General features: G+C 42.7%; 2 protein-coding genes and 1 long non-coding RNA gene across 9 annotated transcripts; 1 reads left to right on the forward strand and 2 right to left on the reverse strand.

Annotated features, from left to right (window-relative positions):
- Positions 1-4,555: 4,555 nt before the first annotated feature.
- LOC116573500 lies at positions 4,556-37,985 on the reverse strand. 2 transcript variants are annotated; one of them, XR_004278847.1, is made up of 4 exons: positions 36,659-37,985; positions 32,228-32,355; positions 27,950-28,056; positions 4,556-6,696 (listed from the first exon to the last, which is right to left on the reverse strand). It is a non-coding gene; the product is annotated as an uncharacterized LOC116573500 (long non-coding RNA). The 2 variants fall into 2 exon arrangements; XR_004278848.1 differs by lacking the exon at positions 4,556-6,696 and adding an exon at positions 16,683-18,494.
- Positions 37,986-76,894: 38,909 nt separating this feature from the next.
- Positions 76,895-77,242, forward strand: LOC116572951 (iron-sulfur cluster assembly 1 homolog, mitochondrial-like). Its single transcript, XM_032312467.1, has one exon. It carries the CDS (start codon positions 76,895-76,897, stop codon positions 77,240-77,242), a length of 348 nt encoding a protein of 115 aa, XP_032168358.1.
- Positions 77,243-92,411: 15,169 nt separating this feature from the next.
- On the reverse strand, positions 92,412-204,238 carry XPNPEP1 (X-prolyl aminopeptidase 1). 6 transcript variants are annotated; one of them, XM_032312462.1, is made up of 22 exons: positions 204,085-204,236; positions 195,986-196,074; positions 188,239-188,363; positions 176,865-176,928; positions 175,576-175,680; positions 172,742-172,834; positions 172,254-172,397; positions 170,166-170,261; positions 167,951-168,032; positions 166,206-166,416; positions 164,092-164,181; positions 163,502-163,552; positions 162,100-162,158; positions 161,885-161,962; positions 159,935-160,006; positions 158,129-158,189; positions 156,576-156,645; positions 155,535-155,708; positions 154,502-154,578; positions 153,240-153,338; positions 97,958-98,059; positions 92,412-92,521 (listed from the first exon to the last, which is right to left on the reverse strand). In XM_032312462.1, exons 1-21 carry the CDS (start codon positions 204,114-204,116, stop codon positions 98,006-98,008), a joined length of 1,926 nt encoding a protein of 641 aa, XP_032168353.1. In that variant the 5' UTR covers positions 204,117-204,236; the 3' UTR covers positions 92,412-92,521; positions 97,958-98,005. The 6 variants fall into 6 exon arrangements, with proteins under 6 accessions (XP_032168353.1, XP_032168354.1, XP_032168351.1 ...); XM_032312463.1 differs by lacking the exons at positions 92,412-92,521; positions 97,958-98,059 and adding an exon at positions 149,609-149,833 and having other exon boundaries at positions 166,326-166,416; positions 204,085-204,235; XM_032312460.1 differs by lacking the exons at positions 92,412-92,521; positions 97,958-98,059 and adding an exon at positions 149,609-149,833 and having other exon boundaries at positions 204,085-204,234.
- Between the last annotated feature and the right edge of the window lie 76,861 nt (positions 204,239-281,099).

Below are 281,099 nucleotides of genomic sequence, written 5' to 3' on the forward strand. Positions count from 1 at the left end.
TTAGCTAATCTCAGGATCACCAGAGAGAGAAGGGGAAAAGAGAATGTAAGGAAGACAGACGTTTGTGCTGATGGGAGATGTGGAGAAAGAATCAAGAGGCCAACACCCATACCACTTATTTGAACAAAAAAAATGAAAAACTTCCTAATTAGGGAAAACACTGAAGGTAACCAGAAAGCCAAAAAAAGACTAGCATCACAGAAGCGGCAGTTGTAGAAGAACCACTACCCCTAGGGATGGGGAATAAAAGGAAAAAAGTTGCAAGAATACTTAAAAGCTGGAGGAGTGGGCCCTTGCAGTTGAAATTCAGACCTCCGAGGGGCACACTGGCTGGAAGATGCTATGATCTCTGAGGAACATACCATGAGGCGGTTTCTGATCGTTAGAAAAACTGCAGACTGAATCGGCTGTCACCACAGAAAGGAAGCAGGAAGCCATGGAAAATGGGAAGAGAAAGTCTCTTCCTCAGCCTCTCAGTGTCCCTCTAGAGTATTAGTAACCCCATTTGAAAAGCACAGGATCTGCAGAATCCCAACCCAAACATCACAAAAAGGAATATAGATGGCTATGTAGAGAACCGAGAAGATAATAGAGAGCACACCAGGTTTGCCCTTAAGCGGAGAGGACAAATAGACTTCACCTGCACACCATTTCCAACAACGGCAGCATATTGTGTTGAGAAGGAATCTGAGGTTATCGTTAGGCCGCAGAAAGGGGTCCTGTGATCATTTAGAGTATCTGCCGTGGGCAGGAGGAGACATGGCAGCACAGAGTAGCCATTTCTGGCTAAGAGCCACTTAACGGTCCCATCTATCTAACCTTTGGGCATCAGGTTCTGGGGACAGAGACCTGAACTTCTCAGCAGCAGAGAGTGTGATAGGGAATAAATAGCTCAAAGATCGTAATAGAGTTAAACGTTTCTTGACTATGAGCTACGCTGGGCACAGAGAGCTCATCATCTCCGTCTTCATCAAGTTCCAATCCCAGGAACTCTCTTCTTTATAAAAAAAAAAAACTTAGATCAACCTCAGTAACTCTCATCCATTGGCCCTATTTCTAGCCCTTTCAGAAGGATGGACGTAAAGTCAGATTCTCTCTCCATAGGCCGTCCTTTCAGATATTGGAATCTGGTCGTCATACCTACCCCCCCCCCCCGCCCCCGAACTTTCTTCTCCAGGTGAAGCGGGTTTTTTGTTTTGTGTTGTGTTGTTTGAAAGAGAGTGAGAGAGAGGAGAAGCAGCAGAGGGAGAAGCAGACTCCCCACGGAGCAGGGAGCAGGGATCCCCACACACCCAGGATCACAGACGGAGCCAAAGGCAGATGCCTGACTGAGCTGCGCAGGAGCCGCAGGTGAAGGAGTCTTACTGCCTCCAACTGCTCCCTATAGAGATGGCACAGAGATACCCTGTCCTGCCTTCTGAGCAAACTGTGACACATCTCAGCCTCCCACCAAGGATGGCCTGAAATCAATACCCACCAATAATGAGAACAGCACCAAGGCACAAAGTAGAGAACGCACGGAACCCTTTTAAAGATCTCGTCATTTCTGATGACATCACCTTGGAAACTTACTTTCACCTGGGATGATCCTCAGGCATTTCAACTCCAGGATAAAGAAGTTCCAGCCGCTTCAGACTCTCCCAAAGGAAAATATCTTGCAGCCAATACAAACCACCAGGAAGTTCCCTTGGAAGAGAAGTCAAACAGCTTTGTGAATGTTTAAATAAGTTAGAAAATTAAGCTCTTGCTGATGGCGTCTGTCATAAATGTACGCTCCAATGAAAAGAAGCTTAAATCAACTTGGGTGTTCTCAGTGAGCTGCAAACTCTGTTATTGTTCCTCCCGCACAGTCTCGATGCCATAAACCATATCTAAGTGTGCAGAAGACATTTACTTCCACGGGTGTTTTCGAGTAGATGAGATTTTATAAGTGGCTCTGTTCTACCTTTTAACTACATTTTAATTTAAATATATTTTTAATCATAGCTTTAGAAATTATCTTCACTAAGCAACCCAAGTTTAAATGTAACAGCATATTTTTAAAATACAGGCAAAAATCTCTTAGTCAGGGTCTTTCAATGACCCTGCATTATTTCTTTTAGGTTCATTTAGCTGTACTCTAATTTTATGGGGTTTTAGAGTGGCGGGGCATATGATGTGATTGCCAATTATCCAGGCCGTATTTCCAGGCACATTATCAGAAGAATCTATGAAATGGGAGTTTAACAAGAATAGAACTCTGCAAGAAATCACCTGACGAACTTTCCATAGATACAGTCTTTGAAGGATAAGGGAAGAGAAGTAAATGTAACTAACTACTAGGAAGGCGGGATGTGATATGAAGAATAGGAGAAATTCTGACTTACACATAGCACACTGGGCAATGGATAATCTGCTGAAATTAAATATTAGCCTTCAGATTACTATATTCAAGGCAAATCCTCACTTCCAATGATTTCATTTTAAAGGACAAGGGGGTGTACCACTACAGAGGGAATTATTTTCTGGGTACAAAAGGTTAAAATGAAAGGTCAAATACATACTATTCCAAAGCAAAAGAACAGATGGCTCCAAAGGTTGTGTGATTAGTTTTCCATTACTACTGTAACAGCTTAGCACTGACTCAGTGGCTTAAACAGTGCACATTTATTATCTTTACAGTTCTGTAAGTCAGAATTCTGACAGAAATCTCACTGATCTAAAATCAGTGTGTTCGCAGGAATTCGTTCCCTTTTGGAGATTCTAGGGGAGGATCCATTCCCTTGCCTTTTCCAGCTTTGGTAAGCTGTCTGCTCTGTGGCTCCCAGCTCCTTTCTCCATCTGCAAAGCCAGAAACATTGCATCTCCACCTGATTCAGCTGGGAAAGGTTCTCCACCTGTAAGGACTCAATGTGATTATATTGGGGCCACCTGATGTTCCAGGATACTCTTCCCATCTCAAGGTTAACTTAATCACATCTGAAAAATTCCTTTTTGTCATGTAAGGTAGCATAGTGATTAGGGGATGGTCAGCTTAGGTGGCCATTATTCTGCCTACTACACTGTGTAAAGCCACCATGAGACAACACTCCAGAAAATAAACCGCTCACAGGGGACTTCCTTAAACAAAGATCAGTTCCTTCCCTCCCATGCACCTCTTCAGGACAAAAATGCACAACTTACCATGTCTCCCTCGAAAAGGCAAGAGGACAATGAGCCACAGGAACTGATCCAGACAGGCAGCTGAGTCTGGTCAGACAGAGAGGGCAGGACAGAGACTCTTGCAAATACTTCACATATATTTGTTGGGTCCCCGAAAATTGGGTACCCCAATAATGGGTCCGTGATTAAAGGACCAAGACTGATATACAGCGAAGGTCAAGCAAAGCGTTATTTCATGCCAAGCATCAGGAATCAAACCCACCGTCAAACACACCGGTCGGGGCCGCCCCTACAGAGAGGACGACCTCTCCCTGCTTTCCAGACTAAGTTTTATAGAGCAAAGGCCATGTGGTTGGGCCTGGCCACACACAGGTGGCCAATGAGATTGTAACACACACAGGAAACTCCCCAGTGATGCTAGGTGACCAATTGAATTACAATTTACCCTAGTAGACATTTGAACCAGCCTATCACCTAGTTCAGAATTGGTGCCCAAAAGGTGCCCAAAGGGCGGGGCCCATACTCCTTGGTAGCTAGGAGACAGTATGTGCCCCCACTGATTGAATACCTCCACCTGGCCCAACCCACCCTTGTATTTGGACTTTGTTACCTGGGACTGGTTTCCCGGACTTGCTTTTAAATAAGTTCCCCTGGGGGAAGGTCAATTTGTCCCCCTGGGGGTCAAGGTCAATTTAAGTTTTACAACAAAATGGCAGTTCAACGGGGGTGGGGCTGCTCTGGCTGAATAGGCCCTTACATATAAATTTATGTAGTCCTCACAGCAAGTCTATATGGTAGGAATCTTTTTATCGACGTGTTTTCCTAATGACAAAACTAAGGCACAGGTAACTTGTACAAAGCTGCACAGTTGGTGAGAAAAAGCCCTGCCCCAGAATCTGGACTTTAACCACCAGAAAACACAACTTTCTCTTTGTTGACCAATTAAGGTGTGGGTTGCAGGCAATTTGTGACTAACAATACTTTAAAAAAAAAAAAAAAGTTGATTTACATTTGAATCGACTATCTCTAAGACAAGACTCCCCTGTTATATTCTGATGCAGATTTCTGATTATTACACAGATGTTGAAGAAGGAACAAGCATTTAACTAGTCAATCAATCTAAATCGTGGTTCTCACACTTCAAGGGGTGTAAGACTCACCTAGGGGTACTTTGTTAAAATGCAGATTACTCCAGGGGGTGCCTGGGTGACTCAGTGGGTTGAGCCTCTGTCCTTGGCTCAGGTCATGATCCCAGGGTCCTGGGATCAAACCCCATATGGGGCTCTCTGCTCAGCAGGGAGCCTGATTCCTCTCCTCTCTCTGCCTACTTATGATCTCTGTCTGTCAAATAAATAAATAAAATCTTTAAAAAAAAAAAAAAAGAATGCAGATTACTCTGCCCTAACCACAGAGGTTCATTTGGATCTTGGAATCTGTATTTTAACATTCCAAGTGTGTCTGATACAGGCTTCCCTGAACATATTATATGCAAAGGAGGGTGTTTGGGGGAAACTATTGGATGACCTCCCTGAGGCACCCCATCCGAGTCCTGCAAAGAATCTCATGCTTAGCCCATCCAAGTACTTAGCATACTGTTTGACTAATGCCTATTGATTTATTGGTCTTCCCCGTAGACTGCAAGGTTTATAAGGTCAAGAACTCCCTCTCTCAGTGTCTTATCACTCTTATTTACCCCACATACCACAGAGGTAGGTGTCCAGGATTTGTTGTTGAATGCCTGGATAGATAAACAAGTCAAAGGTGAAGTAGTCTCAGATCATGCAAAAACATTTTCAAATGAATGAGTTTAGAGTCCCAAATGCTTCATTTAGTTGAATATCTATATACAGTGTGAAAAAAATTCTTTAAATGAAGAACACCATAAGGTAAGTTCACCATTGAAGGACAGAACAGAAGCATATGAGCAGACACTCTCAGCAGTAGAAATAGGCAACAGTCTCAGCATTGGTAAGTGATGACATCTACCAGCAAGACAGTCAGCAACCTGGAGGCAGACTGTGCCCTGTGTGTCCTCTTTTTGCCATACTATACTGATTCCAAATTATTTTGCATTTTGAGTTGCATTTTGCATTTGGATAGTTCACAAGTAAATCAATAAACGAAGAAAAATGTTGTGATATCTCAAAGCAATTGTCTCGTGGAAGAACACATCTGAGCCACCCAAAATAACTGCATCATACGTAGGGTGACTAAAGATCTCAAGATAATTTGTGCAGAGTATCTAGCACAGAACAAGGCACAGGGCAAGTACTCAATAAATAATTGTTGAATAATCAAATTTTAGAAAGCATTGATAAGCAAAGATCTGTCTCAACATGACTCCGTTTCTGACATAACAAACGAAGGGAACCCATGCTTATCACTGTAAGAAGACCCATTGCATGCTTTCCCTTAGCCACTCCTCCACTAAGTTTTAGGAATTTTTTCTTCTAGGATATTTTTCCTCTTATAAAAAAAATTATTTACTGCTGTTTATGTCTGCCAAGAAATTTTAGCACACAGTTTTGGGAGTAATCTGTGACTTTGAGGACAGACTGCAACTCATTAATTTTGACCTGAGTTTCTTCCTGAGACCAAGACCCAAAAGAGTGACCACCAAAGGTGTGGTGCATTTCCGTGATACAAAATACATGCAAGGCATGCCAAAATTTCATGGAACTTGTTCCACAGTTAGAGTACGGCCAGGTAATTTCCTGATGCAAATTGGCATTTATAGCCATTCTCCGTAAGACTGCTAAGGGAATAATCAAATGTTCTTGTGTCAGTACATAAAACAAATGCCTGGAGGATCAGAAAGCAATCTCCTCTCCCCTGGTACATTATTATGTAATTTCTTGGTTTCCTCCATTACTGGAGTGTGGGGATGTTGTTAATTTTAAGGCCAGAACTGCAGGACTGGATAAGGCAACTTTCAACTCCAGCAAAACCCACAGGTCTCTCTCCAGCCTTGGCCGCAGAAGCTGTGGGTGCTAGTGGTCAGGAGACTTTCGATAGAATTCATTCTCATGATTTCCAAACTTTTTTTTAGCAATTGACTTCTTAAAATTAACCATGGACAGATTCTTCTGTTTCTAAAACAGACAAATGACAAGCACTGTGGTTGATGGTCTGAACTCTCATTGTGGCCCCTCTGACTACTTTAAATATGTAAAATTAAGAAGTCACTTGCCTTCTCTAAGTCTTAGTTCTTTATTTTCTTCATCTCAGAAGAATAATAGGGCTTGCCTTACCTACCTTATTACTGCTTTAGGATCAGACAAATTAACATTTGAGAGTATTCTGTAAATAATAATATAAGGTAATATTAATACATGAAAATGTAAGTGCAAGGTAGACTAGAACATGATAAAATAACAAATGGGTGGTGTGATTTATAGTTGCGAAGAAGGAGAAGGATTCAGATGCAGTATCTGGGGTTGCCATCATCACCAGTAGTGAGTGCCGACTCGCTGTCAGAATTGTGCAGAATGTTGTTCATATGCCTTCTCATTTATGGCTCAGATAGTCAATGATGAGCACCACTGTTACCCAGACCTGTATAGATGGGAAAACTGGATCTTAGAAGCTACGAGATGGTAGAACCAGGTGTCAAAGTCAGTTCGGTCTGATTCAAAGCCAATCAATGATATTTATCAAGGAGCAATCAATTGTGGTACATTTCTGAGGCCTCTCATAAGATCCAGGGATCCTGGAGGGACTTGATTTTCTATTCTCTGACTCATACATCTCTTCAGATCTCATTAAAACCAACCCAGGATGTCTCACCCTCATCCAAGGAGATTATACCCAGAGACTGTGAATAATAACATTTGTTTCAATCTTCACTTTTCAATCTTAGTGTTTTCCATAGATGCTCATTGTTTTAAAAAATCTTTCTCATTAAGAAGCTACTGGCTCTGTCCTCCTCATCTATGCCAGAAACGTTTTTATTTTGTTAAATTCATTCTTAGAAAATTCCAGACTGTGAATGTCCCAGCGGCTTATAAAAGCATGAAAATTCATAACCAGAGTTATCTATAACTAAAAGCCTAATTAGCTGTGTGCCAATGTCCTTAGTTTGAAAACTAAAAGCAAAATGAGACATATTAGCTTTCATTGTGTTTGTTTAACAAAACTGAAGGTGGTCATTTCTCCAAGCACCATCCAGAAGGGAGAAAGAATTATCCATCAGAGAGTTACCAGAGGAATCTAGACACCCCACCGCTCCCTTTCCCCGCTCCTACCCTTTCTTTGTGCTAGTGTATAAAGACTTCATAGACCAGAAGCACAAGGAGGACTTCTGAAAAGAATTTGCATGTGCTCAGCTTCTTACTTATGTTGGTGTTTTGTGCTTTCAGATGTTTCCCTGTGACCCAGTCTCCATTTGAGGAAAGATATTCTGCAAGAGTATATTGACAGCAGCAGTTGTTTTAATAAACATGACTTTATGTGAAGGATGCCAAAACTAGAATCTGAGTATTAAAATCGGATGGTCGGGCGCCTGGGTGGCTCAGTGGATTAAGCCGCTGCCTTCGGCTCAGGTCATGATCTCAGGGTCCTGGAATTGAGTCCTGCATCAGGTCTCTGCTCAGCAGGGAGCCTGCTTCCCTCTCTCTCTCTCTCTGCCTGCCTCTCCATCTACTTGTGATCTCTCTCTGTCAAATAAATAAATAAAATCTTTAAAAAATAAATAAATAAAATAAAATAAAATTGGATGGTTACAGACTCATATTGAATGCCTATGGTATGCTACCTCTGGCATTACAAGAAAGAATAAAGATAAGGCATGTACTCTGTCTTTAGGAAATGTATCATATAAATTACACATATGTGTGTGTATATGCACATACATGTGTTCATTAGTTATTACAGACTTGCTATGTGTGAGCACCTCAGAGGTATCATCTTATCTTTCATAGAGCTCTATGTAGGTGTCATTATTATCTCCATTTTACAAATGACTAAACTAGACAATAGGTACGGACTCTGTACAATCCTGAACATCCAGTCCCAGTACTGAGTGTGCACCATGTGCCAATGGGGGATGGGCAGGATGTGAAGCTGGGGGCACTCCTTATGGGACTTTACAGTCTGGCCAGGAAACTGGAGCTAACACACAGGACATTTGAGAAAAAGACCACAGGATGGCCCACTATTAAGCACCAAGCTGGGTGATGTAAACTGCAATGGGAGTTTAAGAGGAAGTCAGTAAAAGGGTAGGACTAAAGGCAAGTGGATGGGTGGGCTTTGGGGGCAGGAGAACAGCATAAGAACAGGCAGTTAATAGAGGAAACAGAAGCATCCACTTTGCAAATTCTCCACTTAGCACTTGTATCAGACATGGTTGTTAGGAAGATGAGATGGGAACCAAGATGTCTAATCTGTGGAGACTGTCTACAGAATAGAATGTATAGTTGGCACCTGTTAAGCTTTTTAATATTGTTTGACTATAATTGACACACAATGTTACATTAATTTCAGGTGTACAATATAGTAATTCAACAAGTACATACATTATGCTATGTTCACCACAGGTGTATCAGCCATGGTCCCAATCATCACTGTTACAACATCATTGACTTACTTCTATGCTGTGTCTTTTTTGTATCAGCCATGGTCCCAATCATCACTGTTACAACATCATTGACTTACTTCTATGCTGTGTCTTTTTTATTCGCATGATTTATTAATTCCATAACTGGAAGTCTGTATCCCCCACTCCCTTCAACCCCCTCCCTTCTGGCAGCCATCAGTTTTTTTCTCTGTATTTATAGCTCTGATTCTGCTTTTTATTTGTTTATACATTTGTTCTTGTTGTTGTTTCAGATTGATATAGTATTTTTGTCTTTCTCAGTCTGACCTATTTCATTAACATAATACCCTCCAGGTTCATCTGTATTCTCAAATGGTGCAATCTGATCCTTTTTATGACTGTGTAATAGTCCATTTTTATATATGTGATATATGTATCGCACATTTATAGTATATGCATATGATAAATATGATATATAAATTTATCTATAACTCTTTTACATCTTTCTTATCCATGTGTTTATCAAAACAACTAGTTTGCTTCCATCTCCTGGCTACTGTAAATAATGCTATAATAAACTAGTGGTACATATATATTTTTGAAATATTGTTTTCATTTTCTTTGAGTAAATACCCAATAATGGAATTTTTGAATCATATGGCATTTCTATTTTTAATTTTTTGAGGAATCACCATATTGCTTTCCACAGAGGCTGTACTAATTTACATTCCCACCAAAAGCGTATGGAGAGAAAAAGGAATCTCCACATCCTTCCAACACTTATTTCTTGTGGTTTTTTTTTTTTTTAATTTTTATTTTAGCCATTCTAACAGGTAAAAGGTGATATATTTTTGTGGATGTGATTTGCATTTCCCTGATGACTAGTGATGTTGAGCATTTTTCCATATACCTGTTGACCATCTGTATGTCTTCTTTGGCAAAATGTCTGTATGGTTCTTCTGCCCATTTTTTTAATTGGATTGTTTGTTTTCTTGGTATTCAGTTGTATAGGTCTTTATATATTTTTATATTAACTCTCTTTCAAATATATCATTTGCAAATAACTTCTCCCATTCAGTAGGTTGTCTTTTTGTTTTGTTGATGGTTTCCTTTGCTGTACAAAAGCTTTTTATTTGGTGTAGTAACAATAGTTTCTTTTTGCTTTTGTTTCCCTTACCTCAGGAAAGATATCTAGAAAAATGTTGCTATGGTCAATGTCAGTGAAATTCCTACCTGAGTTTTCTTCCAGAAACCAACAGCATTCTTCACAAAACCAGAACAAATAATACTAAAATTTTTATAGAACCACAAAGACTGCATAACAAAGACAATCTTGAGAAAGAAGAACAAAGCTGGAGATATTATAATTCCAGATTTCAAGATACACTACAAAGCTGTAGTAATCAAAACAGTATGGTATTGCCACAAAAATAGACACATAAATAAATGGAACAGAATAGGGAGCCCAGAAATAAACCCATCATTATATGATCAATATTAAATCTACGACAAAAGGGGCAAGATTATACAATGGGGAAAAGACAGTCTCTTTAATAAATGGTGCTAGGAAAACTGGACAGCTACATGCAAAGAATGAAACTGGACCACCTTTTAGCACCATACACAAAAATAAACTCAAAATGGATTAAAGACTTAAATGTGAGAACTGAAAGCATGTATTATACTTTTGATCTGTTCCTCCCTAATGGAAAACCTCACTTCTCTTCTTTGTGTAAATCAGATATATCAACCAGTAAAGGGGCTCACCATGCATATCTGAGAAATGAGTGAGAATATACATCAATGAGCCAAACAGAATACTTCCTAGAGACTGACAACCCTTCTGGGGGATTGTAAATTCTAAGGACAATTTAGGGCTATAGCTCTGGAGATCAGTTTGTAATTGACAAGAGAAAGAGTTTGGCAGAGAATAACCCAAGCAAGGCTCACATGGTTACTTATTTTCATGATTTTATGAGCTACTGGGAGGTTTACAGTCTGGAAATTCCACAAGAATTGAATTTAATAAAATTAAAACATTCCCAGCATAGAATCAGAGACAGACCCAAAGATGTTGTTAGGACACCTGAAGGCAAGAGTTGGGCTTCTCGGGTTTATTTGCTCACATACATGTTTAGATTAAATTAGTTTGATTTAGGTTTTTGATACTAATAACTAACACAATCCTGATTAACACAGAATGGAGAAGGATGGAAGGAACAAGATGTGGAACCACAAGTCAGGAGCCTGAGCCCTCCAACAGAAGACCTGGAGAAATTACCAACAAGCAGTGTCTTTGCTTACATCATTTTTTGAGAGGCAGTTCTGTTGACTTTAATTATTCAACTGATAAAACGAAGTTATGCCTTTACCCACCCCGAAGGAGAACTTGCAAGCTGAGAAAGGACTTCGAGATCTCTAAACAACACATAACGCAGTAAAAGACTAATATTTATCATTAAGCATCCAAAATGAGCATTGTTCCATTTTTCTTATAGAGAGACATTCAAGTGTGTTAGAAACTAGGAAGAATGCACTTTTCAATAACCAAACATCATTTATTTAACTCAAACCATCTGCTTTATTATTTCTTTTTTAGGAGACATTTCACATCCTGCTGCTTTCAAGAGAGCTGCTGTCTTCCTGGTCTATAATCCTCTCATGTCTTCTGCTTCTTCATTACTTAATTAGTCCATCTGTCAGCCAATCCATCTTCCTCTCTTTCTTCTTTTTTTTCTACTCATTTTACACCTCAGAAAGAAACTTCTAACTGAACTAGGCAAATGACTCCTAGATAATTATCTTCTAAAAGGAATATAATGCATTTTTTATGTACCCACCAAATGACATATTTTCTATTCTTCATCCTACCCTCTACTGAGAACAGTGACTTGCCTGCTTTTATATCTTAAATGGAAGTAAACTTTAATCTTTAGTTCCAGTTTCTAACAGCTATAACTTATAGTAATAAAGGTTAATATATTGGGTGGAAGGGAAGTAAATTTAAGTTAATAAGGAGAATGATCCTTTATCATTCATGACAGATCTTCTGTAGGCAGTAATTAAAAAAGAGCTTCAGGAACCATAAAAAACATAAATAAATTTCCTAGTAAAAAGCTTTTTTGTAGGTAGGGCTTTTTTTTTTTTTTTTTTTTTAAATTGTATTCTGGACTGAGCTGAGAATTCCCCCATAGGCTTAGTTAAGGAAATTTTTTGGAAATCACCAAAATGGGAAAGATTGAGGAAACAATGGTGGGGTCCCTGTTAATGGTCAGTTCTTCCCTCAAGTGTGCATCAAAATATGGAAAGGACTTAGAGGGACCTACCAAAGCTCTTTATGTTTGGCCAGAATACATCCCTGAGGAAAGCCATAGACACAGGAGCCATCTGGACCAATTCAAGAGTCCAGAGGAGAGTAAACACAAAGGAGATAGCAAAATGTGAATGGCTCTTGTGCCGAAAAAATGGGGACCAGCCATCCTTACTATCTGCTGGGGTCTGGGCCATGCAATGAGAAGATGATAGGCTGGCAGCAGGGCTACTTCTCACCAGGTGGGACCTCAGAAAAAGTGATAAAATGTCTTCTCAGAAAGATTCTCACTTGAGAAGAAGCTTCCTCCAGTGAAATCACAATATCTCTTCTCTTCACAGATTATACGATATGTGATTTGGAGGAAGACACAAACTGGAATGGGTATTTTCCTTTTTCTTCTGACCAAATTGCTTGAGGAAGAAGGAGCCTGCGAGAACACTAAGAACAAGAGTGAATGGCCGAGGTGTGACAGGCAGGAACATGCTGGCAGCAAGAAGACCTAGACCCTGTGCATGTCTCATTCATCGTCCTTGCCTGACAGCGGGGTGTCCAGTGAAGCCAGGCTAACATACATATCTACAGACGTGAAGGAAGAAGGACAAGGAAGAGGCAGCATGGAAAACCAATTTGCAGCCCAGGGACAGAAGTAAGTGGAAGCTGGGAAGGAATGTTACACCAAGGCTGCTTGTCTTAGTCCTTCTCAAAGTCAAGGGTATGTCTGGGGAGCTGGACGTTACTTGCCTTTTGCATGAACTCATCCATTGTTGCATCATTTGGCAGTATTACCTTGGTCGTTCTCCCTTTTCCTTTCATGAATCAAAGCATCTAAGCACACGTTCTCCAGAACATCACGGGGCTGAACCAACCCATCCCAGTTTAACATACTCCATTGAAATCCACAAATACAGCAGAGGGTATAAACTGGAGTCCCTAGCACTAGGCTAAGGGAACAAGTTTCCCTGGGGTAGAAAAAAAGCAAACCTACTTTCAGCTTCACTGGGCATAAGGAAGCAAATGACCCAAGATTGACTGGGCTTTAGGCTGAGCCAGACCATCTGAAGTTACAATTCCAACTCCACCTCTTATGCATTATTTAGTGGTAGGCCCATGTGAGCTTCCATATTCCCATCAGTAAAAGAGAAATAATAACACCTATCTTGATGCTGTTGTAAGGGTTAGTCATAACCCTTACAGGGTTATGGAAAAAGAGGCATAATCTGGAAGTGAAATGGATTGTGGAAACTAGCCAGGAAAAAGCACTTGATCATCCCATGCCCCTCTTGACTGTGGCATAGAAAGTTTGAGGTGCTGGCTTGTCATGCCAGTCTAAGAGGAAAATCACACCCCAGATGCTAGCACCCAAATCAGATGCTATGGTAACATGCCTTGACTTGTTTGGCATTTTATTGAGATATAATTGACATAAAACATTATGTTGGTTTCAGGTGGACAATATAATGATATTTGCATATACTGCAAAATGATCACCATCATAAGTCTTGTTAACATCCATCACCACATAGTTACAATTTTTTTCCTGTGATGAAAACTTTTGAGATCTGTTCTTTTAGCAACTTTCAAATACACAAAAGAGCATCATTAAATATAGTCAGTGTGCTGTATTTTACATCCTCATAGCTTATTTATTTTACAAGTAGAAGTTTGTACCTTTTGGCCACCTTCATGTATTTCATCCATCCCCTGCCTCTGTTCTCTATATCAGTCCCTGCATTTATGAATTCAGTTTTCTTTTTTTGTCTTTCTGTCTGTCTGTCTGTTTGTTTGTTTGTTTGTTTGTTTTAGACTCCACAAATAAATGAGATCATATAATATTTGTCTTTTTCTGTCTGACTTATTTCTCTTAGCATAATGGCCTCAAGTTTCATCCATGTTACTGCAAATGACAAGATTTTATCCTTTTTTGTGGCAGAGTAATATTCCCTATATATATATACATAGATCACATAAAGAATGATATAAGTATATATACACACACACACACACATATATATATAAGATATATATTTATTCTCCATTCATCCATTGGTAGGCACACTGATTGCTTCCATGTTTTAGCTGTCATAAATAATGCTGCAGTACACAGGGGGAGGTGCATATATCTCATCAAGTTAGTGTTTTTGTTTCTTTCAAATAAATATCCAGAAGTGGAATTGTCAAGTCATATGATAGCTCTTTTTTTTTTTTAATTTTTTTGAGGAAACTTCATACTGTTTTTCATAGTGGCTGCTCCAATATACATTTCCACCAACAATATACAAGAGTTCCTTTTCTCCACATCCTCCCACAAATGTCCCCATTTATACATCAGTCAAGCAAAATGGGGGCCAACGTGGCAGTGCTAGACACAGAAAAGACTAACTGGAAATGGGGGAAGGACAATGTCCAAAACCATGTGCCAACAGTCATTAGCCAAACACTCTTCCATCATACATCCCATACTTTGATTTCACCCCTTAAAGCATTCTATTTGTAATTTGGTTAAGAAATTTCCAAATCAAAGTCATGTACAAATATTGTGAACCAGACTACAGTGCTTTTATAAAAAGCAAATCATGTTTCAATAGATACATCTCTTCTATCATTTCTGCATTTAGGTTTATCAGTCTTCCCACAACAGAAATAATGAGTATAAGAATATTTCCCCAAACATGAAGCAAACTGCCAGCTGACATTCTCTGCAACATTCACCCCTTATCTCCCAATGCAGTTGCACAGATAAATAATACTGTCATTTTTACAGCATCTCTTGTATAAATCTGGATATTTTATTATTTGAGATTTTGCACTGACAAACTTCCAAAATTAGCTCACCTTATGTTCTTGCAAATCATCATACTGGGGTAATGAAGAATGAGCGTTCAGGATGGGGAATGACTTAGCAGATGCTACAGGAAACATCAGTCATTCTTTGTCTTCTTTGGAAGACATCCATCAGTCTTCTTTGGAAGAGGTTCCTGACTGCCTTAGCCCCCTCTTCCACTCAATTTCCTTCCTACAGGGCGCTGGTAGTATTATACTGGGTTTCTAAAACAGAGATGGCAAATAGGTTCCCTGCCATGAGCTAACTCATGAATGAAGCTAACTCATAATGAAGTGCTGTCCAGGCTCTCTGTTGAAAGGAATTCCAAAGTATGGCCTGGGGTCAACTGGGGAGAATACTGAGGTTGATTAGTGATGACGTCATGGGCATAGGAAGGAAGAATATCCTCTCATATTCCATATAGTTCCCATCCCTGCATCTCTCAAAAGTGACCAAGGGAAAATAAGAGCTTTTAATCCAAAACAGAGAGCAAATCTCATGGAGCCTAGTGTCTGAAAGATGGTGGTTTCTCCTGCGCCGGCATTAAATCATGTGGAATATGGTTCAACCCTGACATTCTGGAGAAATTACAATTAGAGAATTTTGCAAACCCACAAACTTGGAACTAATTTTAGTACTTTAAATATTTAGCATAAGCCAGGCATTTTTCTAAGCACTTTACATGTATTTTTCTTTATAATTTTCACAAGAGTCCTAGGAACTAAGCACTATTATCTCCCTTTTACAAAAGAGGAGACAGACATAGATAAGTTAAGTAACATGCCCATGATTACAGACCTAGGAGGGAAGTGCTGGCAGTCTGGGTCAGGCAGTCTTCATTCAGCGACATAGGAGATCCAGAGTGTAAGGAACTAACACAAACTGACACAGAGATACTAGGCAGTCAGGGTGGGACCTTCACTAGCTGTATGATGTGCTCCTTCATACATGGCCTCATGGCTAACTTGATTCAATCCTGGCTATGCGTTTTCCATGCACTGCTTCATCTAAGCTCCAAAAAAATTCTATAGGATTTCTGTCATTATTCCTAAACATGCAAGCCAGTGGTGAAAACTGTGAACACTGTAGATATAAGCTCCAAGAGATTCTTAGTGCCAAGTAACTCTTACCACCACATTTAGAAGATTATATATAGAAAACAACACAATAGAGACAAGTAGGAAAAAAACAAAACCAAACATGTAGGTTCTTATCCACTCTCAGTGATAGGACCTTTCAATAAAAATGTGAAATTGTGGCCTGCTGAAGGAAATCTGGAGTGGTGAGCTAAACTTACTTCCTTATGTTCAGATAGTAATCAAACTCCATTTCCCTACAGGTAAATATTTTATGTAACTCATTTGTGTTTATAATTCATTACATATCTATTTCTTTTCTGTTATCTCCAGTTTATTTTAAAGTATATCCCTTAGGAACCCCATTCTAAAGGAGCTGGTTGATGAAGACACTGAAGACATTGTATCATAATAAAAAGATGGGAACTTCTTTCCACCAGTGGGGGAAACAACCAAAATATTAAAAAAATAAAAAATAAAAAACCATACACAAGGTACTTGATAGAAAGCAGTCAGGTCATTCTAAAGACAAACCTTGAGGAAATTAGCATTCTTACAAAGGGGTCTGAGCTAAAAAAAGACAGAGCCATCTGAAGACACCATTTCAGGCTTTTTATTTGATCCAAAAAAATAAACATAAGCTAAAGCCTGTCTCCTATTCCAAGTCCCTAAACATTCCAGAAATTGTATTTGTATATCTTCTTTAGAGTACATTTATTTAAGTTTTTGCCCATTTTCTAATTGGGTTCTTTGTCCTTTTGTTGTTGAGTTGTCAAAGTTTTTTATATAATTGGAAGATTAGACCCTTACGAGATACATGATCTCTAAATATTTTCTACCATTCTTGGGAAGTTTTTTTCACTTTCTTGTTAATGCCCTTCGCTACACAAAAGTTCTTAAATTTGATGAAGTCTAAATTGTGTATCTTTTATTCCTTGTGCTCTTTATGTACCACCAAGCCCTTTGATGGCTGCCTGCCTCTGAGTTATCACTGGGTTCCACATGTTCAGGACCTTCTAGTCCTCTTCTGACCTCTTGAGCCTATTCAACACAAATCTCAGAGTGATTTATCCTTGTCCATCATGTCGTGGAGGCTTCCTCTGTCATTCTCCCTTACCTTGCCTGTCAAAAGTCCTCTCATGTTTTCTTTCTCAGCCTCACAATCCCCATATTCTCAAAGTATCTTTTTTTACCCTTAGCCAAGAAATAAGTCCAAGCTACTCCTATTTAGAAATTTGAAACAAAGAAATTTCTTTCCAGATATTTTACACCCTTCTCTAGTGAGCTCCTACCTTCCTCCTTCCACCAACAAAACTTCATGAGCCGCCCACTTTGACATCCCCCACATTCTCAATCCTTTGCAGTCAAGCCTCCGTCACACCACTGAAATTGCTCTTGGACAAGTCACTTGTGACCAGTTTGCCAAATTCTGAGGACATTCTGCAATTTATTGTGGCTGGTCCCCTCTGAAGCATAAAACATGACTTACCCAATTCTGTTTATATTCTTTTATCCCCCATGGGCTTCTGTGACACAAACTTCAAGAGGCAATAATACCAGAGGGAAAAATGATGTTATCATTGTGAGCATTTATTTTATTCCCATTTTATAATCTGGCTTATGGCCAGAGCCTTAAGATTCACAAACATAAAGCCTCTGTGACATGGTTTGACATGAAAGAGCAAAATGACATACAAAGGGTGTAATTCTATGAGGAACCCTGAAGATTAGGGAAATTAATGTTGTATGTTTCACTAAGTGAGTACCATTCCATACCTCCATTAGTGGGAAATCAATGGCTGGGAGATCAGGAGAAACACCAGCCAAAGATCAAACATGAATAAGTCTTAGGAGTGGTGCCTGCCTGAATAGATGAAAAACAGAATCTACAAAGCCCTTAAGTTAGAGTGGCTAACAATTTACAAGAAGATGCCTTGATTTATGATGAGATTTAACTGTGAGGTTCTTTAAATGAGCAGCTTTGCTCATGTCTCTAAGTGTTTATTATTAGCACATTAGCTAGAAAAGAATTTGAGAGAGCTTAAAAGAGCTTAGAACTAAAGTGTGATTATATTGATCCACTGAGAATCAATATAAAACAAAGAGGTAGTATTTCTAACATGGCTGATTAGCATCAGAAGAAGAAAATGCCCTTGACTTAAAAAAAAAATTCAGCATGCAACCCAACCATAAATGCTTTGAGCATAATAAGACTTCATTTTCTCGTGAAAATAAAAAGTCCAAGGGTCATGGTTATCATCCCAGGTGGCTTCACTCCGGAAGCCTCCTTTCTGTGTGTTTACCCTTTCTCGTCTCATCATGGCAAGATGGCTACAGAAGTTTCAGGCAGAGTCTCTTTATTCCAGGAGAAAAGAGACACATGTCTCTCTCCTGATCAACTCAGTCAAGTTCTAGTTTTTGTTGGTTCACATTGGTTCTATGACTATCACAGTATCCAGTTTTTTTGTGGCCAAGGGATTGGAGTGTGCTGATTGGTTCAGACCTGAAGTCAGATGCCTTCCTTTGGAGTAGGAAGTGATCAGATTCATCCAAAACACACTCTCTGAGGGTAGGGAGCTGGGGACCTCCAGAGGAAAATGGGACTATTCTCTACCAAAAGAAAAAGAAATGAAAATTAGGCAGCTAAAAGAAAAAAAAAAATAAATTGTCACCATTCTTAACACACAGATGAATTTCCTGAGTTACAGTTTGGGTGTAAATCTAGAACCAAGCACAATTCTCTCACCCATACCTGAGACAGCTGCTTTCATGCCTTCCACTAGCAGTGGTATATTTATCCCTGCTACAAGACAGCCAGCCACCAGGTGACTCTCCCATATAGCATGTGCTTTCAATTGCTTTGGACATCGTATACTGAGAATACCAAGAAAATTCTTTAGAGGCTAAATGGGTTTCTCTACCCATACCTTCTATGATCCTAGCTTACCATCTAGTGCCATCCCTGAGTAGTATAAATGAATGATATTATCTTTGCTAGGAAATGGAAAGAGAAAGGACAAGGTTTATGTCTCTAATGCTCCAAGATGGTGAGAGAGAAAAAACATTAAGCTAGTATTGTACAGATTTTCCAAGTGATCTGGGATTTAACATAAGAATAATCTAGGAGAGGAGTCAAGATGGTGGAGGCGTAGCACACTGAGATGATATCAGATCACAGCAGTTCAATTGATAGTTATCAAACTGTTTGGAACACCTACAAACCCAACAGGAGGTCAATGAGAAGAAGAATAACAATTCTAGAAACAGAAAATTGACCACTTTCTGAAAGGTAGGATGTGCAGAGAAGTCAATCCAAAGTGACGGGAAGATAGACCATGGGGGGAGGAGCCAGCTCCCAGCAAGCAATGGAGCAACGCAGCACAAAATTCAAACTTTGAAAAGTCTGCTCCACTGAGGAGCATTGGTCCAAAGGCTAAATGGGGGTGGAGCCCTCATGGGGACAGTGTGGTCTCAGGTCCTGCGGGGTCTCAAAAGGATTGGGGGTGTCTGAGTATACAGAGCTTGCAGGTATCAGAGCAGGGAAGCTGACTACAGAGACGGAACCAAGGAGTGAGCTCTCATCTCAGGATTACCTTAAACTGTGATCCATGGCACAGTCAGACCACTGCTCTTTAAGCAAGGACCCCACAAGTGGCAGATCAGGGAGACTCACCTTCCTTCTCTGGAGGCAGGAATCTACTGGGTCTGGAGACTCCAAATGGGACGTGTGCCACAGAGAGAGACACTTTCTCACAGACTGGGTAAGCTCGAGCACAGCCAGAGACCAGGGAGACAGAAGGGACTGAGCACTTTTCTCCAAGGGCACACTGAGAAGTGGGGCCCTGAGCTCTCAGCTCCTCAAGACCTGGGATTGGGAGGCTTCCATTTTCATTCCCATCCTCCAGAACTCTACAGAAGTGGTCAGGGAGGTGATTACTTATCCCAGCGCCTGGCAAGGGTGCCACAATTCTACCTTGGACAAAGACATTTGAGAATCACTACAACAGACCCCTCCCCCAGAAGATCAGCAAGAACATCCAGCCAAGACCAAGTTCAATGATCAAGAAGAACAGTGGAATTCTAGAGGAGGGGAAACCAAAGCATGGAATTCATGGCTTTCTCCCCATGATTCTTTAATCTTGCAAAGTTAATTAAATTTTTTATTTTATTTTTTCCTTATTCTAATTTTTCTAACTTTTCCTCTTTCATCTTTTAATGTTTTTTAACTAGTTTATCTTAACAATATCTTTCCTTAAAAAAATATTTTAAAACCTTCATTATCATAGTCATATTTTACCCTTCATTGTATATAACTTTATTTTCTGTATACATATAGTGCTTATTCTTCTAAAAAATTCTGGGCTACAATTTCATCTTATACATCAAAATATACCCTAAATCTGGCACAGGGCTTTGTTCTAGTCTTCAGACTGAGCAAATTCTTGCCACTTTCTTTTTCTTTCTTTTCCAACCAACTCATCTTATCAATTCCTTTTTTTAGAATTTTTTTTCAATTTTCATCCTTACAGTCATATTTAATCCCTTCATAGTGTTTACCCTTATTTTGTATATATATGTTTTTCTTTCTTTAAAAATTTTTGGGAGGTAGTTTCTTCTAAGAGACCAAAATACACCCAAAATCAAGTAGGTGGCTCTGTTCTATTCATCAGTCTAATATATGTATATATTTTTTTAATTTTTTTAAACTTCTTTTTACCCCTTTTCTTCTCCCCCTGGTTTTGGGTCGCTACTGATTTGGTTAAAATACATTTTTCTGGGGTCTTTGCCACCCTTTTAGTATTTTACTCTCCCTTTCATATATTCTTATCTGAATAAAATGACAAAGAAGAAAAACTCACCACAAAAAAAAAAAAAAAAAGGAACAAGAGGCAGTACCAAAGACTAGGGACCTAATCAATATGGACATTGGTAATATGTCAGATCTGGAGTTCAGAATGACAATTCTCAAGGTGCTAGCTGGGCTTGAAAAAGGCATGGACGATATTAGAGAAACCCTGTCTGGAGAAATGAAAGAACTAAAATCTAACCAAGATGAAATCAAAAAAGCTATTTATGAGGTGCAATAAAAAATGGAGGTTCTTACTGTTAGGATAAATGAGGCAGAAGAGAGAATTCGTGATGTAGAAGACCAAATGACAGAGAATAAAGAAGCTGAGCAAAAGAGAGATAAACAACTACTGGACCATGAGAGAATTCAAGAGATAAGTGATACCATAAGATGAAACAAAATTAGAATAATTGGGATTCCAGAAAAAGAAGAGAGATTGAGAGGAGCAGAAGGTACATTGGAGCAAATTATTGTAGAGAATTTCCCCAATATGGCACAGGGAACAACCATCAAAATCCAGGAGGCACAGATAACTGCCCTCAAAATCAATAAAAATAGGTCCACACCCTGTCATCTAATAGTAAAACTTACAAGTCTTAGTGACAAAGAGAAAATCCTAAGAGCAGCCCAGGACAAGCCATCTGTGACATACAATGCTAAAATATTAGATTGGCAACAGACTTATCCACAGAGACCTGGCAGGTCAGAAAGAACTGGCATGATATATTCAGAGCACTAAATGAGAAAAACATGCACCCAAGAATACTATATTCAGCCAGGCTATCACTGAAAAGAGAAGGAGAGTTAGAAAGCTTCCAGGACAAACAAAAACTAAAAGAACTTGTAAACACCAAACCAGCCCTAAAGGAAATATTGAAAGGGTTCCTCTAAGCAAAGAGAGAGCCTAAAAGTAGTATACCAGAAAGGAACAGAGACAATATACAGTAACAGTCACCTTACAGACAATACAATGGCACTAAATTCATATCTTTTAATAGTTACCCTGAATGTAAATGGGCTAAATGTCCTAATCAAAAGACACAGGGTATCAGAATGGATTAAAAAAAATAAGACCTATCAATATGCTGTCTACAAGAAACTCATATTAGACCCCAAAATAACTCCAGATTGAAAATGAGGGTGTGAAAAACAATTTGCCATGCTAATGGACATCAAAAGAAATCCGGGGTGGCAATCCTTATATCAGATCAATTAGATTTTAAGCCACAGATATAATAAGAAATGAGGAAGAACACTATATCATACTCAAAGGGTCTGTCCAACAAGAAGATCTAACTATTTTAAATATCTATGCCCCTAACATGGGAGCAGCCCACTATATAAACTAATTAGTAAAAAATCAAAGAAACACATTGACAATAATACAATAATAGTAGGTGACATTAACACCCCCCCTCACTGAAATGGACAGATCATTCAAGCAAAAGATCAACAAGGAAATAAAGAACTTAAATGACACACTGGACCAGAGGGACATCACAGATTTTTCAGAACACTCCATCCCAAAGCAACAGAATACACATTCTTCTCTAGTGCACATGGAATGTTCTCCAGAATAGATCACATCCTGGGTCACAAAACAGGTCTCAACCAGAACCAAAAGATTAGGACCATTCCCTGCATAGTTTCAGACCACAATGCTCTGAAGCTAAAACTCAATCAAAGAGGAAAGTTGGAAAGAACCCAAGTACATGGAGGGTAAAGAGCATCCTACTAAAGAATGAATGGGTCAATCAGGAAATTAAAGAAGAATAGAAAAAATTCAGGGAAACAAATGATAATGAAAACACAACTGTTCAAAATCTATGGGACACAGTAAAGGCAGTCCTGAGAGGAAAATTTATAGTGATACTAGCCTTTCTCAAGAAACAAGAAAGGTCTCAAATACACAACCTAACCCTACACCTAAAGGAGCTGGAGAAAGAACAGCAAAGAAAGTCTAAACCCAGCAGGAGGAGAGAAATAATAACGATCAGAGCAGAAATCAATGAAATAGAAACCAAAAAAACAGTAGAACAAATCAATGAAACTAGGAGCTGGTTCTTTGAAAGAATTAATAAGATTGATAAACACCTGGACAGACTTATCAAAAAGAAAAAAGAAAGGACCCAAATAAATAAAATCATGAATGAAAGAGGAGAGATCACAACCAACACCAAAGAAATACAAGCAATTATAAGAGCATATTATGAGCAACTATACACCAACAAATTTGACCATCTGGAAGAAATGGATGCATTCTCAGAGACATATTAACTACCTAAACTGAACAAGGAAGAAATAGAAAACCTGAACAGACCCATAACCATAACCAGTAAGGAGACTGAAACAGTCATCAAAAATCTCCCAACAGGGGCACCTGGGTGGCTCAGTGGATTAAGCGTCTGCCTTTGGCTCAGGTCATGATCTCAGGGTCCTGGGATCGAGCCCCGCATCGGGCTCTCTGCTCAGCAGGGAGCCTGCTTCCTCCTCTCTCTCTGCCTGCCTCTCTGCATGCTTGTGATCTCTCTGTCAAATGCATAAATTAAACCTTAAAAAAAAAAATCTCCCAACAAACAAGAGCCCAGGGCCAGTCGGCTTCCCAGGGGAATTCTACCAAACTTAAGGAAGAATTAATATCTATTCTGAAACTGTCCCAAAAAAGAGAAATGGAAGGAAAACTTCCAAACTCATTTTATGAAGCCAGCATTACCGTGATCCCAAAACCAGACGAACACCCCATCAAAAAAGAGAATTACAGACCAATATCCTTGATGAACACAGATGCAAAAATTCTCACCAAAATACTAGCCAATAAGATCCAACAGTACATTAAAAGGATTAGTCACCATGACCAAGTGGGATTTATTCCTCGCTGCAAGGTTGGTTCAACATCCACAAATCAATCAGTGTGATACAATACATTAATAAAAGAAAGAACAAGAACCATATGACACTCTCAATAGATGCTTAAAGCATTTGACAAAGTACAGCATCCTTTCTTGATCAAAACTCTTCAATATGTAGGGATAGAGGGTACATACCTCAATATCATCAGAGCCATCTATGAAAAATCCAGAGTAAATATCATTCTCAGTAGAGAAAAACTGAGAGCTTTTCCACTAAGGTCAGGAAAACATCAAGAATGTCCATCATCACCACTGCTATTCAACGTAGTACTAGAAGTCCTACCCTCAGCAATCAGACAACAAAAAGAAATTAAAGGCATCCAAATCAGCAAAGAAGAAGTCAAACTATCACTCTTTGCAAATGATATGATATTTTATGTGAAAAACCGAAAAGACTCCACTCCAAATCTGCTAGAACATACACAGGAATTCAGTAAAGTGTCAGGATATAATGCACAGAAATCAGTTGCATCTCTATACACCAAAAATAAGACTGAAGAAGGAGAAATTAAGGAGTTGGTCCCGTATACAACTGCACCCAAAACCATAAGATACCTAGGGAAAAAACCTAACCAAAGATGCAAAGAATCTGTACTTAGAAAACTATAAAGTACTCAGGAAAGAAAGTGAGGAAGACACAAAGAAATGGAAAAATGTTCCATGCTCCTGGATTGGAAGAACAAATATTGTGAAAATGTCTATGCTACCTAAAGCAATCTACACATTTAATGCAATCCCTATCAAAATACCATCTTTTTTTTTTTTCAAACAAATGGAACAATACTCCTGAAATTTATATGGAACCAGAAAAAAAACCCATATAGCCAGAGGAATGTTGAAAAAGAAAGCCAAAGTTGGTAGCATCACAATTCCAGACTTCAAGCTATATTACAAAACTATCATCATCAAGACAGTGTCGTACTGGCACAAAAACAGCACATAGATCAATGAAACAGAATAGGGAGCCCAAAAATGGACCCTTAACTCTATGGTCAACTAATCTTTGACAAAGCAGTCAAGAATGTCCAATGGAAAAAAGACATTCTCTTAAACAAGTAGTGTTGGGAAAACTGGACAGCCACATGCTGAAAAATGATACTGGACCATTTCCTTACCCCACACACAAAAATAGACTCAAAATAGATGAAAGACCTCAATGTGAGACAGGAATCCATCAAAATCCTTGAGGAGAACATAGGCAACAACCTCTTCAACCTCAGCTGCAGCAACTTCTTCCTAAAAAAATTGCCAAAGGCAAGGGAAGCAAGGGCAAAAATGAACTACTGGGACTTCATCAAGATCAAAATTTTTGCACAGCAAAGGAAACAATCAATAAAACCAAATGACAACTGACAGAATGGGAGAAGATATTTGCAAATGACATATCAGATAAAGGGCTAGTATCTAAAATCTATAAAGAACTTATCAAACTCAACACCCAAAGAACAAAGAATCCAATCAAGAAATGGGCAGAAGACATGAACAGACATTCCTGCAAAGAAGACACCCAGATGGCCAACAGACAAATGGAAAAGTGCTCCACATCACTCAGCATCAAGGGAAATAAAAATCAAAACCACAATGAGATACCACCTCACACTAGTCAGAATGGCTAAAATTAACAAGTCAGAAAATGACAGATGCTGGCAAGGATGCGGAGAAAGGGGAACCCTCCTACACTGTTGGTAGGAATGCAAGCTGGTGCAGCCACTCTGGAAAACAGCCTGGAGGTTCCTCAGAAGGTTGAAAATAGAGCTACCCTATGACCCAGCAATCACACTACTGGGTATTTACCCTAAAGATACAAATGTAGTGATCTGAAGGGGCATGTGCACCCGAATGTTTATAGCAGCAATGTCCACAATAGCCAAACTAGAAAAAGAACCTAGGTGTCCATCAACAGATGAATGGATAAAGAAGATGTGAGATATATATACAATGAAATACTATGCAGCCATCGAAATAAATGAAATCTTGTCATTTGCGACGACAGGGATAGAACTAGAGGGAATTATGCTGAGCGAAATAAGTCAATCAGAGAAAGAAAATTATCATACGATCCCCCTGATATGAGGTATTTGAGAGGCAAAGTGGGGAGTTTGGGGGGATAGGGAAGGAAAAAATGAAACAAGATGGGATCGGAAGGGAGGCAAACCGTAAGAGACCCTTAGTCTCACAAAACAAACTGAGGGTTTCCCGGGGAAGAGGGTTAGGGAGAGGGTGATTGGGTTATGGACATTGGGGAGGGTAGGTGCTATGGTGAGTGCTGTGAAGTGTGTAAGTCTGATGACTCACAGACCTGTACTCCTGAAGCCAATAATACATTATATGTTAAATAAATAAACAAACAAACAACGTGGGAAAAAATTGAAAATATTTTTTAAAAGATAATAAAATAAATAAAAGAAAAACAAGAATAATCCAATTCAATAATTCAGTGCAACCAGAAAAAAAAAATGTGATTCTATGTTTTAGTCTTATTGAAAATGAATGAGGCTGCCAGTTCCCATGTCAACAGCAGTATTTTGGGAAGCTAAGCATGGTGGGTGAATCCTGCAGTGTGTGTGGATTACTGTAGAGGTACCGCCTGGGTTTCCAGAACAAGGGAGTGACTTCTTGAGGCCAGGTTAAAAATATAAGTGAAAGAAAGTAGGCTTTTGTTTTCCCTCCTTTTTACTTCTTTCTCCTCTTTGTACAAGGTTTTTGGTTTTCTCACAAAAGTTGCATTTAGTTTTAGTTCAGCTTATCATCACCTTCCCAAAGTAGAGCTGGTCCACATATTTCTGGGTGAAAGTCTTTGACAGGAAGAAGAGACCCAGTGCCAAATGTTCCAGGAAACTACCATGTTCTAGAATGACTTGGGTACCTTCTAGACAGATCAAGAAATCTTTATCTAAGATTTCACAATGCAGCCTTGAGACCCAGCATCTCAGGTTTTCTCTTGACTCCTTTTAGAAGTAACAACATAGGGATGCCTGCGTGGCTCAGTCAGTTAAGCCGCTGCCTTCAGCTCAGGTCATGTTCCCAAAGTGCTGGCATGGAGTCCAGCATCAGGCTCCTTGCTTAGCAGAGAGCCTGCTTTTCTCTCTGCCTCTGCCTGCCACTCTGCCTGCCAGTGCGTTCTCTCTCTCTCTCTCTCTCTCACACACACAAGTAAATCATAAATAAAATCTTAAAAAAAAAAAAAGAAGTAACAACATAAAATTACAAATTCTTTACCCCCAACCCACCCATCCAATTTTCCATCAAACACCTCTAAACACTGTATTGTTACCATGTCCTCACATTTACTCATATTGCCCCCAGTTTTAAAAATACTTTTTTAATCTCCAGCCATTCACCCAAACCCTGACCATATTACCTCCTTTTCAATCATATCACCTCTTTCTGAGGTCCTTCTTTTTTATACTGATGACCTATTTCATGAAACCTTACAGCATTTACCATCAGGCCTACCCATATAAATACTTACTCATGTAATTTCTTGTCTTCTTACATGTTTCTTACATTTTTACATGTTTAGGGTCTAAATTGCACACCTGTAAGGGGCTGGGCCCATCATTTGGTAGCCCCTGCCTTCAACCTAACAGGAATTGCTTCAGTTCTTCTCTCAATTCTACAATGGTTCTCAAGTGGTCATAGTTCTCCAAACACTGATTTCTGGATCCATCTGTTCAGTAATCCTCCAACTTCAGTGTCACCAAGGGTGCCCTTTAGAAGGCAGACTCCTGGGCCCTATCCCCAAGAGAGTGTCTCAGCTGAGCTTGAATAAATTCAGCAATCTGCCTTTGTAAAAAGTGTCCCAAGAGGGCACCTGGGTGGCTCAGACAGTTAAGCATCCAACTCTGGATTTCAGCTGAGGTCATGATCTCAGGGTTGTGAGATCAAGCCCTGTGCTGAGCTCCACACTGGGCATGGAGCCTGCTTAAGTTTCTCTCTCTCCCTCTCTCTCTGTTGCCTCCCCCACCTTCTTCACAAAAAAAAAAAAAAAAAAAAAAAATTCCCAAGTGATTCTAAGGCAGGTGATTCAAGAACCACATTTGGAGAAAGGCTAAAATTGGGGGGATGAGGGGAAGAACTGTAGAGAAAAAGAGTTTTGCCATACCTGGCTGCTTCTGCATCTGGGTATGATTAACTGGCCTAAGTTTCTGCCTGGATAAAACTTCCAGGTTGATGATTCAACAGAAGTAAAGTCACATGTTTAGGTGGTCAGTCAATTGTGCAAGGCTCTTGGCAGCATATAAAAAGGATATCAACTGCCATCCCATGGCCATTGATTCATCAAGGAAAGCATGAGATGTGATTACCTTCGTTCAGCTGGAGCAGGATGGTGAGAAGTTCAGTGGCTCATCTAGTACTCCTCAGCAGCCCCTCAGTGGCCCTGTGAGACCTTCAGTTTGGGATATTCCAGGAACTGGGGACAAGAAAAACACATGAGCCACCTTGGGTGTGGCAACAGAGACAGAGATCACAAGTAGGCAGAGAGGCAGGCAGAGAGAGAGGAGGAAGCAGGCTCCCTGATGAGCAGAGAGCCCGATGTGGGACTCGATCCCAGGACCCTGGGATCATGACCTGAGCCAAAGGCAGAGGCCCTAACCCACTGAGCCACCCAGGCACCCCAACATCTTCATTTTAAAGTTAAAGAAATCAAGCCTCAGAAGTGTTTCTCTCCCACTGTTATACAACTTTAAGTGACAAAATTGAGTGTTTTGAATCCGGGGAGTTTGACCCCCAAGGTCCAGAGGTGCTTCACTCCCTGGTCACTGCCTAATGCATCTAAGATGTGTAAGTAGGGTCATACCAGCTTTACCTGTTGTGCACGATTGACCTAAGGGTTCATGTCAAAAGGTAGGTATGCGGGACGCCTAGATGGCTCAGTTGGTTAAACAGCTGCCTTCAGCTCAGGTCATGATCCCAGCATCCTGGGATTGGGTCTCACATCGGGCTCCTTGCTCGGCAGGGAGACTGCTTCTCCCTCTGCCTCGGTCTGCCAGTGCTCACTCTCTCTCTCTCTGACAAATAAATAAATAAAGTCTTTAAAAAAAAAAAAAAAGGTAGGTATGCAAGTACCTATAAAGTACAGGATATTATCCTAGTGACATCATGGCAAATGCAAATGTCTATAGAGGACAAGCAGATGACTGGATGCACCAGGCACCAGGCTCCAAGGAGGTCAGTCCCATTGTTGCAATGTAGCAATGCTGGCCAAGAATAACAAGATTTCCAATATTTCAAGAGAATCCATAAATTCATAGTTTTATGTGAAATATTTTTTTTAAATATTGGCCTGTATTTAAAAAAAAATAAAATAAAATTTTGCAGATCAATAAAACAGATGAAAAAAAACCCTGGCTTGAGACATATGCATATAGAAGTATAAAGTCTTACTGTTAAAAAGATGCCTTGTACTAGGAGATAGGAGGTAGATACTATATACATCTGTACTTGGATAATTCAATTAGCCGTCTAGTGTCGCCATTTTCTGATCTTTTTCCCAGCTTTATTGAAATATAACTGATAAACAACATTGTGTAAATTTAAGATACATAAAAAATGATTTGATATATCTATATATTGCAAAATGATTATCATAATATGGCTAATTACCATACTCATTACCTCACATAGTTACAAGTTGTATGTGTCATGAGAACATTTAAAATCTATTTTCATGGAACTTTTAAACATACAATATAGCATTGTTGACTATAGTCACCATGCTGTTATATTGCATCCCAGAATGTATTCATCTCATAATTAGAAGTTTATACCCTTTAACTCCCTTCACTCATTTCCCCACATCCTACCCCGTACCTCTGCAGATCACAAACCTGTTCCTTGTTTCTATGAGTTTGCTTTTTTTAGATTCCACATACAAATAAGATCATATAGTATTTGTATTTCTTTGTCTGGCTCATTTCACTTAGCAGAATGTCCTCAAGATGTATCCATGTTGTCAGAGATGGCAAGATTTCCTTCTTATGGTTGAATAATATTCCATTGTACCTATTTACCACATTTTCTTTCATCCATTTATCTGTTCATGGACACTTGTTTACATGTCTTAGCCATTGTACATAATACCTCCATGACCATAGGGGTACAGATATCTGTTTGAGATAGTGATTTTATTTCCTTTGGATATATACCCAGAGGCAGAATTGTTGGTTTATATAGTATGGTAGTTCTATTTTTAATTTTTTGAGGAACCTTCAACTGTTATCCATAGTGACTTTACCAATCTAATCTTTAAAATGGGTCTGATGGAAAGAAGTTGGGCTGGAGGTTGTCTCAGTCTCCTATCCCCATCAGAGTCCTACAACTAAAAATCTTATATTTTTGTATTAAGTGTTTTGGTTTTGAGAAGATTGTGTTATATTTGAAGAGATGGAAAACAAAATTTAAAAATGTGATATTCCTTTGGATGCGACTTACAAAAGAGCATCTTTTGTCTACTCTTGCCAAGGGAAAGAGTGGTTGGGAATGAGGAATGTGAACTTCAAAGGCAAGTCAGCTCTGGGAGGACAGGATAAGTACAGCAACTGGGAATCTAGCCATGGGATACATTTGGCAAGGGTTAGATTAAGCAGTGATTGAAACTGGAGAACTGGGACTTTGGGGCAAAATGTGCTCATTTAGAGAAGAGAACACTCTAGGGGACATGGACTGTGTTTCAAATATTTGAAAGGCTGTCAAATAGGAAGAAGGATAATCTATCCTGTGTTTCCCCAGGAGTAGAATTAGCATCAATGGGGGTGGGGGGGGGGAGTCTTTGGTTGAGTACTAGAAGCATTCTGAAAATTGCCAAATATGAACAAGGCTACCCCAAGGCTACCCCAAACTCAAAACAGTGATTCTCCTGTCTCTGGAGGTGTTTAAACGGGTGCTAGAAGTACACTTATTGAAGACATTATGAAGGGATTTTCCTGTTAAAAGTTGGAAGTGGGGGCGCCTGGGTGGCTCAGTCAGTTGAGACCTTCGTCTCCGGTCATGAGGGATCAAGCCCCACATCGGGCTCGGCAGGGAGCCTGCTTCCTTCCTCTCTGCCTGCCTCTCTGCTACTTGTGCTCTTTCTCTCTGTCAAATAAATAAATAAAATCTTTTTTAAAAATGGAAAAAAAAAGTTGGAAGTGGATGAATGAGGAAAGTAGAAGTTCAAGACCCTCAGCTTCTTCCAAGCCCATCCAGCTTCCAAGTCTAACTACCCATCAAAACCATATGGGAAGTATACTTCACATGGATTAAGCAGAGAGATCCTGACCCATCCAAGTTAAGAGAGAGCACCTAGGAATCTCTAGCAAGCAACTCCAAGTGATGTCCGCAGGAGTAGCAAGGCAAGTGTTATCTTGGTTCAAGATAACACACTCCATACTTGCTGACCTAAGTGCCTTGATCCGTAACAGAACTAATTTGCTTTCTTTGAGATTTAGAGACCCTTGGCCTTGAAGAATGAAGGACCAGAAGTTTCCCAGGACACAGAGTCCAGCCACTCTGTTTGAAGATGCCTCAGATTTCTGATTAGCACAGAAATTTTTTTTAGCAAAATGTTTCTCTTTTTTAAGGTCATACAACTGACTTTACTAACTTCCCTTTGTGCATCTGTAGACCTTGCCCTCCTTTGCAGAAAGGACTTCATGAAGAACACACTGGACCTCCTCACACAGCGCCCAAGCTAAGACAATGACCATAGCCAGCACTACCAAGTCTGTCCATGATCAAGAAATGTTACAGCCTACTGTCCTCCCTTCAGTGATTAACTACCCTAAATTCCTTTAAAAAAAAAAAAAAAAACCCTGGGCCAGGCAGAAGCCTTGGATTGGCTTTTAAACAAGAGTCTGCCTTCTCCCCAGGTTGCTGGACTCCTGAATAAAGCTCAAATTCCTTTCCAATCAAAACGTGTCTCTTGAGTATTAGCCTTTCAAGTGACAGGCAGTGGAACTTGGGGTTCAATAACACAGGTATTCTATAATTTCTTTTCCGTTTGTTTATCTCATTACATCCTCAGACATCCCTGTGTGGTATGTGTGTGTGAGGAAATTGAGCCTTTGAGAGATCATGTAACTGATGAGTGACAGAGAGGAACTGTCTGATACGTTTTACTCCAAAGCCTCTTATCCACTATATATATACACAGAACCACAAGTGTTTCTTGCCTACAGAAAAGGTCTACACTTAGGATCAGGAGTCCTGGGAAGACACAGAAGAGGTGCCTTCAGGAAGAGAATTGCACCTGCTCCAGGACTTTGAGCACCATCTCCTGAAAAATCTTAAAAGCAAAAGTTATGATTGGCAGGATCCTGCTTCACTCTTGGGCTCTGACAGGCTCTGTGAGTACAGGAGAGGGATAGGGATAAGGGGGAGGGGAAGGATAGGGGTAAGGGGGAGGGGAAGAGGTAAAAGATAACCTGAAAGAGAGAGATTTCCCAAGTGATATAATATTTATCTGATTAATGCCTTGGGCTACCTACTCATGTTTAATGAAACTCTGATTTCTGAGCCACACAGAGTTTTCTATAAGGAACTGATTGCGCAGAAATGTGAATATGTAAAGCAAAAACCAATAATACAAATACAACTACAGTGACCTGTTTCGGAGGAGGGGCAGTGCCCATGTTGTTGTAAATTTCAATTTCCTATGCATCTCCAGCTGCAAGGCAGAGCCGCCCGTTGTGATGATCAGACAGCTGCGTTCACCTTTTCAGTTTATTTTTCCCTGCAGGATAGGACAATGAAAATAAGAAAGTCAATTTTCTTTTCATCTCAGGCAGATTGAATTTTGCTAAACTAAAACAGCTCTGGATAAGTAAAGGTCAGCCCAGCCTTGGATCTTTTTCTTCGTTAACAAAAAATCAACACCAGCCTTGTTGCTTCCAGCTCTTTTAAATAAAGATACTCGGAGATGCCATCAGCGGGACCCGGTGAGGCGTGCATTACCTTGTCAAAATCATGAACAGCTGAGGCAGGGGACAATTATTACTTATGTCAATGTGTATATATATTTTTCATATGGCATGGTAAATATATTTTACCTCATTAAATATCATCCTTAATATTAAGACTAGAAAAAATTACTTTCTGTAAAGAACAATGTGATCATCATGTTACCCAGCTCTGCTTACTCACCTGTTTGTGTCCCTCAGATATAGGAATGTCAACAAAGGAGGTCAGATGAGACATGTTGTGCTACTTTTCTCTTTACCAGAGTTTTGAGCTATGTTAATAGTCTTTTAATGGCACAAAGTACATACAGGGTCTTCAGAGAGATTGCCTTAAACTTCTGTCAGCAAAGGTAATCTGGAGAGGCACGAGGAGGAAGAGTCAGAAGGTCTGGTAGGGAGACCACCATGATGAAATAACAGGGAGCAGTGGAAACAGAAAGGTGCAAATGAGAATATAGCTTGTTTCAGAGGCAGTTTCTGTGCTAAACCCACGGCAGGATCAGGAAAAAGGAAACAGATACACGCAAAGAAAATGAGGTAACGAGAGCTTATTGCATAGGGACTCAACAAATGGAATAGAATTTGAAAGCTCATCAGATAAAGAAGTTAAAGTTGATTTTAAGCTTGACGTTTATATAACTAGAATATGGGTGGTAATGACACGGAGAAAGTTCAGGTTTAGGAGTAGATGGAGACCAAAGCTTGGTTTTAACTAGTTGGCTTCACCAATAATTGCTATTGTTGGTGCAAATCAAAGGAATACACACACACACACACACACACACACACACACACACAGTAAATTGTGAGGTGTCATTATAACATCAACCAGATACTTTTTTTTTAATTTTTTAATTTTTGTATAAACATATAATGTATTTTTAGCCCCAGGGGTACAGGCCTGTGAATCGCCAGGTTTACACACTTCACAGCACTCACCACAGCACACACAGCCCCCAATGTCCATAACCCGACCACCCTCTCCCAACGCCCCTTCCCCTAGCAACCCTCAGTTTGTTCTGCGAGATTAAGAGTCTCTTATCAACCAGATACTTTTAATGAGATGTCATGATACCATGTAAATATGATCTCCATATTTAATAAATTGAGCAGAAATTTTTAATACACTATGCTCTTTTAAAACATCAACTAAAGGGTACCCAGGGGACTCAGTTGGTTAAATGACTGCCTTTAGCTAAAGTCATGATCTCAGGGTCCTGGGTTGGAGCCCTGCAATGAACTTCCTGCTCAGAGAAGAGTCTGTTTTTCCCTCTACCTCTGCCCCTCCCTACCACCTACGCTCTCTCTGTATCTCAAATAAATAAATAAATAAAATATCCACTAAAAATCAGAGTGTCATCTGGTAGATGGTAAGGTAGAAATAAAAGCCAATGGTTACATAAACAAAAGGTAATCTTTATTATAAATTTTTTTCCCAGCCCATGAAACTCTTTTCAAGGAGAATAAAATGATGGTTTAGAGTGTTTTAGGATAACACATCATTCAGAAGCCTGTTGGGAAAATTAAAACCACATTCTGTTTCAACAGAATTAATTTAACAGAAGGAATTGGTAAGGTTATTACAAGGTCTTCAAGTAAGAAAAAGCTGAACTTCTCAGACCCAGGAAGGAAGGTCACATCTTCTAACAAGTGAGGCTCAAAGAGACCCAGGGGACTGAGATTTTCAGCTTCACTGGTGTCCACCCAAATATGTCCAATACACCATATAGACTCTTAGTCTTTTCAGATCAGTGCCCTGTCTTGAATCAGTAAAACTGTAGAATCAACCTAGTTTGTAATTTTACAACATGTACCCCAATTAAATTATGGTGTGATTTTCAATGAGATTAGATCCACTGAATCTATCCAGAGATAGATTACTTCTATCTCTGATTTTTAGAAAATTACTTATTTATTAAATTATTTATTAAATATAGTGTAGTATAATGCAGTAAAAATTATACAAAGACATCAAACATTAAAAAAAAACTGTGTGGTAATAGGAGTTTTTTGAGATTGGCTTATAATGGGTTTTCCTTTTTTCTAAAAGGATTCGTTATTTATAAGACTTTATTTATTTATTTGATAGAAAGAGATCACAAGTAAGCAGAGATGCAGGTCGGGGTGGGGAGTGGGAAGCAGGCTCCCTGCAGAGCACAGAGCCCAATGCAGGTCTTGATCCCAGGACCCTGGGATAATGACCTGAGCCAAAGGCAGAGGCTTTAACCCACCCAGGGCCCACCTTGAGGCCACCCAGGTGCCCCCAAGGATTCATCATTTGTAAGAAAATAGTGTATCAGAGCCTAAAAACACTAAACCATTTAGTTTGTTTATAATTTTTAAATTTGTCTATAAATTGAAGACTAGGGATTTTTGGAATTCCTTGCTTGGAAGCCTCATTGCCTTTACCATCAAACTTAACCTGTGGCTAAGAAAAAAAAATTGAAATTATGAATGGTGATAAACGTTAACTAGACTTATTGTGGTGATCCTTTTACAATATATACAAATATCTAATCATTATGTTATATATTATTATATATAATTAATATATATATTAATATAAGTTATATGTATACCTCAATTTTTAAAAAATTTAATAATAATAATAATTCAACTGAAAAAAAAATCCTTACTTGGTGGTGATAAAACACTTTTACAAAAATAGGAGTTCAATTTTCCTTATATAACAAGTGAAGAGAATTAGGAATATTTTTATACGACTTATTGTTCCCCACACTCTCTGGCATCCAAACCAAGTAGAAAAGAGAACTGCTCTGAGAAGGGGTTAAGGCAAAGTAATAAGGAAGTAAAAAAATAATAATTAAAAAAAAAAAAAACTAGATGGTGAGAGCTAAACTTCAAAGTGAAAGCATGAAATCTGGCTTCATGCCAACTCTTGTTGACAATTACAGTAAAAATTTCCAAGTAATCCTGAATGATCAGAAACAAGGGAGATTCAAGTTTTCTTGTGTAAAAGGAAAAGATTTTGCAAAAGATTCTCAGTTAGCAGAAAAATTTTGATGGAAATTTCTGGTGGCTGTATTTTTAAAATTTAGTCCTTCTAGAAAATTCTCTGCTTGATAATCAAGTGTAGGGATTTTGAGCAGTAAAAGAGGCAGGAAAACAACTTTCTTTACATGAAAAACTGAAGTTCAAAATTGCATATCCTTCCTCCAGGTTAAATGACATATTCTTAATTCTGGAGATAGTAATCCTCCTAGAAAGAGCAATATGTCCAATGACAGCTGTTCTGAAATCCTAAATGAGAAGATAATAGATGGAAATGGGTCCTACTCTCAATGTCTGTCACTCTTGGAAAAGCAGAAAATTTAGCAGATTAAAAAAAAAAAATTAAAACCTTCACATTTTCACTTTCTTGAGTTTACCCCTAATGAGAGCTTTTCAGTAGCAAGATCCTTTTTGTTCAAAAAATTATCAGCTGGGATGTCTGGATGGCATAGTCAGTTAGGCGTCTGACTGTTTCAGTTCATGTGGTGATCTCAGGGTCCTGAGATCAAGACCCACGTCAGGCTCCACACTCGCCATGGAGTCTGCTTGAGATTCTCTCTCCTCTCCCTTCGCCCCTCCTGCTCATGCTCCCTTTCTCCTCTCTCTCTCAAAAAAATAAATCTTTTTTCCTTTTTTAAGATTTTATTTATTTATTTGACAGAGAGAGACACAGCAAGAAAGGGAACAGAAGCAGGCAGAGTGAGAGAGGGAGAGGCAGGCTTCACGCCCAGCAGGGAGCCTGATGCGGGACTCGATCCTAGGACCCCAGGATCATGACCTGAGGCAAAGGCAGATGCTTAATGACTTAATGAGCCACCCAGGTACCCAATAAATAAATCTCAATAAAAAGAATTATTGGTTAGTACTTTGTTGCATTTTCTTTTTTTACATTTGCAATCGTTTGAAGTAGCTAGAATTAACTCACCTTATTGTTGGTATCCTTTGGGGTTTGGCTCTAACACCACTGTTTGGGTCAGTGTTACCAAATGTCTTAGTGTGTTCAGGCTGCTGTAACAAAATAACATAAACTAGGTAGTTTATAAACAACAAAAATTTATTTCTCACCATTCTGGAGGCTGGGAATTCCAGGCACATGGTGCCGACAGATTCAGTCTGGTGAGAGCTCACATCCTGGTTCACGGATATCCCCTTTCCGTTGGATCTTCACATGGCAGAAGGGTGAGGGATGTCTCTGGAGTTGTCTTTTATAAGTACACTAATTCCATTCATAAGGGCTCTACTCTATTCCCTAATCACCTCCCCAAAGCCTCACCTCTTAATACTATCACCTTGGCTATTAGGATTGCAACATATGGATTAGGCGGAGGAGGGGGTGACAGAAGCATTCAGATCATAGCACCAGATCTCTTGCCAGTGAGGGCTCAGTTGGCAAGATACACTTTTCAAATACTCACCTAGAAATTAACAATCACCATACACCTAGCCCCAAAATAACCAGGCCCTGGCGACCTATGGGTATGCATTTTCATCCCTGCTAAAGCTGCATACTGACAATCTGTAACCTCCCATGAGGAGCTCACAAGCACTGAAAGCCAGCAGTGGACAAGACACTGGCTCTGCAGATCCAAAGACAAGGCACAGAACCAGTCTTCAAGATTTTCATAGCCTTCTGAAGTAAGAGCTAAAATAAAGGGTTCTTGGGCTCTGGAGTGAGCACAGTGCTGGACAGAGGATGGAGTAGGATGGGGACAGCAAGTCAGAACATAGTTTTTTAAGATATGTGGTCTGATTCTTGAAACATGATGGCGCTCCTACGGTAGATAACAAAGGAGTACGAAATTAATACCAAGAGCTGACACATGGGAGCACTTAGAGTGTGCCAGGAACCTGCTAAGTGAGATTTAAGCAGTACTACATCAATACCTCCACATTGCGATGAGAGAGACATTAGTATTACCCTTATTTTATGGATAAGGAAGTGGAAGCTCAGAGTAGTAAGTAATAGAACATTCAAACCCAGGCTACCCAGATCCAACACACCTGTGCTTAACCTCTGGATCTTGCCTTCTGTATAGTAAGGAGGACAGAGGGCGTTCCTCTGTGGGTCTTCTGCAAAAACTCTGAAGAACAGATAAATCTTTCAGTCCATCTCCTCATTTCCTGTGTTCTAGACAAGGACAATGAGATGAACACAAAACTCTAGAACCCATCCTATCCCTAGGGATCTGCCACCACCAGGATCTGTCAAACAAGACAGAAAACTCCACTGTCCAGTAGAACTTTCCACGATGATGGCAACATTTCATAACTGTACTTGTAATGCAGTAACTACCAACTACCTGAGGAACTGAATCACTCATCCTATTTAATTTTACGTAATTTTTTTTAAAGATTTTATTTATTTGACAGAGAGAGATATCACAAGTAGGCAGAGAGGCAGGCAGAAAGCAGGTTCCCGCGGAGCAGAGATCCCGACGCGGGGCTCGATCCCAGGACCCCGGGATCATGACCTGAGCTGAAGGCAGAGGCTTTAACCCACCGAGCCACCCAGGTGCCCCTAATTTTACGTAATTTTAATCTAAATAGCCGCATGGGGCTGGTGGCTACAGTATTGAATATTGTAGGCACAGAGCATTCGAGGTGGAAAGAGCCATAAATCACTGCTATCTGTGAACTATAAACACGTGTTCCCAGCTCTCAGGCCCTTCATAGCCCAGCAGAGGAGCTAGCAAACACCAAACACTCACAGTATTGACTATGTATTCACAATTGTTAAGTGTAACAGGATAAGGAGGTTGAAGGTACTGTGGGAGCTTGTGAAGGGAGGATTTTACGTGGGCTAGGGAGTCAGGAAAGCCCACAATCAATCCAAGGAGCAATTTCAAATAAGCCAGCTCAGTAACCACCTGTTGCCCAAATAGAACAGGGGAAAAAAAAAAATAAGGCTCTTGCCACAAGCCAGCAAATGACGGTGCCCACAGGCAGGCATTTACACCCTATGCCCGGGCCATAGCTTTGCCTTCTCTGGTAGACAGCTGTTTTGTGGGGAAAAGACTTCACTGCATCTTTATAGCAAATAACTTACTGACCCATTTATGACTTTTGGCAGAATAGCCAGTATTTTCTTCTTTGCTCGGCCTGTGCTGAAAAAGACTCTATTGAAATATTCTTTAAAATAAAGGCAGTGGAAGACTCCAAGTTGGACAAATTGAATATGGAAACAGAACAGAACAAATTTTGTATGATTACTAAAACAACTTGAAATTTTTTTATAATGCACCCTTCATTTTCCCTCACAGTAGCTTCAAAAATTGGCTCATTCTAGTACCAGTCCTGTTCGCATGGCAGCAACACTCCAAACCTAAAAAAAAAAGAAAGAAAGAAAGAAAGAAAGAAACTGAAATACTTTTTATTTTGAAGTATGTACTACAGAGACATTTAGATTTTATGCCTAAGCACAATAACTTAGAAATGATTTGGCATACCAAAAAAAGAAAAAAATGCCAACATAAAGGCAATTTCAAGAAGAAGAAGGAAAAAAAAAAAAAAGCCTGTTGACCCTAAAGCAAAACTAACACTCACATTTAAAATAAAGAACCTCATGCATAAGGAGCAGAACTGTTGAACTATTGTGAAGAACTGTGAACACTCCCACTCCAAAATGCAAGTCTAAACTTATGCTGATTCTTATTCAACACTTTTCTGAGACCCATAGCTATTCACAGAAAAAGGGGGATTTCTGAGTTTTCAGGGGATTCACTTCAGGCTTCTCTCAAATAGAGAGTTGTCCTGGATTAAGTGGAATTCAGCTCATAAAAACTAAGCCACTGTACCCTCAGCAGATCGAACAAGTTCCTCATCTGTTAAGGGTAGGCTATGCAAAGTGACTCCCTTCCAAAGAGTATGGTAGAGAGAAGGGGAAAGAGTGACATCACAAGAGAGAAAACTGGAAAATCATAAAACATCAGGTAAATCCCAATGGAGGTCATTCTACAAAATTCCTGACCAATACTCTTCAAAACTGTCAAGGTGATCAAAAACAGGTTACGTCTGAGAAACTGCCTGGCCAAGAGGAGCCTATGGAGTCATGACCACTAAGTGTAACATAGTATCCTCAGTGGGATCCTGAAACAGAAAAAAGGGACATTGGGTTAAAAAAAGAAGAATATCTGAACAAAATACAGCATCTATTTAATAATAGTATCAATATTGGTTCATTAACTGCAACAAATGCACCATACTAACATAAGATGTTATTAATAGAGGAAACTGGGTGTGAGGGCTATGGAAAGTCTCTGCACTATTTCTGCAATTTTTCTCTAAGTTTATTCTAAAATATAAAGTGTATTTTTTTAAGATTTCATTTATTTATTTATCAGAGAGCAAGCATGCACAAGCAGGGGGAGAGGAAAGGGAAGAAACAAACTCGCCACTGAGCAGGGAGCCCAATGCAGGACTCCATCCCAGGACTTGGGATCATGACCTGAGCTGACAGCAGGTGCTTAACTGACTGAACCAACCAGGGGTCCCTACAAAGTGTTTTTGGGTTTGTTTGTTTTTTTTAAGCCTTGAGCACCCATGACTATCAGAATGCGGCTGCTTTCTCTGGTGTAAAGCTAGAGAATTGGGGGCAGAGGTCGTGTGGTTGTAGTACCATCTGTGGCCAAGGGGGTCTCCTGAAGGGAATTCTCATGGATCCGTAAGCACTACTTTTTTAAGGTTTATTTATTTATTTGAGGGAGAGAGTGCAAGTGAGTGTGCGCAAGTGTGTGGAGAGGGCAGAGGGAGAGCGACCCTCAGGCAGAATCCCCGCTGAGTGCAGAGCCTGCTCCATCCCAGGATCCTGAAATCACGACCTGAGCTGAAACCAAAAGTTGGGCATTCAACTGACTGAGCCAGCCAAGCGCCCCTGTAAGGACTATGTTATCCACGAGCCTTTATGGTGTGAGGCTGACGTGTAGCTCCAGAAAGGTGCTTTCCAGTTCTGGCCCCCAAAGCCAATCCCTTACAGCTGCTGTTTAACTTGTAACTGCTCTCAACAGAGGTGAAATTAGTGAACAAGGCAAATACAATCAAAAGCAGCCCTAAGGCCACAAAAGACCTTTTGCCCACCCAAGTGTATTTTCTGAGGCTTCTTGAGATTTATTTTCTTTCTTTGGCTGCCATTCCCTGAAAATGATAGAAGATGTTGTCCATCCAAGATAGTGGCTCTTTCTCTGGAAAGACAACATGCCCTCCACTGGCAGAGCTAAAGTGAAGAAGGAGGTCAGGGGTGGGGGAGACGCGCTCACAACCTGGCCTGCTGCTGCTTATAGATGCTCCAGCGTGCATGTCTGACAGTCCATCTTCTCTCTATTAATGTAGATGAAGAGTCAACAGATCTTTTGATGGGCTTCCAAAGGACGTTTGGGTCAGGTAATACTATGATTTAAAATAACAGATTTTAGCTTTACTGCTTTATTATGATTCTCTCCAATTTAACTATGTGTCACATTTTATTTAGGACCACCGTGTGCTGGATCGTAGGGAACACAGAACACAAGGATCCTTGTGGTCTGGACACATCTGCTGAGTCCTGGATTCTGCTGACTCCCATGGACCCAGAGCCACTGCACCCAGCAGTGAATAAAACCAGCTCTGCCCAGGAAATGAGAGGCAATTCCATGTTTTACAACCCTGGAGCCTCTCTATCTGGGATTGCCTCTCCTTCAACATGCAGACTTTGGGTCTACATGCCTCATCACCAGCTTTATACCCATCCGACCCTCTGGTGCAGAGATCTGACCTGCTGTGAGTCCCGGTCAGCTTTGGCTGCCATAACAAAACACCATAGACTGCGTGACTTAAACAATATTAATTTCTCACATTTCGGAGGCTGGATCCAACATCAAGGTGCCAGTAGGGTCAGTATCTGGGGAGACTGCCCCTCCTAGCTTGGAGACAGCCATCTTCTCCCTGTGCCCTCACATGGCTTTTTCCCTGAGCTGGCATGGGGAAGGAAAGCGAGATCTCTGGTGTTTACTCCTCTTGTTAGGGCACAGTCCTGCTGGATTAGCACCCTACCCTTATGACCTCGTTTAACCTTAATTACCTCCTTAAAGACCCTAACTCCAAATACGATCATATTACAGATTAGGGCTTTGGCCTATGAATTTTGGACAGGCACAATTCAATCCATAACAACATGGAAGCATAGGACAAGTAATTTTCATAATATAATAGAAAAATCACTAGCTTTGGAATAAGAAACGTTGAGTCTGAAACCAAGCTTACTAGAGGGGTCACAGAACACAGGCCACTTGCCTTCTCTAATTTGTTTCTAATATGAATAATGAGGATCAAATCAATGCCTATAAATCAGAGTTATCATGAAGGTAAAATGTGACAAAGCATGTGAAAATTCACTGTAATGGTTAGCAGCCCTCAATTATAATAAATTATGGGCCCACGGGTTCTGGAAGGAAGTGCTGCGAAACTGGAGGCTTCAAAAGAGAGAGGGACAGAGTCCAAGGGTGCTTCAATCCATAGGGCAACCAGGACAAGCTCTGGGCAACCCAGAGTATGACCAGCCGTGCACTTTCTGTATCTCTGCAACCCCAGAGGAAGGCAAGCTGCTGCTCCCTCCTAGTATCTCCCTTAAACAAAGCTCAGTCAGGGAAAATCCACCCCCCATAGCATTTACCACTGCTGGTGGAGGGAATTTCAGAAATTAGATCAAGGCCCTTGAGTTCTGCTCATTGCCTGGACTCCAGCTTCTAAAACTAAACCCTCATTAAAGGGCAAATCAATGAATGGATCAGATTCCCCACCCCCCACCCTCGGGGACCAGCGTTTTTGCTTTGTACAGATAAATTTCAATAATGAAAGGGATTTTCTTTGATCCAAGCAAATCCTTTATCTCTAAGGCCATGTAGCCATCCAAAGCAGAGCCAGGACCTGGCCTCCTGGTGTACAGATGTTCAAGGCATCTAACAAATAGTGTTGAGCACGAGTTGTGCTGGGTTCCTGTCATTGTGGATCTTACGCTCTGAGAGGAGACAAATATTAATCAAGTCATTACACCTACTTTATTAAGGTTTATTACACACCATTTGTTAAATTTTATTTAAAAATAAATTATTACTTTCAGAAGTATATGGTGTCATGGGGGATTGAGGTGGCTGGCCCTGAGGGCTGGGACCTGGAGGATGAGTACTAGTCAGCTAGGTGGTGATTGGCGAAGGAGGAGAAAAGTGGATCTGGGAGACGTTCCCGTGACCGGAGGAAGCGTGGCAAGTGTGAAGCATAAAGCAGAGAGGTGCAGTGGGGGTGCGTGAGGCAAAGATGCAAGGTGGCGTGTGGTGTGAGATGAGGCTGGAGAGGCGGGCCCTGGAAAAGCTACACAAGCCCTTACAACTCATGCTACAAATTTTTATTTTATCTAGGAGCAGTGAGAAACCCTTAGCACATTTTAAGCTGGGGTAAGGAAATGACATGATTGGATTTGCTTTTTTGGATAGATCTACCATTTGCTTCTAATAAGGACCCACTGTTCAGTGTGGGGGAACCTCGATTGGTGGTGACACCCATAGTAAGAGGCTCTGGTGGCCATCCTGACCAGAGACCATCGCAGCCTGGACTAGGAAAGTGTGAGCGCAGAGTCACTGACCCATCAAATATTTACTAAGTGCCTCTGTATTCCAGACTCTGCGTCAGGGGCTGGAAATAAACAGAGGTTGAAAGAGTTGAACAATAGTTAAGAGAAAAAATAGACAAGACAGGATCATGCCTGGGCATGGAGAGCAAGAAGAGAAAGATGCTACAAGTCATTTCTGAGCCCCCGACTGATCAAATACAGAATGGATAGTGGAGCCAAAGAGGCCCGTGGCTGAGGGGAAAGATGGAGCATTTGGACAGGAACCTTTTAAGTTTGCGATGCCTTCGGGACCTTGTAGGGAGATATCAGTGGGACAGCAGGAGCAGCGAGTCCATAGCTGGGGGGTGGGGAGCATGTGTCACTGGCATAGAGGAGGTACCAGAAGCCACAGGCACAGTGGGTTCTCTCAGGGCGAGTATATGAAGTGTGAGAAAAAAGCAGAGCTTAGGGCTCACCCTCAAAGGACAGCCAGCACGTAATTTCGGAGGTTAGAGGAAGATAAACCTGGAAAGGAGTCCCCCAAAAAGAGTAGAAGAAAGATAAAAGGAAAACTTGGGGAGTGTGGGGCCATGGCAATATGAAGCCAAGAACCCCAGAACTGGACCAATAGTGGAAAATCCTGGGGATGGGTTAGTCAAGTAAGAGGATGGAAACTATTCCTGGTTTTGTAACATGGAGACCACTGATCTGCACAGCTTTGCTTTGGCTCCGATGTTCTAGGGTTTCCACTTCTATACTCCCTGCTCCACAAAAAATACATGTGCTCAGACCCCAGGGTGTTAGGAGGGAGCCCTGGGGCTCAGCTCAGAACACCCACCCTGGCTCTGAAACGTGGGTGAATATACTGCAATTGTCAATGTACCTCAGGGACTCGGTCCCCGAGAAGGCGGTGGCCCATAGTCAGGAAGCTGCTTGGAAGAGTTCTAAGGATGAAAAGAAAACCTGTATCTTTATTAACAAAATTGCTACTCTGGGTTATGTTTCCATGTGAGCAAATGTTTCTGTTAATGCAGTTGCATTCACAAGTAACAAATCCACTGTTTTACATGACAAGCAATGGTGACAGATCTGTGTTCCTAAATACTTCACTTCATTAACTGAAGCTGTCTCCCTCCTTAAGCATGAATTCGCTGAATCCTGCCACTTGGATAAACTGCCTGAAGCAGACATATACTCCTTATGATCCCACAAAACTTGCTTCTCTATAGCTCCACGTTGTTTTATTGTATGAGCTTTATGACAGTAAAAGGTTGCAAACTGCCGTTTGTTACTTCTTGCTGGCAGTAATTTAGCATCTAATGAGCAAAATTCCCAACCACCCCGGGCAGTGCAGAAGTTCAGGAGCTAAGACTGCAGGCAAAAGGGAGATGTTTCAGAAAGGAAGGAAATGTGGCTCAGACATAGAAATCAGGCCCATGTGTGCTTGGGAAAGAAATACAAGGAAGCAACTTTAAAGGCAGGTTATTGATGCATATTGACGAGACTGAAGAGGGGAAGCTGACGCCTTAAGAGTAGTAAGAATCAAGTAATACTCATAATATTGATGGTAGTCCCCATTTATCAAATGTCCCATACCATATCCCAGGCACTGTGGTCAGGGCTTTGCAAGATGATCTTATTTGATCATTACGGCAATCTCGTGAATGGTTCAAATAATCTAACTGTCCTGAACTTCAGGTTATTAATTTGCAAAATAAAAATTATAATGATGAATAGCATCACGAAGCTACCTTCAAGTGTTAGAGACAGATTTTTAAACCCAGGTGCATCTGACGCATGAGAACAAATGTGCCAAGGACTAGACTAGAAATAAAGTATCTGAGATTTTTCCTACATGTGGCTACAAATAAATGAACTGTGTGCCTCCAGATCAGAAAGGTAAAATAACTTTTTCTGAGTTTCATATCTATATAGAAAATGAGGAAGTTGGGCTAAGTGATTTCTCTATCCCTCTCCAGAATCAACACTAATCATCCTCATCGCCTTCCTACCCAGGAATTGCCTGAATTGTGTAACTAGCAATAGAGAATCAGTTTCAAGACACAGTTCATCCTTGGGGTGCCTGGGTGGTTCAGTCAGTTATGCATCTGCCTTCAGCTCAGGTCATGATCCCAGCGTCCTAGGATTTATCCCTGGATCCTGAAATCCCTGCTCAGCAAGGAGTCTGCTTCTCCCTTTTCCTCACCTCTCCCTGCTGCTACCCGCCCCCCGCCTTGTGTGCACTCTCTCTCAAATAAATAAATAAAATCTTTCAAAAAAAAAAAAAAAAGCAGTCCATGCTATTTCAAGAATAGAAAATAATAGCTTGTGCCGCAATCACTGTGAGACTGAAAGATTCAGTAAACCTTAAAGTGTTAGCTGCACAAATCACACATCCATCTACTCTCAGCTCTAGGCAACTGATAACAGAAATTTAAAAACAAGAACCAAATAAACATGAAATTGATTTCTGTGCCAACTTTGTGACTGGTAAAGATGGAGTGGAGAAAGTTTTGCGACCACCCCCTCCCCCTTCTTCCATCTTGTACTTTTATATTTTAACAGCAGTACCAAGGTACAATTAATATAAAATAAACTATACATATCCAAGGTATAGACTTTGAAAAAACTTGACGGATGTACACACCCACGAAACCTTCAACACAAGAGAATGAGCTTATCCAAAAACGTCCGGGTGACGTCTTGTCATGCCTGCTCCCCCGCTTCTTTCCCATACCCGACCCCAGGTAACCACTTGTCTACTCTCTCACTATAGTTTAGTTTGCATTTTCTAGAATTTCATCTCAATGGAATTATAAAGAATATACTCTTTTTGTCTGGCCTCTTTCCCTTTGTGTCATTTATTTTGAGATTCATTTACTGTTTTAGTGTGGATCAATAGTTTATTCCTCTTTATCCCTAACATCCCATTGTATGGCGATAACAAAGCATGTTTATCCATTCATCTGCTGATAGACATTTACATTGTTTCACTTTGGGGCTATTACAATTAAAATTGCTTGTACACAGTCATTGTAGGGTTAGAGTTTCCATACCTAGGAATGGAATGGATCCTATGATACAAATTTAAATTTTTAAGGAACGGCCAGACTACTTTCCAAAAATTTGTATGCCTTATTCATAGCAGTGCCTGAGACTTCCCCATTCCCCTACAACCTCAGCAACACTTGGTAGAGTCAATATATTTTTTAAGGATTTTTTTGTTTTTGTTTTTGTTTTTGTTTTTGAGGGGGCTGCTGGGCAGGAGCAGAGGGAGAGGGAGAGAGAAAAGTTCAAGCAGGCAGCTCCATGCTCAGCGAGGAGCCCAGTGGAGGGCTCCAACTCCCAACCCTGAGATCATGACCTGAACTAAAATCAAGAGTCAGACGCTTAACCAAATGACCCACTCAGGAGCCCCTAGTTGATGTTTTTTATTTTACCAGTTCTTTTTTTTTTTTTAATTATACCAATTCTATTTGAGAGAGAGATAGTGAGAGAGAGCATGAGCGAGGAGAAGGTCAGAGGGAGAAGCAGACTCCGCATGGAGCCGGGAGCCCGATGCAGGACTCGATCCTGGGACTCTGAGATCATGACCTGAGCCGAAGGCAGTCATCCAACCAACAGAGCCACCCAGGAGTCCCTTAATTATACCAATTCTAACAGGTCTCTCACTATGGCTTTAATTTACATTTCCCCAATGATAATGATGCTGAGCAAATTTTCATGTCCTTACTTTATATCAATATATTCTCTTTGATGAAGTGTCTGTTCAAATCTTCTCCCCCCACCTTTTTTTTACCCAGTTTTATTGAGATATAGTTGACATAAGACATTGTTTAATTTTAAGGTACACAACATAATGATATGATATGTGTATACCGTGTAAAATGGTAACCACAACAGGGTTAGTTAGCACACCCATCATCTCATACTGTTACAGATTTTTTCTGTATGGTGAGAATTTTACCTTCACCTTTACCCATTTCTCCCACCCCTGTCCCCACCCCAGCAACCACCTACCTGTTCTGTTTCTGTGAGTTAATTTTTTATGATTCTGCATCTCAGGGACTCCTGGATGGCTCAGTTCATTGAGCGTCTGCCTTCGGCTCAGGTCATGATCCCAGGGTCCTGGGATGGAGTCCCGCATCGGGCTTCTTGCTCAGCGGGGAGCCTGCTTCTCCCTCTGCCTGCTCTGCCTGCCACTCCCCCTGCTCATGCTTTTCTGTCTGACAAATAAATACATAATAAAACCTTTAAAAAAGAAAAAAAAGATTCTGCATCTCAAAATGAGATCATACAGTACTTGTCTTTCTCTGCCTGATTTATTTCACTTAGCCTAATACACTTAAGGTCCATTCATGCTGTCTAGATTTGCAAGATTTCCTTCGTTTTATGGCTGAAGAATATTCCATTGTATGTATACACATTTTCTTTAACCACTCCTTTGCCAATAGACATTTAAGTAAGTTAATTCCTAAAAGTCTTTGAGAAAAATAAAGGATAGAACCCAAATTTTACTTCCAGCCAAGTCACCATTCTAGTAAAAAAGTCAACAAACATCCTCAAGTATGCAAGAGACCTAGAAATATAATCCCCATTAGTCTCTCTAGAATGTGATTTTCTAGAAGATTCTCAAGGGCAAGTTTTAACCAATTAAGAGATGAATAGAGAAATTTTTCTAAATTTAGTCTAATTAAGTGAAGGGATAAAACCAAAATAAATATAAGGATTTTAGTTATAGAACAGAATATAAATGTTTCATAAGCTCTGACATAGGGGAAATAATAAAACAAAGTTAAAATAGGAAGAAGGAGAAAAAATGGAACATAGTGTAAGCATCTTCACACCTGGTAAGTGGTAAAAGAAGTGTATGTCAAAATCTATGAAGAGGGGGCACCTGGGTAGCTCAGTGGGTTAGGGCCTCTGCCTTTGGCTCAGGTCATGGTCCTGGGGTCCTGGGATCGAGCGCCACATTGGGCTCCCTGCTCAGCGGGGAGCCTGCTTCCTCCTCTCTCTCTCTCTCTGCCTGCCTCTCTGCCTACTTGTGATCTGTCTGTCAAACGGATAAATAAAATTTTTTTAAAAATCTATGAAGAGTCCATATTTTACATTGTTTGCATGCTAACAACTTATTTTGTTGAAGTTTCACGCACACGTGCAGAAACCCTTCCTGGATCCAAGGCACAGCAGCATGAGCTTCCAGCTCACCTCAGTTCCTCTTGTGTCCCAAGTCCTACAGGGACAATGCCATGCCTAAATGCTGGAGAAATGCTGTGCCTAAATAAATAAAAAAAAAATTTTTTAAAAGGGGGGGTGCCAATGTTTATAGCAGCAATGGCCACGGTCGCCAAACTATGGAAAGAACCAAGATGCCCTTCAACGGACGAATGGATAAGGAAGATGTGGTCCATATACACTATGGAGTATTATGCCTCCATCAGAAAGGATGAATACCCAACTTCTGTAGCAACATGGACGGGACTGGAAGAGATTATGCTGAGTGAAATAAGTCAAGCAGAGAGAGTCAATTATCATATATTCACTTATTTGTGGAGCATAACAAATATCATCGAGGACAAGGGGTGTTAGAGAGGAGAAAGGAGTTGGGGTAAATTGGAAGGGGAGGTGAATCATGAGAGACTATGGACTCTGAAAAACAGTCTGAGGGGTTTGAAGGGGCAGGGGTGTGGGAGGGTGGGGTACCAAGTGGTGGGTATGATAGAGGGCACAGACTGCATGGAGCACTGGGTGTGGTGAAAAAATAATGAATACTGTTTTTCTGAAAATAAATAAATTGAAAAATTTTTTTAAAAAGGGGGGGTGCGCACCTGGGTGGCTCAGTGGGTTAAAGCCTCTGCCTTCAGTTCAGGTCATGATCCCAGGGTCCTGGGATTGAACCCCACATTGGGCTCTCTGCTCAGTAGAGAATCCGTTTCCTCCTCTCTCTCTGCCCGCCTCTCTGCCTGCTTGTGCTCTCTGTCTGTCAAATAAATAAATAAAATCTTTAAAAAAAAAAAAAAGAAAGAAATGCTGTGCCTGCAATGTCTCTATATCACGGCTGAGAAACCCAGAATTTAGGAAACCTCAGTCTTTATAAGGGGTCTGTTAGCAATATTTGCTTAAGCAGCAAATAAAACCTCCCTCTGCCTTGGACAGCAACATTGTAGAGCCCAAGGTTATCTGCCATATAAACATTCTTGAAAAGACTATCCCAAACCAAAGCTGATACAGACAAGCAGAAACACAGAGACCACAGATGATTATTGTTCCTCAACCATACAGAACTACTTAAATGTTTAAAAGTTGGTACTAAGAAAAATCTTAGGATCTGCTATAATCAGGAAGTGGACAGGAAAGAGGTGATTTGGGATGAAGTTGAAGTATATTGATTTCACTATTGTTCATAACAAGGAGTCAGTGGTACCAGCTAAAAATTATGAGGATAAATATAAAGAAACCACCCACAGAGAGACTTGCAACATGAAAAGTAAGAAATGCAGCATCATTTGTAAAAGCAAAACACATACTTAACCTTGAAGTTTCAGCTGAAATGTCACTGCCTTGTGGAGGCCTTCCTGGAACACCAGACCAGCTTTGATGTCCTTAGTAACAACTCCCACAGTTGTCAACGCCACCCAGCTAGTTAGTGGAGGAGCTGGTGCAGTTGCTCGGCTCTCCTGGCCACTCACTGGTGCATCTAATTATATTCCATTCACACCTGATAGTACAGAATTTAATTTTGTCCCATACATTTTCATAAATACAACCCTTAATTCTGCAATCCTCTTGTAAGGTACCCTGAGACATAGCTTACATTTCCTGAGCACGGTCCCCAGGACCTAAGCATCAAACAAGTACCCTTTGAAATCATTCAATACATGATATTGAACACAAATGAACATTTGGGGAGCCAAAATAAATGTAGATAGATCACCCACACTTGCCTTACAGCACACAAGTAACAGATTGAAGGAGGAAAGCCAGGACTGACCCTCTCTCCTGGTCCCAGGCACTGGATCGTTATCTGTCTCTAATGAATTATGTGTGAAATCTCTGAGGTTATATGGGAAAGCCACACACAGACCTTGAAATAGCTTCAAAGAGTGAATAATGCATGCTCTTTATTGAATGCATGAAAATTCAGAATGCAGAAAATTGGACAAAAGAGGTCAAACTCTCTGTCCCTAAAAGATGATGTATTCTATCTTCTTAACAATAAATGAATCACTGATCATCATGTATTTTTAAGCATCTAAACAGCAACCCAGGCATTCTGTTCTCTGATCATGTTGTTGCAAATCACTCTTCCCAATCATGCACACAATTGCCTATGTAAATGATGTCATAAATTTTTGCACCCTTTTGACAAGTGGGTACATAGCAATAGTCCCTCTAAAACTGACCACCATGTTGCAATTAAACTAAACCTCACCGTCTTGACAGTCTATGCAGCTGAAGCCAGGACAAAGTTGGCTCTGAGGAAATGGAATCTTCGACAGCATAATTTTAACACTGTCAAATTATTCAGCTTTTTTCATAAAATTCACTTAACACTTCACATGGATATTACTTTTGCCATCAAATATCACTTCGGGAAAAGTTAATAATTTAGGAACTTTTACATATTTTTTTCAGAAGACTAATACAACAAATATATGAGACAGCATAACCAGATAGCTCCATCATCCTGTCACCCTGCCAGTTTTGTGGGATTGCTTCAGTCGGCATCACCAAAATAAGGCATCCCAGAGAAGCAGGCAGCAAAGAAAGAGACACTCCCAGTAACCTGGAGGCCAGGGAGTCAGCAGCGGCTTTGCAATGGCTTACAAGGCTGCTGTGACTTTTACTTGGTAAAGATCATTTTTCTATCTGGGAGTAGTCATAGCTTCTACTCTAAAACTTAAACAAACAAACAAACAAATGTGGTTATTGAAAAGACTTTACTCTTGGGGTTAAACCTCATTGATAGGGGAAATATATTTTTGATGTGATGACAGTGATTATGATAATAACACCAAAAACTGGGTTGATGGAGTGCTATCCATATGGCACATTTTAACCACATCCTCTAGATGTGAAAACTGAGGCACAGGATAACTTAGCTTAAGTCACATGGCTAGTCTGAGTCATAGGCACTGTAACCATGACAATTCACTGGTTCTTAGCAACAACTACCAATGAAGTACATGCTAGGAGGGGTTGGGGGGCGGGTAGCTGGGGCATGGTAAGCATTTTCTCATTTGGCCCTCACCAGAAAAAAAATGAGGTAGATCTTGGATTCTCATTTTCTGCCTGAGACAAATGAGGATTATAGAAATCAATAACTTGTCCATAAACACACTACTTTAATTACCTAACTTTTTTTTTAAAGATTTTATTTATTTTATTTGACAGAGATCAAAAGTAGGCAGAGAGGCAGGCAGAGAGAGAGAGGAGGAAACAGGCTCCCTGTTAAGCAGAGAGCCCGATGCGGGGCTCCATCCCGGGACCCTGGGATCAAGACCTGAGCCGAAGGCAGAGGCTTTAACCCACTGAGCCACCCAGGCACCCCTAACTTTTTTTTTAAGACTTTATTTATTTATTTGACAAAGAGAGACACAGCTAGAGAGGGAACAGAAGTACGGGGAGTGGGAGAGAGAGAAGTAGCTTCCCACAGAGCTGGGAGCCCAATGCAGGACTCAGTTCCAGGACCCTGGGATCATGACCTGAGCCAAAGGCAGACATCTAACAACTGAGCCACCCAGGCACCCCTAATTACCTAACATTTAACTCCGTATGGAAGTAATAAGTCTAGTACATTAAAAGGTATTCAATTTTGAGCATTTTCTGTAGTTTCAACTTCTCTGGATTCTTCCAATGCCACCTCATTCCCAATCTGTCAGTGCACACAAAGCCTGAGAGGTCGGAAGGGTGGGTCGGGCCCTGGTAGAAGTCTCCCAGCTTCAGGACCCCAACCATATGTGACCTGCCAACTGACAACCAGCCATCTCTGTAGAAACCCAGGTAGAATCTCAAAAGATGCCCCTGGGGGATGCAGATGCTGAGTGAGAGTGTGACATTGGAGGTGGCTTCCCTGAGGCTCTGACTTTTTCATGCTGCCTCCAATTGCCCAAATTACAGCTGTGAGGTGGAGAGAGAGGGGACTGAGTATGCCAGGACACAATCTCAAGTCGTTGTTTCCTGAGCCTCACAGTGATAACTCTGTGATACATCCCATTTCTCTCCTCCAGTACATCCCTCATTCTTGGCATTATCTCCATGGTAACAGGCATGCATCTATGACCTTGAGGCTATAGTTCTCTGCCTGTCTACTTATCTTAGGGTTAAATTCATTAACTGTATTTGTCAGAACATGATGGTTTCCAGCACACTTTTGAATTACCCTGATGAATCATGAAATTCCAGGAATCCAACTACCCTCTTTCAAACTCATGCTATGCAGCTGATTGCCTGTGTTCAAACTTGAGCAACTTAAGCGTCCGTGAGAGCCAGCCTCCTTCTTCATCTATACGGTGAATAGATAAATATAAAAATACTACTGGGATGGGATGGGATAATGTATAAAAAATAAATCTAGAATAATAATTGGTCTTTAGAAAGTATTCAGTAAGGGTTGGTGTCAATTTTGGAGAGCATGGGGTAACTTTGCATCCTTTTAGCATATATATATATATATATATATATATTTTAATCAACACACACACTATATTATATATATGTAATATATATATTATATATAATATATATTATATATTATATATATCAATACTATATATTAATATTGTAATATTAATATATATTATATTTATTATATTATTATATTATTATATTATATTTATATTATTTATGATTATGTTACATTATATTATATAATTATTATATTATATAATAATATAATTATATTATATTATATAATATAATTATGTTATTATATTATATAATTATGTTATTATATTATATAATTATGTTATTATATATTATATAATTATAATATAATATAATAATTATGTTATTATATTATAATTATGATTATATTAATTATTATAATATATTATATTATTATTATATATTATATATATATAATATATATAATATAGTGTGTGTGTGTGTGTGTGTTGATTAAATAGACATGGCTTATTTGTCCCAGGATTTTTCCTCACAAAAATTTCCAAAACCTTCCCCTCTTGGGAATACTGATAATACCTCCCACAGTGTGATGTTCCAATTATGTTTCTGGCTGACTCCCATGGGTCATTTCAGAAGCCTGGTAGGGAAAATCAGAGGACATCCAGAGTGGAGAACCTTATAGTGAGACACTTAAATTAATAAACCAGGTAAACCCATCCGGCAAGCCATTGGTGACTAAAGAGAATTGGCTTTAATTATCAAAGAGCCCCCTTATAAACTGCCTTTTTGTTTCAGAAAATAAGCTAGAAGAGATTGAAGGAAACCACCTCTTTCCTAACTTAGGTTCTCCAGGGTTAGAATGAATTGAGCTCTTTGCTCATCACACCACCACACAGGGGGCAGGAATGTCCAGTTTTCCTCCGAGGAATTTGAGATAAAAGACCATAATCATGAATGTTCAGCTGCTCTATGAGAGGTACGTCATTATGAAATTGAAAGTAAAATGAAATTCAGGCAAACTCCTGGATATGCACGAATAGGAGCAAAGTCCTGTCTGTAACAAATGGTGAAGTTGAAATTTTTTGTGGGTGTGTTTTTCAAATGGTGATCTACGCCAACTGACAACAAAGTGATTCAAGATCCGTACTTCCCATGTTTCCCCAATGCACACCATCCAGCCTACTCAATCCCTGACCCTCTACAACACCCAAGAAAACCTTCTGAACATGGGTCTGCACACCTGCTCATGTCAGCCTTCTCTTCACCAATCTCCACTTCCTCTCCTCTAAATCCAGTGTCTTCCGACATTTCCACATGAGTTTCAGCTCCTGCTCTCACTGATGTCTGTCCTCAGAAACCCAGAGGAACTTATCATCTCTACCGCAATGTTTCTCATACACTGATCCTTTATTCACCTTCTGTGAGTGCTAGAAATTGCTTTTCTTCACAGCTATAAACTATCTGGAGACTGTCATATGTTCCTTCCATCTTTTCACAGCATAATAGACTGGGTAAATATTTGTTGGCTGGTTAATAGTGACATTTGTATAAATATGTACTGCAAACTTTGTAATAACTAATCAGTTTGAGTATTTCACAATAAAATATTCCTTCCCCATCCCTGATCTTAAGAACACAGCATTTTAAAGCCAGAGGAAAGATTCCTCTACCAGTCTTCTCATTCCTTAGATCAATCAACTGAAGCTAAGGGAGTTAAAATGATTTGATTAAGGTCATGCATCTAAACAGAAGCCAGTCTAGGGCCAGAGCCCAGACCTGCAGACCTGTAGTGATGTACCCTTTCTGACACACAGCACAGTGCCCCAGGGTTACACTCCCTGTCTGTTGGCCATCACAATTCAGTAGAGGGAAGACCAGACTGGGTGTTAGCTGCCACAGAGCCAAGTCCTTGTTCTTTTACTAATTCACCGCATGGCCTTTGGAAAATCATCTAACCCTTTAGCCTCAGACTCTACAGCTGCAAAATCAAGAATGATAAATCCCGCATGCTCTAACTCAGAATTTGGTAGTTTATACAGCCCATAAGCCAATCTAGACCACACCTGTTTTTGTAAATAAAGTTTTATTGGCACACCCATTCATTTACCTATTGTCTGTGGCTGGTCTCATACTGCAAAGGCAAAGTTTAGTAATAACTAACATAGTGACCATATGGCCCCAAAAGCCCAAATATTTATAGTTTGTACCTTTACAGAAAAAAATTTGACTCTCAAACTATCCTATATAATATGGTTGTATGAACCTTAAAATACAGTTAATAGTGTAGGCAATGCCTCTTTTAAACTATGAAGTACTATGCCCACATTTTAAAAATCACTATCAGATAATAGTAGTAATAGCAATAATTAATCATGAGAGCTGATTGCAACAAGGGGCAACTAAAGTTTTCTGTTTGGTAGACGGCTTCTCTATATTAGTCTTGCTTGATGTGAGATTGACTGACTGTATTCAGAGTAACAGTTTTTTGCAGAACCAAGTGAAAACTGTAACAGATCCAGGAGTATTCCAGAAACAATTAGATCATTTATGTATAAAATACAAAACCAGCACTCTCCAAGGAACAGCATTTCATCCACAAAGGGTACCTGCCTTCGCTGTCATCACTAACCTGACTCCAGGTGGGCACCTTCCTGTGTGATGGAATTAACATTCACCTGGGACTACTCACTTGACACACACTGACCTTGGATATTTAGCGCTGTTGCTCTAAGTGTATTATTCTTTTCCACTGGCATTTTGAGAGGAAGAATGGTAGTTCAAAATGGTTTGGGCCTGGCATGTACTGTGGGCATGGCCACTAGCCAAGGAAGACAAATTGCTCCTGGGGAAGTAGGAAAATTAATCACTGGCCATGTCCAACTCACTGCCACATTAATGACAAGGAATTTTATCCTAAGAGCCATAGGCAGTCAGTGAAGGGCATTAGAAGGGCTCTTCCTCTGAAAGACAAATACCATGTGATTTCTCTTATATGTGGAATCTAAAAAACAAAGCAAATGAATAAACAAGCAAACAAACAAAAAGCCAAAATGGACTCATAAATACGGAGAGCAAAGTTGTGGTTTCAAGAAGGGAGGGAGTTGGGAGGATAGGCAAGAGGGTGAGGGACGTGGGAGGGACAGGCCTTCAGTTATGGACTCAGTAAGTCACAGGTAATGATACCTACAGCGCAGGGACGACAATCAGTGGTATTGTCATAGTGTTGTATGGTGACTGATGGTAGCTACACACGGGCCGGCCTAGCCTACCATGTCCACTTGTTCGATCACTATGTTGTACACCTGAAACTAATGTAACATTGTATGTCAACAATACTTTAATTAAAAAAGAAGAAGAAGAGGCACCTGGGTGGCTCAGTGGGTTAAGCCTCTGCCTTCGACTCAGGTCATGGATCTTAGGGTCCTGGGATCAAGTCCTGCATCAGGCTCTCTGCTTGGAAGGGAGCCTGCTTCCCCCTGTTTCTCTCTGCCTACTTGTTATCTCTCTCTCTGTCAAATAGATAAACAAAATCTTAAAAAAAAAAAAAAAGAAGAAGAAGAAGAAGAAGAAAAAGAAGAAGAACACTTCCTCTGATATAACCACAATGCGGAGAATGAGTTAGGGTGCAGGAATAGATGTGGGAACCGGCTAGAAGTTGTCAAACTTCCAGGCAGGGGACATGGGTGGCTTTGACTAGAGTTGACATTGTGATCAGGATGACAAGCTGAGGAGAGTGGAAAGGAGGAGGTAGGCAGGCCCTGACTTTTTATCAGCCCAACCCCAACTCAGCGCTGCACAAGGGCAGTTAGGGAGAATCCAACCAGATTGCATTCCCTCAAATCTATTTCTTGCCCCTATTTAAAATGGATGTAGAGACCCATAAAACCCATTCCAATTAGGGCCCTTTATTCCTTCGCAATAAAACTCAAAACTTCCATTTGATCCAGTAAAATTCTTAACAACATCTTTTTATTTCCCTCTTTAAAAAGTCATTTTACATGGTCTAAATATAACAATTATCAGTGGTGACAAATGTATTCCTAGTTAAGCAATTATTTTACTATATATTATCAGCTTAAAATTGTTTAAAGTTTGAGATCTGTCAAGGACAGAAATTATTTTATTTATAGTCATGGGGATGAGAGACCTAATCTTTGAAGCACAAATAAGGCAGAAATGACCAGTAGGACATGAGGCAGGATTTGTTAGGCTGTAAGGATGGGGTTTCTGTTTCCTCTGAAATATTCCTCTGCCTGTATGTGTAGGTGCACGTTTGTGTATAGGTGTGTGCATATGTTTGTACATGTATATAGAGAAGGCACTTTGCCATGAAAGTTAAGAAATGCTTATACAGGGGCGCCTGGGTGGCTCAGTTGGTTGAGCAACTGCCTTCGGCTCAGGTCATGATCCCGAAGTCCCAGAATCAAGTCCCGCATCAGGCTCCGAGCTCCTTGGGGAGTCTGCTTCTTCCTCTGGCCTTCTCCTCGCTCATGCTCTCTCTCACTCATTCTCTCTCAAATAAATAAATAAAACCTTTTAAAAAAAAAAAAAAAAAGGAAGAAAGAAAGAAATGCTTATACAATGTGAATCCTCTCTCGTGCCCATCACTAAAATATTTCTCTGAAATCTTTGGGTCAGAAAAGAGCCTGAAACCCCTAAATATTAAAGGCAAATACCCTCTCAGAGAGGTGAAATAGGAAACTTTGATCAGCCGTAAATGACTCGGTGGGAACATACATATCAGGTCTTTCATCTTCTCCAACAGCTGAGCGTAAAGCATCAGGACCGTGCTTTGATGGAGGGTATGCTGAATTATAAATAGGGACCTGGCACTTCCAGGCACCATGAAGGAAATATAGAGAGAGACCAACTGCCACTATTTTAGGTTGTTGGTTGAAGGAACAGCAACCAAAGACCAGATTTCCAACGTCATGACTTTGCAAAGACCAGCTCTGACTCCTAAACCAAATCATACATGAAAGTTGGGTGCCCATGTGGACAGGCTTCTCCAAGGCCTGTCTCAGCCCAGCCCACTGCCCTAGAAGTTTGTTGTCTTTATATTATGAGAATGAGGGCTTTTCCCCTGACCTTGTGAGTTTGTTTTTAATGAGTGAAGTAAACGTGTATAGACCTAGGACATTGTTTTGCCTGGATCCCTCCGCCATCAGAATCTGTACGATGAGGTTGGGACAGGGAATGAAGATAGGCTGCCTGTAGCCATGGGAAAAGAAGAAAGACCTAAATTGTGCATACTGCTACTCAACTTTTGTATCAACGCATTCATTTCTTCAACTATTCAACTTCTATTTCCTGAGCACCTACCTATGTAGGTCCCGTGCTAGAGACAAAATATAGGGTCCAGCAAGAGAACCCTAATTCTAATCTCCTGAAGTGGAATAAGACTGAACTTTACAGTGATACGTCCTAGAAGGGCAGTGGATAATATCATCAATTATGTGTCTGCTTCGCTGTGACCTCAGCAAACTCTCTTGGCCTCTGAGCCTTGGGTTCCTCACCTAGACTTTAGACCAGATGCCCTGCAAGTCCTATAATTCTGTGTTCTGTGGACTCCAACCAAATACGACCTGCTGATTGGCAGCCATGCTTCTCTGCAAAACAGATAACACCTGGCTTCCTGAGAAATGCCTCCGGGGATTCGGAGGTGTGTCAGATGGGGTTGTTTGGGGTAGCCCTACCAGGGACTCTGGCTTTTTTCATTCTTTCTCCATTTTTCAAAACTTTCTCTACCTGCACACTAGCTAGAGAAGGAAAGATGCACACCCTTGACAATTTCAGTGGTTTTTTTCTGAGCCTCAAGAGTAATAAGAAAGCAGGAAAAGGGGTGTATCAAACCTCCTCACTTTTTAGGGAAATAACCTGAAGTCTAGGGATTATTGGACCTGATTAAGTCTTGATTAAGATCCCACAGCAGAAAGGAGTATGTCTAAAGTCAAGATCTGCATCTTCCCCTTATGATGGCACATTCCTCCGGACAGTAGCCTGGTGCCACATAGTTCCACTGTTCTGGCCATCTGGCCCTCATGGTCCAGTGGGGTCAGGGGAAGAGCACCTAGGAGTCCTCGCTCTCTTGCTTATCTACTCTACTGCCATATTTCTTCATCCCAATGGCCTCAGCACCTATTGCTGTAGGAGGAGAGATGCCTACCGCGTAATATTCTTATGCAAACTGAATGCACATCAGAGGTCACAGAAAGGCACTTTCAAAGAAGGCAAGGCCATGTCCCCACAAACTGCCAAAACCATAGTTGTTAGGAATGGGAACAGTGGTAATAGCCATAGTAAGTTATGAAAGGAACATCACCTAATCCCACCAGGACTTTTGCCCCTTAAATATGTGACATCTAAAGCATTCCCATCATGTCCACAAAAAAGGGGGGTTTGTAAAAGCAGATGACACCTTCAAAGATTTCTGGATTATTTTAGGAATAATTGACATAAAAGTTTGCATAAAAACACAAGTATATGTTGCCAAAACAGCTTTACCCATGGAGGGCACCTGCCACCACTTCCATCACTAACATGTCTGCTCACGGACGTCCTCGTGTGCAGAGGTAAAACACTCAGCCCGGGATGTCGACTCAACAGCAAACTCGCTTTATATGTTTCAATTTGTTGCTATAATGCATTGATCATAATATTATTTTTATCACTACTGTTATTATTATTAGCAGAGGATTAGCATTCTCACTTTTGAGAAGGAGGCTTTGTGCCTCCAAATGATTTCTTTCTGGTGTGCTAGGGACATGAGTATCCGTTAAAGATAACACCATTTTCAGGAAAGTAGGAAAATTAATCATTGAACCCACCCAGCTCTTGACCCTTCCAGCCCTTGCAAGAGAATTTCTTTGTGGGAAGTGCTGGCCCCAGAGATAGAAAACAGTTTCTGCTTTCCGTTCAGCATCCTCCAACCATCTGCCTGGGTCTCAGTTTTCTCATTAAATGAAGGAGAAAGTATCTTTCTTTTTTTCTTCTTCATAAATGGTTTTGAGAAGAAAATGGAAAATAAGATAAAAGTTATTATAAACATGGAATGTTTAAAAATAACAAAGTAGCAGGTAATGGTATAATTTACAGAGAAACCAGCCAATATGTACAAAGTTCTTATTTTGTGCCAGACACCATTCTAAGCAAATGACATAAAATCAACACTACAGACCACTAGTGACCAGTCGTAATAATAATGAGTAAATGTAAGAGAACTTTATCCGTACGGATATTCACAATTTTCAAGCGAAGTATCAGCACTTTTTACCTTTCCTGTGACCACTCTGTCTCAATTCCAGGACAGGAAGTAGAAGTGTCTCTGAGCTTCATATGATGTGTAAGAAAAATCACGACAGACTGTTCTACCCCTAAAGGTCCTGGAGCGACTGACTCCTGATCTTTGTAGTCCTCAGTTCAGTGAGTGGAAAAATAGTCTTCCCCAGAGGGGACGGGAGTGAAATTGCTTCCTCTCCTTCAGATATAATTCCCCAAGTCAGGATTAAGGTACCGGCTGCAGATGTAAACCCCCTGGATAAAAAGATAACTTAAAATGCACACTTCATTCCATTTGTGGGTATTTCAAAGGATTCCAGGGTTGATCAGGGGACAGGAAGGCAATAACAGGGCAGTTATTTAAAGAACCAGAGAATCGAACGGCTCTGTGCAAGTACCGCTGGACCGATGCGTCCACAAATAAAAGATTTACAATGTTGGCTTCCAAGTGCAGGAACTAAACAGACCTGGCTTTGTTGTTGCCGTTGCCTTTGTTTCCCTTCTCCGGAAGGTAATACCTGCGGTGTAGATAACGGCAAGTTTCTCCAAGACAAGCACACACTCAACAGTTCCCAAACGGGATGGGGCATGGGTGGGTCCCCTAGTCTTATACGTCACTGGTGGAAATAAAGTAAGGACTAAAATTCTGGGGGCGCCTGGGTGGCTCAGTCGGTTAAGCATCCAACTCTTGGTTTCAACTCAGGTCATGATCTCAGGGTCGTGGGTTCAAGCCCCGCATCGGGCTCCACGTTTAGCTCAGAGTCTGCTTCTCTCTCTCCCTCTGCTCCTCCCCCTGTGCACTATCTCTCTCTCTCTCGCTCGCTCACTCTCTCAAATAAATAAATAAATTACTTTTTTAAAAAAAGAAGTAAAATTCTGTAGCTTGGGGAGGTGAATGGTTGTTGTCACAATCATTCATTTTGTTAACTGGGCACTTTTATGTGTCCAGTGCTCTATCCGGTACTGGGTGGGATTTTAGGGGGGATAATAGACTTCCTGCCCACACGAAGCCAAAGTCCCATTTCTGGAGGGCCACTCTGTAAGTACCCTACTGCACTGTTGTAAGTACCCTACACACAGTAATAGATTCTCACAGCCGTCCGAGAGAGAGGTACTATTGTTCATTACTATTTAGCATATAAGGAAACTGAGACTCAGAGAGGTTAAGGAACTTGTTCAAGGTCACCTGTTAGTGCGTGGAGTTACTGGGATATGAGCCCCAGCAACCTGGCCTCAGTGCTCATGAAACTAGCCACTGCACCTGACAAGTCTCCTGTGGGAGAGGGAAGATGGCAGGTTACAGAAAATGGCAGGGGTAAGAACGATTATACCCGTGCTCGGTGCCACCCAAATGGTTCGCAAATGTGTGCTTTGGGAAAGGGACGTGGTGGATCAAAGCAGGCTTCATGGTGCGGGGAGGGGCATAACAGTCTTCTCTATTTCTTTTTGTTAAGCAGCATGTGGGTATTCCCAGGTCATATGGGTGGATGCCACCTGCAGCTAATGGGAATGGTGTGAACCAACTCACCCTGGGACAAGAGCCGGTTGGCTCAGTGCTTCTCAAACTTCAGTATGAACACAAGTCACCTGTTTATTGCTAAATGCAGACTCCAAGCCCAACTGAAGGCTGCAAAAGGGGAGTTAGTGAGACTCTAACCAGAGCCGACTTTTCCCACAAATTCTTTATCTGCCTCTGTTTATTAAAATGGACATGTAAGGGGCACCTGGGTGGCTCAGTTGGTTAAGCAGCTGCCTTCGGCTCAGGTCATGATCCCAGCGTCCTGGGATCGAGTCCCACATCGGGCTCCTTGCTCCGCGAGGAGCCTGCTTCTCCCTCTGATTCTGCCTTCCACTCTGTCTGCCTGTGCTCGCTCTCGCTCGCTCTCTCTCTCTCTCTCTGACAAATAAATAAATCTTTAAAAAAATAATAAAATAATAAAATAAAATGGACATGTAAGCCCAGAAAACCCATTTCTGTTAGGGTCTCTTTGTTATTCTCCAACAGAACTTGAAACTTTCATTTGATCCAATAGAACTGTTAGTAGCCTCTTTTTTTTTTTTTTCAATTTCCCTCTTTTAAAATCTATTTTATATGTTCTAAGTAAAATAATTACAACTGAATATTTCCCTAATTCCAGTTACTTTCTTAAAATTACCAACTTAAAAAACGCTTGAAGTCTAAGACTTGTCTAGACAATACATCATTTAACATGTATAATAATTCTGTCTCAAATAATCATGGAGGGGTTGGGAAGATGAATTTGGCTGAAAAGCTCTTCCTGACAGAAATCAAGAAGAATTTGTCTCTGTGAAATGAGGAAGGAGCAATGAGTCTCTATGGTTGAGGCCCTGGTTTCCTGTTCAGGGCAGGTGTGTGTGTGTGTGTGTGTGTGTGTACATGCGCTTGTGAGTGTACATACATTCATTATGTGCGTGTGCATGCTTTTGTGTGTGAACTCATGAATTATCATAAAAAAGGAAGCTCCTACTTATCCTCAGGCCTCAGATTAACATCATTTCTTCTGGAAAGCCCATCCCCACCACATTACCCCTCTCCAGTCTCCCACTACCCAAACTACATTAGGGACCCTCTTTTATGCTACCCTAGCACCTTGCCCTCCCTTTATCATAGTTCTTACCTTATATTAGTATGAATATCCTCTTACCTGAGTTATACAGATGGGGGCTGGCCCCCATCCCTTGAGATCAGGATAAAATGAAGTTAAACGTCTCAATCCCATGGGCTAAGGAAGTCTAATCCCTCACCGGTATCTGCCAATACCTGAGCTGAGGAGAGAGAGATGATTCCAGAGATAGCCACACATATCTTTCTTCTTTATGTCAAAGTTCAGCTGAGTCTGCCTTTGAATATGAGAAAGGAATGTTGCCATATACTTTTAAAGAACTGTTAATATCTATCAAATACCAAATAATATTGTTATCGGTGAGACAGATGCTAAAAAAGGGGAATGCTGACCTCTAGCTAAGGTTAGTAAGGAATCAATTACCATCTGTTGAGAGCGCTCTGGGTACCAGACACTGTGCCTAATGATCCATACACATTACCACAAGTGCCACACGAACCTTATTCCCCCATTTCACAAACACAGAACAAGGCTTGTCAAGTGGAGGTGACTTGTCCAAGGCCACATTGCTCATACACAAGAAAACTGGGAAGAAGACTGATTTATGTGATTCACAATTTCAAGTTCTTTCTACCGCATCACACTACTCTGAAAGCTCAGTTAATCAGAATGTTCAGGGACTGTCGTCAAGGAAAGCGCTTTTGATCTGGATACAAAAAATCAGTGTGTGTTGAATGTGACCAGATTCCAGTGCCTACCCAGAGAGTTTTCAAGTGTTGGGTTGCACCACTGATGTGAACCTGACTATTGTCCTTTCTCCCTCAGAGAGAGGACAAGGAGCCCTAATATATTGCATAATTGGCTATTTCCATCAGAAGAGTGTCGGGTAGTAAATGCTTCATACGTTGTTTTTCAAATCTTGTCCTCTAGTCATAGGGTCCTGAAACTGACACATGTCAGCTCTAGAAGCAGACGGAGGCTTATGGAGGAGGGAACCCGCGTGGGTGGAGGACCCACAAACTCTGTAGTGCACAAAGAATGTGTATCATTCAGGGGCTCCAGGGTGGCTCAGGCTGTTAAGCAACCACCTCTTGGTTTCAGCTCAGGTCATAATCTCATCAGTCCTGAAACTGAGCCCTACATCCAGCCCCACATTTGTCTCTGTCCTGAGTGTGGAGTCTGCTTGAAGATTCTCTCTGTCTTCCCTCTCTCCCTCATGTGTGCCCTCTCCCTCTCAAATAAATAGATGAATTATTTAAAAAAAAAAAAAAAAAGGAAGAACGTGCCTCATTCGATGGGCCACTGCATTTCTTGCTACATTTCAGTGGAAAAAAAAAAAAAAAGAAGAAGAAGGACCGTTGAAGTGAGTCATTACAGAGTGGACATTGGGTTGGGCCAAGAAGCTGGGATTCCAGGCCTGGTTCTTCACAAACTCTTTGTGTGACATTGGTGAGCTATTTCATCCTTCTGGCTTGTACTGCACACAATGAAAAGTGGCATTTGGGGTACCTGGGTGGCTCCGTGGGTGAAGCATCTGCCTTCGGCTCAGGTCATGATCCCAGGGTTCTGGGATCAAGTCCCTAGCCAGGCTCTTTGCTTACAGGAGATCTGCTTCTCCCTTTCCTCCCTGCTCACCCTATTTCTCCTTCTCTCAAATAAATAAGTAAAATCTTTTAAAAATATTGTCTAAGGGGTGCCTGGATGGCTCAGTGGGTTAAACCCTCTGCCTTAGGCTCAGGTCATGATGTCGGGGTCCTGGGATCAAGCCCCGCATCAGGCTCTCTGCTCAGCAGGGAACCTGCTTCCTCCTCTCTCTCTCTCTGCCTGCTTCTCTGCCTACTTGTGATCTCGGTCTGTCAAATAAATAAATAAGATCTTTTAAACAATAAAATAAAAAAATAAAAATAAAAATATTGTCTTAAAAGTCACAGTTTACATATGCGGAGAAAAAAATAAACAAATAGTGATTACCCTGGGAGTAGGGGCTATAAGTGAAAGAGAACATGAGGGGATTTGAGATACTGTTCACATCCTGCTTCTTGATCTGACTGCTGTTACAAGAAAGTCTTTACTTCACAAAATATCATCAATTTGTAAGCTTATTATTGGTATAGTTTCTATATGTATTTTATTTTTTAAGAAGAAAGTTTACATTAAAAACAAGTGAAACAGAAAATACACTAACCACTTCAAATTGTAATTGAAAAAAAAGCCAAGTATAAATTTAGAAAAGTGTTTTGTATAGTGTTTAAACCCTCTATGAATCTTCGTCACATTCAAAGGGAACAGTAACTAACAGAAGGGGGGAAATACCTCCACTCCAAATCATGATGGGATATTTCAGGAAGCAAATCCTTGTTTACATGCTCACCTAACGCATATTTCCCTTTTGTAATATGATCTGTGTACTACACAGTCTGATTTAACACCCTCTATTTTAAAGCAATATGGTCTGTAGTAAATGGTAGGTAGGAGGCATTCAACTGAAACCTATCATGACCCAAACCACAGAATTCTAGCTGCAGGATTGTCACCCGGTGGTGCTGTGATCCCACAACACAGTATATGGGATAGCAAAGATGTCGGACATGGGGAGACCAGGAACATTTCAAAGGGATCCCAGGCAGTCCTGTTAACATGGATGACATTTAGATGAAGGGAACTCCTTCTTTGCTCTTAAAGGCAACCTTCTATTTTGGTGGAATCTGTGTGTGCAATAAATGGGCTGTAGAGAGTTGAAGGTGAGGAGGAAAGAACTCCAGTGCTTCAGATACTGAGGCAGCACAGTAGCTCCCACACCTGGAACAGTAGGGAAGGAATGTGAACCCACCCAAACCCCCAGGGGCAGTGCTCTAGCTAGCCCTTGCAGAGGCATCAGTACATCTTAGAGGCCCTCTGTCAAGCTTGGCATGAAGGGCCTCCTCTTACAGAAGTCACTACCTAAAGAGGCAAGCATTAAGGTTGGAAAACTTTCATAAATGCAGATCCTTGGGAGTCTAAATTGGTACAACCCCTTTAGATGCTTAACCAGCAATCCTAGTAAATTTACAAATATGCATCCTCTGTGACCCAGCAGTTCTGTTCCTTGGATTGTGCCTTGCAGAATCCTGTCTGCAGGTGCCTGCCCATGGTGATGTGGATAAGACTGTGATTCCATCAACACGAGCATGGGTAAACACATTATGACATATTCACACACTGCAATACTCTTCAGCAGAGAAGATGTCTGAATAATGATGTGTTTCATCATGCATTTACCCACAAATATATTTTTATTATAAGTGCAATTTTATGAGGGATAGAAATACAATGATACTTTGTAAATATTTTAAACAGGCAAAAAAAAATGTAGTTTTTGTTAAGGATCCATATGTATGTAGTAAAGTTGAGGGATGCCTATGGGATTCAGTCAGTTAAGGGTCTGCCTCAGCTCAGGTCATGATTCCAAGGTCCTGGGGGAGTCTGCTTCTCCCTCTTCCTTTGCCCCTCCCCCCTTCCACTCATGTTCTCTCTCTCTCTCTCTCAAATAAATAAATAAAATCTTAAAAAGAAAAGTAAAGACAGAAATGATGGGCACCAAGTTTGGTAACCTCTTTGAGAAGAGGGAAGGGGCATATGAACAGGGAAAGGCATAAGGATTTCACAGTGTGAGGCAGGGTGGTAGACTCACAATTATTCATCACTTTAGTCTCTATATCTTTTTGTATATCCAATACTTCACAAAATTTTTAAAAATTTAACCAAAAAAATAAATCTATATGTTCCTTCCTTCCTTCATTCATTCAATAGGCATTTATGAGTATCTACTTTGGTACCCTTCAGGCAAAAGAGGGCTAAAGAAGGAAATGAGGTTTCTAGGGCTAAAGAGGGAAATGAGAAAAGCAATACAAAAAGTCAGTGACCCCAAAGATATACAGTCTAGTAGAGGTGAAGAGACACACAGAGAAACTTGGGCAACAGTGTAAGCACTTAACAATGAAGGAATCTGTGTCTAAGAGGAAAACAGAGTTTGGAACAAAAGTACACACAGAACCTGTCTCGCAGGCATGTGGCTAAAGATGAAGAAGATCATGGAAGTTAAGGCACACCCAGCTCTTGGGAGCACAGGACATAAATCCTACACTGGATTCCTGGCTCTTCTTTCCTGGACACAGTGCAATCCATTATCCTGCCAAGTATTCCCACTCAGGCCTGGGCTGTTTCAAACACTTTTTACAATGGCTGAAATTCTATACAAAGGGAGATTTGATGCTGTCTTGTGCTTCTTTTTCAATAGAAGAGCTACAGTTCTTCCTGCGGAAGTATAACAATGGTAGGGGCTATATTCATCAGTCTTTCTAATACCTTGTGTTTGAAGAGCACTTTGAAGCTATTTTTTCCCCCAGAGCACTTTATATAAGAATAGACTGGTTCAGACTAGAGCTTGTGCTCTCTCTCACTAAAGAACCAAAGGATGGATTAGAGGAGTGCTCAGTTGTCCTTATTACAACCAGTTGTGAGGGATGGGGTAGGATACTGGTCATTGCATTATAGCAGAAACTGAACAGGGGAAAGGATGGGGCAGTAATTGCTTCATACCCAAGGGAGGGAGTGACTTACAACATTTTTTACAACTTCTATGATACCAATAATAACAATAATGAGTAAACTAAAAAGGAAATGATATACATACATATTATTTGAGTCATAATTCCAAAGATGTCCATTATCTTTAAATGGCATACAGAAAGCCCAGAAGTGGTTTATGGTAGAAATAATATTATGATTGCATTAAATACCTATTAGGCATCTGGAACAAAAAAAAAAAGAAAGAAAGAAAGAAAGAAATGGTAGCTAAACTTCACTAACATTATCCACATTCACGATTCTAAATGCTTTAATGATACGCACTTGTGCGCTAATTTATACTTTATAGCCTCACAGCCTATTAAAGGAGGATTAAAGCTAACCCTCTCCCTGAGCAGATGAGTGCACCAAGATCCAGATGGGTTAAACAACACCGTCTAACAGTGTGCAGAAGAGCTGGAACAAGAAGCCGGCTGTTTTTATCCCCTCAGCACAGAGCTCACAATGTTCCATCAGTGAAGGTAACGGTACTAAATCATTGGCAATAACTCATAGAGGTGGTGGGTCTCACTTAAATTTCCATTCGGGTTGGAAGTTTAGGGATGATTCTGAAATTAGCTGATTTTGCATGCACGGGCAACCAGGGGCCAGGAAAAATGAGGGCTGTTGTTTTGCCCTCTGAGTAGGATGAGAAGTGGGGAGTCGCTGCCTGCTACATGCAGGATTAATGAGCCATGAGGTCCCCTTGTTTGGAAATATTTTATGGGGCACCTGAGTGGCTCAGTCAACTGAGGTTCTGACTCCTGATTTCAGCTCAGGTCATGATCACAGGGTCCTGAGATTGAGCCCTGAGTCAAGTTCATGCACGGGGCATCCAGCCTGCTTGAGGTCCTTTCTCTCCCTCTTCCTCTGCAACCTTCTTCACTCTCTATAATAATAATAATAATAATAATAATAATAATAATAATTTTTTATAAAGATCATGCCTATTTTCTGTCAAGGGTAGCCCTGGTGCTGCAAAGAAATCAGAGGAGTGGATGCAGGAACCATAAAGGGTATCAAGCTCAGAATAAAAGAGCAAGGGCTGGGGCACCTGGTGGCTCAGTGGGTTAAGCCTCTGTCTTTGGCTCAGGTCATGATCTCAGAGTCCTGGGATCAAGCCCCGCATCAGGCACTCTGCTAAGCAGGGAGTCTGCTTCCCACCCTCCGCCTGCCTCTCTGCCTACTTGTGATTTCTGTCTGTCAAATAAAAAAAAAAAAATCTTAAAAAAAAAAAAGAGCAAGGGCTTTAACTTCCCTTGAAACATACAGTGGAATGAAGCACCATGGTTAGTTGGATTAGTTTGTTTTTAACTATAGGGGAAAGGAAGATCCAAGATTGCTCTTCCTCAGACCCAAGGCAGACCTTGGGTCTCCATGAAAGCTCTGGCATCCTGTCCCTCACACTGGGAGCAGGTCATCTGTTATCTTTCCATTGATTCCTTTAGGCCTAAACTCTGGTGCAAAGAGCTGATTTGCCCTGCAGTGTACAACTCCGAGCAGCCATAGAAATGCCTGCCTGATGCTCATCTGGCCCAAGTTCTTTTCCACAAAAGGGGCTGTTGCGGGTCCAGTTTTGTCCCAGTCATGGGAAGGGGTCACTACATGCCTCTCGCTGGCTCTCCGATCAGGTCATCCTAGCCAGTGGACAGTAATATGAGGGCTGGGTCAGCAGCCTCCCCACATGGCTTTGGGTTTCACTTGGGCACCTCCTGGTGCCTGGACAGGGCTTGTTCTGCAAATGCACAGATGCCCGGAATTCAGATCCTCCTGTGTGGATTGCTACAACCTGCCTGTGTCATCTTCGTTTATCTTGATCCCCCGGACCCAGTCACATCAGCATCTGCGTGTTATAGTTTCCTGGAATTGGATGAAATGTGCTGTTGCTCTTGTACTTAACAGTCTTACCAGAAGTTACCCAAGGAAGAAGCCATGCAACTTCCAGAAGACTAGCTGCAGAGTCTAAATTTGTTTTGATCGGACATACCAATAGCAGCGCCAGCAGGGCCTCTGAACTGATGCCCACAGTGCCACATGCTGTAAGGAACCAAGCAGTGTAATATGGACATGACCCTGGTATCAAAGAACATGAAGCCATCAGACAAGGAAAACAGCCAGGATGTAGCAGAGGCAGGTGCCAATCCCAGATCCCACACCTTCGTGACTTTCACGCTTTCCATCCCTCATTAGCTGGATGGCCTTAGGACAGTTACTGAACTTCGTTAAGTCCTAATTGCATCATTTGTAAAAATAGGAATAATAATATCAACTCCATTCAGTGATGATTACACCTATTACATTTCTTGCTGTGGGGCCTGGCACATAATAAGCTTTTAATAAATGGCGGCTTTCATCATTATTATCATGATTAATAGAAAATGTGAAAGTGCCTGGACTATAGCAATTGTTTGTGGAAGGATGCTGGTTATTTCAAACCCTTTTTTTTTAAATCTCCTTATAAATTTATAGGACAGCCGGTGTCCATCAATCTTTCTAATGATTCCTACTATTGTGTCTCTTCTTTTCTTTTCTGTACAATGTAGTTATCACTATGGTTATTCCAAAGTCCCAGAGAGCACTACAGCCTAGTGTCCATAATGATGCTTAGGCTTTTGGGTGACATGAAACAGTATTGACATTCCTCATCAGTGTTGACGCGTCTCATCGTTTTGAACAGTTGTTATCCCCATTCAGTTGATGAAGTCATTAAAGATCAATTAACAAGGTAAGTGTCAGAAAAGGAACCAGAGCCCAGATTTTATGATTTCTCACCATAAGTTCTAGTTCCAAACTATCGGTCAACTCTATTATGTCCTCTAAATGCCCCCAAAACCTGTGAGTCAGATAGTTAAAAGCAACTATGTCACCTAAAACTTCTTCCACCTGTCCTAAGCCTATATTGAGCAAAGCCATTCTGCAATACATCAGACATCAACCACTAGCACACTCAACCCTGTGTGAGGGGCAGTGGTGACCCTAGAGCCCCCTATCTGTCCATAGGTAGCTGTGGTCTCTTTGAAGAGACAATGGAACCATCATAATGGCAGCAGCATGAAGTCAGATACAACTTTCAGCGAATGTAAAGGAGCATTAGAAGACTTATATGAGAATCTGAGCCCATGTGGATTAGGTGCTTGGTTGTGTGTCATTCATTTGTATTACTTAAGTTTCAAGTTACTCATGGGTTATTCAATTATTCCTTTCCTAGAGAAGGCCTGGAATCAAGACGAGCAGAAGGAACAAAGATTATTAGGATTAATAGGATTGCCTACTCAAGATCTGCCCCAGACTGGGGGAAAACACCTCTATCACTCACACACACACATACACACACAAACACACACACACCAGAATATTGGCGTGATGGAGCTAGAAGCAAAAAGCAAAAGATACATTGTTTTTAAATCTGTTCAGGCCTGGGCTGCATCTCTTTACATCTCTTATGACATCTCAGGAGCTGCCACTTTTCCCAGGCATGCATGTCACAAATGCCCACGCATCATTATGGACACCATGTTAAGGTGCCTTTTTTTTCTGGTGAACACTCGTATCTGAGACAGAGGATAGATCAGAAAGGAAAAAACTTCTGGGGCGATATGGTTATGACATTGCAGGATGGTAACCCTTTAAAAAAAAAAAAAGCCAATCTACATTAAGGGGAATGAGAGGGAAGAACTGTTGAAACTCACCAATGTCATCAGACCCCTTCACACAATAAGTTGCTGTGCACGGAAGTGAGACATTTGTAATGCAAGAGCTCCCCGAAAGTGGAAAGTTCTAAACAGATTCACAGCTGTCTCCCCTCATTTAGGTTTTGCTCCAGAGCCAGTTTCAGAGTCTTATTTCGACTGAAAGCTTTTCTCCCCGATCTGAAATGTGGCGAGATTCCATCAGGTAGAATCCATTGAGGGAAATTGCTTCCTGCAGTGATACGTGATTCATTCATTCACATCTCTGAGCTATGTAGAGGAAATTATCCATGGATTGTATCATTAGTTTAAAAGCCACTGCAGTTGTTTTTCTGTCAGTATAATTTTAAGCCACATAGGATCATTAGTTGGGAAAACATATTTGAAAAGGGTATATGACGAGTTCTCTCACTGAAACAGTATGATTTACACTGTAGAAGCATTGCAAGAAATTAAACTTTTAAGCATAAATCATTCTTGGGACTGACATCTGAGCCCCTCTTCTCCCCTGACATACTGCACCACAAAGGTGTCCAAAAAGTGCAAGGAAAACTCTAGCAGTACAGACCACTACTGTGAAAACAAGCACATTACAGCTGCAAAATTACTCTGATGGTAAAACACGTCTCCATTGACTCACTCAGCAAAACACCAAGAAGACATTCTAAAGCTTCATTATTCTATCCAACCATTCAGTAGCCTTAACGTTCCTTGGGTTGGTGGCCTCCTTGAGTGTCGTCAGTGTGGGGCTGCTGACAGCTGTGCAGATTTGGGCAGATGTGCTGCCCAAATTGCTGAAACTGCCATCTTATTTGGGGATCTGTTCTTGACTTCTACATCACCTCTTCCTCTCTCCTCTATAGAAGGGCAAAACTCAACATGAGGACGAAGTTCAACACGAGACTCATGAATGTTATGTTGCGGTTTTGCCGTTTAGAAACATCAGGGCAGATAATCTTTACCTTTTGTTCTCACTGTATTTCTTACTACCCAGAAGCGGCTGAGTCATTAGAATCTTTCCTGGTAATAGAATACAGTCTGAAATATCTCCATAAATTACTTAAGCAGAGATGATGGAAAAGGGAAGGGTGAATGCAACCAGACAAGTTTAATAGAAGGAAAAGACTGCCATTCTTTGGGTGACCATCAGAGCTTCTATGGCTTGCACACATTAGGAGACACAGAGAGCCATTTAGTGAGTGATGCTGATTCTCAAGGGACAGAATATGGTGTCTGTTCCACAGCCTTCCCTGATTCATATGTAACAAAAAGAGATGGAGGGGTCAATTTCAACTCTGTCACCGTAATAGTTCTATTATTTTGAACAAATCATTTATAATTTTTGGATATAAATCTGAGGACATAATAACCAATAGAATTTTGAGAGCAAAATAAGTTAACTTGTGCAAAGTACTTGGTATAGTGCCTACTTTCATATTAAGCAAGTGAAGAGTAGCTATTGTCATTGTTAATCATGGTCACATTATTTTTTTTTCATGGTCACATTATTGATAAATTTTTTCTTATGGATTTGTTTCATTTTTAAAAACAATTTCTCTTCCCAGTGTACAAATAGAAAAAAATGTCATCCCCAAATCCAAATTAACTCCATTATATAATAGTCAAAGCTTTTTAAAATAGCTCAGGTTCCCCAAATTACATGTTGGTGGTAGGTAAACCAAAGTCACCCAGTATTGCTGTAGTGGAATCCGTAGGATCTGTCTTCAGAGAAAGATAAGCAAAATTTTAAGAGAGAAAACAGGTAGGGGTTTTGCTGCTGGAAGTTTCTTTTATTTTCTCTTTATATCAGAAAATATTTATGTGTACCTATTCAAGATTTATAAATAATCACAACAATATCATTTAGAGGCCCCATATGCAAACTAGGATCATGTATTGCATTCATATGTCATGTCTCTTTGGTCTCATCCAATGTGTAAAAATTCCTTCATCTTTCCTTGTCTTTCACAACCTACACATTTTTAAGAGTACAAGCTAATTAATTCTAGAAGGTCTTTGTGTTAAGTTTTCCTACTGTTCCAAATGGTTTTTGCATTTTTTACTAGGAATCCCACAGGGGTGATGCCATGTTCTTTTCAGTGCATCAGATCAGGAGGCTTGTAATGGGAGCCCCGTAATGGGAGATGTGAACTTGTACCTGGCGCTTGCCAGATTTCCCCATTGTAGAGTTAACTGATAAACATGTTGTACTTATTTGAAGCTATGTCTCAGGAATCTTTGGCTCTGTATCATGAAAAGTCTTCCAACTCAGGAGAGGAAATGTGTTCCCTAGTTCTCAGGAGATGGCTGACTGTCATAATTTTAAGCAGAGTAAAGATTATGTAAATAATGTAAATAGGTTAATTTTAAAAAGTCAGACTTGCTTGATCATCTTGTTGTCAGAACCACTGGATTAATCTTTACCTTCATTTTATTTGACATTTTAGTGGCATTTGACATTCTGCCCCTTCCTTGTGTAAAACACTCCCTGTTTTTTTCTCTGATGACAATAGTTAGTATTTCCCTTCTTAAACGGCTGGCCAGCCTTGCTCCTCGGTCTGTCTGCTTCTCTCTCTGTTTGGTTCTTTATCTATGTAATGATATATAACAATAGATGCATCTTTAGTTAAATATCTTTTTAACAAAGATTATTCTGGTTACATAATTTTATGTAGACTTCTTTCACTAAGTGACACTGAGAAAGTTTTCCTCTACTTTTAAATAACCATATAAATAATTTTAAAGGCAGCTTTGCATTCTATAGCAGAAACGTACCATTCTTTATCTATCATATTCAAGGATATTTAGGTTGTTCTCTTTTTAAAAGAAATGTAGTAATGTTATAGCAGAGGTCAAAAAAAAAATACAATTAACAACAGAAGAGAAAACGATGGCATTTCCCCTTCTCACAAAATTACTATGCGCGCGCACACACATGAAATATTTTGGAAGAACACACACCAAAATATCTATAATTAATGTCTCCAGGAGATGGGTTTGGAGTAAATTTTATTTTTTTTAAGATTTTATTTATTTATTTGACAGACAGAGATCACATGTAGGCAGACAGGCAGGTAGAGAGAGAGAGAGAGGAGGAAGCAGTCTCCCTACAGAGCAGAGAGCCCGATGCAGGGCTCGATCCCAGGTCCCTGAGATCATGATCTGAGCCAAAGGCAGAGGCTTAACCCACTGAGCCACCCAGGCACCCCTGGAGTAAATTTTATTTTTAAAGTAAAATAAAAACAGAAGTATTTTACGTTATTGGAACCAAAAGACCAAATCAGACAGCGTGAGAAGAACAGAATGAATATCCAAAGAGAAAAACTGAGAAGGTAACAGAGACCAGGGATGACCTGTCCTTCATCGTTCCTTAGTGGTGGTGCTGGACACTTAACACAAACACAAAAGCTACTGCAAAATAACGGCATGCACATACATATACACACGTATATTCATAGGTCATCTGATAAGCAAGCCTCATGCCAGCACTGAATACTGAATTTTTTAAATATAACATTGCCAGGAGATTTTTTATTTAGTATCATGGGTATCTGAAGGTACATCAGAGAGAATTGAGGTGAGTAGGATTAATCATATATCTTGTATTATAAATATATAATAACTTCTGCTATTACTATCCTATTGACAATATATATTGGGTCTTAAAATATGCCAGGCTTTGTGCTAAAACTTTTTATCAGTATTATCTCCCTTGATATAATCAACCCCTTATAGAGGAAATACTGGTATTATCCACATATTATGAGTAAGAAAACAGAGGCTCAGAGAAGTTCAATTACTTCCCAAAAGTCACACAGTCATTAAGCGGCAAAACATATTTGATCCTATCTAGTGTGACTACAGGACCCATATTCTTAAAAACTATAAATACAACTTTATTAATTGACTGTCTTTTTTTTTTTTTTTTTTTTTTAGGTCAGTCATACCCTTGGACTCAGCTAGACAGAAAACATAACAAAAAATGCTGAGGAGCACCTGGGTGGCTCAGTGGGTTAAAGCCTCTGTCTTTGGCTCAGGTCATGATCTCAGGGTCCTGGGATTGAGCCCTGCATCGGGCTCTCTGCTCAACAGGGAGCCTGCTTCGTCCTCTTTCTCTGCCTGCCTCTCTGACTACTTGTGATCTCTCTGTCTCTGTCAAGTAAATAAATAAAATCTTTAAAAAAAAAAAAAAAAAGGTGAAAAAGGTTTCACAATTTTCTTCTTTCTTTTTTTTTATTGAAGTATGATTAACATACAGTGTTAGTTTCAGGTGCCTAATACAATGATTCAACAATTCTATACATAACTCAGTGTTCCTATCCACAATTTTCTACATTAAAAAGCAAACTCACAAACTTTTTTAACCTTTCACAATCTAATAGCTGCAATTTGTGGCTTATTTCTTTTAACTCCCACACTCTTTAGTTACTTTATTATTTTTTGTGAAAGTAATGCTTAACATAAGAACTACCCTCTTGGCAAATGTTTAAGAATATAATACACTATTGTTAATTATAGGGGCTGTGCTACACTGCAGATCTCTAGGACTTACTCAACTTGTATAACAGAAACTTCGTACCCTTTGACTAATACTTCCCCAATTCCACCTCTCCCCAGCCCCTGACAACCAGTACTCCCTTCTCTGCTTCTGTGAGTATGACTAAGTCAGATTGCTTGTATTAAGTGGTATCATGTAGCATTTTTTCCTTGCGGGCGGGCATGGTTTGTTTCACTTAACATGCTGTCTTCCTCATTCACCCGTATCATTGCAAATGGCAAGATTTCCTTCTTTTTGCGCTTGACAAATATTCCACTGTATGTATATACCACATTTTCTTTATCTAGCCATCCCTAATGGACATGTAGCTTCTTCCAAATCCTGGCTACTATGAATAGCACTGCAGCAAATACGCAAGGGCAGAGATCTCTTCGCCATCCTGAGTTCAATTCTTCTGGATCAATATCTAGAAGTGGGATTTGCTGGATTATACAGGGGTTCTAGTTTTAATTTTTTGAGGAACTTCCATGCTGTTTTCCCTTTTCTCCAAATCCTCACCAGCATTTGTTCTTACCTTTTTTTAATAACCACTTTAATAGGTATGAGGTAATATTGTGGTTTTGATTTGCCTTTCCCTGATGATAAATGACGTTGAGCACTTTTTTCATAAAACTGTTCACCATTTATATGGCTTCTTTGGAGAAATGTCTATTCCGTTACTTTGCTTTGTTTTAATTGGATTATGTGGGGTTTCTTTCTATTGAGTTATATCAGTTCCTTATATATTTTGGATATTAAGTCTTGATCAGTATGTGGTTTATTTTAGCCCATTCCATAGGTCACTTTTCATTTGGTTAATTGTTTTCTCTTTGCTGTGTGCTTTTCAGTTTGATGTAGTCCCCCTTGTTTATTTTTAGATTTTTTTACCTGTATTCTTGGTGTCATATCCAAGAAATCATTACTAAGAATAAAGTCAAAAAGGATTTACCTGTTTTCTTTTAGGAGTCGTAGAGTTCCAGATATTACCTCTATGTCTTTAATCCATTTTGTATTAATTTTCATGTATGGCATATGATAAAGGTCCAATTTCATTCTTTTTATATGTGGATATCCAGTCTTCCCAACACAGTGTTTATTGAAAATACTATCCTTCCCCCACTGTATATTACTGACATTTTTGTCAAAGATCAGTTGACTGTATATGTATGGGTTTCTTTCTAGGCTCTCTAATTTTCTCCATTGGTCTATGTGTCTGTGTTTATGCCAGTACCATACTGTACTGAATTACTGTAGCTCTGTAATATACTTTGAAGAATAATGTCTCCAGCTTTGTGCTTCTTGCTCAAAATTGCTGTTTGGGGTCAATGCAGCCACCATGTCCGTGGAGAGAGGGTGAAGTGGCCGAGCTCCGGCCCGAGGCACCAGGTCTCCCAGAGGGTAAGAATGTCGGCTTCTTCAGTCCGGGCCACTGTCGGGGCTGTGAGTAAGAGGAAGCTGCAGCCCACACTGGCCGCCCTCACCCTGATACCTTCAGCAGTAAACAAGATAAAACAGCTTTTTAAAGATAAGCCTGAACAGGGAGGTCTGAAAGTTGGTGTCCAAACCAGGGGTCCTAACGGCCTTTCTTACACTCTAGAATATACAAAGACAAAAGGAGATTCTGTTGAAGAAGTTGTTCAAGATGGAGTCAGAGGGTTCATCGAAGAGAAAGCACAACTAACACTTTTAGGAACAGAAATGGACTGTGTTGATGATAAATTATCCAGTAACTATCCAGTAATTATTCAATAACCCAAACATCAAAGGAACGTATGACTGTGGAGAAAGTTTTTTTTTTTTTAAAGATTTTATTTATTTATTTGACAGACAGAGATCACAAGTAGGCAGAGAGGCAGGCAGAGAGAGAGAGAGGGAAGCAGGCTCCCTGCTGAGCGGAGAGCCCAATGCGGGACTCGATCCCAGGACCCTGAGATCATGACCTGAGCCGAAGGCAGTGGCTTAACTCACTGAGCCACCCAGGCGCCCCTGAGAAAGTTTTAATATTTGACTACTCTGGCTGTAAGCTCCAGGAACACTCATGGAAGTCCTAGGGCTTACTGAAGAAATCATGTGACTGTCATGTGCTTAAAGTTTATAATGCCTTACGAGGGAAATAAAATGATGCATTTTGAAAGTGAAAAAAAAATTGCTATTTGGAGTCCTTTGGATTCCATATAGAATTTTGGGATTCTTTTCTCTACTTCTCTAAGAAAAATACCATTGAGATTTTGATATGGATTTCACTGAGTCAGTTAATTTGAGTAGTATGGACATTTTAACAATATTAATTCTTCTAATCCATGAACATGAGATGTCTTTTCAATTATTTGTGCCTGTTTAAATTTCTTTTGTTAGTGTCATGGTTTTTAGTATGCAGATCTTTCGTCTCCTTGGTTAAATTTATTCCTGAGAATTTTATTCTTCTTGATGCCATAGTAAATAGAATTTTTTAAAATTTCCTCTTTGGATAGCTCATGGGTATGTAGAAATGCATCTGATTTTTGTATGTTGATTACATATCCTGCAACTTTACCACATGGATTATTATTTCAAACAGTTTTGGTGGAATCCTTAGGATTTTCTACATCTACTATCTTTTCATGTACAAACAGAGATCATTTTACTCCTTCTCTTCCACTTCAGATGTCTTGTATTTCTTTTTCTTGTCTAATTGCTCTGGCTAGGACTTCCAGTACTGTGTTAAATAGAAGTGGCGAGAATGGGCATCCTTACCTTAGAGGAAAAGTTTCAGTTTCATGTCATTAAGTACGATGTTAGCTGTGGGGTTGGCATCTATGGCCTTTATTGTGTTGAGGTAAGTTCCTTCTATACCTAATCCGTTAGTTTTTTATCATAAAGGGTGTTGAATTTGGTCAAATGCCTTTCTGAAACTATTAAGATATCATAGATTCTACATCTCCTTTTCATTTATCCTTTGTTCTGTTAATGTGGTGTTTCATGTTGATTGATGTGTATTTGTTAAACTATCCTTAAATTTCAGTGATAATAAACAAATGAATGAATGAATGAATGAATGAATGAATGAATAAAAATAAGTGGATTGTTGAGGCTTTCCACTCTTACTGTATTGCTATCTATGTCTCCCTTCAGATTTGTAAGTGTTCGCCTTATATATTTTGGTGTTCCCATGTTTGGTGTATGTCGTTTATAATGACCATATCTTCTCTTGAATTGACCATTTTATCCTTATGCAATGATCCTCTTTGTCTGCTGTGGCTGTTTCTGAGTGATATAAGTATAGCCACTTCCATTTCATATGGTTATCATATGCATAAAATAGTCTTTCTCATCCCTTCACTTTCAGCTTATGTGTGTTTTTAAATCTAAAGCGAGTCTCTTGGGTGCCTGGTTGGCTCAGTCAATTAGTGTCTATGTTCAGCTCCAGGTCATGATCTCAGGGTCCTGGGATTAAGCCCTGCTTCAGGCTCCCTGCTCAGCAGGGAGTCTACCTCTCCCTTTCCCTCTGCCCCTAACTTTGGGCTCATGCTCTTTCTTTCTTGCTCTCTCTCTCCCTCTCAAATAAATAACATCTTTAAAAAAAAAAAAATTAGGGGCACCTGGGTGGCTCAGTGGGTTAAGCCTCTGCCTTCGGCTCAGGTCACGATCCCAGGGTCCTGGGATCAAGCCCCACATCGGGCTCTCTGCGCTGCAGGGAGCCTGCTTCCTCCTCTCTCTCTGCCTGCCTCTCTGCCTACTTGTGATCTCTGTCAGATAAATAAAGAAAAAATCTTTAAAAAAAAAATTTAAAAATATAAAGTGAGTCTCTTAGAGACGGCATATATTTGGGTCTTATGTTTTTATATCCATAGAGCCACTCTGTATCTTTTAGTAAAAGGGAAAAAGCAAGGAAAGTCCCTCACCAATCAGTCCAGCTGGAAATTCTGGGCAGGCCAGCTGATAGAAACCACTGAGCGTATGGGCTAGAGAGCCCATGGATGAACCCACTCGATGGGTCTGCAGGTGAGTGGGCATGGTGCTGGGGTCCATGGGTCGGTAGGTCCAGTGCTGGCACCCACAGCTGGGCAGGCTCAGTGCTGAGATCTGCACGTTTGCAGATTTGGCACTAGGCTCCATTGACAGACAAGCCCAGGGGCTAGGTCTACAGTCCAGCTTTTTGCTTATAATGAATGAATGCTTCAAGGACTTTTTTTACATTTTTATTTAGTATAATTGATATACAAAGAACACATATTTAATATGTACAATCCATTGTATGTATATACCACATTTTGTTTATTCACTCATTCATCAGTGCACACTTGGCTGCTTCCACCTTTTGACTGTTGTGAATAATGCTGCTAGAAACGTAAGTATAAATAGATCTGTGTAAGCCCGTGCTTTCCATTCTTTGGGGTATACTCCCAAGAAGTGCAATTGTTGAGTTGAATAGTAATTCTACTTTTTTTTTTTTTGAGAAAATGATAAATACATTTTCATTTTTAAATTCATATGTCTTAACTTCATTTTTAAATTCATGTCTTAATTATTCATATATCTTAAATTATTAGTGAGGAATGACATTTAGAATATCTCTATAGACCTTGATATTTCTTTATTTGTGACTTATGAGCATATGCTAACGTTTATAATAATTTTTCTTAATATTAAGAATAGTAGGGGCACCTGGGTGGCTCAGTTGGTTAAGCGACTGCCTTTAGCTGAGGTCATAATCCCTGAGTCCCGGGATGAAGTCCCACACTGGGCTCCCAGCTCCATGGGGAATCTGCATCTCCCTCTGACCCACTCCTCTTTCATGCTCTCTCCCTCTCTCTCAAATAAATAAATAAAACCTTTAAAAAAAAGAAGAAGAAGAAGAACTGTTTCCTCTCATCTGAGTTTCAAGCATTTTTCCAGTCATTATTTGCTTCTTGCTTCAGTTAAAGGTGATGTGTCTGCCTGTGTATGTATTTATTGTAGGAGTGGGAAGAGAGAGATGGCACTGTTGTTTCTAAAACAAATATATACGATGTGAAAATTTAAAGTTCACATTTGGACATGAAGCATCATCTTATGCAAATTGTTTCTAGAGAAGAGCACATCTGCATTCAATTTTTTGTCTTTGACAGGATCCTTGACAAACACACACACCTGTTTCACACCCCAAGTTCCCTCTGCCCAGCATTTAAAACAGTAGATGGTCTTTCAGGAAAAGCAATAAATCTATGGGAGAGAAGCCTATAAAGTCTTATTCAAGATGCTTAGTGTGAGAGACTTTGGCAGAAATAGAAAATTCCGACAATATTGTCACTAAGCTGTTTGAGAAATAGGCAATCGAATCTTGATTAATGAGTATTTCCTACATCATTTATGCCGTCTCTCCACAGCTTACTTCTGCAAACTCTAATACATGGTCCCAGAGGAAATGCTGTTTTCTCTGGTTTTGTGATCTTTTTGCCTCCAATGTCTAGATCACAAAGACAGCAGCCAGGCTGGGCAAAAAGACTGAAAAAAATTATCAGGCTTAAAAAACAAACAAAACACAAACAACTCTCAAATATAAAAGGTCTACTTTACTTTTTTTTAAAAGATTTTATTTATTTATTTGACAGAGATCACAAGTAGGAGGTAGATAGAGAGGAGGAAGCAGGCTCCCTGCTGAGCAGAGAACCTGATGCGGGGCTCCATCCCAGGACCCCTGGGATCATGACCTGAGCTGAAGGCAGAGGCTTTAACCCACCCAAGTGCCCGAAAGGTCTACTTGAAATCTTAGGTCACAGAATCTTCAAATTCCTTAAAGGCTCCTTTTCTTGCATCCCCGGATGGTCAGTAAACCCTGTTTTTCCTACTCAAAACTTAAGGACAGCATCAGCCTCTCTCTCCCCCAGCGCCCCCTCCCCGTGTGTGCTCATGCTCTTGCTTTCTCTCTTGCTCTCACTCTCTCTCAAATCAATAAAGTATTTTTTTAAAAAAATGAATAAATTTTAGGGAAAAAAAGAGCAGCATCAGCATGAGTTGGTCAAGCAGAAAGGGAGGTGGGAAATGTGCATTTCTGCTTTAATCTTAAGATCACAATCCTTTCTAACAGTGTTTCTCAGTATTTCTTTCATTATCATTCCCCAAAGGAGCCTTTTCAGACAATTTTTCCTAATTGCCCCCCAATGAAATTTTAATGTCACAGATACACTGTGTATCTCTTAACGTGTTATATTTATATCTATGCATTTTAAAAACAGGGAGTTTTTTTCACCATTCCCTCCTGCAAGAACCAATTTTTGTACCCTCTAAGGTAATATAACATTTGTTGAGCCTGAACGATCTACAGAGTTTTTTCTCTAAACAGCCCACCCTCACCTTTGAAATCACAGACTCTCAGAGAAATAAGGTGAGAACTTGTTTGAATAACTGAATTGTCCTCACCCACTGATTCTTTTTTTTTTTTTAAAGATTTATTTATTTATTTATTTATTTATTTGAGAAAGGGGGGGGGGTGGGGGAGGAGAGCAGGTGGGAGGGGCTGAGCGAGAGGGAGAGAAAGTCCCCAGCAGACTCCATGCCAAGCACAGAGCCCAACATGGGGCTGTCTCATGACCTCTCATGACATGAGACATGACATGTCTCACCTGAGCTGAAACCAAGAGTCAGTCTCTTAACTGACTCAGCCACCCAAGTCCCCCTCACTCCTGGTTTCTGGTAGACTTATCCAGGAAGGCTCTTTTTTAAAAAATACAAAAGCTGGGGCTGGATGTGCTCTATCAGGTTCTCTACAGTTGGAGCCTGGACCATTTTTTTTTTTTTTTTAATGCCAAGTGATTTAAACACACACTCTAAATTTTGAACCACTCATCGAGTCCAATCTTTAATAATTACTTTTACAGCAGCTCCTATTTCTTGAATGCTAATGATTTGCCAGGCCCTATCTAATTCTCTACCTCAGATTGCTTAGATTGACTGTAGGAGGTAGGTACTATTATTATTTCTTTTTTACATATGGGGAAACTAAGGCATAAAGGAATTAAGAAATGAGCCATGATAGACAACTAGTCTAGACAATCTGAAGTCAGAAGCATCACTCTTTATCATTAATCCACATACCACACACACTGATTATGCACAGACCTCTTCTACTCCATGTCTCTCTTGGCCATGTCCTGGCTCAGAAAGACACCAGAGTCTGTGCCTAGGATATCATTCCCTAAGATACCAGTACAGGAGGGGCTGGAGGGATTCCCTGCAGAAATTGGGTAATGCTATAGTCTCAACTCCCAGCATCACTGGATCTCCTGTGTCCCAAAGAGAAACTGCTTGAGCCCAGAGTCTCAGAGACCCCCCTCCGTAGCTCCTTCACAGTCCCCACTAATCCTTCCCCCACAAACCAAAACAAGGCCAAGGAATGGGGTGGGAGGCAAACCTTTCTCTCCGATACTTACTCTCTCTCTCTCTCTTCCTGTGTCAGCACACAAACAAATACTCTCTTGGCAAAAAATAATAATAATAATAATAATAATAACAGGAAAGCAAAAGTCATGCATTTCAATTCGTGCAAATCTGTGTCCCAGCCAGCCCTCCCTGCCTGCTACGTGAGAGCTGAGGAAGGCAAGGCTGCTCAGACTGAGGTTTCTGATCTACCTCTAAAGTTTCCCTGCTGAGACTGTAACAACTGAAAATTTGTTTTTTAAGAAAGTACCTTCTCTGCAAAGGGCAGCCCTGTATTTCTCTGTGACTTGAGCAATGTCATTACTGCCCAGAGAATGGAGACAGAGGGGATTTACTGCTTAAAAGGCTTCTCAATAAGTCACTGGCCTCGGTAGAGATGCATATCCATAATTTATGGAGGAAGTGATCAATCACTAGAAAATATGTCCTGCCCATTAAAGTGAGCCGCTGGCCTCCGGACTCTTGTCAGCCCATCCCACTGAAATGGAGGGTCTGGGCCAAGGACACCTGCTACTACTTCTCTCTCCACTGCTGTTCAGGGCACAGACGGGAACTTTCTCTTCGCCTCAGAGGCTTCGAGCCTTGTAAAGGAACCAGGGTGTACAAGATAAGTTCATATAAGGGAAATAGAGGGGAAGAGACGTCTCTGCTATTCCCACAGGTGACGGGGATGTGTGCGCATCTAGGGCGAGAAATAAGATCTGGAGATTGAAGGCTGGTGAGCAAGCTGGGCACATAGAAACAGACGAGGAGCACTGGCCTATCTACTCCACTTGCAAAAGGGATACTGAAGGGAAAACAAGAGAGGGAGCAAAGGACACAAGTAACCAACGAAGAAACAGGAAAGGATTTACTAATCAACAAACCAGAGAGAGACAGAGGAAGTTGAACCCTAGAGTCATAATGTGTCCGTAATTGCTCAGCACTCCGCAAACTTGGCCCAAGTCTAATGTCACCTGTATTTGCAAACACTCGGGAGCTCTAAGAGATACCTGTGTCCTGTCTCCGTGATTAATGGTAAAGGAAAACCAGGCATCAGGGCAGCTCAGCATATGTTCCTTGTCACACTGGCCTGAGCTCCCTCTGGTTCTTCTGACCACACAGTGGTAACTTGCTGCTTCCTGACCCTCAGGAACTATCCTGGAGTTCCTTGTCCCCATGGGAGAGGAGGAAGGCCAGTAGAAACAACCGGGAGATATTTCCCTCTTCTGCTCCCACTGAGACATTGCTTTAAGACCCTCTACAAACTGAAGTGAGAAGCCCACTAGTATTATTTTTCTCACCCACAGCTCTCATAAGAGAAATATCTGCTCCTCCTCTAATATGATGTCACAGAGACATCACTTACAGAGATATCACTAAAATTTCTTCCCCTCTGTTTTCACATTTTAATAGGGTCCAATCCCTAAGTCTAAAGGAATGAATTGCTAAGAGTGGAATTTCAATTAATAGCCAGCCTTGTGAGTATGCTAGGCCCCAGTGAATTCACCCTTGGTATGGCCTATAAGACACTGAAAGATCCAGTCTCTGTCCAGGTCTCTAACATATCCTATCCCTTGTGATACTTAGCTCCCCCCTCAAACAGACCACTGCCTCACCAACCCCAGGGCCTTTGCACATGGTCTCCTTTCTATCTGGAACTCTCCCCTGCAGCTCTTCACTAGTTAATAGTCCAGTTTAGCCTTCACATGCCAGCACAAATGTCACTCTTTCAGGGAAATCCTCCCTGCTTACCCCAGACAAAGTCAGGTATCCCTGTTCTAAGTTCCCCAGCATCAAGCCTGACTTGTCCATAGCACATATCACTCATTCCTTCTTTGTCTTAAAAGCCCTAAAGGCACAAGTTTGACAGTCTCCAGCTACTTAAAGAGGGCCAGGGTGGCTGGCTTATAGTGGGAAGGGGGGATGAGTAGGTCAGAAAGGCAAATTAGGCCCATAAAAGCTTATACTTTTATGGATAAAGACTAGGATACTAGTCTAAGGGCAATGAGAAAATACTGGAGGGTTTTAAGCAATGCAGTGACATATCTGATTGACGTTGTGAATGGTTTGCTCCAGCTCCTGTGTGGAAGGAGAGAGGGGCAGCGTTGGAGCAGAGAGATGATTTGGAAGGCCGTCATACTGGGGACACAGCTGCGCTATAGGGCTATTTGGTGGAGATGCAGAGGAGTAGACGGATTCAGTGTGCGTTCTGGAAGAAGATACAACACAATGCGTTGATAGACGGAATGTAGCGTTTGAGGAAAGGAGAAGAATCGGTTTGCGGCGTGATTAACTAGTAAGTGTGGCATTGTTATATTGGCATGGGGAAGACAGAGGAGTAGGTAAAGGAGGGAAATCAATGTCGTTTTGGGGAGTTCGACTTGAAAACTCTTTCGGATAGCCAAGCACAAATGTCAAGAAAGCAGAAGGACTTGCTAGGAAAAGTCAGAGCTGGAAAAAGAGGCGGAGCAATCATTGATCTATAGACTGGTTCGCCAGGGTCAAGGCCGCTACCCGAGGACAATGAAGGAGGGGCCGGCATCGGCGATGTTTGCAAGTGAATGAGCACAGGGAACCAGGAAGCCCCGGGGAGCAGGGAGAGAAGGACCTGAGAGCAGGGAGAATAGGAGACGCCGAGGTGGTGTAATTGCCACAGCGGGAGCTCTAGGGTAGGTGGCAGGTATGCTTGGTAGGAGCGAGGACAGGAGCCAGTGGCCGGTTGTCCGAGAGGCAGAGACCTCCCCTTGCGACAGACCTCGCCAGGCGAGCATACACATTCCAGCCCCCAGCCTTTGCTATGCTGGCGGTGGTGCTCTGCCCCAAAATACCGTCCCTCCTCTTTCCAGGCACCGGTCCTCCCACGACTTTGTTACATATTTTCGTTACATATTTTGCAACCTTAAACCAGCTCTGCGTGCCTCGGGGCTGCCCGCACGCCGACCATTCAACGAGCACTAGCGAGGCTCCCGAACCGTTTGGGAACACCTTCCCAAACCTGTCCTGCGTGTTGCTGCTGCTCGGTTTCTCGCCCTGGAATTCTGCTCAGTCCTACACTCTCCGGTCCGGATTCAGGGTTCCGCGGTCGTGCAAGATCCCGCCCTCTGCTCGGGATCCCCTCCGACGTGATCGCTGTCCCCGTTAGCCCCGGGCACGAAGCCTCGCTGACATGCACCCCAGCTGCTTCTGCCTGATTCTCCCCGAGGGAGAGCCCTGGGAAACCCCCGCGACCCCCTCCCTGGAAGGCCTCGGCCCGCGGACACCATCCCTGTGCTGACGAGCGCCACCTCCCGGTTTCTCTTGATACCGTCACCTTGTCAGCAGGCTCCTTCCAAACTGCTTTCATTGTCTGCAGGAAGGTTATTCTGCTCCTTATTCTCTCTCCTTTTTTTTTTTTTTAACATCTCTTATGGAATTTGATCTCAATCTTTTCATTGTTCATTTTTACAGGGATTTGGGTTGCTTTTTCCTTCCTAACATCATGGCTCTAGAGCTCCCTCTTCTGCTGCTTTTGTGAAATGTCCTCAGTAGGTTTCCCGTCTAAAAAAATCCGTCTCTGCTCTCCTCCCTTCTTTCATCTGGACTTTCTTTTCTCCTTGCCTCTGCTGACCCCATGCTTCATTTTGGATCTTGTTCCCAGCAGTTTCCACTCACTGTGGGGCTTTGTCTTGGAAGGGAATTTTGTCTGTTTAGTTTTGAGGATGACCCCCCCTCCCCCGACTACCTGACCCTTCGGATCTCATAGCTCGCACACAGCCTAGTGGAGACTAAAACCTCCTCCACTTACGGCCCTTGTTCTCAAGGTGGTGTCCTGCATCTCCCGTGAAGACCCATCTACTTGTTTGGGACCTTATAGCCTCATCAGATGCCCTGTTGCTCTCCCTCGCTTTCTCCAGCACAGATGTTGATACAATTCGGATCTTGGAGTGTTCCTGGTTTGTCCCAGACGCCCCCTCATATCTGGGGTTCATGAAGATACTTTAGCTTTTTTGTGGGTATTGACTATAGATTTGGGGAGCTGGTGGGGGGTAGTTCTAGCTAACTGCGTTGTTTTATTTAAAGGGGTATGTGGAGAAATTACAAAAGCACGCCGCCACTGCCATTTTTCCAGAATCCCTTGGGTTATCTGTTCAAGCCTCTTAACAACCCTCTGAGGTACTTACCCTTATTATCCCCATTATACAGGTGAGAAAGTAAAGCCTAGAGAGGTCAGGCAAAAATCCCAAGACCAAATATTATATACAGTAGAAATCAGATACATATCTAGACATTCTGCCTGTGTGGCCTGCACTAACCCCATCGAAGGCCTTAAGTGTCATTAAGCTACCAGAAGGACGAGAAGAAATTGAGCAAACGAACAACAGGGAGACACTTGTTCACAGATGAAAGAATGGGATAAACAAAGGTCCTGGGGCTTCCCTGCTTTTGAGGAATTGGAAGAAACCAGTGTGGCTAGAGACTTGTGAGACATGGGGGTATCCCATGACATGCTGCATGAAAAAGAAGCCGAAGTAGACTATTCAGGACACTGCAAGCCATGGAAGAGATTTTGCATTTTAACCTATATGCAATGCAAGGCCATCCAAGAAACTCTAAGATGCACGCAACAGAATTCAGGAGGCTCATTATGCTCCACTTAAAGAACTAAATTAGGTATCTTTGGACCTAAATGATTCTTTGACCACAGAGAAGGTGGGTAAATGGCATGGTATAGTATACTCATTGCCCATTAGGGAGTGAACCCAAACAGAAGGAAAATGGTTAGGGAGTGAACCAAAATAGAAAGGAAATGGTACCCAGGGAAGGGAAAAATCATGAGAAAGGAGGGTAGGTAGCATGGGCAGGGGACCAGATTGAAAAAACCCTGGGCTGTCCTAGCTCAGCAGACCCCTGGAAGCAATGGCCTTTCTTCACATTCACATCAGTTGCTTCTGAGAGGAAAATGGTGACAGAGCCATGGAGCGCATTACACAGTCTAAGCCAAAGAGAGCTACTGCTTTTGGCTGCATAGCGCAGCACATTCTTTCAAGAGGCTGCATCCCCTTTGACAATTTTTAGGACTCTGCATCAGAAGGTCAGCCACACTCACCTGTCAAGATATTTTGGGTAGTAATGACTCCCCTTTCTTGCTATTCATATCAGTCGCCTTTTGTTAGAGTCACCAAGGCTTTGTGAGCTGGCTTTGTGAGACGACTTCCAGACAATGTAATACTCGGCCCTTTATCTGTTCGCATTCAAACTTTAGGAGAAGTATGAGGGAAAATGGAAGAAAGGATGATGCCTGTGACTTGGGATTATTTTTATCTACATCCCATGGAGGAAAGTTGCTTAGATACTGTGGAACTCTTTCTGGGACTTAATACGTTTGATAAATAAAGCAGAGTCACTTTCCAAACTCACTGATGATTTAATTTCTAGAGCTATTTAGGTCCCTACTTTAAACTCTGCCTTCTTTGGGATCGTTGGGCATTATTTGTGGAAAAGCCACTGGGTGGTGGGTCATAGACCATAGGCCTGAGGAAGGTCAGGACAGCTCTAGTCAGCTAAGGGCAATCATGGGGGAAATTGCCACTAGTCAACCGGCCAACCTTACTCTCTGTCAGCTCCCACCACGAGTGTAGCTGACAGGTAGAAGGTGAGTTGGGAGGGTTAGGAATGAGGTGAGGGACTTGGGACACTTTGTCCCAGGAAGGGACCAACAGCATCAGATGTCATCATAAGATCTGATGCTTGACATGAGCATGATTGTTTCCTCCTCAGCTGGAACTACCCTGTGGATGGAAACAGATGCCTCTAATTCTCTTACACAACCCTACGTGAAACTTCCCTTCCTACACCAAATGGGCCAGGGTATACTTCACATATCAGTGGTTCTCAAGGCTTCTGGGAACATGTTAGAATACAATGCATGGGCCCCACCCCAGAACTACTAAATGAGGAACTCTGGGAGTAGGGCCAGCAGGCTGTCCTAGTAAGTCCTCCAGGGGAATCTTAGTGCTCCCTGAAGACTGAGACCCTGTGTATCACACAAATGTAGCAGCTAAGCAAGAAGCATGGGGGGGTCCCCAAAATCTCCTCACCTCTGGGGATGTGGCACTGGGCCCGTGTGGCTTGCACAGACCACACCGTGTGCTTTCCACATGCCCTCCACTGAAGCCAGACCCTGGGGAAGAGTCAGAGATCAGGTCAGCTGGAGGACACATCCTGGTGAGCTTGCTGGAGACCAAGGGAATCTGTGCTTTCTACACTGTCACGCAGGCAGACTTGAGAATGTGCCCTTTTCCCAAACTCTTCCTCATACAGACAGAAGCTTCACCATCCACTGGTAAAGGGGAGTAGGAGAGTCACTTTAAAATACACCGCTTTGGCATATTGATTACTTTGAATTAAAGTTACTTGAGAAAGAGCCGATTCAAGAAGGACACTCTGACCTCCTTGGTCCTCCCTTGAAAGCAGAAAATAAATTTCACATGTGAAGGTACTGTCCCTATATCAGGAGGATAGAAGGCATCACTATTGCCAGAGATAGGGAATTCAGGGCCAAGAAGGCTGGATAAACAAACCTTGCTACCTCTTCGCTAATTAGCTACCCCAGCCCCAAATCCTTCGTTTTGCCAATCCCTCACTAATTTGTTTCCTTGCCTAAAAAACATAAAAGATGCCTGCTTTGGTGACTTCTTTGAGTGTCATATTTTTATGGACTCCTGCACATATGAAATTAAATTTGGTTTTCCCCAATTCATCTGTCTTATATCAATGTAATTATTAGACAAACCAAAGAACCTAGATGGGAAGAAGGGAAGTGTCTTCCTTCCCTACGCTGACAGCTCCTTGTCCCCAGCTGAAGGTCAGTCTGTCTGCATTTGGCTAAGCAGCAAAGGAAGGCAGTTTCCACAGATGGGGGGTGGGGAACTGTGCTCATAGCCTCCACCTCTCACGTAATGGTGATGATGATGGTGTTGATGATAGGACCCCATGTTGATGTTGATGTTGATGATATGATCCCATGTTGATGTTGATGATATGATGATGTTGATGATATGATCCCGCTGGAAAGTCATGTCCTTCATCAATAATGAGATGAATGCATGATGGAGACTTGGAAAAACTTCTCAAAAGACCACCTCCTTTAGAAATCTTCCTTACTACAGGGTTGCCTGTGTGGCTTAGATGGTTAAGCATCCGCCTTTGGCTCAGGTCATGATCCCAGGGTCCTAGAATCAAGGCCCACATCAGGCTTCTTGCTCACCAAGGAGTCTGCTTCTCTCTCTCTCTCTCTGCCCTGCTCATGTTCTCACTCTCTCTCTCTCTCTCAAATAAATAAATAAAATTTTTTAAAAAAAGGAATCTTCCCTACTACAAAAATGAAGCAACATTTCTCTCCTCTTGCCCATCACTCAGAATCCTGAGTGATTTGTAGAATCACTTCCATTAATGTTTGCAATAAATCCAAGCTTGGGAAGGTGGCATTTGTTCATGTTGTTTTATAGTGTCTTTTCTTATTTTAAATGGAGTATTGGAGTAGAGACTTTGGAATCAGAAAGATTTGGATTTGATTCTGAAAATACAACTTACTTGTTGTGTATCTTTTAATCTAAAGCAAACTCAACCTTTCTAGGTCTCTGTTTTCTTATCTGTCTAGTGGAGGTGACAATGTCTACCTTACAGAGTTGTGAAAACTTTAATAAAATAACTTGTGCTTATTATATAGAATAAGTACCTTTTTGTCTCCCCTGATGTTTTCTTTTCTACTTGCCTTGTGTAATAATCTTGCACACAGATACCTCCTGGGTGAGACTTCTTTCCACCGGGGAAAATGAAGGACATCACCTTGTGACTTTCTAGTTTTTCATGATCCTGTATTAGTCATGTCCAGATCCCCCATTGGACTAGAACACTTTCATTTCTCTATAAGTCTCTGATGTTTGTGTCCCATATCCCCCTAGAATGTTAGAACCAAAAGGGGTCTTAGAATTGGTCCATTTAATGTAATGTTTTCATTTTATAGGTGAAAAAAAACGTGATCACAAAGGCTGAGATCACCTGTTCAAGGTCATTTGGTGAGGTAGTAGCAAAGCACAGATTCAACTCTGTTCCAGTTCATCTTCTATCCTGTTATCTGACCTAGCAGCTGACATCGAAGATACCACAATTTTCCCTTGGTTAGCTTCCTGCTAAATTTTAACTTAAAAAAAAAAAATGGGATAGAAACTGATTTTTCTTCCCACTCAATCCTGCCTCTAGATTATGCACCTAACTTTTTAAATCAGAGAATAATGGAACAGGCATAATCATGGATATATTTCACAGAGGAGCAAGAGCAAAACAATTCCGTGGATCTCAAACATCTTTTTAAAAACAATAATCTTTGCAGAAATCAGTAAGGAAACACCAGAGCCCTCCCAGACCACCCACACGGTCCTGTATCCAGGAACACCCAACAGGAAGTCAAAACTATGACCCAGAAAGGAGGCTAATTAAAGCACACAGTGGGGAATGAAGCTGGCCACCTTCAACACCAGTAACTAGTGTTCGCTCAAACAACTGCAGCATCGAGAGAAGAGAAAGGAAAAGAAACTCCTCTGTTGTCATTCATTCCAAGAGAGGCATGCTATGATTTCTTTGATGTTCCACCACAGGATGTCTGCAACAAGCAGCCAGGCCTGACAAGAGAGCCGCTCCGTGAAGAGGTCAACATGAAAACCAAATGATATCAGGAGAGATCGGTAAGGTGGACCGAAAGGTTACTACCTGGGTGATTTGGATGCAGAGTAAGACTGTTTCCAAATGTCAGATTTGTTCAGCAATCAGGCACTGGAGTGGCTGAAACAGTGCCTGAAGATGGGCCATGGTCTCCTTGATCGAACCGGAGAGCCCAAGCAGCCCCACGCTAACAGTGCTGACGGCCTGAAACAGCAAACCGCAGTGCTAGGTGGGCCGAACAGCAGCGACAGCGGAGGGGGTCCAGCTAAGAAGAGACCTCAGGGGGTGGAGGTGAATGAGGGCTCGACTTAGGAGGGAAGGTCCTGACTCTCTCCCACTTCCTGCTCCCCTCCTCGCGGGCTCGTGGGTCGTAACCTTGAGAGTTCGCTTTGGGCCAAACTAGTATCATCTACTACTGACCTCTTTGTGCTCCTACTCAAGACTTACAGAAAAGTGAGGAACATGAGCTCCTGCTTCTGTGTCACCTCCTGTGTCCCCAGCCAGCAGCAGAGGTTATATAGGAAGCTCCTCACCAACTCAATCCTAACACCATTCACTGCTGCTGGTATCACAGTTCTGTTTGTACATGCCTCAAGCCCACCCCCCACCCCCTTCAATACCCCCAACGCCTGCACCCCCAGCCCCATCTTTCTCTCAGAGAACACGACTCACTCCATGTTCTTCAATTCTTCAGGATCCCTTTCCCTAACAATGCCCCTGCAATAGTCTCCGCCCCTCCCCACCCCACCCCCCAAGATGACCAACAAAATATCCTGTGCTTCAGTGACTCCTGCAAGCACTGGGCTTTCTACTCACCCATTCCCTCCATTCGTGTCTTCGAAGGATACGCTTCTGGAGTATCGGGGTCAGTGATGTGTGCTTATCTACATCATACCAGTGCATCTCTTCACTCTTCTCATCCACATTTAACTCGGACTTAAATATCCCAGTGAGCTATCCACAATATGAGGAAAATAAAAAGGTTCTCTAAGCGCCTCCTAATTTTCCCAAGACATATGCTGTAGTTGTTACTCTTAAGTATTATTGTAAGCATTATTTAACAGTGCACTGGCTGCTGTGAAGAAACAGATGTATTCCCTTCTCAGTGAGTTAACAAGTTAAATCAGAAAAAAAAAAAAAAAAGTGTGCGTGTGTGTGTGTGTGTGTGTGTGTGAGTGCATGTGTGTGTGTCAGGGAAAGTACAACAGGCGAGGAAGGAAAATACTAACGAGATGGGTAATTACTTTGTACGGGTGTTCAAGGTACATGGAGGGGGGTGTGCTTCTGAGCACGAGTTTCATAAACATGGGAACCCCCAGAAAGTACTTGTGAGACCCTTAGAGCATTGCTTGGATGACTTAAACTGTCAGCAAAGTCGTTTCCAACTGGAAAAGCGTTCTTCAACTCAGTTTAAATAGTCGGCGTTAATCTTTCTAATCCCTTTGAATAACCACCTCCAGGTGTCTGGATGGTGGTGGTTATTCTCTGGCCATTCCCCGATGGGTCACAGCTTGCTGTAGACAGTGTGTCTCTGAGGATGGGCTATATATAACCCACAGGCATTTTCCCTACAGAAAAGAGTATGTTTCCAGGGTCCTTGAGATACGAGCAGGCCCTAGGTCTCTGTCATGGAGCTTACAGTCCAGTGGAGTGGACACACTTACATGTGTACCGCGTGATTATGTGTTTAATTAGAACGGCTCTGGAGGCAAAGTTCTGGGAGCATTCATGGCAGAGACCCAAGCTCTGGAAGGGGTGGTGGTCAGAGAAGCTTTCCCTCAGGATGGGGTGATTAAGTGATGGTAGAAGAGGTGAAGACGGATTAATCAGAGACAGAAAGGGGCTGAGGTGTTGGCAGCATCTGGAGGCCCATTAGCCCAGAAAGGGTGACACATTTGAGGCAATGGACAGTGGTCACTGAGGCTAGGACGCAGGCAACACTGGCTAGTCACAAGGCTGGAAAGACAAACAAGGACCAGATCGGGCACGGTCCTGCAGCTCACATGGACAATTCTGATTTTATTCCAAGAACAATGGCTAGTCACTGGGTGTGGATTTGTGGCCCGATAACTATAAAACATGGAGCAAGATGTGAATGTTTATATCATTCTTACCTTTGGCTGACAGGAAAAAATAGTTCTTTGAATACTCCTCCAAGTTGTGTATTTCTTTTTACAAACTCAGAATGTCCTGTGAGGCCTTTATCCTCTCACTGTCTCTCTGGAATCCTTAACTCTTAACTGTCCTGACAGGACGGAGCATGGCGAATGAGTCTGGTTTTGTTTTCTGGGGGACAGCAGAGACCTCTTGTGTGCTACATGTCTGCCCTCTTGTGTTCACTTAAGAATCGACGACTCTGAAACCAAAGTTCAAAAATAAAGCAGCGTGGGAGTGTGAGTGAGGGAGAAGAAGGTGGATTGGGTCTGTAGAAGGATAAACAGCATCTAAGTCATGACATGAAGAAGAGTAGTGCTCTCTTCCTCACCCTCACTCCCAGTCCCCCCAAGACGGGTGTTAAAAACTTGGGTTTATGCAGGTTAACAAGAATAGTCACGGAGTTTTGAAATGGATTAAATATCGATTTGAAGGGGCGCCTGGGTGGCTCAGTGGGTTGAGCCGCTGCCTTCGGCTCAGGTCATGATCTCAGGGTCCTGGGATCGAGTCCCACATCGGGCTCTCTGCTCAGCAGGGAGCCTGCTTCCCTCTCTCTCTCTCTGCCTGCCTCTCCATCTACTTGTGATTTCTCTCTGTCAAATAAATAAATAAAATCTTTAAAAAATATATATATATCGATTTGAAGTTACCAGCCTAAAATTTGACCAAATCCATACAGATTACTGAAATCAACATGTTGAGGCAACTTCAGTTTAGAGAGAGTTCAATCTTTTTTTAAAGATTTATTTATTTATTTTAGAGGGAGAACTTGTGCAGGGAGAGGGGCAGAGGGTGAGGGAGAGGTAGAGACAGAATCTCAAGCCGACTCCCTGCTGAGCAATAGAGCCCAACATAGGATAGGGCTCCATCTCATGACCTTGAGATCCTGACCTGAAATCAAGAGCCGGGCACTTAACCAACTGAGCCACCCAGGCGACCTGAGAGAGCTCAGTATTAAGAAGGAAATTTATTGTTGATTCTGAGCCACTTCTGCCTCCTCAGATCCTTTCCAGGGGCCATTTTTTCCCCAACTGGTCTAACTGTCATCATTTCCTGGCACAATCCCGTCTAGCTCTCCCCTCTCCTATCAGCCAGCAACTTCGCCTCACCTACCTACCCAGTCCATCGCCTCACCAAATTTTTTTCTCTCTCTTTCTTTTTTAAATTCTTATAGATTTCTTTATGGAAAGAAATTGAGTAAAGGGAATGTATGAAGAAATTGTACACAATAATATTATGTCAAGAAGAATTTCCTAAGAGTCTGTCAATGACATGGTAGAATGAGGAGAAAAAGAGAAATAAGAGGACAATCACCCAAGTTATTTAAAAATCAACTGGATAAAGTCTCCAAGAATGTGCCAGCAGGAAGGCCCCAGGCTCAGCCCTATTGGAATGAAGAAAATGATCCTAAAAGGACTTCTCTCTCCTTCTCTTACTTTTTCTGTAGGCTGAATTCTTTAACTCTTACCCAAAGACAGTGAGATTCATTGCTTTCCTGTGGCCAAATTCATCAGAAACTAGAATAAAAGCTAGGGAGGGGAATATTAAAGAATCCCTTCTTTAACTATCAGGAAACGCCCTGGTCCCATGGGAGCAAATCAATATGGGGCTTTCGTTCTAGGCCTGCTCCTGACTCTGTGATCAAAGGAATTCTCTGAAATCAGGATGGTAAATACCGCTAACATTTTTGGGTAAAAACTGCTGTGTTATACATAGCTTCCTACAGTGTCTGCACATAATTTTTGCCCATCAACAAGTAAAGTTTTATCCCCCAAATAGCACCCGTTTTCCCATTTATGTTTATGGTGATTGCTCTGAGTTCCATTTGTTATTTTTTTGTGTACAGCCTTGCAGAGCTTTGCAATCATTTTTTCAAAATCAAAACATGGGACTTATGAGCATTACCATACAGGGGCAGATCAAGGTCCTTACCATCTAGCACCCTAGTTGTGGTTTTCTATAGTACATGCTCAGATAAACGTAGCCTTTGACTTTACCCAAAATTCCAATGGAAAATCTACCATGACGTGATAATTTGATAGCACCTCGTACATAGAGCACCTGTACTTTATAAGCACTTTCACAAATACCCACTGTTTCGAGCTTCACTTTGAGTAGTATTTAGTCCATCTTCCAAGTGAGGGACATGAAGCTCAAAGGAGGGAGTCATTTTCTCAACGAACGACACCAAGATGGCAAGCTGCAGACCAAGACAAGCCTGGATCTGTCTCCAAAACCCCAACTTTGCTGTGTAACAAACTACATCGACTAGAGGCTTAAACGACCCCCAGTCATTATCTCACAGTTTCTGCGGGGCAGGAATCTGGGAATGGCTTAACTGGGCCCCTTACTCAGGGTCTCACGAGACTGCTGTCAAAATGCCAACCACACCGGGAAAGATCCGCTCAGGTTCCTTCTGGTTGTTAGCAGATTACATTTGCTTGTGATTGTAGAACTCACAGTGGCTGGCTTCTTCAAGACAAGCAGGAGAGAGTCTCTGATGGCAGAGAGAGACCCCAGTTTCTGTTTTAAGGGATTTCCCCTCATTGAGTCAGGCCCACCCAGAATAATCTCCCTTTTGATTAACTCAAAATCAACTGATTCGGGATGTTAATTGCATCTTCAAAAGTTACTTCATTTCTGTCATATTCTATTGGCTAAAAGCGAATCACCAGTCCTACACACACACACACACACACACACACACACACAGGGAAAGGAAATATAGAACAGGACTCACTGGGAGTCACCTTATGATACGCAAAACACTGGCAGGGTACAGGCCAAAAGTTCTGATCAGTGTCAGTAAGTACTTTCTTTTAGCCATATTATTTTATCAATTTTCATTAACTTTTAGTACTTTCATTTAGCCATTATTATTTTACCAATTTTTATGATCTTTATGATGAGGTTCTATATCTCATACTTATCACCAGTTGATTCTCTTCTAGGTGTCAGCATCCTAATTAGGTTACATTTGAGCGCATACTGGTTTCTGAACTTATTTAATACATAAAACCCAATTTATAGGTGAACCAAAAGGATCTCACAGTCCCCTAGCTACTAAGTCTTATAATATGTGAATATTATTTAATCTTGCAAGAGGCAAACCTAAGGGTCCACAACCACAGTGCCTGAGAGTAACCTGAGCTTCCTGTAATGGACCACACCAACCCAGTTTCTGATGAAAGTATTTTCCCCGTAGTCTTCCCTCCCTGCCAGTGTGCTTCAATTCTCCAGTGCCGAGCAGGGACAATGATCAGTGGTCACCAAGGGATCAGAGGATCAGGACCAAGTGTAGGATTCTTGCAAGAGTCTTTCTTAACTTTCATGTTTAATTTTTGTCTCTTCGGGTTGAATAGTTAAGTGGTTTAGACATACCCCACAGCCTTGATTTCTAGTCTGCCAACAAGAAGTAGGAAGAGGTGTCTGTCCTCTATCCAAACTGGTCAATAGAGCAGGGAAAGACAAACACCGCTTGGGATCTCTTAGAACTTAATGAATGAAGGAAACAAAGTAGAGAATAAGTGCCAGGAGCAAGGGGTTGAAAGAAATAGGGAGACACCAGTAAAAGGTGCAAACTGTCTGTTAGAAGATAAATAAGGTCTGAGGATCTGGTGTATAACATGGGGAGAGTAGTTGATAACACTGTACCGTGCCATTGAAATGTGCCAAGAGAGCAGAGCTTAAATGTTTTCTCAAGAGAAAAAGAAAAAGGGAGGGTACCTGGATGGCTCAGTCAGTTAAGCATCCGACGCTTCATCTCAGCCGGGGAAATGATCTCAGGGTTGTGAAGTTGAGCGACTCCACTGGACCAAGCTTAGAATTCCCTCTCTCCCTTGCCCTCTGCCCCTTCTTCTCCCCCACCCCACCCCCACTCACGCATGCTCTCTGTCTCTGTCTCTATCTCTAAAAGAATAATAATAAAATTTTAAAAATTAAACAAAGAAAAAAGGAAAGGTAAGCATGGGAGATATGATCTGCTAATTAACTCAATGAGGGAAAACTTTAACAATGTGTATGTCAAATCGTCATGTTATATGCTTTAAATATCTTGTGACTTTGTCAATTGTACACCAGGAAAACTGGAGGGAAAACTAGTTAATTGAGTACACAGTAGTTGGTGCTTTTATGATTTGGAGAGGTAATAAATGAGGGAGATGAACCAAATTAACTTTGCTGTAACTTATCCTCTAGTACTATAAGATACCAAATATGTTTGAGCACCCTCTATACCTTCTTCCTTGGGTTTCTACAGGTGCAAACGTCCCTGGTCTGGAGTGACTATGGCAAGGCTCCCTTTTCCATGTGGTATGATGACATTCTTTCACAGGCAGTCTGGGAAAAGACAAAAGAAGTGATTGTACAGATCTGGAAAGATCCTCACCACCTTCTTGCTCTGAGAGTAAGTATGGAGGGGCGCTTAGGCGTGCCTCTCTTGCCAAAAGGAATACGGGCACAACAAAACTGGTCAATGAACTGAAAGAGTTAAGTGTAATTTATGGGGAAGCTGAAACCTCCTTTCCGAGTCAAGAATATCTTCCCCACACACTAGCGCATATCTTTTGTTTAACACAGCTGTCCTAAGCTGTCACTCTGGGCCAGGAACTAGATGAGGTTCAGGGACTCCACCATGTGCAAGAAACAATGCCAGGCTCTTAGCAACTCTGGTGAGCCTACTGAGAGGAAACATGTATACCCAGAAAAGATAACATGTTGAAGATCCTGATATATCAGGAAAACCTGGGACCAAATCTAAACCCAGGAGTGTACCAGGCATATGATTTGAGAACAATTAAGTCATCTCACCCTCTGAGGACAGTAATAATACCCACTTCCTTGGAATGCCATGAGGATATATAAAGCATCTGACACAGTGCCTAGCAAAAAGAAGTTCCTTTTTTCTTCCTAATCACATCCCTCTTTCCCTGAAGATTCTTGTAGACAGCAGGGCAAAGAGATGACAATGCAAAGACAGGAATAATTCAAGATGGCGGCTACCTGGCAGGCCAGACTGAAGCATGGTCTAAGACCTGCAGCTTTCAGGGCTGTGCAGGAGTTGGCTGGGATGCTGAAAGGACTGAGGACCATCCCAATTCACACTCATCAGCATCACTGCAGAACTTCTGAGACTTTGAGTCTGGTCAGCATGGGCCTTTCTGGCAAGAGTCCCTGCCTCCTGGAATATGAAGTCAGGGCTCTGGGGAGTATTTTAGGTTCCTCTTATTTTTCTTGGTGATTTATGTTTCTTTCATATTCTTAACTGCCTGGGAATAGGGCTGGCTTATGAATCCTGGAGTTAATGTCTTCTATTTTCATGAAGCTGGGAATGCATTTTCCTTAGGGACATTAGGCTGGCTGACCATAACAAATACTATATTTCAAGAGAAAATGGAAACGGTATGAATTCTAGGGATGGAATTCTCAGGCAGAGGTATCTGTAGGATACCTGTAGATATCTGTAGGAGAAGGCTCTGATGACCTGGTAGGACTGTCACTTTTTGAGAGAAAGGAAAACATGACTCCCTAATGGAAACCCAATAGGGTTTGAGGTTCAGACCCTCATGCTATTAGATGAAAGGCTGACTCATGAGATCTTAGAAGCCTATGAGCATCTCAGCTATTACTTACTTAGGACAAAATATGAAGACAAACAAGGAAAAAAAGATGAATCAAATTGTGTTCACTTGCAATTAGAGGGCATCCATTGTTTCTTACCATCCAGAATTACTTCACCTTTCTTTAGGTAAAATAGTTGTCTAAATTCCCTTTGGTACATCACCCCTTCTATACTCTCAGTCTATGGGTTTTGACTATGGTTGGCTTCAATCACCCTGTCAGGGGTGGATCACTTCTCGGCCTTTTGGCTAAGATCAAGTGTAATCACCCTGTCAGGGGTGGATACTGAAAAGTCTAAGTCACTGGTTCTCAAACCTGGGTGCACAGTGAAATTATCTGGAGAGGTTTTAGAAAATGCTAATGCTTGCATTTTATCCCTAGTTACTCAGTCATAATTCTAGGGTATGGAAACAACATAAATATTTTTTAGCAACTCTAGGTCACCCTACTGTGAAGCCAGAATGTAGAACCACTGGTTGATCTTATCAACATATCTTATGTTCCTAACTATAGTGATTGTTTCAAAGATAGGAATTCAACCTTATCTCATCTAATGAGACCCTGACCCTAAACATTTGTCTGTTTGGAAGAGGGAGGAGAAGGAGACAAAGCTCTCTTCCTCGCTGGTGGTAAAGCTGAAATGATAAAATGTTTGGAGACAGTGTGACCCTGAGGAGCATAAGAATGAAACCAGCTTGGAGGAGCACAGCAGGGAGCAGAGAGATGGAGGAAGAGGGGTCCCTGTTCCAAGCTGCGCCTGAAGCTAATGAGAGCCCTAGACTTTTCAGTTCACAGCCAGTACACTTCCTTTTAACTTAAGACAATTGGTGGGTTGGGGTGGAGGGAGGTTCTGTTACTTGCAACTGGAATTGTCCTAATATACTGCCACTGGCCAACTGAGACCAAAAGTCTAGTTTCCCAGGTTAATCTCCACAACAGCACAGATCAATCAGAGTTATAGATTTTTTTAGGCTAGAAAGAACCCATTGAGTTTCTAGTCCAACACACTTATTTTATGGATTAAGGTCTACAGCACTTTGGGAAAAAGTCCAGTAGGTGACAAGCTATATATCAAGATCAAATTTCCTGACTTGAAATCAAGTGATTTTTTTTTTTTTTAGCACTCCACACTACTTCAGTAATACATTAAAAATCTACTAAGACAGTGGTTTTTGAGAACCAATGATGTGTTTAGCTGTATGGATCTCTTCCTATAAATAGTCAGCTGTCCAACAGAAGTGGATGTGGTTCTCATTCTCAAAGAATTTACATTCTATCTATTATGAATTCCCCACTTGAAGACAAGAGATATGAACATAGAATTAATGGTAAAGCACATGGACTTGTCAAGCCCACCCACTTACTACCACTTTCTTTTGACTCTAATGATACACTTAATCTCTATACTATCTGTATTTCATCACCTTATAATGTCATTAATACATGTCTTCATATGGCAAAGATTCAGCTAATTACCTTAGGTTTGAGTCCTTAATACCATATCTGATATTATTCGGTGAATGAATTAATATTGTTATTATTACATACATGAAAACCCATGAAGTATAATGCACAATTTAAATATTGCACATGGAAAACTGAAATATATCAGATAGCACAAAGCACGGGGTGGTAAGTGATGGATGCATGGCCTTTTCAGAGCTTGCAAGTCATCTGCACATAGGGTGAATCTACTCGGGGAGCATGTTTTATGTGATCCATGCAGTGTTTTTAAAAACATTCTTAATTATTTCCCAACATTTCAAGGCATTAGGCATTTATATCAAATTTAAGACATTTTATATAAAAATCTAGATTTCTCTCTTCACCTGACACATCCAAAACTCCTGAAGCTACACTCCAGCATTGCAACAATCAGCTGGAACTGAGAAGTGTCTGCCCAATTCAGAAAGACCCTACACACCCCACCCCATCCCAGACCCTACTCAACTGTAGTTACTATCCAACCCTTGTAGGCTTTAGAGTTCTGTGGCTCAAATCAACATGTAAAAATGACGTTCTTAGAATCCCCACTTCCATGTTATGCTAATGTGCTTTTCACATATACACACACATAAATACACACACAGTGTCTCCTTAGCCACATACATTAGGAAATGCTTCATAATAAATCCTCAGCCACCAGAAATATCACACATTCACTTAAGACTCTAGAAACATTACAAAAAAGAAACCTGATCAAATTGTTTTAACCTGGTGTCTCTCAAATATATTAGACTGTAGAAAATTTCCTCCAAAGAAGACTTGGTGTTTTTGGAAGACAGCTGGAGATTATTGGAATAGACTTGACAGGACCTGTGTGATTGTAAGAAAAGAAGGTTCAAAAGAAGTAGTGTATGTTGTCTCTGTCTGATGTGTAGACACAGCTTCCATACTGCAGAGTAAAGTTAATAAACAATCTAAGAGTGAAGAGAAGTTGGAGAAATGGCATTTATGAAGAGAGATACGAGGAAAAGGAATATATTCTGATCTGTCACTAAAAAAAAAAAAAAAGAAAAAGAAAAAAAAAAGATGGCTTGGGGAATTAAGTCCTGTAAATATTCGGTACCATTTCTTAAAGAGAAGCAACTCCATGATAAGGGCACCCAGAGAGCCAGAGCTGCTGCTGGTATTTTACCAGAATCTCAGCTTTGATCTGCTGTTTGGTGTATCTTTGCTTTTTCTCCATATGCTATGTTATGACAACTTAAGAACAGATTTTCCTTTCATAATAAGTAGACTGGAGAATTTGACTAATGATCTACTTTTCTTCAGCAAACTAACTCAGAATGATCAGTAAACTTTTAGCTACATGGGCCAGCACAGAAGTCCTTTGTTCACTGACTTTCATCAACTCAAAAAGTTGGTTTTGTTCTGTACTACAGGCTTGGCTTGGTGAGTCATCAAATATTAGTAGTATCAATAATTTATAGCCAGATTAATTTGGCAAAGCTTAAGTCTTTAATTTCATGAGGTTGTTTGTTTGTTTTAAGTACTGAACAAATAGCTGTTAACTAGAGAAATTTGGAAAGTACAGATAGAAGAAACAATTAAAAATAACTAAAGGCAAATAATAATAATAATTGAAGGCAGAATTAAGGGTTAGAATTTGATATATTTCCCCAAAACCTTTCCAAAAAACATTTAATATATACACAGTATTCGGTATAATGTGAATTTTTAAACCCATAATTTAAAAGGTTCAATAAAACATTTTTAATGTTAAATTTATTTGCACCATCCAAATTCCCATCAACATCAGAATAGATAATACTCCATTATCTATACACAATGAGAATGAACTCTCTAAAGTCATGTACTTTAGTCAATTTCCACAGGAATATAACATTAAGGAAAAGAAACCAAACACAACAGAGTGCAAACTATAACGCTTCTCTTAATATAAAGAACAAAAATAGACAAAATAAATTTATGCAGTTAGAAGTCAGGATAGTGCTTTCTCTTCAAGGAATGATACCTACAAGGTATTCAGGATGTCCAACTAGGCAGCCGGCTGTGCTCTAGATCTGGGTATGGTTACACAGACATTCCTGGGTGTGAAGATCGTTGATCTGGCACTTAAGAGTGCTTTTCTGTATATATGTATATACTGTATATAGGTATATATACAGAAAAAATTTTAATAAAGATTTTAATTTTGTAAAGCTTATGTAAGCCATCATCTCAGAACTTACACGGGACATCTGCCTGCAACTGGTCACCGTCATTGTTTTCTGCTCCCTCTTCAAGAAAGACTGAATGTTGAGTCTTTGACAAAATAGCCCTTTGGAAACACTGAATAAAATCATTTAAAACGTCAGTGCAACCACAAAACAACAATAAAAATTCTGTTCCCCCTTCAAATACTTTAAGATGATATAAGATTTGGCAGATTTATGTTTATCCACATCTAACTTCTTCAGTCTTCAAAATAACCTATCTTCTTTTACCCAATTTTTTATTGTGGTAAAATGCACACAACACAGGATTCAAAATAAAAGTAGAAGGAGGAAACAGCTGAACTAGACTTGTTACGGATCTCTTTAAAGTTTCCAATTACTCCCTCTTGTTTCCAGTTGTTCCCTATGACCTTTATGCTATCATTGTCCTATATTTTAAGTTTATGTGTGCTATAAACTCACAAAATATTGTTACTATTTTTGCTTTAAACAAGCATGTGTAATTTGGAGTAGTTAAACATAAGCAAAAAAAAGTTCAAATTTTTTTAAAAAGACTGAATTTATTTCCTCTCTCTGACTTCTCTTCTTCCTTCCTTTTTCTCAGACACCATTACAACTATGATCATTTAATGCAGAATATATTCTACTTGGTCAATAAACTCAATCACAGATCAGATTTAATTTACAGATTCTAGAGATGGATGTTAATAATTTTTTACTGGTGTATGATTAACCTATAACATTATATTAGTTTCAGGAGTACAACATAATGAGTACTTGTATACCTGTGAAAGGATCACCATGATAGGTCTATTAACCATCCATCACCATAAAATGTTACAAAATTTTCCTTTCTTCTTTTTTTTTTAGGATTTTTAAAATTTTTTTCTTTTTAATTAATATATAATGTATTATTGGCTCCAGGAGTACAGGTCTGTGAATTGCCAGGTTTACATACTTTACTTTTTTAGGATTTTATTTATTTTAGAGAGAGCAGAGAGCACAAGAGGAGGCAGAAGGAGAGAGAGAGAGAGAGGGAGGTGGAGAAGCAGACTGAGCAGACTGAGCAGGGACCTGGGCACAAAGGCTCAATCCCAGGACCCTGAGATTATGACCTGAACCGAAGACAGACACTTAACCAACTGAGTCACCCAGAGATCCCAAAATTTTCCTTTCTTCAGATGAGAACTTTTAAGATTTACTCCCTTGGCAACTTTCAAACATGCACTACAATGTTATTGACTATAGTCACCATGGTTTATATTATATACCAAAACTTACTTATTTTCTAACTGGAAGCTTATACCTAGTAGAGTTAGTTTTAATGGGGTTCTAGACTACATGTAAAGGTAAGAAATAACTTATCTTGGCCATAATTTTTAATTTATTTATCATATAATAATTTCTGAATTATGACCATGAATAAAATTAAACTATACAAATTATAATATTATCTAAAAGTTATAAGTTTTTCTCCGGCCATTTTTAAATATACGGTTCTATAGTATCAGAGCCAGAGGTAAGTAATTTGGACTTCTTGTTTCACTTACTTTCAGTGGCCAAGAACAAAAAATTATGTTGATACCAAGAAACTAGTCCTTTTAGCAAGGAATGAGGGAAGCATTGGATCAGGAACAATCTCTAAAATTAGATTTGTGTTACATTTGATTCAAGCTTGCTTTGAGGACCTGTTCCAAATTAACTTAATTATAACATGTACAGTCAAATGTAAATGAAGGAGATTTTGCTTCTGGCCATAGAAGAATATCTATGACTTATCCAATCTCTTATTCTGTTCTACAGCCAACTTGACTTAATAGATATTTATAGAACATCACACTGAAATCAGCAAAATGCACATTGTTTGCAATTTCTCATGTAACACTTCACCACAATAGACCAGATGGTAAACCATAAAATAAGACTCAATAAATTTTAAAAGACTGAAATTAGACTATGTTCTCTGACCAAAATATAATTAAATTAGAAATAAACAAAAAGATAACTTGAAAATCTCTAAATATTTAAAAATATAACAACATACTTCTAATTAACCAATACATCAAAGGAAAAAATCACAAAAGAAATGAGAAAAGTGTTGAATTGAATGAAAATTAAAACATATCAAAATATGTATGATGCAACTGAAGAAGTGGCTGCAGGAAAAGTTATAACTTTGAATGTTCACATTAAAAAAGAAGAAAGGTATAAAAATCAAGAGTGTAAGTCACCATCTTAGGAAGGTGGAAAAAGTGAAGAAAATTAACTCCAAACTGAATAAAATTAAGAAAAAAATGAAGATAAGCAGAAACCAATGCACAGAAAAAAGCCAAGGAACAGAGAAATACAGTATAAACAAAACTCATTGAAAAGCTCACTGCAGTTGACAAAACTTCTCGGTTTAGCAGGAAAAAAATAAAAGATACAAATTACTGATGTCAGGAATGAAAAAGGAGAAATTGCTACAGATCTTACAGATATTAAAAGAATAAAAAGGAAATATTGTGGGAAACTTTATTCCATTAAATTCCACAATTAAGGTGAAATGGACAGATCCCTAGGAAGACAAAATTCATAGAAAGACTAAATCATCACAAGAAATTAAAACATTAACAATCCTATATATATTAAAGAAATTGCATTCCTCTTTAAAACATTACTATAAAGAAAATTCAAGCTCCAAATGGCTTCATGGTAAACTTCATCAAATATTTAAGAGCAATTTAATATAATATTAAATAAATTCATAAAATACAGAAGAAAGGAACACTTCCAAAATGATTTTATGAGACCAATTTATTCTGATACCAGAAACAAAGATACTGTAAGAAAACTAACTACAGGCCTATATCCCCTGCGAAGAATAGATTTTTAGGGGCACCTGGGTGGCTCAGTGGGTTAAAGTGTCTGCCTTCGGCTCAGGTCCTGATCCCAGGGTCCGGGGATCGAGCCCTGCATCGGGCTCTCTGCTCAGCGGGAAGGCTGCTTCCCCCCCTCTCTCTCTCCCTGCCTGCTTCTCTGCCTACTTGTGATCTCTGTCTGTCAAAAAAATAAATAAAATCTTTAAAAAAAAAAAGATTTTTAAAAAAATTTTTTAATTAAGTTTATCCAGCAATATATAAAAAAGCCAATAAATTGTGGTGCCTGGATGGTTCAGTTGATTAAACTTCCAACTCTTTTTTTTTTTTTTAATATTTATCTACCCATTTGAGAGAGTGCAAACATGAGCTGGGGAAGAGGCAGAGAGAGAGGATCCCCAAGCGGACTCCCTACTGAACGATGAGCCAGACATGCCTGATTCCATGACCTGGAGATCATGACCCCAGGTGAAACCAAGAGTCCTATGCTTAAGCAACAGAGCCACCCAGGTGCCCCAAGTTTCCAACTCTTGATTTAGGCTCAGGTCTTGATTTCTGGGTCATGGGATGGAGCCCTGCCTCAGACTCCACTCTCAGAGGGGCATCTGCTTTAGATTCTCTCTTCCTCTCCCTCTGCCCTCCCTATGTTTACTCTCTCTGTTTCTCTGTCTCTCTCAAATAAATACATCTTTAAAAATAAATAAATAAATAAATAAATAAACAGGCAAGCCAATAAATTATTACCAAGTTGGTGTTTTCCCAGGAATACAAAGTTGGGTTAACATTCAAAATTTATTCATTATAATTTATCACATTAGCAGAATAGAGAAGAAAATGTAGATGATCACTTGCTTAGAGGCATAAAATGTTTTACCAAATTAAACACCTATTCATAATAGTAACTCTTAAAATAATAGCAATAGAAGAGCATATTCTTAACCTGATTTTTAAAAAGTTTCTGTGAATCACACTGAATGATGAAAGGCTGAATGCCTTAAGCCTGGGAACAAAACAAGGATGTCCACTGTCACTACTACTCTTCAACATTGTACTAGAGGTCCTAGCTCATGTGAGAAACAAAACTAAATAAATAAGAAAAACTAACAAGTACACAATTAAGAAAAAAAGTAGAACTGTCTTTACTCCCAGGTGACATAATTATGTGTGCAGAGAATTCTAAGAAATCCATAAAAAAAAAAAGCTACCACAACTGACAACTCTTAACATGTTTCTAGGATACAAAGTCAACATGCATAAATCAATTTTATGTCTATATGCAAGTTAACAAACAGTTGGAAAGTGAAATACAAAAAAAAAAAAAAACTACCTACAGTATCATCAAAAATCCTGAAGTACTTGGAGATAAATGTATCAAAATATATATAAGACCGGGGCACCTGCGTGGCTCAGTTGGTTAAGCAACTGCCTTCGGCTCAGGTCATGATCCTGGAGTCCCAGGATCAAGTCCCACATCAGGCCCTCTGCTCATCAGGGAGCCGGCTTCTCCCTCTGCCCCTCGCCCCTTTCATGCTCTCTCTCTCTCAAATAAATAAAATCTTTAAAAAAAAAAAAAAAAAATATATATATATATATATATATATATATATATATGACCTATAAAATAAAAATCATAAAATGTTGTTGAGAGAAATTGAAGGAACTCTAAGTAAATGGAAGATACAGATATACTAACCTGTTGATTCAATGTAATCTCAATTAAAACCCAGAAAGTCTTGTTTGTATTTAAAAAAATAAAGAGCAATTTCAAAAGACTGGTATAATCTAAACAATTTTAAAAATAAATAAATAAATAAATACAGAAGCCTATACTACATCACTCCAGACAATAATTAAAGTGTATGGTATGGGCATAAACATAAACATACAAATTTTCTTGAACAGAAAATTCTGAAATAGATTCACACATTTATAGTCAACTCACACATTTATAGTCACTTGAATTTTGGCAATGTGTCAAGGTTCTTCACTTGGGAAAAATAATAACCATTTCAATAGTGCTGGTGGAAAAACTAGACATAAATATGAGAAAAATTACCTTAACTCTGACATTGATGTACCTCACACCATATATAAAAATTAACTTTAAAATGATCATAGACTTCTGCAGATAATTTTAAATTTTAAAACTTCTAGGAAAAAAAACAGATAAAGAAGAAAAGATCTTTATGACCCTGAGATGGACAATGACTTAAGAAAAAGTAAAATCAGACTTATTCAAAATTTAAAACTTCCACTCACTAAAAACAAAACTGCAAACAGACCAGGATAAAATGTTTTCACTTTATATTTCTGACAAATCTAGAATTTTTTAAACTTACAAAAGAGTAAGACAAATAACAAAATTGGCCAAGCATTTGAGCAGACACTTCACAGAAGAAGATATGTAAATGACCAAAAGCACATGAAAGGTGCTCAACATTATTAATTATCAGAAAAATACAAATAAAAGCACAATGAGATACTACTCCACATACACTAAAATGGCTAAAATGAAGACTAACAATACTGGGACACTTGGCTGACAGTCAGTAGAGAATGTGACTCTTGATCTCGGGGTTCTGAGTTCAAGCACTACATTGGCTGCAGAGATTATTTAAAAATAATTTTAGGGGCACCTGGGTGGCTCAGTGGGTTAAGCCTCTGCCTTCAGCTCAGGTCATGATCCCAGGGTTCTGGGGTCAAGCCCCATATTGAGCTCTCTTCTCAGCAGGGAGGCTACTTCCCCTTCTCTCTCTGCCTAGCTCTCTGCCTACTTGTGATCTCTGTCTGTCAAATGAATAAATAAAATATTTATAAAAAAATAATTTTAGGGGTGCTGGGTGGCTCAGTGGGTTAAAGCCTCTGCCTTCGGCCCAGGTCATGATCTCAGGGTCCTGGGATTGAGCCCCGCATCAGGTTCTCTGCTCAGCAGGGAGCCTGCTTCCTCCCCTCTCTCTCTCTCTGCCTGCCTCTCTGCCTACTTGTGATGTCTGTCAAATTAAATATATATATATGTAATAATAATTTTTAAAATCCTAAAAAAAAAAAAAAAGACTAACGATACCAATGTGTGGGTGAGGATATGGAGAAACTGGTACTCTCATGCATCGCTCATGGGAATGTAAAACAGTACACATGCTTTAGAAACCATTCAGTGTTTGTTAAAAATTTAAATCTATATTTACCATATGATCCAGCCGTTCTATTCCTAGATACTCATCCAAGAAATGTATGTCTCCAAAAAGACTTTTGTTCATAGAAATTTTATTCAAGAAGCCAAAAACTGAAAACAACCCAAATGGCCATCGACAGGTAAATGGATAGCCAATTGTGGTATATTTATGCAATGGAACACTGCTCAGAAACAAAAAGAACTACTGACATGCAGAGAAACATGGCAGAATCTCAGAAACCATATGCTAAGCAAAAGAAGCCAGAAACAAGAATACACACCATACTGTTGCATTCATTTAACATTCCTGAATAGGTAAAACTAATCTTTAGTAACAGAAAGCCCTCAGGGCCTGGAGCTAGGGTGTGGGGCATTGAGTGTAAAGGGCATGAAGGCATTAGGAAGGATAATATCTGGATTCTGTATCAGATATCTATTCCGTATCTTGATTGTGATGGTTACATGGGTATACACTATGGCCAAAATATTAAATGGTACGCTTAAAATAAGTGTGTTTCATTATAGGTAAATTAAATCTTAATAAAGTTGTTTTTTAAAAAGATGAAGAGTCAGATGCAAAGACAGAATACTTTTTCCCACATCAGATTAATTCCCATTTCTCATGAGGTATGGATCTCCCAATAGACAGTGTGCTGAAGGTGCTGATAAGCCCACGTTCTGAGCTGGAAGTTTCCCATTAGTGACATCAACGGTCACAAGCAATGCCTGAGATACATCCTTGAGAGCCCTTTAAATGGGCGTCAGGTCTTTAATGGCTAGGAAATTTGGAAGGATGGCAGCTCCTGTCTTCTGGTCCCAGGGGATGAAGATGGCCTTCTGATTTAAGGACAAAGTAATATCCTTGTCAGCATAACCAATGTGTTCTCCCAATGGCTGCTACCAAGGGAGACTTGCTCTTTGGCCCTAGAAGTGAACAGACCTACTCTGAGTTTGTGAGGGCTGCACCAGGAAAGCTAGCAAAATTGCACACAGGGACACCAGAGGCATTATACGTTATTGTTGCCAAATAATTTTAGGACTTGTCAACATCTAGTAATCCCCTATAACACAGGCATGCTTCTAAAATGGCAAACAATTATTTACTGGAGCCAGCAGAGGTTTAACAATTACAAAACTAATTAAGACCAAAAAAGAAAAAGAAGAAGAAAACAGTGAATAAATAATTGTCTGTGCAGTTTTCCATCTTCCTATCACCAAGAATCAAGTAGTTTAGCTAATCTGTGCTAAGGGGATTATGGCATATGCTTTTAGAGAATAAATATCCAGAAAGGAATTATTTCCTGAATGTATTCCATCTAAATCAGGGATATTAAGAAGTAGGCCAGGAAGAAATAAATCAAACAAAGAAGGATAAGTTCCTGAATTCAAGGACTTACTGAAGAATTCTGTAGAATTTTGCTGTGTCCTTAACTTTCTCATCAGAGGGCAACATTCAGATCAGAATATTGTGAAACAAGAAATGGGAATGTGGGTTTGTTTGGGGGAAAGGAGAGGAACCAAATCTTCTCCAAATCTGTTTAAAACTCAGGAGGTTTGGGAGCTAGAAAAGACCCTCAGGTCATGTAGCTCTGATATCCCCCACTATCAGGAATGAGGTGGTAATGCCCACGGAGACAGATGAAGATTCAAAGGCAAACATGGCTCAGCTTCTAAGATAATTCTGTGCACTTAGAAGGTTTCCTGCACACACATTATTAAATATTAAAACAAACACAGATATACTATGAAGTCAAGTGAGCAATCTGCCAGAATTTTTTAAAGGGGCCTTGTCAAAAAGCTTTACTGATTGCAATGGCAGCTCCAAACCCATAGGCCTTCTCTCCTCTCTGCCACCAGATGTACCCAGTGGAATGTCAGAGAAGAAGAGAATGAACCAACACCTCACCAAGTCTGTGATGATGGAAAGAGCGACCCAGGAAATGAAAGGGACTTGTCCAGCCCCTACTGGGTCTATGGGCACAGCCAGAACTTAGTTCCCCTTTCTCCTCTTCCAGGGCTCTTCCTCTGACCTACAACAGGGTGGAACTCAGAGGCGGGGAGTCTGCCCAATTCCATTTACTCCAGTCTGGGCTTTGAGGTAAAAACAGATTCCTTCATTCCTCTATTCCTGGAGAAATCAACCCCTGGGTGATGGTGCATGGTCCTTCTCTATGAGGCAGGTCACACCCCTTCTCACCCTGTTTCCACCTTCCTACAACACTCTCCCACTGAAACAGGACCTGCATACTCATCTGCCTTTGTGGGTGGTGTTTAAGAGAACCCACACCTTCATTCATTCCTTCACTCTTATCCTATGCATATTGATGGAAATACGGAGCTAAGTAACAGCCATTGCCTCTCCCCTCAGGGAGGTTACAGTCTAGTCCAACAGGAAGGTAGGGAGAATGGTGTCCATTCACTTGACACATAGTGTGAAGTCTGCATCTTGGTTCTAATTCTCAGTAAGAGTTTCAATGACAATGAAAATGATTTGCTCTACTCATGACCAGCAGCTGAGTTTGCTCGGTCCTATCTCCCCAATGAGGGAAAGTAACTGTGCCTTTCTGGTCCTGCCCTTACTACCATTAAAAATATCCACAAAATATCCAAAAACTAAACAGTGGAACTGAAGTTCTATAAATGAGTCATTGAGGTAAATACTTGCCTGATGGTGATCAAGCCTGCAGCAAATTTCAGGAGAACAAGTCCTGGTGCTAAGATGGAGATTCAGAGGCTTTATGTATCCTAAGGACTTTTCCCCTTATTTCTAGGTGGTGTAGCCTCCCCTCTACTTGCCACCTGTGTCCATGTGAAGACAGGATGGAGATTAAGGCCAAACATCCTGACCAGCTAGTAATAGAGCGTGGCCCCAGGGACTCTCAACCAAGCAGCTTCTTCTCCCTGCCTCCCTCCATGCACCACACCCATTCTTCTGATCTTCCTGATGCCTCGCGTTTCCCTGCATCCTGTTGAAGGAGGGAGCACCACAAGCAGCCTTCCTCTCCCCCTGGACCTTCTAAGAAGAAGACCTGGATGTCAAAGGCCAACCTCCCACCTAAAGTTGAAGAGTAGAGCCAGTCAGTGTTTGCAAATACAACAGTTGAAGGGTAGATTGTGTTCCAAAGCATCACTCTATCTTGCCATTCACCACCTCTCTCCACACTCTACTTTAAAAAAAAAAAAAAAAAAAAAAAAAAGTAACAACTTTCCCTTCTTGACTCATGATAAAATAGGATTTTGTTGTTCTGCAGAGCTCTTGAGGCAGGAGACTTGGATTCTTGAAGACAGATTAGCAGATGCCTGCTGGGTTTATGGGTTTATGAGCTGTGATTTCTCACATAGATTCTTCTTGTCCAGCTTGATTTGAAAATGCTTGATTTGTATATAATTTACTACCAGGTAGTTTAATACTTATAATTTTCCTTGATCCTTGCTACAATTCTATGAGAACTTTTTGCATTATACTGTGGAAGAAATTTATTCAGCCAATATTTACTAAATGCCCTCCAAGTGTCACCACCATGAGGTGAATACAAAGTTGAGCCAGACACACCTCCTGTTTTTAATACTTCCAATACTCTGTGATATAGGAGCCTCACCACCCCTGTACTATCTTATATACATGATATTAATGAATGCTGATGGTTGTCCTGTCATCTGCTCTACCTGGAGAGAGCAGGGGAAGATGTAATGAAGGTATTCTAAAGAAATCTAATGAAGATATTCTAGCAGAAACTTGAAGGAAGACAACTTCCAAGTGAGACCTTTGAGGAAAAGAGAAGAAGGTGTTCTCCAAGAGATAACAGGGTATGCAAAGGTCTGGCAGCAGTAATGAGTATCATAGCATGTTTATGGAACTTCCCAGTAGGGAGGCCGAAAAGTGACTTCTCCCAGGTCCTGCGGCATCAAATTTGGGGATCAAGGTCAGCTTTCTACCATATCTTTTTCCCCACTCGTAAGGGGCCAGGCCCTCCCAAACACACTGAGCTTCCCGAATGGAACTCTGCTTGACCAGAGTTCACCTCTGTTATTCATGATTCTAAGCTGCATCTCTTTGGACATGCTATCTCAATACACTGGCAAATTGCAATAGATATGATCATAGTAATAACATCACAAGAATAATCAGATGCTATTGAAACAAAAATGTACCAATTTAGGCTAGGCTTCAGCCACCGTAATGTGCATTTAAGTTTATGCACATTTATGATTTATGGTAAAGATGATGCCCTTTATGATTCCCTGGAAGCTGTGATAGACTGCCCCCTTCGCAATCTGGTTTTGTTTGGCAATTTATCTCCCCTCCCCCCATCCTCAGTTTTGCTACAATCTGAGCCTCTCTGCATGGTAACCCAAGGCTAAAATCATTATGAACTACTAATTGACAATTCCCTTCGATCCAATTTTCACTGATCAGGACCAGATTGGGTTTGTGTAAATAACCTTCCTGCAGCAATCAGCTCAGCAAGTTGGTCCCTTTATCATTTTCCTGAGGCTGGCTGAATACCACATTCTCCTGCCCCCTGTCTGCTGCTGTCACTCCAGCTGCTCTGGTCATTTCCAGACCCTTGAAAGCAGACAGTGTCTGCCACTGATGTTCTCTGCAGAAAGAAGCTGTCTGGTTGGTTGGAAGTGGGGGCCAGAAGACTTTTTTGAAGCTCGCATATCAAGGACATTGGGTTGACTTCAGTTATGTACTTATTTGAGGAGGCTGCAAGGAACCACACAGAGAGAAGGTTGCTTTGCTCTTCTGTGCCTACTTTAAATTCCATATTTCCCAGTAGCATTTTCTTCCAGGAGTCCAGGAAATATTTTATTGACAACCAGGGACATGACCTTAAGACAGGGAGGCACACAGAACTGCAAACCCATCTCTCTAGCTCCACAGTCACCTTGGTGCTCTTCACCTCTCTGAGTGCTTATTATAACCTCCAGGTACTAGGATTACCAGGATTATCTAGGATTACCAGGCACTAGGATTACTAGGTTTGTGTATCTTTTCTCTATTCCATGTTGAGCTCTTAGAGGACAGAGAGTATCATAGTTACCTCTGCCTCCCCCATGTACAACAAAAGTTCAATAAAACCTGGGTAGTTTGTCAAAGGCAAAAACAGGTCAGTACTATCTCAGTAAAGCTGGGGGGAGAGGCAAACACCAGATGAATAAGACTTATTGTATTCAGGCTACCGCAATAAAAAGAGCACCCCAGATCCAAAGATCAGGACCTCTCCACAGGGTGGTTTTGCCTTAAACTTTCAGAGGAGCAAAAGGAGAATAAATAAGTTGCAAATGAGGTGATTTACCGTTGGGGTGGTTTCACAAGCAGGACATGTCTCAGTCAGTTATCTGACCAGGAAATGTTTTCCTTGGTGGGTAGCTAGTTTCAGGGGGACAGACAGTTCTAATCTCAGCTAATCAATCATGAGACAAAGAACGGGAAGTTGGAGAGGCTGTCTCCAGCCTTGTCAGCAGGTTCAGACAAAAGGAAAAAGGGCTGTGTTTGGCCTTGTCCTGGGGAAATAAGGGAGCTACCCCGTCGTCTTATTGGAGCCACAAGAAAGAGTGGACTTTGAGTCTTATCTAAGTCTTAAGGGGAAGAATAATTCTTCGTGATAAACTTTTTCTTGGAACACAAAAGGCTAGGAGATTTCTTAACTGTCCCTGTTTTCCAGGAACAATGGGTTCATGTCAAGTTTGATACTGTGAAAGGAAATAAGAAAATATGCTATAAACACATGCACACACACAGAATGTTTGTAGAGAGTATATACATATTATATACATATACATCTGTATCTTCAATATATCAGTCTATATTGGCCAGTGGTCTCTTCAAAGAAAGAGTATTCCTGCTTTCCTTCCCTGTCTCTTTCATCTGTGACCTACTCAAATAAAGAACTAGAGAGAGAAGACAGAAAATCCAAAGGGAAGAACTGCCTTTGAGGTGACTGGATTCTAAAACTTGCAGGATAAATATCACATTGGCAACTGAAGGTGTGAGAAACAATGAAAACAGTGTTTCTACATGTGTATTGGGTGTTGACAGTGGTCAAAGGCCTGTAATCTGAAGAGCTGTAGTAAGGAAATCATGAAGGTTTGGTGTGATCCTTGTTGACCCCATGGTGGTCTATTACTGGCCATCACCACAGTCTGGTAGAGCTGAAACCCTGAATCCCTACTGTTCTGCAACCACCCGCCTATACCTGAGGCTCACTGGGTCAGCGCCCTTGAGGAAAGAGTACACATTTCTGCACATTTCTTGCTCAGGGCAGGGAGCTTGCACTCATGTACATCTAGCCCAGACTGAAGAGGAGAGAGGAGGCATGAGCCATAAAGAAAAGAGTTTTAAGGTGAGGAAGTTCTTTGAAAAACAAGCTTTGTTTGAAGTCCCTCCTCTTTTTTAAGTTTCCATTTGTTTATTCCTAACAGAGTAAATGAGCAGCACTGGATATAATTATTCAAAAGAAAAAAGGCGGGGGCAGTTACACATCTGCCTTCAGTTCAGGTCATGATTCTGGAGTCCTGGAATCCATCCCTGAGTTGCATCGGGCTCCCTGCTCAGAGGGGACTCTGTTTTTCCCCACTCCCACTGGTGTCCTCTCGCTTTCTCTCTCAAATACATAAATCAAATCTTAAAAAAAAAAAAAAAAAAGATAAGACAGAATTAGAGAAATTCTTGTCTTGTGGTATTTGGTGGGGTGCCCTACTGTTTTTAACTCTGATACCCTATTACCTATTACAGTCTTTGGCATATGGTAGGTACTCAGTTAGTGGTTATTAGTTGACTGAATTGCCTTTCGATGGTATATCTCATCAGGAGATGTAGCCATACCTCCCAACATTTTGTCTGACTTGTCAAAACACAGCAAGGCTTATTTGTTTCTGAGATTTTAAGAAGCTGTCCTTGTCATTAGTGTGGCAGGTGAAAGATTTTACCCACAGACCCAGAAGATGAAGGCCAACTGCTCAATGACAGCACAGGTGGATGTCCAGGAGGTGCCAATTCTCAGTCAAAAGGGAAAAAAAAGTTCTCTTCCACTTGACTGATGAAGGTTGATTTTTCATTCATAGAGAACAAAGTTTTTCACACCATGATTCATTTTGGCCTTGGAGGCCCGGGTCCTCCCCCTCTTCCTTCCAGCCCTTGTTCAATGGAGCTGAATCTCGTGCTTCTGCTTCATCTCTCCTGATTCATGGAATCAGGGCATGGTCAACTTGGGAAATGGCCATAAGGGGCCCAGGCTTGTGCCAGGAGATATGGGCAGCTGAATCCAAGGTTCCTACTCTAGGAGCAGGTGTGAAAATGCAAGGCCCCTGAAGGCAGTGTAAGGAGCACCCTCAGAGTCTTCCCCAGGGTGGGGTTTGAAGTTGGGTAGTGCTGGGGACACTTTTCTCCAGTGACAGGGACTCACAGGGAAATCAGAACTGAATTGGAGAGCAAAGCTCAGAGCTGAAGCCTCGTTCCCACATGGCCCAGTCCTCCTGAGGTGAAGCTTTCAGGAGATGCCAAGGCCAGGCTGTACATCTCCACCAGCTGGTCTCCCTGAGCTGAGTATTGTTTGGGAAACTTCTCTAGCTTGCTTTGCTGTTTGACCTACTGGCACCACCAGTTTCTAACTTTCCCAGACTAATTTAGAGAGGTTTTTTGTTTTTTGTTTTTTGTTTTTAATTTTTTCTCTCATGCAATCTGAGCAGATTAACCCACTGAGTACCAATGTGTTCTGCAAAGTTCTGTTGCGGGAATTTCTCTACCTCCTTGATGCAGGGCTTCTTCTTCCTTTGGCCTTTTTATAGTTCTTCTGACCCCCAACCACCAATTCTCTGATTCTCCAGACACCAACTGGGTACTCAGTAATTCAATTCTGATACTTAACCACCCAGAGTTAGTGCAGACCCATAGGTTTAGGGCTCAGTCCCACAAGATTGCCCCCAACCACTTCAGGTGCCAGCCACAAGTCCTGGGCCTCCTATACTTCTGACCAACAGGTTATAAGGCAGAAGCACCCAAAATCCCTTCCTAGGGGTTGAGAACTTGCTAGGTCAACTCACAGAGCTCAGGAAAGCACCTTACTTATTATTAGCACTTTCTTATAAAGGGTACAACTCAGGAACACCCAAGTGGAAAAGACACACAGGGCAAAGATGCATAAAGCAAAGGGAGCTTAGGACTCCCCTGCCCTCTCCAGGTATGCCGGCTTCCTAACACCTCGATGTGCTTGTTTACCAACCCAGAAGCGCTCTGAGCCCCATTATTTAAGGGGTCTTAGGAGGTTCCATTTCATAGGCGTGATTGATTGAATCACTGGCCATTGGTGATTAATTCAATTTCCAGCCACCATTCCTACCCAAAGGTTGAGAGGTTAGGGCTGAAAGTTTGAAGTTCCCAATCAAGGCCTTTCTGGACCTGAAGCTATCTAGGGGTCTGGATAGTTACCTCATTAGAACAAAAGAGGCTCCTATCATCCTCATCACTCGAGAAATTCCAAAGTTTTGGGGAGCTCTGTGCCCAAAACCAGGGACAATAGCAGCTCTCTAAAGTGTTTCCTGCTCCTAGTATCAGTAAGCTCATAAACAATTAGATATGGCATTTTGAGTGTGTGTAGTGAGAAGGAAGCACAAAAAGATAGGAAAGATAGTGTCACTTCTACAGGGAGGCTTTTGGCAATGTCACTAGTAATTACTATATTGATTACAGAATTATCCAAGGCAATGTCTTATCAAGTGCTGAAGTGGGCATTTTTTCCAGTTTCCTGCCCAGCTAACACTGCCTCCCATTCCCATGTCAGAGAAACTGACCCCACCCACAACATGTACCCTTGGCTGGGTCACAGCTGATTGAACCACAGTGGTGTCCAGTGAAAACCAAAGCGGGTTTAAAGAGTGTCCCTTCCAAGGTACCTGGGTGGCTCAGTCGGTTGAGTGACTTGATCTCAACTCAAGTTTTATTTTTTTGGTTTTCTTTTTTAAGATTCATTTATTTATTTGAGAGAGAGAGAGAGAGAAGGGGTAGAGGCAGAGGGAGAAGGAAAGAAAGAATCCTAAGCAGACAACCCACTGAGCACAGAGTCAGACCTGGGGCTCAATCTCACAACCCTGAGATCATGACCTGAACTAAAAGCTGAAAGCAAGAGTTGGTCACTCAACTGACTGAGCCACTCAGGTGCCCCAATCTCATCTCAGGTCTTGATTCCATGGTTGTGAGTTCAAGCCCATGCTGGACATGGAGCCTACTTAAAAAAAAAAAAAAAGTATCCCTCCCACAACATTGAAATTCCTGTGTATTTCTTTAAACCATTGAACTAGGACATGTAAGAGCAGAGGGATGCTGACCAAGTAATGGACATGACATAGCACAGAAAAGCTTTTATATGGAAAAGCAAGACACAGAGAGAACCTGAGACCCACAAGAGAGGAGCAGACTTGCTTCCTGAAGGTTTTCAAGTCCCTCATAAGGCCCAGCTACACAACCTACCCCTCAGTTTCAGGAGATAGGTTTGTGTCCTTCTGGTACATTCTCTTCATATGCCTGAGGTTGGAGTGGCGTTTGCTGCTTTTGACCAAAGGAGATTGACTAAGACAGGTGCTCATCTACATGGTCTAGGCCCTGACTACAGTAAGAATTCAAAGAAAGGAAAGGTCTACACAGCCAGGAGCCGCCAGAGAAGATGTCACAGGAATGGGGCTCAAGCTGGACCTTAAGAAGTTAGAAATATTTGGAGAGGAAGGCAGAGGAGGAAAGAGGGTCACAGATAGTGAAAGCAACAGGACCAGAGGCAAAGTGACAGGAATGGACATACAAAGGGGAGACCATGAGGCCAACCTGATTAACAAGATGTGTTTATGTTTTGAGTCTATGACAAGTAAGAGCAGGAATATCAGAAATGCCCATTTTGAAGAAGGTCATGGTTGTTGCCCCTTATAATGTTGACCTGAAATACCAAAGAATGCAACATGAGAGCCTTCCAACTTTCCACTGCCTTTCCATTACCCCTTTTGCAAAATGCTGTGAACAAAAGCACATAAGCTATGGGACCAGCCACACTGGCACACAAAGCTATCTCCGTCATTTACCAATGAGACTGAGCAGGATACTAGATGATCTGGCTTCAGTTTGCTCATGTTTAAACTAGAGATAATAATACCTATGCAGAGGCAATTTAAGGCTAAATGAAACTATGTATGTAAAGTGCCTGGTACAGTCCCTCAAAGATGCTAAAATGTGTGCCATTACCCACATCCACTGTACATCAGTATCACTGTTAATTAGGTTTATAACACAGCACTGATTAGGAATTATGGTAGTAATAATAACACTGTTGATTACTTCTGTTGATTGAGAACACACTCTGCCACAAGCCCAACATTAAATGTTCTCTGTCTTCTTATTCGATCCTCAAAACAACCATGAGAGTGAGACAATCCAGTACAAGTTTACCCTTATAACACTCTCCAGTGAAATTATGGCCAAATGATTATCAAGTTTAAACAAACAAAAGCTTCTCTGCTATGAAGAGGAGTTGGACACTGTCATGAAAACAAATGTTCTCCCTCAAATCTAAGCTCATCAGGCTCCAAAGAATATGGCTTTGTTCTCATGAGAAGCGGGGGTCATAGTTCAGAATTCAAAGAGATTTAGCTGTTCATTAAGTTGGTAATATGAGAAGAAGGTAGACGAATTATGGAAACAGTCCAAGTGTCCACGACTGATGAATGGATAAAGAAGATGTGATGTGTGTGTGTGTGTGTGCATATACTATATATATATATATATGCAATGAAATATTATTCAACCAAAAGAATTAAATCTTGCCATTTACAGTAACTCGGATGGAACTAGAGAGTATTATGTTAAGCATGAAGAGGTCAGAGAAAAACAAGATTTTACTCATGTAGAATTTAAGAAACAAAACAAATGAGAAAAGGGCAAGAGAGAGAGGCAAAACAAAAAACAGACTCTTAACTTTAAAGAACAATCTGATGATTACCAGAGGGGAGGGAGGGGGTTGGATGGGTGAAATAAGTGATGGGGAATTAAGGGATGCTCTTGTGATGAGCACCGGGTGACATATAGAAGTGTTGAACCACTATCCTGTACACCTGACACTAATGGAACACTGTGTTAACAACTGGAATTCAAATAAAAACATTTTTAAAATAAATAAATAAATAGTAGCATAGGAAGAAGACTTTGGTTCTAGATGCAGATTTGCTGTATATTCGGTTCCTTGCATGACCCTCAGACAAGTCATTTGACCTCTCTTGACTTGGGTTTCTTCCCTTGTAACAGATGTTTTTTCATATGTAAAGAATGTGCCTTAGATCAATGGTTCTAATGCCTCATTACACATTAGAGTCACCTGGGAAGAATTGTTTTAGGTTTTGTTTTGCTTTGTTTTGTTTTTAATAGGATGTCCAGGCCTCTACCCAGGCCAATTAAATCAGAGTCTCTGGAGAATGGATCCCAGACACAGATGTTTTTTAAAATTCCCCTATGTGATTCTAATGTGAAGCCAAGTTTAAAACCCAACAAACTAGATGATGTTCAAGAGTTCTTCCAGATTTAAGATTCAAAGTACCAGACCCTTGAAACAACAAGATGAAGAAAAAGTAGATATCCCATCATTTGAATTGGAAAGAGTCAATGAATATAGTGTGATACAAATAAAAGTTATGGCTGCCTGGTGATTGGGGCAACTATTTGAAAGGCTAAGCCCACTGTGGTGAAAAGATGTATGAATCTGGACAAAGACTATGGGGTTGGCAATAAACCTAGAGTTCAGCATCCTGGGAGACTTACTGAATTTATTAATCAACAAATATTTATTGAGGGGCGCCTGGGTGGCTCAATGGGTTAAGCTGCTGCCTTCAGCTCAGGTCATGATCTCAGGGTCCTGGGATCGAGTCCTGCATCAGGCTCTCTGCTCAGTAGGGAGCCTGCTTCCCTCTCTCTCTCTGCCTGCCTCTCCATCTACTTGTGATCTCTCTCTGTCAAATAAATACATTTAAAAAAACCCAAATATTTATTGAGCAATATAGGCCAATCACTGGTGGATTCTGTAGTTGAAACTCGGGCAAACTGGATGTGGATAGCTAGATATGGGCATAACAGAGATCCTAGCTGTGGAAACATTAATCATTTCTCTGTAGGCATCAGGAATTGCTCATGGAGGAGGTGATATTTGAATTAAACCTGAAAAATTGGTGGAAGCACGTGTACATGCAGAACTCAGGTTGAGGGTGGGAAGCACTTTGGAGGCAGGAGGAAGAGGGTATATTTAGTCAAGGAATTCTGCCTGCCACTGGCACCTCTCCTCTTTCCACCTGGAAGAGTCCTCTCCTTTCTCAAGAGCCAGCTGAGAGCAACTTCCTCTAGGACACCATCCCTGAGGTGTCATTACTTATGCTTGCCTCCATCGTGACACTCACACATAATAGCCTTGGTCACTCTGTGAGCTCTTCAAGGGCAGGAACGACCTGTATCTTCATCCACAGTCTGGTTTCCATTGTCTATCACATGTCCTGGCTCATATAGTCTCTAGTAAGTGTTTATTTAGTTGAACCAAGAAAACAGTCCTTTTCAAAAGATAGATTCCATCATTCTTTAGCTGAAAATTTTTTAATGGTTTCTTGTTTACTTTAAGTAAAATCCAGACTCCTTACTGGGAGTCTATGTACCTAAGACTATGTACCTAAAACAAGACTTCACAGTCTTGAGCCACGTGTAACTGCCTGCCAGGACCAAACTTGACTCTTCTAACAAGGAAAAAAATAAAATACAGAGAATCATACTATGGCACCTAGCATACAATTAAAACTTTCTAGTTATTTGAAAAAGCATGAAAATATGACCCAAATCCAAGAGAGAAAACAGTCAATAGGAACAGATACAGAAATGAAAGGAATGGCGGGGCTAGCAGAAAGGGCTTTAAAATAGCTGTTAAAGAAGATCAAATACATACTAAAAAAAAAGTCTCAGTTGATATTAAAGAATGCTGGAAAGGAGGGGAAAAGGAACAAAGAACAGATGGCCCAAATAGAAAACAAAAAGCAAGATGGTAGACTCAAACCCAGTTAAATAAATTAAATTAATTAATTAAAATAATTAACTAATTTAATTTATTTAAATAAATTAGACCCCCAATTAATGGGCAGAGATTGTCTAACTGGATAAAAATAAAATTAAAAATAATCACATGGGAAATAAGAAATGCCCAGTTTAACCAACTCATCAGGTATGAAGAGTTAAGTAATGAGTGATACAATTGGAAACCCTGACTGAAGCCAAATTATGTTGGGTCACAGTTATCAAATCCTGTATTTACTTTAGGCACTTGTGCCTTCTGTGTGCAAATAAACAGTCCACCCCATAACATGGAACAACCTTCTGGAAGAACAAGTATAAACCTGACTTATTTTCCAGAATGTTTTATTTCATAAGAGAAGGAATACTTTCTCCCATCTGATTCTTCTTACCTTCCTCATGAGGAAACAGGGCAGCTGTAGTCATGTATCTCAGCTGCCCAAGCTACCAATGCATAAAGAAGGCATAAAGAAGGCAAAACCTCCACCTTTAAGCTACACACTATGATCTTTCTTTTAAAAGTGAAATATATTTGAACACTGAAGAAAGTGTAAGTCTAATCTTCTCTTGTCATTAAATCAATAAAGAAATTAAAGAAAACATTACTCAAAACTGCAGTTCTTAGAAGATATCACTTTTTTTACGATTGTCATTATTATTATTTCATTTTTCAGTGGCCACTGAGTATAAAAGTTCCTGGAGTTAAAGGCATAGCAAGATATAGAAAAGATATTGCTTTTGCCTGAGTTTCATGAAGCTGATATCAATCTTTTATTTCATAAACGTCAGGCTGGTTATTGCTTTAAACGTGGGCTTTGGTGCATTAAAAGTGGCAGTGACAGGAATACAAATAAGAGAATTCCCAAGGATACTAAGCCGGGGCTAGGGGAAGGATTGGTTTCCCTCCCACGCCTGGAGAATGATATTCAGGAAAGGTCACATAACAGCCAGATTTCAGAGATAAATTTGAGCTCAACTGACTCAGTGAATAAGTCAGTGTGTTTGTTCTTGTCACTGTGTTTGTTCTTGTTTTTTCTCAACCAGAAGAGAAAGGACAAAGGATCTGACTGAGCCTCAGAGGGAGGTCTGGCTGCAGGGAGGTGGAAACAGCCCAGACTTGCATCAGAAGATCTGGAGTTTACCCCACAATTTGGCCCCCCAAATAGTGTCCCCAAGAGGCATCAGTTGGGTTTGTGCAATAACAGCATTTCCAAGCACACTCGCTCTGAAAGTCCTTTCTGGCTTGAAATTTTAAGGATCTAATACATACCTGCATGGAGAAATTGCTGACATTTGGAAAATACTCTTCAGAACCCCAGTTGTCTCAGTGCCAATCACAAGTTCAAGAGGAATGAAGGGTATAGTTTGAGTACATTTTTAGCTAAACTGAAGGCCGAACAATTTCAGCTAATTGGCTTCAGACCACATGTCTTCAATCCTATCCCACATTGCCTTTCAACAAAGAACATAAGGCTTATTTAAAGGGACCATTCAGAAGCATCTGGGTGGCTCAGGTCATGATCTCAAGGTCCTGGGATCGGCCTACTTTGGGCTCCCTGCTCAGTGGGGAGTCTGCTTCTTCCTCTGTCACCCCATTCATACTCTCTCTCTCTCAAATAACTATTTTTTAAACAAAAAAGTAAGAATAAATAAAGGGAACATTTAAACAAAATCAGGAAATGGTGATTTTGAGTTCTGCAGGAAAAATTTGGATCTGGGATCCAACTATAAAATGGGATGGGGCCAACCATCAGGTCAGGATTAAGAATGGAGTTTGCCTACTTTGGGGTATATACTCAGAAGACTTGAAAACAGGTCCTCAAACAAATCATTGTCCACAGATGTCATTAGTGCCAAGGAATAAGAACAAGCCTTGTCCACAGGTGTCATTAGTGCCAAGGAATAAGAACAAGCCTTTAGGCAGGACATCTGGAAATTTCTCCATTGGCAAACCCTTAATTTCCAAAGTCCCAAGTCATCTGCCTGCTTTTATCTTTCCTCACTACTCTTTACTTCAGGTACCTCATGAATCAGTCAACCAAAGGACAACTGTACCTGCCCTACACTCTCCTGATACCATATCCTTGCTCACACTATTTCCTTGGTCCATAATTGGATTCTCTGCCTTCATTTAACATATCTCCACAATTTGAGATGCATCCTCTGATTCTTCCAGATGCAAGGTCTTCTCTCTTTCTCCTCTGTATACTTGACGTCTTTCCTATACTATAATTATTCATGAACTTGCCTTAGCTCCCCTCTTAAATGATACATCCCTTTAAAGCTAGAGAAATTGTCACAGGACCTAAATTTAAGGATTCAAACCAATCTTATCTTGGTCTTTAGGGTGCCAAGAACCACTAACTGTCATCTCAATTTGGAGATTAAACAGCCCATACATAGTAAGTGTTCAATAATATTTATTGAATGTTATTGCTTTACTTATTCATTTTATTTTAAGGACACTTCAACAATAAAGCTCTCTTTCAACATTTATTCTCTAGTTTATTTTAAAAATGGCTTTTGGAGTAATATTATTTAATACTAAAATAAATTTGCAAAATAGCTATGGACGTCTATGATTTTTTTTTAAGATTTTAGTTATTTATTTCTCAGAGAGAGAGAACACAAGCAGGGGAACTGCAGGCAGAGGGAGAAAGAGAAGCAGATTCCCTACTGAGCAAGGAGCCCAATGGGGGACCTGATTCTGGGACCTTGGGATCATGACCTGAGCCGAAGTCAGATGCCTAACCAATTGAGCCACCGGGCATCCCTTCTATGAATATTTTTAGGGAATTTTCTTCTAGAAAAACATGGAGGCGCTAAAGAGCAAGACTCAAGATGTCTTCCCTGTTGCTGATATTGTCCAGAGAAGCTTAGCCTTGGAGAATTTTCCTCACGACATGTTTTTAAAGCTCCCAGATGAAAACATGTTGAACTGAAAGGAAATACTTTCATTTCATTGCTTTAAACCCTTATTCGCTTGACTACTAAAATACATACCTAATCATGACACATATTTAAAGCCATGAAATATTTACAGTGTGCTGCCTAAGGCAAATGATGTATTATATATTCATCCTACAGTTCAGTAAATTCTGGATACAAAGACACAAGCTGATGCTTTCAAGTGATCATGTCAGCGCAAACAAACTTCCCTTAAAAAACAGTTCTTCATCTCCAGAATTTGATTTTCATTCTGAAAGATGGCTTTCTCTAGATGTGTCTCAGATGACATAAATAAATCTGGGCTGTAGCTCTCTCCCACAGCCATCAAAGTACATTCTGCCTTGTGACTGAATCACTTCTGAACAGGTGATACTTCCTGCTGCTCCTAACAGCAGCTACCCCGTAAAAGGCTAGGTCAAGTACGTATATGATAAATGAAATAAACATTCTCCATTGAATTTCCCAGAGTTCGGAACAACTCCACACCACTGTTTTGATGTTTTTCAGGAAGTGCTGGCTACCTCAGGGAGTTCATCATCCTGGAAAACCACAAACCAGACAGTAGACATGAGTCGAAGTGTGGCACGCCAAGAGCCTCTCTTTGTCAGAGACTGAGAAACTGTTGGACTAACCGCTAGTCTTTACTCTTATTGTCTCTGTAACTTTCCCTCTTCTGGTGATTCCACCACCATTATGTTTTGGGCTCCCCCCCCCTTTGTAAATAGTCACTAACATTGGCCCATATGGCTGTTCAGTACACACTTGTTGAATGAATGGAAAATTATTTGTGAAACTGTGTTACCAGGTGTGAGGTACTATGCTAAGAGCCTAGAGAGGTGTGAGGTACTATGCTAAGAGCTAAGAGCCAAACTGTGAGAACAAAGAGGGCCTCTTACACTGTGGACCTGACCATCTGGTGGGGAAGACAGACTGACTGCCAAATCTTGACCAAATAAATGTTGGCTTACAGATGCTATAAGTGCTACATAGAGCCGCACGTACCAGCTGTGGTGGTAAGAGGGTCTTGGGGAGGGGGAGGCTCTGAGCTGGTCAGGAAGGTCAGGGAGCACTTCCCTGGGATGATGAAGCTTTAACTGAGATCTGACTTGTGAGTGGGAGCTGACAGGTGGAGACAGAGGAGGTAAGCATGCTTAGTAGAGCTATTGGCATGTGCAAAGGCCTGTGGGAAGGAGTCTGGAAGTTACCAGGGGCTGAAAGTCAGGTTATAGGGCTGGAACAAAGGAAGTTAAAAAGATCGTGGAGAGAGAAGCTTAGAGAGGGAGGAGTATGTCAAGTCACGCAGGCCTTTAGCTCCACATTCCAGGGTCCTTATTCTACCAGCCTCAGAAGTCATTACAGGAATTTGAGCAGAAGGTTGACCTAATTCGATTTGGGTTTCAAAAGCAGTATGAAAATTATCTGATACAAAAGGAGGAGGGGGCATCAGAACCTCCCAGTGTGGGGAGAGAAATAGTAACCAGAAGGCTAAGATTAACAGTATGTTTTTGTGATTGAGCTTTTACCGTGTCCCACTCTCAGTGCTAAATTGACCATCTATTCCTAGAGGAATAGTCTATTTGAAATTATCTCCAAGTAGATCCTTGCCAACCCAACTTCCTGTACTAACTTCCAGCCTTCAGAGGCACTAACGGAAATGATGGGAGAAAGAGCATTCCTCTGGGGCCAGATATTTGAAAGTATGGTGCACCTGCTGGTGGCCCTTAGCTCACTGCGTGTCTGCATGAGAAGAGCTCAAAGGCCACCTGGTGTGCAGTTTCCAGGCCACTGGGAATCACAATGTCCCTGTGCAGCCAGCTCCAAACTGCACTCCTGGTCTCAACAACCATCACTGAGCAAGGACCTCAGTCACATGCCACCTCATTCTTGCAGGAACTCTGAGCATGTGACTTTAAGTCATAGGTCCATCACATTAGTTTTGTGTATGAGCCAATGGCTCTATTTGCTTTTCCTTTAGGGCGTTCTCAGTGACAGTGATTCCTCACTAAGCCTGGAGTTTTAGTACATAATAGGGGACTGTCTGATAAGTGAGGAAACTTTTTAAATGAGAACCCTATCAACTTGGATGCTTAATCATATTTGTGTGGATTACAGGACTAACTTTGGGACTACTGTTTATTTAGGAAGACTCCCTCAAAGATATTCTACCTGACCATCTGAACCTATATCCTCAATTCTATCTTCCTAATTGAAACTGAATAGCCTGGTCCTGGGGAGGGGGTCTCACTGTCAAATCTGCTATGTTCACATACCCCAGGGCCCCCCCTTTTCCTCTCCCTTGGTTGAAATTCCCCCAAGCATCAGGGTCCCTATTTCTAACACTACCTCTTCTGTTGAGCTATTCCTGATAATTGCCCCTCAAAGGGCCATGATAGCTTTCTTCTCTAAATCTTCCAAAGTTTTTAGAACACAGTTTGCCTTTTAGACCGATGCCCCCGCATACACACTCCCTAGGTGGTAAGTTGTTTGAAGGTGGGAGCTTCAACAATGAGCACCTACTGAGTGCTGAAGTTCTCCGGGGGTGGTCCGTGTGTTGAGTTGAACTTTGACACGTAGATGGTCCCTGAGAGCCCCAAACGTAATCCCAGTCCTACCAAATCTGTCTCAAGGTAGCAAAATACATTTCTTACATTTGAGCTACTATTTCCATCAGCAAGGCTGGGTCTTCTTATTGCCAAGATAATAAGAAAGATAAATCCAAGCCTACAAAATGAGAGAACTGCAATCCCAAGTGTGTAAATTTGTGAAAATCACTGAAGAGAGCAACAGGTATGTGGGTGCTACTGTATACAGGGGGCTTATTCATTTATGAAAGCAGCTCTTGGCTTTCCTTGCAAAACCTTATATGCTAAGAGGTTGGGGCCACTCTGATCTTTGTACTCACAGCACCCAGAACTATGCCTGGTTGGTAGTAGAACCCCACAAACATTTGTAGAAAGTGTTTCGGATATGCCTCGCCACCATGATCAAAGTGAACTATGCTCTAACAATGTTATCCTTCCCTAGATTTATTTCCATGTTAAAAAGGACACCTGCAGGGGCGCCTGGGTGGCTCAGTGGGTTGAAGCCTCTGCCTTCAGCTCAAGTCATGATCTCAGGGTCCTGGGATCAAGCCCGGAGTTGGGCTTTCTTCTCAGCAGGGAGACTGCTTCCTCCTCTCTCTCTGCCTGCCTCTCTGCCTATTTGTGATCTGTATCAAATAAATAAAATCTTTAAAAAAAAAAAAAGTACACCCGCAGAAATACTCAGGCTCATTCACTGCCCTGAAGGGAGCCATGAAGGCAACGGGATAAACACAGAAGAAAGAGGGGCACCTGGGTGGCTCAATGTGTTAAAGCCTCCCCCTTAAGCTCAGGTCATGATCTCAGGGTCCTAGGACCAAGCCCCGTATTGGGCTTCCTGCTCAGCAGGGAGTCTGCTTCCTCCTTGCTCTCTGCCAGCTTCTCTGCCTAATTGTAATCTCTGTCTGTCAAATAAATAAATAAAATCTTTTTAAAAAATAATAAAATAAACATAGAAGAAAGGGGAAAAAAGGGAATCCTAGTGTGCCCAGTTCTTAAGGAGATTACAGGGCCTGTGATGGAATTTTCCATCAAGATCTACTCGAGGGGAGGGGCCTTCATGGGAAAACTCAGATCTGCCGTCCACACAAGTGTGCAGTCACCTGTGCAGTTGAATCTCCTTCTGAACAATCCGTTATAAGGCGATCCACCTCAAACCAAATCAGCCTGAGGCTATGTTTCACGTCACTAGTTTGTAAAAGGGTGCACCAAAAGCTCCTTTTTATACGTGGTGTCCTGGTCCATCTGACATAAGATTTCTTACAAACATAACTTTTTTAAAAACCTTGTGTACTGCATAAAGTAAAATATGTATCAGGGCTCTCTGTCACTGGTGTTTTGTCACTGGCTCAACAGGGGGCAGCGTTATAGTTTTATTTTGTTGTTGGCTCTCTAGTCTTCAACCCCCACCATTCCATTTCTGGTAGCCCCTTCGTCTCCTGTTTGGGAGAAATCCCCAACTTTCAAGGTCTTGGCAGGAGGTAAGCCCAGCCCCTGCCCCCTCACACCGCCTCCTGTACTAGCAGAAGTCAGGGGGTCACGTTGTTTCTCCACTGCCCCCTGAGACAGGCCAGCGACCCAGGCTTCACAGGGCAGGATCCTGGGACCCTGAGCCTTGGCCGCGGGTGCTGAGTCGGAGAGATGGTCTGAAGGGCAGATTCAGCGCAGGACCGCATCCTGTTGACACCAGCTGCCCCTGACCACCCTCCAGAGACCTCTTCTCCTTCCACTTTTAGAGTCCATTTCTGGTTCTGACAAATGAGAACCCAGCTGGTACACTCCCTCCCATAGGTGTAGTGTGGCCATAAGTCCACTCAGTAAGACCTACGTCCAAAAGTTCACAAATCTTGGATGGTAGAGACAAGTTCTATTACCTCTTCCCATAGGTGCTCGTTGAGAGAGCAGGACGACACTGGCTGACACTAACAAAAGGAAGAGAACGAGTTTCAATGACCTCACAAGTGAAGGTGTCCAAACTTAGCATGAAGTTCTCTGAAAAGAGGCCAAATAGGCACCTTAAATCTCCCAGGGGTGGATTTGGTTTTAAATAATACAATAAGTTAGCTTACTAAAATGTAAGAATATAAATAACTCCACATCTGCCTCATAAGACTTTACGTCTTAGGTAATTTTAAAGTCACACTGAACATTCTGTTTTAGTTAACGAACCTTGCTTCATAAGGCAATGAAAGCATTTCTGTCAATTAGCATCAGGTCTCGCTTATACTCATGTCCTCTGCTTCTGCACTTGCCCACCAGGGTCGGGGGGCAGAGGTCATGACTTCCCTTCTACTTCCCTTTTACTTTGTCCTTTTACATGGACACCCATGCACATGGGTGTTTTCACCCACGGGTACCTCAACTTTGGTCACCTCTCTGCCAAAGAACAGCTGAAACATTTACATCTGCCTCTGTAGACGTAGTCCTTGGCCCGCGATCATGGCAAATAAAATTCCCTTCATAGCAGAAGCAGCAGGAGTGCTCCCCCAGGGACCCAAGACTTCCCATCACATCCAGCTTGTGCAAGGAGTATATCCAGCCCTGCAAACACCGGCTGCCTATGTGGGATCAGTATGAGCGTGGGGATGAGGGCAGTATAGCCTCTCAGATAGGAGCACAATCTCCAGACTCAGAAGGTCAGGAGAGGTTCCTGGTTGCATCACTCACTGACTGTGCAATCTTGAACAAGTCCTTAATTTCATTTCCTCTTTAGCTTCTTTACATACGAAACTGTGGACTCTTAGTAGTACCCACCTTATAGGGTTTGGAGGGGGATTATAGGAAAGAAGAAATGTGTAGTACTTAGAAGAGGACCCACACTTAGGAAGCACTTAGAAAAATAAGAGCTTTCTATTGTTCGACCTCTGACAATGTACTTTGTAGAGATTTTCCTGCCAGTCTTTACAGCAAATTGATAGACACAGATGTTCCAAATAATCCATGTCAGGGTTTGTGTTTGTTTTATTTTTGCAAGCAATGCACCTTCCTTACGAGATGTTCTCTGAACCAGGCACCCACGGTGGTGATGGGCTGCACTGTCAACCAGGCTCCCTCACCGGGTTGCAACTAGGTCCAGTGCTATGGAAGTTAGGAAGCAATGTGTCTCCTGATGCCCTGAGAGAGAGGGGCAGACCACAGCAGGGAGTGGCCCGGCAGGATCAGGGATCGGAACCCACCCACCCCAGGGGTCAGGCAGCAACACCAAACAGCAACAGAGCAGTGGTGCTTGAAATTGAGTACAAGGCAGGGTCCCAGGCTAGTGGCACCTCTGTGGAGGCCAGCAAAAGGGGAGTGTCCCACCAGGATGAAGGGACCTGGCGTTCTGTAATCTGGGCATGAGAAGGACAGACAAAATAGTTGGCGCCAATCAAGCTGGGACATTCCTAGTCCCGGGAATGCAAAGACAGAGGAAGTGGGAGAATGAGAACTAGCAAAGGAAGAAACTGGTTCAGAGAAGTCAGGGAACAAAACGAAGGTCATACAGTGGGTAAGTGGCAGGTCTACTCCATCCCACCATGTTAGTACTTCTGCCCTTGTGAAGTCCAGGAGCCACCAGAAGGCTGAGCAGGAAATAAAAGTGGACCTCAAGCAGGCAGGATCCTTCAGCAGCCCAGGCCCTGTCCTAGAAGTGGGCACAAGGGAGAGACCCAACTGGCAGAAAAAAGGACTCAGAATCAGCTCAGCATTCAGTTGGGCAGAGGTTGGGTAAGGTCCTAGAGCCTGGAAGGGATCGTCCTGAAGGTGGGAGCTACAGGACCTCATGTTTGGACTGAAGAGACAGGGATAAGAGAGGAGAAGCCAGGACACCATGACAATGGTGTTGAGTTTGAAGGTATTGGCTACGATCATGGAACAAAAGAAATCTGGCTCACCTGGGGTCCCAACAAAGAATTCTGATCTTACTGGCTGGTGCTGAGCTCCCAAACCACCAAACTGACCAGACTTCCTGAGTCCTAAGGCTACAAAGTACAAAACACAACATGTGGAGAGGGCAGAACGTTTCTAGCGTCCTAGCGAACATCATCCGTTAGCCCTTGCTTAGATAGGAAACGGCACTACGGACAGGAACCCATAACTGTATATTTCTTGCTGCAGATAATGAAATCCACATGGGGTTTCCTTGTTCAAGACGAAACAAGACAAAATCAGGGGAAAGCCATAAAGGGCTGTGAAGCAAGAGTCCCAGAGGGAGAGGGAAAGGATGAAATTGTTGATGGCAAAGATGAAAAGGCTGCAGCCACTGGGGAAGACAGTTGGGCAGTTTCTGACAAAACCAAATACACTCTCACGGTACGTACCAGCAACTGTGTTCCTTGATATTTACCCAAAGGAGTTGAAAACATATTCACACAAAAACCTGCCCATGAATGTTTAGTTCATAATTGCTGCCTTTTTCATGTTTGCCAAAACATAGAAGCAGGCACGGTGTCCTTCCAAAGGTGAATGGATAAACTGTGGTAGCTCCCAATAGTGGAATATTAGTCAGCTCTAAAAAGAAATGAGCTGCCAAGCTTTAAATGAGCCTACAACCTTAAATGCACATGGCTAAGTGAAAAAAGCGAATGTGAAAAAGCCACATACTGTGTGATTCCAATTCTGGAGAACGCAAAACCACGGACACAGTAAAAGACCCGGGCTGGCAGGGGAGCGGGGATCGGGGCATGAACCGCTGAAGCACCAAGATTTTTAGGGCAGTGAAAAATTCTGTATGATACCATAATGATGAATACATGTTCTTATACATTTACCCAAACCCACAGAACGCACAACGCCAAGGGCAAAACAGAATATAAACTATGGATTTTAGCGACTATAATGCATCCCTGTAGGTTCATCAAATGTAACACATGGACCACTCCGCTGGGGGGTATTAATGACGGGGGAGGCTGTGCAGGTGTGAGGGCAGGGGTATATGGGAAATCTATCCCGGCCTCTCAGTTTTGCTGTGAATCTAAAACTTCTTTTGAAAAAATTAAGTCTTGGAGAGCCTGGGTGGCTCAGTGCGTTAAGTGTCTGCCTTCAGCTCAGGTCATGATGCCAGGGTCCTGGGGTCAAGTCTGTACGGGGCTCTTGCTCAGCCCGGAGCCTGCTTCTCTCTCTGCCTGCTGTTCCCCCATTCATGCTCTCTCTCTCCTTCTCTGACAAATCAATCAATCTTAAAAAAAAAAAAAAAAAAGTTGTCTTTTAAAAATAAAAGAAAGGTCGGGAGAGCAAAGCTGTGGTGACTGTCTAGCATCTGGCACGGTGAGGCCGTTTAGCAGAGGTTGCTGCCTCACTTAGCCGGATGGGCTCCCAGAGCTGGGACGCTCCGAGGCAGGCACCGAAGTGCCAATGGGCGAGAGCACTGCAGGGGGTGCCTTAGAGAGGTTCCGCAGAAACCCCCTGCCGGCCCCACTTACACCATAAGCCCCTGTGTGGTAGTCACCCGGGGACACGTGTCTCCCTGAATGCACCTGCTCTGTGAGAGGCCCCGCCGGGTGCACCCCTCCGTGCCCATCACACCCAGCCGAGGGGACCACCCGAGCTGGCATTTCAGTCCTTCTTTGTGAACTCTCCCGACATTCCTGCCTACAGACGCGGTCTGGGCACAATGAGCTCTCAGAGGACACCGAGAGGCAGCCCCGTGAGCAAGGGAGGGTTCTCCGCAGATCCTTCCTAACCCCGAGAGTCCCGCGCAGGTCCTCGGCGCCCGCCGGCCCGGCTCTCTGAAGAACCGCACTGCCACCTGCTGGCAGAACACGGGAGGGCCGCGGAGGCGCTCCTGTTAGTCCACGCTAACAGTCCTTTCCAATTGTTATGATAAAAAAAGACGTCTTCCAGTAGATGAACGTATGAACAAACTGGAGTATCTACGTGATAGAATATTACTCGGGGATAAAAAGAAATAAGCTATCAAGTCATAAAAAGTCATGGACAAAGCTACATATTGCTAAGAGAAGTCAGTCTGAAAGACTCTACGTACTGTATCGTCCCAATGAGATGATCTTCTAGAAAAGGCAACACTCCAGAGACAGTGGACGGATCGGTGGGTGCCAGCCGAATGAGCAAGAGGTGGGAAGTCCGAATAGGTGAAGCCCAGGGGACCTTTCAAGGGTGGTGAAGCTGTTCCGCGCGACGCCGCAGGTGTGGATACGTAACACTGCGCATGCTCCGACACCCAATGACCCGCACAGCACCGAGTGAAGCTTACTCCACTCTTGGGAAAAATCATTTAGAGGTTGGGAGAACGCCAGGTTGGAACACAGACTGTGACAAGACACTTTAACTGTATTCAAATGTGGGAAACAAGTTCTCTGAAGGGAGAGGGGGGAGGGTGCTGACTTAAGTCACTTTGGAAATGAGCGAGGTCTGCAAACCAAAGCACAAGGAAGGCACATAAACAGTGTACTCGAGTTGCAAAAGTTCTTCCCGCAGTGGCACAGGCTCACTATCCTAATACTGCCACACATGCACATCAGAATTCAAGTTAGGCAAATGGAGTAGGAGGTTCCAGATTGGGGGTGGAGGGTAACATTAAGAATCATGGATTAGAGCTGGAGACATCAGTATAAGCTCACATCTAGCTTAATACAGACACAAATGGTTACATGTAGAAATTGATAGGTAAATGGATGACAGAGAGATGATAGAGATGACTTAGTGTACATACATACATTTCCCTGCTCTCAGCTGCAAAGGCCTCCAAACAATGACAGTCCAATAGCAAAGAACCCATCTACTGCCCAGATGGTAATTTTTTTAAGGATTTTATTTATTTATTTGACAGACAGAAATCACAAGTAGGCAGAGAAGCAGGCCGAGAGAGAGGGGAGGCAGGCTCCCCGACAAGCAGAGAGCCCAATGTGGCGCTCGATCCCAGGACCCTGAGATCATGACCCAAGCCAAAAGCAGAGGCTTTAACCCACTGAGCCACCCAGGCACCCCCAAGATGATAATTTTAAATACCTTTCTCCAATAAAAGGAACTAGGGCTCCTTGGAGAAATGGCTGATTCTAGAACTGAGACAAGAAATATACAAGATGAGCTGGGGCTTCTTGGAGTGCCAGAAAATAAGAACATGCTTAACACACACACACACACACACACACACACACACACACACACACATTATGGGAGTGTATCAAAAAGACAAAGGAGCCAACTGAGAGTTCCCTATGGCCAAAGATGGAACAATTTGAGCAGTAGTATTAATTATAAACTAAAGCATAAGTCAATTTGGATATGAAATGATCAAAAAAAAGTGAGAAAAGAAACAAATCTATGCAGAATTCCAAATAATTGATTTAGATAGACCACCCTCAAGAAAATTGAGCACAGCTTAGTAGGCTACACATAGTGACTTCCTTCCAGAGGACAGTGTGGAAATGAGAGATTAAAAGAGTAACTACAGTGGAGAAATGTGACAAACACCACCACAGCCCAAGGACCATGGTCAACAGCAATGGGAAAGTCAGGTTCTAAGTCTGTACCTTGATATGATGCAGTAAAATTGACCCTTTATCTCTGTGGTTTTCCTCCCCAAAACCTATAACCACAGTCTAGTCATGCGAAAAATACCAATCGAGGGACGTTCTACCGTACTCCTCAAAACTGCCAACGTCACCCAAAACAAAGAAAGTCCAAGAAACACAGATAAGAAGAACCTCAGGAAATATGACCAAAAAATGGAATGTGATATCCTGAATGGGACCCTGGAACAGAAAAAAAGGACGTTAGGTGAAAACTAAGGAAATCTGAGTAGATTATGGTCTGTAGTTACTAATGAACACCAACATCAGTCCATTAATTGTAACAAATGTACCATAATATGAAAGATGCTGTAACAGAGGAACCAGGGGCATGGTGTAAAGGCACTCCCTATACTATCGTCACCATAAATCTGAAACCATTCTAAACAATAAAGTTTATTTTTTAAAATAATGATATGAGAAAGAATAAATAGGGGGAAATAAGCAGAAAATTCAAAAAGAGCACCTCACCTTCTGCTTAAAAATAGAGGTGTCCCAGCTAATTGACTACTTACTACCTTACCTGTCTAGCAGTAGGCTAAGTGTTTTGTGCACAATTTTTCACATAACCCTCACAAATGTGCTATCAGTAAATATTGTATCATCCCCATTTACAGACGAGGCTGAGGCCGGAGAAAATACGTTATTTGCCCCACACCAGCTCTTAAAACGTGGGACTGAATTTAATTCACTTCCGTGGTTCACTCTGTTAACATGTTTGGAATGTTGTCCAAATATTCACTGAGTACCTACTGTGTGCCCAGTCCTGGAAATAGCTGGTGTTGGACCCCAACGAGCTACAAGTCTACTGGGAGAGATGTGGGCAATGTTTGGTTTCAAGAAGGGAATATCCAGGGCATCTGGGTGGCTCAGTGGGTTAAAGCCGCTGCCTTCGGCTCAGGTCATGACTCCCGGAGTTTTGGGATCCAGCCCCATATGGGGCTCTTTGCTCCGCAGGGAGCCTGCTTCCTTCTGTCTCTCTGCCTACTTGTGATCTCTGTCTGTCAAGTAAATAAATAAAATCTTTAAAAAAAAAAAAAAAAGAAGAAGAAGAAGAAGAAGGGAATATCCACTACCATTTGTGAAGAAAGTAAATGCAACAGAAATTTAGAGCAGCGACTTTCTGAGACTTCATAGAGACTCTGAAGAAGGGAAGGAATTAGAAGAACAGGAGGGGGCCCCCTGCGGGGAGGCTGAAGCCAGTGGATGTACCTGCTATAGGTCGGGTGTTGGGCAAGCAGCTCTCCTTGGTGGAAAGCTCTGGCTGGAGCGCCAGGAGACCCAAATCAGTGCCACACTGGTGTGAGCCTTCAATCTGACCTATTTCTTCCTGTGGTCCCTACCACCTCTTTAAAAATAATAATAAAATAACAAAAATGAGAAGATGTTTAGAGTCCACACTAACAATGAGAAAGAGCCCCTCCACCATGTGACCCGGTGTGTCTTTTGCAGCATCTCCTTTCAGAGAGAGTGGACGGGGGTACAGGACCCCCAGTGTCCGGGTGCTGCCAGGCCCCAGTCACCGGGCCTCAAGGCCTGTCCTGGAGATGACAGTCCACCGAGGAGACACCACAGCCACCCAGGAACCAAATTCAGGTCCCACGTGTGTGTTTGACCCACATATGTTTTAGTTTTTTGTTTTATGTGAAGTCGGTTGTGGATGTTTAAAAACAGAGACTCTCTCTCTCTCTCTCTCTCACACACACACACACAGTTTCACTCCTCTTTAAAATCACATTAAAAAGTAATAAAATAAAAATAAAATCACATTTTAACACTTCTCTTGTGAGCCCACCTTATCACAGGTCATGTGAGCTGCAGGCAGGTACCTCCTGCCTCCTTCACACCAGACACACAAAAAGACTTGACACAAATGTGGGGCTCAATGAATTATAATGCACACCCCAGTCACAACCCCATGTTCCTTCTGACCTAAAATGTTACTGTGCACAATTCTGGATGGCAATCCAATACTTTTCCTACTGTTAGTTACTGGATCATTTGTTTGAATACTAAAGGACATACTCGTTTTCTTGAAAGTATGGTAACTTTATAAAATAATAATAATAAAGTATGGTAACTTTATTACAATATGTCCTGTTGGTCATTCTGGGTCTATTTATTCAGTTTGGGGGTGTTCTCCTGCAATGCATAATTTCAAACTTTTTGGGTTTTTTGTAATCCTGGGTATGTTTTCTAAAATTGATAGTTTTTAATTTCTGTTCTATTTCCTTGCTTTAGTTTTCTTCTTTGGGGAAACCTATTTCATAAATGTTAAAACTTTTGCCTATCTTTTATAACTGCCACTTTCTCTTAAATCCTTTTTATTCATTTTGGTTTTATTTTTTATTTTCCTCTATTTAACTGCTATTGATTTTCAAACATTGTCGCATTGATTCACTCCTGTGCTCCTTCTGGTTTTTCCTTCCTATTTAAAATGCTTCCTTTTTCTAATTCTTTCCTGAGTTCCCAATTTCCCATCTTTTCTAGTTCTGTCTTATGTTGTTCTTGCATGTTATTCTTAAATCTATAGATACCTTTTTGAAACATTGTTGTCATTTTTTTACAGGCATGTCTGATGGTGTGATTTCACTGTAGGCAGGTCATTCTGCACATTATTTTTAGGCTTGCAATAGCACGTTACCTCAATCTTTTCTTCTGTTGCCCATTTATAGGTGACATTCATTCTTCTGGAAGAGAAGCTTGAACTAAGGTAGTTTTATTCAAGGCTCTAGAGCCCCCTTTGCTGTCGACTTTGTGATGTGTTTAAAAATACAGCACTTCCTTTCTGCAAAGTCCTGGCTCTCTTCCCTCCGGATGGAGGCAGAGAGGAGTCTTTCCTTTGTCTCTCCGGCACCAGCGCTTGCTTCCTTTGGGATCCCAACCCCAGCAGCTTCTCCTCAGTGTGGGACTTTGTCCTAGGCATTCCCGGGACACCAACCACTCCAACCCCAGGAGGCCTTACCGCAAATCCCTCCTGCTCACCTACTGGAGTGTGCAAACTACCCCCCAGTTCCAGGGGCTGCTCTCAAGTTGTCTCACTGAGATTTCAACTTCCTGAGGGTTATTTGGGGGTTCCTGGGTCCACTAGACCTTCAGCTTCCTCCCACACAGATGCTGATGATATGCTCAGATTAAGGGTTTCTGCGGATACTTGTCACCTTTAACTGGTGTAGACCTCCCCCATGAGCTTGAGTTTTGCTATCCCAGCAAAACCCCACTTTCACGGCGTGATTTGGGGAGATCCAAAAACTACAACTACCATCACCTTGCCAAAATCTGCACTTTTGTTTTTAAACACGGACACTATGTATTTAATCCTGACTCTGTACTCCAAATACTTTCACACCTAGCAACCACAGTATGGGCTCTACCTGCCAAGCCCCCACCCCTCCCCACCCCTTCCTGCTGGCCCTTCCCTGCCCCTCTGCATATCCCCTCAGAGCCAAAAGTACTCTTTTAAGCTCCTGCATGAAATGTGTCACAAAGTGCTTCTCGTCCACTCCTCACATTCTTGCCAGCATAAATCTCCCCACTCCGGGGAAACAAGACGGCAAAACCTCCTCCATGGCTCACGGGTACAACCTCGCCTCCTTGCACAATTACCCACTCCTATCTCAGTGCTGGGCAGCCAGTGCCAGGACAGGCCCTCAGGCTGGATCAGCAATGAGAGCTGGTGGTGGGCAGGCCCTTCACACCATGCATGGGAGACAGACGGACTTATTTGACCAGCGGGAAGTCACCAGTGATGCAGCGTCGGTAGCGTGAACCCCACATCTGTAGCCTTCCTGGAATCCTCTCTACCTTGTACATTAAACTTCACCAAGGGATAAACTGAGCGAGAAAATCAGGTATCTGGAGCAAGATGGCAGAGGACTAGAACTAGTATCATCGGGGCCCAGGAGTTCAGGTAGATAGTTGTCAAACCATTCTGAACACCTACAAACTCAGCAGGAGATCGAGGAGAAGAGAAGCAGCAATTCTAGGAACAGAAAAGCGACCACTTTCTGGAAGGTAGGATGTGCGGAGAAGTGAATCCGGAAGGACGGGAAGATAGACCACGGGGGAGGGGCCGGCTTCCGGCAAGAGGTGCAGCGCAAAATCGGAACTTTTTGAAGTCTGCTCCCCTGAGGGCCATGGCTCCAGAGGGTAAGCAGGGGTGAAGCCCTCGCAGGGACAGCGTGGTCTCAGGACCCGCGGGGTCACAGAAAGACGGCAGGTGTCTGAGGGTGGCAGAGCTCCCAGGTATCAGAGCGGGGAAACCCACTACAGACATGGTGCCGAGGAGTGAGCTTGGGTTACCTTAAACCACGACCCAAGACACAATCCGACCACTGCTCTTCCAGCAAGGACCCTACAAGTGGCAGATCCAGGGAGACTCACCTTCCTCCACCGGAAGGAGCAGCGTGGCAGGAATCTGCTGGGTTTGAAGACTCCAAACAGGGCTGTGCACCAGAGCTGGAAATGCTCAGGCACAGGCCGGGTGTGCCAAGAGCGGGGCTGGAGACCAGGGAGATGGGAGTGACTGACCCCTTGTCTTTGAAAGCACACTGAGCTCTCAGCTCCTCCAGGCCGGAGATTGGGAGGCCACCATTTTCATTCCCGTCCTCCAAAGCGGTAGGGAAAGCGTTCAGGGAACAAAAAGCTCCCAAGAGCAAACCCAGCAGATTACTTAGCCCCGCCACCTGGCAAGGGCAGTGCAATTCCGCCTCCGGCAAAGACATTTGAGAATCACCGCAACAGGCCAATTCCTCCGGAAAATTAGCAAAAATATCCTGCCAAGGCCAAGATCACTGATCCAGGAGAACTGGGGAACTCCAGAGGAGGGGAAATCAACACATAGATTTCATGGCTTTTTCCCCATGGTTCTTTAGTCTTTCAAAGTTAAATCTTTTTTAGTTTTATTTTTTTCTTATTCTCCTTTTTAAATTTTTCCTCTCTTATTTTAACATTTTTTAACTATTTTATCTTATCAATACCTTTTAAAAATCTTTTTAAATTTTCATAGATACAGTCATATTCTATCCCTTTATTGTATTTAGCCTAATGTTTCGTATACATGTAGGTTATTCTTTTTTTTTTTTTTTTGAATTTTTGGATACAGTTTCTTCTAACAGATCAAAATATACCCCAAATTTAGTGCATGGCTTTGTTCTAGTCACCAACCTGATCATTCTTTTCTTTTTTTCTTTTTTCTTTTATCAACCAACTTCTTATCAATTCCTTTTTTAGAATCTTTTCTTAATTTTCACCTTTACATTCATATTCCATCCCTATGTTGTGTTTGCCCTTATTTTTGTTTATATATAAGGTTTTTCTTTCTTAAAATTTTGGGAGGCAGTTTCTTCTAACAGACCAAAACACACCCAAAATCAAGTGTGTGGCTCTGTTCTACTCACCAGTCTAATAGTTTTGTTCTGTTTTCTCCTTTCTTCTCCCCCAACCCCCGCCCGTTTTGGGTCTCTTCCAATTTGGTTAGTGTATATTTTTCTGGGGTTGTAGCTACCCTTTTAGTATTTTGTTCTCTCATATATTCTTATCTGGATAAAATGACAAGGCGGACTCACCTCAAAAAATAGAACAAGAGTCAGTACCAACTGCTAGGGACCTAATCAATATGGACACTACTAAGATGTCAGATCTAAGAGTTCAGAATGACGATTATCAAAGTGCTACCTGGGCTGAAAAAAAAAGCATGGAAGATACTAGAGAATCCCTTCCTGGAGAAATAAAATCTCTTTCTGGAGAAACAAAAGAACTAAAATCTAACCAAGTTGAAATCAAAAAAGCTATTAATGAGGTACAATTAAAAATGGAGGCTCCTGGGGCGCCTGGGTGGCTCAGTGGGTTAAGTCGCTGCCTTTGGCTCAGGTCATGATCTCAGGGTCCTGGGATCGAGTCCCGCATAGGGTTCTCTGCTCAGCAGGGAGCCTGCTTCCCTCTCTCTCTCTCTCTCTGCCTGCCTCTTTGCCTCCTTGTGATCTCTGCCTGTCAAATAAATAAATAAATAAAATCTTAAAAAAAAAATGGAGGCTCCTACTGCTTGGATAAATGAGGCAGAAGAAAGAATTAGTGATATAGAAGACCAAATGATGAAGAATAAAGAAACTGAGAAAAAGATAAACAGCTACTGGACCACGAGGGGAGAATTCAAGAGATAAGTGATACCATAAGACGAAACAACATTAGAATAATTGGGATCCCAGAAGATGAAAGGGGGGTTGGGGGCAAGAAGGTATACTGGAGTAAATTATAGCAGAGAATTTCCCTAATTTGGTGAAGGGAACAAGCATCAAAATCCAGGAGGCACAAAGAGCCCCCTCAAAATCAATTAAAAAAGGTCACACTTCATCATCAAACAAGTCTCAGTGACAAAGAGAAAATCCTAAAGCAGCTCAGGATAAGAGGTCTGTAACACACAATGGCAGAAATATTAGATTTGCAGCAGACCTACCCACAGAAATCTGGCAGGCCAAAAAGGACTGGCATGATATATTTAGAGCACTAAACAAGAAAAATATGCAGCCAAAAATACTATATCCAGCTAGGCTGTCACTGAAAATAGAAGGAGAGTTAGAAAGCTTCCAGGACAAACAAAAACCAAAAGAATTTGCGAACACCAAACCAGCCCTACAGGAAATATTGAAAGGGTCCTCTAAGAAAAGAGAGAGCCTAAAAGGAACAGACCAGAAAAGAACAGAGACAATATACATTGAGTCACCTAATAGGCAATATAATCACATTAAATTTCTATCTTTCAATAGTTGCCCTGAATGTAAATGGTCTAAATGCCTCAATCAAAAGACACAAGGTATCAGAATGGATAAAAAGCAAGACCCATCAATATGCTGTCTGCAAGAAACTCATTGCAGAGGCAAAGAAACCTTCAGATTTAAAGTGAGGGGGTGGAAAACAATTTACCATGTTAATGGTCATCAAAAGAAAGCTGGGGGGGAGGCGCCAGGGTGGCTCAGTGGGTTAAAGCCTCTGCCTTCAGCTCAGGGTCCTGGGATCGAGCCCCACATCGGGCTCTCTGCTTGGCAGGGAGCCTGCTTCCTCCTCTCTGCCTGCCTCTCTGCCTACTTATGATCTGTCGGTCAGATAAATAAATAAATAAATATGTATCTTTTTAAAAAAAAGAAAGAAAAAGAAGAAAGCAAGCTGGGGTGGCAATCCTTATATGAGATAAATAAGATTTTAAGCCAAAGGCTCTAATAAGACATGAGGAAGGACACTATATCAGACTTAAATGGTCTCTCCAACAAGAAGATCTAACAATTTTAAATAATCTATGCCCCTAACATGAGTGCAGCCAATTATATGAATGAATTAATAAAGAAATAGGGGCACCAGGGTGGCTCAGTGGATTAGGCCTCTGCCTTCAGCTCAGGTCATGGTCTCAGAGTCCTGGGACTGCTCTGGGTCCTGGTATCAAGTCCTGCATCAGGCTCTCCCAGCTTCCCCTTTTCTCTACGCCTGCCTCTCTGCCTACTTGTGATCTCTCTGTTAAATAAGTAAATAAAATCTTTTTAAAAAATAACAAAATCAAAGGAACACATTAACAATAATACAATAGTAGGGGACTTTAACACCCCCCCCCCACTGAAATGGGCAGATCATCTAAGCAAAAGATCAATAAGGAAATAAAGGCCTTAAATGGCACACTGGAGCAGGTGGATATCATAGAGACATTCAGAACATTTCATCCTAAAGCAACAGAACACACATTCTTCTCTAGTGCACACAGAACATTCCCCAGAATAGATCATATCCTGGGTCACAAATCAGGTCTCAACTGGTATCAAAAGATTGAGATCATTCTCTGCATATTCTCAGACCAAAATGCTTTGAAATGAGAACTGGGCCACAAGAGGAAAATTGGAAAGAACTCAAATACACTGAGGCTAAAGAGCATCCTACTAAAGAATGAATGGGTCAACCAGGAAATTAAAGAAGAATTGAAAAAATTTGGGGAAACAAATGAAAATGAAAGCACAACTGTTCAAAATCTATATACTTTCAAAGGAAAGTATATAGCAATACAAGCCTTTCTTAAGAAACAAGAAACTTCCAAGTAAACAACCAAACCTTACACCTAAACGAGCTGGAGAAAGAACAGCAAAGAAAGCCTAAACCCAGCAAGAGAAGTTAAATAATAAAGATCAGAGCAGAAATCAATGAGAAAGAAACCAAAAGAACAGTAGAATAAATCAATGAAACTAGGAGTTTGTTCCTTGAAAGAAATTATGAGATTCATAAACCCCTAGCCAGACTTATTAAAAAGAGAACAGAAAGGACCCAAATAAATAAAATCATGAATGAAAGAAGAGAGATCACAACCAACACCAAAGAAATACAAACCACTGTAAGAACATATTATGAGCAACTATACACCAGCAAATCTGATGATCTGGAAGAAATGGATGCATTCCTAGAGACACAGAAACTACTAAAATCAAAGAAATAGAAAACCTGAACAGACCCATAACCAGTAGGGAGATTAAAGCAGTGATCAAAAATCTCCCAACAAACAAGAGCCCAGGGCCAGACAGCTTCCCAGGGGAATTCTACCAAACATTTAAAGAAAAATTAATACTTACTCTCCTGAAACTGTTCCCAAAATAGAAATGGAAGGGAAACTTCCAAACTCGCTTTATGAGGCCAGCATTAGTTTGATCCCAAAACCAGACAAAGGCCTTCCATCAAAAAGAATTACAGACCAGGGCGCCTGGGTGGCTCAGTGGGTTAAGCCACTGCCTTCGGGTCAGGTCATGATCTCAGGGTCCTGGAATCGAGTCCCGCATCGGGCTCTCTGCTCAGCAGGGAGCCTGCTTCCTCCTCTCTCTCTCTGCCTGCCTCTGCCTATTTGTGATCTCTCTCTGTCAAATAAATAAATAAAATCTTTAAAAAAAAAAAAAAAAAGGAATTACAGACCAATATCCTTGATGGACACGGATGCAAAAATTCTTATCAAAATACTGGCCAATAGGATCCAACAGTACGTTAAAAGGATTATTCACCACGACCAAGTGCGATTTATTCTTGGACCGCAAACTTGGCTCAACATCCACAAATCAACCAATGTGATGCATTCATTAATGAAAGAAAGCACAACCATATGATACTCTCAATAGATGCTAAAAAAGCATTTGAAAAAGTACAGCACCCTTTCTTGATCAAAACTCTTCACAGTGTTGGGACAGAGAGTACATACCTCAATATCACCAAAGCCATCTATGAAAAGCTCACAGCAAATATTATCCTCAATGGGGAAAAACTAAGAGCTTTTTCCCTAAGGTCAGGAACATGGCAGGGATGTGGTGTCAACATAGTACTAGAAGCCCTAGCCTCCACAATCGGACAACAAAAAGAAATTGAAGGCATCTGAATCGGCAAAGAAGTCAAACTTTCACTCTTTGCAGATGAAATGATACTTTATGTGAAAAACCCAAGAGACTCCACTCCAAAACTCCTAGAACTTATGCAGGAATTCAGTAAAGTGTCAGGATATAAAATCAATGCACAGAAATCAGTTGCATTTCTATACACCAACAGTAAGACAGAAAAAAGAGGAGTTGGTCCCATTTACAACTTGCACCCAAAACCGTAAGATACCTAACCTAGGAATAAACCTAACCAAAGAAGACAAAGAATCTGTACTCAGAAAACTATAAAGTACTCATGAAATAAACTGAGGAAGACACAAAGAAATGGAAAAACATTCTATGCTCATGGATTGGAAGAACAAATATTGTGAAAATGTCTATGCTACCTAAAGAGCAATCTACACATTTAATACAATCCCTATCAAAATACCATCTTTTTTTTTTTTTTTCAAAAGAAATGGAATACTCCTAAAACTTATATGGAACCAGTGAAGACCCCAAATAGCCAGAGGAATGTTGAAAAAGAAAACCAAAGTTGGCAGCATCACAATTCCAGACTTCAAGCTCTATTACAAAGCTGTCATCAAGACAGTATGGTACTGGCACAAAAACAGACATATAGATCAATGGAACAGAATAGAGAGCCCAGAAATAAACCCTCAACTCTATGGTCAATTAATCTTCGACAAAGCAGGAAAGAATGTCCAATGGAAAAAAAACAGTCTCTTCAACAAATGGTGCTGGGAAAAGCCACATGCAGAAGAATGAAACTGGACCATTTTCTTACACCACACACAAAAATAGACTCAAAATGGATGAAAGACCTTAATGTGAGACAGGAATCCATCAAAATCCTTGAGAACACAGGAAAGAACCTCTTCAACCCCAGCTGCAGCAACTTCTTCCTAGAAACATTGCCAAAGGCAAGGGAAGCAAGGGCAAAAATAAACTATTGGGACTTCATCAAGATCAAAAGCTTTTGCGTAGCAAAGGAAACAGTCAACAAAACCAAAAGACAGCCGACAGAATGGGAGAAGATATTTGCAAATGACATATCAGATAAAGGGCTAGTATCCAAAATCTATAAAGAACTTATCAAACTCAACACCCAAAGAACAAAGAATCCAATCAAGAAATGGGCAGAAGATACGAACAGACATTTCTGCAAAGACACATCCAGATGGCCAACAGACACATGAAAAAGTGCTCCACATCACTCAGCATCAGGGAAATACAAATCAAAACCACAATGAGATACCACCTCACACCAGTCAGAATGGCTAAAATTAACAAGTCACAGAATGACAGATGCTGGTGAGGATGCGGAGAAAGGGGAACTCTCCTACACTATTGGTGGGAATGCAAGCTGGTGCAACCACTCTGGAAAACAGCACGGAGGTTCCTCAAAAAGTTGAAAATAGAGGTACCCTATGACCCAGCAATCACACTACTGGGTGTTTACCCTAAAGATAGAAATGTAGGGCTCTGAAGGGGCACATGCACCTGAATGTTTATAGCAGCAATGTCCACAATAGCCAAACGATGGAAAGAACCTAAATGCTCACCAACAGATGAATGGATAAAGATGTGGTATATAAATACAGTGGAATACTATGCAGCCATCAAAAAAACCCAAAAAAACAAAATCTGGCCATTTGCAAAGACATGGATGGAACTAGAGGGTATTATGCTAAGTGAAAATAAGTCAATCAGAGAAAGACAATTATCATATGATCTGTCTGATACGAGGAATCTGAGAGGCAGGGAAGGGGGGTTGTGGGGGGCAGGGAGGGAAAAATGAAACAAGATGGGACCAGGCAGGGAGACAAACCGTAAGAGATTCTTTTTTTTTTTTTTTAAAGATTTTATTTATTTATTGAGAGAGAGAGACAGTGAGAGAGAGCATGAGCGAGGAGAAGGTCAGAGAGAGAAGCAGACCCCCCGTGGAGCTGGGAGGCCAATGCAGGACTCGATCCCGGGACTCCAGGATCATGACCTGAGCCGAAAGCAGTCGTCCAACCAACTGAGCCACCCAGGCATCCCCCATAAGAGATTCTTAACCTCAGGAAACAAACTGAGGGTTGCTGGAGCAGGGGGTGGTCACTGGGGAGGGTATGTGCTATGGTGAGTGCTGTGAATTGTATAAGACTGATGATTCACAGACCTGTACCCCTGAAGCAAATAATATATGCTATTTTTTTTTTAAAAAAAGGTAAAAAAAGAAAAAATCAACTTCCCTGGACTTAGTCCATAAATTTAGCATACTGCCTGTTTTTACATTCAATCTTTTTTTTAAATCATTTATTTAAAAGTAAAGTCTTTTGATTCTCCTATATCTCATGTTCCCTCTGAGGACTTGCACACTGCAGTTTTATTCCAGTTCTCCATCTTTCTGGGATCAGCTTTGCCCACTTTATCTTGGACTTCAGGCCATGACATGCAGATCCAGGCAGGAAGCTCCAGGCACCCAGGACCAGAAACCTTTGGCCATTGAATCAAACTTTCTCTAAGCCTGCCTTGGGAAGTGACAGGCTTATCAGCCTGAGGAACAAACAGAGGCATTGCTGTCACACTTGAATTACAGTCTGCTTGAACTCCAAGTCTACTGCAATCCACAGCTCCCCGTTTCCTGAGAGAAGAAACCCTCTGGGGAAGCAGAGGAGATCATGGTCTGAGTCTGAACAGGGGGACTTCTGACTTTTAGAACCACAATGGAGGACAAAAATGATTAATACATTTTGTCATTGAAGGAGAAACTTCTTTTAAGAACAATCCTATGGGACACAGAAATAGGAGCAAGTGTTAAATAAACACATTCAAGGATCATCTTTGGGGGATCAAGACAGTCCTGTTACCAGCCATGTAGCGTGCTTCCTCCCACACAGCAAGTTGGAACCAAAAATCCTTCAGAGAAAATAAGAGGACGGACAAAGGAAACGCTGGCAAGTGTTGACTTACACATATGAAGGGGATGGCTTTTTAAATTAGGAATTTCTCACTAAGTTCTACATAACAAAGTTTTTACCAATTCATAACACGTTTTCGTATATTAATTTTAAAACGTTTTAGAAGAAATGCTTTTGGTAATCAGTCTGAAGCTGGGTTTTCCTGCTTGAATGCAGTAAATACCAATTTGGTATCAAAGGCACTCTGTCACTTTAGGTTCATCCTATCGGTGAAAACTTCCCTGCTGACACCATGGTTCTAAGTGGTAGAAATAGATTAGCTCACGTCATCTTCTGCTTCCCCAGCTGCAGAGTAGCGGACGTAGCCAACCATGCTTTCTTTGGTTGATGGCTGAAGTATGCTTTTATTTACTCATCTTTCAAAGCCATCCAAATCCAAGATATGGTTTAAGATTAAATGAGACTAGTTTAAAAAAGAACTAGCCATACAAATATCAAAAATAGTCAAATCCACATGCACCAAGATAGAAAAATAACTCGGACATACTGCCAAGTTAGAAAGCATATTAGTAAGTATGAATAGCATGACCCAATGTGTGTGTGTGTGACATGTATGTGCATGTGTGACATATGTGTGTGCGTATGATATGCATGTGCCGTGTGTGTACATATACATCTTTCTCTTTTATGATTAAGGAGGTTATTTAATTACATTTTTCAGATATTAAAATCATAAATCCAAAAATGGAAAATACTCACGTATTTTTTAAATTTCCCTCAGTTTCAGAGATCTGACATCTGAGTTTTGAACTGATCATTCCATCTTGGCAGTAGAGAAGAGGAAGACATACTTTTAGTTACTAATTAATCCATCAAACCAAACACAAGGTGAATTTTCTAACAGATTAAAACTAGATTTACACTGTATGTCTATAATGCTATCAATTCAAATACCTTTCCATTTCTGATGTTCAGTGTTAAATTCAGACTGGAGGCCATTATCTCTAATTTTTTTTCACTTTTTTTTAATTGACATATAATTGACACACAATATTATATTAGTTTCTGCATACATACTCATTTACATAATGTAATCGCAGATTAGTAGCTCTATATCTCCAGGTTATGTCTTAGGGTGGGTTCCTTTAAAAAAGCAGGTCCTAAGACAAGGATTTATATGTAATTGGTTTATTGGGGGGATGGTCCCAAGTAATGCTGGTGGGAAAAAGGGGAAGTGAAACCCAGAAGGAAAGGAAAAAAGTGAAGGTGTGTTCTGGAACAAATTACCATGGTGGGCAATGGGGCTCCATCCCACTGGGCAGCTGCTTGAGACGGTGCAGCCCACACCTCAGACATCCCAGCCAAGCTCTGAAGAAGTCTGTTCGCCCATACCCATCCCAGACCATGATGGTCCGAGGTCACAGGGACATCAGCTCTTTGGGACTGTCCCAAGTGTGAAAGTCCCCATGGATGGGGAGTCGCAGGCACTTGCCACAGAGCGCTATGTACAAGTGAGGAGACAGGAGGGCTGTGGCGCTATGGTGCCATGGTGGAGGACAAGGGGAGAACCCACAACATGTAACACAGGGTGGACCATGTTAGACTCACTTTCAACATTATACTCACCAAAATTAAGTTTTCCAGAGAAAAGAAAAAGGCTTTCCAGTTAAGCCAGGCAATACACGGAGAGGCCAGGGATCTCTCCTCAAAGGGGACCTTCTGTCTAGACAATGTGTCCCCCAAAGGCCACCAGCCCTGGAGATGAGCTCCCCTAAGATGCGACATAGACACTGCTGAGAGGGAAGACACGGCTGAGACAAAGCACATTTGGACATTTTATTCACTGATCATAAATACAGTCTCGTGAATCAAGGTGATCATGAATAATGTACTAGCACCTGGAACTTGACCATCAGAGAGCAAGCAGTGTTTCACCATTACTGGCCAGAGAACTCCCTGCGGCTGCTCAGGGCATCTCCCCTGCTCGAGTGCTCCGCTTTGCAGGGACCCTCCTTCTGGTGCAGCAATTTTATTTTTGGCTAGTTCTCAACAATTAAAAAAATCATAAAAGATTGAGTGTTTGCAAGAAAATATCAAAGAGGGTAAGATTTTCAGTCCTTAGAATCTCAAAGTAAAAAGGGGAAGGAAGGAGAGGAAAGGGGACAGATGTCAGGGATCTGCCAGGTTTCTTCCCTTCCCCAGAGCGTTTTACAAAAAAAAAAACAAAAACAAAAACCATGAGGCATTAGTGCTGCTTGGAGATGGGCTGTGTCTCCCTGATGAGCCACTCGAGAGCTTCCTGGCGGCCCTGCTTCTGCAGTTCCTTTCCAATCACTTCCCTGCAGGTCAGGTGGTAACTGTTGAGCCAGTCACACTACAAGATAGGAGAAAGACAGGCAGTGTTCACACCTCTCGCAAAGGCTACATGGGCAAACAGGGAGAGGCCCCCAGGCACAGAGATCACGAGTTGAGGGCAGAGATACACAGAACCTTTTCTCCCTGCTCAGGGACAAGTGACTTCCTTGGGCTCCATTTCCCTGGAAATTGAAGGGACAAGGCCACAATGCTTACGGTAAAATGCTTCCAGAACAGTCTAGTGCAGTGGACCGGCAATGACTGTGAAGAAACTTTAATTCCTGAGAGCAAGTCATGGCTTTGGGCTTCCAAAGTGCAGAGTAACCTGTACCCAGGCATACTTTCCAACAGGCCCCCGAGGACCCCGTGGGAAGGACGCGGGGCAGGGGGTCTGGTAGGTCCTACACCCACTTATGTGGCCTCCTTCCCTTATACCTCAGCCATCTCGGGGTGGCAGTAGAGGAGAGGGGGGAAGAAAACTAGCCCCTAGATGCCTAGTAAGACTTCTGCTAAGATACACACCTGAAGGTGTCCCACCAATGCACTGAGTTTCCACTGACGAAGCTGAGTAAACTAGGATGAGCCAAGCCCCCGTGGGTGGCTATCTGGACGCAGCCCAAATCTCTGCTAACCAAGGACTGTGGTGCTTGCAGGGTGGGGCCGGGAGCTCAACCTTCAGATGTGTGACAGAACATGTCCACCGCCCCAGCAGATGTTTTCAAAAGAGGTAAGAAGGAAGGAGGTCTGACAGGACTTGGCGCCGGGGTTGGGGTGGATCCACTCTGGCGATAGTTCTGCACCATAAAAGGGTGAATTCTCTCCGCTGGGGCAGGGCAGGAGTGAAGCAAGTTCTACTCAAAGGATGACCACCCGTTCTCTTCACTGGCCAGGAAGTGGGCCCGCCCTGACCCTCAGCTGTGGTGAAGCGGGCAAGACAGACACCACCATCCATGATGCCGCTGCAATGACCCACACGCCACCTGGGAAGGCAGTGGTGTTACAAAAGCACGGGCACTGGGGACTCCAGTCTGGATGAGGTACCATGGACGAGCTCAGGGGCTGAGATGGGCAGACAGATACAGTGGAATTGCCAACGGGCTCTGACTCACTCAGAGCTCCACTCCCCACTGGGGAGAACCTACTAGCCCCTACTGGGAATTGGGGAACGGGGCAGGGAGGGAAAAGCAAGCAAACTGCTATGGGTCAGGCAGGGCTAGAAGACAGCCAGCAGTCCAAAGCAGCCAACCCTGGTGCCAAGGTGAAACTCCCAAGACCCTTTGAGTTGTACACACAGCCTCAGGGGGCCCTGACCAACATCCCAAGGCCCTGAGAATGTGTAGCAGCCCATGTTCATGACCAAAGTCCTCAGCTGCCACCTCTGATAAATGATGGGAATGCAAACCCTAAAGGTCCCAAAAGTCACTGAAAACAATCTATTTGGGAGACGGTAAAGGACATGACCAAGTATTTTAAAAGCCAATTGGAGAGACTCTGGTTGTGGAGTATTACTGTGCCTTCCAACAGAATGAAGCCCCAGAGTTATTAAGTAGTATAGAGAAGAGATTTTCTTTTTTTTGCTAAAAGAGATAATAAATGTACTCTGCTTGATATGTTAAATACATCTACTGTTATTTGTAGGAACTTGCTTATGATCTGAGGGTAAGAAGCTATTATCTGCCCTATAAAAACTAATTGGCAGAAAGAAGAGTTCAGTGATTCAGCTATGCAAGGTCTAGTAATGAACCACTGAGTACGTACAACAGAGCCCACAGGTCCATGTTCAATGTCATGGGGTGCACTGAGTCAGGTTAACAAAATTTCTCCCTCAGGGAAGAATGGCCTCACTCAACCTTCCTCACGCACGGTTTCTGTAGGTAAAGTGGATTGTCGCTGGGAGGAATGCCTCCTGGTGAGTACACAGCATGTGGCAGCAGGGACTGCACCACCTAGAACTGTAGCAGGAAGCCACAGCCTTGGGCTTCCAAGAGCAAAGTGACTTCGTACTTGGAGGGTCCCTTGCTAAGACCCTGGAAGCTGTACCTGAGGCGATGAGAAGAGACCCCGGCTCCTGTGGTGCACAAAGGATTCAAGCAGGTGGCTTCCATGCCTGCTCATGTATTCTTGTCCCACTTCCCCTAAGCCAGGGACCGCTGGAGGGACTCTTCCTGCCAGACCCACACCGGACACTGGGCCACTAACAGGCGGTTTCCTGTCCAGCGCCATCATCAAGCTGAATAAACCCGCATCAGTCGGCCTCGCTGAGTGGGGGTGTCTGGCTGCCCAAGCAAGGTTAAGCTGAGGTGCCCAAGCTAAGCAGGAAGCAGATGACTTTTTCTGTCACCCCTCTGTGAGCAGCGTCAAGCAGAAGCAGCTTCTGGCTGGGAGAATCCCATTCCACAGTCCAACAGAAGGGGCCTCCTCGAGCCTCAGAGGCACCTTTCTCTCATGCCAAGCATGAGGGCACACCACGGAGGATGCCTGAAGAGGCACCTCACCACCCCTGGAGTGAGGCCAGGGCTGCCCTCACCACCCCTGGGGTGAGGCCAGGGCTGGACTGGGTAACAAAACTTACTCCTACAGTGACCTGCCATGCTTGTCCCGCCCTCGGCTCCCATCAATCATCTGACGTTTGCAGGGACTTCTGATAACCTGCCTTGCTCTGAAACTTGTGTCCTTCTGGCTTCTGTCTTCCTGGCTTGGGAACTGTTTGGTCTGTCCAGTGCTGACTGTTCCCGCCCAGTTTCTGGCCCCATCTCTGCTCTGATTTTGATCACCTGCCTGATCCCACAAGACTTACTCCGGGTCCCGAGGCCCGCCACCTCACCTGGCCTCGTGGGCCTGGGGACCCGGCACAGGGTCTCAAGGGTTTCATAACCTGTGTCACTCTAAGCCTGAGAGTGAGCACCACTGGGCTCCTAGCTTTATGAAGAGCTTCACAGCCCGGAGTGACCAGAAGAGGAGGCACCACCTCTCTCCTTGTCTGTGTGACAACTGGGTATATAATAGATTTTGCTTTTCATTCCCTTAATGTTTCATTCAACATGAGAAAACAATCTGGTATATGCAATGGCCAACAGGCCTTACCACCAATCTGGCTTTTCAGAGGGAAGACACATGGCCCACGGTTCGCTAAACGCTCCCCCGCGCCAACTGTGGCTCATGCCCTCAAGGAAAAGCAATGGCGAACTAATCCTATTCGTGAAACCTTACAGCGCCCACCTCCCATCCCCCGATGGTGCAGGATGGACTAGCTCTACATGGAAAGCCAACAAATACAGGAGAAACATCTACCGTCCTCAGGGGACCTCGGATTTTCAGACTCGGGTGGCACAGCCCTCTGAAGTAAAAAGTGGGAACAGACAAGAGAATGGAAGGTAGCTCTCCACCCCAGTCCCACTCTGTCTCCTCCAAGCCACCCTCATTACCTCTTTGTCTGTTAGAGAATCCACATCTATCATTTTGGTCTGTATGGGAACCAAAGTTAAAGGTTCAAAGGTCAGGCTTCCCCGGTTATTGAAGTTATACTGTTGGAAAAGGAAGAAAACAGAATCTTTTACTCCTCTCTTACCACAGAGAGACACCATGAAGTCATTCCCACCAGACATGACCACCCCCCAGGGCCAGGTGTTTGACTGGGAACCAAAACAGGGTTTGCTGGTCGGCATCTCCAGTTGGCCCAGGAGGCACAATGAACCCAGCTGAAGCCACCATCCTGGAGCTGCCCCACTGTGTCAACAGCTGCCTTCGGGAAAAGCCGAGGGTCTCTAAGCAGTAGGTCCCCAGGCTAACGTCCACTGTGATGGAGAAGCAGTAGGAGCAGAGCATGGCGGTGTCTAGACAAGGGGCATCAGTGCTTTTGGTTCCAGAATCTACTAGAGTGTAAGTCCCCAACATCACTTTTATTTAACAGTTAATCATGTGTCCTCCCTCGAACCGCCAGTCCCATCTGGTGACAGATAACAGGTTTGTCCATTCTACATAGTACAGAATGGCCAGGGCACCTGAGAGTGTGCTTGGTCTCTGCTCCTGGCAAGGCCTCTGGGAGTGAGGGGAGAGGCCACTCTCAAGGATGGTGACTTCGATATGGAAGCAGAGAACAGAAGCCTGCAGGCTGAGGAAGCCACTTGCCTCCAACTATTCGATCTCCACCACTACCCACAGAAGAGGAGTGAACGGGTCTCTAGTTAAAGCCTAGCCCTGGCACCTCTTGGTAACGGTGAAGGGGAGAAAGTGAAGTGCCTGTCTTCCGGAAGGAAACAGACCTGTCTAATCACGAGCCTATGGGGCCTGACCCACCGGGCCCCTCAGCTTTACCTGACAGAATTCATCTGAAGCATTTGTTGAAAATACAGTTTCCAGGCCCTGGCCCTGGCCCTGCACCTCCCCCACCCCCAGCACGTGTCCCCCTGACGTAGAGGAAGCATCATGACAAGGAGCCCCAAATCTCATCAGGCAGAGGCCTGCCTGGCACCCCAGGAATTCCAGTTCCGGATCCCAGTTCATTCCAGAGTTTCCTTCTGGCTTCTGCAGAAGACAGTGATTTCCAGGAGACTCTCTGGTATCAGGGGGAGGAAGCTCCATGTTGGCTCCAGAATGGCACATTCTTGGCTCCAGAGACAGACAGCCTCGCTCATCGTCCCTCATTAAGAAATAAGGAAAATTTAAAAATAAACAGACCATTACCTACCTTGGTCTTCACAGGGACCACCAGGACAACATTTTCAATGCGAATTCCAAAAGCCCCGTCTTCGTAATAGCCTGGCTCTAAAAGCAATCAAACCCAGAATGAGAAGCAGCAGGGCACAAACCCGTACACACAGGCGAGAAGCGCTCACTCCTGCTTTGACAGCCCCACCACGGAGGAGGAGGAGAGACAGGCCAGCAGCCCACTCAGCCCCGGGGGGAGAGCCCAGAGACACCTCCGCCCCCATACGGCCACTTCCAACAGGTCCTCAAGGAACGGACTCTAAAGGAACAGATTCTAAAGTCCCTGAGAACTGGAGCCAGGGCCGGGAGTACAGTAACAGAGGATCGACCAAACAAGTCCCGGTGCTTATTCCTAAGACCTAACGAGGCAGGCATTAAAATACATGCACAGGGGGGCGCCTGGGTGGCTCAGTGGGTTAAAGCCTCTGCCTTCAGCTCAGGTCATAATCCCAGAGTCCTGGGATCGAGCCCCACCTGAGATTTCTGCTCAGCAGGGAGTCGGCTTCCCCCTCCCCTCTCTACCTGCCTCTCTGCCTACTTGTGATGTCCGTCAAATAAATAAACAAAAAATCTTTTAAAAAAATAAATAAATAAAACAAAATAAATGCACAGAGATGTGGTAATGACCTGGGAAGAAGAAGTACATTAAGTTAAGAAAGCTGAATACAAACAATACATCCGGTATAATCTGAAGGATTAGGAGAAAAGATATATATGTATATGAAACACCCAAAGCTCACACATCAAACTATGAAGGAAGGGCTCACCTAGGTGGCTGGATTACAAATGATTTTCATTTTTTCACACATGCTGCCCCGCAGCCTCACCTTTTCTAAAACGAACATATATCACTTTTATAATCCTAAAAAGTTGTTGTTCTTGTTTAATTCAAGGTGACCAGAGGGGGAAATTATATCCAATTTACTTTAAGATAATCAAAAGCTAAGAAACAACAGAGAGCCTTCCAACAGGCTCGAAGACCTGAGCCCACCCTGGATGGGAGGGACACTTACCATCAGTGACTATCATGCCGGCCTCCAAGGGCTCATCAGAGAATGTTTTATAACTGATGCCACAAGGACCCTCATGAACATTCAGAAAGGATCCAACACCGTGTCCCGTTCCGTGCAGGTAATCCAGGCCAGAATCCCACAAAGCTGAGCGGGCGAACGAGTCAAGAAGGTGTCCTGAAAGACACATAAAGAACCACTCAGGGATATTTGTCCAGTACTTTTCAATTTGCAAAGCACTTTAGAGATTAGATTTATTATGTTTGGCTCCAGAAAGTGAAACAGAAACCAGAGGGTAGAAGTTACTGGAGGGTTCAGATTTCAACCCAGCACAAGAAAGAACTAACAGAGCGCTCCTAAGAAAGCCACTCCCCAGCCCGCCAGAGCTCAGTCCGAAGCTGGAGGACCGTCTGTCCAGGAAGCCAGTACAGGGGCTGGTGGCCTGCAGCAGCTAAGGGTGTGGGTGATACGTGCATTCCCTTCCCAGGCTGGGACCCTGAGGTTTCAGAATGACAAAGGTGAGACTCTAACCAGACTGCAAGGAAACAGATGCCCAGGGAGATGAGTACAGACCCGATCTAAGCAGACTCAAGGCACAGGTCTTGTCAACTCCCCGCCCAATGCCCCATCCATCAGTCCTCAGGCAGACTGGTATATATCTGAAGTCAGGTTCCCAGTAAACTAAATCCCAACAAGCATCCCAAAAGGAGACAATGGCCCAGCAAAGCAGGACAGTGAAGAGGGTGCACCAACCAACTTGCACTTGGGCCTCAAGGCCTTCATGCGCTAGCCGCCCTCTCCCGGGAGCCACCTGCCTGGGTCATCTGACACTTCAGGTAGGTAGGAGAGAGGTATACAACTGACGTCATACCAAACCAAGGCCTGGCTCCCTGAGAGGCACTCACTCCACACAGCCCTTGCCCTGGCTGGGCCTAAAGGGGCCAGGGCTGCCATGAAACAAAGGACATGTCCTTCCACTCAAATTGAGACATGTCTTGTGCCTGAACAAGAAAACGCCTGCCAGATGACAGAGGAACCACCTACCTTTGGTTCCAGTCGGGAAAACGGCTGCACTCACAGCTATGTGGCCCTTGAGGACATATGTGAAGCATTCCTGCCAAAGAAAACCCAGGGGCAAGTTGTAGAACGAGGACAGACGCTTCAGTCCTAGAGCTTTCCGGCAGCTCAGAAAACCTTGCTTCTGAAGGTTATTAGCAATACCACAGAGATAATCGGAGGAAAAAGAAAAAACTCTGGAGGAAAAAAAAAAAGCTTGCCCATGGGACCGATTTTCTAGAAACTCTTGAAATTAAATTTAGTTAAAAGAGAACCATCAGAGATGACCCCACAGGTCCTTCCCTTGAAATGAACATTCTGACACACTCCAGCTGCACCTGAGAAAGACGAGCAAAAGTCACAGAACCGCTGATGTCACCAGCTAACAGTCACCGAGCTACTCCTCTGGGCCAAGCATGGTACTGAGCACTGAACCCTTAATCCCACGAGGGATGCCGGAGATACTGCTGTTGTCCCCGCTCGACAGAGAAATTAACTAGCCTGCTGGACAGCGTAGTTCTTAAGGAGCAACAGCTGGCCTTGAAGCCAGGCAGTCCTGCAGCAGTATCTGTACCCCTTCCTGATCTTAGACTCGGGGGGATCCCTATTGTCTGGAGAAGAAAAGTGCTGCTTGGAAGATTAGGGGCTTGCCAGGAAGGCACAGAGCCAGGACTAAACCCACACTGATCGAGCTGGTCGGGAGCTCTGTACCCAGCATGGAGAGAGTCATAGCAAAGGTATGTGGAGCCAAGGTCAGATTCTTCTAAGGCGCTCGTGCCTGCAAACAGATGAGGCACAGGACTAAAAGTATGAAGTGTGCTCTGCTGCACTGTGTGAAACTCCCTTCCTCGAATAAACTCGCTGCAGGAGCTCCTAGAAAAGCAGACTCACTCAGGGACTCAACCAGCGTCCCTGGGTTAGTGACTGATCTAGGAATTTGCAAGGGTCGTGGAACCTTTATAACCAGCCCTGGAGGCAGGTACTCGTACCCCCACATTTATGGATGTGTCTCAGTGCTTCACTCAAGGTCACAGAGCCAGCAAACAGCAGAAGGACCTGAAGTCCGGTCTCCAGACTCCTACCTCACCGCCATCTCTGCCTCTCCAGGCCAGACAGACCACAAACTGAGCAGTGTAGACCATTTTAGAGGCTTCCTGAGCTAAACCTGTAAGTGGAAATGCTGAACTTGAAAAGAGAAGGGGGGAGGTGGCTTTCAGAATCAAATCTAGACACTGTTTGTAAAAAGTATACATTTCACTATCCCACTCCCACCCCGAAAGAGATTTCCTGATCCAAGAGAACACTGACGCTGTTTAAACTTGACTTTGACTTGCTTTGACCTTAGCAGACAGAATGCTTTTAAGATTTCTCCAGTAATTAATTAAATGGACATCATAAAGCAGATAAGCCTGACTCCACAGTAAAGAGCTATTTTACTATCCCACATATAAATTTTTCCTCATAATACAATTCCTTTTCATAAGAGCAACGCTGTTCTTAAGAAAACAGACAGGGCTCTCCAGTTTTCTGCCCCACCTTACCTTCTCATAGGCTGTGGGGGTCCCAAAATGCATGGTCCGTGTCACATCTGTCGTGCCATCCCTTTCCAAAGGAAAGGACAAATTAGTTTTCACTCAAAATAAGCTTTGGCTCAGGGGACTTTAGGTGGTACAGTCAGTTAGGCATCAGACTCCTGGTCTGGAATCAGGTAGTGATCTCAGGGTGGTGAGATCAAGCCCTGTGTCGGCTCGGTGCTCAGCATAGAATCTGCTTGAGACTTTCTCTCCCTCTGCCCCTCCTGCTTGTGCTCTCTCTAAAATAAATAAATAAATCCTCTTCTTAATTAATTAATTAATTAATTTTAAAAAGTGAGACAAAGTGTGAGCACAAGGATGGCCACAGGTAGTGAGCGTGAACTCAGTCAGGTCCTGACACATACACACTCTCTTGGTCTGCAGTGTGAGGCCTGTCTCATGGGTGACACGATCACGGGGTTATAAATGAGAGGGCGGAGGACAAAGGAAATAGGAGCAAGTAGGAGCCTGCTTCTAGCAAAAGGGGGCCAAGCTCTAGTTCCGCCCATCAGGACAGCAAAGGAGTGGACCCTACAATTACCCAAAGACCTCTCTTAGAAGCACTAATCCATACTGACATAGAAAGAGTAACTTCTGAAATCCTGCTAAAATTTAGACGTGAACCAAAATTTACACCAGTTACCCGATTTAATACCCTGAGCTCTGAGATGTTATATTATGAATACAAACACACACGTGTCCCAAGGCTAGGCTGTGGTTTCCACCTATGTGGCAGAGCCCACTTAATAATCAAGTTCTCCGGGCGCCCGGGTGGCTCAGTGGGTTAAGCCGCTGCCTTCGGCTCGGGTCGTGATCTCAGGGTCCTGGGATCGAGTCCCGCATCGGGCTCTCTGCTCAGCAGGGAGCCTGCTTCCCTTCCTCTCTCTCTGCCTGCCTCTCTGCCTACTGTGATCTCTCTCTGTCAAATAAATAAATAAAATCTTTAAAAAAAAAATCAAGTTCTCCAGGGGCACCCGGGTGGGTCAGTCGGTTAAGCATCTGACTCTTGATTTGTTCTCAGGGTCATGGGATGGAGCCCTGCATAGGGCTCTGCGCTCACAGCAGAGTCTGCTTGAGAATCCTTGCCCCTCCTTCTCCCTCTGCCCTTCCCCCTGCTCTCACTCTCATGCTTTCTCTCCCTCTCCCTAAATAAAATCTTTAAAAATAAAAATTAAAAAAAAAAATCAGGCTCTCCATCAACCACAGTCCCAACTGCAATGGCTGCCCGTGCTCTCTTACTGCAGACAACACCCATTCCAGCTCCTTCCATGGTTCCACAACAAGACCCAGCCAAATCTTGGGTTCTCCTCTGAGAAACTTTCTAGAGGAGGAATATGAAAGCAGCGAGACATGAAGATGGAAATTCAGAAATTCAGAGGCAACCCTAATTTCTCATTTACTCATTTAAAATTAATCCCCCACTTCCCAAAGTCAGGAGGCTGCTGCAAGTGCAGAGTTAACAGGCAGTTTAAGAACTAGGGCAGAAGTCTTTCCAGTGGTTTCGAAAGCTTGCTTTCAGTTATTTATTTAGTATTTAACAACTTCCGGCCAAGAACTAAACATTTCTATCAAACAGTCTTTTGTGAGAAGAGTCACCACTGGATAACTTCAAGCAGGGGTGAAAAAAAGGACAAGACATGAGAAGGATTCCATTAGGGGCTGGGGCACAGTGAGATTCCCATCTGGGTGCCCTTGGTTGGAGCTTGGCTTGCCCCCTTTTCAACTTTTTTGACCCAGCACCATCCCTTTCTATGGCAGCCCTAGTTCACTTACTTGTATTGGGCTCCCGAGTCGATCAGGTACACTTCATCTAGCGACAACGTCCTATTCGTCTCAGGGACTGGCCTAAGAAAGTTAATTAAAAATTAATTATTCCACAAATCTACTTGCTGAGTCTGGGAGGAGACGTATAAAGCTTCCTTATACTATTCTTACAACTTATATAGGTCTGAAAGTATATCAAAATTAAAAGTTACCCACTAAATTGATTATTTCAAATAATTTAATCTCCTAGAACTACTCGGTGATCCAGTCAGCCTATCTCCCCAGCTGGATAAAGAGCTCGAAAGAAGAAATAATGTATTTCTTTGTCTCTATCTCCATTTGTGTCTGGAACAAAACAGATTCATGAAATAGTTGTAAAAGCTACAAAAATAATAATCATTAGATGCAAGAGGACCAAGCTAGAATCCTGAGAACTGGGAACAGGGAACACAGCAGCGACGAGTCATCTGTCTCTGTGGCCAGGGGGTGCGTGGGCGGGAGAACCAGGCCCCATGTGCTTCCCAGACCCCCAGACAGACAGGAGGCGAATGTCTCAATTTGGGAGAAAAACTAAAGGGATTTTTATTAGGAAAACGAGTGAATCACAATGTTCTGATGCCGTAGCACTTTTTTTAAATGAACAAGAAGTATTTCTAAAAAGTGATCTGATCTCCCCGTGCCATTTCCAGACAGTCCCACTGCACTGGGAAATGCTAGAAGGGGAAAGGACATCCCAAGTCTCTGCCCACAGCTGAAAGAAGGACTCCTTCATTTCCAGGCACCACCCACCCCCTCTCTTCAGCACAAAGGGCATCAGTGATGATCACTCCAGCTGAACAACTGGAACCAGCTCTAGGCCCTGCTTCTCAACAGGCTTCCAACAGCCCACGGCGAAAAAATGTCAAAGTAAAAACAGGATTCTCCCCCCTTGAGCTGAAATTTTTTAATGTGTTAATTACATGCAAAATTCTAGGATAGTATCCAGGCAAGAAATTCACCACCTGAATTAAACAGAAGACAAAAACTGAAGTCCTTTTTATATTTTAATTTTGGAACAGAAGCATTACTAGGAGAGAACTGCACAATCACACCTGTGACGATCTCCCACACACAGGTTCAAAATGTGCCCCAAGACTAAAAGCTCTAAAAGCAGTTATTAGAAGGGGGGGGGGGATCTCCACCTGTGTACGGCACAGTGAGAAAGACCAAGTGTTCTTCCACTGACTGTACATCACATGGGGCTAAGAACTCAAAATGCCCAACACTAGGCAAAACCACTCGACTGGGCGAATCTGAAGCTGGCGCCCAATGGCCAAGCCAAGTTCCATTTCCCACCGTCTCTGCAGGCAAATGAGTCCTAAACTTATCAGTGCCCCTCCTGTCTCACAGCACAGAGAATGCTCCGCTCTGTGAGTCCACAGGCTCTCGGAGCTCATCTGCTGAAATTCCCCATAGGCTGGGCGCCCGGCTTCAAGCCCGCAGGAAGGGACAAAAGGGTGATCACCTCCCTCACCACAACACGATGCTCCACAACCTAGTGCTAAGTTTTTAAGTATGGAGGTGACAGAGCTCACAAGATGTCTGGACTCATGCATCAGGAAGGCTGCCATTATCAAGAAAGACAAACACTAAAATATTCTGCTCACCATGATGAAGAGCTATGGAATACAGCTTCAGTTGCCTCAGAAGGCAAAGAGGGGGACATCCCCCGTCTGACTACCTCATGGAGAAGGTCAACACCATACACCTGGGCCTCAGAGGAAGCTCCCAAAAGGCAGAGACTTGGAGATTTAGAGGCAACGAGAGAAAACAAGTCCTCAGTTCCCATCTAAGAACAGTCTCGACAGACACAAGGAAGTGGGCACTGGGGCCTTAGGTCAAATACTGTCTCTCCCCTGCTCAGGCTCCCATGCAGAAGCAGCAGCAAAGCCAGGCAGCGAGCAACTCCGCATGCCTTACGCGTAGTGAATGATGGCGCCATTGGGTCCCGTACTGGAAATCGTCGGGAAGCTCAGGTCCACGAAGTCAGCCTGTTGCCTGGAACAGAGAGACACAGAGAGCAGACCGGCTTAAAGGATTTTACCGTGCCAAGAATCAGGGCCCTCTCAGCCTCAGTGAACTCACCAAAGAAACAACCACAATGTTCAGCACCCCCGCCACACACGGGTCTTTACCTGCGAAATTCCTCGGCTTTGTCAGCAGCTGAGATCTCGGTCACGCCACCTTTGGGCACCTACGAGGGAGTTGCTTATAAATCATCTGGGGTGATAAATTCATGTGCTTCATACAAGTTGAAGAGGATGCATTAAAAGCCTATTTTTTCCTCACTTCCCACGTCCCCACTGTGCCACCTCCGGGACACAGCTGATGGCTTATCTTTAACAAGGAGGGAATTTCCAAAGACTCTCATCAAAGCTATCTAAACTAGGATTTCTATCCTTTCAATTTCTCACTCAGCTACTTGTCTCAGTATTATATCCTAAAACCTCCCCTAAACTTAATCCATCTAAGTTTAAAAATTCAAAGGCATCTCCTGCTAGGATATCATCCTAAGAAAGTTATCCTAAATAAATAAAGAAGATAAATATGCAAAGATATTATTACAGGGTGACTGCTAAGAGCAAAAAAAAAAAATGTAAAACGATCTCAACACTTGAAAAGAGGAGGAATGGCAAATCGGTCTAACCACGAAATGCAACCTCTCTACTTGGATCCATTTTTTTTTTTAATGCAAATAGAGCTGACACACGATGCGATGTTAGTTTCAGGTATATGACATGGTGATTCAGCATCTCTGTGTTACGCTGTGCTCATCACAAGTGTAGCTACCATCTGTCACCACACAATGCTTTTACCATTTGGATCCTTTTCTAAAGGCCTCCAAGCACGTGGAGAAGGCTCACACTATCGTACAGAGGGAGTAAAATAAAATACAAAATCACATCTATACACTGAGAGACATGTAAAAATGATTTACACAGAAGAACACCAGCCAGAGGGAATAAGCTAGTTACACAGGTAGGAGTGAGGGCGATATTCTTTTTCCAACTTAAGCTACTTTTAAAGAGTTGTTTCTATCATATTTAAAGGGAACATGAGACTGTTTAACAACGACACAAAGAAATCCCCTGCTGCCAACCAAAAGGGATGAAAAGGCAAGCAACAAATGGCCAAGGGTCAATTAACTATCAAAGGTTTTACATCTTAAACTGAAGTCCAAAATGTACACAAAGACCTTTTCCTCTTAATACAGTCAGCTTGCCGATAATATTATTTTGAGCCATTTTTCCTTATAATGAAATTCCACTTAGTTATAGGACAATGCCTTGACCCAGAAAGGATCCTCTCAGTTAAGGAAATTCTTTCCTCATCTGTGTTACTATTTTCTACAAATAAAAAAATTTCTAAATACACACCAAATTTCCAGAAAGAACTACCAAGAGAAGAGTCCTAAAATTAGATCAAGACCTTAGACCGCATGGTCACCAGAGCACGGAGGGGGCCATGGTTAGAATCACATGTTGACAGTTTCTGAATAATGGCCACCCACGTGTTAAACAAAGACTAAGAACCAACCTCTTTCTCTAGCCAGTTGAATAGTTCACAGAGGGCAACAGCATCTTTAATCTGTGGAAACAACAGAGATGTTTTTTTAAAAGAGTTAGTACTGAAAATCAGCTGGGCAAATTCAGAGCCCAGCCCCAACGCGGGACTGAGAAAGCCGGACCCACAGGACACAACCACCAGCTATCGGAGCTTTCCACGCAGGCGCTCCCTGCAATCAAGCCCACAGCAATTCCCACCAGCAGGGACAGGGCTCATGGGCGGCTCAACACCTCGGGCACAACCAGGAAAAGGCCTGCCGGAAAGCAGGGGCAAATCCCTCAGCAGGTGCACTCCCGCTCCCCAGAGGCAGGAAAGGCAAGCCACTGCAACTTTCCAGACTGGGCCTTTTCAGAAGGAACAGAAGTATCACCTTTTTCTGTCGTGTACACTGGACTTTGTGAAGATCTAGCGTACTGAGTATTTTATCTCATTCTCTCATTAACACTGCAAGGCTCCAAGCATTTCCGACCTCGTGCCAGGCTCAAAGCCACACAGCAGGGGAGGGCCTGGGCCTTCCGACCCCCATACACCCCCTCCTCTGCACCGGCTGCTTGACTCACGTGGGCTCGCCTCATGCCTTCTGATTCGGCAGAATTCTTCACAGCTTTGGCGATGCAGATAGGAGTGTAAGGCATACAGCATCGATGGTCCTAGGAGCAAAAGGAGTCATATGGGAATTCAAGCCATACACCCAAGACCAAGGTGATCACCTCTTCGCCTGGCACATCTCACTTAACACGTCATCGGCAGACCCCCGACTCAGGACCCACCTCACTGTGCCTGGGGACCGAAGACCGGCCCCTTTTTGTTGGCCCCATCTGAGCATGATGAAAGGGGCTTGAGCTCTTCCAAAAAGGCAAAGTACCTCAAGCAAGGCACTTCTCTTCTATCCCCCGCATCCTCGGCTCTTTGACACTGCTGGCCACCGGCCATCAAGAAGACATTGCTTTTCAAGCCTCCATGGTCATGGTCAGAGTTCGCTAACGATCAAAGCTTGACCGAAATAACCCCTTTCCTGCCACACAAAGGAGGCTTTTTCCATCGTCTGGGGGCACACGTGACTGATGAGGGAAGGGCTCCCACTCCTTCCTCCATCTTGCTCCGGAATCACACGTCACCTACTCTTCACGGTCTGATCATGAACGGCTAGGAAAGGCCCTTCCCGACTTAAGAACAAGTTAGAACCCAGCCCTGCCTTACAGGTGGGGGATTTAGGGCCATTGTGCACTTGCACAGAGCTTGCTGAAGGGCTGCATTCTCTCTCCACTCTTACTCCCTCACTCTCCCATGCACATCCCCCATGAAACCAAGAAGGCAGGCATCATCCCCTTACTCGGGTCAAGGAAGCAAATCTGAGTAACTGAGGGTCACACGGTGTGAGAGTGGCAGGGTGCACTCGAAAGGCAGGTCTAGGGGGCCAGACCTAGGCTCTTCCCAGGACGGAGAGAAGATTCCCCTGCGCCTGTCCAAGGCCATGTGGCAGCCAGAGGCCCAGGGTGGGACAGTGGAAAAGGTTGTATCCAAGGTGGCTTAGATTCCAGTCCTACCCTGAGCCCCAGTTAAAATGAGAAGACAGGAGACTGCTTAGCACCACCCAGCAGGGGCTCAGTAAAGGACAAGGCTGTCACTATCATCTGACCTCCGACAAGTCCCCAACTTCCCAAGCTGCTCTTCCTAAGGGCCTCCAGACTCCTCAGCTGTAATGTGTGGGGAGAGGGGGCACACAGAGTGTTTCCCAGACATCAGGCGCTCTCACCACCTACACAGCCCCTATCCTGGCTGCCTACCCTCTAGGCCTTTATTTACATAACACTTTTCTTTGGACCATCTTTAAATCAACTTAGTTTTGGGATGCCTGGGTGGCTCAGTTGGTTGGACAACTGCCTTCGGCTCAGGTCATGATCCCGGAGTCCCGGGATCGAGTCCCACATCGGGCTCCCAGCTCCTTGGGAAGTCTGCTTCTCCCTCTGACCTTCTCCTCGCTCATGCTCTCTCTCACTGTCTCTCTCTCAAATAAATAAATAAAACCTTCTTAATAAATAAATAAATAAATAAATAAATAAATCAGCTTAGTTTCTTCAACCCTGACTTATGAAATAATTTTTACAATCTCATGGTCTCAAATGCTAGAAATATTTTTTCTAGTATACACTAAATTGCTTCTGAAACAGGTAACATTTAAATAACGTTAAGTTTTGGGGCGCCTGGGTGGCTCAGTGGATTAAGCCGCTGCCTTCGGCTCAGGTCATGATCTCAGTGTCCTGGGATCGAGCCCCGCATCGGGCTCTTTGCTCAGCGGGAGCCTGCTTCTCTCTCTCTCTCTGCCTGACTCTCCGCCTACTTGTGATTTCTCTGTCAAATAAATAAATAAATAAATAATAAAATAAAATAAATAAATAACGTTAAGTTTTAATGTATACCCCCTAAAATTATCTCTCGGGTCACACTGTGGAAAACACAGAGGACTCATGAGTTCTGCAAACCCTCAGACTCTCAATACGGCTCAGCCCAAATGGCTCTTCCAGGGAGAGGGCATCCCCGGTCTGACAGCCAGTCCCAGACATCGTCCAGAACAACCTCTATTTCAAAGACAAAGCTGCAGGATGCCAGGACTGGGAAGGGGCTGCAGCGGGAATGTAGCAGGCTGTGAACGGGCTTTGGCGGGACTACCAACCTTGGGGATGGCCTCGCTCACGGCATAGCTGGCCTTGTCGCTGACCCACACCTTCTCCCTTGGGGAGAGATTGGCACAGAGCGCCTTGAGCTCGCTCAGGATGGACTTGTAGGGAAGCACCTGGATTCTGTATTCAGCTTCCAGGCCCAAGTCAAACAGCAGGTGCTCCTTCACACTGGGGGCATCTATGCGGTCACCATCAATGAAGAGCCTGCAGAGGGGCGAGAGGTGGGGTGACAGAGAGACGAGGGCGTGTGAGCGAGACGGGGGGGGGGGGGAGTGGGGGACCACAGATCTACAACGGGCTCCATCTTCTAACAATCAATACCAAGCAGCTTCTCCTTCTTCCCCATTCCCTTCCCAAATCCTCTTCTCCAGGTTGTGTCCCCATCCCTGTATATGTTATCACCATCCATCTCACTCCCCCAGCCAGGACCTGGGCACTGTCCCTGATGTCCTTCCTTCCCTCCGCTAAGATCTCCAGACCTACAGTCTAAATCCCCATCAAGTCTGTCCAGCTTTGCCTCCAGCCCTGCCCAGTCACCAGCCCAGGTTGCCACCGTCTCTCCATTGGATTGGTGCCATGGCCTCTGAGCGGGTCTCCCGGCATCCAGTCTTGCCCCTGGACACCCCAGTCTCACAGTCACAGTATTCTTTATGATCTGCAAACTTGATCATGTGATTCCTTATGAAAAATCCATTCAGTAGCTCCCCTGAGTCCTCAGAATAGAGATCCAAGCTCCTGGACTTGTCTCACTGGCCTTCCTTTATGGGGCCCCACTCCCCTTCCAACCACAATGAACCACTCCAGTCCTCCACAAGCACTGTGCTCTCTCCTGCCCAGAGCCACGGCCCATGCTGTTCCCTCTGCTTAGATCACCATTCCCTTTGCTCCCCATACGCTGACCAACTCACATGTGCCCTTGATCTCTGCTTCAGTTATTACTGGTCAGTCTCCTCTGACCCCCTCAGTGGAGGCCAGGCCCCTCCAGTAACACCTGTACCCATCCCACTGACAAGTCAGTGCCCACTTAGATGCCTGAATCCCCTGAAGAGACACTCATCTCCCCAGCTCTAGCCCAGGACCCTGCCTGTCTCAATCGTCCTAGCACACACAAGAGACTCTTTCAACTTAATAAATATTATCAGAATAAAGAGAGCCATCCAAATCGAAGAGCATCCTCAGGAAGGCCACAAGCAATTCTTTAACAGATAGACAATTTGACAAACCGCAACTGCAGGGGTTTTCCTGTGTCATTTCTGACCTTCCAAATGCCTCAGTTTATTTGAATTGTGGACCCAGAACTGTACAATGGAGCGTAGCCACATCTCCCTTTGCACCGGCAGCTACAAAACTTAGAATCAAATGTGGGGCCTGACCACGACCTTGCAGCAGAAATTTTGTGAACTAACCTTACTATGTTTTGCTTTTTTGTTTTTTGGTTTTTTTTCTCATTATGGCTTTGTTCTGATGTCTCTGCCTACTTATTTTTCTAATCTCCTAGTACTAGAGGTACTTTCTTTTACAGATCTCAAGTCATTTGAGAGATTACGAGAGAGGCAGGATGTAAAAAAATACCTACTGTCTGGGAAGACCAGAAGGGAAAGGAAGAAAGAGGCAGGAAAGGGGAAAACTGGCGCCTCAACAGGATCTCAAGCAGGGACGGGGTTGGCCAGCAAGGCGGACAGAACCTCTGAGGAGCTGCGAGGAAGGAAGGATTTTCCGGTGTGGGGCCAACACTCACATGATCGTCTCCAATCCTATGACTGCATAGGAGAAAAACACCGGATTGTGCTCCACATCTGACCCTCGGAGATTGAACAGCCCTTTAAAAAAAATAAAATAAAAAGACCCTGTCACCTGCCTGACTCGAGATTTGAATGGGTAGATTACAGAGGGAAGCACTTTAGCATGCATGGAAGGCTTCCGTGGAGGAATTCGGTGACATCTCAGAAAAGCAGGAAACCTGACTTCCTGGTTCCACCTCTGGGCTGCAGTTGCTCACGTCCACCGAATGATGGCACCAGAACTGTATCTTACGCTGCCACATCACCGTCCCGGGAACAGAATGGAAGTTAGTCAAAAAACTTGAGGATGACCCTCCAAACAGAGTTGAAATGGTCCGCCTGGTGGTGACCGGCCAGGCCTGGCCTGGCCGCAGGTAAAACCTTTGGCTCTCCCAAGTGAAGGGAAAAGAGCCAAGCACTCTCTCCCTTCCGACGACGAGGGTAGAAAACCGGAGACCCACCCAGGATGAGGGAGCCCAAATAAGGCCCTCTGGCTCGCAGCCACGGAGCCCCAAGGAGGTGGAGCTTCCCAACACAGGAACAAAAGCAGTGAGTCAGCAGGGCTTGGGCCCATGAATGAAACCCAAATCCGAGCCCACCCAAGGGGAGGCTGTGGTGCCAAACCAGGGTGGAGGACCCTCCTACAGCCAGTGTGGAGGGGGTTTGAGGAGGTCGTAGGTTTAAGAGACTACAGAGGCCAGCAGAGAGCATCACTATCTGCGGTCCCTTAGCTTCCAGCTGCCTGATGCTTGCTCTCCTGAAGTATAAAAAAGACCCTGTTGAGAAAAGTGCTGCCTCTATTTTAGAACAATGGTTTCTCACAGTAAAGCAATGAAGCAACATTTTTTACCTAACAGACTAGCACTTTTTAAAAATGACAGTACCTGGGACTGGCGGGGGTGTGGCTAGAAGCCATATTCATGTCCGTGGCAGGTAAAGGTCAAGATGGGTCCAGAGCTCTGCCAGGCACACACCCTCTAACCCGTAATACCGCCCCTAAAAGCCAACCTCAAATAGAAGAAGCTCACCAGAAACCAAGACACAGACTTTGATGCGCTAAGATTCTGATGGCAGCATCATAATAAAGTCATGGAAAAATCAGAAAATAACCCAAAGGTCAACCTTAGCGTAATGGTTAAGTAAATTACGGTATAACCCTATGATTAGGTATTTATTTTTACTGTATTATTATATATGCTTAGAATAAACTGATACATTGGAAGAATCAAGCTATAAAATACATATATGCAGAGAATATTAACAGTGACTATCTCTGGGTAACGAAACTATAGGCGAGTCTTTTTCTGCTTTTTACCTCCTTTTCATTTTCCAGCTTTTCCACAACAGGAATATGTGTTCTTAAAATCAAAGGGAGAAATTAACTTTATGTATGTTATTTTCTCTATTGTCAAGGTTGTTAATTAATTAAGAATATTAATCACTGACACAGGCCTGTCCAGCATCACTGATATTTAATGAAGTTTTGGGGCTGGGGATTGGAAAGATAGGACACTGTGTAGTAGGGTCTCTTTCTCTAGTGAGAAAATAAAATGGTAAGGTACTGCCTCTTCTCAGTTAACCTGGGCCAAATCCAATCAGAAAACAAAGACAGGACAGGAGGGTTCAACCAGATTCCTTGAAGTTCTGAAACAATTACGTAAGGGTTACATAAAGGTTCACAAACTATTACTGTATCAAAAAGGCTGAAGAATTTTCAGTTCCTGAGTTTTCTGAGGTCAAAGTATTTCGATTTGAGAACATTCTCACTGTTAAGAACTTAGGGAACTAGAGGAAAAGTGTAGAGAAAAAAATAATCTCCTAGGATGCCACTTCTGCAGCTAGAGACTCAGGAGTGTTGACAGACACAAAATGTTAAGAAATGTCCTTCCTCAGCAATGTCACAGTCCTGAAGAGACGGGCCAGAGGGGGACATCATCTCTGATTTAACATCAGCCCCTAACTGAAATACTGCTCTGGGCAAAGCCACATTCCTCTCCAAATTCTCTGCAACTTTTTTCCATCCTATTCGGTGTATCAAATACCCATTGGTGACATAGTCTCTTGTTTACTCCCTGGTCACGCAGAAAACGGACTGGCCTGAACAGACAGATTCCCAGAGAAGCAAGGAAGAGACTGGGTAACATGCCCACACAGTCAAGCCAGAGCTCTTACATGCAATCTCATCCAGGGCAGTGACCACAAACCACACGACGTTCCTCTCAGCCATTTTCAGCCGAAGGTCCGCAACCTTGTCCTTCCAGGAGATGCCTGCAAGAAACAGATGTGCTTGGGGCACCTGGGTGGCTCAGTGGGTTAAACCTCTGCCTTCGGCTCAGGTCATGATCTCAGGGTCCTGGGATCAAACCCCACATCAGGCTCTCTGCTCAGCAGGGAGACTGCTTCCTCCTCTCTCTCTGCCTGCCTCTCTGCCTACTTGTGATCTCTGTCTGTCAAATAAATAAATAAAATCTTTAAAAAAAAAAAAACAAAGAAAGAAAGAAAACAGATGTGCTTGTGACTCTGGCTCCAGGGACCCATGGGAGCCAAGTGAAAGAACCCATCCCAAACACTGTTAACCAGCAGCTACATCTTAGAGGGAGCGTGTTACTGGAGCAAACAAGAGTGCTGCATTCAAACCTCTGTCCAACTCTGTCTGACGTTCGAGAGCCCTGACTGCCTCACCCACAAAATTAATACAACTGTCCATCCAACAAATGTGCATGAAAAATCTAGACTTCCCAGGCATAGCTACCTGTCAGGCACTGTGCTGGTCACTGCAGTTCCAGCTCTGAAAGATACCCAGCCCCTGCCCTTGGGGCTTATAATCTAGAAAGGAAGATCGACAATTAATTCAGCTACAGTCACATTTCTCTGTACAGGGAGCTATGAGAACATACTGCCTGGCAGAGAAAACTGAGCGAGTCCTAGAGGCCAGGGGAATATCACCCACCACCTTACGTTCTCGGAGCCCAGAGACTCACGTGTTGGTGCCGAGACCTAGGAACTCCCTGCCATCTGACTCACTGTGACTATTGCTTGCAAATCACACTTGCCCTGTCACAGCCAGGATCTCCCTGTGGCTCTCAGATGAAACTGCAGCCCTAGAGAAGCTCACCCCATCACCACCACAACCACCACCTTCACCCGCCATGACACAGCACTTACAACTCGGGTTACACCCCTGCGGGAACGGGCTAACCATCTGCCATATTCCCCCAGCAGCTGGCACAGTGTCCCGCACGTAGTCGGCACTCACGTTTGCCCAAACAAAAGCGTATCCCCCCCCATCTGCTCTTCCCTCTCCTACAAGTAACAGGTCCGAGCCTCTGATTCCGTTAAAAAAAAAAATTCAAAACATTCTCATGGGAAATGGTTAGCTGACCCTGGGCCGCTCACCGGACCTATCCCCCTCCATCCACGCGACCCTCCGGTGAGGGCGTCGCAGGAAAAGCAAGCTGGGGGCTGCCCCCACCACCAGCACCGCTTTGAAGATCAGCTCGGGAATGCTGTTTAAAACTTGGCAAGAGTCTGGGCTGTAATGCTTTCTTCCCAGGACCCCTCTGGGCAATCTGCCTGCATTCCAGACAGCCCCCATCCACCTCTCCTCTTCTGTGTGCACCGCACGCCTCCCTCCCCGGCAGCCCCACCTCCCCGGCCTCTCTCTGCAGCCCTCGCTGTTCCATAAATCCACACTTTCAGCTCCCACGAATGGTCCGCAGTGCTCGCTCCCCACCAACCACTAACACACAGGCCAAAGAAACCCACCCACGCCCAAAGCCACTAAAGCAGAAGGTTTCTCGATGCGGGGGTGGGGGAGGGGAGCTAGGAAGGTAAACCTACAGATGTGGGCAGAAGAAAGGGAAATGGAACCTAGAACCCACCACCCCCTGCCCTGGCCCGGCTTCCAGTATCAGACATGTCAGAGAGCAGTAAAAAAGCCATCTCAGCAGTGGCCAAAGGTCTGCCCAGAAGAGCGTGGCAAGAATAAATTATGCAAAGTATGTGGCAAGTATGTGGCAAGTAGGTGGCCACTGCGGAAACACAAAAAGCTCCTGCTTCCATCCAATGCCACTGGGCCAGGGTGGGGCAAAACCCTACCACAGGCTCAACTCTGCTGCGATGGGCTGGCATGGGGAACTCTGCTGCGATGGGCTGGCATGGGGAACTCTGCTGCGATGGGCTGGCGTGGGGAGAACCAGGACAGGTGCAGGGAATGGGGAGGACGGCTGCGGGCCCTGTGGGGTGCAGCGGGGGTCTGACCTGTGTAATCCAGGCCCAGTGTGAGGAGGGGCTTGCACGGGCGCTCAGGGCGGTCTGTCCAGATTTTGTCCACCAGGTTCTCCTTGACGGGAATAAGGTGGTGGCCTGCACTTCTCAGAACCTTGGCCATCTTCTTCCAGTAATCTGGGGAGAAATACACATGGCCCAGCCGTGCATGAACCAAATGCCAGTTCAGCATGAACCAAATGCCAGTTCAGCTGAGGGAGGCAACAGTGCCTTCTGAAAGGCGATCCTCCCATGGCCTAGCGCTGGGTCTGCAGGATGGGGAACTGTGGAAAGGTTATCTTCGCCACCCACAGCCTTCCCCTGCCTCTCTGCCAGAACTCTTTACTTCACCTTGACCTTTATCCTGACCTTAAGTTATACTGAGCCCCCGATGATCCAAGTCCCACAAGCAAATAAAGAATACGGAGAACCATCTAGAATCCACTTCCTCGCCCACACTAGAAGGACTCCAGCTCACTCACCTGTAGGAATGATCAGTGGGTCCACACCAACCTTGGATCCTTCAGGAAGTACACTCACCAGCCAGTCTTCCTGAGTTGGTGTGTCCTTCAGACCTAGAGAGGGAAGAAGTAGAAGAAACAATCCCCAATGCACCCAAGCTCGTAGTCCTATCCAGAAGGATGCAATTCACCAACATCATGGTAACAGGATCTTTACGAAGCACCTTCTTTCTATAAGGGGGACGGGCGGCACTTGGAAAATCTGAACGTTCCTCAATCCTGGAAGGCTGCAAGAAGGGTAAGATGGTATATTTAAAAGCCTATGATGGAGCACCTGGGGTGGATCAGATGGTTAAGCGTCTGACTCTGACTCTTGGTTTCAGCTCAGGTCATGATCTCAGGTGTGTGGGATTGAGCCTCACATCGGGCCCAACACTCAGCACAGAGTCTACTTGAGATTCTCTCTCGTTCCCTCTGCCCCTCCTGTTCGTGCTCTCCCTCTCTTTCTAAAATAAATAAATCTTTAAAACAAAAAACAAAAACATAGGGGTAAGAAGGCAAAAAGAAAGAAGAAAGAAAGAAAGAGAGAGAGACAGAAAGAAAAGGCAGACTTTCATCTGACTCCTGATAAAAATGGCATCCTGGTGGGACGCCTGGGTGGCTCAGTTGGTTAGGCAGCTGCCTTCGGCTCGGGTCATGATCCCAGCGTCCTGGGATCGAGTCCCACATCGGGCTCCTTGCTCGGAGGGGAGCCTGCTTCTCCCTCTGCCTCTGCCTGCCATTCTGTCTGCCTGTGCTCGCTCTCTCTCTCTCTCATAAATAAATAAAATCTTTAAAAAAAAAAAAAAATGGCATCCTGGGAACCACTGCAACAAAGGTGCAAGTGTCATTGCAAAGGACATCCTCTCAGCCGTTGGTCACTTTGCCACTCCTGGGCACTTGATGAGCACCTGGGTGGCAAATGGCGAAGGCGAGGAGCCGGGGACTTTCCTCACATCTCACACCAGGTAAGGGAAACACGTGCCACAGTGCTCTCCCCTCACTGGAAGGCAGGATGGTAGACAGGAGGCTCCCAGCCCTGAACCAGGCCTAACTGGACGGTTGACACAAGTCTCAGCAGCAAAGAAATCTTTCCAAAGATTACAAGAGGGCCACACAGATCCAGTCACCATCATCTTTATGATGGCTCCCTGGCTTCCCAACGCCCAAGAGCCAACAGCCCTTCCCGTTTCCAAGAGACTAGTCACAGGACACCAAATAAGCTTCAAGAAAGGAACTGAAGTTATTTTTGATATTCCAGTTTTTCTTTAATCTGAGCCAATACCTTCTATGTTTGGATGTATGCTTCTTAACTGATCAAATTTTTACTAACAAGTTAATAACTTCTTTGGTGAAATGGATCTATATTTAGAGAGAAAGTTCGTATGTTCTAAAACAGAACTTATCATACTGTTTTCCTCCTGACTGCTGATAACCACATAACCACAGAGGGGAAGTTCAAAGGTTTATAAAGAAGTGAGCTCATGAATCTCAATTCCAAAAAACTGCCTAAAAGCTGGCACGGAGTTGTTATTTTGCTATTTGATTCTTGGCTATTTCTTTCCAAACCGCTAGAAAGCCACTTACTAACGAAGTTTCTTTTAATGCCCCTAGTATGACTTTTATAGGATGAAGTCATGCTATTTCCTAGCAGACAGATAGCTGGCAAAATCCCAGGGATGATTCACTCCCCAACCAAACCCACCAGAATTTCCCTACACAGGAGAGATGCCTGAGGAAAGGGGGGCCGAGGACAGACATGGCGAAGCAGAGAGGGCCTGGGAAGGAAGGAGGACTCCTCCCCAGGGCCGCCACATACCTACATGAAGAACAGGCAGATGGAATTCGCCCCTCTGACACGCTGACCCCTAGTGTGCTGACAGCTGGAGAAGTGGGCCCCAAAGATACCCATACCCCAGGGGTACACTGAATGATCCACTGGGGTGAAGCAGGAAGTATTAAGATGTCTATTTTTTCTTTTTTTTTAAGATTTTATTTATTTATTTGACAGAGAGAGATCACAAGTAGGCAGAGAGGCAGGCAGAGAGAGAGGAGGAAGCAGGCTCCCTGCTGAGCAGAGAGCCCGATGCGGGGCTCAATCCCAGGACCCTGAGATCACGACCTGAGCCGAAGGCAGCGGCCCAACCCACTGAGCCACCCAGGCGCCCCACATGTCTATTTTTTCTAAACAATAAAGAAATTTACCTGTGCTCACATCTGAAATGCAGATGGACACCAGTACGTATGTACACACACAGACGAGTAGACACGTATGTGCAGGGTGCACACACCGTAACAGAGGCATGCGGTCAAAAAGTCTAAAGGCTGCCACCTGTCCATTTGTAACAAATGTCTGCCTCTGGGTGTGTGTGTGCATGTGAGAGAAAGAAGGCTTTCCTGCGCCATGAACTGGGTTGCATCCCTCAAAACTCGTATGTTTAAGTCATAAGGGTGGCGCTCTCATCTGATACGATCAGCGGCCCTTTCAGAAGAGAGATCTCTCTCTCTGCCCAATAACGACACAGTGAGAAGGCGGCCGTCTGTCAATCAGGAGGAGGGCTGTCCCCAGAACCTGACCAGGCTGGCACCCTGAACTTAGACTTCCAGCCTTCAGAGCTGAGAAAACAGATTTCTGTTGTTTAAGGGACCTAGTCTATGGGATTTTGTTATGGCAGCCCAAGAGGACTAACACACCCTGAATTCTCGAAAGGGTCCTTGACCTCATCAAAGGGTTAAGATCCAGACACCCTGAGGAACGCTCAGGTCCCTTCCCAGAGCTGGCCAGCTGAAGTCAGTCTGGCCGAGCCTCTACACACCCATCTTCATGAGCGTCCAGTTGCTGTCCATCTGCTTGGCCGCCTGGAGAAAGTAGCGTCCGTCAGTCCACATGGCCGCGTGCTCTTCCGTGACAATGGCCGTGCCTGGAGCAGGGGAGCAAAAAAAAAAAGAAAGGCTTCTGACAACCACATAGACAACCGCACATGGCGGCAGCAGGCCAACAAGCCCAGTGAGAAGCACCGGCTCTGTGCAGACGGCCTCACACCACCACTCACTCTAGGGGACAGGTGGGCCTCTGAAAAGCTCTAGGCTAGAGAAGTCGATGCCCCTGAGAACCAACTGCAGGTCACGCTCTGAAGGAAGCAGTCCTTGGGCAGCCCCGGCTGACCGGTCCCAGCACAGAACCCCACTTGCAAGACTGGCAGAACAGGGGGCTAAGCACCTGCAGTCAAAACGGTCTCGTATTCAACAAGACAGACGTGGAAATGATTCCAGCACAGTGATCACAGCAGTCTCCAACAAATGCCCCGAGGGAACTGCTGCACCTTTCCCGAGAGAAACAAAGTGGAGTCTCAGTACTCACAGTGACTCACTGGTCACCAGCAGGGAGCTCACGCCTCCTTCCCCTACCTGCCCTCAGTCCCCGCAGGCCCCACAGAACCTGGGGCTTTTGGCAGAGCGGCCAACCAACACGAGCACGTCTACGAAAGGAAGCAGTTCTTCCCGAGCCTAGGAGCCTAGCTAGCTTAATAGAAGGGAATCTGAGGCGGGGGGAAATCACCCGAAAATTCAGGAGCACAGTTTTGGAAAAGTTAGGGCAGGACAGCATTGCAGCTCAACATGAACCTCTATTATTTAAAGTGAAAGTGAAATTATTGAACCCCAAAGCCTAGCACTTAAAGAATTACAGAGGACCAGCAAGCTGAGGCAGGGGTTCTGGGGTGCGGTGAGTGTCCCATTTCTTATGTACAGTACTAGTCAAACAGGTATTTTCAGTTTAATTGATGTAATTTTCCGTATGTATGCTATAATCAATAAAAAATTTAAAGAAAAATGTTTTAAAACTTTAAGAGCAAAAAAATAAATAAATAAATAAGAAAAATAAATAAAACTTTAATAGCAGAAGCATCAAGAAAAGGGCCACTGAAAGGTGAACTTTGAGAGCTGGGGGATGCCGGGAGTTCACACCTCTCTGCAGAGGCTCACGGAGGGGAGTGTCTGGTTTACATTTTCTTTCTGGTTCTGTCACAGGCTGAAACTTGGCCCAGTTATTTTTGGGAAGCAAACGAAAGTACAGAAAGAACCAAGAGAGAATTTAGCAACTCACCCGCAGAGCCGTCAAATCCAGAGACGAAGGCCCGCCGACAGTCACACGGAGCAATGTACTCGCTCTGGAAAACAAAAAGGAGGGAGAAGTCAACCTCGACCGGTCACGGGCGACTGCTCTCCACGTGCTCAGCTGTGTGCGAGGCCCAGCAGGGACACAGAGGCTGGCGAAGCCTGGGCACTGTCAAGGAACAGAGAGCCTAGCAGAAAAATCAAGCTGAACATGAAAAATGCACGGCGCACACTGCTGAAGACCCTCATTAGTGAAGGGCTAAGAGGGCTATTCCCACCAGCCTCTATTTCTTCTTCTGGAGAACAAAAGAAAATCAAGACAAAACATAATCAACTGCGATCTCCTCACTGACATCTTACTCAAAAAACAAACCAACAGCCTTCTCCCTTCCTTACCACTGACATTTAGGCATCTGTTATTTTTCTGAAGGGAAGGGCTGAATTTCTGTTTTAGGTGCCAATAATTCTCTGAGATCTCTTTAGGCATGAGCTTGTTTCTGAACTTCCTGTGTGTGTTCCCCTCCAAGGCAGCGTCACCAATAGCTCCTGTGCAGATCCTGTCCCTTCCTATTAGGAAATACATGGAAACGCTCCCTCCAATCCAGGAGGCTTCAGCAGAAGAAAATGTCATAACCCAAACCAGGTCTCTGCCATTCCCTCGCCTCTAAATGCAAGGGGTGGGAGACTAGAGAACACAGTAGGTTCTCATTCCTGTGCAGAGGGTACATGGCCACGGGGTGCCTTCCGCCAACAGCCCGTGAAGCACAGAGAGTTAAGTAACTTCCCCCAAAGTCCCACGAACAGCAGAGGTAGGCCTTGAACTTGGGCTCTGAAGCACTCGGCCGTGCAGCTGCCATATGACCCGTCATCTCCCATCCTCATAACAACTCTCCAGGACAAGACTACTGGCAAAAGAGAAACCTGAAGGGTGAAGACAGAAACTTTAATCAACCTGCCCACCTCCAGGTCAGCAGCAGGGCCAGGATGTGCTGCGCCGGAAACCAGAACTGCAACTCCTTCTGTTGGCAGCTTTCTCTGGAGCTAAAGGAGCTGGCGGGGTTAAGAATGCTGAGGACGGAGCACAGGGCTGCCGGACCAAGGCCTTTTTAGATCAACACAGAGTAGGGATGAGAAGGCATCCACATCTCACTCCTGCCCCTTTTATCGAGGCAGCTGCAGCCACAGCCCCAAAGAGGCCACAGGACCGCTAGCCACGGGGATGTCAGAGCAGCCAGAGGAGGGAACCACAACAGGGCTCGAGGTGACACCTGCCACCAGCAGGCCCCGCGATGTGGTCCGCAGCAAGGCTCACGGCATCTCTCAAGCTCAGTTCCTCATTTCTAAAACAGCTCTCTTCAGACTGCAGCAAGCGACAGCAGGCACATGTTTTATTCCCAAAACAGAGAACACTTGATCTTAGCACTAAGAACAAGAAGAAATGGCCCCCAGTAGCATGTATGAACTGCAGAATTCTCATTTGATTATAACCCAGTAATCACTGGGTGCAAGTGAAAAATGGAAGGCAGAGGAGTCCCCCCCGCCCCACCGCTTCTCCTAGGGTTGCTGTGAGGAAGAGTAAGTTAATGTTTAAAACAACTCACCAGAAAGCTGAGAGGGCTGCATATATGCAATGGAACAGAGAGTATTAGTTTCTTCCTGAACGATGAGAAAGCAGCCAAGAGGCTGGGCAAACTAAGTCAACAAAAGTTAAGTCTGGTGCTCTAACTCACAGTACACAATGGGGAAGACCCAGCAGACACTTCTGCTGGACAAGGAGGTTCCCCTGCTTGGGGCTCACCCACCTGTGACACACAGTGAGGATGCCAGCAAAGGGCAGGCAGACAAGTACTGCTCACCTTGGCACAGCCAGACTCTTCCAGGCAGGGACGCACCTCTCCAGGAATGCCCCACCCGGACCCAGGCAAGAGGGAGGGAGGGACAGGGCCTCTCAGAGGAGTTGCCTATCCACAAAGGAAGGAGGCAGGTTTCTCCAAAGGGAGGTGGAATTAACAGCAGGTGAACGTGTTTGGTTTGGGATCAAGACAAGGTCTGGGCAAGAATGTCTAGACATGACCTAAGTAGTCAACGTGCCAGGAAGCCGTCACTGACCGAAGCTGTCACCTCCACACCAACAGGCTAGGCAGGGTCCAGACAAGCACTGGGCCTGGGCCTCCCACTCTTCCCCCAGCAGTGGAGCTGGCAAAACCCAAGAACATTCTCCCCAGAGAATAGAAAAAGGTCTAAAATAAGCCAAAGCCTTAGCATGCTGGGAAAAAGAAACAAGGAAGCAGAGCTATTGGCTTTTTCTCCAAAACCACCATTTCTCTCCATCTCTAAGACCAGCCCTCAGTCCAGGCCTCCAACATCTCCACCTTGACCAAGGACCCAAAAACCCATTCTTCACACACACTCAGAGTGAGCTTTCCCAAATGTCTCTGTAGGCCCTGTTAGCATCCTGTTCAAAAACCTGCCAAAATCTCCCCATCATACTTAGGATAAAACCCAAACCCAGCCCAGTGTCCAATGCACCGCCTGACTGGGCCCAGCCCTCCTCACAGAGCTCTCCTCCACTCTCCCAGCCATGCGAGACATTCAAGCCACACTGCCTGCTTTCTGTTCTCTGTACTTCCCAAGCTCATTCCTGCTTCAGGGCCTTTGCACAGGCTCTTTCTTGTGCTTACCAAAGGCTCTCCTTGATGGTGGCACGGCAAGCTCCTTCTCATCACTACATTTCAGGTCAGATGTCACCCCTGCAGAGGGGCTTGCCTGCACCACCCAGAGTGGCCACTTGGCCTTTACCTCTGAGTACAGCACATTTTTCTAGATGCTCTCTTCTTTCTTACATTATTATTATAATAACCTGCCCCAAAATAGAAGCTCCATGAGTCCGGGGTATTTGTCTTTTTTTGTCCCCGTCGCTAACCCTATCACAGCATAGGTAACTCGTACTGGTCTGGCTCTTAACCAGTATTTGCTGAATAAATGAACAGCAGAAGGAAAAATGAACCTATTTCCTCTACCTAGTTAAAACCTTAGCCATCTCTGAAAGTGAAGGAAGGGCTACATCCCAAGGAATGTAGGTGGCCTCTAGAAACGGGAAAAGGCAAGGAGAAAAACGCTCCTGCGTTTTTTCTGGAACCTCGAGAAAAAAATGCAGCAGTAGACCCACTGTAGACTCCAGAACTATAAGATAATAGGTTTCTGTCATTGTAAGCCACTAAGTCTGTGGTCATTTGTTACAGCAGCAGTACGAAAATAACACATTATTCAGACCGGCAGGGATTCTAACTGTGGGTTCAAACTTCAATGTCTTGGGGTACGGGCAAGTAAAGTAAGTAAAACAGATAAGGAAGTAACTTCCAGAGAGCAGCTCTTCTCAGCTCTGAGTCTGCCACGCTAGAATGCAGGCCACATGTTCCCACCCTGCAGTATTTCAGAAGCTAAGTATGTGTTCATGAGAGATCACTTAACTTTTAAGGGTTGGCACTGAATTCAAACAACGTAAATAATACACAGCCAAATAAAGCACATCTATAAATAAGGAAAAAAAAAAAAAAAAAGCTTTAGCTACCTCTCAAAACCCAGCTCAAACATGTTCTCTTCCCCAAAGCTTTCTGACCCACTCCAAACTCAGAGAATGGCCATGTGTTGTTTTTCAGGATCATGCACACTGGCATTTATCCATGCCCTGCCTTGGGTGATGATAACACCCCCCCCCCACTGTTGCCAACAACTATATTCCCATCTAGGACTTCATTTCCCAGGTCCCCATGCAGCTCGATGGAGTCACATGGCTAGTTCCTACCAATGGAATGTGGGGCCAAGGTGATGTCTGGGTCAAGACAGTTAAAAAGCAGTGTGGCCTCTCCATGCTCCTCCCCCTTCCACCAGCTGGAATAATGGCATCAGAGGATGGAAAGAGCCTGGATCTCCGAATCACTCTCTTCCTAGTAGAAGAAAGTCACACACCAACCAAGAACACCCACTCCAGACCACTACGTAAACAAGAGACAAGTACCAGGCCACTGAAACCGTAAGATGTGGGACCACTGCTAGCGATACTCTAATTAATACAGTGGATAAAATCACTCTGTGATAAAAATCACTACTCCACCCTAGAAGAGAGTCTGTTTAAGAAATACAAAACAGGAAGCCAACTCCAGGAAGAATGGGAGTAGGACAGAGGTTAGGAAAATCTGATTCAAGTCTTCCAGAAGGAGGAACCATAAAAATAGCCAAAAATTCAAGTTGGCAGAATCACCTCTGACAGAACATGACCCTTTGACTACACTATGCCCAGGAGCAGAATATGAAGCCTTAAGGTTGGGGAGGATAAAGACTCTGGATTTCCAAGCAGTGCTGGCACAGCTCTGGCCCTAACCAAGGATTCTCCGGGTCTGGAGCCAGTGGCACCGCCGAATCTCAAATGTTTGGCTTAGATGGGACATGAAAGCAATGAGATTCCCAGAAAGAATGGACAATTCCTCATTGTGAAAGTCCCCCTGGGCCCAAACTCATGATTACCACAACTCTTGTTCCGGGTTTACAAAGAATGAACCCTCAGAGTTGCAGAAGACAGCAAGAAGCAGACTCCTGGTGTGCCCAGTCTTCGCGTAATTATGCATTTGGGGTGCCTTTTCTCTCTAGCACGGAACAGTGTGTGGGTGTGTGTATTTGTGTTTCGGAGAGCACACAAAGGACAGAATTCAAGATTCCCCTTCACTCTCCAGCACCCTCCCTTCCCCACCCGTAGGAGAAATTCCATCAACCCTCAATCTAGCCTAAAATGAAACAATCAGGAACAAGAGCCACAGAGAACAGCAGCCTCTCTATTACGGGAAAGGTTGCTGTGGCAGGTCACACACAAAGCCAACCCTTGCTCCTTGTCCTCACAGTCCCGGCAGGGCCCCAGAGTCCCAAGGAGCCGTCACCCCAACTATGCCCCACCTCGCCAAAGGTACTGAAACAAGCAGCTCAGGACTTCTCATTTGTTTCTCTGGATGCCCCCACAAATCCTCCCAGATTCCAACCTTCCCAAGCCCCTCTGCCATCTACCTATAAGGTCCACACTCAATCTGTGTTCTACTGCTTCTCCTCCAAATCCTTCCCCTCTTCTCTGCTCCTAAAGCCAGCACCAAGTCCAAGCCCTCCGGACCCTGACTCCGGGATCCCACAATGGTTTCCCAATGGCTTCTCGGCTCCCAGTATGTCCCTTCTCCAATCCACACTCAACACTGCACCTTTGATTAATTGTGTCACCCTCTTGTTCCAAAGCCCTCAGTGGCTCCCTAGTATCTGATAAAAACCTAAATCCCTGACTCACAGATTCCTCATCCAGGGAGAAGCCATCCAATTGTAAAATTCTGGGCTCATGGGGCGCCTGGGTGGCTCAGTGGGTTAAAGCCTCTGCCTTTGGCTCAGGTCATGATCTCAGGGTCATGGGATTGAGCCCCGCATCGGGTTCTCTGCTCATTAGGGAGCCTGCTTCCTCCTCTCTCTCTCTCTGCCTGCCTCTCTACCTACTTGTGATCTCTGTCAAATAAATAAATAAAATCTTTAAAAAAAAAAAATTCTGGGATCATTAGCAGGGGATGAAGAGCTATGGAGAACCTGGAACGTCACCTATGGTTTGGCCAGTCTCACTGCCATTCCCCAGTTTAACAAGGAACTGCTTTGGGCATATTAGGCCCAAATCAGGGTATCAGATTAGAAACAACTTTATAGGGCACCTGGGTGGCTCATTCGGTTGGATGTCTGCCTTCGGCTCAGGTCACGATCCTGAGGACCCGGGGTTGAGCCCCGTGTCAGGCTCCCCACGCAGCAGGAGGCCTGCTTCTCCCTCTCCCACTCCCCCTGCTTATGTTCCCTCTCTCGCTGTGTCTCTCTCTGCCAAATAAGTAAATAAAATCTTTTTTAAAAAATGTTTTTTAAATAAAAAAATTTTTAAAAGAAACAAGTTTATAATAACAAGAAAAAAAAATGGCTCAAGACCACCACCCAGAATGAAGAATATCGAAATAAACCTGGCTTATCTTGGCTACAAGGACATCCCCTACTAGTACACATATACACTGTACCCTAACTCCAGGAATAAAAATACAAACTGAAATCCCAACCACCCTTAACCAGAAAACTTTCAACTTTTAATTCAAGTAACATTCACGGTCCAGACTTTCCTCCACCAAGGCCTCCCCTAGAGGTGAAGGCTCATGAATGAATCAGAATTGTAAGGAGTCTTCCGCCGGGACGCTACAACAGGCTGTGCGACCCTCTCAGAGGGGACACCCGATTTCAGACAACAGTGTGCTAGGGGACTGTGAGGGCGAATTTTCTGTGTCACCCTGGGGGTTAAGGCATCCCCAGAGAGCTAGCTGGGAAAACACTATTGAGGTGGTTTCTGGAAGAGACAGCATCTGAAGACTTTCCTACCTATGTGCTCAGCATCCAATCCGCTGAAGGTATGGAGGAAAGTGGAATTTGCTCTCTCATTAGAGCTGAGACAACCATCTTCTCCTGACCTCAGAGATCACCGTTCCTTGTTCTCAGGCCCTTAACTCAGACAGGGACACACACCATCGGTGTTGTCTGCAAGATGGAGAACTAGGAGCCCTCGTGGTAGAGTTCGAGTTCCAGTTCAAATTCAAAGTGAACCAGGGAAGCCTCATGTGGGAGCCTATCCCTCAGGATTAGTCTCTCTGTACGTATACATCTCTATATATCCTATTGGTTCTGTCCCTCTGGAGAACCCACACTGAGACAGTGACTCACTAAAGACCCCACACCAACTGCCACATAATGTGCTCCCACCACAGGAACCATCATCCTGCTCGAAACTGAGATAAAATGGTTGCAATCCCATCAGTCCGGGGCAACTGCCTGACGCTGGAAAGGCAGAAACTGGAAAACATCACAAGTCCAAAGGCTAAAGCCTGTCACTGACAGGAGACAGGGGGGAAAAAAGGATTTCTTCAGGGACAAGGCTAGAGTCTGCCCTTCCTAAATGCTGGGGTGCCTGTCACCTAGTCTTCTACCATGACTCAGGCCCAGACTGTGTTGACCAACCTACTTATTCACCTAGTCCTCAGCCAAGATGAAACTTGGGTTCCCGTGAAGGTGGTGAGTCTTGTTCGTCTGTCCTAGAGAACAGCGGTGAAAAGAAGAATCGTTACCAACACCCACCCTACAGTGCACCCACCTCCCCCCCCTCCCCACTGCCTACTCAATCCGACAGTAATGTACCCCACCACCATGGCTTCTTCACATGCCACCAGCCCCCTTCTCCCGCCGGATCTGCTACTTCTCCTATACTCACAACTCGTACTTTCTCACCTCCTCCTTTGCCCACTTTTACATGCAGAACCCCAGTCTTCGGTGGCTTCTCCTCCCCACACAAGGATCTCCCTTTCCTCTCACCTCTTCAAGGATCAAGTTCTGACCCATACTAGCATGAAAAGTACTACTGTGAGTCAACGGACCAAGGAATTCCATGAAACACTGAGTCCCTGAGCCTGCCCCTGAGAAGACTGTGCGAATTCCATGAACATTTTAAGTCTAGAAAATGCTGAATACCTCATCCTCTCCTTATAGTTGCATAGTGCATATCTGTATATTAAAGGCCCTGAGAAGTCCTGCAGTTATGAAACTGTTCAAAAGAGCAAAGGGCTTGAATAGACATTTCTCGGAAAGAGACATACAGTTGGCCAACAAGCATAGGAAAGATGCTCAACATCACTAATCATCATGAAAATGGAAATCAAAACCACAATGAGATATTACCTCATATCTGTTAGGATTCCATTACTGAACAAAAAAGAAAAGAAGTGCTGGCTGGAACCCTTGTGTACTGCTGGGAGAATGTAAAATGGTATAGCCACCATAAAAAGCAGTATGAGCAGTATGAGTTCCTCAATAAATTAAAAAAGAATTACTAAACTGAGCGCCTAGCCAGCTCAGTCAATAGAGGCATGCGACTCTTGATCTTGGGGTCCCGAGTTTGAGCCCCACATTAGAGATAGAGTTTACTTAAAAAAAAAACAAAAAAAACATAGAACTGCTATACGATTCAGCAATTCCACTTCTGGGTATACATCCAAAATAACTGAAAACAGGATCTTGAAGAGACATTTATATACCCATGTTCACTGTAGCATTATACACAAGAGCCAAGAGCTGGAAGCAACCTAAATGTTCATCAATAGATGAAAAGATTTTTTTAAATGTGGTATATTTAAAAAAAAAAAAAAATGGTATATACATACAATGGGTTATCATTCTTCCTTTAAAAAGGAAATCCTGGGGCACCTGGGTGGCTCAGTGGGTTAAAGCCTCTGCCTTCAGCTCAGGTCATGGTCCCAGGGTCCTGGGATCGAGCCCCACATTGGGCTCTCCACTCAGCGGGGTACCTGCTTCCTCCTTTCTCTCTCTCTGCCTACCTCTCTGCATACTTGTGATCTCTATGTGACAAAAAAATAATAAATAAATAAATAAATAAATAAAAAGGAAATCCTGTCATAAGCTACACCTTAAAGACATTATGCTAAGTGACATAAGCCAGTCACAATAAGACAATGGTTTGATTCCACTTAGATAAGGTATATAAAGCAGTCAAACTCTTAGAAACTGAAAGTGGAGTGGTGATTAGTGGGAGGCAAGGGTAGGCGGCATTCAATGGGTACAGAGTTCAGTTCCACAAGATGTAGAAGTTCTAGAGATCTACTACCCAACAATGTACACACAGTTAACACTACTGTACTATACACTTAGAAATAGTTGAGATGGGGCGCCTGGGTGGCTCAGTCGGTTAAGCATCTGCCTTCAGCTTGAGGTCATGATCCCAGGGTCCTGGGACTGAGCCCCAGATTGGGGTCCCCGGGGCTCCCTGCTCAGCAGGAAGTCTGCTTCTCCCTCTCCCTCACAACCCCCCACCCCACTCATGCACAGTCTCTCTCAGTCACTCTCAAATAAATAAGATCTTAAAAAAAAAATAGCTGAGATGATAAATTTAATGTTAAACTTGCTTAACATAATAATAAAAATAAATAATAACAATAGAATAATAAAATTAATAATAATAATAAAAAGAAGCTCATTTCACTATTTTCTTGACCACTGAATATGCTTTCTGCAGAACACCTTGAGACACAACAGGAATACTGTGGAATACTGTTTGGGGAATACTGTTCCAAACACTGAAGTATACTGAACTTCATGCTATTGCCCCAAAATATCCAATCCCTTTGGTTATCCATTTCAGCCCTTCATTTGCTCCTGAGGCCAGGAAATCTTGTTTCCAGGCAGGAGGCCAAGCTTCCTCCTACCCCAGGTTAACGCTACTGTCGCCACCATGGGATCTGACACCTTTGGGAGGAGCAGAAGAGAGGCCAGTTAAAGTGGACATCTTTTAGCAACTGTTCAATTTAACAGTAATCTCTTCCACGCCACCCCTCCATCATGGTGGACCCTCACCAGTGCCGTCCCACATAGGCACGCACACATACACGCACACACACCAGGACCCAGGGTCAACACCAAGCTACCATGCTAATCAAGTTCTCACCCAGGACTCTGGATTTGGGATTGAGGTTCTAGCTCAGTCTGGTATCTTGAAAGTAAAAGAGCAAGAGGTATAAATGTGGGAACTGTTGGATGGCCCCCTATTTACCATCTACCTTGCCTTAAAAAGGGAGAAACTGATCTACGGCAAGAGCTGAAGCCTTTCCCATCCCAGTTGTTCTGGGCCAGCTGAGTTCCTGCCCTCAGGTTCCATGAGAACCACCCCCCCCCCATCTGAGGCCCTGACATTCCACAAGTCCAGATCCCATCATTTACAAGCTGGAGTTGGGCCAAAGCAGTGGCCCTGCCCTTATAGCCTTATAAAGTCTTTTTATTATTCAGAGGACCTCAAGGCGGTTTTTATTACCTACAACTTAAGGATCCTACAGGACTAGCTGTATTTCCCCCTATAGCTTATGCCCTCCTTGGGCTTCTGCCAGGAGGATTTGCCATGGTGTTTCCGAAAAGCACTCCAACCTTCCCTGCATCTCCGCCTTTGCTCCTACTAACCTTCCCACATAGAATCCTTTCCACTTCCTCTACTTATCCAACTCTACCCATTCTTCAACATCCAGTTCCAATGCCTCCCCTGCTCACGAAGCCTTCCATCATCTTCCCTCTCACCCTCAAGCTTCCAGTGCTTTGTCCGCATTTCTTTTTTTGTTTTGTTTTGTTTTGTTTAAACAGACAGAGATCACAAGCAGGCAGAGAGGCAGGCAGAGAGAGAGGAGGAAGGAGGCTCCCCGCTGAGCAGAGAGCCTGATGCCTGGCTCGATCCCTGGACTCTGGGATTATGACCTGAGCCGAAGGCAGAAGCTCTAGCCCACTGAGCCACCCAGGTGACCCTGTCCGCATTTCTTGATGGCACTGCCACATTCCACCTTGTCATACAGACATGTCTTTACTCCATGACTCAACCATATGCTTCTCGAGAACAGGGCCATTCTCACCTTCGTGTCCTCACCTAGGACACGAAGCAACTCACCTAGGGCAGTGCCTTGCACATAAGTGAAGGCTATAAAGTGTGTATGTAGAGATGACTCCATGTAAGAACAGTACTTTTTATGTTGTCTCTTCCCTCTAACAAACCATAAGCATAGTGAGGGCAGGAGTTTAATCTTAAATTCACCTTTGGAACCATTCAAAGTCCCATTCAAACACTTGCTGACTCAACGTCCTCAAAGAGGAAATACTAGAATCCTTTCGCCCTCCTGCCCTTAGGCCCCATCACATGCAGTCTCCACCTCTCCAAACCCAACTCCTCCATGTTTAGGGCACTAGTGTTCTCAGAGGTAAAGGGCACTTACTGAGTTGCTTCCATCAAAGGTAATGGTTGGTGGGGGAAGGAGAGGAGAGGGTGGTGTTCAGAATTACGCCTACAAACTACAGACTGTACAATCTACAATCTGGCTGTTCCTCCAGCCATGTCAGAGGAATGGGACAGTCTGGATGGGGAGAAGGTAGGCAGGACAGACAATTCTTGGAAGGACAGGGTATGACAGAAGATGGGGTACAGTATGTAAGCAACACAAAGGCCTAGACCTTTTCCCTTCCATTTGTCCATTAATGCTTCCGCAAGTTACTGAAAGCTGGCTACATTCACCAGAACTAAGGAAGTCAGGGCCAAGTCAACAAGTGTTCGGTGAGACCCTATTAGACAAAGGCCCCTGTGCCAAACCCTGCTTAGTTGGGCTAATGCTTAGTTGTGGACTGATAACTAGAATGCTACAAACACAATGGGGATGGGGGGAAAGAATGAAAACAGAGGAGAGGCTGATGAGATCCATCACCCGCCCATCTCCACTCAGTACCTGGTGGGCATCTCCCGACGGGATGATGTAGGCCTGGATCGGTTCGGCCACATATTCCGTGTTCCTCATGGCTTGTCTCAGCTGCCGAAGCAGCTCAGAAGTGACCTTTGGAGCCATTCCGCCCTCTGAAACAATAGCAGAGTTAGTTCCAAAACCAGCCTGCCCAATGCAACTCAATGACTAGTTCAAAGGGAGCCCCAGAGATGCACCTGCCAGCTGCCCCACCCCAGGGGCATCTTCAAAACTACCCACCCCACCACCAGACCAAAACCAAAGGTCCCAGAAGCTCTAAAGTTCACGGTTCTTATATACCACTTCCAAACAGCCATTTGTGGCAAGAAAAGTTGAGCTACTAATACTCATTTCCAAATTGATCAGTTACCTCTTTCACTTCCAGAACTATTTTCTAAAGAGATAAACAGATGCACAAAGATACCTGTTTATCTTTGTTTATAATGAAAAAGAGAAGGGGGGGAATACATAATTGGGTAAATGCACTACAAAATCATTAAAAGTTACACAGACAAAAAAAAAAAAAATTACACAGACCTATACTTAACTTGCAAAGACACCAACACTGGTGGGTGATTAAAAACAGATTACAAGGGGCAGTCAGTCAAGCGTCTGCCTTCAACTCAGGTTGAGATTGAGCCCTGCGTCAGCCTTCCTGCTCAGCAGTGAGCCTGCTTCTCCCTCTCCTTCCCACTTGTGCTCTCTCTCTCTCGCTATCTTTAAAAAAAAAAAAAAAAAGATTACAAAAGAAGATGTATAAACCATTCTTATTTAAAATCATGTATGTGAGGGGCGCCTGGGTGGCTCAGTGGCATAAGCCGCTGCCTTCGGCTCGGGTCGTGATCTCGGGGTCCTGGGATCGAGTCCCACATCGGGCTCTCTGCTCAGCAGGGAGCCTGCTTCCTCCTCTCTCTCTCTGCCTGCCTCTCTGCCTACTTGTAATCTCTCTCTGTCAAATAACTAAATAAATCTTTAAAAAAAAAAAAATCATGTATGTGTATAGGGACGTCTGGGTGGCTCAGACTGTTAAGTGTCTGCCTTCGGCTCAGGTCATGATCCCAGGGTCCTGGGATCTAGTCCCGCATCGGGCTCCCTGCTCAGCAGAGAGTCTGCTTCTCCCTCTCCCTCTACCCTTCCTTGTGATCTCTCTCTCTCTCTCTCAAATGAATAAATAAAATATCTAAAAAATTTAAAAAATTTTAAAAAAATAAATAAAATAAAATCATGTATGTGAATAATGCACAGAGAAGTTTCTAGAAGGCCAGTCATCCAAATGTTAATTATTTACAAAAAAAAAAAAAAAAAAGATTTTATTTACTTATTTGAAAGAGAGAGAGCAAGAGAGAGCACAGTGGGGGAGAGGGATGAAAGGGAGAAGCAGACTCCCTGCTCAGCAGTGAGCCTGACACAGAGCTAGATCCCAGGACCGGAGCAGATGCTTAACCGATTGAGCCACCCAGGTGCCCCTAGAATGATTTTTCTTTTCTTTTACTGGTGTCTTACTGCTTAAGTTTGACTGCATTAAAAGAAGTATGATTTATACTTTTGCTAAACAGCCAACCACAGATTAGGAGGAGAAAGGTGACTCCACTACAGATCAAAGTCAAAGTCATGTACTCTAGTGAATACCTACTATCAACTGGGTGTGCAGCCTGAAGGAGAGGGGATCGGACCCTCAGTGGTCTGTGTTTGCCGTTCTAAAATATGGCAGGAGCAGAGTAGATCCAGAGTTTTCAAACAGCCCTGAAAAAGTCGCAGGGGTCCCTAGGAGTCTATCCCACTAAAGCTAGACCTTTTGGGGAGAGAGTCACCAGCTCAAGGAAACAGAAATATGAAAATCATTAAAAAGAAAATGGTAAATGTAGTCTTACTAGAAATTCTTAAACTCTTACTAATTTCTATCTACTCAAAAAGAGCACTGCCTCCTAGTGAATACAGACTATTTCTATGTATTAAAGGCTCAGATGATGTAAGCTTACTTTCAAATCGCTTTTGCTAGTTCTTCAAAAAAACCTTTTCTCAAAAAAGTACTGGTATCAGCGAACAGTTCTGATCAATCACACTGTATGGTAACGATAGATTCATGACTAGATAAGGACTCTCTAGTTATAGTCCCATGGATATATAACAAAATAACTTCACAAAAAGCCAGTTATAAAACAGTGACCATACATATTTTTCTATATCCCATATAGTAATACAAAACTATACTATTAGAATTCAGGTTGAAGGGGCACCTGGGTGGCTCAGTGGATTAAAGCATCTGTCTTCAGCTCGGGTCATGATCCCAGGGTCCTGGGATCGAGCCCCGCATCAGGCTCTCTGCTTGGCAGTGAGCCTACTTCTCCCTCTCCCTCTGACTGCCTCTCTGCCTACTTGTGATCTGTCAAATAAAAAAAATAAAATAAAATAATAATAATAATAATAATAAGGAATTCAGCAACCATTTAAAAAAAAAAAAGAATTCAGGTTGAATAATGAGTTTTTCCAGCTCATTTTCAAAATAGATTTTATTTTTTAAGAGTTATAGATTAACAGATTTATACAGAGTTCCCATATACCTCCCTTCTCCCAACGTAAACGACTCCTCCACAATCAAGACCTCCCCACCTACAGAGCGAGAGTGTATTATGCTAAGTGAAATAAGTCCGGGAAAGACAAATACCAGATGATTTCACTCATATGTGGAATTTAAGAAACAAAACAAATGAACATGGGTGGGGTGGGGAAGGAGAGGAAAACCAAGAAACAGACTCGTAACTATGGAGAGCTGATGGTTACCAGAGGGGAAGTGGGTGGGAGGAATGGGGGATGGAGATTAAGGAGGACCCTGGTTGGGGCGCCTGGGTGGCTCAGTGGGTTAAAGCCTCTACCTTTGGCTCAGGTCATGACCCCAGGGTCCTGTGATCGAGCCCCACATTGGGCTCTCTGCTCTGCGGGGAGCCTGCTTCCTGCCCTCTCTCTCTCTCTCTCTCTGCCTGCCTCTCTGCCTACTTGTGATCTCTATCAATTAAATAAAATCCTTAAAAAAAAAAAAAAAAAAAAAAAAAAAGGAGGGTCCTGGTTGTGATGGGCACCAGTACTGTAAGTAAGTACTGAACCACCAAATTGTATACCTGAAACTAGTACACTGTATGTTAACAAACTGAAATTTAAATAAAAACTTGAAAAAAAAATAAGTTTTTAAAAAAAGATCCCTTGCCAGAGTGGTATATTTGTTACTCCTCCACGAACCTACATTGACATGTTATTATCCCCCTAAATCCATGGTTCATACTAGGATTCACTCTTGGTTTGGTACATTCCATAGGTTTTGGGAAATGCTTAATGTCATGTATCCAGGATATAGCATCATATGAAATAGCTTAATAGTTTTCATCCTAAAATCCTCTCTGCTCAGTCTACTTATTCCTCCTCTCACTGCCCCTCCACCCCTGAAAATGACTAATCTTTTTACTGTCTTCATAGTTTTGCCTTTTCCAGAAAGTCAAACAGGTGGAATCATAGAATTCACAGCCTTTTCAGGCTGGCTTCTTTCACTAAGCAATATGTATTTAAGGGTCTTCTCTGTCTTTTCATGGCTTGATAGCTCATTTATTTTTAGTGACGAATAACAGTCCGTTGTTTGGATATATCACAAGTTTTTTTTTCCCCTTTTTTTTTTTTTTTTTTTTAAGATTTTACTTATTTATGGGGCGCCTGGGTGGCTCAGTGGGTTAAGCCTCTGCCTTTGGCTCAGGTCATGATCTCAGGGTCCTGGGATCGAGCCCCTCCTCTCTCTCTGCCTGCCTCTCTGCCTACTTGTGATCTCTGTCTGTCAAATAAATAAATAAAATCTTTAAAAAAAAAAAAAGATTTTACTTATTTATTTGACACACACAGAGAGAGAGAGAGATCACAAGCAGGCAGAGAGGGGAAACAGGCTCCCTGCTCAGCAGAGAGCCCAATGCGGGGCTCGATCCCAGAACCCTGAGATCATGACCTGAGCCAAAGGCAGAGGCTTAACGCACTGAACCTCCCAGGTGTCCCAAAGCACCCCATTCTTAATCTGCAAGGGTAGCTTCAACCACCAGCCTTAGGACTCCATCTCAGAGTCTCCAAACGACGGAAATACTTAAAAGAGTCACTGGAAACGGGCCTATTCACAATTACAACATGCCCATGTTCCTTGCATTATACCTGCTTCTGAATACTTTCCTGAGGAGCATCCTTTCCTTTTGTCTAATCTACGGAGCCTGTAATTTCTCATCTATCTAAGAAAGAGAGATCACAGTTATCTGATCAAACCTAAGTTTATATGTCAACACCTCCAACTGGGTTCAAAATAAAGCCCACTGCGACCTTCTAAGCTTGCCAGCATCTGAAACTTTACCAGGACATTTTCAGGGATTTCAAACCATATTTCTAAGCAAGTTAACATTAAAAAGAGTCAAGCCAAAATGTGGACTTCCCCTGGAGCAGTATTTCAACCTTGGCTGCAAGAGAGAACTACCTGGGGGATGTTTAATTTAATGACTCTGGAGTACAGCCTGGGCATCTAGAATCTTAAAAAGCAAACACACGACACAAGCAAATGTATTTTCTGTCAAGATCATTCATTTCCTTACTGAACGTGGCTTCTATTTAGGCACATTCTGACTTAAGGATTTCAATGGCACTGACTATGGTACATATCAACATGGTCACTGACTTCATCAATAAAGTCAGCAAAACCAATGGCAAGCACAAAATCCTCAATTACACACTGAAAACCATCCAAGGCAAAATGGAACTGGTCGAAGGCATCCTCTGGCTCCGGAAGCTCCTCACCACCACACTCCGGCCTTCATCACCATCTCCTGCCTCATCCTCGCCTTCTTCCTCTTGACGGTCTTACTCTACTACAGTGGCATTTCACACTTCTCCGAACAACGCCACCTGCCATCACCACCGTCCCTGCCTCCTCCTCCTCCTCCTCCTCCTCCTCCTCCTCCATGCCCTTCACGTGTGGTTGGCCCGCTGCATCAGATGCAGCCACTTTTTCGTCACCCCTACCAGACACAAAGAAAGAACTCCCAATACCACAGCCCCCAGTTAGGATGTGGTGAGCGGCAGCAGCAGCCACAGCCGAGGTGAAGAAGACCGTGGGTGGCAAGGGCCCAAGCAATGGGCTGTGGCTGCGGAGGCAGCTTCCATGCACAAATGTGGCCGGGGCAGTTGTAGCCCTGAAAGTGACAGAATGGGTGAGCAACGAGCATGGAGGGGACAAAGCAGCCACCCAGAGAGACTGGGCCCAGGTTGGGGGGGGTGGGTCTTATAAGGATCAAATAGGTTACTATATACAACACACTTAGAAACAGTGCCTAGCACATAGTAAATGTCATGTGTGTTTAATTCCTAGAGTTAGATACACAACTAACTAGCCATGGAAGCAGAGCAATAAATAGTGCAACACATGTACATAATGCTTCCCCTCAAGAAAGGGACATGTCATCCTCATTCCTGAATAAGACCTCCATATACGTGCTCAAAGATGGCTGAGCAATGTCCCTACTTCGTGTCGTGATCTTTCCAGGCTCAATACAATCAACAGTAATGCATCTTCAGTGAAAGAGGAGAGCTAGGATACTAGACGACGTCGTATTACAGCATCTGCTCTTTCCACATTCCAACACTTTCAGAAATTTAGAAGCAGCCAAGAGTTAATCAGGGTGTGCAGGGAAGTAGGAAGCCAAGAGCAACAAGCCTAGTCCATGATGTAACATTAGCCCAAACGCTGCCAGGTATTTTTAAATCGTGCTTTAAAGAGAATGACTCATTTCAAAGTCTCTTGCATATGTGGGCTTGCTTTCAGAAATAAGTTCCGAAACCTTCAGCCTTTATCATAAACACAACTTTTCTCTGCTTAGAAGTACATGAAAAGCACACCGTGTTTACCTCACCAGGTGGACAGGAGAATTCTGCTTGAAACAACACATGTGAAAGCACCATGCACAGCATCTGGTACATTATAAAAGCTCAAGAAATATCATTTGAATCTGGATCTGCAGCACCAGCTGGGTTTCCTACACGTCTCATTATAAGAATAGAAGGGGCTGGTTTACTCCAATTTCACCATCTTAACAAACACAGAGCTGCCAGGCTGCTCCGCCAGCATCAATCGCTTTTCAGGCACTGGTTTGCTTCTTGGTCTCACTGCTGAGCGAGGACCAAGGGATTTACATACACTGGTGGCCAATTCTCAAAATAACCCTCCCAAGAGAGGCTGCAGTATTCCCATTTTACAGAAAAAGAAACAAGAGTTAAACACTTGACCCAGTCAACAGGACTATCAAGCACCAGGACCCAATATCTATCCAACTCCCAAGTCTATGCTCTATTTTACCACATTACCTAGAGGACATGACAGAGGCTCTTTTTTTTTTTTTTTAAAGATTTTATTTATTTATTTGACAGAGATCACAAGTAGGCAGAGAGGCAGACAGAGAGAGTGAGAGGGAAGCAGGCTCACTGCTGAGCAGAGAGCCCGATGCGGGACTTGATCCCAGGACCCTGAGATCATGACCTGAGCTGAAGGCAGCGGCTTAACCCACTGAGCCACCCAGGCGCCCCCAGAGGCTCTCTTAAAGTATTCGAAGAGCAATGGAATCAAAACAAGTGGGCTCCGGTTTCTAGTTGGGATCTGCAACCCAGAAAACTGATGCTCCCTGCAACCTTCTTTCCTCAGACAAACTAAAGAGAAGTTCTTCTGAACTCTACATTTGATAATTGTCACTATTTACCTTCCCTTATTTTTTTTCCCCTTCTTTCTTCCATCTTCTTCTCCTCCCAAATACCACCCAAAATATGTTGGATATATTTATCTATATTTTTAAAGAAAAGGGACCTAATTGCAAGCAGTTATAGCATTGCTCTGCCAAAAAGAGAACAGTCATGGTTGATGAACTTCAGGTAATCAATTTTTTCAATCGACTAAAAGGAAGTGCTCTGGTTTTCCTGGGCGGCCCAGAGAAAAGCACTAGTTTCCGAGGGATAGAAATAGAATACTTTACCACTTTTCAGAATTCAGGTTTCTAGCAACCCATACAATACAACTAACCAGTTCTGAGAAGAGAACATGGTTCCAGAAATTTTTCCTGAAAAGATTTTCCTGAATGCATAACTGATACAGCAGAGTAGTATACTATAAACTTTTCTCTTTTCAAAATTTTACAACAAAAACTGAAAGCCAACCTCTAAGGTAACCACTAAAAGTTTACATCAGAGATGGGGAAAACTAGAATTGGGCTTTTGGTGGGGTGTGGTGGGGTGTGCACAGTGGGGAAGAGACTCTTAAGCCCAGAGTCTGATGCTGGGCTTGATCTGACAAGCCTGAGATCGTGACCTGAGCCGAAATCAAAAGTGGGAAACTTAAATGACTGAGCCACCCAGGTGCCCCCAGACCCTAGAATAGGGCATTTTCAATAAGAACCTATCTCTCCTCCTCCACCACCACTGCCCAATCCCAAAGTAGGACATACAAAAATTATAATCCTGTAATTTACTACCTTAAGTAAGTGGTAAATACATAAACAGTAACCAACTACCCAGAACCCAAAGGACAAAATGCTTTTAATTTCCAGATATACGCCCCCTTAGTCCCAGCCACGAGGAATTTTTAATCCTTTACCCTCTCTTTTCTCCCAACTTGGGATTGGGGTACAGGGACCTAAAATTCTTCTGAGACATTACATCTAATTAATAAGCACAATATTACCTCTTTCCACACCTGGGTCTCCTGAGTGTGTCACCTCGTTAGGCTCAATTATTCTTAAATTTTTCAGCTGAAAATCCTGGTGATTCGCCCTTAAGAAGAGAAAGAACAGGATATTGCAGACTTTGACCATAGGAAACGTGGCAAGGCTTAGTTAGAGAGGATATCTACTTGACTTAGCAGTTTTCCTTCATGACTCAGAAGGACTCTAACCCTGGTATCATAACGAAATAAGTAAAAGTCTCAGATAAAACTTGCAGCTAGAGCAGCACCATGGAAGGCAAACCTTCTCAGATCTAACCTCGAATTCTTGAATTCTCTTGTCTAATCTCCTAACTAGTCGAAAAAGACTTTATGTCTAATCTCCTAACAGTCTAAAAAGACTTTATTTGCAGTAACTGTGTTTTTCACATGTATAAATTCTACTTGGTTCTTTTTAAACTGCCTGCTCTTCCCTCATGGTGTCCCATTCTTTTACTATGATTTCCATTCCTCTCTTAGCTTTAATTATTTGGGGCCCTTATTTTAGAATTTCCATTAGAAGGTCAAAATCTTCAAGTTCACTGGGTCTGCTGGCTTCCCCTCAGTAAGTTATTCCTTACATGTTTTGTAATCTTTTATTAAGAGCTTATCTTCAGGGGGCACCTGGGTGGCTCAGTTGGTTAGGTGACTGCCTTCGGCTCAGGTCATGATCCTGGAGTCCCAGGATCGAGTGCTACATCGGCCTCCCTGCTCTGCAGGGAGGCCGCTTCTCCCTCTGACCCTCACCCCTCTCATGTTCTCTCCCTCAAATAAATAAATAAATAAAATCTTAAAAAAAAAAAAAAAAAAGAAAGAAAGAAAAGAAAATTACACATGTCCTAGATTACACAAACACTACTGTCCCTGTTGTTTGCTTATAAAACTAATTTCCACCTTACTTTCTTAGACAGATTTACCCACAACTCTCCCATCCCCATACAGGGATAGTATGTTGCCATGGACCCCAGGTATGAAGGCCTCTGAGTGTGATAACCCCCCCAGGATCAGCATACCAGCTACCACTCAAGCTTTAAGTTCGCCTAAATTTCTAGCACCTGAGGATTTCTTTTCTTTCAAGTCCATTCAGTCAACAAATATTCATCGAGACTCTTCTATAATCCAGGCCTAGACATAACATACTCTAGACATAACAGTGAACAAAACAGACCGCATCTCTGATCTCAGGAGGTATACAAGGGTGGGGGGTAGGGGCCAGAGGATGCTGAAAAGAGAAGGATCCAGTTTAACCTCCAACAGATCAAAAACAAGAATATGGTCTGTCAGGGAGAATGTGTTCTATGAAGAAAAGTAAAGCAGGGCAAAGGGAAGAGTGTCAGAGAGGTAAGGTGAAAGGTGATTTTATATGGGGTTGCCAGGCAAGGTCTCTTTGCTAACAGATGATGTTCTAGATAGAGTCCTTTAAAAAAGTGAGGAATCAAGCCATGTGAATGTCTAAGAAAAGAATGTTCTAGAAAAGGGGAATTTTAAGTGCAAAGGCCCTAAGGCAGAAGTATGCCTGGTACACATCAGAGAAAGCAAAGAGGCCAGTGTGGTTGCACATGCTGGCCGGAAAAGACATATACGTGGTTAGGAAACAAGATCAGAGAGGCAACAAGAAGCCTTTAATAGGTGATACAAAGGGTTTGGATTTTACTCAGCTATGAACTTAAAAGTAACTTTATTATATTTACCACATTTTTATGTGTTAGTAGAGGGAGAAGAGCCCACATTAGGTCAGTCTACCACATAGAGAACCAGAAAGACCAGAGATTTTCACTAATCACTCCAGGTTGGTTCCCAGACAGAGAATTTAATTTTGTTGGACCGAATGGAATGTTCTTTATTGAGGGAATCATATATTCTTTCATTAAAAAATAGAACATATCAGTATTTCTTATAAATATAAGTGCAAACGTCCTCAAAAAAATACTAGCAAAACTGAATCCAGTAACATATAAAAAAGGATCATACACCAGGACACTTGGGTGGCTCTGTTGGTTAAGCGTCTGCTTTTGGGTCAGGTCATGATCCCGGATATCCTTGGTTCAAGTCCTGCATCAGGCTCCCTGCTCAGTGCGGAGTCTGCTTCCCCCCCGCCTGCTGCTCTTTCTTTCTCTCTCTCTCTCTCTCTCTGACAAATAAATGGGTAAAATCTTAAAAAAAAAAAAAAAATCATACTCCATCACCAAATAGGATTTATCCCAGGGAAGCAAGATTGGTTCAACATACAAAAATTAATGTAGGGGCGCCTGGGTGGCTCAGTGGGTTGAAGCCTCTGCTTCGACTCAGGTCATGATCCTGGGGTCCTGGGATCGAGCACCGCATCGGGCTCTCTGCTCTGCGAGCGGCCTGCTTCCCCCCTCTCTCTCTGCTTGCCTCTCTGCCTACTTGTGATCTCTCTCTCTCTGTCAAATAAATAAATAAAACCTTTAAAAAAAATTAATGTAATAAAAATTATCAATAGAATAAAAAATAAAAACTACATGACCACCTCAACAGAGAAAAAGCATTTTGACAAAATCCAACACTTCTCCACGATAAAAGTACTCCGTAAATCGGAAGAAGAGAAATTCCTCAAACTGATCAAGAATACTACAAAAATCCCCAAGCTAGCATCATCTTTAATGTTAAAAGGCCAAATGTTCTCCCCCTAAGACCAAGAACAAGACAGAGATGTCCAATCTTACTACTTCAGTCAACATTGTACTGGAGGATGCACCTAGATTAGAAAAGAAGGAAAATTATCTCTACTTGCAAAGGACATTATCTTCAATATAGAAAATCCTAAAGAGGGTGCCTGGGTGGCTCAGTGGGTTAAAGCCTCTGCCTTCAGCTCAGGTCATGATCCCAGGGTCCTGGGATCCAGCCCCACATCAGGCCTGAGCCTGCTTCCCCCTCCCTCTCTGCCTGCCTCTCTGCCTACTTGTGATCTCTGTCAAATAAATAAATAAAATCTTTAAAAAAAAATTTTTTAATTAATTAATTAATTAATTTTTAAAAAAAAGAAAAGTTCACTTACAACAGCACTAAAAGAGTAAATACCTAGGAATAAATTTAAAATAGATGCAAAACTTATACTCTGAAAATGACACACCACTGTTGAAAGTTTAAGAAGACCTACATAAATGGAAAGACATTTCATGTTCATGGATTAGAAGACTCAATATTGGGGCACCTGGATGGCTCAGTGGGTTAAGCCGCTGCCTTCAGCTCAGGTCATGATCTCAGAGTCCTGGGATCGAGCCCTACATCGGGCTCTCTGCTCAGCATGGAGACTGCTTCCCTCTTTCTCTCTCTGCCTGCCTCTCTGCCTACTTGTGATCTCTGTCTGTCAAATAAATAAATCTTTAAAAAAAAAAAAAAAAGAAGAAGAAGACTCAATATTGTTAAAATGGCAATACTCCCCAAAATAATCTAGAGGCAACCCCTATCAAATTTCAGCTAGCTTGTATGTGCAGAAATTGAGAAGCAGATCCTCAATTCTTATGAAAATAGAATCCAGAACAGCCAAATCAATCTTGAAAAAGAACAAAGCTGGAGGATTCATCCTCCCTGGTGTCAAAACTAATTAAACTACAGTAATCAAGACAGTGTGATATTGGCATAAAGACAGACTTACAGATCAATGAAACAGAACAAGTTCAGAAATAAACCTCACATTTACTGTGAATTTTGTGTGTTTTATTTTTATCTTTACTTATTCTCAAATATTTTTAATTAACATATAATGTATTATTTGCCCCAGGAGTACAGGTCTGTGAATCATCAGGCTTATACAATTCACAGCACTCACCACAGCACATACCCTCCCCAGTGTCCATAACCCAGCCAACCTATCCCTACCCACCCAACCCCCAGGAACCCTCAGTTTCTTTCATGAGTACTGCCAACTTTTGACCACAGTGCCAAAACTATCCAATGGAGAAAAAAATAAATAGTTTCCAACAAATAATGCTGGGACAACCAGATATCCACATGCCATAAACAAAAATTAACTCAAAATGGATCATAAACATAAACATTTTCTTAGAAGAACAGACATAAATCTGCCTGATGTTGGAGTGGGCAATGATTCCTTAGATATGATGCCAAAAGCATAAGCAACCAAAGAAAAGCGATACGATGGATTTCATTAAAGACTTCTGTACTTCAAAGGATACCATCAAAAAAGTGAAAAGACAACCAAAAAATGAGTCAAAACACTTGCAACTCATATCTGATAAGAGTCTAACATCCAGAGTATATAAAGAACTACTACAACTCAACAATAAAAAGACCACCCAATTTTAAAATGGTCAAGGGTATCTGAATAGACTTTTTTTTTTGAGATTTTGTTTATTTATTTGACAAACAGAGATCACAAGTAGGCAGAGAGGCAGGCAGAGAGAGAAAGGAGGAAGCAGGCTCCCCACTAAGCAAAGAGCCTGACATGGGGCTTGATCCCCAGGCCCCTGGGATCATGACCAGAGCCAAAAGCAGAGGCTTTAACCCACTGAGCCACCTAGGCGCCCCTGAATAGACATTTCTGACTAGACATTTCTCCAAAGAAGATATACAAATGGCCAATGAGCACATGAAAAAACTTTAAACATCTTTATCCATTAGGGAAATGCAAATCAAAACCATAATGAGATATAATTTCACATGCAATAGGAAAGTTATAATAAAAAAAGACAGTAACAAGTATGGGTAAGGATGTGGAAAAACTGGAACCCTCAAACAATGCTGGTGGGAATATAAAATGGTGTAGCGACTTTGGAAAACAGTCCAGTATTCCTCAAAACATTAAATAAAGAATTATCCCATACTCAGTAATTCCACTAGCTATGGGAAACTGAAAAATCTAAGTCCACATAAAAACTTGTATACAAATGTTCATAGCATATTCGAAATATCCATAAAGTAGAAACAACCCAAATGTCCATCAACTGATGAATGGAAAAATAAGTGGTCTATCCATGCAATGGAATATTACTTGGCAATTAAAAAGGAATCAAGTAATGATAACATGCTACAACACAGTGAAGTTTGAAAACATTTTATGCTAAGTGAAAAAAGCCAGTCACAGAAAACCATATTTTGTATGAATCTGTACACAATGTCCAGAAGAGGCAAATCCATAGAGACAGAAACTAACCGGCCACTGCCTAGAGCTAAGTGAAGCTGGGGGAAATGAGGACTGCCCGCTAACGTGTACAGGGTTTCCTCTTGGCAGGGGGATAAAGATGTTTTAAACTGACAGTCCTGATGGTTGTACAACTCTAGTGAATATTCTAAAAGCCACTGAAATGTATGTTTTTAAAAGGTGAACTGTGTGGTACATGAATTACATCTCAATAAAGCTGTTATAATATTTTACAAAGTAAGAAACCTTTTTTTTTTTTTTTTGGACAGAGATCACCTGATTTCCCTTGACTTCATATACCCATTGACAAGACGGTGAGCCAAGGAAGTCAGTTTCTCTACACATTCGGAGTTCACTGGTCCCAGTGACTAACTGGGACACAGGCAAGAGAGCTGGAGGGACATTATTCACAAGTAGCTCTACTCATTCACTTTTTAAGAGAACAAAGATAACGTACCACAGGCCATACACAAGCGCAAAGACAAGAAATCAGGTCTGACACAGGATGCTCATGGGAGAATTTGAATTCAAACTCTCTCCCTAAGCATAACTACCTCTACCTTCCCATCAGCCTCAAAGGGGCCATGAAACAGGTACACATTACAGTTGTTCTGCTCCTGTCCTACCCTGGCCTCTGCAGAATCCAGGATCCTTGAACAGATACCTTCTCAGGCTCAGTTGAAGAAAGGTTACCATTTTTTCTTTTTCTTTTTTTTTTAAGGGTTATCATTTAAATGTTAGAGCTACAATGTACCTCAGGGACCATCCAACTCAGCTCCCTCCTCTAGACAAAAAAACAGAAACAGAGATCAAACAACTTGTTGGAAACCTCAGAGCTAGCTGGTGACAGAGCTGGTCTAGAACCACAGTCCAGGCCTCCCAACTGCCAGCAGTTCTCTTCCCATTCCCAGGACTTCCTCAGCCTACACCTTCTCAACGTCATGATGTCAGGAAGTGGGTCTAGGGAAAGAAGCATGTGAAGAACTTCTTGTTCAATCTTTGCACAAGATGGGTAGGGTACCTCTTTCTCTCTCTTTTTATAGAAATCCCAGCAGGGTTGTGCTTATCATCGCCTTACCCTGGTCCATGAGAATCCTACAGGTCTATCACTCGGATGGGACAAAACAAGGACCCAGTTGCTCAATCACACCTCAGTTCAGATAGGGGTATACTGAAACAAGTTTTAGGGTGCGGTAGTGAGAAATGCAGTCTTTTCTCACCCAAAGTCTACCCCTCCCTCTTTTGGTCAAAGCACAATGGTTTCCATCTGAGACTGTCTTGTCTCCATTTTCAGTCCACAGAGTAGGGATGAATCTCATCCCCTCACCCACCAAGTTCTGGGACCCAGGCCTGGGTAATCTATTCCTGTGGCCATGACTGGTTCAGGAATAAACATAAGGTCAAGTCAGCCCATTGGAAATCAGATCTGGGACTGGTGCTCCAACCGTTAGGAAAGAGGGCTCTATTTCTGCTGGGGCTGCCAGCATAGAATGGTCATACTTCCAGAAGGAAAGTCTGCCTGAGAAGGAAGCCAATACTTAAGAAATCAGAGCCAAGAGATGCAAAAAAGAGGCCAAGTCTGATGCCAGTGTTGGTCTCCTGTACTCAGTTGCACTAGAAGCCAGCTCAACCCTTTTTTACCTAAGTCAGTTTTACCCGAACCGCAAGAAATTCTCATGTTTACACTGAGTAGCTCTTAAATTTTGCCACTAGGGAAAGGGCCTAGGGCAAACAGCCCTTCTCGGCCTCTCAATTGCCTTCCGTGTGTGGTAAGGAGGCTCTACCAGCTGATGCTGAAAGACCCTTCTGCCCTCGAAATGTTGTGATTCTATAAATCTAATTTTAATTTTGGTCCTCGCAGCCACTTATGTGCCTAGGACCTAATTCATCATTAGCCACCTACCTAACCCCACTGTGCGCAGTTAATATAGGGCAACTCCTCCCACACCAGGTTTGGCACACCTCCCCACATCCTTCCACAAGATAGGCCTGGTCCTCTACTCATCCCTCCTTCTCTACTCATCCCCAACATGACATGGCAAGGCCAAGGCCCGGTCAAGGTCAGCTTGCGATCTGTCCACTCACAATCACAACTACAAGCCACGGTCTGTGTTCAGAAAGTGAGCCCGGCCATGCTTCCAGGTGTATTCACTCAAGTCTCAACTGGCCTGAGCAAGACTGACCCCAATCCCGTGTGGATCGCCAAGGATTCTGGCTTCCCGTCTTTGTGATCTCCAAACATTTCTCAGTCTCCCACTTTGTCAGAAGTACAGCCCAGCTGTGGCGGGAGTATAAACCGAAATGTGTCTGAGACGAGGGGATTACCGTTCCCAGCCCCCGGTCCCCAGGGAGAGCCCAGGACAGGTTACTGGTGGGATCTTGGAGAGATTATGCCAAAGTATTCCCTCACACAGCCTCTGAAACCATGTGGGTGGGGATGGGCCCGCGGGTGCCAATCTTCCTGGCGATGGTAGATCAATAAGGCGAACTGCTGGTGTATTGTCAGGGCTGTAAATCTGAAGATTATATTCCGCGGGAAGAGGGGCAAGGGCAGGGGCTCGCCCACTTCCCCGGACACCCGGAGGCGCCCAGAGGGGCCAACTTCCTGCAACAGCGGGGGCCTTCCTGCCAGGCCAGGGGGAGAGGTGGGACACGGACACCGCCCCGCGGGCTGAGCGCCGCAGCTCCGCGGGCACACACCTTCGGGGACCGGGATCCGGCTGCCCGAGGGTGCCCGCGGCCCTCCTGAAACGAACCTGAACTTGCCCGGCTGCAGTGGTCCCCTCCCCCTGCTCCCGCTCAGGGGGCTCCCGCAAGCCGGGGCCCTCTCCGGACTATGCTGGGCCGCCTGCGGCTTCTCCCCTTCTGGTTCCTGCCCTCCGGGGTGCAAAATGCGCGTCCGGGCCCCGGGGATCGCGCACAGCCCAGAAGCCGGCTCCCCGGCAGAGTCCCTCACCTTACTCGCGGTGCCTTTCTGGAGGCTGCCATTCGGCGGTGACGTGCCCCGGCCCACGTCAGGGGAGCGCAGACCAGCTGATCACCCTAGGAAGAGCAGGAAGGAGCGAGGCCGGCGTGCACACTGCACGCGCGCGAGCCGGGCGGCCACGCCCCCTTCTGTGGCGTGCGCTCGCGCCGCGGCCCCGCCCACCCGCAGGCCCCGCCCGCCAGCCCGGAGCTCCGGGCGTGTAGTCAGGGAGGCGGGAAACAGGAGGCGGGTCTGCGTTTCCACCCCAGGAGGCTTTGCCTGTTTCCCCCCCGCAGCGAGTTAAGGAGTGGAGGCCATACCACGGCCCGTCATATCTGCTGATTTTTCTCCTGTTCCCCAAAGAGAAAAAAGAGGAACTTGGCCGGCTGAACGGGCTGTGGCGCGAAGAGCTGCCCTCCAGGGAGGCTCCGACCTTGAAGAGGGCAGAGAGGAGAGAGACAAAGCCAGTTCTGACAGTACTCCAGCAGGGTCTCACTTTCTGAGGCTTCAGAGATGTCCCCCAAAATCACTTCCCCAGGCAACGTCCAAATCCAGCTGGCCACTCCACACGGAGAGCTAACAGGCTCTTCAGACTTCACATGTCTGAACCAAGCATGAAAACAAAACAGAACTGCTCCACCAGTCTTGGCCATCTCAGCCAGTGGCTACTCCATTCTTTCAGGATGCTCAGGCCAAAATCTTGAAGCCATCCCTGCCCTCTTCGCTCAAACACCCCCCACCCACCCCACTCCCCAACCCTTCCACCCCGCCAGTCAGATCCTGTTGACCTGTTTTGAAAATAAATCCCTAATCCGAGGCGTCTCACCACCCCTCCAGTCCCTGCTCTGGTCTGGCACACTTGTGTGATTGATTTTACTGGCCTCCCTACTGCCACCCACACCTGCACGGTCTAGCCTGAACACTGCAGCCAGGTCTATCCTTCGAAGTCTGAGATCATGTTGCTACCCAGCTTAGCACTTTCTGATGGTTCCTCAGGTCACGCAAGCCAAAAGCTCTATTTGATCTGCCCCAAACTTCACTTCCTTCTATTCTCACCTTGCTCACTCTGCTCCAGCGAAAACTAGCCTCCTTTCTAGTCTTGAGAAAACTAGGCACACTCATGCCCCAGGGCCTTTGGACTTGCTCTTTCTCCAAATATTAGGGCTCTCTTCCTCACCTTTCTCTCAACTTGCCTGTGAGACTTTGCTCACATATCATCTTCTCTCTTAAAAAAAAAAGGGGGGGGGGGCTGGGTGGTTCAGTGGGTTAAAGCCTCTGCCTTCGGCTCAGGTACTGATCCCAGGGTCCTGGGATCGAGCCCTACATCGGGCTCTCCGCTCCGCGAGGAGCCTGCTTCCTCCTCTCTCTGCCTGCCTCTCTGCTTACCTGTGATTTCTCTCTGTCAGATAAATAAATAAAATCTTTAAAAGAATATATATTGATTTGAGAGTGAGAATGAGCAAGGAGAGGGTCAGAGGGAGAAACAGACTCCCAGCTGACCAGGGAACCTGATGCAGGGACCTGTTGCAGACCTTCTCTGACCACCTTGTTTAAAATACAACCTTGCCACCAATCCTAATCCCCCTTACCCTGCTGTATTTTTTTCCATAGTGCTTATCACCTTTTACTATGATAAAAATTTACTTGTATTGTATTATATTCTATCCCCTCATGCACACACACATACGCACGCACGCACGAACACACACAATAGCCATCAGTGCAAGGATTATGTCTCTGCTGTTTAATGATGAACAATTCCTGCCATGTGGTAGGTTCTCACTGCATATTTTCTGCGTGAATGAATGCCCCTAGAATGTGCAGTTCTCAAGGCTAAGGGATTCTGGTGCTTAGAACAGCACCTGGCACAGAGTCAGCACTTAGGAAATATTTGCTAAGTGAAAGTAACCACGTTTTTAAAGGTGATCTACATTTCTTGCTTTGACCTTGGTGAAGGCCTTGAGACACCTTATCAAATAGGTCCTGTCACCTGCCAGAACGTGATGTTCTGGTTGTTATTCAATAAGCATTTAGATAAGCTAAATTAGGCCCCATAGAAAAAGTCTGAAAGAACGAAAAGATGTGGCGCCTTGGAAAGCAGCAGACGGCTGTTTCATGTCCCCAGATTTATAGAGCCAAAAAAGAAGGAGATTGTAAATAAAATGACTGGTTCCAGCCCACATCTGATAGATGGTGGGAAAGATCAAGTTGTAAGAGAAAAAAGGAAATGTCAGAGAGGCGGATAAGTGGGACGCAAAAGAAACAGGTATTTCGTAATCACACTGCCTAGGAGGAGTCTGCTCAGAATTTACAGCATCTGGCTTTAGCAGAGAGAATACTTTGTGTTCCCTGGACCGGATTTGAATTCCAGTTTGCCGTCTTACAAGACAGCCCTTCCCATCTGAAGCTGCTTCTGGGACAAACTCAGAGAGAAATTGTTGGGCCAAATTATCACAAAAGGTGAGAACACTGGGGTTATGTCAGTCTCTTCTGACTCTTCAGTCCTCACATGTCTGGAGAAGTGGAACAGTTACTAATGTTTACTGAGCGATATGTGCCTGGCCCACAACTACCAAGGAGTGGAGGACTGTTATGCTCATTTTACTGGTTGAGGAGACTGAGGTTTTCAGAGGTTAAGTCACTTGCCCAAAGTCCACAAGCTAGGCAGGGGTGGGGCTCTGTGGGGTACATTCAGGCAGCGGGATGGATTCCTAGCCCCCAAACCCTTAAACACAAAGGAACCCTAGAAGTCACCTCATCCAACCTGGTAGTCCAGACCCTGGCCAGAGAGAAGCAGCCAGATTCAACATTCAAACCCAGACTGCATGGGCCTTAGATATAGCCAGAACATTAAGTGTGTAAAAAGAATGAATTGTACCCCTCACACCCACAATTCATATTTTGAAGCCCCAACCCCCAGTATCTCAAAATGTAATTGATCATATTTGGAAATAGAACCGTGGTAGATGTAATCACTCAAATGAGGTCATACTGAAGCACTAGACCCCTAATCCAATAGGACTGGTATCTTTATAAGAAGGGGAAACTTGGACACAGGCAGAACACCATGTGACAATGAAGGCAGACATCACAATGATGCATCTACATGCCAAACATTGCCACCATACGAACAGAAGCTAGGAGAGGGGCACGGAACAGATTCTCTTTCATGACCCTCAGAAGGGACCAAACCCACCTTGATCTTGGAGTTCCAGCTTCCAGAACTGTGAGAAAATAAATTTCTGTTCAAACCACCTAGTTTGTGGTACTTTGTGACAAAAACCCTGGGAAACAATACAAAATTAGTTCTACATGTTGAAGCGTGTGAATTGTGGGACTTATTTTGGCCACACAATATTCACCCATTTTCCTTCCTTTCCTCCCTCCCTCCCCAGCTCATTCTCAATCTGTGTTATTCTGGTGAAATACTTGCATTCCAGGAGTCTTTGATGACCTGGGCACAAGCTGTGGGGAAGACTCAGAGATTGCTATGGGACCAGGGCAACGTGGTTTACATGGTGAGAGCTGGCACAGGGCTTTGTTCTCCTCTCCCAGGCAAAAACCTGGATGCATGTTTTCTGGAACTGCTGCCTCTGCTAGCAACATGTGAGCAGCACCAAAGTTGCAGAAGGCAGAGCAAAAGGAAAGGAAGAGAAGCTGAAACATCATTGTAAGGACCTATTTAGCAAGAGGCTTTCATTAAGGTTAAACTGTCCCTGCTCCCCTTCCCCCAAGGGATTCACTTAAAAACAAGTCCTGGAAACCTGCTCCAGGTAACAAAGCCCAGATACAAGGGTGGGTCAGGCCAGGTGAAGACATCCGATCGTGAGGGGATGCATACTATCTCCCTGGTTACCAAGGAGTATGAGCCCTGCCCTTTGGGAGCCTTTTTGGCGCCAATCCTAATCAAGGTGTAATAGGCTGGTTCAAATGTCTACTACGGTAAATTATAATTCAATTGTTCACCTAGCATCACTGTGGAGTTTCCTGTGTATGTTACAATCTCATTGGTCACCTTTGCGTGGCCAGACCCGACCGCATGGCCTTTGCCCTTAAAACCTAGTCTGTGAAACAAAGAAGGGTCGCCCTCTCTTGTAAGAGGTGCGTCCCCGAACATTTGGTTAGATTCTTGATGCTTGGCGCGAAATAAAGCTTTGCTTGACCTTCGCTGTATATCAGTCTCGCTCCTTTAATCACGGACCCATTATTGGGGCATAACATCATCATGTTATTTGAGCCCTGAATCCTGCCATGCCTGAAACCAAATCTCCCACTGGATTTTTCAAATATCAGCCAAAAAATTTCCCTTTGTGTTTATGTCAGTTTGACATGGATTTTCTGTCACTTGCACTTGAAAGACTCCTCCCTGAATCATTTAAGTAAGTTGCATTCCATTTGTGCAACTGAATGTTATGCATGAAGTAGATATAATTTTATTAATATTGATAATTAGTTATGAACTAAGAAATGGAAAAGGCTGATTACAAAACAATGTAATATCCCATTTTTATGATTATATATGCACATATATCTCTACTAACATAGATACATTTTTAAAATAAAAGGAGAATGATCCACAAAGTGTTAAACGATCATCTTGAAGTGACAGAATTTGGGGTGATCTTAATTTTGCTCTGCTTCTTTATTTTAAGATTGGTTTTGTTATTTTTAAAAAGCTCCAAACACTACTCCTTTTTCTGACCCTTTCTCCTTTAAAGACAGAATGAAGGACTTGTTTCATTCTCCAAATATGAGCAGCACAAGCAAAGTAGCCCTCCAACACTCAACCATTGATGGGGGAAAGGGAGCAACATCCCTTTTGATAAAACCCCAGATGAAAGGACTGAAAGAATAAAAATCCTTGTAGGATATCAAACAAAATTACAACTTTAGAGGAGGCTTTTAACCTTTTCAAACATTTCAGTTTGTTCTAATAAAATTGATCGCTATAGAACCAATGATGAGGGAGACTCTCATAAATTGGTACAATATGGCCTTATTTTTGTAAAGCTAACCAAAAGATAGGCTTGTGGCTACACCCTAGAAAGGAATGGGAGAAGAAAAGCCAACTTTTGGGACTGTAGAGTCTGCCAGAACAATGGACTGTAAATTAAGGGTGGGAGAATGCATTTGGCTCCGCTCAGAATCTACTCCCCCTTTGTATTCAATGAAAACTGAACTCAGACCTTTTGATATCTGAGTTCTATTTACTCTTGGCAAAGTTCAGTTCTTTGGTTCAAATGAAAAAAAAAAAATTAACTTAAAGAGACCCAAAGGATTTCTTAGACATCAAATGGTTCTTGCACAAACAATATAATGATGAGCTAAGTGTAAATGAATCAGGAATATACAGAGTAAGTGACTGAAACACGCAGACCTCCCCATGATTCAGGAAAAGAGGCTCAGGGAAGCGTTGTGTCTGTCTCTTCCTTTAAGGAGGATTCCTTTTTACCGTATTTTATCCTTTTCTCAAGAAGTCTTCAAGAGACCTTTGGAAAATGTGGGGAAAGGATGAGAGTATATCCAGCTGTTCCTGATGTTGACTTTTCACAATCCCTTCCTGGCTCTGCCTTGAAATCTGGGCTTTGGATAGAAACAGCATGGCCTAGAGGTAAAGGTCAAGGACAAGTTCTGGCCCTGACTCTGCCACTAAATAGGCGTGTGACTTTAGAACTGGCAGATCATCCTCTTCTCCGGTTTCCTAGGAATTTGGGTTTGACCAGCCTCTTCCAGACCTGCTATGCCTTTGATCAAGTTCTAATCAAAAGACTTGAAGCTGGCAGCCTGGCAGATATGCTTTGTGTGGCTCTGGCTATAGTTATTTTCCACAACAGTTTAATGGGGATATAATTCACTTCCTATACAATTTACCCATTTAAAGTATGCAACTCCGTGGCTTTTAGTATATTCCATTTTTTGAACATTTTTATCACCCTTGGCATTTACCGCCCATTTCCCTTGGCATTTACTTCCCATTTGCCTCCATCCTTTCTACTCTAGGCAATCACTAATCTACTTCCTATAGATCTGCCTCTTCTGGCTGTGTCATATAAATGTAGTCTTATAGTATATGGTCTTTTGCAGCTGACCTCTTTCATTTCACATAATGTTTTCAAGGTTTATCCATGTTGTAGTACGTACTTGATTCCTTTTTATTGTCAAATAATATCCCAGTAATGTTCATCCATTCATCAGTTGATGGACATTTGGGTTGTTTCCACTTTTGGGATATTGGGAGTGATGCAGCTATGAACATTCATGTACAAGTTTTTGTATGGACACGCTTCCATTTCTCTTGAGTATATACGTAGGCATAGACATGTTGAGTCATATAGTCACTCTATGTTTCACCTTTTGAGGAAGTGCTAAGTTGTTCTTCAAAGTGGCTCCACCATTGTACATGCCCACCAGCAATGTCTGAGGGTTCCAATTTCTTCACATACTAATCAACACTTGCTGACATCTCTCTTTTTTATTTTAGTCATCCATTATAGTAGGTATAAAATGGTATCTTGTGGTTTTGATTTGCATTTCTTGAGAGCTAATGATGTTGAGCTTTTTTTCCATGTGCTTATTGGCCATTTGCATATCTCCACTGGAGAAATAGCTATTTGGAACCTTTGCCCATTTTAAAATCGGGTTATTTTTTCAGTATCGAGTTGTAAGCATTCATTATATACTCTAGATGCAAGTCCCTCATCAGACATATGATTTGCAAATATTTTCTCCCATTCCGTGGGTTGTTGCATTTTTAAATTCTAGTTAGATAGCAACATTTAAAAAAGGAAAGGTTTGCTATTTAAAAACCCCTATGTTCAGCTTCTTTTGAAAAATCAGAAGATTGGTTTTGCAACACTGGCCCTCACTTGTTATGCAGCAACAAGCAGCATGAACAGAGCAGGGGCTTCTCCCTTAAGGTGGGATAGGGAGCCCTCCATTTAACCATGTAGGTTCTTCTGTTACCTGCCAGGCCCCTGTAGACAGCCCAGTATGTGACTTCTAAAGAATTTGACAAAGCATGGCCTTGATTCCAACTCCACTGAAATTGCCCTTGTGCAACCAAACTAAATCAACCACATCTTGCCGAAATGTTTTACCCCTGGCACACAAACACAGAATGCCCCAAACTTAGCACCAACTAGCAAGTCCTTCACTCTCCCTGTTTAGTGACTTGGATTTTGCAAGGCGTGGGGGCAACTCACTGGGGCTTGGCAAGGTCTGCAGAATTTTGGCAGCCCTCTCGGTACTTATGTCATGAGTGTCCCTTGCCATAACGCATCCTCATTATTAACTCAAACAAGCCAAACTCAAACAAATGGAATCAAAAAACAGAGGAGCAGTCTGCCTGAACTTCAAAACACTACATAAAAATATCAGGAAAACAATTTCACGCTGAGGACCATAGCCAAGAAAAAAAATCACAATTTCTGATTGTTAAACCTCCCTTCTTCTAACCATAATTTGCCTGCTAAAAGCAGCCCCTTCTCAGCATAAAATGAAGAGCTCTAAAAATATGTATTAGTAACTTAATCTAGTCTATAACATTCTTTTCTTCTGTTTCTCATTAAACTTTGGTTACATTTTATTCATTTAAACCTTTTTATCCTTACTATTCTTTTTTTAAACAGCTGCATTGGTATATAATTCACGTACCATATAATTCACTCACTTAAAGTACACAAGTAAGTGGGCCTTAACGTATTCACAGAGTTGTGCCACCATCACCACCATAACCTTTTAATCCCCCCAAAAAAACCCTTCACTCCTCACTTCACCATCCCCCCTCCTGGTCTTATAAAGCCACTAATCTATTTTCTATCTCGGTAGGGTTTCCTCTTCTGAGCATTCCATATCAATGAAATTATGCAATACATCACGTTTTGTGTCCAGTTTCTTTCATTTAGCATAATACTATCAAGGTTCATCCATGTTGTGGCCTGTATCAGTGTCTCAGTCCTTTTTATGGCAGAATAGTATTCCATTGTATGGATATGCACACTTAATTTATCCATTCAAATGAATATTTGGGATATACAAGGAACTCATGCAATTCAGTAGCAAAAAGAAATAACCCGGTTTATAAATGGGCAAAGGACCTGAATAGGGATTTTCCCAAAGAAGCCATACACATAGCCAACAGGTTTATGAAAAGGTGCTCAACGTCACTAACCATCAGGGAAATGCAAATCAGAACCATGATGAGATATCACCCCACACCTGTTAGAATGGCTATTATCAAAAAGACAAGAATAAAAAGTGTTGGGGAGAATGTAGAGAGAAGGAAACCCTTGTGTATTGTTGGTGGGAATGTAAAATGACACAGCTATTATGGAAAATAGTATGGAGGTTCTTCAAAACATCAAAATAGAACTACCATATGATCCAACAATCCCACTTCTGGGGATATATCCAAAAATCACCATCTTAATAAGATATCTGCACTCCCATATTCACTGCAGCGTTATTCATGATAGTCAAGACATGGAAACAACCTAAGGGTCCATCAACAGATAATGCATAAAGAAAGTGTGATAATATATACACAGTGAAATATATTCTGCATTAAAGAAAAGGAAACCATCCGGGCGCCTGGGTGGCTCAGTGGGTTGAGCAGCTGCCTTCGGCTCAGGTCATGATCTCAGGGTCCTGGGATCGAGTCCCGCATCGGGCTCTCTGCTCGGCAGGGAGCCTGCCTCCTCCTCTCTCTCTCTGCCTGCCTCTCTGCCTACTTGTAATCTCTCTCTGTCAAATAAATAAATAAAATCTTTAAAAAATAAATTAAAAAAAATATAAAAAAAAGAAAAAAAGAAAAAGAAAAGGAAACCATCCATTTGAGACAACATGAATGAACCTGGAGAACAATGTGCTAAGTGAAACAGGCCAGACACAGAAAGACAATCAGTTCATGATCTCACTTATATGTGAATTCTAACAACAACAAAAAAAAGCTGAACTCGTAGTAACAGAGCAGAATGGTAGTTAGCAGAGGCTAGCGGGAGGTGGAGAGTAAAGGGGGAAGAGGTAATATTTATCAAAGGATACAAACTGTTAGTTGTAAGAGGAGTAAGTTCTGGAGACCTAATGTACAACTTGGTGAATATAGCTAATGATAATGTATTATATATTTGAAATTTACTGAGAGAGTAGATTTTAAGTGTTCTCACCACAAAAAAAAAGTATGAGAGGTAATGGATATGTTAATTAGTTCAGTTGTGGTAATCATTTCAGAACATATATATATATCAAAACATCACACTGCATACCTTGAACATATATAATTTTGTCATAAGTAAATAAATAGATAAAATGTTCAATGGACATTCGAGCTATTTCCACTTTTTGGCTGTTGTAAAGAATGATGCAAATATTTATGTATAAGGTTTTTTGTAGATATATATTTTCATTGCTCTTGGGTTGTACCTTGGAGTGGAATTGCTAGGTCATATGGTAAGGTAATTCTATATTTAATATTTTGAAGAACTGTTTAACTGTATTCTAAAGTGGTTGCACCATTTTATATGCACACCAGCAATGAATAAGAGTTCCAATATTTCCACATCCAGGTCGGTTCTTATTATTCTTTATCAATATATTTGTCCTTCCTCCATCTGCTCGCTCCATATTTCAAATGAAATTTCTTTTTTTTTTTTCTAAATCAAATTTCTAATGACTTTTGTCACTGGGAAACTGAGGTAGCACATCATAGTAGACCCTTACTTAGCCTCTCATTTTAGGGAAACAGGCAGGAAAAATTACACCACAGACTTCCCCTATACTCTAGTAAATTAGATTTATTTCCCTAGGGCACCATAAGCCTGAGTCTCTAAGTAACTAGTCTAGATTATTTTAGGTACAAACAAAAAAAGAAGTACTAATTCAATCACTTATATTAAGGCCATAGATTTACGGAATTTGGGAACTGGTAGGATCCCTTCATCTAAACCTTTATTTTATAAATGAGGATGTTCAAACCAAGAGATTCACATGAGCAAGGCTACACAGCCGGGTTACTGCAGAAGACTGGCCTACTGCTTCCCCTCTATTCCTCTTGTTCTTCAGGCCACGGTCTCTCAAGTCAGCTGTGCAAACCCAGCGTAGCAAACCCTAGATGGTTATAATTTCAAGAGCAAGGGCTACATCCATACACACGCGAAGCAAAATGAAGAATTAGGGGATTCCTTGGATAATTTCCACCACAAAACTGATGCAAGTGAAAGCTACCATCAAAGGTTGTAAGTTTGGGGCGCCTGGGTGGCTCAGTGGGTTAAGCCGCTGCCTTCGGCTCAGGTCATGATCTCAGAGTCCTGAGATCGAGTCCCTGCATCGGGCTCTCTACTCAGGAGAGAGCCTGCTTCCCTCTCTCTCTCTCTCTCTGGCTGCCTCTCCGTCTACTTGTGATTTCTCTCTGTCAAATTAATAAATAAAATCTTTAAAAAAAAAAAAAGGTTGTAAGTTTGGTACTGAAGGACTAAGTCTGGCCCATAGGTATTTTAACTCATCCCACATGAAATATATATATATATATATATATATTTTTTTTTTTAACACCAGTTCTCATTGATCAGGTCAAACATATTGGAGGGATGTTTTTGCTGACCTTTTTTTTTTTTTTTTAAGATTTTATTTATTTACCTGACAGAGGTCACAAGTAGGCAGAGACGCAGGCAGAGAGAGAAGAGGGGAAGCAGGCTCTCTCCTGAGTAGAGAGCCCGATGCAGGACTCGATCACAGGATCCCGGGACTATGACCTGAGCTGAAGACAGAGGCTTTAACCCACTGAGCCACCCAGATGCCCCCCACCTCATGATGATTTTTAAAAAATAGTTGCCAACACAGAAAAATGAAGAGATTTCACCCCACCGCCAAATAAATAAATAAATAAATAAATAAATAAATAAAATCTGTTAAGATTGGGCCTGTGGTTCTTGCTAAAACTTTGCAACCAGACACGGTGGAGTCGAGCAGGGGTGTCCAGCCAGTGGGTTTCATGTGTCATGCTATCTGCCTTGTTCCTGGAAGTATTGAGCTGGGGACTCTTAATCCAAGTAATTGAGACATCTGTAAGGTGTTAGTAAATTTGCTGTCTGCAGGAAGGTTCTAGGTGCTTTCACCATAACATCTTTGCTGCAGGGATTTTTGCCATATTAACTAACTGGCCATAAGGCAATTTTGCTATACAAGACAAAACCATGAAAAATAAAAGAGGGACATTCACTTAAAAAAAGAAAATAATGAAACATGAAAAATGAACAACAAAATTTAGAAGACTATTACAAAATGTAAATTCTTGAATATATTCAAAACATATAGTATAGATTCACCGCAATACTGCACAAATAACTGATTTTATTTTGTGGACTGTACCTATGCACTTTTCTTCAAAGTCTTTTGTTTATGATATTATTTTTCTCCTTGCTAATGCATATTTTCATTCAGCATCACATTTTTTTTTCCCCACTAAAATTTCTTCCTTTATTAAAAGAAATACTAGGGGGGGCGCCTGGGTGACTCAGTGGGTTAAAGCCTCTGCCTTCAGCTCGGGTCATGATCCCGGGGTCCTGGGATCGAGCCCCACATTGGACTCTCTGCTGGGCAGGGAGCCTGCTTCCTCCTCTCTCTCCCTGCCTGCCTCTCTGCCTACTTGTGATCTCTGTCTACCAAATAACTAAATAAATAAATAACCATTAAAAAAAAAATACTAGCATGGATATTTGTTACTGAGCTTTGTATCGCATTGTGAAAGCCTTCTTTTAAACAAAAAATTATTTATGTTTTTGAGAGAGAGAGAGTGTGTGAGCATACAAGCTGGTGCAGGGGGAGTGCCGAAGGAGAGGGAGAAGCAGACCCCCCCAATCCCAGGACCCTGGATCACGACCTGAGCCAAAAGCAGATGCTTAACCAGCTGAGCCACACAGGATCCCTTTTGAAAAACTTCCATACTGGCATTTCCTCTTGGCATATTCCCACATAGATGTTCTAAAGTTCTACGGGAGATGTGGGTTCAAAAGTGCACCACTGTATAGACCATTATGAAGGTTAAGATTTATATAATAAAAAAAATGGGAGTACTGCATCTAGAGAAATGAAACTAAACTGTGTCAACCAATTCTTTTTTTTCTTTTATGACACAAATGCCTTATGGTCAGTTACTTACGCAGTGAAAGCATTTGTGGCAAAGGTGCATAAGCCAGCGATGGTTACAGTGACAATACCAGACATGCTGCAGGACTGCTTCCAATCTGCACGGCTCTGGTTCATAGAGAGAAAGACAAACACCAGACAGACAGATACTTGTGGGCGACTGAGATCTTTGCAGGGTTCGAGGGCTTATCAGGGGGGCAGATGATCAAAAGAGGAGCCCCAGGGTGCCGAGAAGGTAGGGCGAGGAGGAGGCTGTGGGGCCTCTTCAGGACCTCCTTTTGGCCAAAGTTCACAAAATAAGCAGCAGATGCTGTAGGAACCCACACATTTCAAAGAGAAATAACGACAGTGTTGCCTCAGAGCACAAGTCCCCACGGGAGGAAGGCTGGGAACAGCGTGCGGTCTTGTGAGCTGGGGCCCTTCAGGTGCAAGGAGCTGGGCTTCCCTTGTTTCCAGAAAGTGCCATCTCATTTGCTCTGCTGCTCAGCACGTCAATTCTCGTCATCAATTGCTCATTGCTGATTGGGAAAAAGAACAGGTGACCCAAAAGGCTATCTGAAACGAGACAAAAGAACACACGAGAAGCACTTTGCCCTGTATCTGGAGCCCAGAGAGAACACAGTAAACCTTAGCTCTGTTATTACTGGTGAACTCCCACGGTGCATTTAAAAAATCTGATATCTATATATCTTCATAAAATCACGACTGTCAAAACTAGAGTCCTTGGAGACCTTCTAGTTCACTGAACTTATGAGAAAAGCGGTTTCATCCCCCAGAGGAAGAGGTGGGGGCCCTCCCCAGTGTGTGGCCCTATCAATCTGGGGTTTTGTCAATGCTCTGATCCTGAAAAAACAGGCACACCTGTACATAGGAGGGGAGCTTGGCCCAAGGGGTAGGCCTTACTCTTAGGCTGAAGAGTCACCTTTCTGGGCAGTTTTGGCTCACTATTTAACAGTGAGAAGTTAAGAGGCCCCTGGGTGAGGCTCAGAGACAAATGAGTTTGGAACACATGGGGGAGGGCATGATTTACATCCTCTCCCTCCTCAACGGAGTCGCTGGAGTGTGTGAGGAGTGGGATGGACGCTCTCAGGTTGGAGTTCAACACAGCTGTAAAAACAGCCCATCCCCATGACACACACACACACCCCCTCCCCCCACGCTCTGGCACAAAGGAGCAGCAGAGTGGCTTAAGGAAGTAAGAGCCAAGCAGGAACAGCTCTTAAGTGGAGAGAGAGTAAAACAGAAAGTTTCTATTGTATGACCTCATCACCAATCAGGTCTTTCTTCCTTTCTTTGGAATTAGGAAGAACTGGAATCATGTGGGTATTAAGTAATTAAAAAAAAAAAAAAAAAAAGTTGTAAAAAAAATGTTGTAGATTAAAAAGCTCTAAAGAAGATTTTGGGGGTGCCTGAGTGGCTCAGTGGGTTAGGACCTCTGCCTTCGGCTCAGATCATGATCCTGGGGTCCTGGGATCGGGCCCGCATCGGGCTCTCTGCTCAGCAGGGAGCCTGCTTCCCCCTCTCTCTCTGCTTGCCTCGCTGACTACTTGTGATCTCTGTCTGTCAAATAAATAAATAAAATCCTTAAAAAAAAAAAAAAAAAGACGATTTTGTTGTCTGTCATGATCACCAGTTCTCGGGGCCTAACAACCACAGACAGACTTTAAAAATTGAAAAACCTGAAGCTGCTATGCTGGGTAAGACCCTCTCCCACCCTCCACCTCATCAATGGCCCTGTCTCTGGACTCCAGCCCCACCTTCCAGCTCCTCCAAGGAAACTCCCTTTGTGCCCCAGGACCTTTGCACAGTGAAATGCCCCAAGGAGCTTCATAGTCCCTAAAACAACAGCAGTGCTTGGGGTGAGGCAGCTGGGACTGTCACAGTCCCAGTAAAAGTAAAGGGGATCCAGCTGATTGCTCAGAGCAACAGCAGGACAAACTAGAAGGAGAAGGAATCCTGGCTCTTAGAAAACCTGGCTCTGCCAATGCTGAAATGTGTGACCTCAGGAACCAATGCCCCACTGGGCCACAATTCAAGGAGCTGTACTCTTCTAATGTATGCACGTTCCTGGAAGCATATTATACTTCAATTAACATTTTACTTAAAAGTACTTTTAGAAGAGAATACAGGAGACTACCTTGGAGTGGGGAAAGATCTTGGGGTAAGGAAAATTTAAGAAAATTTTCCTTAAATCGTTAAGGAAAAATTGATTAATCAATCATATAAAAATGTGGTTTTTGGTTTTTTTTTAAGATTTTATTTATTTGTCAGAAAGAGAGAGAGGGAGAGAGAGCGAGCACAGGCATACAGAGTGGCAGGCAGAGGCAGAGGGAGAAGCAGGCTCCCTGCCAAGCAAGGAGCCCGATGTGGGACTCGATCCCAGGACGCTGGGATCATGACCTGAGCCAAAGGCAGCTGCTTAACCAACTCAGCCACCCAGGCGTCCCTATAAAAATGTTTTTAATTAAGAGAGAAGCAGAAATAATAATGGCAGTGAACCTACAAACAGCTACGTTATGATAAGGAATAACATCATGAATAGGTAACGCTTATTTTGCCATGAACTATGCCATGCCCTTCTCAAACATCACCCATTGAACTTTTATAATGACCCTTTTGGGTCAGTTCTCTGATCATCCCTTAGTCCTCTCATTCCCGGAGTTGCCCCCAAATGCCTGCTTCATTCCAACCTCTGAACACAGTTTTGTAGTTTCTCCTATCTGGAAGTGCCCTCCTCTTCAATCTACTTCTGCAATCCTTCCAGGCCCACCCAGAGCCCTGCCTGTTCTGAAGTCAACCTCTGTCACTCTAGGTCAACCCTCCCCAGTAGAACTTTCTGCAAAGTAAAAATATTAATTTTGCACTGTGCAATATGGTGGCCACTAGCCACATGTGGCTGCAGAGTACCCACTATGTTGAGGAGGACCCAGAAACTAAGTTTTCATCGCATTCCATTTTAATTAATTTACACTTAAATAACCACATGTTGCTAGTGGCTACCTTATTAGATAATAGCTCTGGACTGTGCTGATTCGCTGTATTGCCTTGATTTTTTGCCTTCTCCCAGAACTAAATACAGAGTTGGTAAGTTCTCAAAATATTTTATTTGTGTAAGTCTTACCTTTGGGGCTGGACCATTAGCATAGGAGGGAGTTAAGGTAGGAAAAAGCTACTTTAGTGGCTCACAGTGCTGAGCACAGAGCAGGTTGGTCTCCTGCTAAAATCAGTTGTCACTCAGAACAGAGAGGAGGAAAATGCAAAGCCAAGAGCACTTGGAACCCCAAGTAGCTGATGCTCCACTAGGAGGGGTGGTGTTGGGCGGGGTGAGATTCCAGGGAAGAAGCTACTGGCTCCCCTGTAGAGAAGGCAGCACCTAGAGCCGGAAGAAGGCAGCTTTGGCTCTAGCCAAGTGCTTAACCTCTTCTGAGACCTCCTGCATTTCCTGGAACCTTCCTGCATTTCCTGCACCTCAGAAGTGACTCACACTTTCAGTAAACACCTGGGTCCGAGGCAGAGGGCAGAGATGGTTCCACTGTGGCAGGGGGGAGGGAGCCCCAGCCACAGGTGCTAGGTAGAGGCGTTACCCGTGAGGCGCTCCTGAAAAGCTGTGAACACCATCTTCCCTTCTCCAAGCCGCAGAAACACTCTCATGAAGACTTGCTCTCTGAAGTGTTGACTGAACAGTAGGGCTTGGAAGAGGAGGTGGGCCGGGGACACCTCGATATGGGTCCAGTCGCTGCAGCGTGTCCTTAGGCTCTGTCCACCAGTCCAGGGTGTTTGCCACGGGGACAGGCATGAGGAACGGCACTCTCAGAAAAGGAGAAGGGGCTCTGAGTCCATGCAGCCAGGAAGATGGGAGACATACAGGGGCTAAAGCCTGTTGAAGAATGTTCGTCAGATCCACCCAAGGCAGTCCCCACAGGTCAGTCGGGGATTTTGAAGCAGACAAAAGTTGAGTTGCAAGACGAAGCTAGGAGGGAAAGTGAGGATCTGGGGAGTGTGGATGTTGTGGCAAGTAGTGTACACATTAGGCAATCTGGGAGGTCCTTGAGTGGAGTTTGAAGGGTCCCTAGCACCTTCCTTTGGGGAAGGGGGAGGTGGAGAAGAGTGGAGGTACCCACTATCCCCCAGGATGCCTGGATTGTCACTGGAAGATGTCTCTGGGCTGGCCGAGCGAAAGGAAGAGCAGGAGGGTACCTGGGTACCTGGGTGTGTTAGAGATGGGCACCCTGGGGTTCCAAGTGTCCCTACCTAGTCCAGGAGGAGGAAGTATTGGGGGTCTTCAGGCTGTGGTGGACTCCGCCCCCACCTGCTACTCCCACACTTGCCCTTCCTGTCCTGAGAGAAGCGCATCAACAGATGAAAGGACTGATACAAAAAGGTCTTCATCTCCGGAAGCTCCTCGTAGGAAGAAGATCACCTTCTCCCTCTTCTCTGAATTATGCCCTCTTTCCCTTGACCTTCACAGTCAGGCTCTACAGTGTGGGGTCTCCTGTCACGGCCTCCACTGCCTCACTTCCCTTCTCTCTTTAGTCCAAAACTAAAATTTTATGTTCTGTCCTTGAAGTTTGATTCTCGGGTATTTACAAATATGCAATAACATTCTGTCCACCAAAAAAAAAAAAAAAAAAAAAAAAAAGCCAGAGCCTAATGAGATACATTTTTGCATTTATTGCCCTTCTTTCCATTGATAATACATAGATTTCCATTCAGGCAAGACCCCTACCCACCCATCCTACCTCCAGCCCATGTGTGTCTGGGAAAGATGGTGCCAGGAATGGTCCTTGTTTTCCAGTGTACCCCATCCTCTTAGCCCCAAACTTTGGTTTGAGAATAGGTACTACATGGCCCAGCTTGAGCTAGTGAGATCTGAGGAGATATTCTCTGGTTAAAAAAAAAAAAAAAAAAAAACAGGGGTACCTGAGGGGCTCAATGGGTTAAGCTTCTGCCTTCGGCTCAGGTCATGATCCCAGGGTCCTGGGATGGAGTCCTGCATTGGGCTCTCTGCTCAGCAGGAAGCCTACTTCCTCCTCTCTCTGCCTGCTTCTCCGCCTACTTGTGATCTCTGTCAAATAAATAAATAAAATCTTAAAAAAAAAAAAAAAGACTGCCTCACCCTACAAGCTTGAACAATTGTTTTTATCCTAATATATGTAAATAAGGAAGGATGAACATCTCAGAACATTCTGGAAGCCATCCTATGATCAGAAGATAGAAGTCTTATGGTGAAGTAGAAAGCATAGAAGTCCAAAAAGAAAGAGAAGAAGCTGGGTCTTTGGTAAACCTCAGGACTTTGGTAAACTACCTGAAGGCCACCTTACTGCTGGGCTTGTCAAAAAATTCCTTTTAGGGGCACCTGGGTGGCTCAGTGGGTTAGGCCTCTGCCTTCAGCTCAGGTCATGATCTCAGGGTCCTGGGATAGAGCCCCGCATTGGGCTCTCTGCTTGGCAGAAAGCCTGCTTCCCCCACTCCCTCTCACTGCCTGCTGCTCTGCCTGCTTGTGATCTCTCTCTCTGACGAATAAATAAATAAAATCTTTTTTAAAAACGTTTCTTTTAATTTTAAGACTACTGCGTCTGGATTTTCTGGTACTTGCAACGAAAAGCACCCTAAGTGATACAACTAGTAATAAGCCCTCAATAACTGTTGAATTGAACTGACTCCTAAAAACGTATTATATGTTGACCTCCCAGCAATATAATGCCTCGATCCAGTTAGTCTACACACATCTCATTAAGAAAGCTAGTCAGTGGCAGAAACTGCTCATTTTAGAGGTTTCCAGAAATAGCAGGTCTTACGAAGTGCCTCTAGTCATACCAGGGAAATAGCTTGCCATGCTGCTAACACATGAGCCTGGTTTTCTCTCTCTATTTCAATTTCCTTGTCTCCAAATCCAGATAGTAAAGCTGGCACTTCTTTCTACTGCCCCCAGGTCATGCAAAAGTTGGGAAATCAGAGGTATTAAATTTTGTAAGGTTTTGGAGGTTTTGTATTTTGTTTTTTTTCCCATAGCAAGAAGTACAGATACTATCTATAGAAAGCAAGGCTTAGTAATCTCCTCTTCACCTTTGGAGGGGTCATTTGTTTCTGGGAAATTTGTCAGAAGACCCCTTAGGTTGGGTTCTTACATTAAAGAAAACCTCTAATGAGGTACCAAAATTACAAACAACTCATTATGCCCAAATTATATGTATCAAGCTGTAAGAAAATTTGGAAAATGAGATGGATGAACTAGATAGAGGTTTTCAATCACACTTTTCTAACACACTGGTAAGTCACAACCCAATTGTAATACTAGTTGTAAGTAATTTCTTACTAACAATTGTCTAAGTACTATGTTTACTGTAATGAACATCTGTTAGTTTCGCCCACCCAGCCTCCATTCTCCTGGTTTCTGGTAACAACCCCCTCAATTTTCCTTTGGGGAATACCACACACCCACTGTTAGACTATGTGGTTCAAATAAAGCTGACCTTAACTCCATCCCCCAGCCCCCACGGTGGAGAGAAAGAAAATACAGTCCCAGCCAATCAGCACATCCGATTGACCCAAACCCAGGGTTGATTCAGGAAGAGCAGGCACTGCTTCCAAGTCATTCCAATGAGTCTTAATATTAGGATTTATGCTGGAACTATTAGGAACATAAAACTCTCTTTTCACAGAGGGTGCTAAGCCTTGCAAACACAAGCCTAACGTTGCCAGCATCCATTTATCACTCATGAAGAGACTCTGTCTGAAAATGTCAATACAAAGAAAAGCAGACCCTGAAGATGGATGGTCCAAGTCCTGATGAAACCATTTGAGCCCCTGGATCCAGCCATGACTGAAGCATCAGTTCCTGGACATTCTTTTATTACGTAAGTCCGTCAATTGTATCTGTTGCTAAAGTAGATTTGAGTCAAGGTTTTATTATATATAAGGATCCTAAGTTTGTATTTTTGGAAAATAAATTGGAAGAAAATGAATTGAACGAAATCAAGGTTGCCCTCATAATAACGTCTCTCTTGCTTTCCTTTCAGTGTGCTTTCTTGAGTGAGAAAGTAAAGAGCCAACAGCAGCAATGGCATTCAACCTGCAGTTTAGGTGCCCCTTGAGAGAGACCAAAAATCTGAGCCTGCCAAAGTAATGTGTCATGTTCTTGACCACGATTCATCTGAGCGTCTTCACAAGACTACAGCTGAAAACCTCCTTACGTGTTATTGCTTAAGATTCCTTCCAGACTGTATAAATTACTTTTATCATCACAGCACATTTCTTTCTATAGCTCTTTGGATTTCCCAAGGCACTTTCCTGTTCCACACACGAGCACATTTGCACTTTACACAACCCTACACAGTTAACGGAAATTATGATACCACTTGACAGTCGAAGAAACTGAACCTGAGAAAGACTCAGGGACCTGCCCACCCCCAGGTTTGCTCATTCTAACCAGCAACTTTTCCTTATCCTGTAAGGGCAAAATGAGATCATAAATAGGAAAGCACTTTGGAAAGAAGAAAACTCTATCGATGCCAGATGTATTACTATAAAGCCAAACCTAAGTACAGAATGACCTTGTTATCACCCCCGGAGTGGGGATGATTACAGACCGGGTCTGCTTAATCTCCCAGTCCCCTGGGGAGAGCATCTGCAGCCTTCTCCAGAGGGGCTGTCTTGTATGTTCCTGACATCACTTTCTTCAGAGGGACCCATCAGGAAGCAAAGAGTGACATCTCCTTCATCCTTAAAAACACCGCCCTCCCCCATCATGCCCAACTCAGGCCAATCCAAACGTCAGAGGGTAATAGCGTAGATGTCAGGATTCAAAATTTATGGACAGTGTGGACATGTATGATGGTTTGTTTGGGGAAATGGATTCGTCATGTGCAAGATGTATGGCACCAGATAAAACATCCTGACAATATTACACGCTTGGGGATGCGGGGTGCATGAGCATGTTATTTTTAAAGCACACTGTTAGGACTTTTAAAAAATTCCAGAGTGAATGCTGAGCAGATCTAGAGACTGATGTGATGCGGGAACACGCAGCTGTGCGGGACCATGAAGAATGAGCCGTTTTGCATCACAAAGTGCATTTTTCAGTTTCCTTCTCTCTCCAATCATGGAGTTCAGAGCACTTTAAGCAAATTTGATTGGGGTCTATTTGAAAGCGTGTAATGTATAAATGATAATACTCCTTTTTGAAATGTAGAAAGTACGAATACTCCAAAATTAAGAATTCGTTCAAAATTACAAATTTTTTAACCCGAGAGCCAGTGAATTGGAAACTCTGCTTATTCTCTTGCCAGCTGGCCAACATAAAAGGCCACCATCCTTCGCCAGGATCATGAGGTTTGTTTGTTTTTGACTTAGAAGAGGTCTTACAAAGTGCAACTCTCATATAAAAAACTTCCCTATACTCAGATGCACCAAATATTTTAGAGGGCTTGTTATGTGTAGGCTTTCATACAGCTACTATTTTAAAATTCACAACAGCCTAAGACATAAGTAATACCACCCTCGTTTTCCAGAGGAGGAAATAGAGGCGTGGAGGAACCCAGTAACTTGCCCAAGGTTACACGGGCAGGAAGGGGCAGAGCCACAACCCATAGACAGGGCTTCTAACCCCTCAGATGCAAGCATCTCAACCCAAAAGAGATAAAGGACATTCGTGCATGCATCCATTGACCTTCGGACAGGTACAGGCACTGACCTGGGCACTGAGACAATAGGGACAGGAAGATTTCAGATGGGCAGAAAAAAAAAAAAAAAAAGATTTCAGATGGGCAGACTGGCACAGGATACAGGGTCCATAGTCCCAGGCTGATTCCAGCAGACGTCAATATCTAGAGATTTCTATGGTAGTAAGACATAGGAGGTAGGGCTGGGGATATTCTTCCTACCAACTAACTCACTTTCTCTGAGTTCAAAGCCCTGAGAGAAAACATCTGTTTAGTTCACTTAATCACTAGTAATCCCCTTGTGCAAAACTTTTTTTTTTAAGATTTTATTTATTTATTTGACAGAGAGAGATCACAAGTAGGCAGAGAGACAGGCAGAGAGAGGGGGGGAAGCAGGCTCCGTGCTGAGCAGAGAGCCCGATGTGGGGCTCGATCCCAGGACCCTGGGATCATGACCTGAGCCGAAAGCAGAGGCCTTAACCCACTGAGCTACCCAGGCGCCCCTGTGCAAAACTTTTATACCAGGCTTCCTTACAGCCGGCAGCCCAGCCTGTGGACTAGCTGCCTTTAGGACAATTGTTCACCACTGTTCCAATCACTTATGACTTTGGGGTGGGGTGGGATGGGGGTGGGGTCTTATGATACAGAACCATCTATCTATGCTTAAGGAAGAACTTAAGACCATTTCTTTTCCAAGGAGCTGTCATTCATCCAACCTTCCCTTCCTGGAATGCTGGGGAGTCTAACCAGGCTGGACTTTCCAGGGCTGGGCCTGAGCACAGAGCCAAGAGGAAGTCTGAGACCTGAATGAATAGGGAGCAAGAATCAGATAGAAAACCAAGGGTCAGCTAAGAAGACCAGGCAGGAACAGCTGGGGAGGCAAGGCCCAGTGAGACCTCTAAGATAAATGTCCTCAGGACCAGTATCAAACCTGTGGGCCAGCAGGTAGGAGGGAGGGTCACTGTCTGGTTTGGACTTCGGTTGGGCTTTGATCCTTTTGCAACACAATCCAGACTTTATATACCGATCCCATGTACCAATAAATAACCAAAACATAACTTCACAAAATGATATTTACCTTCACTAAATGGCTTGCCTGCTGTTGTTTTCTTACCTCTTTTTTATGTTTCTAAAAAAATGTGACTCACTAAGTTGTCTTTGCTGCTCTTTAATGGGTCACAGCTCACAATTTAAAAACATTGGCTTGATTATATTTATATGTACCCTTTGGCTCCTTATTTTTTTCTATCATTGGCCTTTGGTACTGTCAATGCCAAAATCTTTCAGTAAATGCCATATTCTTCTTCTTCTTCTTCTTCTTTTTTTTTTCTTATTTATTAGACAAAGGGAGAGAGAAAAAGACTACAAGCAGGGAAAGCATCAGAGAGAGAGGGAGAAGCGGGCTCCCTGCTGAACAGGGAGCCCAGTAAGGGACTCAATCCCAGGACCCTGGATCATGACCTGAGCCGAAGGCAGACATTTAACCAACTGAGCCACCCAAGTGCCCCACTAAATGCCATGTTCTAGGATATATACCCTTCCCATACAACCCCTTCTTTGAGAACTATTTCTAACTGCCCCTAGGAAAGAGTCCTGAAAGGAATGAAACTTTAGATCCATGTGTCTATAACATGATGTTTCCATTCTGGGCATATTTCGTTGGACAGGAATGGTCAACTGATCCAAAATAGACAACAGTTTCTCCCAGGAATCTGAACTAGGCCACAGAGATGATAATGGGTAGTCCTTGAGACAGGGCTATAACCTAGAGTTGTATAGGTTGTGGACTATACAATGTTATTGATTGTCAATCACATAGAACATAATGTGAAATGTGCCCCCTAGTTGCTTAGTATACACAGTATACAACTGTACATGACAACCTTGCTGGAGTTGAAAGCTAATTAGTTCCAGGGATAAAATGGCCATATTCTATCATTTCCATGTAAAACAAAGTGAAAAAATCTTTATATTATCAGCTAGAACCAGAATTCATTTTAGGGAAAGAATTATCTCTGTATGGGAAAGTACCTTGATAAGCTACTTACGGACTCTTTCAATAACAAACATAAGTTGGTGCTGGGACATCAAGAGAGGAAGGAAGCCACCCTGCTGGAGACAAAGAGGAATATTTCTTGTGTTTCTCCTAAAATGGAGAAAGAGTTGAGGGTCCTAGGAGCAAGTTCCGCATTGGCTCCACTCTCCTGTATGAGGAGGAAGTTGGTAGGCCACTGCCTGGAATACTAAAAAGCATCAGAGAAAACTCACATAAAAATGCCACTGGAAACATGAAGAAAATGGAAAATTTGAGATTATCAAAACTTCTTTCAGAAAGAGAAAGGTAAGTTTGTAACAGGTATTTTATTTATCTGCATGGGTTGGGAGGAGTCACCAAAGCATGGTTGTGCAACAACAGATAACTGGTTTTAAAACAACTTCCTAGGGACACCTGCGTGGCTCAGTGGGTTAAGCATCTGACTTCAGCTCAGGTCATGATCCCAGGGTCCTGGGAGCAAGTCCTGCATCGGCTCCTCACTCTTTGGCTCGCCTGCTTCTCCTTCTGCTTGCCACTCCCCCTGCTTGTGCTCACTCTGTCTCTCTGACAAATAAATAAAATCTTTTTAAAATAAAAAATAAATAAAACAACTTCCTTGGACGGTGGGTCAAACTCAACACAATTCTCTTCTTTTACTTAGGGAGCTGTGCATGTTTGGGGCTGGAGCGGAATTGCTCAGGAGGAGGACAGCAGAGGCTGAGTGTGAGTCTCATCCTTTGCTTTTCCCCCTACACCCCACACAGGACGTTGGGGTTTGAGAAGAAATCTCATTATTAGTGACAGATTGTTGATTGTCCATAGTATCCAATAGCTTTTGTCTGGTTCCAGGTATAAGAGGAAGAAGAGAGAAAAGTGAAAACTAAGGGGTGGGGGGAGTTCAGACAAGGTAAAGTGATGTGGTGAATGACTTAAGAATGGCAACAGCCACAGTTTCATTTAAGGTTGACACCATCAGAGTTGTAAGCTCTTCCTCCATTTCTTCCTGTCAGGCTCCTCCATACAAACTTTCTGGCTTGTAAATAATTTGTGTAAGGGGTGTATAGTGTATGTGAGTCAGAAAAGGGTCCGAGTTTCATGTCTGGTCGCTGTGGAACAGAACGGAGACCCTATGAGCTGAAGAACTCAAGAGGGAAAGAAATCCATAAGATCCACTCGGAATTCAGAGACATTGTGGAAAAGGCTTGGGATACCCATAGGATAAGGAATTGAGAGTTTGTTCAAGTTTCACCTAGAACTCAGGAAAAAAGGAAATTCCAGTTAACATCTGGGTTACATACAGGCAGAGCCATGAAAGCCAGCCTCCAGAGAGAGACAAAGGTTTAAGCAGACACACAGAGAGACCATGTTGCTTCTTGTATTAATTAAGTAGTCTAAGCTGTGGTAACAAATACACACTTATAATTGCTCAAAGACAATAGTTTATTTTTCACTTACTCAACAGCTTGAAGACAGCTCTTTTCCATGTGATGATTCAGAAACTCAGGCTCCTTCCAATTTTTGGCCGTACTATCCCTTAGGGTCCAGGACTTCAACGTAATCTATGTCCAGCCAACAGAACGGGGCTGAAGCGAGGAGGGGATACATAAACTTCTTGACCTGGAAATGGGTTGTATCACTTCCACTCACATTCCGTTGGCTAGAAGTCACTTGTAGACTCACATCTAACTGCATGTGTAATCCGGGAATTGTGGTCTAGCTGTACATTCAGGAAGAAGAGAAATAGATTTGTAGTAAGTAGTTATCAAGCTATCACAGTCTGCCCTTCCAGACACAGCTGCCCATTTGCACTCTTCTTCCCACATAGAGAGCCTACACCCATACCCTCCTCAAAGAAGACAACTCAGAGCTCCATTCAGTCACTATACCCACTTCCAAATCTGGGACTCTTTAGAACACGTCTTCTCAATCACGCCTACATGTGGCTCCTCGTGGTCCCACAATTTATTAACTAAGAGACCAGTTATCGTCTCCAATAACTCACATCTGCTATGCCATGGGGGAATGGGAACTTGATAACTGCAGTAAGACTCTCATTCAGAAATATGAAGAATGGATAGAGTCCTTGGTTAACGGCACGTTGGGATCCTGCTAGGTGGGCAATATGAAGACCCTCAGCCTGGTAAGTGGGGATAGGTGTCTTGCTTACTCCTTTCATTTGCTCTCTGGGAGGAATTCGTTGTCTCTTTTTCCCTAGGGCCCCTTACTTGATCCTCCTGGATATCCTTCCCTGTCCACTATCTTTTGGCCACTTCCAAAGTATATGCCTTGAAGACTATACAGCCTTCAATAGCCCACTTTCTTCTCATGCAAATTTAGAAACAAAGGGTAAGCTTGACCCAGTAAAGATGATTTCATCCCAGCTTGTGACTCCTTTAATAATACAATTCCCTCCAAAATTTAGTAAGCTTCTCATTTATTTGCTTCCATTGAATTCCAAGGGCCAGTAACCATACCCAGAATTTTTTCTTGGACATAGTTCTGAAACCTAAATCATTATTTTCCTCCTCTTCATAGCTTTCTCTCAACTTAATGGCAGCTACCTTGAGGGCATCTAAATGATAGACTTGCATGGAAAGGCTACACCTTTAATGTGGTTTTTGCTTCAGGGGCTGAGCTGCTATATTAACTAAGAATTCTTAGTGGGTTTTTGTCACCTCTGAGTCTTGGGTCCAATTTTTTTTTCTTCTAGCCTTATTTCTTTCTGTTTGGGATCCAGAATCAATAGGTTTTTCCAGATTTGGGGGCTGTCTTCATTCCTTTCCTTTCTGCTTATAAACTGGTCAATTATTGCCAGGGACCATATTTTTCCAGCAGTGTCATTTGTTATAAGTAGCAAGGAGCTCAACTCTAACACACATTAACATTCTGTCTCTTTCAAATGGCTTCCCCTAGGGCTACAGGCTCATCTTGGTTCTGCCTTCCAGATGATTGTGGGCAACAGTTTTAACAAGGATTTAGCCACTGCACAATAGGGGTCACCATTTTTGCAGTTTACTCTATTTTCTTGTCTCTCATGGCACAATTATTAAGTGCTCATATTTTAGGTGTTTCTTATGTTGGCACTCCCTCTTTTTTTTTTTTTAAAGATTTTATTTGTTTATTTGACAGACAGAGATCACAAGTAGGCAGAGAGGCAGGCAGAGAGTGAGAGAGGGAAGCAGGCTCCCTGCTGAGCAGAGAGCCCGATGTGGGGCTCGATCTCAGGACCCTGGGATCATGACCTGAGCCGAAGGCAGCGGCTTAACCCACTGAGCCACCCAGGCGCCCTGGCACTCCCTCTTTAACACTAATTTCTGTACTGGTTAAGGCAGGTAAACTTCTGTTAAAAATAGACCCAAAATGTATAATTACTTGAGCAAACTAGAAATTTATTTCCACTCTCATAACTGTCTGAGGTCATTGTTCCTGGTTGTTGGGTGACTCCCCCGCACAGCAATTCAGGAATCAGATTCCTTTGTCCTGTGGCTCTGCCCACCTCTCCACCCTGCGCAGCCCCAGAACTTTCTCATCATAGGCAACCAGTCTCAGAAGGTAAAGAGACTGGGAAGGGGCATACCCGCTTATTGAAAAGTTTGACCCAGATATGTTCCACATAACTTCCACCTGTGTTCTATTGGCTAGAACTCAGTCATGGGGCCATACCCTATTACAGGGAAGCTGGGAGATGAGTCCCTGGTTGAGCAGCCATCTTCCATTTCTCCCCTAAACCACATCTCCACACTTCCTACCTTCCTTGATGTGGCCTCTTCTCTTCCTCTAGTCGTGGAGCTTGTTCTGTCAGTCCTTAGGTCAATTTCTTGGGTATTCAGAATGGCTTGGTAGATATCTAGTTGTGTTCCAGGGACAAGACAAGCTAGGGTCCACCTACTGTGCCACCATCTTCGCTTCCCTCCTAAGCAGCCATTTTTCCAATAACAACTGTCTGGTTATGGGACCCACAAACTATGGCTGTCAAGCCAAATGCAGCCCATGGCCTGTTTTTTATGTTTTATTTTTTATTTATTTATTTATTTATTAAGATTTTATTTATTTATTTGACAGATAGAGATCACAAGTAGGCAGATAGGCAGCAGAGAGAGAGGAGGAAGCAGGCTCCCCCGCTGAGCAGAGAGCCCGATGCGGGGCCCGATCCCAACCTGAGACCATGACCCAAGCCGAAGGCAGAGGCCCAACCCACTGAGCCAACCCGGTGCCCCCACGGCCTGTTTTTTAAATAAGGTTTTATTGGAACGTAGACTACTCATTTATTTACATATTACCTGTGGTGCTTCCACACTCTAACAGTAGTCCTGAGTGTCTGCAACTGAAACTCTGTGGCCCACAAACCCTAAAGTAGTCCCTATTTGGCACCTTTACAGAAACAGTTTGCGGACCGCAGCTTTATACTGTGGAGGCCGGAACTATAGCAGCCATCCTGCCGCCACAAGGGGGAGTCTGGAATTGCTGGTGCCCACCACATGACCGCTGAAAATAAGCCAATCAAACAGAAGGCAGAGCTAGAGATGGAGAGAAACCAAGTCCTGGTGACCTAATTTGAGCCATGGAACCAGCCACTCCTGAAGCCAACCCAGCCTTGGGCTTTTTAGTCAGTTGATCTGATATACTTCCTTTTTCACTTAAACCAATTTGAACCAAGTTTCTTTCTCAACAGAAAGAAAGTTATCCCAACTGATAACCTCTCCCACCCTAGCAGTGGCAGGGAGTGGGCTAGAAAGCCATGTTTATCTTACACTTAAGAATAGTAACAAAACTTCAGTCTAAATTAGCCCACCAGTAGGTCAGACTTGAACTGTGGACAAGCACTACTGAGGCATGACCAACATGTGACACTTCCCCAATTTAACCCTACAAAGCTATTGAGTCACTGATCCCTGGGAGCTTCCTTTGAATATTTCATGTCTCTGAGCAGATCGAATTTCTCAAAGCAGGTGAATGTGAAAGGCAAGGGTTCAACAAGGCAGCTGCTTAATCATCCCTCAGCCCTAGGAGACCTTGGATAAAACCTGGCCAAGAAACAAAGCAGAGATTTTTTTTCAGTCCGCCTGTCCTGGAAAGGCCCTGTGTCATCTACACAATGAAACATAATAAGCAGTCTCTCTTCCAGGACGAGCGCTCTGAGTTCTCCGCAGGTGCATTGGCAGAGCATGGAGGGGTTGGCAAAGGGCAGGTGGCTTTGTTCCCCCTGCTGCCTCCTCCTTAGAAGTTGCTCATTACAGAGTGAGACAGCAGTGTTATATAACATAAACTCAGCCTAATTCTACTAGAGTACAAGGAAGAGCAAAATATCTCATTGTCCTCAGTACATAGCAGACAGACCATATATAGGACTCATTAGACCTTGACAGGTGGGCAGTGCACTGATGTCCTAATATGCCCTAAACATCCTGTGAGGTGCCCCCAACGAAGGCAAATACTTGTTATATGATAAGAGTCTTCTAGAGTAGGTGTATTTCTAACAATTTTTGGCATTGGCCAAGCAACCTCCCTCCACAGATCTCCAAGAGCCTTGCAAACATGTGTTGCGAAATAACTTTCCACACACACATACACACCCACAACCATACTTACTCTCTAGAATCTCCCTTGTGAATAAGTGAAAAAAAGGATACACACTCCCTTTTAATTAACAAACATCTACTCCTATAACCACTTATCTCCTGTGACACAAATAAGAAATACATCACCCAGGAGATGGAAATGGGTCTGGATGTTTTTTTAACCCTTTGCGAAAGTACAGGAACATTGTGTAAACAGTGTGGTTTCTGAGCAGAAGTATGTAGAGCAAGAATTTTTACTCCACTGAAGCAGAAAAGGCCAGTAGCCCTGGAGGCTGTGAGTGGGTGGACAGTCTTGCATATACCTGGCTGAACTCAGTCTCATGTGTCCGGGTCCCTCCTGGGAGTCCATTGATGAGGACTCAGGATTGGCGGCAGTTCAGAGGAAGTTTGACTCAAGGAAATAAATGGTAGGTAGGCCAAAAAGAAAGTTTAAGTCATGGTCATCTAGGAGAAAAACACATGTTGAAGCTAAAGATGTAGACGTGAAGGGTGAGGCTAGTTCATGTGTCGAAAAATAAGTCAGAACCTGAGAAGGTCAGGTGGGGAGGTCAAGTACAAGGTCAGGGCAAATGGTCCAGCAAAGAATATGTATGTAATGAGAGAGGGAGAAGAAAGAGATTTATTTTCAGAAACTGGCTCATGCAGTTGTGGGGGCTGACAACACTGAAATCTGTAGAGAAAGCCAGCAGGCTGGAAATTCAAGTAAGAGCTCGTGTTGCAGGCTCAAGTGCAAAGCATGCAGGGCAGGCCAACAGGACCTCAATGCAGGCAACATTCCTGTTAGTCTTGAGGCAGAATTCCTCCCTCTGCAGGAAACCTCAGTCTTTGCCTTTGAGACCTTCAAATGATTAAATGAGGTTCACCCACATTATGGAGAGTAATCTGCTTTATTTGAAGTCAACTGATGGTGTTAAGCATGTCTAGAAAATGCCTTCATGCAACATATAGACTAGTATTTGACCAAACACCTGGGCACCACAGCCTAGCCTGCTGACACATAAAATTAACCATTGCATGGTGTTTAATGATACCCAACAGAACCAGATGCTTACTAAGTTCCTTCCATCACAGAGATTTAAGGCTAGGAGAAACTCTATAGATGAGGAATCTAAAAAAACAACAAAACAATCAAACAAAACAAAACAAAACAGACAGTGGTGAAGAGCGACCCTTGGGTCATCCAAAAGAGAAGCACAGGCTTGGGTCTCTTCAACCCCAGTCCAACGCTTTATCTCAAACTCTGGAGCTAGGCATCCTAAGGCCCGATGCCAATACCCACACAGTTTCTTTTTTGATCAAATTTGGTTGGGTGTAAAAACAGACATATGCCTTTAAATGAGAGCCAGCAAGATCACATTCTAATCATCCAAATATCTATTTCTTCAATAACTTCGGGAGGAAGTCAGGGAGAGCAGAGGCTAAGGACAACAACAAAATGCTAGAGTTTCCAAGAGTCTGGAAAACATATGTGGACTTGGAGCCTTGCCTTTATGGGTTTTAATTCTAAGTCAACCTCATCTCAGCAGCGATTACTCTGGGAATTCTCATTTGCACCTATGTTCATCTATTTGCAAAAATGAGTTTCATCAACATGGGCCTTCTTGTCAAATAGGGTGGTCTACTTTTTCAATTTTTTAGGGCTAAATGGTGAAATCAGCTTGTTTCTGACTTTTTGTGAATGAAATAACAGTGCTTGCTGCATGGAACCATCTGGCCTGTGCACAGCATGGATTGTTTGCATCAAACCCTGCCTGGCATCCTCTGAGGTCACAATCCTCCTATGGCCTTGGTGCCTTCAGGAAGTGCTTAGAGCCGCAAAAAAATTTGGCAAAAATAATCCACAAGGACATCATGAGTGCAAAAACCCTTTCCGCAACAGAACAATTATCAGACAAGCCAGGCACTTTCCTACGGGAACTAGGGTGTACTTGAAGAAATCATTTCGAGACCAAGGCAGAGAGAAACGATCTGCTGCCATTCTCCCCATCTGGCTTGCTCTGATTTCTCTAAAATCACAGTTTGCAATGTGTGGGTGTTATCGTGCTGGTACCCCCACCCCCAACAGCAGAAATAACAGCCACGAAGACCTCCACACTGCACTGGAGAAAGTATTCATCAATTTGAGGGGTGTATATTGAAGAATGGTGATAGCTGATTCAGTGCTTACTATGTGCCAAGGAATGTTCTGAGCATTTTACGATGACCAACTCTTTGAATCCTCACGACTACCCAGTGAGGTAGATACCATTAATTCTCTCATTTTTTTAACCCTGAAAATGAAACGGAGAGAGAGGTTAAGTCAGAAGACTAAATTCCTGAAACAAGGGACATAGTTCATCAGTTCTAAGACAAATCTTGGCCACACATTAGCACCACTGAAATTAGGACGTGCCCCACAATTGATGGCACATGAGCACTGTGTTCTCATTTAATTGGCAGCTGCTGCTTCTTAGTGATGCTTAAGACAACGACATGTCTTATAGTCAATAACATCTTAAATTTGATGGGATATGGAAGGGGGGAGAGCCAGGGCAAAGCCCAGGCAGTTTGGTTCTGGAGTCCATGTTCTCAAGCCATGTGGTAAGAAGCAAAGGGGAAACATAGGCTTTGATTTCAACCGGCAGTTCAGGAAGTGCCATGACTAGGATTTCCAAGAAGACCACACCATTTACATACTTCTTAAATTGGTCATTAAAAAGCAAAACTTTACTTAGTTGGTTTTGAAATGGAAAAAAAAAAAAGGCAGCCTAAGCCAGTTTTCTCGGTCTTTTTTTCTTTAATCCTCAATGCTTTTTGAGAAACAAAAAGCTCACACTGGTTCCCTCCCTTGGACACCCCCAAGAATTTGGATATGCTGAACTCACCATCACCCCACTCAGTGAGAATCTTTGGCCTGAAGAACACCCAAAGATTTTCTTGTTCTGTGTACAATTATGCACGGGATTTGATCCACCTTTTTTGTTTCCCATCTTCTTGAGCAACATAATATTCACACAGCACCAAACTTAGAATTTTTAAAAAAAAGAGTGAGGGTGAATCAAAGGGTGAAGAGAGAGTTAGGGTGTGTGTGTGTGTGTGCGTGTGTGTGTGTGTGTGTGTGTGTGTGTGTAGCTGGTATTTTTTTTTCTTTGCTTTGTTTTATATTTTGGGTTGGTAGGAAGGAAATCACTATCTTTAAAAAAGGAAAATCTGTAATTTAAACCAATTTCTTATTCCCAGGTTTTCTAGCAACAAAACATTGATTTTTGTTGTCCAGGAAACAAAGAGGGAGTTTCTGGAGAATTAATTACCTCATTCCAAACCAAGGGGTCACGAAGAGCTCTCTTTTCAACTCTGTTTTCATAGGAAACAAAAGCCCTTCCTTGTAGCTCACCTGAGTCTCTCTCCAGTCTGAAACCTGAGCCTCTACACTCATTCCTGGGATTTCGCACTTCCTGCTGCAAACCATCTGTTCGGTTATAACGGGAAAAACCCTACAGTTACAGTTGGGGAGGGTGGGGGAGAAAGGATGAGGTCACAAATCCCTGTAGGAGGCAATCACGGCTCTACCCCAAAGCTGCTAGAAAAACATGTTCCAATAAATTAGGTTGTTTTCATAGCCCTTCAACTTCAACATTTGGCTCCTAATGGTTGGAAGCGTCACTCCCTCTACTCTGTGTCGTAAGTGGACTCTTTCTAGACATCTGCAAAAGCTCGTGGCTAACCTGCCCTGAACTATATAATCTGCCTGGATTTTGTTCCCTGCACCTGGGAAGTTATTTTAATTAGATGCATTTTTATCCCTCTCTTTTCTTTGGTGGAGACACTGCAAACAGAGGGCCTGGGAGGAGGTGGGGCCTCCAGGGTCAGTAACTCAGACTGAGGCCTCCTAGGGGTCTTGGGTGGCACTGAGGACCCACCTGGGATTCCAACCAAAGATGCCTGAGGTATCCAGGTGAGAGCAGCGGGGAGAACTTCCCCTCCCCAGGGCGCAAGGATGGGAATGAACATTGACCATCAGAAGGGAGAGCCCGACACCCAGGAGTACTGCGGGTGCCAATCTGAACCAAAAGAAAGTCATCACCCTGGATGAAAATGCAGTCATTTTCCCTTAAGTGGAGGACAACAGGCGTTATTTCCTTAAAACTGACTGGCAGAGAACCAACCAGATCAGAATGGTGGAGGAGAAAGAAACAGGATTTGAAATCTAGCAGACCCAAACTTGAATCCTGGCTCCATCACTTGCTAGCTGGGTGAGCTCTCTGAACCTCTGTTTCCTCCTCTATAAATGAAGGTTACGATAGAAGGTAGGACTCTTGTGAGGATTTAATTATGTATTTGCCACGGCAGGAAAAGGCACTGAGTAAATGCTCTGGCTCTATGCAAAGCATCATTCTGATGTTTATGACTTAATGTCTCTGCATGAGGGGATTAGGGCCACACCTTTGTTTGGGAAGGATGAGAGGTTTGCATCTCTCCAAGATAGCAGTTAAGGGCCGTTTTTCTCTCCCTGAGTAAGCTCAGGCTTTTCCTATTCTTCAACACAAGGCAGCCGTTTTTCTCTGGAGTCTAGTGGGCCTCAGATGTCATATCTGGGCTTCTTCCACTTCCCCTAACAAGAGACCAGGAATGTGGACATCTCTGGCCTTGTAGGAACTATATGCTATTTGGTCTGAGTGGGATTAATGTAGCAAACCATTCATTGTCTTGCATACTTTCAAAAACTACTTGAAGGGGTATCCTGTCTTTCTTCCAATTCTGTTCTTTGAATTTATTTCTACAATAAACACATTTTAGAAGCCACATGGTCTATGGCTGCTTCCATTAATCCTTTCTATGGCCTAGATGCCTTTAAAATCCCCCTTCTGCCTGATGTGAGAACCCCGTCTCCTCCATGAAGCCCTCCCTGGCTGCCCAGCACCCACTGTGCCCTCCCTTTCCAGAACTCCTACAACACTGCTAATCAGCACCAGATGGCTTAGCAGGAGCCCTCCTTTTGCTCCATAGTGCTGCGGTCATCACTCCTGATTGCTCTTAAGTCCCTCGGCAAGGGTTGCCAGATAAAATACAGGCTGCCCAGTTAAATTTGAATTTCAGAGAAGCAACAAATACCTTCTTAGTATAAGTATGTCCCAAGTATTGCATCCGTATTGTCTGCTACATCTGGTGACAGTGAGGCCAGACTGCCATGCTTCTGGGTCTACAGCAGCACTCAGTGTGGAAGTCAGACTCCTCTCGGCCACAAGGTACGTAATGGTTGGTAATAACAACAACAGTCGTGACAGCTGACATCGATCAAGCAACGAGCACCTATATTCGCCAGATACTGTGCTAGACACATAGACAATGTCAAGGAGAGGACGTGTATACCTACATTTGTACACAACACAAGGTGGAATATGATTTTTTTTTTAAGGTAATATAGCTTGCAGATAGAGGGAGGTCCTCTGAGCCATTTAACCCAGCTCTGTCATTTAGGGTCCCCATGACACTGGTGCGTACCTAATCCTTCCTTATTCTCTTCATTCATAAAATTAGTCTTTCCTGTAACTGTTGAATTGAGACAATACCCTGGAGGTAAATGAGATAATGTATTAAGGACAAAACACAGTGCCCAGCACGCTATGAAGGAAGTTTTCAGGAACTGTTAAAGACATCCTGGCTGTATAGATGGTGTCACTCTTGAAGGGTAGAGAGAGAAGCTCTTTGGCCCAACTGGTCAGTAGAGTCTTCGAGGCCTGGTAGATTTGAAAAGTCGGGGCCAATTCCCAAGAGAGCGGGAAAGCGGAAGACAGTTTTAGAAAATGGGGAGGAGACTTATTTGCCATGAAACAGCAAAAGAGCTTCTTCAGTTTGCACGGGATTAATTTAAAACTTTCTTTACCATCAAAAGTGTCCTGTGAATCTACAGAAAATTTTTTAAGTCCTCATAACTAAAAATTTGCTGTCTTGACTTATAATGATTTATGGATCTAAGGACACAAGTTTAATATTCAGGCATAGGATGAATTTTTTTTTTTTTAAGAAGGAACCACCACTTACTATTTTAACTTGATTTCTTGGCTTATCAAAAGGAGATAACCAAGACACTTGCTTGACTTTATTGCGTATAATTCTATCAGTTGACAATAAAAAGAGCTGTACTTTGTTCTCAATGAACCTTGAGAATCCTTCCCAGAAATTCCTTCTGCCCCTTCTTTCCTACAGGAAGACTAGGGTGCAGGAGCACAGGCCTAGCACTTGGGACCTTTTGCAGGATCTTGACTTCCGCTGAGGTTTCTGCTCAGAGCTGGGGCTGTGGGAATGAAACCAGAGAGGGTGCCAGATGGCAGGGTGTGGGAAGTCTTGGCTGGAAAGGGATGGCCAAGATAAACAAGCGACTGGAGGTCTGAAAAATGAATGGATAAACATCCAGACCAAAGTCAACAGTGCTGGAGAATCCAACCCGGTCTCCACAGCCGGGGAGGTTTTGACACACGAGTTCAATCTCAAGTCCTTGAAAGAACTTTTGTGCATCTGATTCTGAAGCATCCTTGCCTTGGGGCACTGGGTGTGGGGGGATCACACAGTTTCTGGAGCAAAGAAGGGATTGTTCGGTTTTTATCAGTCTGATAAAATCTGTAAGATTGCTGCATAAAAATCAGCAGATGGCTGGATACTGCTTGATATTAAAGACCTGATGTTCATTTTTCTAGTCTGATAATGGTATCGTGTTTATGTTTTTAAAGGAATCTTTCTCTTTTAAAACTACATGCTAAACATTTACAGATGAAATGATAAGGTGCTGATTTGTTTCAAAATAATCCAGGGTTGGGAGGTGGGGATTAGCCATAAATTGATAATTATTTAAACTTGGAGAGCATTATTATATTATTTTCTCTACTTTTACATAGAATTCTTGAAATTTCCCATAATACAAAGATTTTTTTTTTTAAAGATTTTATTTATTTATTTGACAGACAGAGATCACAAGTAGGTAGAGAGGCAGGCAGAGAGAGGGGGAAGCAGGCTCCCTGCCGAGCAGAGAGTCCGATGCGGGGGCTCGATCCCAGAACCCTGGGATCGTGACCTGAGCCAAAGGCAGAGGCTTTAACCCACTGAACCACCCAGGCGCCCCCCATAATACAAATATTTAAATAAAAGCTGTCGAAGAAATACTTACTTTGTATCATTAAGAAGTCCAAACTAGATCTAATCAAATTTATGTCTGGGGGGGGGTTTAGTTTTGCTTTTGTTTTTAACATGAAGAACAATTGGTTTCAGGTCTACACAGAATAAAATTAAATGTTGTACTAGCAACATTAAGCCTTTTGGAGCTATGAAATAAATATCTCATATACCTGAATATTTCACTGCAGAATGCCTACATTCTCCTACAGACTCACAGGTAACATGTATATCATACTACCAGTATTCTCACTTTCCTGGATAACTGGACTGTATAGAACTAATCTTAGAAAACAGTAAGTTCAAAGGGTAGAATGTGTAGTGATCTAAGAGATGCTCAGACTAGCAGTTATCACTTGGTTGGCTGGTGGCCTCTTTGCAGTTCAATGGGGTCTTGACAGGGCAAAAGAGGAAACAACTACTTGAAAGTAAGGAGTCTAACACGCTGACCAAAAAAATCCCCACTGGAATTCTCTGACTCAACTCACTTCCTCCCAGCCTTCTGGTACAATGGGGGGTTTTTTGTTGTTGTTTATTTGGTTTGTCTTTTCAATCCCCAATAAATTTGAATTATAGTAACCCTATGATATATGTTATGGGGGGGAGAAAGCAGCAAAGTATTTAGACTCCTTGTTTATACAGGATTAACAGATTCATCTTTGAAAGGAATACATGACCATTTCCTGACCAGCAAAAGACCCCAAAGCCTGTGTGACCAGGGTTAGTATTTATGCAAGCCCAATGCCTCGAGTTTGTTTGCTGCCATTGGGGCTGGAGAGAAAGGCCCCGCTGTTTCTCTCAAGCGCAGTTGGCAGTGTCACGGACCAGATAATCTTACTTAGTCTGCAAACGTTGTTAGAAACCCAGCGCGTGTCACATCGTATTGCTTTTAATGCAGTAAAGAGTCAGAGGATTCTGCACAGCTTCTCGGCGCGGGAAGGCCGTGTGCAGGCCTGGCTGTTCTGCTCAACACGTCCAAATCAATTACGCTCTAATCAGGACTGTTTCCGGAACCGGTCAGAGGGAGGTGCAGAGTGAAAAGGCAAAACGGCTGTCCCTCTCCGGATTCTGTTTGCCTCAGCCGACTCCATCTCGAACACTTCTGTTTGACCCTCTCGTGTGGCGGGGAGGGCGACCATTCCGTTTGACTTTTGACTGTCACTGACCTGAGGGCCTGCACTCTAAAAATAATTTAGGAAAGGCCTGAATGAGTATTATAACCCAGTCATCATCCTCTGCCTGTAAAGATACACAGTCTGGGCCATTTATTTTCTCAAATACGGGCTCCTGGTGCATCAGAATCGCCAAGATGCTTGTTTAAAATGCAGATTTCTGGGCACCTGGGTGGCTCAATTTGTTAAGCATGTGCCTTCCGCTGGGGTTATGATCCCAGGGTCCTGGGATAGAGTCCCCACATCAGTCCCCAGCTCAGAGGGGAGCCAGTTTCTCCCTCTTCCTCTGCCACTCCCCTCCCCCTGCTTGCACTTTCTCACTCTCTCTGTCAAATACATAAATAAAATCTTTTTTAAAAAATTATAAAATGCATATTTCCAGCTCTACCTTAAGGCACGGTCTCTAGGAAGGTACTAGTCTAACAAACCACGTGGGTGATTCCAAAGTGCAGGCAAGTTCAAGAACTTGCATCAGGATGAGAAGGGCTCAGATCCATGCAGGTCCGAATCTCCTATTGATGCTTTAATCGCTGGGAAAATTTGTCTTGAAATTTGGGCACCTACAAGGGACCTCCAAAAGAAATGGAGGGACTCACATCCGTGTGTTTCCAGGGAGTGGTCAGCCCCAAAGCTACTGGGGCTACTAAAGCACGACAAAAGGAGAAAAATAGGGGTAAGATCACATTGATTCAAGTTGCTTTGCAATCATGTCACCCATATCTTTCAAGAGATGTTAAAATATCTGTCTCAACTCTGCTTGGGCTGCTGTAACAGAATACCACAGACCAAGAGCTTATCTACAACAGAAATTTCTTGTGTACAGTTCTGAAGGCTGGAAGTCCAAATTCAAGGTGTCAGCACGGTAAGCTTCCGGGGCGAGCCCACTTCCTGATTCATAGCCAGGGCCTTCTCCCTGTGTCCTCCCATGGTAGATGAGGCTAGAGATCTCAAGGGAGTCTCTTACAAAGCAATAATCCCATTCCTGAGGGTTCTACCCTCATGCCTTAGACACCTCCCAAAGGCCCCACCAGCTCCCTAACCCTTTTGGGGGTTAGGATTTCAAAACATGAATGGGGATCTGGGCAACATAAATGCTCTATTTTCTTTTAGGGACTTATTTTCCATTTCTTCATTTCTTGGGGGAAAAATTAATACATAATGCCCTTGCACAAATTTCAAAATGTTCATAATGACTATGTGAGACATCTCTCTTCCACGCCAGAATTCTTGTTCCCAAACCCAGAAGCAGGCACTGTTACAGGTTTCTTACATTTTCGAGAAATGCTCTATGCATGTACAAGCAGATACATTTATAGAAATTCATTTTTGACACAGTAGGTAACATCCTGCATCTTGCTTTTTTTACTTAACATATTACAAAGATTCTTCCGTATCAGTATATTTGGGGATTTTTTAAAAATTAAATGATAGTGATGGTTTTTTGTAGTTGAGCATTTTAAAAATGTCCTGGAAAAAATAAATAAATAAATAAATAAACAAACAAATAAAAATGTCCTGAAGACCACACACACACACACACACACACACACACACATTTAGCAGCCTCATCCTGGAACCCCAAACTACTTAAAAATTTTTTCTAGCTGTGAAATCTGAGAACTGAAGCTGGCATAATAAAAATAAAAAACAGTAACAACAATTATAATATTATAATATAACATTTTATAATAAGGTATTTATGTAATCTTGATTTACTAAACTATTAAATAAGAAGAAGAAGAACAAACGTTTCAGAATCAAATAGTTCTAGGCTAAAGTCCTACTTCTGTCCTTCCTTCTCTAGCTCAAAAATCTTGGGTAAATTGCTCATGTCTCTGAGCCAGTTTCATCATTTGGCAAAAGTGAGAGTAGGGTAGAAAGTGAAACCCCCCTCCCAAAGTTGCGAGGATTAAATAAATAATAACTAGAAAGCACCAGGAGCCTCAAACCGGGGGAGAGCATTGGTGCATGGGGCACAGCCACAGCGGGGCAACAGATATATGCAGCAGAGAGACTATGTGAGGAAGGGCTGTAAGTGGGCATTGACTTTAGCAGTTGGGAGATGAATGAAGACTCAGGCAGAGCTCAGCAGAGCATTACCAGCAGAAACCAGAGCTGGCAGAAGGGGAGTGGCAGCTGCTAAAGAGAGCAGTAGAGAGTACATGCACAGTTGTTGAAGTTGGGCGCTATGTGGTCCAGCCTCAAGCAAGCAACGTCTTAGCCAAAGAAATACAGTCTGACAATCAAAAAGAGAATTCACCCTTCTGGTCCTTTATCTGCATTTTCTGAATATCTGGAAGGAACAGTGCAGAGTAATATTTTCTTTTCTTCTTTTTCCCATCCAAATCCTACCTATAAATGGAAAGAAATGGAGAATGGGCCCCTTGTGCATGCAAGTCCATTGGGAAAAAGGAAAAAGTTGAATAAGTGCTATTGAAACAAGTTTTAAAAAGTGGACTAAATAGTCTTGAAAAGTGAGATATTATAAAATATTCATTTTAAACAATGATTATTGAAATGATGCATCATGTTCTGTTTCTCATTTTTTGTTTGGTTGGGTTTTTGTGAGAATTTCAAACGTATTAAGTAGAAAGACAGCATAGTGAGCCCTATGATCATCTTCAACAACTATCAACTCATGGCCAATTTCCCTGCATATTCTTGCACCTCTCCTCAATATTATTTGAAGCAAATAGTACACACCATGTCATTTCATCTCTAAGTATTTCAGCATATAATCCTTTAATATCATCAAATGGCCAGTAAGTGTTCAAATCACCAATGGTCTCTTGGATGCTATCCTTTCTTTTAATGGATTATTTGAGTCAAGATCCAGATGAGATGCAAAAATTGCCGTGGGTTCTTTTCTTTTCAAATTATTTTTGTTAAAGACTTTATTTATTTGACTGATAGAGATCACAAGTAGGCAGAGAGGCAAGCACGAGGCGGTGGGGAAGCAGGCTCCCTGCCAAGCAGAGAGCCCGATGGGGGCCTCCATCCCAGGACCCTGAGATCATGACCTGAGCTGAAGGCACAAGCTTAACCCACTGAGCCATCCAGGTGCCCCTGCAATGGGTTCTTTTGAAAAATCAGCAGCATCTCCCTCCATTCCTCTTTTTCCCCATTGGAATTTTTTTATTGAAGATTTTGCTGATTGCTTCCCTGTGGCATACTAGAACATATTCCTTTCACTCCTCCCTAACTCCCTGTATTTCCTAAAACTTGGAAATTGCATCTGAAGGATTGGTCAGATCCAGATTTGATTTTCTGTGTGTGTATATGTCAAAACAATTTTATAGTGTTGTTTCAATCAGGAGGGAGACTACATTTTTTTAATCCGTTCATTCATTCATTGACACTAAGTTGTCTCCATGTCTTGGCTATTGTAAACAATATTGGTATGGGCATGAGGGTGTAGATATCTTTTCTAGACAGTGATTTCATTTCCCTCAGATTTATATCCAGAAGGATTGCTGGATCATACAGTAGTTGTGTGTGTGTGTGATTTTGTTTTGTTTTGTTTTAAGATTTTATTTATTTATTTGTCAGATAGAGAGACAGAGAGAGAGAGAGCACAAGCCGGCAGAGTGGCAGGCAGAGGTAGATAGAGAAGCAGTTTCCCTGCTGAGCTAGGAACCTGATGTGGGACTCCATCCCAGGACCCTGGGATCATGACCTGAGCCAAAGGCAGCGGCTTAACCAAATGAGCCACCCAGGTGTCCCTGTTTTGTTTTGTTTTTAAAGATTTTATTTATTTGACAGAGAGAGATACAGCAAGAGAGGTAACACAAGCAGGAGAAGCAGGAGAGGGAGAAGCAGGCTTCCGGCTGAGCAGGGAGCCCCATGCAGGGTTCAATCCCAGGACTCCGGGATGATGACCTGAGCTAAAGACAGACACTTAATGACTGAGCCACCCAGGCACACCTTTTGTTTTTTTGAGGATCCTCCTTACTGTTTTCTATAATGGCACACCTCCCACCAACATGCACGTGGGTTCCCTTTCCTCCACATCCTCATCAACTCTTATTGTCTCTTGTCTTTTTTATTACAGCCACTCTAACAGGCATGAGGCGATAGCTCATTGTGGTTTTGACTTGCGTTTCTCTAATGATGAGTGATTATCAGGAACATCTTCCCATGTACCTGTTGGCTATCTGTATGTCTTCTTCAGAAAAATGTCTATTTAGTTCTTCAGCCCATTTTTAAATTGGATTTTTTTGGATTTTGCTATTGAGTTCTATGAGATGTTTATATATTTTGAATATTATCCTCCTTTTTAAAAAAGATTTTATTCATTTATTTGACAGACAGAGATCACAAGCAGGCAGAGAGGTGGGCGGGAGGGGGGACGGGTGGGGGTGGGGAGCAGGCTCCCCGCGGAGCGGAGAGCCCGATGCAGGGCTCGATCCCAGGACCCTGAGATCATGACCTGAGCCGAAGGCAGAGGCTTTAACCCACTGAGCCACCCAGGGGCTCCTTGAATATGATCCTCTTACCAGAGATATGATTTGTAAATTTTTTTCTGTTTTTTGTTTTTTGGTCCAAACAAGGTGATTTTATTAAATCACGGGTGCAGGATCCATGGGCAGAAAGAGTTGCTGCTGATTTGCAAATATTTTTTCCTTATTGTCTTTTCATTTTATTGAGGATCTTTGCTGTGAGAAAACCTTTTGTTGCTTTTGCTGCCTTTGCTTTTGGTGTCAAATCCAAAAAACTCACTGCCAAGACCAGTGTCAAGGAGCTTACTTCTATGTTTTCTTCCAGGAGTTTTATGGTTTCACATCTTGCGTTTAAGTCTGTGCCCCATTTAAGATGGTCCTTTTTCTGCATCTTTCAGAACACCAAGAAGCAGAAAATAGTGTAGGGTGATATTTCTTTAAGCCCCACTTCTTTTTTATGAATTTCACCTGTTTTTGTGTTTCTTCTAGTAAAATGGCTCCCACCCGGCAATCTCCTCAAAACCTTTCTTATTGGTTAATGCACCTCTTCTTCCTTTTCCCCTTCCTTTGATTCTGTATCGAGAAAACGCAAAGAACTACTCATCTGGCAATGACAGACTTCTTAAAGGACAGAATGATTCACAGAAACACAATCCTCTTTGAGTGTCAAGAGGGCGGAAATGGGTGGGAACTCTGCTGTGGAATCATTTTTGTCCTTTCACAAATGAATGAAAGAGTGATGAGACCAGGCCAAACTCCAGCTGGGGTGCAGAGACCCCTGAAATGTGCCAAGGATTGTCCTGAGCAAAACCACAAGGTGCTGTGAAAAGAATGTGCCTGTGAAAAAGGGCAAAGTGCATATGCATTATTAATTAATTAATTAATTAATTGTTAATTAATTGTTTTATATTATCATCATAATCATATATTATTATTTATTATAATTATTGTAATTATATATAATATATATCATATATTATTATTATAATTAATTAGCTGATCACAGGCCCCTTGCTGGACCAGCCAGAATGATATTTGGGGACAGAGACTGTTCTAAGGCCTCTCCAGTAACTGCACTGAGAGGGCCAGTTATTCTGTCTGCCTATAGAGCCAGCATTCTTCACCCTGAACCACATAGGCTGTGGTATGCTACCTTTTTCCATTTCTAAGTAAGCCACCTATGGCCAAAGCCCAGCTGGGAAGTGCTGGGAGTCCCACCATCCCTAAGTGAGCACATGACGGGCAAAGGAAGACAGGAGCCAAGAGGAAAGGGCCAGTTGCTTAGCTCTGAAAGTGTTCCAACCTTCTTGGAATAGAAGACTCTCCCAGCCTTTCCGCCCGACTGCCTCCCACGAGAAAATTAGAGCCCAATTTAATGAGGCAGAACAGTGGAGGACTTGACCCTGTGTTAAACTTGGTTACTTTCAAGATGATACTCTGGTTTACTTTAAGGTGCTGTACACAATAATTCAATTTACGTGTTTCGTGAACTTAAATGGAAGATGAATATCCATGCCAATAAGTGGTAACTCTCTTACATGGAAAAACTCCAAGCTAGGAGAGGCAAAACTGGAGTTGTGGGGTTTGGGAGCAACTTTGAGCTTAGACAGACCCTGTCCTGACTCCATCAGTCCATCGGTTTTTATCTGTGTGTCTTTTGGAAGTTGCTCACTCACTCTGTGAACCACGTTTTCTTTATCTGTAGGTGAGAATAACTAACCATGCCTGTTTCATAACATTATTGTGAGAACATGGAGAGGACACTTGGCATTGTGCCGACAGAACATGGGGCTCAATAAATACTTTCCTATTGTTGCTGCTAGGAGTTCTGAATGGGCACGTTTGTTTAATAAGCTTCATATTTTTGGAATAATTTTACCTTTATGGAAAAGTTGCAAAGACAGTTCAGAGAGTTCCCAAATACTCTTCACCCAGATTTTTTTTCATTGTCAGCATTTAATACTATTGAGGTACATTTGCCAAAACTAAGAAGCCCACCCTGACCCATCCATATTACTATAAACTATTACTATTACCATTACCATTACTATAAAACTTGACACTTTCCAGATGTCCCACTTTTCTATTCCAGGGTATAATCTAGGATGTCACATTGCATCTAGAAGAATGTTTTTAATTGGCACAACAGTCCACATTGTTAATCAACCAGTGACTCCATGGTTAAAACTTAAATGTGGCTTTTATAAATCCTTAGGAGTTCTTGAAAATCATTTATTCTCTTAAGTAGGGTTTTTTTTGCATATTTATTGACCTGTTAATTGGTGTAGTAAATCCTTTTTCACGGTCAGTGAAATAGACAAATGCAAGTTAACACCTGCCAGAATTATCACATTATTTGCTTTAATTCAGGCTTGAAATTCCTTAGATTTTACTGTGCACATACTCATGGGCTGCAAAGAGATACAGCGTTTGGCACTCAGTAGGCATTCAAAAAGTGTGTGTTGATAACCTAAACATAAAAAGCAATTCAGATCTTCTGACAGCTTGATCTGCTCACAGGCACCGTTAAGTATATTTTGCCCTGGGCTGTGTCTTGTTTTGAGTGATCTTTTGGAGTTTGGCTTTGCCTTTGCCTGTAGAACCTGTTTGTACAAGACTATGCAGAATCTGAGCAAATAAAGATTCACAGTTTGGCAAACAATGAATTTCTCTACTACCTTTCACTCAGCAAAAATTGTCCCTTGGGGGGATCAATTCTGATGTTGAAATAAATTGGTTTTACTTTTATCTCTGAAGAAAAGAATACGCACGTGTGTGAATTCAATTTCTTGCAGGTTAGTTGTGGTAGTTGCTGTGTTTTTTATAAACGGTATTAACCCAAGAGGCTGAGAATCACCAGGGCAGCTCTGGCAATGAGAAAGAAGGATGTCCATGAGCCGTGAGTTTCTTGGTGTGATCAGATGTAGCCACACTGGGAGCTCAGGGTTAAGTTATTACAAGATAGTTGTGGCAAGGACATGTCTTCCTTCACCAGTGTTGACAAATGCTGTAGTGCATCCAAGCCATTCACTGGATCATTCTTGTAGTCCATTTAAAACACCTGTTCAGGGGGCTCCTGGGTGGCTCAGATGGATAGGCGTCTGCCTTTGACTCAGGTCATGATCCCGGGGCCCTGGGACCAGTCCCACATCGGGCTCCCCGTTCAGCGGGAAGCCTGCTTCTCCTTCTCCCTCTCCTGCTCCCCCTGCTTATGCTCTCTCTCTCTCTCTCTCTCTTTCTCTCTCTGTCAAATAAATAAATAAAATCTTTAAAAACAAAAAACCAAAAAACATCTATTGAGTGACAACTACAGACCATCTACTAGATGTCTGCTCGGGGAAAGCGCGCGCCCTTTGAAACACTCACTTATTTGACAGCTTGTTAGAAAGGCGGGACACGCCCCAGTCGTCTGAATCAGAGTCTGCATTTTAACAAGCTCTGTAAGTGATTCTCCTGTGAGAAGCACTGGACCAGATGACAGGGGTAAGATCCAGAAGCCTGTCAGGGGACAAATGATATATATTTATTGAAGGGACTGTTGATAAAATTTCAGTCAGTCACGGGGTACCAGTAAGGAATGGTGAGGCACAGTGGCCTTAGTGCTAGCAGAAACCCACTACCACCCCAGCAAGAGCTGCTCCATACAACCAATGGTCTTTGATAGCAAAGAATGTGTCTGCCGTGGGGCCAACGGAAAATACCCACCACACCATGAACATGAAACATGACCTCTGTTCTCAATGACTTTGGTCTCTAGAAGACCTTATGTACCTGTGATTTGGTGGTGATGAAAGCCTCCATTAAAAGTTAATGTTGGAAAAGTTAAGTTGGAAAGCTTCCAACTTAAACAAAAACTATCTTTCCGAAGTGACCTTGAATGTGATATTCTAGGATACTCTTAGAGCATTCCTTAACAACCTAACCATATTGCTAAGTAATTTTTAGGTGAGAGGCACTCACCTAGATACTGAGAAGATAAAAGTGTTAGATAGGGTCCCTGCCTTCAAGAAGTTTGTGATTTTTGGTTTAGCATTGCTTGATGCTTCTTATATAAAACTGAAAAAAAGGCTCAAACAACCAACCAGAACCCAATGAAGCAGGATATGAAGCTGAGACTCTGGAACCAAACTGTTAGGTTTGAACCTCAGTTCTGCCATTTGCTAGCTGTGGAGCCGTAGATGTGCTGCCGAGCCTCTCTAGGTCTCTTGTCCTCCCTCTGTAAAGTTGAGATGATAAAATCAGTTGCCTGCCTCAGTGGGCTATGGCGGAGGCAGTCAGGATTAAGTGAGTCAGCATCTGAAAAGTATTTTCATTTTCTTTTTTTTTTAAGATTTTATTTATTGATTTTACAGAGAGATCACAAGTAGGCAGAGAAGCAGGCAGAGAGAAGGGGGGAAGCAGGATCCCTGCTGAGCAGAGAGCCCAACGTGGGGCTTGATCCCAGGACCCTGAGATCGTGACCGGAGCCGAAGGCAAAGCCTTAACCCACTGAGCCACCCGGGTGCCCCTGAAAAGTATATATTCAGTGGTGCCTCATGCATCATCAACCCTCGATATGTTTCTTTTTTTTATTATTATTAAGATTTTACTTATTTATTTGACAGACAGAGATCACAAGTAGGCAGAGAGGCAGGCAGAGAGAGAGAGAGAGAGGAGGAAGCAGTCTCCTCAGCAAGCAGAGAGCCCGATGCGGGGCTCGATCCCAGGCCCCTGGGATCATGACCTGAGCCGAAGGCAGAGGCTTAACCCACTGAGCCACCCAGGTACCCCGCTTTATGTGTTTCTTATTGGAAGCTAAAAAATAACCATGTCCTCAGTGGCAGAGAACCTTAAAAAGCAGAGTGCCAGGTCCATGACATAAAGCTGTCCTTCTAAATTCATGCGTTTTTATGTATTGACTGATTTTTAAGAGATCTATTTATTTATTTTTAGAGAGAGAGAATGCATGAACACGAACAGGGGCAGGGGCAGAGGGAGAGAGAGAATCCCAAGTGGAATGTGGGCTCAGTGCAGAGCCCAAAGCGGGGCTCAGGCCCACACTCCTGAGATCATGACCAGAGCCACAACCAAGAGTTAGACACTCAACCAACTGCACCACCCAGGCACAACGAAATGTATGCATTTAAATAGGTCGATTAAAGGATAAAGGTACTGGGGCACCTGGGTGGCTCAGTGGGTTAAGCCTCTGCCTTCGGCTCAGGTCATGATCTCAGGGTCCTGGGGTCGAGCCCCACATCGGGCTCCTTGTTCGGCAGGGAGCCTGCTTCTCCCTCTGCCTCTGCCTGCCTCTCTCCCTGCCTGTGTGCTTGCTCTTTCTCTCTCTCTGACAAACAAATAAATTAAAAAAAAAAAAAAGGATAAAGGTACCAAATTAATAATCCTAGAGTTGGCAAAAGGATAAAGAAGTATTGAAATACTTAATTTTGAAAAACCCTGGTCCTCAGTTGTTTCTAGTCCCCAGACCTATGCAATACCTTGTCTAAGTGTTCTTAGAGAGTTCAGAGAATTTTCTGCAGGAGGAGAATGCAAAGGCAGAACTGAGGCCTTCTGGGTTAAAGGAAAACGAAATATAAGTATGGAAGTAGGAGAGCTTTTAAAAGTTGAAGTTCGGGGGCACGTGGGTGGCTCAGTGGGTTAAGCCTCCACCTTTGGCTGGGTCATGATCCCAAGTCCTGGGATCACGCCCCCCATTGGGTTCCCTGCTCAGCGGGGAGTCGGCTTTCCCTTCTGACCCTCCTCTCTCTCACGCTCTCTTTCTCTTTTTCAAATAAATAAATCAACTATTTTTTAAAAAAGAAATTGAAGTTAGTTATGTATCCAAAACTAACTAAAGGAGCTGAAAATACATCTGGGCACGCAGCTACCCCAAATATCAGTGCACTGTTCGTAGCTGTGCCAAAGGCAGTGGTGCACATACATCGGAGGGCAGGAGTTAGCTCTTGAGATTTCATTTAGTTACCTCTTTGTCAGGATTTCCAAAATTGCAGGCTCCTTTTGTTAGATCCACCACTGATTTTTGTTTTGTTTTTCCTTTACATTTTGATGAACTTTTGACCTATACTGCTTTTCCAGTCTCTAGTCATTCAGTGGAAGGCCATTCGCGACTGGTTAAACACACAGACACCCACACACACATATCCATAGATTACATTTTCAGACCAATTGAATTACAGAAGGAGCCAATCGGAAAAGTTATTGAATTAAAACCCTAGAAGGGAGAGATGGGTTTTATTGTTAGTGGTTGGCATGACAACTTGATATGCTAGAGAGTAATATGTGCTGAGTTCATGTCTTGGAGACTCTGACAAGTTCAAGGCAGGGCCTTTGCCTCTAAATCTTGTTGCCAAGGTAATGCAGCATAAGGCCAGAGTCCACTGAAATGAATACCTCTGACAGCTCACGCCAGCAGGAGCTATCTGATTAAAAGGGATCTTTAAAAAAAAAAGAAAGAAAGAAAGAAAGAAAGAAACAGTATTTTAACCAGAGCGGGAGGAGAATGCAAAGGCGGGATATTGAAATATGGACAAGAGAAAATCTGAAAGGAAAGCAGTCAGTGGGTGCCAAGAAGTAACTCAATAAAGGGGTCTGTTTTAGGAGCAAGGGGCTGGTGATGTCTGAAGGTCTGCAGGCGGGGATTCCAGCCGCCGGGCCATTTTGTTGGTGAAGTGATACTGCCCTAGTTTGGTTGCCTGGCTCAAGTTCAGCAGAATGATTTCACTGGATTGGTGGCCACCCCCCTTCCAACTGCAGATTTTAATTTGACAGATTTCCTTCTCTGATAATACATTAAAGAAAATGGTTTCTGAGGGACTTTATGGGTCACAAGATATGTCTTAAAATGAAAAGGGAATCCACAAAAACCGCAGCCCGGAGTAGAGGCCACCAAATGGCACTGCCGTCAGCCACCCAAAGAAAGAATCCTCAAGTTCATGATCATATTTCCAATAGGGGTTTGACCCAGACTCCAAGTAAGCGGACTCTCTTGTACACTTCCAGGGATTTAATGGAGATGATTAGTAAGTGCAGACAGTAAGAGGGTAAAAGGCAGAATTGGAACGGAATTCAGAAACCCAGGTCAGCCGTTCTAAGTTAGTTCCTATGAATTCAGATCACAGTATTATTTCATAAACAAATGAGGGAATGAAAATTTACTAGCCTCATCTCACCCTTAACAAGTAGCGTCGACGGTGTGACCTATAATGAAGAGGATATTGGCCTTAGAGTTACCAAAATCCAACTTCCGCCTCGGCGAATGATTTGCTGAGTGGTGCTGCTCAGTATTTCACACGCTCTGTCTCGGTTTCTGAAGCGGGGTGGATAATCCCAGCCTTTTCCTGTAAGAATAGGTCTCTCCTTGGAATGGATCGCCAAATCACAGAGAAAACGCTTTAGAAATTCAGATTCCCTGCGCCCTGCCCCAATTTCTGGTGAGTTAAAACTTAGACCTTTCAAGAGCTCTACACATGATTCTGATTTGCACCTCTGTTCAAGAATCACCAGAGATTACATATAACTTGTAAAGATGAATACGCTAACATATGGGAGTTGTCTTAAGCTCCTTAATCAATCAAATAGGAAGAGTGCTGCTAAGTTCAGCATCCTCCCCCCCCCACCCCACCCAGCTTACATTTTTAATATTTAAAACAGGGCGAAGAGATTTGGAATGTAGGAAAGTTGACATACATAAGGGAGTTCACATTTCTCTTCACCTTTTGAGGTATTTGGAGATGTTTAAGCTTTAAAAGAAAAGCTCTTTGAAGTAACTCTTTTTGTTCATTGATTTTCATGCAATATTCTTCCTTCCCATCTTTCTTGATCTGGAGAATGAAAATTGAGGTTTATCTAATGCTTACTTGCATGATTCTGGGTGTTTTGTTAAGGGTTAACTCATTTCATCTTGCACCCTCTTAGACACACTGGAGAGATGAAGTAACCTGAGGCCATTGGTGACAAAGGGCAGAGGTGGGCTTTGAACCCAGGAACCTCACTCCAGGGCCCCACTCCTTGTCACTGTGTTGAAACCATTGGTTGGTAGGTCAAACATTTCCATGAATAAATTGTTCAGCCTATATATGTGAGTTTTTCTAGGTCTGGGACATCACTTCCTAAAGTGTGGTCCTTAGACTTCCTATGTCTAGATCATCTGAGGTGCTTATTAAAAATTCAGTTTCTAGGGATCAATCCCAGACCTACTGCATTAGAATCTCAGGTAAGAATAGATTGGCTGAGAACTGTGGAAAGAATCAAGATGCCCTTCAACGGACGAATGGATAAGGAAGATGTGGTCCATATACACTATGGAGTATTATGCCTCCATCAGAAAGGATGAATACCCAACTTTTGTATCAACAAGGACGGGACTGGAAGAGATTATGCTGAGTGAAATAAGTCAAGCAGAGAGAGTCAATTATCATATGGTTTCACTTATTTGTGGAGCATAAGAAATAACACGGAAGACATGGGGAGATGGAGAGGAGAAGGGAGTTGAGGGAAATTGGAGGGGGAGATGAACCGTGAGAGACTATGGAAAAACAATCTGAGGTTTTGAAGGGGCAGAGGGTGGGAAGTTGGGCCAGCCTGGTGGTGGGTATTGTGGAGGGCACGTATTGCATGGAGCACTGGGTGTAGTGCATAAACAATGAATTCTATTACACTGAAAAGTAATTTAAAAAATTAAAAATAAAACTTAGAACTAAAAAAAAAAAAAATAGATTGGCTGGGAACTGCCATTTTGAAAGTATACTCCTTAGGTGATTTTTTTTTCCAACTTCATCAAGATATGACTGGCAAATAAAAATTGTATGTATTAAGTTGTACAATGTGATTTTTTAAGGTGTGTAACACAACTTAATATATACGTATATGTTGTGAAATGATTACTACAATCAAATTAACACATCCATCATCTCATACAGTGAGTACTCCCTTAGCGAGTGAGGTGACGAGGCCCAGTAAAATTTAAGAACCACTGGCCTGGGATTAATATTCATAGGTCACCATTGTTGAGGATGAAGGCTGGTAGAACAATTGAGAGCCATCAAACCAAAACTGTTTTCCAGAATTAGACACTGGGCACTGCCTGGGGTGGTTCACGGATGGTTTGTGGTTAATGGATAGTTTGCACAAGACACGACTTCTACCCAGAAACAACTGGTTGCTGTCTACGGTGGAGGGAAGCCAGCAAACTGACAATATGAATTTGCCTTCAGAGCCCAGATCTCATTTCCCCTCGAGGGGTTCCTACTTATTGCACTGGCCTCTGACTTTGATGTTTTCCTTCGTAATATCCAAGTGCCAGGAAGTCTCTGTGTCACTCGCTGCACACCCCATCACAGGCACAATGGCAGAGTCAGGGAGCAGACCCTGTGGAATGCAGTCTGGCCCCATTGGGGCTTTGAATTGAGCTGGAACTTGCAGACTCCCACAAGAGATCACTGTGGTGTCTTTTTCAGATGGGCGAAGAAAAGGAGGCCAAGAGGTAAACCCAGAAGGGTTGGGGATTTGTACTTTGGAAGTAGTCCACAGTGATTTCTTTTTTTAAAAAATTAAACATTTTTATGTGAGGCTTCTTGGGATATAATTTATATGTAGCAAATTCAGGTGGTTATTTTGTTTTGTTTTGTTTTGCTTTTAGTGTATGGTTGAATGAGTTTTGGAAGCTATACTCAACATCATACCACCAATGCCAATTCTGTGGATTTGACTGATGTATACAGTCAGGTAACCAACACCAAAAAAACCCAGAACACTATGAATTCCCCCCAAAAGTTCCTTTGTACCCTTTTGTAGCCAACCCCACCCTCTCTCTCCCATTCCTTGGCTACCACTAAGCTAATATATATCCAAATCCTAGAATGTTGCATCAATGAAATCGTATATATGCAGCCTTCTGTTGGTGTGGATGTCAATAATTCTTTCCTATTTATTACCAAGTAGTGTCCCACTGTAGGGGTTACCACAATGTATTCATTGATTCACCAGATGATGGGCAGTTGGGGTATTTTCACTTTGAGGCAGGAATTTTTTTTAATTTAATTTAATATTTTAAAAAAGATTTTACTTATTCACTTGACAGAGAGATCCCAAGTAGGCAGAGAGGCAGGCAGAGAGGCAGGGGGAAGCAGGCCTCCTGCTGAGCGGAGAGCCAGATGCGGGGCTCGATGCGGGGCTCGATCCTAGGACCCTGAGATCATGACCTGAGCCAAAGGCGGAGGCTTAACCCACTGAGCCACCCAGGCGCCCCAAGGCAGGCATTTAAATGAGCACTAATTCAGCAAGCACACAGCAAGCACTCTGGAAAGTGAGATGGTTTATGCTTACAGCCTCTGATAAAAATCACCACCACACTGGGAATCCCAGCTAACAGCTAAAGAAGGAGCTCCATCTGTGGCTCTGGAAACAGTGGGAAGGAAGGGAATGCACGAAGTGGTGTTGGTGGAGTGATTCGAAGAGCATTTGATGTCCTCTGAGAGCCCCGAAATGATACTACCATGCTGAGACACATGAGGGCGCTCTAACCAGCTAACATTTGCAAACCCTGTTTCATTCTAACAAAGGTTGTTTGTTTTTTAATTTATTGGAATGCTTTGTTGAAAACCCTGGTGAATTCTCACTCCCACCCTTGGTCTCATTGGCCACTCTTGGATGATAGAAAAGAATTTGGCATCCAGTGAATCTGTCTTTGACTAATCCTCAGGGGTTTATTGTACCCAAGCACAGTTTCATGGGAAGGCTCCAGTCCACTTCCCTACTTAAAGTTACATGGAAGGGCTTCCAAAGGAACTCAAGATCAGAATACCGCATAAATCACAAAGGGAACTGAGATTGTCCCTAACGTTCCTCTTTAATTGTATTGTTCTTTTCAGGCCTTCCCAGAATTTAGCACACGAGTGTCAAAAAATAATTGTTGGGCAACATTTTAGAAAGACTTGTGAGTCACTCCTTTCACATGGGTCAACAATTTAGCTGGTCGAGAGTTGTTCATTCTTGTCAAAGGAAGCACTGTGATCCATATAGAGGAATGCCATCTTTATAGCAAAGCAGCAGGGACAGAGGACAGGGTTACTGGTGTTGGTTTCCTGAGAGGCTGTTCAAAACCAAAACCAAAAAAAAAGGTTCTGGATACATTTAAAATGTTTTGAAAATCAATGACTCATTTGTTACAGAGGAGCGAAGTCCAAAATAAAAGACACTTCATATAAACTGCATTAGCAAGCACTGATGGGACTCTAAATGAAGTTCATGCTGAGGGTACACGATTTTCTTCCAAGGTCTGCGGAGTTTTAAAAAGCCCTCTCTTAGGGAAAGGGGTTGATCCCATCCTTTGCAAGGATGTTTCCTCAAGGACTTTGTACAATTAACAGAATAAAATGCTTCCTTGAAGAAAGAAGTCTTTTACTCAGTCACAACTCCCGAACATAAAATACGATTGTTTCAAGCAGAAAAATATCTTTGGCTGTTACGTCCAAGTTACATAATAGCATGGCCTTAAAATTAGGAAGAAGACTGGGAAGAGATGATTCTAAGGACAGAGTGCAGCCCTGGCCTGGATTCATGGATGCTTGGCACCCATCAGGAGAACCACCCTGGAACGCTCTCTCTCCCCGTTTGAGTAGAATCGTGAACCAGAAGACCTGGGCCTACACACAGTCCCACTGAGACCTTCTCAATCACCCCCTTCAAAAGCCATTCTCCTGTTCTGCCGCAAACCAAACTTAGCCAATGCTAAGTCTTGTCCCATCACACATCAGAGTTGTGCTAGGAATGCCAGGAGCATCAAATGGCCATCAGTTTGGGATGGATTTCCCTGAAAAGTGACACACACTCCTTTCTATTATAAATCCCTCCACTCTTCACCTATCCGGCTGAGAAACGTGACTTCGAGAAGATATTCTGTCCGTCAGTAATTATCTTCCTATAGAGGAGATGCAGAAATAACACAACACAAGTGGATGGGGGTTCTTTTAAGGAGCGGAAGTACTATTTTCTATCATTCCGGTTATGTCCCCAGCAACAACAGAGTCAAGGCCTAAGCCGACAGTCGTGACTCCCAAGTTTTGCAAGAGAAGTGGAAGAAGAAAAGGAAATCCAAAGAGACCGTGATCTCAGATTAACAAAACTGCCTCTGGTGATAATGTTCTGCAAAAGATGAATGAGGAGAAGCAAAATGCCTCAAAATAGATCTGTTCACATTTCCTTTTTAAGAATGGGAGGGGGAGGTTCCTCCAGACAATTCTGAATAACTTAGAGTCGAGTTGTATTTTCAATAGGTTTTCTTGATTAGCTCTCGTACTGTTTAGGAGTGGATTCTGGGTCTGTCCAGCGGGGTATCCTGCCTCTGCCTCTTAAACCCCATAAGCCTCGGTTTCCCTTAGGTAAAACGGGCATAATAATATTGTGCACCTCATAGCATTCTCGTTAGAATTAAATACAATGATCCATTTATACCGCTAAGCACAGTGCCTGGAGACGAGAAAAGGGATGGGGGAGGACGGAGAAGAGAAGAACAGAGGTCTAGACTCATGATGAGACTGTGTGAACCCAGGATTAACTCACCACAGGCATCTGAGGCTCAAGGAAAGCAAGGAGGTAAAGGAGCTTTAGCTCATGCACACTGATGATGTGATTCCCCGCTCAGCATCTTTTGGCGTGTTTCCTCATGTTCTACTGGGTCTGATGCCGTGGGTTTGCTGGAGAGCCAAGTTCCAGATGAAAGGAGTAGCAAACAAAAAGAGGCACTTATACCTATGCCCAGAACCAAACCCATAAACTAAGGGGACTTCTGAGACTGTTTAGGGCAACCCTCTGACGTTGGAGAGGTTAAGGGGTCTGCTCAAAGTAATGCGGCCATGCGACACCAAGCCAGGAGTAGAGTCTGAAGTTGTCTTAAGTGACATCCCAAGTACATCAGACTGTAAGAGGACCGGAGATAACAGTAATGTCACTTTATTTTATATCTCAATGTCCAATGAAAAATGAAAGAGAAGATTCTACTCAGGCACCTTTTGAAGTTCAACTCACAACAGGCCTTCCACTTTAAATGGGTCACTCTGTATCACCATGGTGATTCTTCCAAGTTCTCCTGGAATCATCAGCTGTTTTCTAATGAGGGTACTCCCCAGAACTTGCAACTCCACCAAACAGATAACCATTTCCCAGTAGAAAATACTTAGCTCCTTATTACACAGCTTAGTCAGCAGTTACTTTTCCTTCTCCACTTCCCAGGAAAAGGATCTAAAAATTGTGCCTGCATTTGCTTTAGATGTCATCGAGTTCTTTTTTTTTTTTTTAATATTTTTTTTTTTTTTTTTTTGGACAGAGAGAGACAGAGATCATGACCTGAGCCCAAGGCAGAGGCTTAACCTACTGAACCACCCAGGCGCTCCCATCAAGAGTTCTTTTAAAAAGCTCTTGTTTACTGAAGGCAACTCTGCTTTCCTGGGTTTTGTGTGATTTGTGTGTTGGGAAACAGCCACCTTCTTGCCTTTTATCTTTTTAACTGAGCAGTAAGTATATCCCAACTACAAAGCTTAGTAACAGTATGGCTGCTCTTCAAAAAAAAATTTTTTTTTCTTCTCTCTTCCTTGTGAACTTCAAAAAAATTTTAAAAGAATTACATATGATTCAGCAATTGCAACTCTGGGTATCCATCCAAAAGAATTGAAATCAAGGTCCCAAAGAGATATTTATACGCCCACATTTATAGCAGCATTACTTACAGTAAAAGACACCCAAGTATTTATCAATGGAGGAATGGATAGACAAAATGTGATATGTATAATAAAATATTATTCAGTCTTTGAAAGGAAGAAAACGCTAACAGATGCTATGACATGGATGAATCTTGAAGACGTTATGCTAAGTAAAATAAACCAGGCACAAAAAGACAAATACAGTATGATTCCACTTATATGAGGTATTTATTTATTTATTTATTTATTTTTTTTAAGATTTTATTTATTTATTTGACAGAGAGAGATCACAGGTAGGAAGAGAGGCAGGCAGAGAGAGAGAGGAGGAAGCAGGCTCCCTGCTGAGCAGAGAGCCCGATGCGGGACTCGATCCCAGGACCCTGAGATCATGACCTGAGCCGAAGGCAGCGGCTTAACCCACTGAGCCACCCAGGCGCCCCTTATATGAGGTATTTAGAGTAGTCAAATTCACAGAGATGAAAAGTAGTATGGTGGTTTCCAGAGGCAGACCTCATCACCTCTGCAGAGGTTAACTCTGTTCAAACTGGGTATGCAGTCCTCCAGAATTTTGGGTGCCTATACATGCATGCTTATATGACTTGAGCATTTCTTTTTTAAAAAAATGAAATATAATGAAATAACACGTACTGTTCTACAACTAGCTTTTCTTCAATTAGCAATATATCCTAAACAGCTTTCCATATTAGTATATATAGGTATGCTTCTTTCTGTATGTTCCTCAAGCTACCTAACCAATTCTCCCATAAAGGATGTTTAGATTATGTCCAGTTGTCCCCATACCACCAACCAATTCTCGACCCTGGTCGGTGTCCTATAATTCACCTCAATTCTTTTTTTTTTTTTTTTTTTTTTGAGAGTGAGAAAGAGTGGGAAGGGAAGGTAAAGAGCAGGGGAAGGACACAGGGGAGGGAGATAGAATCTTAAGCAGGCTCCACACCCAAAGCAGAGCCCCATGCAGGGCTTGATCTCACAATCCTGAGATCATGACCTTAGTTGAAATCAAGAGCTGGACACTTAACTGACTGAACCACCCACCGCTCAGCTCAATTCTGGCCCAAGTCTGACACATCCACCTGGAGATAGCATCAGATGCCACAAGTTAAGTGCTCAGTCCCTCAAGACTGCCTTTCCCTTCAGACCAATTCCAATTTCAGATGTTTCTGACCTGTACTTTTACACTACTGCTATAGATTACAAGTTCCAGCAACTCCCTCTTTGGGTTTTGTTTGTTGGCTAGAGTAGCTCACAGAACTCGGAGACACATTTTACTTACAAGGTTACCAGTTAATTATCGTAAGATAAAACCCAGGGACAGCCAGATGGAAGAAATGCATAGGGCAAGGTATGGGGAAAGAGCACAGAACTTCCATGCTCTCTGATGTTGCCCTTTCCCCAAATCACCATATTTTCATCAGTCCAGAAGCTCTTGAAGCCCCATCCTTACGGGGTTTTGTGGAGGCTTCCTTACATTGGCATGATTGACTAAATCACTGGCAGTTGATGACTGAACTCAATCTTTAGCTCTGTTCCCCTTGCTGGAAGCCAGAGGGTGTGACTGAAAGTTTCAACCCTATAATCATAGGGCTGGTTCTACTACAACCAGCCCCTATCCTTAGGTGCGGTCCCAAACTCATCTCATTAATATAACAAAGGACACTTTATCTCTCTCATCATTTAAGAAGTTCCAAGAGTTTTAGAAGCTACCTGCCAGAAGCAGGATGAAGACCAAATATATATTTCTTTCATATTATAAGTCACAATATTTCAAGGGTAAGCTCCTAGAAGTAGAATTACTGGATCAAAGGGTGTATGCGTTTTACATTTCCATAGACATTCTCCATGGACTTTATTATCAGACAAAGCTGGGATTGAATCAGGGCTCTGCCACTTACTGGCTGTGTTACTTCCATCAAGTTATTTATTCTCAACCTCAATTTCCTTGGCTATTAAACAGCTATACGTTAAAGTCTATCTCAGAGTTGTGCATGGATAAAACACGCTCAGCTGATAATGGTTAGCAGTTAGCTCACATACACTCAACTCTTTCTCCTTCATTGTCTCCCTCCTAACTCTTTCTTGGATTGTTCTTCAAAGATCACATTTCATTTCACGTCAACAAATATTTACAGAGGTCTTATATACACAAGGTTTGACAGATGTTCAGGGGACACTAATTTTTTTTTTAAAAACACAGTCCTTTTTGGAGCTTACGATATTGTACAGGAGAAAAACATCTCTCAGGTCTTAGTATATGGCAAGCCCTTACTTAATATTGTCGGAATGAATGAGTAAAGGAAGGAATGTTGTTGAATAACACCACCCAGTCTGGAAAAGAGCTCAGTGGAGGGGCTAGCATCCACAGAGTGGAACATGGAATCAGGAGTGATGAAACTGAGGCTTCTCCAAATTTTCCTCTTGAGTTCCTCCTAATGGCAAGGGAGACATTGGGGCTGCAGGCCAAAGTGTTTGGCTAGAAAATCATATGGAGTCTTGTGTATTATCTTGAAACTTCACATAAAATATGTATTCTACTCCGTTACACGGTGTCTGCTTCCATATAAATAACAACCTTCTTGACTCCAGGGTGAAGTGAACACTCCAGTAAGACGTACTGTCTTTACCAGGTGACTTGAGTTCCTCCAGACATGCTGTCAAGGGTGTGCACATCCGAGTTTGAGAAGCATGAGATGAATACAGATGGTGAATGAGCCCTCAGTTCATACTTCACCAACTGTCTCCCTGTTCTTCTGCCTTGCATACCCATCTCACACCCCGAGCAACCCTTCTCCGCGCTGCTAAAACTCTCTCTCTCCCTGTTGTCTCTTCAATCCTGATTTTGTTTTCCTAACTCATCTAAATGTTATGTTGAAACTCCACAATGCAAAAAAATACTGAAGAAAAATGACCCAACTGCAAAACTCCTCCAGGAACCATTTGAGGTCATTACAGTTTCGTGGGACACCCTTCATTTATCCCCATTGTGTTGGCTTTTGCTCTGTCTCATTCCCGTCATCTATGACAATAGACTCTTGGAGGGATGCAGCTTGTTTCACTTAAATCTTGACAAGCACCCAAACGAATGCCGTGGTCAATTAATGTTGCTCTGGTTCTGACCACTCAGTTATGCGCTCTCCTCGGTGCCTCAAGGACACTGTAAATGGAACATGTGTTTTGAATTGCTTCTCCAGAGCTCAGGGTGACTCTGATCGGTCTGTCTCTTCTCTACTCCCACTGCCTGGACTCTGGGTCAGGCCCTCATCATTTCTCACTTAGATTATTGCTCTAGTTCCCTGTGTGACATTTCTTGTCTTTCACTTCACCCTCCTCGAAGCTGCTATAGTGATTTTTCTAACAGAGGTCAGCCCATACCACTCACCTACTTAAAACTTAGGTGGCAAGGATCTACAACCACAGGCAATGACATGATGTTTCCCTTATCAACATGAGTGAAAGCACCAGACACAAAAGAGTGCATACGTTAAATAAAGTACAAGACCCAGCAAAGCCGACCTGTGGTGCGTTACATATCACGGTACTGGCCAACAGGTATGGGAAAAGGGGCTCAACCTCACATCATTAAGGCAATGCAAATCAAAACCACAATGAGATGTCACCTCACGCCTGTTAGGATGGCTATTACTAGGGAAAAAACAAAAAAACAAGGATTAGTGAGGACATAGCAAGAAGGGAATCCTAATACACTGTTGATGGGAATGTTAATTGGAGCCACTGCTGTTGGAAGTAGCAAGCTAGTTCCTCAAAAAAATAAAAAAATAAAATTATTGTATGATCCAGCAATCCTGTCTCTGGGTGTTTATCCAAAGAAATTGAAATCAGGATCTCTAAGATTAACTGCATTCCCACACTAATTGTTGCACTATTCTCAGTTGCCAAGATATGGAAACAACCTAAGTGCCTACTGACAGATGAATAAATCAAGAAAATGTGTTATATCTTACAGTGGAATATTATTCAGCCTTTAAAAAGAAAGAAAATCCTGCTATTTGTAACAACATGGATGGACCTGGAGAACATTATGCTAAACAAAATAAGCCAGACCCAGAAAGACAAAAACTGTATTCCCTCACTTACATTTGGAAACTGAAAGAGGCAAACTCAGAGGCAGAGAATAGAATATGGTTGCCCGGAGAAAGGTGGGGTGGGGTGGGGAGGTGATGGTCAAAAAGTATGAAGTATCAGGCCTGAAAGATAAATTAGGTTTCAGACATCTACTACACGGCGTCATTCCTATAGCTAACAATATTGTATTGAAAACTTAAAACGTACTGACAAGGTATGGGGTGCCTGGGTGGCTCAGTGGGTTAAGCCTCTGCCCTGGGCTCAGGTCATGATCTCAGGGTCCTGGGATCGAGCCCCACATCAGGCTCTGTGCTGAGTGGGAGCCTGCTTCCCCCTCTCTCTCTGCCTGCCTCTCTGCCTGCTTGTGATTTCTCTCTCTCAGTCAAATAAATTAATAAAATATATATTTAAAAAAAACTTACTGATGAGGTATATATTATGTTAAATTTTCTTACCACACAAAGAAAGATAATTATAATAAAGGGCGGGGTGGGGTAACTTTGGGAGGTGTTGGCTATGTTTATGGCCTTGATGGAGATGATGGGTACATAGTGTGGACATCTCCCCAAACTCTCCGAGTCGTATACATAAATATGTACAGCTTTTTACATGTCAATCAGACCTCAGTGAAGTGGTTAAAAGAAAAAAGAGAAGAAGTCAGGTTAGAGTTACGCTGGGCAGCGGTGGGGAGCAGGAGTGATTGGTAGGGATGGTGAAAGGGGCTTCTGGGACAGCGACAATGTCCCACTTCTTGATCTGGGTGCTAGTAAAATAGATGTTTGGTTTGTGAAAATCTATCAAGCTGTATACACTTATGTGTGGGGGACTCCTCTGTATGTCTGCTCCTTCAGTAAGAAGTAAAAACAAGCAGTATCGGTTGCTTCCCCGTGACACGATGCGGAGGGTCCCACCTGTCTCCCATTTGTCCCCCTTCCCTGCCACCTCCAAACCTCTTGGCCAGCATTCTGCCACGCCAGATGACTCCCTGTTCTCCAAACACAGCATGCTTCCTATTTTCCCTGATGCTGCTTCCATCGACAGGAAGTCCTTCAGCGGAAAGTTGGCTTATCCTTTGATTCCCTGTTCAAATATCACCTCCTCCATAAGATCTCTTCCTGACCAGTTTCAGCAAAATTAATGGTTCCCTTCTCTGTGCTTTCACAGGGCTTTGTCATTCCTTTCCTGCAGCTGCAGTGACCCTACTTTCAATATTTAAAGAAAGGGTTCTTGTTCTGAGGAATATGAGTTATACTTAAGAGGTCACTAGGATAGATTGCTGGGCTCAGGAATGGCCGGGAACATATACAATGTATATAACACATTGTAGTATGGTAATTTCTCCGGATCTGTGTCTCCATCTAGACCAAAAGTCTTAATCTATTTTTGAGCCATGAATCCCTTTGGCAGACTGGTAAAGCTTCTGGACCCTTCTTTAAAGTAAATTTTTATTGAAATATAGTAACTTTAGGTCCACTAATTATAGATGGATAGCTCAATGAATTTGTATAAAGTGAACCCATTCATGTTGCTAATATCCAGATCAATAGGTAATCCAAAAGCCCCACACACCCCTCCCAGGCAACACCCACAAAAGGGTAAACACTATTTTGACTTCTCACTTCAGAGATGAACTAAACTGTTTTGAGACTTTATATAAATTGAACCATACAGCATGTTTCCTTTTGGGTCTGGTTTCTTCTTTTCAGTCTTAGTTTGTGAGATTCACCCATGTTGCTGAATGTAGCAATTGTGTATTCTCATTGCTGGGTGGTATCTCATTGCATTAATATACCACGCTGGTGTATCCATTCTTCTACTCATGAACATGTGGTTTGTTTGCAGGTTTATGTTGTAACGAATAGCGCAGTTATAAACATCCTGGTTATGTACTCACTTCAGAACACTGTATTTAACTGCATAAGGTAAGATACATAGCAGTATAAAATAATTAAACTAATATATAGCTTTCAAAATATAAAATAAAATTTGAGATATAGTTATATTTGTGCTTTTTTTTTTTAAGATTTTATTCATTTATTTGAGAGAGAGAAAGATCACAAGTAGGCAGAGAGGCAGGCAAAGGGGTGGGGGGGAGCAGGCTCCCCGCTGAGCAGAGAGCCCAATGCAGGGCTCCATCCCAGGACCCTGAGATCATGACCTGAGCCGAAGGCAGAGGCTTAACACACTGAGCCACCCAGGTGCCCCTATTTGTGCTTTAAAAAAAAAAAAAAAAAAAAGATTTTATTTATATGACAGAGAGAGATCACAAGTAGGCAGAGAGGCAGGGGGGACAGGCTCCCGGCTGAGCAGAAAGCCCGATGCGGGGGCTCCATCCCAGGACCCTGAGATCATGACCTGAGCCAAAGGCAGAGGCTTAACCCACTGAGCCACTCAGGCATCCATGCTTTTTTTTTTTTAAACGCAATTCCCAGATTTGGCCATGGGACTAGAAACTATTACAATTTTGAAATAGTGATGTGCACGAATGAAATTTTAAAATTTCTGTGAAACTACAATGTTCTATGAAAATGTCCATGATTTCTGTTGGTGACAAAGTCATAGAAGAGTGGGAATACCTCTGTGATTTGTTATATAAATTCATAACGGGGGGCGCCCGGGTGGCTCAGTTGGTTAAGCGGCTGCCTTCCGCTTGGATCATGATTCCAGGGTCCTGGGATGGAGCCCCACTTCCGGCTCCCTGCTCAGCGGAGAGCCTACTTTTCTCTCTCCCCCTCTCCCTGCCACTCTGCTTACTTGTGCTCTCTCTCTCTAGCTCTCTATCAAATAAACAAATAAAATATTTTTAAAAAATAAAATTAATAACTGAAGGAATGTTAAATTTCAGTTAGAGGTTAGTAAAAAATAGAGATGTGATTTTTTTGTTCTCATCCAACTTCAGGAAGTCCCTGAATTGACCTCTGATCTAGACTTAACCCTGCTTTTAAGCAAGGATCATATCTTAACCATATTAAAAATTTAGAATCTGACACAAAACTTGCACACAGTAAGTGCTCAATAATGGGTTTTTTTGAATGACAAACTCACAAATGACAATAGCAAACTTGGGCTGAGCATGTAATATGTGCCAAGTCCTGGGCTAGCTTCTTTAAATGTTCTTCTAAAAATCTCTGCAACAGGGACCCCTGGGTGGCTCAGTCAGTTAAGTGTCTGCCTTCAGCTCAGGTCATGATCCCTGAGGCCTGGGATACAGTCCCACATCAGGTTCCTTGCTTGGCAGAGAAACTGCTTCTCCTCTGCCTGCTGCTCTCCCTGCTTTGCACTCTCTGGCGCTTGCTCTCTCTGACAAAAATTAATAAAAACTTAAAAAAAAAAAAATCCCCACAACAACCTCTGGACTACTGGCCTCTTTTTACAGACGAGGAATGGAGGTTTGACAGGGTTATATAACTTGCCAAGATTTTACAACCAGAAAACATTAGGCCAGGAATTCAAGCTCAAGCATTTCTAACTCTAACCCCTGCCTACCCCCAACCCCCCATGTTCTTAACTTTAAGGTTTTACTGCAGTCAAATGAATGAAGAGATAAATGGGTAATTAAACAGAATGGTTTCTCAGTGCTGAGATTCTTTTTATCCAAAGGAAGCAGATTAACTTTAATTGTTTTTCTGGAAAAGGTATTCCTGAAATTTAGGAAAAGGTGACTAAGTGCTTAAATGGATGTTTCTGAATTCAGTTATTCTTTTCTCGATGTTTTAAAAAATTATACAAATAATATTTATATACACTAAAGCACTCATATATATATATATGCATTTAAAGTAAAAAAATTAAAGTGTCCCTTACCCTCCTAATCCTACTCCTCAGAAGTAATTATTAACATTAAGATTTGCCTATATAGGGGTGCCTGGGTCACACAGTTACTAAGCATCTGCCTTGGGCTCTGTTCGTAATGCCAGGGTCCTGGGGTCAAGCCCCACGTGGGCTCCCCGCTCAGACAGAAGCCTACTTCTCCCTCTCCCACTTCCCCAGCTTGTGTTCCTTCTATCAAATAAATAAATAAAATCTTAAAAAGAAAAAAGGAGTTGCCTATATAGACTTCCAAACTTCTTTCTAAAACATACGTCATATGTTTTTATCTACAGCATGCACAAGTATGTACACACACACATATGAACATACATGTATGTTCATAGTATGGCATTGTATTTGTTAGTATGGCATATATGTTAGTACAGCTTTGCTCTTTGCATGTTGTTCTACAACCTGCTTTTTTCCAGAATGATACATCATGGAAATCATGTCAGTTTAGTATATCCAAAGTCAGCATCATGTTTTATTAATGAGGCATCGTACTTCATTTTATGGGTCTGTTATAATTGTTTTTACTATTCTATTGAAAGAATTTCATTATTGTTTCTTTTATTTGTTATTGGAAAACACATAGAGCATGTAACTATCTTGTTTAGATGCTCATACAAGCATTTCTTTTTTTTTTTAAGATTTTATTTATTTATTTGACAGATCACAAGCAGGCAGAGAGGCAGGCAGAGAGAGAGAGAGGAGGAGGCAGCAGGCTCCCTCCTGAGCAGGGCTCGATGCAGGGCTCCATCCCAGGACCCTGGGATCATGAGTTGAGCCGAAGGCAGAGGCTTTAACCCACTGAACCACCCAGGCACCCCCATAAAAGCATTTCTGTAGAGCTGCTTCTTTTAAGTAGATTTGCTTGGTTAAATTTTTTGTATTTATTTTTTATAATTATGGCCAAATTCAAAAGGAGACACTTAGAAGCTTTCATTGCTAAGGAAACTTTCTATGAGGTTTTAACTGACTGTGAGATGTGCAGCCCTATACTATCTTACTCTTGAAAACTCACAGCATTCCTTCACTCCAGTAGTTAACACTCTTTCCCCCCAGCACACATTTTAGTTCCTACCCAAACTTTCCTTTATTTTAGAAGTGAATGACTTTTTTCTTTTCTTTTTCAGGAAAACTCAGAAGGCCCTCATGCTTCAGAGTAAGGATCAAACTCCACCTCTACTGCAAATTTTTTTCCTAATTGGTTAAGAAACGTTCAGCCACCACAAGTTTATAAAGTCCATGTTCAAACTTCCTTCTCCTTTTCTAGTTGTACAAGCAAAAGAATATGTGAATTTATAGGGAAGGGAAATACATAAGAAGTGATTATTTGTTTAGGACTGGAAGCAAGGGAAAAGTTAAGATTTCAGAACAAACCATTGGAAGAAGGACCTGAAATCATGCCATAAACTCCTCAAACCTCAATATTGATTTTACTGTATTCTAAGGAAAAGAATCCTCCCAGTCTTTTTATTAAGCCCTGTCTATATGAAGACATTTAATATAAATTATTCCTAATTCCCTCATCAAACTTGCAGAGTAGGTTGCCATTTTTCTATCAGACAAGAAGACTGAGTTTCACTGAACAGATAAAATCTGGTTAAGATTCCACAGCTAGGGGTGCCTGGGTGGCTCAGTAGGTTAAACCCTCTGCCTTCAGCTCAGGTCATGATCTTAGGGTTCTGGGATTGAGCCCCGCATCGCGCTCTCTGCTCAGCTGGGAGCCTGCTTCCCCACGCCTCTCTGCCTGCTTGTGATCTCTGTCAGATAAATAAAATCTTTAAAAAAAAAAAAAAAAAGATTCCACAGCTACTTAAGTGCTTGAGATGGGGTCTGGACTCGGGTTCATCTGATTCTCCTTCCACTGTCCTATATCATTCTGTTGCCATCAAAGTCACCAACTCAGAACCTCAGAGGAAAGAACCAAGACCAGATGAGTCAAAGTCCTGAGATGCAGAACTGAGCTCCGCACAGGAGGGATAAGGAGATAGTGAGTTCCCTTTCATGAGAGGGTTGGGCAATTGGTTTTCTGTCATGAATATTACAGACAAACTTCCTGCAATGGATCAGAGGCTGCGAGATCGAATAACCTCCAAGGCCTCTTCATATAATTTGACTCTCGCAACCATTTTCCAGACAGAGACACAGAAGTTCAGAGTCATTAAGTAACTTGCTCAAGTTCCTAGCTAAATAAAGCAGAACTCAGGAGCCATGGTGACTCTTCAGCTGACTCTTCCACAGAACATACCTATGGTTGGGGCAGGTGGAGTAATGTCTCTTTTTACCCCTGCTCTCTCTTCTTCACTCCTACCCTCCCCCACAACTTCTCTTCTAGGAATAAAGGCACAAACAGCAGAAACGCTTGGTGTACCCCACATTCTTTTTTTTTTTTAAGGTTTTATTTATTTATTCGACAGACAGAGATCACAAGTAGGCTGAGAGGCAGGCAGAGAGGGGCGGGAAGCAGGCTCCCTACCAAGCAGAGAGCCCAATGCGGGGCTCGATCTCAGGACCCTGAGACCATGACCTGAGCGGAAGGCAGAGGCTTAACCCACTGAGCCACCGAGGCGCCCCTCTTTTTTTTTTTTAAAAACACCTTGGATTTCTAATCCATCAACAAAAGCATTAATGCTGTATATACAGAAAGTAGTGGCATAAAGGAAGGGGCTCGGCATACTCTGAGAAAACAGAAAAGCCAAGCCCAACCAGGGGTACATCCTTTAGGAACTCGGGCACTCTCTTCAAGAGCAGTCAAGGTTGGATCCATTCCACATCTCATTCCATGAAAAGGAAAAGAAAATAAAAAACTAAGAAAAGTCTTTACGAAACTCTACCTTCCAGGCTGACCCATGCTACGCCAAGCCAGATAGCAGGGAGACTAGCTCAGAAAATGCACACTGGTACTGGGAGAGCCTCTGAATATTCGAGAAGCATGTTTTATGTATGTTCTCCCCTCGCTGCATGCCACATTGCTCCCACGGGGGGCCGCGTCCCACTCCGGTCTCTTAATTACCTCCGAACGAACTACCTCTCAGACAAAGCACTCACTTTCCTGAGAGATTGCCCCTCATTCCCCCCTCTCAAATCCACTATCAGAAAGTATAAACCCTTCCAGCGCGTCTGAAAAGTGAAAGCTTTGCTCATGCACTTGGAGACCGGGTCGAGATCCTTGCATTCTAACTGCTTTACTTAATAGAAAATCTGGGTGAGTACATTTCTGTCACCGCGGCTGGAAAGGCTCACCATTTAGTTAACAATTAACATCCAAGCAATTGGGCTGCTGGAAAGCCTATTTGTTTCGATTACCTGGTTCAAATGTAACTGAGAACGTTCGAAGTGAGGGTGGGAAGAACCTCGAGTGCAGAGAGAAGGAAAGACCAGGTGCTATTTGACTAATTGGCCCAGTCAGGTGGGAAGGCGATTAGAGAAGTCCAGATGGGTGGTCCAGAGTCCAGATTCCAGAGCCATTTTATTATCCAGATTCAAAACCCAAACCCGCCGTTTGGCAATTCTTGGATCTTGGGCAAATGACTTCATTTCTCACTGCTTCATTTCCCTTGTTTCTAAACAGGGATGATAGGATAATACCTCACGGGGTTGTTGCAAAGATTAAATGAGATATCTACATTGTAAAGCACTCTGAATAGTACTTGGAAGGTAGTAAGTGTTCAGCAAATCTTAGTAATACTATTTCGTGTTTTAATGGTAAGAAAGGTGTCTGTCACCCCCATACCCCACCCCACCCCCACTGCGAATTTGAAAGGAAAATAATTGGTCATGCAGACTCTTTTAGATTTATATCCAGATTTTGTTGTTATTTTTGGTCTTCACAAGAAGCAAGCACTATTAAAAATAAAAAATTAACTAGATTGGTTTTTTACATTTGAGCTCTGTTTACACTGCGCCTAATCTTCAAGTGATGAGATTTCATTTTCCTCAGTGCGGTCAAACTGTAACGTGCTCCTTATCTCACCCCGGGTGTGGCTCACACTGAGAGCCGTGTTGGCTTTGTTCGGCATCTTATCTGTTGTGACTTGATTTCAGTAATCACCACCAATAAGATAGTGAGGAACTGGCCTTGTTCAAAGATGGTTGCTTATAAGACGTGAGTTAGGTCATTAATTTCTTAGAGTCCTAAAGAGTTATAGGTCTGTTTTTTCAAATGTGGGGGAGGGGAGAGGTCAACCAATGACTAGGATTTAAACCAAATGATTAAAAGGACAGGATGTTCTTTTTCCCCTAGGGGCCACTGAAGGAAATGAGAACTAAATTTAATATTATGAGTTCTCACGTTCATAAATTGATGTCTTAGGCTTATGTGGCCTAGTAATTATGCCCTGCTTTGGAAAGGCTTACTCTGAAAGTTTAGTCTGAAGATAGAAATTCAGGAGCGAGGAGGACTAAGCAGAAACTATGAAGTAAAAAGGTTTGAGAGTTTTCAGCAAAGTATTTATCTTACGAGTAAACTCAGGGCAAATTCTGAAGCGAGACTGATGTGTCACATCCCAGCCACCCTTTTCCTTCCTTTCTCATCAGGTAGTACTGATGTCAAGGCATGGAGCCCTTTCACCTGCCTCTGCCTGCTGAAGTGTGTTAGGCTCTGCTATCAGACATTTACACTTTAGTGAAAACTTAGGTCAATGTGTTACTGCTCCCCAGGAGGATTTGTTTTCAAAGCTTTAATTATAGTTTGCAAGGTTGTTAATTGCTGTGTCATAGGTTATAGTGCAAGCAACTGAAACCACTCTAAGCAAACACAGAACTGTATTGGAAGAATAAGGTTCACGGCTTGTAGAACTGAAAGAGAAGCTGAACAATCAGGTTTTGGAAAGGACAGGAGCCAAGTCACTTCTGTGAGATCTTTGCAGCAGTATCTAAGCACATTCTCTTCTTCTCTACAGGGACCTCCCTCAGGATGAACTCTGATCTCAATCTCTCTCTCTCTCTTTTTTTTTTTTTTTTTAAGAGGGGAGGAGGGGCAGAGAGAGATGGAAAGAGAGAATCTTAAGCAGGTTCCACACCCAGGGCAGAGCCGAACAAAGGGCTTGATCCCACAACCCTGAAATCATGACCTGAGCCAAAATCTAGAGTTGGACTCAACTGACTGAACCACCAGGTTCCCCAAACTCTGATCCTCTTAAGTTTCTGTGTCACTCTACTCAATATTCAAATGTTACGGAGAGAACATCTAAGTTGCTCTAGCCTGGAGCCAACACCTTGCCCAGGGGGAGGACAGGGCCCCATGACTACAGCGACGACGGGGTGAAAAATGGTTCCTCAAAGGAACACTGAAACACTCTTACTGAAAATGGAAATGGACACTGCAAACAAAACAAAACAAAACAAAAACCACGCATTTACTATAATCATCAGGTAAGGGAGCTGCACTCACTGTAAACAGATATAGGGCATAAACACGTGAGAGGTATGATAACAGGGGAGGATTGGCCCAGCACTTAGGAAGCTATCTTTCTTCACATGAAGGACCCTCCTAAGAGACCCCTTCCTGGTATCCAAGGATAGTAACAAGTCAAATGAGATGGAAGGGACTTTAGGATTCTTTCATGGTTTTCTCTCAAAAACTTTTAAATCAACACCTTATGATTTAACTGGATTTAAGAATACCATTGACTTCTATGAAGCCATATTTTGTGGTGTTTTGGGATGGTGCTGAAATGTGGTTTCTAAGGTAAATATATGAATGAACACTGGTATAACCAAATTACTAGTTTCAACTGTAGACCACTGGCCATCTACAGGGCTGACTAAACATGCAGTTTCCTGAGTACAACCTAATAAAGCAGGGTCATGGTGGGGAGGTGTGAGTGTGGAGGCTGATTCTACACTTACAATAAATTTTCACAAGTGTTTTTTTATGGTATTAATTTGCAAAAATTTTTTATTAACAAATAATGTATTATTAGCCCCAGAGGTACAGGTCTGCGAATTGCCAGGTTTACACACTTCACAGCACTCACCATAGCACATACCCTCCCCATTGTCCATAACACCACCACCCTCTCCCTATCCCCCTCCCCCTGGAAACCCTCAGTTTGTTTTGTAAGATTAAGAGTCTCTTATGGTTTGTCTGCCTCCCAACCCCATCTTATTTCATTTATTCTTTTCCAACCTCCAAACCCTCCACGTTGCATCTCCCCTTCCTCTTATCAGGGAGATCATATGACAGTTGTCTTTCTCCGATTGACTTATTTCGCTAAGCATAATATCCTCTAGTTCATCCACGTTGTCACAAATGGCAAGATTTCATTTCTTTTGATGGCTGCATAGTATTCCATTGTATATATATATACCACATCTTCTTTATCCATTCATCTGTTGATGGACATCTAGGTTCTTTCCATAGCTTGGCTATTGTGGACATTGCCCGCAAGTGGTTTTGATGTACACTTAAGAACCACTGAACCAGACTCAACTCCCATTATTTATTGAGCATATACTCCATGCCAACCAGCATTCTAGAATCTGGGCATACAACAAAGAAGAAGATTAACAAGTTTCTTGCTCTTTTGAAGTTTCTTTTGGAGAGGAAATTAACAATGAACAAATACCCCCAAAAAATTAACTAACAAGGTAGAGTAAAATAAGGATTCTGAAGGCAGAGGGTAATCGCAAGCTTCACATGACCAAACAGAAGCATTCATTTTTACCCGTCATGCTACTTCTTCTCAAGTCTCTTCCGTCTCAGATAATGGTGCCCTCATCCACCCAGACGCTCAGACCAAAGGCCTAGAGATCATTCTGGATTGACTCCTCTCTTTCCCTTCTTTCCCCTACCTCCCACGTGCATTCTTTTAGCAAGTCATGTCGGCTCTACCTCCACATCCCTGAGTCCATTCACTTCTCATCTCCACAGCCACTCCAACAACAAGATCCAATTTCCTTTTGTGTGGATGACTTTAATGGCTTCATAACTGGCGTCCCTGTCTGATCACATCTAGAGTCTATTTTCCACATGGCAACCACAGTGAAATTTAAAAAATGTTAATGAGACCCTATCTCTCTTCTATTTAAAACTACCCAAAAGTCAAACTCTCACCCTGATCTACCAGACTTACATGATCTAGCCCCCATCCAGTTCTTTTGGTCAAATCTGGGGCCCCTCGGTCCCTTGTTCACTCACCACCACACCCTTATCTCAGCCCCTCAGCCATAATAAGCTTTCGCCAGCCTTGTGATCTTGAACTTGCTTTTCTCTCTAGCTAACAACTTCAGATAATTTGGGTCTTGGCCCAAAAGTTACCTCCTCAAAGAAGGTTTTTTTCAGCATCCTACCAGTACCCTATTTCTACCCTAGTTGTTTTCTTTCTTTTAAGAGAGCATGTCTGCGGGGGGCAGGGAGGGGCAGAGAGAGGGAGAGCAAGAATCTTAAGCAGAGTCCACACCCAGTTCGAAGCCTAACTCCGGGTTGGATCTCATGACCCTGAGATCAGGACTGGAGCTGAAATCAGGAATCCAACCCTTAACTGACTGAGTCACCCAAGTGAGCCATTTTCAGTAGTCTGTTTTATTTTCTTCATAGCCCTTAGCATCTGAAAATACCCTTATTTACCACTTAGCATCTGTGTTTTGCCAGTACAATAACATTTCATGAGTGCAAGGAAATCTGTCTGTTTTATTCTCTCTTCATCCCTAGCACCCAGAAGAGTGGCTAGCCCATAGTAGGAGTTCAGTAAATACTGTGGTCTCAGTGAATGAAAGTAAGTGAGTGAATTAATGGAAAGTAACTCCAGGTGGGGCTCCTTAGATAGGCTGTCAGTAAACAAAGTCTGAGTTTTCAGGATTATGGGTTTGGGGATCACAAAATTCTAACTTTGCTCTACACAAACTTCATTCCAGACAAACAGGTTTACTTGCTGTTCTGCCAACACCACCTCATACTTTCCTGTCTTTGTTTAGTGAAGAGGCCTAGGTCATGCATTCACCAGGAGCATGGCCCTGAGCAGAGTGTAGGGGGACCTGACTCAGAAAACTCACATACACACCTCTGCTCCTGCCGCCTCCATCATCAAAGGGCCCGCTCCTCCTTCTTTCCTTGTCCCCGTCCTGCTCTTCTTCCTACTCTGGGACACCCTTCCTGCTTTCTCCAGCAGGAACTGGCCTCTCTCTTCCCTGACTCCTTTTGGACTCTGTATATACTACTTCCCCTGAATCTGGTATGCTTACCAACTGTGTGCCTCCGGTAAGTTACTCAAGCTCTCTGGGCCTTACTTCCTTCATCTGAAAAATAGGATTAATAATACCGTTTTAGCAAGATTGATAAAATGATTAAATATATATAAAATGCCAAGCACGTAATCGCTCATTAAATGATAACGATAACAATTCCTATTTCTTCCTATTGATAATAAAACTATAATAATTGTCTTAATAATTATTAAAATGAAAAGTAATATTATTGACAATACGCAGATATTTATTGAGTAGTCACCATTTTCTAGGAGTACCACATTTATTATCTCATAGGTGGTGATTTTGCAATTTAGTTGCTTCACACATTTGTATTTTATTTCCCAATTCAATGTTTAGGGTGTTAGCTATGTCTTAAGGTTTTGGGTTTTTTTTTTTAATCTTTTTTTAATCTTTTTTTAATCTTCTGAGGGTCAGACTAGTGCGTAGTTCATAGCAAGTGCTCAAGAACTATTTGTTGCAAATGATATGATGATCTGTAGCTCTGAAATTTAGTGGTTTGCAATATGTCAGAATATAAGTTGATTTGGAAAATCAGACCAGTTTGGCTTGTAATTTAAAATTTGAGTTTACGTATGTCAGCTGCTACAATAGCATGCTGGTGAAAACTCTGCTTTCCATTCATTCAGTAAATACTTTGAACACCTACTGTGTGCCATACTCTATAGGCAAAGACTTCTAAAATAGGGAAATGATGCCATTCATTTGTCTGTATTTCTGGCATGTTTATAAAGCCCACTTTTGCAGTTGCTTATTCCTTTCAAGAGACTGGCTCTTAAGCTTTATCTAAGCACTTAGAGAATATACAGAACATACAGCGTAATGAATAGTTAGGTTCTGGAGTCAGAAAACCTCAGTTTGGATTGTAGCTCCATTAATGCTTTGTTCTGAGATCCTGGGCAAGGTTACTTATCCTCTTAAAGCTTCAGCTCCTTCATCTGTAAAATGCAAATAATCGTAGTATCTACCCTTAGGGATTATTGTAGGTATGAGATAAAATAATGCATAAGAAGCATTCAGTACTGGCATACCATAAGAACACAACATATTGGGGCGCCTGGGTGGTTCAGTGGGTTAAGCCTCTGCCTTTGGCTCAGATCATGATCTTAGGGTCCTGGGATCAAGCCCTGCATCAGACTCTTAGCTCAGTGGGGAGCCTGCTTCCCCCTCTCTCTCTCTCCTGCCTCTCTTCCTACTTGTGATCTCTCTCTCTGTGTCAAATAAATAAGTAAAATCTTTAAAAAGAATAAAAAATAAAATAAAAAAAAAGAACACGACATACTAGCTATCGTTAAACAACTAGTTCATATTCCTGTACCAAGCATACTAAGGATACTGGACAAGAAGAACACACCTTTAAACTCCCCTTTGAACAAGGAGAGAGGAAATGAGCATATACATAAGTTCCTTCATATGTCAGGTATTAGAGTAGAAGTTCTCCATATGTTATTTAATCCTCACAATAGCATGGTGAAACATATAATCTTATGGAAGAGGATGCTAGGACTTAGAAAGGTTAGTATCTTAACCAAGTTATGCCATAGAAATGGTGGAGCCAGGGTTTGTCCTTCTGGAATGCGTCTCACATAATGAAAAAGGACCCACCTGCATTGCATTCATTGTGACTCTGAGATTCTCCATACATTCCATAGTGCCTATAAGATAGCCATGCCCAAACTTTGGTACTTGAGAATTACTTGAGCTGCTTTAAAAAACCCTCAATCCAAGGCTCACCTTAAAAGAGTTTAATTCAAGGATAGGGCCCAAGAACGAGTATTTTAGGAAATACCCTCAGGTAATTCTGTTGCAAGTGGTTACTGATCACATTCTAGAAAGAGTGCTATCAGGTTTAAAATTGGATTTAAAATTAGGCGATTTGTAGGACATATATGTTAAAGATTAGCTGCTGAAATCTTAAGGCCTAGGACCATGTGATGAAATGTAAAGATAAACTGGTATATCTTAGGTTTCACGCACCAATTGCATACTTAGTATTCATTTTATTTTTATTTTTTTAAAGATTTTATTTATTTATTTGATGGACAGAGATCACAAGTAGGCAGAGAGGCAGGCAGAGAGAGAGGAGGAAGCGAGCAGAGAGCCCAATGTCAGGTTTGATCCCAGGACCCTGTGATCATGACCTGAGCCGAAGGCAGAGGCTTTAACCCACTGAGCCACCCAGGTGCCCCTGTATTCGTTTTATAGTTTCTCTACACAGAAACTGGTTTTGTATGAGTTTTTATGTCTTACCTGTGAGTGGGCTTCTCAGTCGGAGTATCTTATTTGTAGTAGTTGTTTGTTGGCAGTTATTCATTTAGTTTTGGTGATCTTAAAGGTTCCACCAACTGGAAAATGAATAAATGAGGATAAATACCTTTTTTTAAAAAAGAAGGAGACCACTTAGGGTGATATTTCACTAGTGTTCCAGAAATTTATCAGGCCTGATTACTTAAACAGTTGTGTAAGGATCTTTCAGGTATTTAGTTGAAATAATTCTTTTAAAAGAAACCATATAGGTCACATAGTACTAATAAAATATGTTGATGAATCTTTGAGTATTGTCCTGATTATGTCTCCTCAGGGAATGAAGAACTCATTAGCATGAGTTTCATGTCAGTCCTTCCTACTCTGTTCCCCAAGTACTTTCCAAACAGGCGGGGCATAAACGGGGGATCAAAATGTATATAGTATGGCCAAGTTTCCAATGAATGGCTCATCCAGTCCCACCGATTAAGTACATGACATTATGTAGTATGAAAAGGTTCACTGAGTTTACTTTTCTGCCTGAGAACTTTTTCAAAAAGGTAAATTTTGGCAAAGGGATGGAGAAAGTTCTCCATATAAATTAGCTCTTCACATTCAACTGCAGAAGCATATTCCCCAGTCCAGGAAAAAAAAACCCCACAAAGCTGAGAAGTTTGTTAAATTGGAAGAGCAGGGTGACTGTGAGCCAGTGTGAAAACACACACACACACACACACACACGCACAGGCACAGGCACAAGAAGAGATAAACCTGTTTGCTTTCTGAAACAATAAGTAGTAAAACAGGTTGTTTAGGATAAAGTCCCTTGAACTAGATAATTGCTTTTAAATACATCTGCCTATAATAATACCTTATATTTACATAGTCCTTTGAAAACTTCAAAGCATTTTTCCGTTTTTTATTTCATTTGAACTTCACAGCCACCCTATGAAGTAGGTATAGCGCATCCTATAATCCACCGGTACCACCACCTAAAAGATAGCTAAATTAAGGCACAAGCATGTCAAGAAACTTGTTTGAGGTCACATAACCAGTTGGTGTCACAACTAGAACTAGAGCGCTGGAATTTTGAAACTTAAGCCTGTGTTTTCTTGGCAGAAAGTGTCTTGGCTACTGCTTGATCTACCCAGAGTTCATGTGGAGATTTGCGGCTACAATTTAATTGGAGAATACAAATCAGGCATGCCTAAAGAGCTCTACAGAAAGGAGATTGTTTCTGTTAGATCATGACTGTGTTAGAAAAGGGAGGTAGAGAATAGAGTCAGTTGTTTCAGACAATGCAAATTGCAAACAAACAAAAACACTTTGTAATCAGTTTCTGGATATTTTGGGGTCCATTCATTCATTAATTCGTGTATTCATTTTTTAAAGTATCTATTAAGTGCTTTTATATAAGAGACTGTACTCAGAACTTTTAGGAAGATACAAAGAAATGCATTTAATTGGGAGGGGTTTGAATTATGCAGATAATTGCCATTTTATTCATGTTATTAGCACCTGGTAAATGAAATGCCTTCCTTGCAGAAGAGCAAGATAAACAAAAACAGATGAAGAAATTGGGCAACTAATTTCCCTCGATTATCTCCCTATAGGAAGCATTCTTTTTTTAAATCAGGTGATAAATTGTCCTGTTAGATACATAAAACACCAAGTTTGCTATGTGATCTAATGTAAGACAGATCTTAACTGTAATACCCCCTTGAAACTAGGGAGTGTGGGCTTAGGTCAGTGCCAGGTTCTTTAACAGGAACACCAGATCAGGCCTGAAGGGAAACTGTTCCTATCTAACAGCACAAAAAATGACTTCCAAAAAGCATCTCTGAAGGCCAGAATTAAGTCTGTAATACTTTCCCCTGCCTGGCTCTTGAACTTTTCCTCTTGGCAGGCATACTTAAGGATGTAGACAAAAGGGAACAGAGGCACCAATGGGCCCAAGGAAGCAACCAACAGAGTTGAAGTCCCTGTCATTTGGCTGGAAGATAAGCAAGAGTTTGCCAATGAGTGGTGTTCCCTTGGGAGACACTTAAAAAAAAAATTCCTGGACAAAATTCTTCACTTTCTAGTGTAAACCCAAAGGCAAAATTTGTGCTAATATTTGCACACATTGTTAAGTACTTGTTTGATATTTTTTAGTTTATACTACATGTACACAGACAGTGTCACTGAGTGAAACTACCATTTTTTGTTGGGACAGGTCTTGCTTAGCCCTCAGTGTGTGTATATGAAACCGTGTGTATGGTCGTATATATTGTTTGTTTGCCTTGTGTGTTTGTGAAGAGTGGAGAGTCAAAGTAAAACCCAACTCTGTCCTTAACTCTGTCCTTGTTTAGTTCTTTGGGTTTCTATTCTTTCCATTTATAAAATTACAGGATTGGAGTCAGTGAGCTCTAAACTCTGTTTCAACTCTACCATCTAGCAATGCTCAGTTTTTAAATACTTTCATTATCATTAAACACTATGTACTTTAATACCCTTAGTAATATAGTATGGTCCTGCTTTAAGAAAACTGATCATAGATACAAAATCTTAAGTCAGATAAAATTTTTATTCCTTTTACAAAAATGATTATTTGATCTGCAAAATAATTTCCAAAATGGTAGTAAATAACAAACTCTGGTTATACATTTAAAATAAAGATTTATTTATTTTTATTTTTTAAAAAGATTTTTTGTACCCCTAAAGATTTATTTTTAATCCAAGTTTCCATGAAAAGTAATTTAGAATGCGACAAACTTGCATTAAATAAAAAAATAAGCATACAAATGTCATAAAATCATAGTATTTTGGGATGCCAAAGGAAAATTTCAATCCAACATCATCATTTTGCAAAACAGAGAACTAAGGACCAAATAAGATTACATATTAGTTCAAGATCACAGCTGTAGATAACAAAGGCCCTGCCAGGAAAATTGCAAAACATTTTCTGTTTTTCTCCACTCATATTTTGAGGCCACACCTCTACCTTTACCTATGAAGAAAATAATCATAGCTGTTCATTGCTTAAATCAAGGAATATTCATTATTGAATAAAATTTAAAGTTATAATGCAGACGATCAGGTTCTTCCTGTATGGGCACATTACATTTTAGTAAATAGTAGATTCACATGCATTTGAAGTAAGTTAATCTACTTATTTTAATTTTGCTGATTTCTGAATTGCCACTGATATAGAACAGTGCTCTCCTGTTATTGTTTAGAATTGATTTTTTTTTGTTTTTTCAGAAATAATACTGTAATCTTTATAACATAAATACACACTGAGGGGCACCTGGGTGGCTCAGTGGGTTAAAGCCTCTGCCTTAGGCTCAGGTCATGATCCCAGAGTCTGGGGGTCGAGCCCCACATCAGGCTCTCTGCTCAGCAGGGAGCCTGCTTCCTCCTCTCTCTCTCTCTCTCTCTCTGCCTGCCTCTCTGCCTGCTTGTGATTTCTGTCTGTCAAATAAATAAATAAAATCTTAAAAAAAATACACATTGAAATCTGTCAATAACATATTTTCTAATACCAACATCTGCTGAAATCCCAGGTTTGCTTAGTGTTAGAAGGCTTGACTTCACTGCTCCCAGTCACATGAATGAGTTTCATTATTCTTTTTGAATTTTTGTATTAAATGCTAATAACCTCCTTTTATTTGGCTATCATTTTAGTGAAAAGATTGGAAATTAAATATTAGCGCAAAATACTAACTGGTTTCCATCCACAGCGCTTTATTTTTGCCATGGACCCCAATGTTTGAAGTTAGCAGGGCTCTTTAA

Source organism: Mustela erminea, chromosome 14 (genome assembly GCF_009829155.1).
Source record: "Mustela erminea isolate mMusErm1 chromosome 14, mMusErm1.Pri, whole genome shotgun sequence".
In the NCBI taxonomy this organism is placed as follows: Eukaryota; Metazoa; Chordata; class Mammalia; order Carnivora; family Mustelidae; genus Mustela; species Mustela erminea.

Excerpts from the sequence above, each read along its gene's own strand:
- LOC116572951 (XM_032312467.1), top strand. The coding sequence starts at position 76,895 with ATGTCGGCTTCTTCAGTCCGGGCCACTGTCGGGGCTGTGAGTAAGAGG.
- XPNPEP1 (XM_032312460.1), bottom strand. The coding sequence starts at position 204,116 with ATGGCAGCCTCCAGAAAGGCACCGCGAGTAAG. Across the intron at positions 176,929-188,238 it reads CGTCGGGAGATGCCCACCAG|AGCGAGTACATTGCTCCGTG; the intron begins GTACTGAGTGGA and ends TTTGTTTTCCAG. Across the intron at positions 161,963-162,099 it reads AAAGCCGAGGAATTTCGCAG|GCAACAGGCTGACTTCGTGG; the intron begins GTAAAGACCCGT and ends TCTCTGTTCCAG.